The sequence below is a fragment of the Phyllostomus discolor genome, chromosome 6, assembly GCF_004126475.2.
Source record: "Phyllostomus discolor isolate MPI-MPIP mPhyDis1 chromosome 6, mPhyDis1.pri.v3, whole genome shotgun sequence".
NCBI classification, from domain to species: Eukaryota; Metazoa; Chordata; class Mammalia; order Chiroptera; family Phyllostomidae; genus Phyllostomus; species Phyllostomus discolor.
The window spans coordinates 161,870,985-162,110,015 of NC_040908.2; the positions used below are offsets into that span (position 1 = coordinate 161,870,985).

The window sequence follows — 239,031 nt, forward strand, 5'->3', positions numbered from 1 at the left end:
ATTCATTCAGTAAAGAAATATATTGGAGAGCCACTATATTTGGGCTCTCCCCAAAGGGAGAGTCTCCCAAGGGACAGTGTAAACAATATACAAGACCTATAGTAAGTCTAAGTAATATAAAAAATGCCTCTACTTTCATAATCCTTACTTTCTTAGTTGAGATAATGAGTAAACAAGCAAAAAATGTATATATTTATGTGTTATGAAGAAAATAAACTGCATACTCTTATAAAGGATAGCCATTACCCTAGGACAATCTTATATGGGGTCGATGATCACTCATTTTTACAGTCCATGCACACTGGTCCTTAAACAAATAAAATTTTCTTCTCTGCAAGTGCTTGCATTTTCTTTTTCTGGAAAACACTTTCCTCCTGTCTTCAAGACTCAGGTCACTCATATGAGCTCAGCATTCATGTTACTCTCTCAAGAGGTCTTTTTTTGATCCATCACCTATTTAAAATGACCCCCAAGTCCCCAGTTCTCTTACATATCACTAGCCCTAACCTGACAAGTTTAAGTGTACTAATGGAGAAAATGGGAATATAATAAATTAGTTATATCCAATAGGCTTTTCTGTTGCCATACTGCATCTCACCAACTGGTCTCCATGTCCTTAACCTTCTTTCAGAGTCCTACACAAATAAGAAATGAATACCTTTGAAACAGTTGATGATCTCACTATGAATCATGTCAAATTCACTGTTGCTCATATACCCCTTAGATGTCTTCAGTGGATTGTCAGTCAGAAACAGAGCTACAAGAGAGAATGGATGCATGTACCTCAGCCTCTGAACTTTGTGAAGAGGCCTCTGAAACATGTGATGAATAACTGCAGTAATTTCATTTAGGACCATGATTTTGCCTGAGATAAAAGAGAAAATGTTGTCCTGCTGGTAGTTTTCTTTTTGATAATTTCGCTTTATGTTTTGATTTTTCTGGGAGGCTTTTCTAGAATGAGAACTTCAAGTGGTGGAAGTTCAGGATCCTAAGGAGGAGCAGAATTTTGTCTTGCTATATGTAGACTGCCTAAGATAAGTAGCTGGAAGACAAAAGAAGCACCAATTTCAAAGGCCTAGGAAGAACCTCAGTTAAGATATGGGGGAGTGGAAAATACAACAGAAAGTAATAAAAATCAATAATATTTGCCATTTGTCAAGTTTTGGATGCTGTGGTAAGGGCTTATTTCAGTGCAGGTTTTTGTAAGAAAACAGGACCACTATAAGCTTTATAGGAATATAGGAAATAGTGTAAGAATTAGACCTTCATAGATGTGGGAATCCCTAGAGATGAGATGTGGACAGGAGAGTTGGAGACTCATAAAGATAGTCATTAGCTGCTCCTGCCAAAGACACTGAAATGAATGGACAAGTTGAAGTTGTAATTAAATATAGGAAGCCATGGGCTCCTGGCTACCAGAATGGGGTTGCAAAGGGAAGGTCATAGGGAAGTCTGGGAACTGCTGCCTCTGAAAGACAAGATGTAAATATGACAGGTGAGAGGTAGAAAAAAATAAGGCCACAGCTGCCATGTCTGATCACTATGACTTTCTAAAACAACAGTTTCTGTTTCCCTTCTCCCTTCCAAATGTTGCTTGAGATTTTCTCTTGCCAGTGGTAACCAGGAAGCATACAAGGAAAGAAATTTCAGAAGACATAGTTCTGAGTCTTAGGAGTTGACTGTAAATTCAGTAAATTGCTTTATATGTGACTATTAAAGCAACAACACAGTAACACAACATAGAACATAGTAATCCCCACTTTATCAATGAAAAAAGCAAAGTAAATAATAGGTTAAATAATTTCTCTTAGAGTCCCATAAAATACAACATGCAGAGGTTTAAAATTCATATCCTTCAAACATGTTATTGGCCTCATTTTTCTGAGGAAAGAATATTCCTTCTCTCTGCTTCTAACTGAATAGTTAAATTTTTAATGCTGTAGGATTTTTTAAATCATCCATGCATAAAAGTTGCATCAAAGAAAAAATACATTTATGATACAAAATAACTTTCATCTTTCTACAAGTTTTAGGAAATGATGCAAGGTCTCAGAACAAGCTATTTATGGAAGACATGATGTGATCCTCATATTTAAATATGCAAAATGAAGCTTACCTTTTCTATTAATAAAATATTTTAACATTGTATTAAAAGTATTCACATGTGAAATCAACAAAATATAACATTGTATAGTAGTTAATTTATTAATTGGATATGTTTTCTTATAATTCACATATGACTAAATAAATTATGGTGGACAAAAATTAATTAAAACTTGACACTTTTGTTGTTCCACAAAGTCACCTCAAGGTGCCCCTTGATTTCATTTCCAACATATGTGTTACATCAGTGACCAGAGATTTCATGGCTTTTTCCATCTCTGTAATAGAGAACTATTGAATTATTTCCTACATGATATTCTCAATGATCCTACTAAAGCTTTAAGATGATAGTCTTCATGTTCCAGCATTCCACAATTCTTATTCTTTCAGTATGTCTATAAACATAATGCCTGGGTATTAATAAATGTGATTTTTGTTTCCAGTTTATCGTCTCAGGATTCTTTACAATATTGTTGGAGATTAGACGTTCAAAGTCATTGGTAAGTCAGAATGTCTGTAGCAATTCTAGAGATAACAGTTTAATTTGCCAAAAGAAGGAGAGTTAGTAAAAATTTTTTAATTTAAGAAATTTAAGTTTTCTTCTGCATTTTTATCCAAAAAAAGAGATACACTTCAATTACTGAAATCTTGGTTATATTTTATTGGCCATAAAAATCATTCAGAGTATATGAAGTTAATCACTAAGTTAAATTTCTGTATGATAAATTATTAGTACAAAATGTTGGTTCTGACATGTAAATTTGGATATCTTGAAATGACCCAGTATCTGTTATTACCTTCTTTCCTTCTTCCTCCCTCACATGTTTAGGAACTTTTGATTGAATGGTGGACAATGGGTGTGAGATATTGTAGAGCCTGGATTATGTTGATTTCCTTTATAGAGTGTGGAGTTTTATGTTGACAGGTAGTGAAATGGAAGGATCAGTAATTAAATTTTTTAAAGGATTTTATTTATTTATTTTTAGACAGAGAGGAAGGGAGGGAGATAGACAGGGAGAGAAACATCAATGTGTGGTTGCTTATGACATGCTCCCTACTGGGGACCCAGCCTGCAACCCAGGCATGTGTCCTGACTGGGAAGCAAACCAGTGACCCTTTGGTTTGCAGGCTTCTGCTCAATCCACTGAGCCACACCAGCCAGGGCCAGTAAATAGAGTAGTTTTTAATGTTAATACTTGGAGATTGGCTTCTGGAATGGCAGAGAAAGCAACTCCATGGGCTCATCCTTCCACAAAAATACGGGAAATACCAGCAAAAAAAACTAAACTTCATGATTTCAGAACACTGGGAATTAACAAAACTTCACCAAAAGACCCCCTAATCTGGCCCACAGTCCCCCCAACACCCAAAGTGCCAACTCACACCTCCCCCACTCTGAAGCCTGCTCCTTATGTGCCCAAGGGTGGTGAAAGATAGTGCTCCAGCAGATAAGGAATACTGAAAGAAAACAGGTCAGGGTCTATAACAAGGGAGAAAACAGAAACCTGAGCTGTAGTATCACCTTTGTGAAAACAAAAAAGAGGTTTCTAGCAGCCAGCCTTGTGAGTTGCAAGATCCAAAAGAAGACAGAGAAGCTAAAGAATTCTGACACAAGAGGGAGCAAGAAGCATGGAACAGGTGTATCCACCTAAGGTAGGAGAAAGCCCTAGCTATGATCAGGGGAAATGAAAAGACTCTCCCACATGAAAGCAACTAACTAGTAAAGACTAGAGAAGGTGACTGCTTTTTCAAATGTGAAAACAGCAACACAAAACTTCAAAGAATATGGAGAATCAAGGAAATAATACATCATTAAAAGGTCACAATAGCCTTCTAGCAAGCTAACCAAAAGACATGGGGCTCCATGATTTACCTGATAAGGAATTCAAGACAGTTGTTTTGAGGACTCAATGAGCTAGACGAAAACACAGAAAGACAATTCAATAAAATCAGGAAAATAATACTTGAGAAAAATGAGAAATTTAACAAATAAATAGAAATCATAAAAAAGAACCAAAAAGAAAATCTGAAGCTGAAGAATTCACCAAATGAAATGAAAAAAAAAAAAAAAAAAAAAAAAAGCAATAGAGAGCACCAGCAGCAGTATATACCAAACAGAAGACGGAATTAGTGAGTTAGAGGCTAAGACTTTTGAAATAATACCCTAATCAGAGGAGAACAAAGAAAAAAGAATAAAGAACAAACTAAATCTACCTGATCAATGGACAGCAGAAAAGAAAATACTAGGATTACTGGAGTTTGAGCAGGAGGGCACAGACAATTTAAAGAAATAATAGCCAGCAATATTAGCATGTGTATCTTCATACATGTGTACTGAAATTGGACTAAATGTTAGTAAACCTTTATCTGAAATCTTCCATTTAGAAAAGAAGCCTAGAACTTTTAATAAATATTAATAGTCAACAATTTTCAGTGAATATAATAAAAGTACAAAGGCATTTATTAAAATATATATTCTCTATCTTTAAACATTACTGAAAAAATAACCTTGTCGTAGATGGCCGAGTCACAGGCAGCGGGTTATCCCATGCCTCACAATTTTTTACCATCATATCTGGCTTTCACATAGTGCTCGTCTTTAATTTTTTAATGGCTTTATTAAAGTAGAACATCTGATATACAGTAAACAACAAACTTCCCAATTCCAAGTACATAATTTGATAGATCACTAATACAATGAAATAAACATAACTATTACTGACAGTGAAATAACCATCACTCTCAAAAGTTTTCTTGTGCCCTTGATAATCCCTCCTTCCAGTCCCTCCACACTTCCTCTTCTCCAGGCAACCACTAATCCATTTCTTGTCACTATGGATTCGTTTGCATTTTTAGAATTTTATATTAATGTAATCATACCTAGAGCTTTGTATAAATGCAGTCACACAGTACATACTCTTTCTTATCTGTCTTATTTTATTCAGCATGATTATTTTGAGATTCATTTATGTATACCAATAATTCCTACTTATTTCTGAGTCATATCCTATTGCATGGATATGCCACAATTTGTTTATCTAGTCACCTATTGATGGAATTTGCATTGTTTCCAGTCTTGAGCTCTTACAGATAAAACTACTATGAACATTCTCTTACAAGTCTTTGTATAGATATATGCTCTCATTTTTCTTGGGTAAATCATGAATCATATGGCATATGTATGTTTAACGTTTTGGGAACCTACTAAACTGTTTTCCAGAACAGTTGTATGATATTACATTCTCACTCACAGGCTATGAGTGTTTCAGTTCCTCCACACCTTTACTCTCTTACACTGTATTACAATACACCCCACCCCAGGCCAGGAACTGGAGCAAGTGCTCTGCTTGTCTTATTCAGACAAGCCTTAGCCAGTAAAACTCCACCAAAGAACTCCTGCTGCAAGTGTCCTTATTAATGTGTTTCCTCAGCAAGGGTGGCTCTTCTAAATACAACAGTTATTGTGGCATAATCATTTGTTTATGTAATTGAAAATTCCCCGTTTTAAAGATTACATTACATTTAAATACTATAACTTACTAAACAATAATGTTGGATGCTTGGGTTACTAATGAACATTTTATGTTAATGAAATTGTCTTCCTTTAAGGGAGATTTGTTGCAAAAGAATACACAGAGACTACTATATAACAATGAATAGCAATTCAGATGAAAATATGATGTATACAGTGAGATAGATTTCAGAACCCAGTAGTTGAATTTTCATATTTATTATCTAATTCATATAAGATAGAATTTTACCAGTGCAAATGAGAACAAGAAAGTGTAAGAGAAGGACTTTTCCAATAGTAATATCAAATGGCTTATCCCTTCTCTGACCTCACATATAGACAAAGTGTAATTACACAGCGACATTATACACATGCATTGTCTGTAGTATGTAGCCTGACAAGAGTGTGGCCTAGAAACAGAGTAGGCACCTCCAGCAATGTAAATCTCCCTTATCTCCAAAATAAAATCCAAAATATCTGTCTGGATAGCACCTGTCTCTCCAACAAAATTCCCAACAACCCCTCCTGTACACTCTAAAATAAATCATAGCAAACCTGTGGAAATTTGACCCTGTATGACACTACAAATGTTCCTGTGTTGTCTTTTACACTATTTACATTTGATATACATTTGTTCAATAGTCTGAAAGCCCTTTGAGTGCAGAAACCATTTCTTTTCTGCCTCTTTATCTACTGACACCGAGCATAGTTTGCATGGTACAGAATAGACATTCAATAATTATTCGTAGTGGGCTAAACACATGTATGCTACATCAAAGGTTTTATTTTCTCCAGAATTGTTCAGTCTTATTGAGATCTTAACAGATCTGCAGTTATGATTGTCCTTTTAACAACATTATAATTCTGAAAATATCAGAATTTATATAAATTTTCTACTTATGGATCATTTTCCAGAAGTAGATGTATGCGAATAACTTTTGGTGACCAGGTGATTCCTTTATCTATTCCAGGTGTCCTGTACTATAGTAATGAACATCATAAGTGCCTGCATTTCAGCGATTGGACTGCTTTTACTATTACTTGAGTTTTTCATATTCAATTTACATTCAAATAGTACTGTTTGGTCACATGTAAGTACCAGCTTTCTGTGAGATTTTCATACAAATTTAGAATTACATTTTAAATTCTTTGGTGAGTGATCAAAGTATTTAATGTTATGGAGGATATGGTAATGACCTTCATCACTAGTTTACTCTTTGGCATATGCACCTACTGAAATTGTAGTTCAAACAGCAGGTTACATTTCTAAAGCTAGGATTACCCAAAACTTCAGTAACAAAATGGAGTGTATTATAAATATTAATAAATGTATATTGAGTGAGTTAACATTAGATTCAATTCCAGCCACACCTAGTAACTGAGATATTTTTATAATAGCATTGTTGTTTCCAGGTTCCTGCATGCCTGAGGCCAGTTTTCCTAGGGCTTAAAAGATAAAGTTTATTATAGCAAAATTTCCTTAAAAGAAGGAAGTGATATACTTATGTACTTGTTGTACCCAAGGATTTATGTTCAATGTCACAGATACAGTCTGCAGACAGAATAAACCTGAGTTTGTACATGGATGTAATTAAGAATGCATGTGTACTCAGGTCTGTATGGACATGACTCTGTGGATATTTTTGAACTTTCTGCTTTGTGTCTGTTTGTCAGCAGGTCTATGTGAGACTGTTTAAGGGTGTTCGTGTTTGTGCCTCAGTCTCTGTGTATATCTGTGTTTCCACACAAGTGGGGCTGTGGATATGTGTTTGCTTATCTATATGGGTTTGTTGGTATAGAAAGGAGAGGGAGCTAGGAGGGCAAGGAGATGACAGTCAGTGCTGGGCAAGTTGGGTAGGAATTGAATCTATAGGTTTCAAAGCCTTCTCTATAGAACCCTCTTCTTCTAGCCCATCTGCCCATGGCTTGACAGAGGTCAAAATATCTTGGCCTTTAACCAAGACCTAGAAAACAACTTTTCTGGATTGAAGGTGACTGTTTTTAAATTCCTAGCCTAAATCAGCAAGCTCTCCTTACATCAACATCCCAAACTCTTGGTTAACTAGCTAATTCCAAAATATATGTTGATTTGCATTTTGCTGAATTTTTCTCATTTGTGCATAGCTTTGAAAAGGATTTTAGAACAAGTGAGATTATAAATTTCCTCAGGGAATGATTATTTCTCTGATTTAATGAAAGAAACAAGCTTAGAAATATTAAGCTACTTGTTCAGGGTCACAGGGTTATTCCCTTGCAGAACATTCATTCTAATTGAGAATGGTCAAAATTTCAAGTTAGTTCACTACACAAAACTTAAACCCAACAGAAATCAAGGAAATGGCACATCAAAGAACCATTCTTTTGCTGTAGAGGATGCTAATATTTTATGACACATACCCTAAAGAATACCTTTGAGTGAAATCTTAAATAAATATAAACCTACAGATATGATTTAAAATTATATTTGCACAAAAGGAATATCTCCTTTCACTGGATTGGAGTACAATTATAGTCTTTTTCTTTTTCCAAGAAGTGGTAAGTAAGGTGGGGAAGTGAGACCAGCAAGAGAAGGCTGCCAAGCAACTACACAGAGCTGCTTTGAAGATGGAGTGTAGAGTTTTCCTGATCAAGAATTTTCTTTTCTTTTAAATAAGTTCTTTTTAAAAAACAATTTTATTTATTTATTTTTAGAGAGAGGGGAAGGGGTGAAGAAAGAGAAGGAGAGAAATATCAATGTGTGGTTGCCTCTCACATGTCCCCCACTGGGGACCTGGCCCACAACCCAGGCATGTGCCCTGACTGGGAATGGAACCAGCAACCCTTTGGTTCCCACACTCAATCCACTGAGCTACACCAGCCAAGGCCAATTACAGTCTTAACTCTTTAATTTATCCAGTTCATCTCTTGACCCACCAATGTTCATATTAGCAAGAAATTCAAGATATTCCTCTTGAGGCCTCTTTCCTGTAGACCCTATCTAGTTTTTCAGGAACATTGGGAACCAAAGATTCAATAATGACTCCAAACTTCTAGTTGATAGAACCCTGGAGCAGTCTACCACCATGCTGATAATTCCCACTGCCATGGCTTCAGTTACTCTTAAATGGTATCAGTAGTGAAAACTGATCCATATAGCCCAGACTTGGGTTTCTAATATTACAGATTCTATATTCTTGCTCCCAATACAAGTATCCTGCAAGGATATGAATGTATTGGCACAGTCCAAGCAGGAAACCACCTATCCAAGGACACAATCAAAACCCAAACTTTCTCTTCCTTCACCATGAATTCCTCTTTGGGCTTTTCCTCAACAACAAACCTAATTTGGAACATCTCTCTATTAAATAAGTTCTATCACACTGAATCTCAAGAGTGTCCCAATTCCATCTTCTCCAGAGGTTTGTAGCCTCAAAGAAAATTTGCTGACCTTATCCAGAAGAACAAACAAGAAAACACACTCAATGACATTCATTATCCATTTGGCAGAAATTTATCAGTTTCTAATTATCCTCAGTTATTATCAGTTATCATTATGATCAACAAAACTATATATAAATAACAATTGTTGAGGGTGAGGAATATATTGAGTAGTTTTTCTTTTCCGTTTTTCATCTTCCTGAAATTTAGTATACCTTTATTTTAAAAGCATTAACATATTAAGATCTATAAGAAATGTATATATTTTTTTGGAAACAGGAAAGTGGTTACCTCCTTTCCCAATATTTGTTTCTATTCATCGTTTTGGAGTTGCTTGTCACATGTACAGTGACTCGTTGGGCATGCAATGTGACAAATAGAAGACAATAAAGATGTCGTGAGTATCTCATTTCTCCATTGGTGAATCAGAAGATATTGGATCCTATTATGAATTGTTTGAAGAACTAAGATCTTGATAAGAATTAAGTGTAAATAATGTTGTCTGTAAGCTATGATTATAGGTAGCCAAAAACACTTTACACTAACTATTTATTGTACACTATATGGGTTTCTATACAACTGAAGGTAAAAAATTTCCCCTAGACAAAGGTGTTTTTTATTATAGGATATTTTTATGTTTACACCTCATGAGAGAATAAGATGGGAAGCATGTGATTTTCTGGCTCAGGTTTGTTTAATTCAATAGATATTTTCTTGAAAATAAAACTGTGGAGGTTGTTAGTAGGCAGAGAAATATTGGAATGCTAAAGTCTCAGACCTTTAGTTCTCAAAATATGAGAGAACAAGTTGAATATCAAAGTGTAGGACATATAGTGTCTTCAGAAACCAAGATTTTGGAGTAACTGAGAAGTTGGAAAAAGATGGTAAAAATCATTTTCAACAAAGCTTTTTTCCCTTCTTCCACACATACTACTTCATATCTAAAGGAACTTTATCTCCAATTGACCTCAACATCACTGAATCAGAGAACATTGGTGAAAGATACATCTGCCCTTTTCTCCTCCATACCCACACAACAGGCCTAGACTTAAGAGTCAATGCAATCAGCCCTGGCTGGTGTAGCTCAGTGGACTGAGTGTGGGCCTGTGAACCAAAGGGTTGCCAGTTCAATTCCCAGTCAGGGCACATGCCTGGGTTTTGGGCCAGGTCCCCAGGTGGGGACATGTGAGGGGCAACCACGCATTGATATTTCTCTTCCTCTCTTTCTCCTTCCCTTCCTTCTCTATAAATCTTTCCTTCTCTGTAAATAAATAAATAAAATCTTTTTAAAAACCTGTAGTTATTAAGAAAAAGAGTCAGTGCAATCATAAGAACAACTTAGAAGGAGTACAAAGTTAACATGAAGGAGAGAGTGATATGTCCATATATCCCAGACCAGAAATGTAGGGAGATTTAGGAAATAACAAGAAAGAATAAGAATGGCCTGGGAGTCTTAGAGCAGAAGAAGAAAAAAGGAGAGTTGAGAAAAAAGAGAATAGGAGATGCTGACAGATCCTGTTCTCAAATATTCCTGGTTCTAGGACTTCATGTATACTTAGATGAAGTCATGGATATCACAATAATATTTTCCTCCAGCTACCTGTTAGGAATGGGCATTGAAACTCATTCATACTAAAGTAAAAATGACTGAGATGAAGTCAGCTACTGCTCTGACAGAATGAAAATAAGAGCAAAATGACTAAATAATGTAAAGAAATGGAAGAAGCCCAAGGAAACTTTGGGTCCAAGCTATGAGGTAAGGCTGAAATGATATGGGTAAATCCCAGCATTTAAAACCCGAGAATAATGGGAGTAAAAGGGAGAAAACTGTACTTGAACAAAGATTAAAATAATAAATAAATAAAGTTATTGGTGAAAATGAAAAAAAAAAAAACACCCAAGAAGAAAAACAAACTAAGCAAACAACCAGAACAGGAACAGAATCATAGGTATGCAGATCATTTGGAGGGTAACAGCTGTCATGGAAAAAGGGGAGAATGGGGGGGGGACGGGGGAGGGTGGAATGTGCAGGGATTAAAAAGTGTAATTGATAGGAACAAAATAGGGAGATGTCAAGAATAGCAGAGGAAGTGAAGAAGCTAAAGAACTTATATGCACAACCCATGGACATGAACTAAGGAGAGGATTGCTGGAGGGAAGGAGGTGCTGGGCAGACAAGGGCAAAGGGGGGAAAAGTGGGACAACTCTAATAACATAATCAATAAAATATACTATCCCCCCAGAGTATTGGTTTTGTTCCTAGTAAAATTGTCATTGTGTGGATTATTGGAAGTTAGAAATTATAAGCACCATAATATGGGAAAACTTCTTTTAAAGTATGTGTTTCTTAAGTCTCAAAAACTAGCAATGAAGAGAAAAAAAGCTACAGAAAAATTAATTCCCTCTCTATTCTTAATTTTGTCAGGTTAATTCAAAAAGAGATTTAAGCAAAGCAACCTACATATTAAGATGGTAAACTAAACAAAACATAGTTATAGAGTGTTAAGTATTGTAAATTAATGAGGCTGGAGCACGGTTTTTGCAGGGGTGATTGGTAGAAAATAGGGGTCAAGGAACTAGATGGGGGTAAATTACTACAGAAATGAATGTCATATTGTAATACCAGGCTCTCATGCTGTAAGTTTTATCTATCCAAACTTTAACTGTGAGAGATGGAGAAAAGGAGGACACACATATGCTTAGATTATATCAAAAGAATTTTCAGATTTTTCCATTTATAAGTGCTCCTGAGCTTCCCTTTTATGTGTTCAGGTGATGATAGTGCCCCTAAATGGGAAAAAGATAACTAGGAATTGATTTTGTGTGTGAAATGATGGGTTCAGTTTGGGATATACTTAATTTAAGGTGCTTTGAGATAATCTGAGTAGAAACCTCTTGTAAGAAATTTGAAATATGAGCCTAGAGCTGGAGAGGTTTATGATAAAAATTCAGCATTAGGATTGTCGTAAATTTATAAGTGTTGGACCAAGGTGTAGGTATTAACGGTATTGCCCATGGGGAAGCTATAGAGCTATAGCTGGAAAAGTTAAGGACAGAATGACAACCTTAGGAGATTATGGCCTAAGTAAAAAGCCAGGTTCAAAGGTCAAATTTGTGATTAGAAAATGATGGCCAAGCAGTAAAATGGGGAGCTGAAGTTCCACCTAAAGGCATTGGAATTCAGTACTTAAAAATGAAACAATTTTAGCCAAAAGGAAACACACACACACATCTAATTCTTTTTTTAATCCTCACCCAAGGATATGTTTATTGGTTTTAGAAAGAAAAAGGTGGGGGAAAGAAAGGGAGAGAGGGAGAGAGGGAGGGAGATGGAGAAAAGGGAAGAGAGAGAGAGAGAGTGAGAGAGAGAGAGAGAGAGAAATCATTGTGAGGGAAACATTGACTGGTTGCCTCCTGCACACACCAGGGATTGAACCTGAAATCTTTCAGTATATAACGTGATGTTCCAATCAACTGAGCTACCCAGCTGGGGCAACACACATCTAATTCTAAATTCTTCTCTGAATAAAGTGAAAAAAGAAAAATATGAATTAAATATATATGTTTTCTTATATAGAAAGATAGAATTTAACATAGGTATTCATCTCCATAGGTAATAATTACTAATTATGTACTAATTAATTAATTAGTATTACTTACTAATTAGTAAGTAATTATTAGTAAATAATTACTAATTCACTTAGTAATTGCATTAATAAATAATAATGCAATTCAGTTTAAGTAGAAAACTATGCGTTCTTATATGATCAATATGTGATTTGGGATCTATATACTCACATAGCATTGTCGTTGACTTTCAACCCAAGAAAACAAAAAGGAGGGAGGGAAGGAATGAAGGAAGGAAGGAAGGGAGGGAGGGAGGGAGGGAGGGGGGGAGGAAGGAAGGAAGGAAGGAAGGAAGGAAGGAAGGAAGGAAGGAAGGAAGGAAGGAAGGAAGGAAGGAAGGAGAGAGGAAGGGGAAGGGAGGGAGGAAACTATAAACATTAAAAGAGCGCAGTTTAATTTTAAAATCTTAATGATGAAGACATTCCTATTAGCATTCTTTCCAAAATTCTACCCAAAATCCTATAGTTCTTTATTTTGGAATGTATTAATGATCAATTTACTAACACTCAGCTTATCTCAGGTGCCTGGAAGAATGGGATCCTTTTCCTACATATGAAAGAACCATCATGACCTCAATCAAGGAGGAAAGTTTAACGGCAAATGAAGAACTTCACTTTGTTCAAGAACCTTGTTTGAAAACGCATGTTTAATTAAGTCCATCTCATTATTTCTCTTCCCCAATTTCATTAATAAAAATTTAAGTGGGAAAATATAGTTATTTTTTTTCTGCCTGGGCAGGTGAGCATTAATTTTTCTCAAGTTAAATCTGGTCAGCCTACATCAAAGGATTCTTCCATAGAAGAGAAATTCTAAGATTGGGTACATATTTCTGGAGTGGGGTTTAGATTTAATATGTATAGTGTGACATATACTAAGTGCTGACTCAAGGAAATCATGAAATTTAGCACAAATTATAAACAGTCCCATTGCCTGTGAAGGCCGCTCAGGAGATTAGCTCTAAACGCAATTTCTAATATTTCTTTCTTACTACATATTGTTAAAATTTACATAGCTTTCCCATAGTGAAGAAGGTATATTTAATACCCCTATGTTATTGAGACTACATGAATGAATGTCTCCTGGATTTTTGTTTCTCCAGAAAGTTCATTTCCCAAAATATTACATCCTTTTGCCCACAATTTTACTCTATGGGTTTTCACACTGAATTTTAAAAACAGTTTAGGTACATTATCTCATTAAAAGTTCTTTACTATGTTTGTACAAACTCTCCTCTGCTTTTAAAAATTGTTCTTTGAGCTCGATATCCAACTTCCACTTCCCTCCCTCCATGAGTATTCCATTATATCTAATATGCATATTTTAAGTATCTCCAAAATATGCATGACATTGTATTGTAGTGTAAAATGTAAATGTATCACATATACATTTTTACTCTCAGCAATAAATTTTTAAACAAAATATATTAATACTGACTTTTACATTTACTTATGCCTATCTGGTAACCTTTATAAATGCTCTTTATTTCCTCTGTGGAGTTGACTTCATGTCTCATGTTTTTCCTTTCAGCCTGAAGGACACACAGGGAGGACCTGATGTTGGGCCATGAACTAAATCTGGCCTCTGATCACCCAGCTGGCAGGTCTGCTAGCAACAAAATTCCCTGTTTTTATGTGCCTGGCAAAATCTAATTTCTCCCTCATTTCTAAAGGTTAATTTTTTCTGGATATAGAAATCATTTTTATATTCCTTTTTCATTACTTTAAAGATATCATTCCACTACCTTCTGACCTCCATGGTTTATGATTAATCAGCTGTTAATCTTACTGAGGATCCCTTGCACATAACTTGCTTTCCTCTTGCTACTTTAAAGATTTTTTCTTTGTAGATGGCTTTCCATATTTTGACTTGGATATGTATAGGTATGGATCCCTTTGAGTTTATTTTCCTTGGAGTTTGTTGAGCTCCTTTGATTAATATTTGCATCAAGTTTGGGAAATTTTGGCTATTATCTTTTCAAGTACTCTTTATGACCCTTTCTTTCTCCTCTCCACTAGAATCAGTTTCTCATTATGACTCATGTTATGCTGGATGATATTCCATGGATCACTGAGGTTCTGTTCATTTTTTTCATTCCCTTTTGGTTCTCTTCATCAAACTATACAATCAAAATCAACCTAACTTAAAGTTTTCTAGTTCTTTCTTTCAACAGCTCAAATATGCTGTTGAGCCCTTCTAGGTGAATTTTTTAATTAGTTATTATACTTTTCAACTCAATAGAGTTTCTACTTGGTTCTACTTTTATAATTTAAGTCTCTTTATTGATACTTGCTTTTTAGTGAGATGTTGATCTCATGCTTTTTTTATTCATAGTTTTCTTTAGCTTTTTGAATATATCTATAATAATTTATTTAAAGTCGATGTCTATTAGATTTATCATCTGAGTTTCCTGTGGGGCATTTTTCATTAATGCCCTTTTTCCTATGCATATTATCCTGTTTCTTTGCATGACTTATAATTTTTTGATGAAAACTGAACATTCTAAATAATATAATTAGAAAATATAATAGAATTTGGAAAATAGATTCTCTGAGTTTTTATTAGAGTTCTAGTATTTCCTGTTGCTGTTTGTTTAGTGGTTTTCCTGGACTAATCTGAAAAGTCTAAATTCTTTGTCATGTGCAGTCACTGAAGTTTCTGCTTGATTACCTTAGTGTTAAGGTAATAATTGGGGTGAGATGTACTTAAGTGGCTTGAACCTACAAGCTTTTCACCCCTTGTTGAAGGGCTCTTATAGGTATGTCAGGGTATGCCTTTGACATTTGGGAAGTTTAAAACTCTGCCTTACTTCCCCTGCTCACATAGAGCCTTAAGGCAGCCAGAGATTAATTTCTCCTCAGGTCTTTCCTTTCCTTGGCGTGTGCACATGTGTGAGGCCTACTAGATTTCAAGGAATACATCAGAGCTTTACAAAGCTCTAAAGGACATATCATTCCCTAGATTTTCACTTTTTAAAAATATGTATATTTTATTGATTATGCTATTACAGTTGTCCTATTTCCCCCTTCACTCCCCTCCACCCTGCACACCCCCTCCCACCCACATTTTCCCTCCACCACCACCATAGTTCATGTCCATGTGTCATATATATAAGTTCTTTGGCTTCTACTTTTCCCATACTATTCTTACCCTCCCCCTGTCTATTTTCTACCTACCATCTATGCTATTTATTCTCTGTACCTTTCCCCCTCTCTCCCCCTTCCACTACCCTGTTGATAATGCCCCATGTGATCTCCATTTCTGTGGTTCTGTTCCTGTTCTAGTTGTTTGCTTAGTTTGTTTTTGTTTTAGGTGTGTGTTAATAATTGTGAGTTTGCTGTCATTTTACTGTACATATTTTTTAATCTTCTTTTTCTTAGATAAGTCCCTTTAATATTTCATATAATAAGGACTTGGTGAGGATGAACTCTTTTAACTTGACCTTATCTGAGAAGCACTTTATCTGTCCTTCCATTCTAAATGAAAGCTTTGCTGGATAGAGCAATCTTGAATGTAGATCCTTGCCTTTCATGACTTGGAATACTTCTTTCCAGCCCCTTCTTGCCTGTAAGGTCTCTTTTGAGAAATCAGCTGACACTCTGATGGGAACTGCTCTACAGGTAACTGCCTCCTTTTCTCTTGCTGCTTCTAGGATTCTCTGCTTAATTTTTATCTTGGCTAATGTAATTATGATGTGCCTTAGTGTGTTCCTCCTTGCGTCCAACTTCTTTGGGACTCTCTGAGCTTCCTGGACTTCCTGGAAATCTATTTCCTTTGCCAGATTGGGGAAGTTCTCCTTTATTATTTGTTCAAATAAGTTTCAATTTGTTGCTCTTCTTCTTCTCCTTCTGGTACCCCTACAATTTGGATATGGGAATGTTTAAAGATGTCCTGGATGTTTCTAGGCCTCTCCTCATTTTTTTTGAATTCTTGTTTCTTCATTCTTTTCTGATTGGATGTTTCTTTCTTCCTTCTGGTCCACACCATTGATTTGAGTTCCATTTTCCTTCCAATCACTATTGATTCCATGTACATTTTCCATTATTTCACTTAGTGTAGCCTTCATTTTTTCATCTAATTTGTGATCAAATTCAATGAATTCTGTGAGCATCCTGATTACAGTGTTTTGAACTGTGCATCTGATAGGTTGGCTACCTCTTACTCACTCAGTTGTATTTTTTCTGGAGCTTTGATCTGTACTTTTGTTTGGGCCATTTTTTTGTCTTGAAGTGCCTGTTTTGTAATGAGGGGTGGAGCCTTAGGTGTTTACCAGGGCAGGGTAACCCAAGTCGCTTGGTTGTGATGCTATACCTGGGGCAGGGGTCCAAGAGGGGACGCTGGCACTTGCTCAGGTCTCTGCCGGGGTTTTCAGTCACTTCCCCTGCTTCCTATAAGCAAATTGGGCCCTTCTGGTGTTGATTCCCAGGTGGTTGTGTTTGTGTACATTCTAGGACCCTGTGGGTCTCTCCAATGAACTTTTCTGTGAGGCTGGGAGTTCCTGCTCCCTCTTCATTTCACCTGGTTTATCTGTGAGAGAATGTTGGACCGCCCAGTCCACTAGCCACTGCCTTGCAGGCCAGCTGCAGCCTTGCATGCCCCACTCCACAATCCACCACCTTGCTGGGTCTACCAGCCACCACTTTGTGTGCCCCGGTTGCTAGCCTTGCTAGCCATGGCCTTGCTGAGAGTCCTCTTCATCCACACTGCCTGACTCCGCCCCTCCTACCTGTCTGGATGAATATGTCTTCTTTAACTCCTTGGCTGCTGGACTTCTATACAGTTCAACTTTCTGTCAGTTCTGGTTGTTTTTTGCTTTTAAATTGTTGTCCTTCTTTTGGTTGTGGGAGGAGGCATAGTGTTTTCCTACACCTCCATCTTGGCCGGAAGTCCCCTAGATTTTCACTTTAAGGTTTTTGTCCAGCCTCTTTTCTGCTGATGTTGCTACTGTTATTGCTTCCTTAGGTAGCTGGCAGCTACAGTTTTTAAAAACCCACCTGTCAGATTCCACAAACACCCTGTAATAGGACTCTTCTCATTGAATGAGCACTAAGTCAAGTCACATAAAGATAAGCTCTATGCATAAAACTTTCCCAAAGAACTGCCATACTGGTCAAATAGTGACAATTCTCTGAAGGAGGGTTTTGGGGGAGTTCTAAATCTGTTCTGGCACTTCTAGCGGCTGCTAAACTGCTGGTTTTCACAGTTACCATCATTCTGAGGCTGTGGTTTCCAAGGCTACCAAATGATGGAAGGGGGTTGTGAAAATAGGGCAAATTAAAATGCCACAAATCTTGTTGGAAAAAATCAGCCATTTTTCTTGAAGAAACATTTCTCAGATTGTTTCAGGTCTTTGATTAAGTTCCAGAATTCAGAGAAGTTGCCTTTGACATTTTTTCCCAATGTCCTCATTACTTTTCATGGAAGAGCAGATTTTTGGAAGTCCTTATTGTACCATTCCAGAATGCCTTTGTTTTTTGTCCTTTCTTACACAAACTGTTTTTGGGGAATCAAATAATTCATTAAGGGATTTTTTTTTTTCAGAAGAATGCCAGCCAATAAATTAAGAAAAAATAATCGATTTAAGAAAACTACAATTGTGGAATCTCCAGTGGCATAGATCTAAGTAAAGAACATCAGTGTATTCTAAAACTTTTTAGGAAAGAAGTTCCTGAGAAAATGTGTGATGGATAGATAAAGATGAAACCTAAACACACAGCTCAACTTTAATATCACTAGAACAGGCAAACCAGTCATCAAGTGCCTCCCAGTGTGATGCAAAAGACAGTAGACAGTTTCAACCATGGAGCATTTTGCCAGAAAAATTTGAATTGAAATCTAATCAAGCCTCTGTATATGACCACTAGATAACAGGAAATATGGAGACTAAAGAAACAAGTTAAATGGTACCACACAGAAGCAATTAGTAAATTCAGAATGCGGGGAATTAAAGGGACAAATGACCTACCCAGTCTTCTCACTAAATACATGGCATTTTAAAGGGAAAGCTTTTTAAAAAACTTATGACATAAAGCAACCAAATGCAGTAAGAGGATCTTCTTTGGATAGTGATTCAAACACAGCAATTACAAAATGGCATTTCTGAGACAATCAGAAATTTGAATATGGATGTGGTTATTAGATGAGATCAAGAAACTGTTGTTAATTTTATTACATTTAATAATGATACTGTTTAAAAAATAAAAACTCTCCTCTTACCTGTTAGAACACAAACTCAACTAAAATGCTTAATGTCATCTGGCGTACTAAAAACAAAACAAAACAAAACAAAACAAAGAGAAGGATAATTGATGAAATAGGGTTGCAAAGTGTAACTGCTGAGGCTAAGCAATGTCCACATGGGACCTATCATATATTTTTCTGCTGTTGGAAATTTTTCATAATAAAAAGTTAAACATACTTTCAATAATATCTCATCTCACAGGTAAAGCCAAAGTCCTGAAAAGACCCTGTATGATTTGCCTTCCTGTCCTCACTGCCTGCTCCACCACACCCTCCTTCAGCACCTTCAGGCACTGCTCTGCAGCTCCTCCGCTCCGGGAGCCACCAAGGGCTCTCCTTCCCTGTCTCTGGGCCTTTGATTAAATGCCCTCTTTCCAGGGAGGACTTTCTGTCTGTCCTCACATTTCCATCCACACACATGCCTTAACCCCCTTCTGTGCTTAATTTCTCTCCTTGTATTACTCTTCATATACTATAAATTTCCCTTACAGATCTTGTTTATAATTATTCACTTCCCCCTTCTTAATGCAAGCCCCCAGGAGGGTATGGTTTTTAATCTGTTTGCTTCACTGCTGTATCCCCAGTCTTGAGAAAATGCCTGACACTCAGTGAAAATTTATTGAAGTAGTTAACTGGCCAAACACAAAGAAGCTCAGCAAGCGTTAGTCCCATCTACTGCCCATAATTAGCCATGTGGTGCAAATAATTCAGCCACTCAGATCAGATTTTGTTCCTACCATGTGTTCATACAGTTGGTAAACAATGAGTATAAAAAGTAAGCTGTCAGATTCAGCATGAAGGATGCATATCCGCCTAATTGCAGCAATAGAATGTGTAAAACAACTTTAGTCCCCAAAGTTCCGTGGCATAAGCCTATGGAGTACCTGAGCCAGTATGCTTTCCATTCTATAAAAGCATACACTAAGGACCAAAGAGATTGTAGAACACTGTTGGTTGTCAGGGGGCACACAGAGCCAGGAAAGGTGGTATCTCTGTCAGCCCCACTACTCTACACTCCTCCTGGGAGCCTAAAGGCTCAGTGTATCTTCCTGGGGTCCCACTGTGTAGAAGGTGTCCCGCTGCACGGAAGGTGTCCCACTGCGCGGAAGGTGTCTGCAGGGCTCCTCGCGCAGCACCTGCAGCAGCCACGCTCTTGGCCACAACTGTAGCATTGGGACCACGTGAGCGGAAGTGAGGGGCACCTCCACCGAGGAAGCAGCCCCCACCTGGATACCCGGACTGTGAGGCCCCCAACCGAGGGCACCAGCTACAACATCACGCCCCCTGTGGGCCTACATGTGAATGCAGGGAGCTTTGACCTGGTTGTCACCGGTGTTGGGAATAAAACTACACTGGAGGGAAGGTGTTTCCAACAACCCTCTCGTCCCAGTGCCTACAGTTGGAAAGAACACCAACTAATACATTGTGCTACTTTTTGCTTATTCCTTTCAATACCCCTTCTTCCACTGTGTGTTTTTGATGGCTGGCTCATTTTACACACACAGCACCGTCTCAGATAAAGGTAAGTTGGTCAATTTACAGGAGAAGAAGGTAAGAATATAGTGACTTGGGGATTGATCCCAGGGTCACGGAGCAAGTAGTGGCAATATTGAGTGAGCCCTGTCTTCCTCCTTTTGACCATATTTCTGTATTTTTTTGTGGTTTAGGAGATATGCATTAGATTTCGCAATAGAGAATATATAAAGAGAAATTCATATTTTTTGTAAAATTTTTTTATTTTTTTTTAATTTAAGCATAGATGGCATGCAATCCTATATTGGTTATATTAGTTTCAGGTGTGCAATATAGTGACTCGACATTTTTATACCTCAAAATGTGATCACTCCACTAATTCTAGTAATTATCTGTCACTGTATCTGTCACCACAAAATTATTGACAAGAAACGCATATTCTTGATGGTTGATTTCCAAGATTGATGAGTTAAAAGTTTCTCTGATTGTGTATTCCCTTTCTCACCTGAGTTTGTGAGCATTGCTTGATAGAATCTTTAATGGTGATTAAATAAGTAAATGCTGCTGCTGCCCACCTGGAACAGGCCAGTGAAAGTGCCCTATGTGAGAAGTGGCTCTTCTGGTAATCACTTCCTGCCATTCAGATGGCCTGTCCATAGAAATTCAATTTGACCCTCAATATTGAAACCAGAATTTGTTTGTTTTCTCTGCCCAAGTCTTCTTAGTATATGCCATATGTCCCACAAAAAAAAGCCTATTCTCTCTTTCTCTCTCTTTTTTCTTGGATTCACTTGCTCTGGAGAATGACTGTATTTGTCTTTGTACTAACCTCCAGGACTGACCAAGATTAATTCAACAAATGCTTTAAGGGTGGCCTTCCAAGCATATGTTATGAAACTTCCATGAATAATTCTACCCATTTACACATAATGTGGTAACAGACCAAGAGAGAGAAATTTCACACTATTTGCCAGATTGATTGAGCAAGGACTTGTCAGATGCCAACAATTTATAAATATGTTGCTAGAACCAGACACTGTGACACTGTGTGAGGGTTTATAGCAGCAAAGATGTGTATGGGAAGGTGCTTAAAAACATGAGTGTAACATCACACGGGAGCAAAAATGTCAGTGTTCAAGAATAGATGGGATGCTAAGAATGTGGAGATTGAATCATGCCAGCACTAATGATGAGCCACACAAAAGAATGTGCACTGGACCCAAAAGAAGGCAACAAGGAGCCATTGAAAAGTTTCAAAACAAGTGATTTCTGCATTTGATTCCCAGTTTAGAAATGTCACTGTGGTCATGGTATAGCTTCTGAATTTAAGGGATTTATGTTCCTCCTCTGTGGTCACTGGATTATTGTTCGGTATTTTTCTACTTTTTAGAAAGGTATAGTTAGGGTTTTTTTTTTCCCATTTTTGATTTAGACAATGGGGGTCACAAAGGTGCTTCAGTTGTACTGGGCTCAGGAAAAGCGCCTTGCTGGAGCTTTAGGGCAGATGCAGGTAGACAAAGCTTGGTCTCCCCCAGCCTGATGGAGCCATAAAGATGGAGCAGCCACTATGGTATTTGACACAGAGTCTCCCAACACCTTTCTGAGTGAGAGCACACTAGATTGCTGCTGCTGCTGCTGCTGCTGGAACCTATGAAGGAATTCATGATAACCTACACTAAACTCAAGGGAATAATTCAAAAGAATGGCAATAAATAATCAATGAGCTTATTTCTAATAAAATATAGAAAAGAGGCCCCAAAGAAGCATCCAAAACTGTAGTGGGAAAAGGGACTCTGATAATCAAGTGACTAGAGAAAGGTTGAAGGGAAATAGGAGAGATTTGAACTTAAACCTCTATTACTCATCCCATAATATTATGCTCTGTTTTCTCTGTTTCCTATGTCATTGATACATTCATTTGTTAACCGATCTTTGAGAATTGGTGGTTGATGTGAATTGTAAAGAAATTCATTTAAGTAAAGATTTTGAAACTAAGAATTTAGACATCAGAGTTGGCTATTGACAAAAAGTTGATAAATAAATGTAAATCAGGGGAGAATTATGATCCATAAGATTTTGTAGAACCAAAAAAGTGAATTTTCAAAGCCATAGGAAAATAGTTATAATAAAGACAAAGCAAGAATAAAAAATGTTTTGATTGCAAGTAACAGGGAACAACTCATACTAGCATAATCAAAACAAAGGAAAATGTATTTTAAAAATGTGTATATGTCTCCTTGAACCCAAAAGCAGGAAAGCATATCAGTTTCAGAAAAGGATCAGAATTAGGAAGTTGAAAGTCATCCGTTTTCTTGCTCTATTTCTCATCTCTGATTTTTCTGGATGTTTTCTCAGCCATATGATAGAATATGATGATGCTCTTTGTTTCAAGAGTTCATATCTCTTTATCAAGAGGCAAGCCCAGACTAAGACTATGTCTTAGTTCTAAATATACAATTCCTGGGAAAGAGATGCTGATGGTTCCAACTTGAGACCAATTTTCTGTTTCTCTTCCAATAAAGTAAAATCAAGAAGTAGTTCCCACAGATGCTAAGCATGAACTGAGTGAAGTGACACATACCCAAAAAGGTGTCCACAGTCATGAATAGTGAGCAATCATGCATGACTGCCATATTTTTGAACATCTCTTTTTCTATTGGTTGTTAAGTTGTGAAAGTTTCCTTTCTGAAAGTGGAATCCAAAGAATTATATCCCCAGCTTCTCCGGCCGTCAGGGTACAGGCGTTTGATCTAGGTTCTACACACCTCTGTACTAGAATTTGATTTGGAAGAGAGAACAACAAAAAAGACCCTATACTGAGCGTCATTCTATTTGCACAGATGATTGCCCAGGGAGGCAGGGAAGTCTTGACCATCTACATCAGAGCTCTGAGGTGGGAAGAAACAAGGACACTTTCTCCTCAGCCTAGATAGTTGGTTGTCTCCTGGATGGGTGGTTGCCTCTGGGCTTTCTTCTATAACCTTAACCTTCCCAACAATTCTGTGCACTCACTAATATCCTATTTTGCTTAAAATGGCCAGATTAAATTCTGTTGTTTGCATCTGAGAGGGATAAGGACTCATAGGGTATACCTAAAGTTAATAAAAGACAGATAATCTTTAATAGGACAGTTAGAATTTTAAGAGATCATTAATTATATCCAAGAGAATATATCAATGGGTTAATTATAGATTCTTATTTTAGATAATTATTTCATTGTGAAAAATTAGAGAAAGCAAGAATAAATTTCTCATTGACCTTTAAGTGCCTTACCTGAGAAAATTATGTTTATTTTCTATATTTTCTTCTAGGAATGGATTCCATTTACTCTCTTTAATATCTATGCTCTATTTTGGATAAGATGCCATCACCCCGCATTGTGTTAAAAAAAAAAACCAGAATGTTGGGGGTAAGGACCAAGTGCTACTTGAGTTGATAAATGACCTTAATGTTGCAAGTTCCAAATGTTTGGTTTTTTTAAGGAGATATTGGCTCCCTTACCTCAACTACCCAATGGAAGAGAATGGATGGACTGAGTTCCAGCAATCCTACCTCTGTGATTTCCTTTTGTCTATATATGTCTATAAAGAATTTGAAGTAAGTCTGAGACTGTGGTTCCAAAAGAAAATGGTGAGGTCAGGGGTTACAGTAAAGAGATAATCTAAATCACAGGGCTTTGTAGACATTGATCAACTCACAGCATTGTGCTGGAGGGGAAGGTGATGCTCTGGACTGCTATTCCTACTCCTGAGCCCTAGCGAAAGGAAGCATGCTGTACCTTTCCTCACCATAATCCTAGTTAGAGAAGCCATAAGTCAGATTTAAAAACCAAAACTGTAAGATAAATCATGGTTCAGAAAAGTACCTAAGATCACTGAGGTCAGACTCTTAGGATTCCAGAGACCTGGTTATGAGGGGGTCCTCCCACCTCATGATGCTGAAGGTCAAAATTACTATCAAGAGAAAAACATTGTCCCCTTATCTTGTTGAGGGGGATGGTGATGGTAGAAAGGTATCACAGAAAACAAACGGAACTGAAGCTAGTATATATAAGACCAGACAGACAAGAGGAAGCAGAGGCAGAAGGGCCTGCAGAGACTGCAGTTCCTCTCTCAGAAGCAGAGGACACCAGGTGTGTGTCCTTCTGTCCTGGTCTATAAACAAACCCATAAACATTCACTTACCCAAGAGCAAGCACACCTCTAAAAGTTGCTTAAAAAAATACCCTCATGAATAATCCCTGTATGAGCTACATACAGAAATTCCAAGTGCTTTTGTGGCTACTACCTTTCTCTATCACCTTGGCTTCTCCCCAGTTTTTGACCATTTCTAGGGCTGAACAAAATAGTAGCAGAGACTCCTGTGATCCAGAAACATGAAAGCTATACCCCCTCCATGCACTCTCTGTCACCCACTTTGTAACTCTCTTAAAATTAGATATGTCTGAGTCATTGATTATGACATTCCTGTCTTACAGGCTGCCCAAGTAATGATTGGTCTATTCCACAGTGCTCTGGGGTATACATGGATGTATTTATATAGAAGGGAAAGTGAAGCATTTTTAATCTACCTGCCTGTAGTTTTGCTCTCAGGACACCCATTTTGGGCATCCTTTTTTGTGAGTAAATAAAGTCATTCACTTATTCAATTTGTTTAGTGCTTGTTTCTGTGGCTAGACAATGTGCTAGAAATACTATTAGTGAAAACATACAGTCTCTCATGTCAAGGAATTCTTATATCCATGGAAGATATTCCAAATGGATGTAAGAAATATGTTCTCATATCCTTATATTGAATATTATTTTGCTTTGGAAAATCAAAAGGTTATTTTATTTTTTGGAAAATTATAGATAACTCATTTAGTTTACTATTAGATATACCTTCTTGGCAAATACTTGGGAAATCTTGTCAAATGCACAAAATACAATCTATAAATCATTTTCACATGTAATAAAATTGTTATGGAGTCTAAATTCGGTAATTAATGAAGTTGGCATAATGTTACATTTTACAGACCTTTCATTAAACTTATTAATATTTTTTAATGTTACTAAAGTTGTGAGAAGAATCTCTTGGGTGACAATGAAAAGATGCTTATGTGCAACTCTTTCTGTTTACAGTATATCATATCAGGAATTTTTGCAATAGAAGCAGAGAAGAAGCGTTCCCCAAGGTTGGTAAGTCAGAATAATTGAAGCAATTTCAAAGATGAAAATTTAATTTGTCAAAAGCAAGGATATTAGTAAGGAGGAGATTTCATTGCCTCTAAAATAGTAAAAATCTATCCAAAATACTTAAATGTAAAATGTCGCTACATATTATTTTATTTTAAAAATCAATTACTCCAACAAAATTCTTTGCTAATTTCAAAAAACATTAAAATAATACAGGATGTATGAAGGAAACCAGAAAATTAGGAATGGATATTTAAATAGGACACATCATTCATTTCAAATTAAGATGTCAAATGTGATAGAAAACCTGCATGTGTGAGTACTTTGAACCAGCAGGAGAGAAAAACGTGTGAGCAGAATAATCAGTTAAGATTTACTTAATGGTTTCTGTACACCAGATGCTTTATTCAGTTTTGTTCATATTATCTCATAACCAAGCCCATCAGTGTGGGCAATATTATATACCCATTTTGTAGAGAAGAAAATTGAAATACCATGAGTATAAGCAACTAGACCTAGATTTAGATCTAGATTATAAATAATGTAGTTCAACTTTGAACCTAGACAGCTTAGCTCCAGAATCCAACACTTAACCATTGCTTAGGAACAAACGCTTAGTCTGGGAAGCCTGCGGGGGCGGGGGGGATTAAATGAGGGTCCTAACTGAGTACAAGATAATATGCAAATAGTCTATAAACCCAGCAAAACAAAGTAAAGTAACACATGCTATTTATTGAGATTTATCCATTTACCTATACTTTATGTCTTTTCATCTCTTCCAGCAATTCAGTCTGGGATTAGTTACCCTCTTGTTGGGAAACTTCCCTTGGTATTTTTTTAGCACAAACATTCTGAGCAAAAATTCTCTCAGCTTTTGATAATCTGAAAATAACCTTATTTTATCATTTTTTTCTTTAATGCATAGAATTCTAGGTTGACATTTTATTTTCTTTCAGCACTTTCAAAATGTCATTCTGTTGTGTTCAGGCTTCCAACTTTAACATTGTGAAGTTTCTGTTAGTGTTGGTATTGTTTCTTTTAGCACGATGTGTCTTTCTCCCTCATGCTACTGTTAACAATTCTCCCTTCACTTTTAGTTTCCAATAGATTTATTATGATGCACTTAGATGTGATATGTTTTCTATTGATCTTATTTGATATTAGGCAAGTATACATATCTAAGAAGGATTAAATATCTGCATTAGTTTTTTATCACCTTTGGAAAAGTATTAGCTGTTCTTTCTTCAAACATTGCTTTAGACAGATTGCCTCTTCTCTACTTCCAGAACTCCTTAATATTGAATGCATATTAAATATTTTCACTATGCCCCACATGTTTCTCATACTTTTCTCTTTTTAATTTTTTTTCTCTCTTTCCTTTCATTTCATCATTTTCTATTGCTCTGCCCTCCAGGTCACTAATGCTATTTTCTGTATGTGGTTATGGAGTTCTTCATTTCAATTATTATATTTGTCTGGCTCTAGAACTTCCATTTGATTATAATTCTTCTATGGAATTCTCTATCTGTTCATCTATCTGCTTAATTTTTCTTATTTTCTTGAATATAATAATAATTGTTATTTTGAAGTCCTCATCAGTTTTAAGTCCCATAACTGTGTCACTTATTATGAGACTTTCTGTTGACTTTTCCTAGAATTTTTGAAAACATGGTCATGTCTTTTAACTTGTCTAGTTAAGTTTTGATGGGGTGTCAGAAGCGGTGTATAGATAAAATTATAGTCACGTCAGCTGACACTCAGTTCTTCCGGAAAGGGTTCACCCATTCCTTTCCCGGGCTGACAAACTGGTAGTGAAGCTGGGTGGCAATTTGGATAAAATTCACATACCTCTCATTCATCTTTTACTTGCTCTATACGGCCAGGGTTTGCAATTAAGAATCTGACATGTTTATAAGAAACCTCCCCTGGCAGTCCTGATTCATATTTCCTCAGCACAATTACAAGGCCAAAAACTCTGCTCTGCTTTTCAGCAGAGCACTTTCTTCTTAATTAGCCTATTGACTGGTCTAGCTTCAAAATATGATTAGCATCTGAAGAGAACATAGAGCTGGCTAATTTCTTTGACCTTCCTTTTCCTCAGAAGTCTGTCTTCTCAGGTTTGCAATTTTAGCTTTCTAGCCTGTGAAGAATACCAAAAACTATGGCGATTCCTCTGTTCACTAGAAATAACCCTCTGTCAGGCAAAATTTGGAACCTCGGCCTCTTGCTCTGACAAATGCTCCTAAGGAAAGATCACCTGTAGAATATCTGCTCACCTCTTTGTGGTGTATATTCTTCAGTGCTCCACCAGGTTTTACATAGATGAAATACTTGGTTGTATTGTATCCTGTTTTTCTAGTTGTTCTCAAAGGAAACATTAGTCTTCCATAAGCTTTTTTATCATACCAGAAGCATAAATCTTATATCTACAGGATCTCATTTTTTATATTTCTGAAATTATCTTATCTTCTCTTTTTTCTTTAGTTAGCACATGGGGGTTATATTAAATTTATTACCTCAAAGAACCACCTTTAGGTTTTATAATCCTCTCTTTTGTATGTTTTTCTATGTTATTACTTTTTATTCTTGTCTTTATTATTTTTTTTGGATTTTACTTGCTATTTTTTATAGCCTCATCAGATTCATGCTTCATCAGATTAGTTGCATCTCTCAAATTTTAATGTGGTAATTTCAGGATTATTCAGTTAAAATACTTTAGAATTTTCAATGTGATTTCCTCCAAAAAACATAACTTTGTTACTCTTAGTCTAACCAGTATTTCTTGAATTTTAGTTATTTCTTTTTTATGTGTACTCTAATTCACCTTCAAATTGTTAAATCAAAATTTAGCACAAATACAAGAAACATACAAAACATAAATACCTGTGTCAATTAATGATCACAGAGTGAATGCCCAGGGAATCCCCTCCAAAGTCAAACATATCAGAAGCTCCTCTCATGTCATCTTTCAGTAACTTTATCCTTCCTTTTTTCCAAAGGTAAACATTATATGACTTATTAAATCATGACAAATAAATACAGCACTGCTATACAGCAGGAAAAGGAGCACTACAGTTAGAACAAATCTGACGATGTGGAGTGAATACAGCCCCCCAAAACCCCCAATTATTACATATTGTATTACACATGTATAATGAATTATAATTACATGAAAATAATTTTACAATATACACTGTATAATTTTAAAGTAAAAAAAAATTTACCCCAGTGCCAGAAATTAAAATTGTTACAGCATTTTAAAAATTTTCTTTTAGCCCTGGCAGGGCAACTCAGTTGGTTAGAGTGTTATCCTGATACACCAAGGGTTCAATCCTTAGGGCACATACAAGAATCAACCACTGAATGCATAAATTAATCGATGTTTCTCTCTCTCCTGTCCTCTCTCTCTCTAAAAAACAGTAAATTAAAATTTTATTTTACCCTTAGAGGTTAAATTTATTTAGAATGTCATGTCATGAACAGTAAAAAAAGCAAAGAAATTGGCAGATATGCAGTAAATATAAATGAATATTTACTGTATAAACATTAGAAAAAACACTTTGTAAATTTCAAAATATATGAAGAAACCAAAGATACAACAATAGAATATAGGCTGAAATAGAGGTAAAGTGGCCTAAGGTTTTTGCATTGTTTGGAAAGATGTTAAAGTATCAATCACTGTTCTAATTCAGAATTTACAAATTTTGTATTGAAGAAGTAAAAGAAATGCATGCATGTAATATCAAAATAAAAGAAAGAAAGAAAGAAAATATTGAGTCCTGTTGGGATCCTGATAAATTTAGAGTTTGGGGAACTCATAGATTACCTAATTTTGAAAAGGTCAGAAATTATAACAATAGTTGCCAGTAATACAAACTGATAACTTCATCCAGTTTATTTGGACTGGTAGAAATATGACGAGTTGACATCTTGTATCTATTCCAGTTGAAGTACACCATAATGGTGAACATGCACAGCGTTGTCTTCGCACTGATTGGTCTACTTCTATTTATAATTGAAATTATACTTGTTGCAGTGAAACAAGTGAAGATTCAGTGGCCAGTGGTAAGTACAAGGTTATTTTTGTTTGTTTGTTTACAATTGGAGACTTACTCTTTAAATTTGTTTATAAATGAACTGTGAGTATTTTGGTGTCAGACAAAGGTAGAGGTGATAAAAATTATTCATTCACATTTGGCTTGACCACAAATATAAATCCAAACCACTAAATAGATTGCTAAAAACCTTACCACCAAAAAGTCCAGAAATCCAGTAAGGTGTATTATATAAAATAAAATAACTAATATCTAGATTATTGAGATTCAGATGAAGGAATACTTGCAAAGGCCCAAAAATATTAAATAAATATAGATATTTATTTAAAATGGACTAAAGACCTGAACAGACACTTCTCCAAGGACACACAGGAGGCCCAGAGGCATATGAAAGGATGCTCAGCATCACTAGTCATCAGAGAGATGCAAATTAAAACCACAATGAGACACCACTTCACACCAGTGAGAATGGCTGTCATAAACAAATCAACAAACAACTGTTGGTGAGGATGTGAAGAAAGGGGAAGCCTTGTGTACTCTTGGTAGGATTGTAAATCAGTGCAACCATTATGGAATATAGTGTGGACATTCCTCAAGAAATTAAAAATAGAATTACTGTATGACCCAGCATTTCCACTTCTGGGTATTTATCTGAAGAAGCTCAAAACAGTAACTTTGAAAGACATACACACCCCTATGCTCATTGCAGCATTGTTTACAACAGCCAAGATATGGAAGCAACTTCAGTGTTCATCCATAAACAAATGGATAAAGAAGATGTGTATGTGTGTGTGTGTGTGTGTGTGTGTGTGTGTGTATATATATACACACATATATGTATATATATATAATGAAATATTACTCAGCCATGCAAAAGAATGAAATCTTGCCTTTTACAGTAACATGGATGGACCTAGAGGGTATAATGCTAAGTGAAATAAGTCAGATAAAGACAAATATCATGTGATTTCACTTATATGTGGAATCTAAAAAGTAAATAAATTAATGAACAGACAAAATGGAAATAAATTCATAGAAACAGAGAACATTGTATTGGCTGCCAGATGGGAAGGGGATTGGAGGAATGAGTAAAAAGTGGGAAAGGATTAGATGTTCAAATTGCCAGTGATAAAGACAGTAACAGGATGCCAAGTACAGCACAGGGAATATAGTAATAATATTGTAATAACTCCTTGTGGTGTCAGATGGGTACTAGACTTAATGAAGTGATCATTTTGTAAGTGAAATGTCTAATCACTATTTATTATGAAACTAATATGGTTTGGAATATAAACTATCATTTAAAATTGTCTTTAATATTGAAGACATTTTAAATATTAAAAAATGTTTATCACTAATACCTAGTCACATAGTACCAATATCATGTAAACAGGTAAAAATCATACTATTGTATTAAACTGGTGGGATGTTATAGGTAACTATTCTAGTTTTTAAACATTTTGCAATTTTATATTATCCTTTTGATGCTAAAAATTTTAGGAAGTTAAAGATACACAAAATGATAGATTTTCTTTTTGTATCTAGAAAAGTGGAGTTACTCTTTCTGTGTATTTGTGCATATTCTCCACCTTGGAGATGTTCCTGGCGAACACAGTGGCCAAGTGGGGGACACAAGCATTTCAACGTGGGAGCTATCACACATAATGTGAGCATTTCATTTCTCTGGTGAATTAGTAAGTATTACCTTTCATTATGAAACCATGTTAAGGGGATTAAGGTTTCAGTAGGAATTATTTGTCCAATGTTGCCTCTAAACCCTGAGTACTTAGGACTGTATCCAAATGAAGATAAATCTCTCTATATTAAGTTTTAGAATTAAAAAGGTATGTGTCCATATCCTCATCAGGAAATACAGGACATGTATCATTCTCTGGCTCAGGTAGATTTCACTGAAGGATAGTCCTATGGACATCAATCCACTGGGTCTGTGGCCTCTATCAGGCACAGTTTAGACCCCTGAGATTTGGGAGCCTTAGATTAGAATGAAAATAAAACATGATAGGAGGAAAAAGGAAATAGGTGATAACAGGTCCTGTTATCAAATATCAATGGGCCTGGATGAAACCAGTGATACTCAAATAATTTCTGCCTCCACTCCAAGCATCTCCTGGATATGGGGTAACAGCAGCCTTGGCATTCAAACTCATTCACAGCTGATTGACAGTGGGTAACCCTTTGATCTGATAGGAGAGAAGGAATGAAAAGAAAGAACTCAATTTGTGTGAGGAAATGAGAGCCGTGCAGGAGAATCTCAGGTCAGAGCTATGGACTGATTGTTGGAATAGACAGACTGCAAGTTCAGCTATCTAGCCTTTACTTAACCCTATCCAGAACCTTTGGGATTTGAGTGATGACTCTCAAAATAACCTGAAATAAAGGAAAACTTCTCAGAGGGACATTTAGCATATGATTGGAAAAACTATCAGCAGTGAGGATAAAGATTAAAGTTCTTAATTTAAAAGCCTTCGGTGACCAACACATCAGGAATTCAAAGCTCAATATTCTCTCAAAAGAAATTGAATTCACACATTTCCAGAAAAAAAAAATAGTACTGGCATGTAAATGAAGACATAGCCTCAGGATATCAAGGAAAAGAGGGAAATAGCTGAGCCCCTACCCAAGAAATCAGAGGTTAACATCTCATCATTTCATTTCTATACCCACATTTACCAAATACATTGGGATAATTCAAAATGGAAGTAACTCAATTTTTATTTTTTTAATTTTTGTTTATTTGTTATTCTTGTTCAGTTACAGTTGTCCTCATTTTCCCCCCATTACTCTTCCCAGCCCTACCCACCCCCACCTCCCACATTCAATCCCCACTCCCTGTTGTCTTTGTCCACTGGTTCTCTATACATGTTCCTTGACTTGACCCTTACCGTTCTTTCCCCTGTTATAATAATTCAAGTTTTTAAAATCTTCATAATGAGAAGAAAATCTAAACAGGGTAAGGAGATTAACAAGGCTAAAACATAGTGTTGGAAAGAGCAAAGGAGAGGAAACGGAGCTAAGCAGCTGTTTGCCGTGCTGTGGACCAGGCTCTCCCACGGGGGTTGAATCTGTGGCCCACAGGCTGCACATGGCTCAGGGTGGCTGTGAATATGGCCCAACACAAAATCGTAAATTTACTGAAAGCATTATGAGATTTTGTTTGTGAGTACCTATCACAATGTATTTAATGAGTGGCCCAAGACAACTCTTCTTCTTCCAGTGTGGCCCAGAGACGCCAAGAGGTTGGATACCCTTGCCTGTCAGGGATGCTTGCCTACACCAGAATTGCGTGGGATGGAGAAAAAGAAGACACTGAAATAGGTTTAGGAGTTTGTTTTAAAAGCATTCTCTGATTATTTCAGTGTGAAAGCAGTGCACAACTCCATGGCTAGGGCAATCAGTGGGTGACGTGTTCTTTTTTTTTAATGAAATATATTTGACATATAACATTGTGCAAATTTCAGGCGCACAGCATGTTGATTTGATATATTTACCTATTATAAATGACTGCCTTTATAGCAATAGTTAGCACTTCTATCATGTCATATAATTATCATTTCTTTTTGTGGTTGGAATAATTAAGATTCTTATTACCAAGTTTAATTATTGTAACAATATTGTTGTCTATATTCACTATATTGTGCATTAGAACTCTAGGGCTTATTTACTACTCATTGAAAGTTTTTTATACCTCTTAACTAGAAAGGAAAAGGGAACAGCTTTGGATCAGATGATATATTCAATTTGGGATTTATTTTGGAGTCAAACATCTAGTGAGAAGTTGGAAAACACACCCAGAGCTCAGTAGAGAGGCCTGGGATTCAGCTTTGGGAGTTGTAAATTTACATTTGGTAAACTAACCTCTAGCTTCAAAAGGCATGGCCCATGAAGACACTATAGGACCAGGGAGTCCTAAATAGTATACAAACATGAAATTAAGACTTGGGCAAAGAGCCAGGTGTGTGACATTAGGAAGCAGTGAACTGGGGGCCCCAAGTTCTAGGTAAAGACACTTGAAAAGTCAAAAACAGAAATTATGATTCTGGCCAAAAGCAAAACAAACAAACATATACATAGCAGCAACGAATTGCCTAAGTCTGCAAGGTACTTGACCCTAAGTCCCTGGGTTCCTAAATCTTGACCCTCTTCTGAAGGGCTGATCTCATGGGAAAGAGAAAATCCATAAAGAATGGAATTTGGGAAACAAGGAAGAAGAGTCATCAAGAAAAATTTTAGTGTTAAATTATGTTTTGTGGATAAAAATACAATTTCATTTAACTATAATGGAGTAATAAACTATTTTTCATTTATTCTAAATTCTATTCTCACATAGTAATAATTAAGCATAGCATTAAATTCTTAAAAGTTGGGGGACTTCTGGCCGAGATGGAGGCGTCAGTAGACACACTGTGCCTGCTTGCACAACCAAGATAGGGACAACAACAATTTAGAAACAGAATAATAACCAGAACTGACAGAAAATTGAACTGTATGGAAGTCAGACAACCAAGGAATTAAAATGGACATGTTTATCCAGACCGGTAGGAGGGGTAGAGTCGGGCAGCCAGGCAGAGAGGGGTTGCAGCACAAAAAGCTGTGAGACCAGGCACATAAGGTATCCCGGGCACAGAAGACCGCAGTGAGCAGACCCTGGGCACACAAGCGGCGGCTGGCAGACTCCGGCCACTGGGTGGCAACTGGCAGACCCAAAAAGGTGGTAATTTTGAAGCGAGGCACTGCCCGCAACCCAGGGTCCCAGCACTGGGAAATAGAGCCTCTGGGCACTGATTGAAAACACCTGTGGGTGTTGAGGTGCCGGGAGAGAGACTCCCGGCCTCACAGGAGAGTTCGTTGGATAGACCCATGGGGTCCTAGAATGTGCACAAGCCCATCCACACGGGAATCAGCACCAGAAAGGCCCACTTTGCTTGGGGGAAGCGGCAGAAGGGACTGAAGTCCGACAGGGAGCGGAGCAAGCACCATTGTTCCCTCTTGGACCCCACCCCTATATACAGTGTCACAACCCAGTGAGTAGGTTGCCCCGCCCTGGTGAACACCTAAGGCTCCACCCCTCATGTGTAACAGGTGCGACAAGACAAAAAAAAATGGCCCAAACAGAAGAACAGATCAAAGCTCCACAGCAAATACAAATAAGCGACCAAGAGATAGCCAGCCTATCAGATGCACAGTTCAAAGCACTAGTGACCAGGATGCTCACAGAACTGGTTGAATTTGGTCGCAAATTAGATGAAAAATGAAGGCTACAGTAAGTGAAATGAAGGCAAATGAACAGGGAACCAACACTGATGGGAAGAAAACTGGGACTCAGATCAATGGAGTGGGCCAGAAGGAAGAAAGAAAGAACCAAACTGAAAAGAATGAAGCAACAAGAAATCAAAAAAATGAGGAGAGGCTTAGGAACCTCCAGGACATCTTTAAATGTCCCAACATCCAAATTATGGGGGTACTAGAAGGGGAAGAGAAAGAGCAACAAGTGGGAAAGTTATTTGAACAAATAATAAAGAGAACTTCCCCAATCTGGCAAAGGAAATAGACTTCCAGGAAGTCCAGGAAGCTCAGAGAGGTCCAAAGAAGTTGGACCCAAGGAGGAACACACCAAGGCACATCATACTTACATTAGCCAAGGTAAAAATGGAGAGAATCCTAGAAGCAGCAAGAGATAAGGAGACAATAACCTACAAAGGAGTTCCCATCAGAGGGTCAGCTGATTTCTCAAAAGAGACCTTACAGGCAAGAAGGAGCTGGAAAGAAATATTCCAAGTCATGAAAGGCAAGGACCTACATCCAAGATTGCTCTATCCAGCAAAGCTTGGATGTAGGTCCATTTAGAATGGAAGCGCAGATAAAGTGCTTCTCAGATAAGGTCAAGTTAAAGGAGTTCATCATCACCAAGTCCTTATTATATGAAATGTTAAAGGTACTTATCTAAGAAAAAGAAGATAAAAAACATGTGTAGTCAAATGACAGCAAACTCACAATTAGTAACAACCACACCTAAAAGGAAAACAAACTAAGCAAACAACTAGAACAGGAACAGAACCACAGAAATGGAGATCACATGGAGGGTTAGCAACAGGGGAATGGGAGGAGGAGAGAGGGGGAAAAGGTACAGAGAATAAGTAGCATAGATGGTAGGTAGAAAATAGACAGGGGGAGGGCAAGAATAGTATGGGAAATGTAGAAGCTAAAGAGCTTATGACACATGGACATGAACTAAAGGGGGGGAATGTGGGTGGGAGAGGGGGTGTGCAGGGTGGAGGGGAATGAAGGGGGGTAATGGGACAACTGTAATAGCATAATCAATAAAATATATTTTTAAAAAGAATTAAAAAGATTTTTAACAGTTTAAATTTGGTTAGTTTGACTAAAAAACTAAACATTCATGCATATTTAAGTCTTGGTTTTTAGTTTTTATAAAGCATGGTTATTAGTTTTTAACCTAAGTGGGGAAAAAAACATCAAAAGCATATGTGTTGATTCCTGGGGTTGAGTGGGAAGGGAGATTTCAGTGGTGAGAATATTTCCCTTAATGTCCCTTCCAAAAGGACCACCAAAAATCCCGGGTTCTAACACAGACAATCCTCTCTTGTCAGCTTTTTAGAGATGACTCACCTGCCCAGAGATGAGATGACTCTGGAACAGGTTTAGAGATTCTTTAAGTCCATGTAAGAATTAATATCATTCTTGAAGAATAATCTTAGAGAATATGCTGAGAAGAGTAATGCTGATTCTAACATAACTGTCCTTTCTCTGAGTCCCTGCATGCTGTATCTCCAAAGCACCCTACCATGTCAGAATAGATCATTAATTGGGAAGAACTAGGAAAATCGTTTAGTAGGAAAATTCAATGACTTAGAATAAGAGCACTTTTTAGAATGTATGAACGATCAGTTTACTAACACTCCACTTATCTCAGGTTCATGATACCAGAGCGTCCTTTCCTTATGCATTAAAGAACAGAACCATCATGACCTCAGTCCAGAATGAAAAAGTTTAATGATGAATGAAGAACATCATCGTTTTTTCAAGTGGCTTTCTAGAAACACATTATAGAAAAGTTCATCCCAATGTCTGTTTCTCCCCATTCTATAAATAAAAATTAAAATGATTGACTCTGGTTGATATTTTCTATATGGGAGATGTCGAATATAGAGTTTTCTCAGTTTAGATCTGGTTGTCTTGAGTTACAGAATTATTTCACTCAAGAAAAGCCCAGGGGCCACCACCACCACCATCACCTGCAGAGCACCCAGCACCTGCTTCCTGAGAAAGAGGTCCCAAAGCCAAAAGCAGACCTGGGGTAAGATGCATTTAGAAAACAGCACCAGATTCTGTCCAAAGTTAACCCAGGCAACCCAGGCAAGACCAAAAAAAGGGACTCTATGCCTCATTCATTCATTCTTACTGTGTGTCAGACACAGTGGTATACACTGGGAATAGCTGATTGCCAGAGGTTAGGAGTGTGAGGGGTGAATGGTGGGGGTGACAAAGAAGTAAAGAAGACAAAGTTTCTGCCCTCATAAAAATCATCATCTAGGAAGATTCTAAATATTTGACTCATGGTTTCTACTTAATCAGGATAAGATAAAATAATAATTATAGTGGTAGACTATAGAATAGCTTTGGTTTTCAAAGTTCTGTAGCATGAGCCTATGTAGTACCTGAGCAGGTATTATCTCCACTCTGCAGAGTAACTGAGGACCAAAGAAGCTAAGTATTCTTTCCAGTGTTGTACCCATCACAGCATGTGGAAGTTTCTTGGTGGCAGGGAACGTCAGTGTTGACGCTTCCTCAAAGGGCTGTCTCTACAAAGTTATCAGTCAGCACAGCTTCTTCCCCCTGGGTGTACCCAGGCCGAAGGGCAAAGTAAGATGATGACACAGTTCAGGGAAGGGTGGTATCTCTCTTAGCCCGCTACCCCGCCCTTAGCCTTAAGAGCGTGCAGTGGAACTGCGGAGGTTCCACCGCGCCGCACGTGCCCACGCGTCTCTCCACGCGCAACGCTCTTGACAACCGCTGTGTTGTTACCGCGCGAAGTAGCATGAGGCGCACAACCGAGGAAGTAGATACCACCAAGTTCCTCTGGCCAGCAGACCCTGAACTGACCGTGCCACCTGCGGGATCACGCCCCTCTGGCCCTGTTCTCAGGGCATGACTTGAGGGTAGGGAGTCTTGGCAGGTTGCCACGAGCTCTCAGATCCGGTTACCCTGAGATCAAAGGTTGCCTGGCCCTGGCACCTTGTGACTCCATCATCCTGGGCTCTCCCATCCCTGTTTTACTGATAACAGTATTTGAATTGAGAAGATATATGTTCATTCTACACATTCCAGCACCATTCAGAAGGCTGGGTAGCTAACAGTATTGCCTGGAAGAATCCTCTATCATTTTAAGTGAGTAAACGCCCCTGGGTTTGCTGAATTTGTGAGTTGCAGCATTATTTATAACCCAAGGCCTGAAGTTTTAAGCATCCACTTAATTTGGGTTCCTGTTTCAGACCACTGTTCATTTACCCCTTTCATCCTAATGCATCAGATCTCCATATGAGATCGCCTTGAGTCTGAGTTTCAGCTATTTCATATGATCACTGTTTATCACCTTGAGGTGTGTTTCCAGAGTCACTAAAGGGAATTTTGTAAATTCACATAGGTTGGATTAGGTCAGTGCATTCCAGACATACCATCCAAGTTTGATGACAAGTTACCTGGAATTTCAACTTGCTTTTTAGGACAGTAGTAACAATAATATAACCATGGCTACCTGTCTTGCTCACCTACTACACACCAAACACTTTTCTAGTTTTTTCTCTTTAATTTAATGAATAACATGAGCCCATATATTAAGACTTATCACCTAAAATACCATGAAATTGAAAGCCAGCTCAGGTGTCTGCAGGCAGGCTGCAGGAAAACAGTAATTTATTTGCATTGATACAGTTATTCAACAATCACTGAGCTCCCAAAATGTGCTGTGCGCTGTGCTTAAACTCTATAATAAAGAGATGAGTATCACACAAACATACAAGAAAAGAAATATACAGTGAAAGTGAAACTAATCAGAAATGACCGGAGCTGCAGCATGGTTTGAGAAACTGAACTGGAAAGAACACCAGAGGGCACATCATGAAAGGCTGTTGCATGTTTGGACACTATTTGAAGACAGACAAGAACCTCCTAAGTCATATGATCAGATTTGAAAGGACTACTGTGACTGAGGTGTGCAGAGTGGGCTAAAGGCACAAGAAAAGGAATAATGAGGTATTAGAGGAAAGAAGACCAAACTAGAGACCTTTGCAATAATCCAAGCAAAAAAAAAAAAAATGAATCCCACGTCAACTCGGCTACTGATCTCTTACCCTTACCTTCCACCTACCCCTCAACATGGTCTTAGATTTGTTTCTTTTGCTTTTGCATGTTTTAGTTGGTTGTTTGGTTGAGTTGGTCTCGGCTGGGTTGGCTTTGAGGGAAGAAGAGTAAAAGGGAGGAGATTGGAAGGAAGCAGTGAGCATATCCAAGTTTAACGATACATCTGTCTGGTTTCTGGGCACCATTTTAATTTCACTGAAAAATGGACATTTACGTTGGAAATGGGGCAAAAGCCCAGTCCAACAGATGAAGAGCTCACAGAGATTAGAGGCAAGCTGAAATATAGTGAGCATGTGGGAACCCATGAGGCTCATTTTTGGATATGAGGCTCATGTCAGTGAGCCTAATTTAAAAAGACATGGATAGAGGTGACATCAGTGAAAATGACAAAGTAAAAAACACCAAGAAATGGATAAACTGGCAAAAACTGTCAGAATCAGCTGTCTCCCAACTCTGGAAATTAACTGAAACTTGTAAGAAGGGAATGCTTGATCAAGAAAACACAACTGAATCTTGGTGAGAGTATTCTGTGGAATTTTAGCTTATATTATTCCCATTCCCCACTCCCCAGCTTGTCAGTGGCATTGAAGAAAATAGTCTGCATTCCCAGTGCAGGTACTAAGAGCCAGAGGAAGTAGAACAAATCTTATCCTAAAAGAATTTGGGCTGTTCGTTTGACTTGTTTTGTGGTTTCCTAGAGGATCTGCTCAAAGGACCCATCTTTGTCTCACCTAACTCAGAACTACCTCAGTGCCAAAGTTCCAACCAAATCTAGGAGTGCATTAAAAGAATTATACTCCATGACCACGTAAAATCAATCCCTGAAACCCAAGGTTAGCTGAATACATGAAAACCAGCCTATGTAATACATCATATTAAGAGAATAAAGGAGGGGAGAGACGCACAATTGTTTCAACTGATGCAGAAAATGCATTTGGCAAAACCCAATACTCCTCACATGATAAAAATACTCAACAAACTAGGAATAGAGAGGAGCTTCCTCAACCTAATAAATGATATTTATGGCAAGGCACAGCTAGCATCATGCTTAATGGTGAAAGACTGACAGCTTTCCTCCTAAGATCAGAAACAAGACAAGAGGTCTACTCTCTTCACTTCTATTTAACATTGTAGTCAGCATTCTCCTAGGGCAAGTGGGCAATAAAAATAAATAAATTGCATCCACAGAAAAAGTAAGAAGTAAAACTATCTCTATCTCTCATGTCATCTCTATGACATGATCTTGTATAGAGAAAACCCTAAAGAATTCACACACAAAATATTAGTTAATAAATAAGTTCAAAAGCTCTCTAGATATAAGATCAATGCACAATAATCAGTTGTATTTATATATACTGTAATGAAAATTCCAAAAACAACATTAAGAAAACAATTCTATTTATTATAACAACCAAAAGAACAAAATACATAACAATAAATTTAATTAACAAAGGAGGTGCAAGATGTGTACACTTAAAACAACAAAGTATGGTTGAAATAAATTTAAGAAGACCTACATAAATTAAAAGATTTCCTGTGTTCAATAGATTGGAAGACTTAATATGGTTAAGATGGAGTATTCCCAGACTGATCTACAGGTCAATGCAATCTCTATCAAAATCCCAACTGGTTTTCCTTTCAGAAATTGACAAACATTCTAAAATTCATATGGATGACAAGGGACCCTGATTAACCAAGACAAAGTACAAAGTGAAAGATTCAGACATCCCTATTTTAAATCCTACTATAAAGCTATCAAAACAGTGTAGTACTGACATAAAGAATAACACATAAATCAATAGATTAGAATTGAGAGTCTAGAACTAGGTATCTACAATCAGTGACTTTAGATGAGTAACAAGACCATTTAATGGGGCAAAAAATAGTCTTTTCAAGAAATGCTGCTAGATAGTCATAGGCAAAAGAATTAATTTCAAACCATACAATACTGTATGGGTCAAAGACCTAAAAATGTAAGATCTAAAAATATGAAATGCCTAAAAGAAAACATAAGGTATAAGTCTTCATGACCTTGGATTAGGTGTAGATTTCTTAAATATGATACCAAAAGCTCAAGAATAAAAGAAAAAATAGATAAAAACTGAAAAAAAACTTCTCCCTAGCATTACTGAGGTATAATTGATAAATAAAATCAAAATATATTCAACATATACAACATGATGATTTCATATAGTTTACTTTGTGAAATGACTACACCATCAGGTTAATTAATACATCTACTTAGCAAATCAAGTATATTACAGTCTTATTAACTACAGTCACCATGCTGTACTTTAGATCTGAAACCTATTTATTTTATAACTGAAAGTTGGTACCATTTGACCAACATTTCTATATGTCCACTACCCACACAGCCCTTGGCAACCACCATTTTACACTGTTTCTATGAGTTTGACTTTTTTTTTAATGTTCCACATACATATAAGTGATACCATGTAATATTTGTCTTTCTTTCTCTGGCTTATTTCACTTACCATAATGCTCTCCTGTGGTTGACTCCAGCCAGCAGAGTCTGTGCGTGTTTTGGCTGAAGACGAAAACAAATGCACAGACTACAGCAGTCCTGTGGAGAAAAAGGAACAGTCTAGTACTCTCTTAAGATGAGAGTCCTGCAGCCACCCTCTCAAGGGGAGAGCATGCCAACCCTTGCCTGGACAGGCTTTTATTGTTTTTCTCGGGTCTTACATCAAAGAAGGATTTATTATCTATTACATAGAATATTGTTGTTGACATTTTAGGTGCAATCAAATAAATGAAAATAACAAATCCAGAAGGGAAAGGTGGCAAGCTGATTAGCTCCATCCTTGGGAAAATTCACACAGGCTTTGGAAATTACCTTGAAGATAGGCAATAAACACCTACTGTTTTAGACCAGGTGAGGGAGTTTTAGCAAGAGCAAGCCAGAACAGTCTGGGTGCATTTTGTAGGCCTGACTCCCATGGGAAAACATGGTTTGAGGGTCTGGCTCCTGCCCACCACTTCACTCCTGTAGGTTTTCCATACAGGGCTGAGTCACATTTGCCAGACTGAAACAAAATGTTTCCCCACACTCTCCAGTTCCTTCCATGTCACAAATGGCAAGATTTTCTTCACTTTTTATGGCAAGCTTTGTTCACTGCTGCAGGGAAGCTGTGGGTCTGCTCCATGTGTCTGTGTTCTGGGACCCACACTGAAGTACAGTATAGCAAAATTCTGGGAAGTGATAGTACAATACTCATAAGGTTTTGGCTCAGATGTGGCATGTCCTCATACTGTAGTAGTCAAAGCATGTTACAAGGTCAAATCCAATACCCACATGGTAGAGAAGTAATCCTTCCATCAAGTGCAACTTGTGAAGCTGTATAACTCTCTAACAGGCAAAGGAGAAAGAATAACGGGACAGCAATTCAATTGATGACATCTACTTTTCTGAACCAATAAGCCCTTGGAGAAAGCTATTAGCCACAACCTCTGGAAATTTTATGAACTTTTAAGATGCAAAACACTGCCTTTTGTCCCAAGCTATAAAACTCAGTTGTTATTCTGGAACACTAGGAAAACTCTCACTTCATGTACTTCTTCTTACATGAGTTTTAACAAAATAAAGGGGAATTTATTCTAAAAATAAACATGTGTCTCATAGGCCTAAAACATCAACTAGATTAGGAAAGCGAGAACTATCATATATATTTAGTACTCCCCCTCCATCTCTACTGTAGGTGTTCCTCCATGCTTCTTTCCAAAAGGTGGAATGTGGCAATGCTATGACTCCTTGCTCAAGAGACAAGCCCAGATTGGGACTGTATTGTCTTATTGCTAAATGCAATTTCCTGGGAAGGGAAATATGATTGGCTCAGTTAGTCAGATGTCCGTGCTTTCTCCAATCAAGCCTGACTGAGAGGCAGTCTTGTAAAGAACAAATATGGCAACCAGGAACCCAAACCTGGGTGACTCTGGGGGTCTAGGGGAGTAGGTTAATTCCTAGAAATGGAGAAAATAATGGGAGTGGGGCACCCACATCAAAAGTTATCTACTCGGCAGGCCTTGGTCAAGTAGCTCAGTTGGTTAGAATAACATCTGGATATGCCAAGGTTGCAGATTTAATCCTCAGTCAAGGCACATACAAGAATCAACTAATGAATGGATAAGTAAGTGGAACAACAAACTGATGGAGTTTTTTTCTCTCTCTTTCTAAAATCAATAAAAATTAAAAAGAATTAAAGTCATCTTCTCGGTCTTGTTTATTGACCATGATGAAAGCATAAAATCTGAGAAGTAGCTCTTGAGTTTTCACAGGAAGTTATTAGCTATGTAGCAGAAAGTAACATCAGCAGGTTGCTGCAAATAGCTTCTCAAGGAAAACAGTGAAAAATTGGAGGCTGTAATATTATCTTCTCAAAAATAATTAGTATTGCTTTTCTCTGTATTTCTCTACAGAAAAGGAGTCCAAATTATTCTCCATAATTTATGTATAACATCCTAATTAAAATGCCAAGAAGATACATCCTAAAAGAGGAGGGCAGAGCAATGGGGGTAAGGACTAAGTACTACTTGGATTAATAAATAATGAGTGTTGCATATTCCCAATATAAAAAGTAAGAGACCACGTCTACAATGATCTCCCCAAGGGAAGAACAGCTGATAAAAGTGTTCTGAGGGGATGCCAGTCAAGCTAGAATAAGTTAGACACAAATTTTAAATCCACAAACCTTACCTGAATAGTTCAACATCATCACAACCTACCTAGGGTTCCAGCAAACACACTCTGAGATTGCTTATGCATGGAATGCCCATTGTATGTCTTTGTTTGAAAGCAGTTTGAAACAAACTTATAGATAGTAAATGTGTTGGTCAAGCAATGGGCCCATGACCAGAATGGCCTGTAGACATTAGGGCCCTGTGGCCAGTGGCCATTTGATAACATTGTGTTCTCAACATGCTTCCCCTGTATTTAGCTCAAAGAGGTCATATTCTGCATCAGTATTCTCTCTCTCCCTCTCCTCAACCTTAGAATGCTATTCCCTTTTGTATCAGCCACCGATATTTGTGGGGCAATGACTCACTTAAGCCACAAAGATTAAAACTTGTACTAGGAAAATTGCTGATATATCAAATCTATGATTATCTCTGGCTGGTTGGTAGCTACCTGGCCCACAGCCAGAATGCAGGGCACACCTTAATTCAGCAAGTCCTCATATATAGCAGGGACAGGGGGCCAGTGGTTTCTCTACACCATCTCCTATTACCATGGTGTTTTGGAATGGGATTGCTTGCTTCTTATTTTCTTATCTGGCCCGGAGAGTGATGATGTCAATGTGTGTGAGAAGATATAAGCCTGTCCCTGGCCACACAGTGACCTACCCGATAAGATTCACCACCTCAGAGAGAATGAAGGGTTTAGGATCTTCTGTTAGTTTCTCCAACTAATCCCTCCTGGGTCCTTCACTGAACTCAGAGTAAGTCAGTGGATTCATGGCCCAGAAAGAAGTTAAAACTGAAGAGTGTGACAATAGCGAGCAAGTCCATCCAATCCCATCCCAAATTTCCATTCCCCGTGTACCAGATACATGCCATGTGCCATTGAGGCAGAAGTCACCAATAAATGCATGTTTTTGTGTTGCTTCAAGGTCAGGGTAAACTTCAAGGGGGAGGCATACCATCACCTGATAGGCACTTCTTGGCTTTTTGTGATGGTTAATTTTTTGTGTTAACTTACCTGGTTCAAATATTTGGTCAAATTATTTGTGCAAAGTAAGAGTGTTTCTTGATGAGATTAACATTTAGAGATTATTTGTGTATTTATTTTTAGACAGAGGGAAAGGGTAGGAGAAAGAGAGGGAGAGAAACATCACTGTGTGGTTGCCTCTCACGGGCTCTCTGCTGGGGACCTGGCCCACAACCCAGGCATGTGCCCTGACTGGGAATTGAACTGGAGACTCTTTGGTTCTCAGTCCAGTGCTCAAGCTACTGAGCCACACCATCCAGGATGGATGAGATTAACATTTAAATCACTGAACCATGAGTAAGGCAGACTGCCCTCCATAATGTGGGTGGGCCTCATCAGCTGAAGGCCTGACGAGAACAAAAGACTGACCTTCTCTGTCTGCTTCAGTCACTGCTTCAGTCTGTCTGCTTTTGTTACTGCTGTGATTATATGGCTCTTCTCTACCTGGAGAATGCAGCCCAGTTCCATGCATGGCCCCTGAGAACACTTCACAAGAGAGTTAAAGAATACCAGGGCTTATTAGAAAACCATCCTTCATGGGTTTTTGAATAAAGCCTAGGGCTGTGGTCCAGACTCTGGTGACAGGTTGTAAGAATGGGCAGAGCAAAAGAAAACCAAAGTCCAAGTCCCAGACAAGAGAGGGTGGGAAAAGGAAGGCAAGTTGAAAAATGACCTAGTTTAGGTTGGTGAAGGAAACAAGAATTGACTCTTCTAATGGGAGTTAGCCTCATAGACACAACCACAGGAAGGGGAGGGGTGTCCACATCCCCAGTGCCAGCAGCTCTCTTTTTAGTTCTGTGTCCTCCTGAACCAAACACACAAATAGGCCTCTGCTTTTTCATTAACTAGAACCAATTAGAAAGTTAAAGATTAATTATCTCTGAAGGTTGCTATGAAACAAAAACAAATACTCCCTCTTTAAATAAACGTGGAGACCTCACCTCCCTATTTTGACCGCCACACTCGGTCCTCCCTGATGTGTAGTTCTTTCATCACTACTTCAGAAATCCCAGGGTAAGCTGGGCATCCCCATGACTTTTCAGTTGTCTGTGATAGATTTGACTTGAGTGATAATGATGGTTCTTTCTTTTCATAGGCTGCACAAATAATCATTGCCCTGATTCACTGTGCCCTGGGGATTCTCTGTTATCATCTGTTTGTCAGACAGGAGCGTATACAAAATACTGGTTCTATCCCTGTGTCTCTTACAATAATCTATGCATTTTGTACGATCCCATTTGTGAGTAAACAATGGTATTCTTGATTTCAATTTCTTTATTTTTTTCTAATATATCAAATGAATTACTCAAGGTATCAAACAAAGGCTAAAGACCCAATCTCTGACTCTAAGGAGCTCATTTTACTATGGAAACAGCCTTTACAAAATTGGGGTGGGGGTGGTAGGCATGTGTACTTAGGAAAATGAAATATTTTGATTAGTTCCTTGAGAGAGTGGGGTGTGCCTGCAGGAAATATGTTTAAGGTCTATGTTTGAAGAACAACAAAGAGGGTGGCTTTGTGGGTAACTACAAGGCTTTTCTTTGGCAGAGTAAAAATCCAAAGGCCTGGGCTTCATGTCTGAGGCTATAGCAGTGGTTTTCAGAAAGGTTGCATAAGAAAAGAGAAAAGAAGAAACATGGTGGAACCTGGAGGAATTTAGGGAAGTTAAAGATTTTTTTAAGTGAACATTTCAAGTAAGGATATTGTAATAATTCCACAGGCATAGTTGCCAACGACCCTACAAGTGACCTGCCCAGTAGAAGCTGTGTCTTCTCACAGGCTATTATTGGCTCATGGTTACAAAGCAATGTATCAATCAGAGGTCATTTTACTACTAAGCAATATGGCTTAGTAACACAACTGATATTCCAATTCTATCAGGTTTCCAAATGAACAGAGCTAGAAAGTTAACCAAAGGCCAGATTTCTCCTTAGAGAAAGGGTTTTATTAAGTCCTTGTTCACCCTTTTGCACTCCTCAACAAAAAAAAAAAAACAAGGCTTTCAGGTAGAAAAGATTTGAATGTAACTCAGTGCCTGTGTTTTGTGACAAGGCCTCTGAGACATGCACCTACAGTAACTTCACCCAGGGAAGGACCTGGTAATATGGGCTCTGGGTGAGATATTTCGCTGGAGGCTTTCCTGCAGCATGAACCCTCAGGTGAAGGGCATTTATCAACACTGAGGACTTTCTGAAAAGTGCCATCTGTTATAAAGAGAAATGCTTTAAACTGAAAGAATACAATGAACTGCCTGTTACCAGGCAGCTGGAAAAGATCCTAAGTCCAAGGTGTAGAAGAGACCATCACAGCTGAAATGAGCCACAAACAGTTATTATTCCATCGTATAGCGATTGGGCATCAGGTACCTTCCCAAAGCTCCTCAGGTCTGTTTTATAAAATTACCACAACCCTATGATAAAACTATTACTGATCTCATTTTACAAATGAGGAAACCAAGACTTGGTAAATTTAAGTAACTTTTACAGAGTGACCCAGCCATAAAGTGTCAGAGATTTTTAAAAATCAGGCTGAGGTACTTCTGCTTCTATGACAGGATCTCATTTTCCTGGACTGAAAGAGTCTAGGTACCCTTCAAATGAGTCATCTTTCATTAGTGCTGCAGGAAAATTGAAGACATAAAATCTGCCATTTGGGGAAAACAAATTCTTGACATACCAGAATAACAATCCTTTCAACTGGTAATGAACATGATGTTTGAAGAAGTCAACCTGCCACTCTGAAAAACACATGCTTTCTGAAATTATTTTCTACTGACGAAATATTTTTTTCTACAAAAGTATGGGGGAAAGTTCTTGCAAGTGAAAGCCACCCCACCAAGCCACCAGGGATTACTTTCTAATAATTTAGGTCATGAGCTGAATAAATGACAGTCAAAACAAGTGAAGTATCTATAGCTTGTTCCTCATAAAATCGTTGTGCAAACCTAAGTCCTATCACCAAATACAGTACAAAGGTTTTGTTAATGACCAGAGATTTTACCTTTTCATCTCCATAACGGAGAAATGGTGAATTCATTTCTTAGAGAGCCTACTAGTGATTGCCACAGAACTAAAATCGTTAAAACCATTTTCTTCAGAGAATTCACCCACCACTCAGATCTCGAGAATACCACTGGCATTAGGAAAAGTACTTGTTTGGGGGACCATCTGCAGGAATGGGTGTTTACAAATGCCTGTCTCTATCCACAGTTCATCACCACCGGATCCACCAACGTAGAAGCACAGAAGAAGGCTACACGACGCGCGGTATGGTGGAATGTTTGGAGCAATGCCAATGATAAAATGATTTCCTGACACAAACTAAGCATAAGAAATTACTGCTTCTGAGCTCACTTTTGGGGGGAAAACTTTTCCAAATGTCTGGATGGGAAACATTATTTAATTTTTATAAGGATGCACTTCAGTGCATCTTTTGTGAATGGGTGTTAAGGGCACAGTGTGAGGAAGAGGTTGTATAAGGTGTCAGATGTGAGGGTCTTGGTGGAATAAATCATTTCAAGCTATCTAAAGGGGTATATGTAACCACACAAAACTGACCTGGGAGTCAAAGCAGTCAAGGAAGGGAGGAAATGTAGATTAAGTAAGCTTAGAATATCAGTATTCAGTTAGGGAAGGGGATAAGACAAAATAAATGTTTGAAAAGAGAATTGTCTTCAGCAAACCCAGATCTAGAGAGAATATCATGAGAATAGAAAACATGTCATTAAAATACCTCCAAAAAGGAGCAGGCAGTTTCTCCCTTACAACTTCTCCCCTCGTGATTAGGGTCACAACTCTGGAGGTACATTGCCTGAATTCAAATTCTGACTCCCCTACCTCTAACTATATAAACTTGGGCAAATTACTTTACTCCGTTCTTCACTCTCATTATCTCAAAAAATGTGGCTAATAATAGTCTCCACCTTAAAGGGTTGCTTTGAGGATTAAATGAGGAAATAAGCATAAATAACAATCCCTGCCTCACAATGAGCTCTATATAGCAAAACCTACTGAGAAAACAGTATTTCCAGAAATTGGTAAAAATAAGAAACTGAAAAAAATTGTTTTGTAACTGAGCTAAAGCTTTGCCTTATTTCTCAAAAGGATAAGGTCAAAGAGACACAAGAGGCTATTTCACTCAGCAGCAGCTTGGTAGCTATAATTATGGGCACTAAGTTTTTACCTTTTTTTTAACTTCTACCATCACCTAGATAGCCACCACTGACATGATTTTCCATTCTAGTTCTTTTCCTAAACTTGTTTCTCTAATATATTTACAAACAAGGGGTTTATGTGACCCAGAAGCTTGCTTTTCCCCCACAGATATAACTACAGTTAAGCTTATTCCCATGAAGCCCCCTTGTGATTTAGCAAGTTTCTATAACTGACATTCTCACAGTTCTGTTTCTGTATTTGCACACACTGGCCCAATTTTGCCTCACAACACCTGAGAAAACAAGTGTGAATTAATTTGGCCCCTTTACAAAAAGTGTTTGGTCATATCCTTGAGGCATGGTAGGAGAAGATTATGACTAATTTCCGAGTTCTAGCCACGATCTTGCTCTCCTCATAGTTCTCCCCACAACCTCCAACATCAGTCTATCTTCTGCCCTCCATTTCCCCTGGTCTCATACCACCTCAAGAAAAAAAAAGTCCTCTTCTTATCTCATACAGAGCAATCCTGTTTTCTTCTCTAGAAACACTTGACATCCTTCTTCGCAGAAACACAGAGACTCATCTGCACCAAGGATGCTTGTCCAGGAATTTTTCAAACCAATGAGGCTCAATGCCACAAAAGAAACTTATTGAAAATTATTTACAAAGTCATGAAAAAAGGCTTCAGAAAAATTAGTCTAGTGACAGCATAGTCCTCTGTTATACTTAGGTACCATAATGTACTTGCTGTATCTAAATTTCAATTATTCAATTTGAAAATTATTTATTGAATGTGAGGCTCATTCTAGGTATGTAGGGTGCATCAGTGAACAAACAGACAAAGATTTATTGCCCCTGTGGAGCTTATATTCTAATAGGGGGGTTCAGACAGTGAACATGACAAAAAAGGAAACAACAGTGTGTTCCGTGATAGCTTCCAGGAGAAAGAAAACAAAAAGGGAATACCATTGGTGGGCTGTGTGTTTAAGTAAGATGATCCAAATCAGTCTTACTGAGCAAAGCTTAAGGCAGAAAGATAGCCTTGCAGATAGCAGCAGGAACAGCATTCCAAGCAAAGGGCTCAGCCACTAAAAAAAGCCCTGAAGTGAGAACATGTCTGGCGGGTTCTGGTCACAGCAGAGTAGCTCAGGGAACAGCAGCAGGAATTGTGAGGACTTTTAGGCCACCTTTTACTCTAAGAAAAATAGGAGACTATTTTGAGGAGTGACATGATGATGTATGTGTTTTGAAAAGACCATTCTGATGGCAATTCTCTGCTAATTGTAAGATGAGGGGTGGGCAGCAAGGTTAAAAGCGGGGAGGCCCGTTACAGGGCTGTTAGTGTCAGCCAGGTAAAAGGTGTTGGTGGTTTGGACCATGGTAGATGCAGTAGAGGGAATGATAAATGCTAGGATTCTGGATATATTTGAAAGTAATGACAACAGGGCTTCCTCATGGGGGTGCATTGTATGAAAAAGAGAAGAGTCAGAAATTAAAGTTTTGGTCTTCAGCAGTTGGATGGATTGAATTGGGACTTTTAGACAGAAAGGTGATATTTAAAGCAATGAGGTTTGTCAAGACCTTCAGTGGGGAGGGAGGAGCAAAGAATAAAAGAGAAACAAGAACTGAACCCTAGGGCATTCCAACATGCAGTATAGGAACAAGAGGAGAAAATTAATTGTTTTAGTTGACAAGTGCTTTTTTTAATATCATATTCAAAAGAGTACAGTATCATTTACATTTTATGTGTATGTTTTCATTTTGAAGGAGAAAATAATCGTAACGTGTATGTTTTTGCACTAAATTTTTAAAATTAATTTTTGACAATAATATGCATTAGGTGGCCCCTTGTTTGGGTAAAAATATTTGAGTGCACCAAGTTTCATTTTCTGAAAACATACCTATTTATTTTCATGTTATCCTAGAGAAATTTTTAGCCACCTAGTTAAAAATGCACTAGCTTTATTCTGTTTAATTGTACAATTCAATAATTTTTAGCATATTCACAGATATGTGCAACAATCACCACAGTCAAGTTTAGAACATTTTTAATAACTCAAAAAAGCAACCCTGTACCATTTAGCTATCATGCCTCATACTGTTCTCCCATTCTCCCCAGCCCAAGGAAACTACTAATCTATTTTCTGTTTCCATAGATTTGCCCACTCTGTACATTTCATTAAAAAGGAATCATACAATATGTAATTTTTCATGAATAGCTTCTTTTACTTAGCATGTTTTCAGTCATTCCATGCTGTAGCATATATCAATACTTGATCTTTTCTGTGGCTAAATAATATTCCATTGCACAGCTATATTGCATTTTGTTTATCCAGTCATCAGCTGATGGACATTTGGGTTGATTTCACCTTTGGCTAGTATGAATAATGCCACTATAAATATTTCTGTACAATTTTTAGTTGAATATGTTTCCAATTCTTTGGAATAGATAACTAGGAGTAGGATTGCTGGGTCATATGGTAACTCTATTTAACCACTAAAGTAAATGACAGACTATTTTTCCAAAGTGACTACACCATTTTATATTCCCACCAGCAGTTAAATGAGGATTCCTATTTCTCCCTATCCTCGCTGACATTTGTTATCATCTGAGCTTTGACTCTAGCCATCCTAGTAGATTTGAAGGGGCATTTTATTGTGGTATGGATGTGCATAACCCTGAGCCCCTGATGTCAAGCATCTTTTCATATGCTTATTAGCCATTTGTATATCTTCTTTGGAGAAATGTCTTTTCAAGTCCTTTGCCCACTTTTTGATTACTAGTTTGCCTTTTTATTACTCAGTTTTAAGAGTTTTTATATATTCTAGGTACAAGTCTTTATCAGATATATGATTTGTAAATATTTTCCCTTTCTGTGGATAGTGTCCTTTGAAGCATAGGTGCTTTAATTTTGTTGAAGTCCAACTTGCTTATTTTCCTTCTGATGTTCTTGCTTATCCATTGTCAAAACTGAGGACATAAAAATTTATGCCTATTTTTTAAAGACATTCAATGCTTTTAGCTCTTATATTTAGGTCTTTGATTCATTTTAGTTAATTTGTGTTAATGGTGTAATGTAAGGGCCCACTTTCATTCTTTTGCATGTGAATTGAATATCCAGTTATTCCAGCATCATTTGTTGAAAAGACTGTTCTCTCTTTCATTGAATTGTCTTGGCATTCTTGCCTGTTTATTTCTGAACTTTGAATTCTTTTCCATTGATCTATATGTCTATCCTTATACCAGTATCATGAAGTCTTGATTACTGTGGCTTTCTAGTAAGTGTTGAAATCAGTAAGTACAAGTCCTTCAAGTTTCTCTTCTTTATTCAAGATTCTTTTTTTCACTATTCTGAGTGTCTTTAAATGTTCTATGAGTTTTAATATCAGTTTATCAAACAGCTGGAATTTTGACAGAGGTTATATTGAATCTGTAGATCAATCTGGAGAGTATTGACTTTGACAATATTAAAGCTTCACATCCATGTGACCATGAATGTTTATGCACTTGCCTTTCAGCAATTTTTTTTTAGTTTTTGGAGTATAAGTTTTGTATTTGGTTAATTAAATTTATTCATAAACATTTTATTCTTTTTGATGCTATTGTAAATAAATTGTTTTCTTAGTTTTATTTTCAATCATTTTAAGTATATTTAGAAATACATCAATTTTTGTATATTGAATTTGTAACCTGTCATTTTGCTAAACTCATTTATTAGTACTAATAATTTTTAGTGAGATGATCACATATTTTTTGTTTTTAATTTTATCAAATAGTATATTGCATTAACTGATTTTAGGAAATTAAACCGACCTTGTAGCCATGGAATAAATCCCACTTGGTCATGGCATATAACACTTTTTGTATGTTGTTGGAATTTGTTTGTTAGCATTTTGTTGAAAACTTTTACATCTGTGTTTATATAAGATGTTGGTTTATAGGGCTCTTCGTTGCTTTTTCCTTCCCCATCTCTCTAGCAAACTAGCCGGCCTACAGTTAAGCATATCTCTCAAATGAGTCTGTCAATTCCTCCCAATTGCCTTTCACCACAACTTCTACTGCTTTTGAGAATACCCTCAGATATAAACTTCTCCACACTCTGTTGCAAATGAAGTCACTTCCTTTGGGGAGATTGGACCTCCCTGTTCTATAACCTGCTTCTCCCCTGGACATAATCTCTGAGCCAAGGTTCTGGTACTAGGATGAGGGGACAAGAGGACAGGGACAAAGGAGTGTTTCTCTGAGTGACGCCCTCACTTTAAGAGCTGAGGGCTTGGTGAAGTTGAGCAGTAGCCCCAGGTCTTTTCCATTTGCCTTACATTATATGGAACCCCTGTCACGTAAACCAGGGCACGGATGATCCATATCTAGTACTCTCACTGGCAGCACACCCAAGATATTGGCAGCACACCCAAGATAAAATCCCAATCCAATGAGTGGAAGCTGGGAAAAAGAAGAGAACCCTGCTCTTGGCAGTACTCACTGGGACATAGCCTCAGCAACAGGTAGCTGGGAGAAAGATTAGCAATGCTAATTAGACGACCTGCCTCTCCAGGGAAGATAGCACCTTAACTGGGATCAGAGGAGAAAGGGAGCCTTATGTTCTTGGCTGCACCAACCCTCATGGTCTTGCTGAACTGACACGGGGGCATGAGGGTGTGGGTCTTGCTTCAGATAGCACAGACTCCGAAAGATTTTATTGAGTTTTGTTACCTTTTCTTGAATAAATGTTTCTTCATTTTCTGTATGTTATTATTAGTGTTTACAGAGGTTTTAAATAATTGGGATTTTTAAAAGTAATTTTCACAAGTTTGCCTAGTGAGTTGATCTACAGAGTGCTTCACACTTTTACTCTGGAAGCAAAACCTTTCAAAAGTAAAAATGTTGCATATTTAATTCAAGTTTGTGGTTAGGATTTGGTGGGATGTAAGTATCTTTCTATTGGTGATCCTGGTTGAAAGCCTCTCTGATCTCATAAAAGAACATAGGGTGAGTGTGCAGAGGCATCGTGCATGTGCATTTTCTGGGGCATCCCATAACCTGGCTTTGCCCTAAGGAAGACTCTTTCTAGCTGACTCTCCCAACAGCATACGCTATATATTCATAAAGATAAAAGACTGAAATCCTTAGTACAGCATACAAGATTCTTCATTCTCTATCCCCTCCCCACTTCTCTAGCCACATTCTCTCCAATTCCCCTGCAGTGATTCACATTTCAGCCACAGCAAAGGCCCGATATTTTCCTGAAGACCTGCTTTCCCATGCTTCTGAGGTTTTGTATACTCTGTTCTCTCTTGCATAATGTGTTTTATCTACTTTGTCCACCACTATTAACTGAATCTGGATATATCAAGGATCCACTGAAAAGACTCCAGGCTCATAACAAGAAGGCCCAGACTTAGAAAATAAATAGGATTTGAGGAAATTCCAGGAAGCCAGAAACAAAAAGCAAAGAAGTACAACAGCTGTCTTTTAGTAATGGGAATATGGCCTGGTTGTTACCATCACTAAATATGGTAGCTCCTTGCTAGCACCCAAGGCTCCCACTGCCCCCACCGCATAACATCACAGCTGCCTCTGCTAGGAAGAAATTTTACTCTTTGTTTATCTTTAAGTTACTTGCTCAAAGTTCACAATCCTTAGAAGGAGGACTTGTTGCTGGTGGAAATGAGTTCTTGTGGAGGTGTGAGAAAAGCATTTCGGGGACTCACATAAAGGTGGATGAGGTATAGTGGTAAGAGCAAATATAAAGGACAGTCCCCATGTTTCTGGAGTCTGTGTCTCATCCACTGCCAGGTGGTTTACCTCTGTCCAGCTGTGGGAGAAGTCCAGCCTAGTCTTCATTGTTACTTCTTCATGGAGTAATCTGTTATAAAGATTACTCCAAAGATTACTCCAATGAGAAGAATTCCTTAAATGTAAAGGGGGCTGCCTACTGGACAACCAAAAATTAACATGCTCACATAAGTCCTTTCCTTTGGTTAATCATATCAAATCACATCCTTCACACTACAAAAAAGAAATTCTTTAAGATGCACCTATCCCTCACACATACATACAGAATACATGCTGCCCCTTCTCAGAGGGGCACTGCCTCTCTGCTCAGCTTATGCAAAGCCCTCAGTGCTCAGTGTCACTCCAGGGTTTGGATGCTGCCCTCCGGGAAGTTGGAAACTATGGAAAAATTGTCAGTAGTAAAGTGACATTACTGGAGTAGGAATGACCTTGACAAATCCTAGACTTGAAGCTTATCCATATGACATTTATTAAATTTTCTTAAATTAAATTTGTCATTTTGTCTCCCATACTACAATGGATGGCAGGATTCCTGAGTAGGAAGCTGAGCTGAATCCCTACCTAGCACAGTGTTTACCATGTTGTAGGCACTGAATAATTATTTGTTGGATAAATGAATAAATACTTCATATGAAAAATTGTTTTCATCCTATTGGGTTTTAGACAGTGTTGAGGCATCATTCTGATATCAACCACAGTAAGATTCCAGGAAAATCAAATAAAATTCTCAACTTGAATGTTCTAGCCAATATAATAGACTGATTGCTTCACCAAAATCATTTTATGCTGCCATGATGCGTTTTTTATGTCTATTATAGTTTGTTGCCGCCATTTTTATGAACATCCTAAGTGCCTGCATTGCTGCAGTTGGTGTACTTATATTAACCATTGCATGTTTCACTTATGAGGCTAAAACACATGAATACATTTGGTCACAGGTAAGTACAAAGTTTAAAAATAACTGAATCAAAATTTTAATATAAATGAAAAAATTATGGTGAATGATGTATATTGTAGTGAGCAAGTTATGGAAAATTTTGTAACCACCTTTGGCACAGAAATATAAGAAGAAACTGATTTTTAAATATCCTCATAGCAAATATTTGGATGCTGTCTTCTGGGAAGTTGGGAACTATGGAAAAATTGTTAATAGAAAAGTGACATTACTGGAGTAGGAATGGCATTGACAAATCCTAGAGTTGAAGCGTATCCATATGACATTTATTAAATTTAATTATTAAATTAAATTTGTCACTTTGCCTTCCACATTACAATAGATGGTGGGTTTCTTGAGTAAGAAGCTAAGTATTCCCTCCAAATATTTACCATGGAGATATTTGGAAATCACTTTTTTTCCCAAATTTAGAAACACTAGAAACCCACCAGAGATCAAAATTATCATTACATAAAAAGAAGGTGATAGAATAAATACCCAAATCCTCACCTGAAAAAACTACTGAAACAAGTAAACCAGTTTAGTAAAGTGTCTGGATAAAAGAAAAACTTACAAAAATTAAAAATTTTCTTTACACTAGAAATAACCACTTAGATAGTGAAATGAAAAAAATAACAAATAACCCAATAAAAACAAAAGCAAAACTATAAAAAATATAGTAAGAGTCATAAAAAAGAACTGAATACTTTGGGAAACTACATTTCTGAATGCAAATTCACAATATCATAAAATTGCAAGATTTTACAAATTAATACATAAGTGTGATGCCGTTTCATTTAGAATCTCACAAATTTTTTGTGGGGGGGAGGCAACGTGATAAAATTACTGTAAACTGCGTATGGATGGAAAACTAATTATGTGAAAATTGCTGAGAAAGTCTAGAAGGCACATAATGATCAGTGAGGACCAAACAGCTTGCTGCACCAGATAGTAAAACATGTTACTAGGCTATTATAATAAAAATGGTATAGTATTTACATACTATAACAAAAATTGATCAAAGAAAAAATAGAGTCAGAAATAAATTCAAGTGTAGGCAGAAACATTATTTTGGAGAGACATAACCTTACCAGTCCATATAAAAAAGATGAAATGTAAATAGTATTAAATCAATGAGCTATTCCTTTCAAAGAGAATAATAGTGGGTACCTATTTGCCCAAGGTATAACAAGAAATCACAGATTAAATGAATAATCATGAAAATGACTAAAAAAATAGTATAAAGTATAGAATTAGTATATTGCTTATAAAAGCAAGAGAGAAAACTAAGAATTAAAGAGGAAGAAGGTACACATTTTATGTCACAAGTGTTTTCATTTTTGGTATTTTACAACTGAGACAATAGCCTAAAGAGTGAGGCTACTGACACAGTGGGCTGAGAGGTGGGGCAACCACCTCAGTGAACCATGAAACCAGGGCCACCTCCTCACTAGGCCCGGAGAACAGAACATTGAACTACATGGGATTATTCTTGGTCTTGAAATCTAAGAAAATTCACCCTGTTGAATTTTGGATTTGCTTGGGATGCATGACCCCCTTTTTCCCTCTTATTTCTCTCTTTCAGGATGGGAATGTCTATCCCATACTTGTCCCACCATTATATCTTAGAAGTAGATAACTTGTTTTCTGGTATCATAGGTCTACAGGTAGAAAGGAATTTTGTCCCAGGATGGACCATACTATGAGTCTCATCCATAACTGAGTTAGATAATTTAGATAATAAGATTGGGGCTTTTTGATTTGATGATAGTGAGATCAGATACTGGACTTAGAGCTGATGTCAACATGGGTCAGATCTTCTGGAGATGCTGGGATCAGGTGAATATGCAGGGGACAGAGGTAGACTCTTACAGCTTGAATTGTATCCCCTCAAAAAATTTTCAAGTCCTAACCCACAGTACCTCAGAAGGTGTCACTATCTGGGAATGGGGGTCTTTGCAGATGTAATTAGTTAACATGAGGCCTTACTGGAATAGGGTGGGCCATTAATCCTATATAACTGGTGTTCTTATAAGAAGAGGGAAATTTGGACATGGACACTAGAGGAAGATGGTTATGTAAACATAGAGACAGAGACTGGAGTTAATGCTTCTATAAGTCAAGGAACACCTAGGTCTACCAGAATCTGGAAGAAGCAAGGAAGAATTCTCCTCTACAGGTTTTGGACTTTTACTCTCCAGAACCGTGATATAACAAACTTCAGTCGTGTTAAGTTACCCAGTTGTGCTATTTTGTTACAGCACCCCTAGAAAACTAGTACAGGATGCCAGTAAATAGTCATCCAGTCTTCTCTCACGTTTGGAACCAACTGAAATAAGACATGAGAATCAAGCAGAGGTAGATAAAACTATTCACTTTATTGTTGATTATTATATGTTAATAATTAGTTGGAGAATGAGTCTTAAATCTTTGGCTAAATGAACTTGCTAGTACCTCCCTTCATGAATTAATCTTACCCACCTACTTACAAATAGACCATTGGCCTCCCTATGCTAGGACCAGACAGGTATCAGTTGTTAAGGAGAACTTGTGATCATAAACACACACCATTTGGGAAAAAAAAAGAGAACCCAGAAGATCTAGGTTTCTTCTCTCAAAATCACCAGTTAGACAAATCCCTGCATCTCACCTGGGAATTTGTAAGTGAAGAGCATTGGGAAGCACCAGAACCATTCTTCACCTATTTCTAAGAGAGCAGAAACTCCTACTTTGGGCCACTATAGAAGTGTGGAAAGAGGGAGAGAATGGTTCTACTTACTGTGTGTAATAATGTTTATGATGCCTAAGTCAAATAATATATAATGTACAAGTTCCATGTGCACTGAATGGAAAAGCCTAAGACACAGATCATGCCATCAGTCTCACCAAAAGAGAGAACAGAAAGAGCAGAAAAGATGGACACCCAGTGCCAAACCCTGAAGAATTCCAACAGCCTGTGATATCGTAGGTTATCTCTGTACTTTTCAGTCTTGTCATGTGTAAAATAGGCGTAAAAGTAGACAACTTACAGAGTTGTCGCTGGACCTAAAGTGCTTAACATCGTACATGGTACGTGTGTAAGTATGCAATAAATTTAAAACACATTTTGTTGTTACGGAAAACACCCCAAAATAATCACAGTTGTGTGAGACTGACATGATGAGTGATATTCATTCCCTGTTTTCTAACTGTTGTTCTTGCATAATTCTTAAATGGTTAATTAATATGAGAAATATGTTTTTCTTTTTTAATTCAGATGGCTGGCAGTATGCTTTTACAATTTTTACTCTTCAGTGCCATCTCAGAACTGATCCTTGCAGGCTTACTTGTCAGCTGGATTGTGAAAGCATTACACCGTGCAGAGTGTAATGACGACAGTGAGTAATTTTGTTTCTGGCTTGTAGATCAGGATAAAACAGCTTCTGTTAAGAACCCTGTCTGAGGAATTAAATTTAGGTAGAATTGAGGAACAGTAGCATTACTTCTAAGTGAGGGTAGTCTGAAAATATGCAGAAATCTTTCATTTGATAATGTGTCAAACTGAAGTCAAACAACTTATCTTAAGCAAAACTACGTGGGAGAATTATGTCTTTTAGATTTACATCTGCCAGGGGATTACTACGGGAAATGTACAGACTGAAGAGTTTCACAGGTCATACCAGTAATATAGGGACAATGAATACAAATTCAAATTTAGTTATGAAATGTTGGTTTCCAAAGTTTGAGACCCTCAAATGCCTTCATAAAATGAATATTTTAGAGGATGGTAATGAGAGTACTTTCATTAACTGAAGAAGAGAAATCTCTAAAAATCTATTCTTTCATACAATAAATGAAAAGACTGGCAGGAGTTGTCTAAATCAACTTTTTCCGGACTCTGGAAATTAGTCAAAGACTTGAAACAATCCAATGAGCACTCACTCAAGAAAAAAAAATGGCTGAATCTTGGTAAGAACAGTGAGCTTTTTTGTGTTGTCATTTTCCCTTGTCCCACTTCCCTTGTCCGCTCTCCACAGTAGCCTTTAAATTTAAATGAAACAACCTTGCAACAACAGCACCTGTGAAAAATAGCAGCCTAATAACCACAAGAGGGGTGAAAATGAAATTGGAGTTCCCCCCAAAAAGTCCCATTCCCAGAGAATTGTTGTTAATTTGTATGGCAGCCCCCTTCATATAGCCCCTGGCAGGGCTCTTCTTAATTTGAGCTCACTCAGAGCTCAGTCCTGATGAACAGCTTTTTCCCTGGGGTGTCTGTGAGAACAATCAGTTGTGTTTAGCATTAACATTAAGGAAAGAAGGGATTCCTGTTGGGAAAACAAAGGATGGCCCAAAAATTTTAAAAGAAAAAAACTGAGGGGTAAGATATCCATAGGAGGCTTTGAAACTATGAAAATACCTAGAAATTTAAAAAAAGGCAATATGCACATGCAAGGATGTTTGCATATCAAAGAAAAACCTGAGAATGCCTTAATCTGCCACCTTTGGCTGATTTGAGGCCATCTGCAAACTGGAAATACAAACTGTCTCCCAGAGCTTTAAAGACTTACCTCTCTCACCACCACCTCCCTCCCCACCTGCCACACACAGCTTCTCAACAAAGACTGAGAAGTTTATTGGTTCAAGGCAGTTAAGGAAATTTATGCCCAATTATTTAATGACGACTAAGGTGACAGAGCAGAGACACCAGTGCTCACGCGTGACAATTATGAAGACTTTGTACAATTAGTTCAGGAAAGCCACTAAACAGAATGCCAAAAATAACAATAAACACCAACCCATGGGCAGATCTGATTTTCCTTATTGCCATATTATATTATTTTAAATATGTAGTTTTTAACAAAAAAAAAAGAAATATGAAAAGAAAGGGAAAGTATGCCCTAAACATAGGCGGAAAGCAATCAATACAAATTGTATCTGAGGAAGTCTAGATATTGGACTTACTAGAAAAAATAACTTTAAATTAGCTATTAAAAGTATGCAAAAAAGAGGGAAAGAAACCACATCTTCCAACATTGTTTTGTCCACCACAAACTAGATAATATTGAGAGAAACGAAAGATTTAAACAAGTGGAAAAACATTGTATGTTTAAGGGTCAGAATACTTACTAGTAGGATAATAACATGCCTCAAACTGACTTACAATTCAGGACAATCCCTACCAAAATCTCAGCTGATGTTTTTATAAGCTTATCCTAGTTTTTACATAAAAGTGGAAAGGATACAAAATAGCCACTCAAACTCACCCCCCCCCAAAAAAAACCCAACCTACTTCCCATTATGGAAGAGGTCACATATTAACCTGACAAGCTGTCAATGTGCTGTAAATGTTCTGTGTTAACTATGATATACCCACCAGTGTAAAAGATGTGTCTCTCCATTTTACTTTTTGTCCTATCCTAGAGACTTCCCCACCTTGCTTTCTCCCACCTCCCTAATCTATCATCGGTGGATTTCACCTAACCCCTTTATGTCTCCTTTGATTGTCACGTACAAAATACAGTGTTTAAACTGCCATTCTCCGGAGCATTTATCAATCCGTTGAGATTTTGCTCCCCAGAAATTGTCATCTGTTTAGCTCAAATAAACTCACCAAAATTCTCTACAGGTTCAAATGTCTCTTTTGTTGACACCACGAATAAGAAAGGTCAAAATCTGGAACACTGACAACACCAAAAGCTGGTGAGGTTACAGAGCAACAGGAATTCTCATTCATTGCTGGTGGGAATGAAAATGGTTCAACCACGCTGGAAGAGAGTTTTGTGTGTTGCTTATAAAACTAACTACATTCTTACCATACAATCTGGCAATTGTGCTCCTTAGTATTTACCTCCAAATTTTGAAAAATTATATTCACACAAAACCCTGCACATGGGTGTTTACAGCCACTTATTCACAACTGCCCAAATTGGAAACAACCAAGATGTCCTTCAGAAGGTGAATGGATAAATGAACTGTGGTCCACCCAGACAATGGAATATTATTCAGTGCTAAAAATAAATCAGGTATCAGGCCATAAAAAGACATGGAGAAGCTTTAAATGCATATTACTGAGTGAAAGAAGCCAATGTGAAAAGGATACATACTATATGATTCCAACAATATGACATCTGGAAAAAGCAAAACTATGAAAACGTTTAGTTTTTATGGAGTAAAAAGATCAGTGGCCACCCAGAGGATGGGGATAGGAAGAGGCAGAGCACAGAAAACTTCTAGGGGACTGAAAATACTCTGTATGATATTATTATAACGGACATTTAAAATAAATCATCAATCCTCCCCTCTAAAAAAACTCACATATTGATAAGTCAGCCTAAAACTCTGCCTGAATGAAGCCAGAATGGTGTGTCTTTGGAATTCCTATAGAATAGTTTGTGGAGGAGGAGGATGAAAAATGAGGCTGGAGAAGCAAATTGACACCTAATCCTCACAGGGCTCAACCACTTTACTAAAGAATTTAGAATTTAGTCTGTAAGTGCCAGAGGTGCTGTTGAAGGGTTTTTAATAGCAGTAGGTTTGTTTGTTTGTTTGTTTGTTTGTTTGGACCCTCACCCAAAAATAGAGGACATGTTTCACTGATTTTAGACAGAGAAGAAGGGAGAAAGAGAGAAGTGGGGAGAGAGAGACACACATCAATGTGAGAAACATCAATCATTTGCCTCCCTTACATGCCTGACTGGGGATCAAACCCACAACCTTTTGGTGTATGAAAGAATGCTCCAACCAAATGAGCCACCTGGCCAGGGATAATAGTGTTTCTTGATCAGAATTTATGGTTATATAATTGTTTCCATTAGAATATTTTCTGCAGAAAATTACAGATCTCCCAACTCAAACTGCTTAATTAACTAGAAAATATGTCATCTCTTACAACAGCAAGTCTGCAAATAGAGGAGATTTCCTGCTCAATTGATTCATCAGGTCAGTGACATTATCCATGATCCAGATGTTTTCTATCTTCCTCTGCTATCTCCAGCTTTATCCCAAGGCTGCCTTGCCTGGTGATCATAAGATGGCTAGGGCAGCATACTTCCTGGTTCCCATCCGCAGGAGAAATAGCTTCTCTTTATCAGAAGCTAAAAGGAAGCCTCTCTTTACCTCCCACTGGCCCAGTTGCCTTAGGCTAGCCCATCTCTGAACTAAATAATGGCAAAGGGGATGAGGTTACCATGAGAATTTAAATAAATGTGTAGTAGAGAGTTTTGAGAGAATCAATCACAGTGTCCCCAGTCACTTTAGCAGAAGAACAGAGATAGAATAAGAGAAAAACATGGCTAGAGACAGGGGTAATTAGGTTGTTGTTCCAATACGCCACATTACAGCCCAGTGATGAGTACCCAAACTTGAACAACAGCGAATAAGGATAAGGAGATAAATTTGAAAGATATTCAGGAAGCTTACTGATATTTTATATATGTTTTTCCCTCAACGTTGCTAGATAACTATGGTCTTAGTAAATTAAATTAGTTTTATAAACTGTTTATTCTTTACTTCTAATCCCTATACTGTTCAATAACTATTGAGCTTAGTTTTGAATACTGATCTGTATGTCATCTGATTATAAAATTCTTTGAAATGTTCACATACATTCAATTTTATATATGTGTCTGTGCTAATACAACATAATACTCTGCTGTGAACTTAAAAACAAAACACACACACACAAACACATGAGTTCTACTCAGGAAAAGAAAATGACACTGTTCCCATTAGAATGCCTTTTGCGACGACTCCCCAAAAGCCTGTATGTGAGCCAGATAGTTCTCCACTCCATTGATTGTTCAGATATTTTTCCTTCTGACCTAGGCCAAGAGAAATCTTGGGACCCACCAAAGTTCACCTGAAGGTCAAAGTCCTTTGGGGAAAAGTAATATGTTAGTTTAATATGGTTGTTGCAATTCATTCAAACCTCTGGTTTCTGATGGGCCACAGATCTGATGGGCCTTTGACTCTCCCCCAGGATGGTGAGAGCTCTCTGCAGGCTCTCCTGTCCTAGAGAGTTATCTTCTCAGTATGGTTTCAACTGGTCACATGCTAGGTTTATATGCTTGTTTGTTTGTTGCTATAATTGTATTTTGTCTTGTTTTGACTCAATGGCTCAGGATAGGCTCTGGTTTTAGAGTATTATAATGATCAATTTTCTATCACTCAACTCACCCCAGGTTGCTCACTGTCGGAATGCTCCTCCATCCATTTATAATTTGCAAAGAACCAGAGTGACTCCATTCAAGAACAAAAAAAAATTAATTGTGAATTAATGAAGAACTCTAATTTGTTTCAAGAGACCTCATGGGAAATGCAGTCTAATGAAATCCTTTCTGGAACTCCTTTTTCCTACTTCTTCAATAAAGGATGCAATTTGACCACAGGTTGACTCTTTTATTTAAAAGCCATTCTGAGTAGACATGGATAAAGATAGTTAGTCAGGGGGGTGATGGAAAGTAAAGTTAAATGCCCACTTTATTTCAAGTGGGAGGAGACTGGCCTGAGTGAAAGTGTAACAGGGAATAAAAACTTCATACTTCTCTGATTTACCCTGAAATAGAATTAGAATAAATTGTACTAACAAACTGATGAAAGCACTCACATACTGATAGTTTCTTTGTAAGCACATTGGAGGTGCCGGCAGTTTTAGTTCCTGCTTGTATAAGAAATGGCCTTGACCACAACTTCTATTGACGCAGATAGCCCAGCCACAGGAATTTGGCTGGTACGAACAAGTTCCAGGATGCTAAAATTGATGATCCATATCAGGACCAGCAAGAGCACTGCCAGACCATCCACAATCTCTCCCCTCCCCCATCTCTTTATCCTGCTTTCCCTTTCTCTCCTTATAAAAACCCCTGCCTGCACTGAGATGCTGAGATGGGTGTTGAGATATGAGCCTACCATCTTCTCAGGTTGTTGACTCCTGAATAAACCCCATTCCTTCTCAACCAGAACCTGTCTCATAAGTTTGGCTTTTGTTGGGGCAGGCAGCCAAACCTTGGTTTCAGTTACAAAGGGACTCTGTCTGAAAGAAGAAAATACTCTGATTGAGGCTGATTTAGAGCAGGCATAATGCTGATTTAGCAATAACAAAATATTAATCTCTCTGTGCTTTCATTTCCTCTCTTATAAAACAGAAATAATAGTCCCTATCCCACAGAGCAGATACAAGGGTTAAATGACAATACATTATCAAAAGAACTTAGAATAGCTTCTAACTGATGGTAATCCCTTAATAAATTGTTATCACTTATTAGCTCTTGTCATTGTATCTGTAGCATAATGCTATAGGAGGCTGGATGAACTGTTTCCTGTTCCCTAAGAACTGGTCCACCTTTGAAAGTAGAAGATGTGCTCAACACTCTAAGTCCAAAAAACCACTTGAAAGCTTACTGAGAGGTGCTGTTATGGGTAGAATTGCATCCACCCCCCAAAAGGATATATTACGGTCCTAACCCCCAGTACTTCAAAATGTAACCTCATTTGGAAGTGGAATCTTTATAGAGGCAATCAAGTTAAAATTAGGTCAATAGGGTAGGTCCTACTCTAATATGACTGGTATCCTAATAAAAGGAGAAATTTGAACACAGAAATAAACATACATGGGGGGAAGATGGAGTACAGACATGTAAGAAAAACATCACGTGAAAATGGAGGACCAGAGCGATATAACTACAAGCCAAGGAATGTCAAAGATTGCTGGCAACTAACCAGAAGCTAGGAAGGCTCCTTCTCCAGGTTTCAGAGGGAGCACGACCCTGTCAGCATCTTCATTTAGGACTTCCAGCCCCTAGAACAGCGAGACAATAAATTTCTGATTGTTCTAAGCTACCCATTTTGTCACAACAACCCTAAAAAACTGATACAGGTGACTTTTCACTATAATGACACTATATTCTCCCCACTCCCTGGAGGATGTTGAAATTATGAAGGGAGTTTTCCTTTCACCTCAGCACCCGACAATAGCAGTGCAGCATTTGAATGTTTCTACTCTAAGGCTGAGGAGAGAAGAAGGAGCTGTTAAGTCTGTGGATGTCTCTAGGAAGAATCCCATACATTTCCCACTGAAAGTCTTCGAGACCAAGGTAGGACTCACTGACCTGCTCCAGAACAACAGTGGCGAGAGCTAGCAACCTTCAGAGAGGGCACACTGGCAAAGGGGTTCTTGACCACCCCAGATCAAAATCGAGAGAGGAGGCAAAATAGATTTAAAAAGAAGTTAACTGAAAACAAAGTGAAGAAAAAAGGGAAAAGGAGGGAGCTCGATGCATCACGGGAGCACACACTAATCAAGAATATGGCTCCAGAACTGCTGCGAGGGTCCAGCATATATAAGGCTGAGTTCTTCATGCAGGTGCAAAGATTTCTTTGTTTTCCATGTTCCACCCTTGAGCTGGCATCACCTGGCACATGCACAGAACAGAGCTATTTGGGGAGTATCTGAAAAGAAACTTTAAACTTACCTAAGAGAGAATTTACAAATAATTGAAGAGCATCCCTATCCATTTAAGAGAGGCTCACCAGTCTCAAAGGCATGGCTGTGTGACTATGAAGAGTGGTTGTAGACCACCTCTGGAGTTCAGAGTTTGCAAGAGGTAAAAAAGAAGGACAGCACCACTGTCTGCAGGCCCTAACATTGGGACACCAGAGATAGATGAGACAGGAACCCTGAGGTTCCCTGAGAAGCACTGTAGCATGGAGCAATGCATAACAAAGCAGTTCGGCAAAGTGCTTCGGGTCAAGGGTCAGTAAGAAGAGTAGTCCAGATTACAAATGAGACTACCAATGCCCAGGAGAAGTCCAAATCAGGTGACTCTTTGCTGTGGCCAGTAGAAGCCTCCATATATCCATCTAGATTGAAGATTTGATCTACAGAAAGAGGACCATGTCCTGACACTGGATTATACACACTGAGAGTAACACAACACATAGTGAGCAGAATTCACAGTCACCTCTTTACAGGCAGCCATGTTTCAGCTATTGCCTTGGCACCCAAAACACAACTACAGAGGAAAGATGGGAGTGGGCCCATCCCCCTTCAACCCAATATTTGAAATTTAATTTCATGTAATAAAATTGCACTCAGTAACAAAAAAAATATATGATGCAGTCTCCTGATATGTTTGTCTTTTTTTAAAAAATGTCATCTTTATAACTCCTAATTGTTACCATGTTGTCAGTCTGCAGGCTTTTGTTCCTTATGTTATAATTAGGCACAGAACCTGTGACCATCACAATGTTAAATTATCTCTTTTTCTCATTAAAAAATTATTAGGTAAGTAAAAGGTTTGTGCTTTTAAAAACTAAACCCTGTTTAAACTTTTATTCCATACAGTATTTATACATTATTTCATTTTACAATTTCCAAGTGTAATCTTCACTTTTAAACTGCAGCTTTATTATTTAGTTTTTCATTTGGGAATTATCATTTCCAAGTAGAAAATTATTATAGGGTTCTGATAATGAATTTTTTGACCTAGGTATCAGATTTGTACAAATTACAGAGTGTAATTTACTATGTGGCTGTCTTTATAAACAGTGACTACAGAGCCTATATTTTAATTTTATCCCAGCATGGAGACATGTTCTTATATAATTTTCACTATTAAATCTTCCTAGGAATTTTTGAAAATCTTTACTTATATTTACATACAACTGCTAACTATCTTCTTGAAACCTATCAAGATAGAACTTCACTGCTCTGAGAGATTTTACAATCTTTATCCAGTTTTATCTATCTATTTGCATTAGAATTCTTCTTCCTCTTCTCCCAGAGGCCCATGATTTATGGCCAGGGAGGTAATGTAGTCTCTGGTTATAAGGGAGAGCTATAAACCATTTACTAGTCTTGACAACAAGTTCATTTAGCCAAACCATTGAGTCTTATTTCAGATGGTGGCAATGCAAATGGGCTTTTAAAGTGAGACCTGTATGTGTAAACAAACAACCATGTAAACAAGGTCATAGTATACATTCTATGAAAACAGAAAGAACACAAAGGTTAATGAACACAATAAATCATAAACCAGTTCCTGAGTCTGTGAGTATGTCAGATGAGAAGACTTTCAAATGTAAAGCTTTGCTGGAATGAAATTAAGCAGTAAAAATCTGAAAAATCCTCTTCATGTGTAGTTTAAATGTCTCTTGTGAAATGATCAGGTGTTCGGGTAAATTCTGTATGGTTGACACTGCATCAGTAGTTCTCAATACTTCCAAACCAAAGGATGAAAAAATGAAACATTAGTTTGAAAGAAAACTTGAAAACTCCGGGATCCAATTCAGTTTGTAAGTGAAAAAAAAAAAAAAAACTTTAACTGGAGTCCAACCTTCACAATTGTGCATTGTGATTTCCACTGAAACACAATTTTTCTCCCTAAAATTACTCTCATTTTTATCAAAGAGACAGCATTAAGCCCAGGTTTAATTTGGCCTGATTATTTGCATAAACACAACAAGAATAGCAATTTATCATACAGGCTTTTAAAAACCCACTTTACTGGAATGTTACAAGGAAATTTTAGATTGAACATTAATTTGCTCTCCAGGGCAAAGAAGCGAAACCACACAGTTGTCTTATGGCTTTGCCTGCAATACCTACAGATTGAGTGAGCTCTTCAAGTTTTTGAGGTCCATAAAATGTCCTTAAATTCTTCCCTCAAAATCTTTCAGGAAAGCAACCCTCATTTCTTACCTGGAAAGACTACCATGAACCTTCTGAATAAGCAAGGTGCCAGGCTATTTCCCCAAGGGGTTCTTATTGGCTTTCAAAATCAATCTTAATTCCTTCAGGCTTTCTGGTGACATCCAGAGTCCAGGGATGTCTCTTTTGATCATGATATTCCAGACAAAGACTTGGCTAATAAAACCACAGTTGAAATTGGCTTAACGTGTCCTGTTATGAAGAAATCAGATTTTTATTGGGCTTATGCAAACAAATATATTGCCATGGAAATAATACTCACTCATTAAGAGTTTACAAATTCTAGACCAATCAGTGGGGAGAAAAATATAAATGCGTCAATATTGCTTATGAAAATATAATTTACCAGATCACTTTAAGAAAGTTTTCTTATATCTGAAAAACAAACAATTAAAAAATTAGCAGTATTTTTCAGAAAAAGTTATAAACCTACTTCACACCAGTCAGAGTGGCTATCATAAACAAATCAACAAAAAACAAGGCTGTGGAGAAAAAGGAACACTAATACACTGTTGGTGGGAATAAAGACTGGTGCAGCCACTGGGGAAAACAGTATGGAATTTCCTTGAAAAACTATAAAATGGACCTGACTTTTGACCCAGCAATTCCACTGCTTGGAGTATACCCTAACAATTGTGAAACACCAATTCAAAAGAACCTATGCACACCAATGTTCACAGTAGCATTACTTACAATAGTCAAATACTAGCAACAGCTTAAATACCCATCAGTAAATTAGTGGATAAAAAACCTCTGGTATATTCACTCAATGGAATACAACACAGCAGAAAGAAAGAAGGAACTTATAAGTGTAACCTAATCAACAACAACAACAACAAAAAAAACACAAGTGAGCAAAATATAACCAGAGACGTGAAAATAAAGAACAAACTGACAGTAATCAGAGGGGAGGAGGAGGGCGATAACAGGGAAAAGAAGTGGAAGGATCATCAAGGAATATGTATAAAAGACCCATGGACAAAGGCAATGGGGAAGAGGACTGGATGTAGGAGGTGGGGGTAGGTAGGGCAGGGGAGAATAATGGGGGGGGGGGAATGGGGACAACTATAATTGAACGACAATTTAAAATAATTTAAAAAGTTATAAAGTCACAGTTATCTTGAACTTATTATGTCCCATAATTAATTTTTGTTTATCCCGATTATTTGTCAGTATTTCCATGAATCCAGTTATCCCTTAGGGTTCTGCAAATTTTCTTTTATTTTCTCACTTTTTTATTGTTGTTTAAGTATAGTTGTCTCCATTTTCCCCCACCACTCCCTCTACCCCAGCCATGCCCCCTACCCTCGATCCTGCCCCCATTTGGTTTTGTTCATGCATCCTTTATAAGTGTTCCTGAAAACCCTCCTCCTTCCACCCACACATTATCCCCTCTCACCTCCCCTCTGGTTATGGTCAGTTTGTTCTTAATTTCAATGTCTCTGGTTATATTTTGCTTGCTTGTTTGTTTTGTGGATTAGGTTCCACTTAAAGGTGAGATCGTATGTTATTTGTCTTTTACTGCCTGGCTTATTTCACTTAGCATGATGCTCTCCAGTTCCATCCATGCTGTCGCAAAGGGTAGGAGCTCCTTCTTTCTTTCTGCTACATAGTATTCCACTGTGTAGATGTACCATAGTTTTTTAATCCATTCATTTACTAATGGGCACCTAGGTTGCTTCCAGCACTTGGCTATTGTAAATTGTGCTGCTATGGACATTGGGATGCATAGGTTCTTTTGAATTGTTTCAGGATTCTTAGGGTATAATCCCAGCAGTGGAACTGCTGGGTCAAAAGGCAATTCCATTTTTAGTTTTTTGAGGAAATTCCATACTGTTTTCCCTAGTGGCTGCACCAGTCTGCATTCCCACTAACAGTGTACCAGGGCTCCCTTTTCTCCACATTCTCTTGTTACTCCACACTTGTTGTTTGTTGATTTGTTTATGATCGCTTTCTGACCAGTGTGAAGTGGTGTCTCATTGTGGTTTTAATTTGCATCTCTCTGATGGCTAGTGATGCTGAGCATCTTTTCTTTTTTATTATATATCCTTCCTTTTTTTAAAAGATTTTATTTATTTATTTTTAGAGATGGAAGAAAGGGAGAAAGAGAGAGAGAGAGAAACATCAATGTGCGGTTGCTGGGGGCTGTGGCCTGCAACCCAGGCATATGCCCTGCCTGGGAATCGAACCTGCAATGCTTTGGTTTGCAGCCCACACTCAATCCACTGAGCTATGCCAGCCAGGGCCTGAGCATCTTTTCTTATGTCTCTGGGCCCTCTATATGTCCTCCCTGGAGAAGTGTCTGTTTAAGTCTTTTGCCCATTTTTTAATTGGGTTGTTTATGTTCCTGGAGTGGAGTCATGTGATTTCTTTATATATTTTGGAGATTGAACCCTTGTCTGAGGTATCATTGGTAAATATGTTTTCCCATACAGATGGTGCTCTTTTCATTTTAATGCTGTTTTTTTTTTTAGCCATGCACACCTTTTTATTTTGATGAGATCACATTTGTTTATTCTTTCCTCCTTGTCCCTTGTGACCTGCTTTGAAACTTGTAATCTAGAGTATGTCAGAGTCTTTTGTATAAACTTTTCCAAAAATGTAATATATTTTTGCAAATGCATTAGAGTAAAACAATGACTGTCTCCAAATGACAAAAAAAAAAAACCAGACAAACCTTAGAGTCACATGGTTACAGATTTGATTATAATGCAACTGACAGAGGAATTCATTTTCCTGAAATAGTATTTTAAGATAGCAACTAAAATTATAAATGAACGTAAATCAGAATCTTGTAGAATTTTAGAGATTTTTAAATAATCTCTAGAACATCTACTTTAATAATAAAAATATATGTATGCAAATAGAGTACACTTAATGTACTTTGAGCATAACAAATAGGCCTAATTAGTTCAAAATTTTTTCTTAATAAGAAGAAAGAACAAATCCCCAAGGCATTCCAGGGATCCATTGGGATGATCCAAAGCCAATTTTAGGTCAAGTAAAGTCTCTTAAAATTTAAACTTTGGAGAGGCTGTCAATTATACTTGACCAAAAGATTGTATATTACTATGAAACAACATTAAATTATTTATTTACCCAAAATGACAATAAAGGTATTAAACATAAATACAGGATAGCAAATTTCAGTTCTTACAATAAAAAACATGGTTGTTTGAGTAATCAAGTACCTGATTAGCACAATATAATGCATAGTTAAAAAAAATAGAACCTTGGCTTTCTAACAGAAAAAAACTTTTTTCCCTTTCAAGAGACTGAAAAAGAACCAAATTCTTTATTAGCTTACTTTTGACATTTAGATTCATTTATTTAATTAAATGTATTATTCAGCTTACCTATATAATTTCCTCTCAAGATCCTTCTTCAAAAACTTTCAACTTACACAGACCCCCTGCAACCCACAGTCTTTATTTTCAGTGAGTATCTGCATACCTTAGACCTTTCATTACCAAACCATTAAATTTCTTTCCAACTTAACTAGAACTCTTAATTTTTAGAAGTTGATTTTTAGTGACAATTAAAGGTAAGTAAGTCACATTCCTTAGATGGATACTTCTAGAAAAAAAGATTTTTCATTTGCGAACACACACGTTCAAGAGATACATTTCAAATAAACTACAAGATATATTCATTAATAGAGCTAAATCCATTTTCTAGCTTCTCTGTAATAAGAAGCCAAAGAAGACAAACTCAGATCAATTAATATTTCAATATCCTGTTATTTTGAAATACCTCGATATTTAATTATTTTCACCATTTAACCCCGCAAAACCCAAAGTTTCAAGCCACCAAACACTTCAGAAAATTATGTTTAGGTATATACATAATTATTATCAAATCTCTTTATTTTAGTGATGTCTATTCACTAGTTTTTAACTTTATTTTATTTATTTATTGATATTTTAAAGACAGTTATTACCCAAGCCATCTTATTGACAAATTTTGTAACAGAGATAAATAAATGAACTTATTCCTGCAAACCCAGGCAAAACAAATACATATTATATTTTATGTTAATAACTTCAAAAGATATTAAACTTAAACCAGCTTTAATATCAAATATTTATCCAAACCACATGGTCCTAAAAAAAAAACATTTGAGATAGTTCTTATGTTGTCCTTGACAACTTTAAGGCCACTGCAGGAGAGGCAGAATAGCTATCAGTCTCAGGCAGAAAACCAGCTGAGCTTAAAAGTGTCATTTTTTTCTCCACATTGAGGAGAGGCAGCCATCCCTGCTGCTTCCACAACCAAGAGTTTGAGAAGTAGCATTAATTGCCCTACTGTTCCCAGGACATCAGTAGCTCCCAGGCCCCCCAAGAGGATTTAGAGTATTTAAAACACTTATTTCCCCATTTTCCTTTTTTCTGAGTTTTACAGTCTGGGAAGGGAGTGATATCTTCTCCCTCTTCAAACCATTAATTTAAATACTTTCTGAGTAGAATCCTTATGCAGTAACAACATAAAGCTTGCACATAAGAGATCTTATTCTATTTCCCAGATCTTTGGCAAAGCTAATTGGTCACTGACTTAGAGTGGTAAATTGACTATTTAGCTAACATGTGACCTAATGGACTCTTAGTGGGATTGAGACCAAGCCACTACTTTTCCAAATGAAACAAAAACCAAATCTAAAAACAAAAGACAAAGTTCAAACTGGGACTAACCTGAGGATCTTATCTCACACCAACTTTCATTTCAGGCAGACGAGAGAAACAAAGGAGAGTTCTCAGAGACTGACTTTCTCCCACGGAGCAACAGAGAAACAAAACCAATAGACAATTAATTAAAAGAAGAAGAAAATCAGACAACACACAAAATCCATATACCAAAGCCAGAAGAGTGCTCCAACCAAATCCCACACTGGGGAAAACTGGGATTTTTCACAGAGTGCTGCCAACCACCAAGGGTGGCGGGGCAGGAGCTCCTGGTCGTGCACACCAGTGCTTGATCCAGTTTGCAAGTTTGGAGTCCACTGACCCCCCAGAAAAAAACATTTACCAGATATTTGTTCGAGAAAAGCCCAGGTTTTGTCTGTAGACCACCAGATGGCCAAAAGCCACAAACCATATGGGCTTTCTAAGCACAAATCAAATTCCTTACTGAAAAGTGAAGGTGACAGGAGGTGCCCAGAGTGCCAAGAGTCAAAGAAGAAGAGCCCCCAAGTAAAAATCACTTGGCAGCTAGGAAGTGTCCAAATTTGCACCCCAAGGTCCCCCAGTCCAGGCATCCAATGGGACTCCCCATTGGAGTCAAATACCCAGATTTACCAAAGAGTCTCAAAGTCTATTCCACCAGCTTCACCAGAATTAAAACCAGAGGGCAACTGAGACCAGGGCTTGTGCTGCCTGTCACTGAGCAGACAAAAAGCAGAGACAGGGATTGGATTATAATTGCACTTTTATTAATATCAGAGGTGTAACATGTAACGTGTAACACACTACCTCCTCAGACTGCTGGCCTCTGGTATTAATAAAAGTGCAGAACCAAGTTTACATAGAGGATACATTGGAACTTGGGAAGGGGACATTCTGAGGAAGTGCACAGACTTGCTGTTTCTCTTGGGAGGGGGAGACTGTGGAGAAGTCTCTCAGCTTCTTCCTGAGCTGGCTCCCTTTGTTCTAGTGTTTGCATTAGAATTCCTCTCTTCTCTGAACACCTGTGGTTTACGGCCAGAGAGGTTACGTAGTCTTTGGTTAGGTAGGAGAGCTATAAACCATTAATTCTCAAGTGTCCTTGGTTAAGGAAGATAAGGTCTTGCAGTTTACTAGATGACTAAATAGCTCAAACTGTTTGGCCTTGTTTAATTTTCTTGTCTCAGTTTCCCTATTCCACTTGCCCAGGAATTCTCCTAGCTTTTTACTATCCTGTTACAGGAGGAGACATAAGGGGTTGGTTACATGAAATCCATTGGGGATAGATTGGGGAGGTGGAAGAAAGCAAAGTAAGGAAATATCTGGAATTGGATAAAAAGTCAAACAGAGAGCCCCATACTTCTTTTACATTGGTGGGAATACAATAGCAAACAGTGAACATTTACAGTACATCAAGATTGTATTCAGGAGAGCCAGATAACAATAAGGGGCCCCACAGATCTCTGCTCTGCTGGAATATTGTGCCCTGAGGGGTCTGGAAAAAAATTATCTTGACATTCCAAAGGAATGTTATCTTAGCTTCAAAAAGACAACAGACAGGCTCTATTAAGGTGACAATTGAGCTTTGCTAGGGAGAGATACCTGCATAGGATGTGACTATGTGCCACGACTGCTTTTAGTTAATAAGTTTTAATTTCAGACCATCCTTTGTGATTACTTTAGGTCTCTGAGTGTGTATAGCTGCCACACAGGCCTCCCCTGAGCTTGTCAGGTTAATACATGGCCCCATTTCTTCCACAAGACTTTTAGGTTTTTCTATAAAATTAAAAATAGTCATAGATGTCACATGTGCATCCACTGGGTGCTGGTGAGGGAGACCAAAGAAGGAAACAAAACTCCACTTGCCCACCCAGATCCATTTTCTGCTGTATGAGTCAGGCAACTGGTAAAGCTGAGATGAAACATTCAAAAGGATAATTTGAGGGACATTGAATGCCAGACCCTCTTACAAAATGTGGACAGGATATAGAGAGATGCCAGGTGATAGAACAATATCCCAAAGTTCTCAAGAGCAGAAGCAAACCTGTACTCTGTAGCCTGTGTGGATGGCATCACCCACACACCTGTGTGCTGATCCTGCTGGTGGTTCAGCCAATGAAAGGGGAAATCAGGAGGAGAGAGAAGTGAGAGTTCACCATCCCTTTGCTGAAGTCTCCTTTCTAAGACCTCAGCTCCTATCAGGCAGCTCACATTCTTGGCTGCAGCTCATGCTGGCTGCTTGCTATAGTAACAGGGTTCATGCTTCTTGTCTCTTACATCTAAGAGGAAAAGCTTCTCTGGATTACTGGTTCCCAGGTGTGTCAACAGTGCTTTTGGTCACCATGATCTTCCCACATTTCTCTAAATACATCCTTCACTAATCTTTCTTTAATGAAAGATATTAAAACTGCCCTCTATTTTCCTCCAGGATCTCAGAGGATACTGAATGCACACAAGTCTGTGTAAGCCATCCTTATGCCCAGAGAAGTGGGATCTGTGTACAGGTACTGAATCGGAAGGAAACGCTCAGTCCTCTCTAGGTGAGTAGAGTATAATACTCCATATGCTACTTTTCTCTAACAAGAGAACCCAGAGTAGCAACAGTTCCCCACTCCTGGAAGTGCTCAAAACTGGCTGGGATGACATACAAGATCCATGGGCATCATTTGGTGGATAAGGAGATTAAATTAGATATACAGCTTCTGTATCTACTTCAGGCTTTAGTCTCTTATTCTCTTATTGTTGCCAGATTTTTCTAAAACCAAGATAGTAGGTGTCTTGTTTTAGGTTCCCACAAAAACAGGCACTGCCCAATGAATTTGGATACTGTGAGAAAATAGAAAAGTGATATGTGGAGAGAGGAAAGCCAATAAGTGTGTGTTCATGAATGTGTTCCTATTCTCTGCTGAGGCATTTGTTACATCACAGAGCTACGTACATCACCCCTGAGTGCCAAGTTCATTTCTGTGAAATCCCACCAAATATGACTCTTCCTTCTCCACACAGATACCAGTAAATTCTTACCCAATTAAACTCATTTAATTGGTTCCTTGCCTATTACAGGAAGTAAAAACTCAGCTCTATGCAGCTGGTAAACTGCCCTGTCTTTACCAGAAGGATTTTGTTTTAGATCTTTCTAAACATATTACCCAAAGGACTCTGTGCATTGTCTTTCCGGGAAAAAAAGTTGCCCACCACGAAGCACTGGGGAAGAGGAGAAAGAGAGTCTTTGCTGCAGGCAGAACGAAGTGAGTATATTTAATCTAATGATTTCCATAGGTAACTCAGGGATGCTGGTAAGATTTTTCTGCCAAATGAGACTTAAAATTTGTCACCAGTATTGGATCAGACTCAGAACATTTATGCCTGACACCTGCCAATAGTGTGTGGTTTCTTGATCTTGTTGCAGGAAAGATTTCACAACATGGGTCTAATTTATTCTGAGAGTACCTTTATTAAAGCAGGGGACAGTGAAACAAATGAAGGGTTAGGATAGAAGAAGCAATAGGAGAGAGCCTAGGTGGTGCTCTGTTCTTTCATTTGGGATGTCTCCTTGTCTCCTCACTTTGGCAGCCTCCTTGTGTTTGTTTCTATGCATTAGGTAGAGCTAATACAGCTCCCAGGCTTAATAGAATGGCTTACTGAAGCTGGCATCCAGTAGGGTCCCGTGACACAGCCTGTCCTATTATCCAAGTTGGGTGCTCAAGGTGCTCCCTCTGTATGGGCTGTATATACCTTGCTCTTGTAGTTGACCTTTGATTGTTGTTGGCATATCCAAAGTCAGCCACCACCTGTGTTCCATCCTGGGTCACATAGCATTAACTACAAAGAGATCCACCAATGGCTGCTACATATGCTGGTCTTGGAGGGGCGCAGGAGAGGCCAAGCTGTGAACAAAGGCTGGCTGTTCCTAGTGCCAGTTATGGGGTACCTTAGCAAGAGATGCAGGGCTCACTGATCCCATAGGCTGCTTGTTTGTGAGAATTTAGGAAAGTCTGAAGCATAGGCCAATACAAGATGTATGGAAAAGCCACTGGAAACAGTTTGAGTGGGCCTACAATATGAGTGGAGTAGGGCCTCAAGGAATCCCTAGGGTAGGACAAACAGTTTGAGCCTTGTTGATGTTGTGTCAGATATTGTGCCTGCCTGCTCACTCTGTGGCTCACTGGCTCTGTGGCTCTGTAGGAGGAGGTCTCAGAAAAGGAAAAATGGCCTCTGCCAGCACTTCTGTCTGAGAGAAAGCTGTCCCCTAGCTCTCTCTCTGATGCTAGACAAGTTAGCTCCTCCCTGTATGTTTCTGATGCCTTTCAAGCTGCTTCCCCAGCACTGGAGCTCAGAGGGAGTGAGTTTGAGTAGTCTATGCATAGACTACTATGCATAGTATATGCAATTCCCCTTTAAGAGGAATTGCTTGGGAGTCCAGAAGTTTCTCTCTTCCAGGCCTTGATAAGCTGGTTTTATAGTCAGGGGTTATAGAGACTTACCTTCCTGGCACTGGAATCCTGTGATTAGGGGCCTAGTGTGGGGCTGTGACCGATTGCTCCTGAGATATCCCTCCTGTATTTTATCCACCACACGTGGGTGTGGAACCAGCCTGTTCCACATCTCTGCCCTTCCTACCAGACTCAATGTGGTTTTTTTTTCTTTAATTCCAGAGTTGTAGGACTTCCATTCAGCTCAATTTCTGATGTTTTTGACTAATGGTTGTTCTACAGATTAGTTGTAATTTTGATGCAGTTGTGCAAGGAAGCAAGCTATGTGTATCTGTGCTGCCATCTTGCCCAGAAGTCTACAATTAACTTTTTAACTTTTTCTGTAAATTTTATGCCTGAAACATAAGAGATCTGTACCAAATTAATATATAGTAGAATAAGTATGGGAAATTAAACTTAATTTGCATTATATATATATAAAACAAGAAGAAAGAAAAGGAATTTTTAAACCTATAGAATTCACAATTGGCCTGAATTACTCTATGCTAGGAATGGGCTTCCTTGAAGGATGATGAGTCCATTTAACAAATATTTATATAACTTGGACCTTGGAGAATTCATGTACATGCTACCAACCTTAGTTTCCTTCTGCAGAAATTGAGAGAATTGGACTCAATGGTCTCTAAGAGACTCTCCAGCCCTGAAATTTTGACATGCCATTGCATGAAAAACACAGTGCTAAGCATAGTGAGTGATACAAAAATCAGAAAGATGTAGCCCTTGCCCTCTGTAGTGCTGAGACCCTTTGCCCCTTAGTTTTCTCACCTATATAACTGGGCAGGTGTAAGGATTCAAGGCGATGTATTTGTAAAGCACTGAGTGAGAAAGTGCCCTCTAACTGCTAGGCAATATCCTTAAAACTGAATGAATAAACTTATAGAGGGTTGTGATGTTCAAATGAGTCAATGAAAGCAAAAGTTCTTTTTCAACATAAGCATGAATGAACATGTGAAAGATGATTGTATTGCATTTTTTTATAAGCATGAACTCAGAGACTTCAGCAGGCCCAATGGCTTATATTGTGATGGAGGCGGCACCCCAACATACACATTCTGTAAACCTGAGGAGCACATCTCAAGTGCTCCAGTATACATTCAACCAGGCACAAGTCCTAACTTCTGGAAACCACTGTGGGCGTGTGAATGTTCAAACGGCCCAGAGAACCTTTAAAGAGGGCAAAACCTTAGGGGTAAGTGAGAATCCACACTGCAGGCTGGGGGCCATGTGGCTGGAGTCAGTGAAGGGAGGAGGGTTGGAAATACAGAAACTTCAAATCCAGCAAGCTGGGCTGGAGTTGACCCAGGCTTGGCAAACTCAGGTCTATTAAGAAGCTCAGCTGTGGAGCATCACCAGTGCCTCAGTATGGGGCCTCGTACTTTCTGACTTAGGCATTTTAGGAAAGAGAAAGAAAAGCAAAAAGGAAGCAGAAAATTAGAAAGTTGGTTCCATTGCTAGAATCCATGTTAACCCATCGGGCTTTTGGAAGAAAGTGAGGACAGTGAATGAGCCACAAGGGGGAGTCAAAACCCAAGTTGCTTAAATGAAATCTTTGCTCATTGACAACAAAGTAAGAGCTCACTTTGATCTTCTGCCTAAGAGGCAGTCCTGGGTAGGGCAGTGGGAGGCCCATTTCATCGCACAGCTGAATGATGACATGTATGGATTCTGATCCAGGCTGCCCAGATTCAAAATTTAAGTGTTGTTTTTTCCGAGTGGGGGAAAATGATGAGACATTTCCATTTTAATTTTATATTTTCCAAATTATTTTAACCAAGAAAATTAAATATTTATTAAAATAAAAAGAAACAAAAAATAATAATAAATTAAAATTATTTACAAAGTGGGGAAAAGGGGCAGATTCCACCCTCAGAAACAAAGGACTCAGATTGTGGCTCCCCTGACAGGCCCTCCAGATCCTGATTGGGCTGATACACTTCGGCCTCGGCATCATCATGGGGACCATGCTGCCTGGGGACTATGTATGTCTCTCATTCTACGGAGGCGTTCCCTTCTGGGGTGGTATCTCGGTAAGTAATGACAGTCACCCTGCAAGTGAGTTCCAGAGACTGCCAACACACTCAGGGCCACCTTGTCAAGCTGTGTTCTTTGCTTCAGGAGTTTTCCCGGCAAGAGAATATGTGGGAGCAAGAGAGCAAGTGAACCCAGCTCAGGTCTTGTTCACTAAGAACGTTAATCTGCTTGTGCAGCCAGAACAAATACCACAGACTGGGAGGCTCAACAGCAGACATTTATTATCTCACAGTTTCTGAAACTAGAAGTCCTAAACGGAGATGTCAGCAGGGTAGTTTCTTCTGATGCCTCTCTCCTTGGCTTGTAGAGGGTCATCTTCCTCCCTGTGTCTTCACATGATCTGTGTGGGTCTATGCCCTAATGTGTCTTCTTATAAGAACACCTGTCATTGGATTAGGGCCCGGCCATGTGACCTCATTTAATGTTCATCAACTCTTTAAAGGTCCTATCCTCAAATACAGGGGCTCTTTAGCGTAGGATGGGGTTACATCCCAATAAATCGAGCATCAATTAAACACCTCCTAAGTCAAAAATGCATCCAATTCTGCACTGCAGTGTACGGATTGTTAATCCTGTGGTCACTCTCCTGACAGGGAGCTGTGGCTGGCTGCCCATGTCCCCCATCATGAGAGAGTATCCCACTCCGTACTGCTCACCCAGGAAAAGATCAAAATTCAAAACCTAAAGAACAGTTTCTACTGAAGGCATATCACTTTCACACCATTGTCAAGTCAACAAAATCATACGTCCAACCATCATGCATCTGGAACCATCCCTACAGTCACATTCTGGGGTGGGGGTGGTTAGGGCTTCAAAAGGTGAATTTTGAGGGGATGCAATTCAGCTCATAACACCAAGTGACAGCCCTGTAAGGCTCAATGGACCCAGACTGGGCACCTTTCCTGATTAGCCCACCTCAGAGATCAGGAAACCTTCCTCTAGATCATCAGCCCAGAGGCAGCATCTTTTCTAATCCACACAAAGAATGACATATTGGGAACTTGGCTCAAGTGTTGATCAGTGCAGGCCTCCAACCCAAGCTCTAGGAGAGAACCATTTCCACCACTTGTTGAAAGTGGATGCCCAGCCACAGAAGAGTCATTAAGAAGTGGGGACTCAGGATGTGAGGGCGATCTGGCTGTGACATCTGCCACCCCACTGATCACCAGGGTTGATTCAGCTGATCTGGCTGGCTAGGCAGGTGGCCCCTTCCTCTCTCACCAATCTATGTGCATTGCTCCCAGAGCTGTCCACTCAGCAGAAGAAGACAACCTTTTCAACTAGAGGAGAGGACGGGTTTTCAGTCAAGGGTATATGAGTAGCTGCGCTCCCACAATAGAACCTCCAAACAAGCTCTCAAGAAGAGGGGACTCAACCTGGTGTCCACAGATGGCCTCAAAACTGCACTTTTAGCAAAATATTTGGAATATTAGATGATTATTTTTTTCTGGAAAAGCCCATAGTTTTTATCACATTCTCAGGGTGATCTCCAACACCCCATTTTATCATAAGTGGGTGATGGATTTTATCAAATGCTTTTTCTGCATCTACTGATACAATCACTGGTTTTTGTTCATTTTATTTATGCGGTGAGTCACATTTATTGATTTGCGAATGTTGTACCAACTTTGCATCATCAGAATAAATGTCACTTGGCCACGGTGTATAATCCTTTTGAAATTGTTGCATTCAGTTTACTAATATTTTATTGATGGCTTTATTGATGGCTTTATTGAATATTTTATTGATGACCTATGTCCATCATGGACATTGGCTTATAATTTTCTTTTTTTGTAATGTCTTTATCTGGTTTTTGAATTAGGGTAATACTAGCCTAATAAAATCTGTATGGGAGCTAACCCTCCTCTTGAATTTTATAAAATAGTTTGAGAAGAAGTGTTATTCTTCTTGGAATATTTAGTAAAATTCACCTGTGAAGCCTTCCATCCAGGGAGTTTGTTTGTTGGGATTTTTTTAAATTACTGCTTCAGTTTCACTAGGTGTAATCTGTCTATTGACATTCTCTGATTCTTCCTGATTTAGTTTGAAAAGATCGTATGTTGCTAGGAATTAATTATCCATTTTTTCCAGATTGTCCAGTTTGTTGGCATACAGTTGTTCATAATTCTTTCTTACAATTCTTTGTATTTCTTTACTGTCAGTTGTTATTTCCCCTCTTTCATGTCTGATTTTATTTACTTGGGTCCTCTCTCTTTTTTCTTGATGAGTCCAGTTAAAGGTTTGTCAATCTAGTTTATCTTTTCAAAGAAACAGCTCTTGGATTTATTGATATTTTGTATTTTTTTTTTAAAGAATCTATTTCATTAATTTCTGCTCTGACCTTTCTCATTTTCTTCCTTCTACTCACTTAGGGCTTTGTTTGTTGTCCTTTTTCAAGTTCCTTTCATTTGAGCTTTTTCTTGTTTTTTTTGAGACAGACCTGTAATGCTATGAATATCTCTCTTAGGATTGCTTTCCCAGTGTCCCACAGATTTTGGACTGTGGTGCCCTTATTTTCAGTTATATTATGAATTATCTTTTCATTTCTTCCTTGATTTCATTGGTGACCTATCTGTTGTTTAATAACAAGTTATTTAGCTTCCATGTCTTTGTGTGTTTTTCACCGTTCTTCTTGCGACTGATTTCTAGTTTCATAACATTGTGGTCAGAGAAGATGCTTGATATGATTTCAATCTTCTTAAAATTATTGAGACTTGTTTTGTGTCCTAACATGTGGTTTATCCTAGAAAATGTTCCATGTTCACTTGAAAAGTATGTATATTCTGCTGCCTTGGGGTGGAATGCTCTGAAGATTCTAATTAAATCCATGTGATCTAGTATGTCCTTTAACGCTGTTGTCTTCTTGCTGATCTGTGTGGAAGAAACACCCACTGAAGTCAATGGGGTGTTAAAATCCCTGACTAGGACTGTATTTCTGTCAATCTCTCCCATATGTCCACCAAGATTTTCTTTACATATTTAGGTGCTCCTATGTTGAGTGCATAAATATTTATGGGGGTTATACCCTCTTGTTGCATTGTTCCCTTTATCATTATGTAGTGTCCTTCTTTGTCTCTTACTATAGCTTTGGTTTTAAAGTCTCTTTTGTCAGATATAAGTATCGCTACCCTAGCTTTTATAAAGTTTTCACTTGTATGAAATATCTTTTTTGATGCCTTCACTTTTAGTCTGTGTGTATCTTTCAATTTGAGATGGGCTTCTTAGGCGCAGCATATATATGTGTCTTGTTTTCTTATCCATTCAGGTACCCTATGTCTTTTGGTTGGAGCATTTAAGACATTTACAGTGAATGTGATTAATGATAGATATATATTTAGTACCATTTTATTGTTAGCTTGTTTTCCTCTATTTTTTTTCTTTCTTTTTCTTCTTCTTCTTCTTAAAGCAAGCCCTTTAACATTTGTTGCAGTACTAGTTTGATGTTAACAAACTCCTTCGGCTTTTTCTTGTCTGGGAAGCTCTTTATTGCTCCTTCAATTTTAAATGATAGCCTTACTGAGTAAAGTAGCCTTGGTTGTAGGTCCTTATTTTAAACACCTGAAATGTTCGATGCCAGTCTTTTCTGGCCTGAAATGTTTCTGTTGAGAAATCAGATGATAGTCTAATTGGTGCTCCCTTATATGTAACTGCCTGCTTTTCTCTTATGGCTTTTAGGATTCTGTCCTTGTCTTTAAGCCTTATTATTTTAATTATGATGTGTCTTGGTGTAGGCCTCTTTGGGTCCAACTTATTTGGGACTTTCTATGCTTCCCGGACTTGTGTGTCTTTTTCCTTCACCAGATAGGGAAGTTTTCAGTCATTATTTCTTCCAATAGGTTCTTGATCCCTTGCTCACTCTCTTCTCCTTCTGCTATTCCCATGATGTGGATGTTGTTACACTTCATGTTGTCCAAAATGTCTCAAGTTCTCCTCATTTTTTTAAATGCTTTTTTCTTATTGCTGCTCTGTCTGGGTGTTTTTTTCTACCTTGTCTTCTAAATCATTGATTCAGTCCTCAGCTTCATCTAACCTACTGTTTCTTCCTTCTAGCACATTATTTATTTCTGACTAGTCCTTTTTTATGGCTTCTGTCTTTTTTCATGCTGTTTAGAATCCTAGTAATCATTACTCTAAATTCTATCTGATAAATTGCTTGCCTCCATTTCATCTAGCTCTTCTCCTAGAGAATTCCTTTATTCTTTCATTTGTGGCCTGTTTCTTTGTTTTCCCATTTTGGCTGCTTCTTTACATTTTTCCCTGTGTAAGAGTTAGATCTGCAAAGACTCTGGTGTAGGCCTTTGTCAGACTGCTTGTGACTGACCCTGGCCAACCTATTTGGAGCTATCATCAATCCACAGTTTGTGTGCTGGGCCTGTTTGTGTGCAGAAAGAACCAGGCAGCACACCAAGCCTAGCTTTTATCAGTACTGGGCCTTGGGGAGGGTCAGCTGTGAGCTCCCAGAGGCCTGTTCACCTTAGTTGTTGAATAAATTAATGCTATAACCTCAAACTGTAATCTGAAGCCTGGCTTAAGTTCCACAGTGTGGGACAGAGTAATTCCTGTGGGTGGGGCTACTGCTTCCCCTTAGGCTGATGCCATTCAGAGAGCAGTGCTCTGCCTGAGGAAGATGGGTTCTGCAATATGATAAATGACAGCACAGGGATCCTGTTTCTTCAGTTTTGTCCCCAGAGCCATCAACCCCAGCCTATCCTCAACTGTCCCTAGGCCACTCTGCCCTGCCTCTGCTGGAGCCCAGGGTAAGTGGCGGCAAATGAAAATCTGTGTGTTAGCTCTTTAAGAGGCTCTCTGAGTATCCAGCCATCTCACCCTGGCAGACAGAAACCCTGCTGCTCTTCACAGCTGGATATTATCTGAGTTCCTTTCTGGCTCTGAGGTTATAGGCTGTGGAGCCCAGCTAAGGTTTAGACCTCACACTTTTCAGGGGGGACCCTCCACCTTTTGAAATGTCCCTCTGAAACTTCAACTGCCACCCATGGGAACCCAGACAGTCCTCTTGCACCTCCTCTGCACTCCTTACCAGTCTCATCATGGTGAAATGGTTTCTTTGGTCTGTGTGTGGTTATGAGACTTCTTGCCAGCTAGTGTTCAATCGGTTAGGATGATTTCTCGACAATTAGTTGTAATTTCAGATTTATCCTGGAAGGAGGTTAGTGTAACTTCCGCTTACTCCCCCACAATCTTGGATTTTGCTCAACAAAGCTTTTATTAAATGCTAGCCAATGCCCTCTCAGACCCTCAGTGATAGTAGGGAATCCCATCAGCCACTTTGACTACAGAACATGAGTGTTGAAATAAATGCACAGAATGTACCCCATCACCCTCATATATGATGTTCAGAACTGTGGAGATGCAACGTTTCTGAGTAAATAAAAGAGACTCACCAAATTGTAGACAGGCAAGGACTGGTGTTGGGCTTACATGTAAAAGCAGTGAAAATTCAAAGAACTTCGCTCTCCCCACCAGAGTGCCCATGTCTGACTGACTCCTCTTAGGAGGCCAACACGATATGCATATGAGGCAATAAAAGACAGAAAAGAGGAAACTTCTTGACTGTCTACTGTGTACAGAATCAACCATGAGCAACCATAATAAATGCCAGACTCAAAGGACAATATACCCTTTGATAATGACATTTAGGAAGATATAAAATTTTTCCCAATTTTTGGATGAGGAAATATTGAAAAATTAATAACTTACCCAAAATCACATGATTTTCACATTAGAATTTAAAACTATATCTGCTGTAACCTAGAATCTATATTTATCCAACTCTATGTGCTCTTGTTTTGTGCAAAACAGCTCATTCACTCATTCTTTCATTCTTTTCCCCATGTTGAGCTGGAGGAACCAGCAGAGGAACCTAGCATGTGTGAGAGAATATGTGTGTGATAGGAATCGCAGGAGGCTGAAGGGGGGGGGGTCTGACCTCTGACCTCTTTCTAAACTCCCTCTTCTGTGCCAGTTCATCATTTCAGGATCCCTCTCAGTGGCATCAGAACAGCAGCCAAAATCTCCTTGCCTGGTAAGTCACATCCTGAGACAGGCTCTCCCAGCTGTGGACCAATAGCAGGGACACACTACAAAGGAAAGAAGCTAACACACAATCCCTCCTCCATCCATGCACCTACTCATAACCAGACACAGGGCACTGACATGCATGCTCACTCACACTCACATGCAGGACCACACCAACCTGGCCAAGTCACAAGTGGGAAAGAGTCCAGAAGATTCGGGGGAAGGAAGGGAAATACAGACATCTTTGTTGAGGTGTCATGGTGTGGAGACACAGAGAGTAACTCTCCAAAGAGAATCTTGCAAGAGGAGGCAAAAAGCTGCCTGGGGCACAGGGCTCCCCTCCAGCAGAGCAGGGCACTGAGACTGCCTGCAGTGCACAGAGCTGACCTCCAGACACTTCTACAGGGAAGTCAGGGGAGGCTCAGGCAGCAGCTTCCCTAGGAATCTAACCAGCCAAGCTCTGTGAATCAACATGGCCAAGGCTTTGTGATAGCCTAGCAATGAACCAAGAAAGTACCTTTGTTTCTCTCACAGCAGGTTATCTAGGGCAAGGGGCCCCAGAGTGGTCAGGTCCCACACCAGATGAGATCAATTTGAGAGTCTCCAAAGGGAAGCTGAATTCTGGTCATGCCTTTCTACTCCTGGCCCACATTTGTGGAGCATCAGAGACTGTCCCATCCCAAGACACTGGGGCTGAATCTTCTGCCTATCTCCCAGGGGATAAATGGGTCAAGTGTTTCCCAAATGTTACCCTTGGGGTACTTGTCCCACAAGAAACTTTATGGAGATTGCTAGGTAAATTGGGGGCAAAAAATCCCTAGTTAATAGTCCTATCTCTGGGAAATAAATCGTTTTTGTTAAAGACTCTGAAAAGTCTTGCACATCAAACCTGTTTAACTGTGTTCAATTCAGGTTTTTTCAGTCCTCATTTACCCACAAACTTTTTTGCACATTACACCTCTTTACTTGCTGCAGAACTAGGGTTCCCGGAATTCACACTAAGAAACACTTATTGAGACTCTGCTCATCTCAGCTATAATCATTTTCCTCCCCCACCCTGACCCTCTGTGTCTTCTTCAGCTGAAGGGCAGCTTGGGCATGAACATCCTCAGTGTGATCTTTTCTGTGGTGGGAACCTGTGTCTTTGTCACAGAGATCTGTATCAACTCACATCGTTTCTACTACAATTTGGAAATGGTGAGTATCCCTCTTGACCAACACTCCCCTGGGTCCAGCTCCGTTGTGTTTAGAAAACCCCTGGAAAGGCACTGACCACCAAGCTTCTTCACCAGGCATTACTGCAAACAGAGATGCTGTCAGAATCAGAGCAGAGTTTAAAGTCCCTGACCTGGAGCTTTATTGCTGTGTTACTCTAAGCATGTGACTTTTCTTAGTCTTAGTTTCTATGTTTATAAATCAGTACCTACCTTTTGACACTGTTGAGAGAATTAAATGCAGTTCTACATGTAACACACAGGTACTCACCAACCTGCACGTCTACTCACAGGCTCACCTTCCTGCCCATTACTATAGACAAAGGCGTCATCAAAGGTCTTCTGTGCAGGACCAGAAGGTGAATATTTAAGGCTTTGCAGGCCATCTGATCTGTGTTGCAGACTCAAGCCTGTGTGAAAGCAGACATAGAAAATGCATAAATGAATGAGCTATCTCAAGTTGTAGAACATAGTTGTCCAACAGAAATATAATGTAAGCCATGGCTGTGATTTTAAATTTTCAAGTTGCCACATTATAAAATGAAAAAGTAATGGGTGGAATTAATTTTAATAATACATTCACTTAACCCAACGGATTTGAAAATCTTCCAACATGTAATTTGTGTAAGAAAAGTATTATTTCAATATTTTGCATTTTGGGTGCCACATCTTTGAAATCCAGTGTGTGTTTTGCATTTACATCACATCTCAAGCCCTTGGAAGACTCGTGGCTATCGGATTAGAAAGTGTGGCTACAGATGAGTTCCATGAAAACTCAATGACTCCCTCTCCACTATGGCCCTGTCCTTCCCACCCACTCAAGGTTATCACTGCTAGTGCTTCTCCCCTCTTCCTTGCCCCGCCTCTCTTCTACATCAATTTCCCCCCTTTGCTAGAGCTTTGCATCAGCGTTTCCTCTACACATGCTTCTGTTTTCTTCATCTTCAGAAACAAACAGATTAACTTTCAGCTACTACAGTTACCACTCCATGTCTCTGGCCCACTCTGCATGAAAATCCTTAAAAGAAGTCCACTACCTGTATGACACCACACATAGTTATTACAATATTACTGACTAGGTTCCCTATGCTGTGCTTTAATTTACCTCCCTGTGACTAATTTTATAACTGCCAATTTGTATTTTTTCATCCCTTTATCATTTTCACCCATTCTCCAAACCTTCTCCTGTTAGAAAGTTTTATTTATGAAAGAATTGTGTTGTTAAAAACACATTTGAAATGGACCAGCATCATTTGTGAAGACCTCTGCTCCTGAGGCTTCTGTGATTCCTTGACTAAGACATCATCACCCTGTGTTTCTCTCTGCCTGGACACCCTGTCCTACATAACTGTCTCTAAACCTTGTCCTAAGCGTGGATCTCTATACCTCCAGTGTTTGAGGAAAATTTTTTTGGCTTTTTAATATTGCTTACTGTGTCTGGTGTAAATTATAATTTTCTATATCTGTATCTACCTCCCTCACCAGATTGTGCTTCTTAGGGTGCTTTCTTAGCACCTTATACCAAACAGATGTTTAATAAATGCCCTAAATGTAGGGGGAAAAGAAGGAAAGTGCTAAGGAAGGTGTCTCCAAAAGAGATGATTCTCTGAGCAGCTAGCTGTCATGCATGCCATTTTAGAAATCATAGTAAAAAAACATTTGTTTGGTACCTATCCTGCATCAGCCACTTTCACTTTCATATTTATTCTCTCCTATAATTAGAATCTAAGTGGTTATTGAGATTATTCATCCCTTGCCCTTTTAGGATTAAAGTGGATTCTACCCTAACTCTCTCCCAGATACAGAAACAGACCCCATTCTCCTGGGTATTCTTGGAGAAGAGCAGGGAAGGGCTGAGATGTCCCCTGCTGCTCAGGTGAACTCTACTACTGCTGAGCTAGTTCAGCTTGGGGGTCTTTGAACTGACTTTTCCCCTAAATTCAAGACAGCCTGAATTATTTCACTCCACAAAATGCCACTGTCAGAAGCCAGGAAGGTTGTTTCACTGGCTCACTTTCCCTAAAGGTTCAGAGGGATGGTGGAGGTTTACATGTGAGCCCAGGCAACTACCGAAGACTGAAGATGGCACCTCCCTCACATACCACGTGCCTTTCTTTGTCTGCAGGTTCCACCTCCCATCCTGTGGCTCAGTCCTATCTTTCTTCTCTAACCCTCTCACTTCCCTCCCTGTTGCTTGTCCATGCTCCCAAAGTTTTATTCACTTCCTACACAAAACAGTTTCACTCTCTCACTGTCTGACTCCAGACCACATTCTTAGGTCTTGTCCCCTGTGCCTGAAATAAGGTATTAAGGTGTTGCCTGAAACGAAGACCATTCTTTTCCTTACAAGAACACGGGTAGTGTTAAAAAACTTTTTTACAAACACTTGACCCTCACCAAATCTGGTGAGATATTTTCTGCACAAGACTAAGATGCAGTTATAATACTTCCTCAAAGCCATAGCCACAGTCCATTTTGGAACCACATTTTGAGCCTACCTTGGACCCCTGGAGCAGCACTGATAACCTTCCAGCTAGTTCTCATTTCAGATCCGTGGCAGTGCTACTTCTGGTGTGCAGCTCATCTTCAGCCTCCTGGAGCTCTGCATTGCCTCCACATGTGTCCACTTTGGCTGCCAACTGGTCTCTAGTGTGAGTTCAAAGATCCTCAGTGGGTGGAAAAATGCCTCAAAGAAGGTAGAGACTAGAGGGATCTAGGCTTCCCCTTCCTGCCCAGGAGCAGGGGAAGCTAGGAATTCCTAAAGCAAGAGTCCATAACCCCTGGGCCAGTGGATTGGTGCTGATCCTTGGCCCGTTAGCAACTGGGCCTCACAACAGGAAGTGAGTGGCAGGTGAGCAAGTGAAGCTTCGCTTGAATTACCACCAAGTTCTGACCCCTGCCCCCGACCCCCCACCACCTTCCGTCTGTGGAAAAATTGTCTTCCACGAAGTTGGTCCCTGGTGCCAAAAATGTTGGGGACCATTGGTCTAAAGGTCTCCATGTATGCCTGGATCTCACCAGAGCACCCCCTATGTCTGTCTTTTCCAGGGGACTGTGGTCTACCAAACTGTCTACGCGGCAAACCCAGCAACCAATCCAGAACCAGTGAACTTACCACCTGCTTATTCCCATGTGGTGCAGGACTCCCAATTAAGCTAAAGGTTCCAGAAGAATAGTTCACTGGCACCAAAAGAAGACTTGCCATTTCTGGGCTTCTGAAACTCAACTCCTTCCTTCCCTGTCAAACTAAGGAACATGTCTCCCCAACTGTAGGCACTCTGTACTTCATTAACTTCAGCCTTGTAATTTGTGCTGTGTCTCTATTAAGAAGGAAATGGGGACTTCTAGTGGATTTTAGCAAAGGGGTTCTCCCTAGGGCGCTTGTGGGGACGTCGTGTCACATATTCATGTGCCCCCCTGCATGGGCTTAGGAGTTAGTGGAATAAATGTCCTGACAACCCAAGCTTCATTTTTTCAATCATTCACTTAGTGAATAAATATGAACTGAGCATGTGATATGTTCAAGGCTCTGTACATGACAGGAGAAGGATGAACATGAGTGAACACACAAAGTGTTTGATTTCAAGGCACTCCTGTCTCACAAGGGAGAACCACATGCAAGCACCTTTCTCTAACACAAAGCAAAATGTGAGGATATGTAAAGAGAACAAAGAGGGAAATGACTTATTTCTGGAAGCGACAGGGAAAGTAGAGAAGTAACCTGGTTGAGGAATCAACATTTGTTGGGTCATTAAAGGAGATAGTGTTGGTTTCATTTTTTTGTTTGTTTGTTTGTTTGTTTTTTGTTAGTGCAATAAGATACTGCAGTATTAGGAAGACCTTTGGAGACAGTGAGTCATCCACTAACATCATCACTTTTTTATACTGTTACCACTGATGGAGAAGTACTCAAGAACATTGTCCTAATATATCTTCCAAATTATGAAATTAGTATATCTTTATATACAAAAGGGTAGGGACCAATTCTAAGAGAAATGTCTATGTCAGCATCTTCTATATTTTTACTCATTAATTTAAATATTGTTATCTGCAATGGCCAATTGACTTCCAAAATATTATGAACCATCAGATTATAGCAATTATCTCTAAAGTCCAAGTGCCAACAAATTTTTCTTTACTGCAGAAGCCTGGCTATGACTTTGGAGGTGGTGGGGGCAAGGTGGTTACTCTGGAAATTAAGAACAATCTGACAGTAATCAGAAGGGAGGGAGGAGGGGAGGATGAGGGAAAAGCAGGGAAAGGATTTCAGGAACAACTATAAAGGACAAACGGACAAAACCGATGTGGGGGGTGGAATCAGGGAAGGGAGTTGGAGATGGCTGGTGGTGGGGGGAATGGTTGGGGAAAAATGCAGACAACTGTACTTGAACAACAGTAAAATCTAAAAAAATAAATAAAATATAAAAAGAAAAAGACAACCCCTGGCTGGCGTAGCTCAGTGGATTGAGCTCGGGCTGTGAACCAAAGTGTCGCAGGTTCGATTCCCAGCCAGGACACATGCCTGGGTTGCAGACCATGGCCCCCAGCAACCACACATTGATGTTTCTCTCTCTCTCTCTTTCTCCCTACATTCCCTCTCTAAAAAATAAATAAATAAAAATATTTTTAAAAAGACAAATTATAACTGTGACAGCTTAAAAAAAAAGCATGGCTTTAAGTGCCATTCAGCTGGAAAACAAATGCAGCATATTCTGTAGTAAGATAGACATGCATGGGCGGGGGGGTAGGTTGGAAGAGATGGAAATAGAATAGTCATGGAAAAGAGGAAAACAATTATGGTGGAGGCAAATTTAAATGAAAAGACATAGTTAGGAGAAAGAGGTCTGGAATCCCTGCTGAAGTTTAAAATCTTACCTCCTCCTCTTGAGAACTAACCCTCAATAAGGGATAAAGACAGCGACAGTAAAGGTTAAGTTGGTGGATAGTATTATAGTTAAGAGATCCATTCATGGGCCAGCCTTCCTGGTCACCCAGTTTGTATTGAGGCCAGGCCATGTTGCAAGAGAAAATCAAGCACTTGGGCTTGAGGTCAGTAAGTCCTAGAGCCTTTAAGTTCTTAAGTAGACATCCCAATGGAGAGTCATTGGGAAGGTTGACTGAGAATTGCCCATGATGAGAACTACAAAAAAGAAAAGGAAAAAGAAATAATAAAGGGAAGGATATTTCAGGGACCTGAACAAACAGTGTTAGCAGGGGAGTTTAAAGAGAGCATCCCCAACTCAAATGACCTAGAGATGTGCTGCCAGCGTCGAGCATCCCTGAGCCTGACAGCAGACCAACAATGAAGATCTGCCTCAGAACCAGGCATCCCTTAGCCAGAGAGCAGACTGAACCACAAACATCTGTTCAGAGCGAGGCATCCCTAAGTCCGAGAACAGACCAATCCCAACAGGGAGACAGTAGGAGGCATCCCTCACAGCCAAAACCCAGGAAAAGTGATAGTCCTAGTACCATGGTTTAGAACAATATGATGAGGGCTAGCTATCACTCTGAACAACAGGAATGTTTTTGTCCCGAGATTCAGAGAGACTTACCAATTGCTGGCCTCAGAGTCCGGCAATTGGACTCTCTGTAGGGAGTGAGGAGAAGGCTGTCCTCAGAGTCTAAAGAGATGGAAAAGGATTAGAAGCCTCTTTCCAAACCTTGCAGGGACAGACAGGGTTTGGGGGTTAGCCTGGGTTGAGCTTCCACAGCCCACTGCTCCTCTAATGGTAATTATCAGAGGTGAGGGAGAGGAAGAAATAGAGAAATCCCCATTCGGGCCACCAAAATGTTAGAGTGGGTGATGATGTGAGCTATGAAGGAATTCACAAAGGGAAGAAATGCAGAGAGCAAAGTTTTTATTCACTTTCCAAGAGTGGAAGGGGGCATGGTGTGGAGAGATACACAAGCAGTGAGGGGTGGGGCTTTGAACTTTAACTGGATTGTAATTGGATTTTATAAAGTGGGGAGTTGCTGTTATATGCATGCTGGGCTGTTGGGGGTGCTGCACACGGGAGGTTTCAGGTAGTTTTGCAGAAGCTGCAGTTTGCTTCAGTGATATCTTTTTTGCCTGCAGCTGTAGGAGGTGGTTAGTCACATTTTGCTCTAGCTTTTCCAGTCATGTTCCGGTCCTGGGGACATAAGCTCAGAAGAGTAAAATGGCAGTTGTGTTTAACAAGGTCATGCGGCCTGCTCGGCAAATGGTGCCACAGTAGCAAGTGGCACTGGCTTTATCCTTTCACCAACCACAGTGTGATTTCTGGGAAGTTTGTGAACATGTTATTTTTTGTCACAGGGAGTGGGAGAAGTGACAACTCACTAAGGACATTTAGAGATTATAACCAGGGATGCTAGATGTTCTGGAAATTCAGGACAATCCCAAACAAAGATCAACTGTCTCTGATGACTTTGGAATGTCCCATCAGACATTCACAGAGAAGATAAGCCTATTTATCATTATTTGAGCCTAGAACTTCATGAATAATCCTCATGTTTTTATCATATATCAAAGTTTCTAGCAGTGTGGCTGCCACCTACTTGGCTTTACTTGAGACTTCAAGTCCCAGGAGGGATTCACTGTGTAAGATAATAGGAAGGAAAGGCAATGCCACTCGTGCTCAAGTCCCCACGACAGCACAGCCCTACCAGTCTAATTTGCTGCTGCCTCATGCAAACAGAAGAGAAGCTCACAGAAAAAGAAATATGACCCCTTTGACATAAAATCAATTATGCCATTGGAATGAACACATGAAATACAGGGAGCTAATGTAATTTTATTTAATTTTAAAAACCAATAATGGTGGGGTGTTTTTTAACTACCTCTTATCATCACCACCTGCAATGGTTAATCTTACGTGTCAGCATAAGATTATGAGGGAGCCACAGGGTGCCCAGATAACTGGTTAAATATAATTTGTGGGTGTGTCCCTGAGGATGTTTCCAGGAGACACACTGTTTGAACTGGTGAACTGGGTAGAGCTAATGGCCCTTCCCAATGTGAATGAACCTCACCTGACCCACTGAGGGCTTGAGTGAAAGAGAAAGACAGAAAAAGGTTGAAATGCTCTCTGTCTCACTGCTTGAGCTGGAACATTGTTACTTCTGACCTCAGCACTCCTGGTACAAAAGGCTTTGGACTCCAAATGGCATCTATGACATTAGTAATCTGGCTTGAAGGTCTTCAAATCATACCACCACCAGCTTTCCTGTTCTGAGTACAGCTCACAGACAGCATATCAAGGAAGTCCTTCACCTTCATAGTCAGGTGAGCCAACACCTTGTAATAAATCTCTCCTTCTTTGGGGAGAGAGAAAGAAACTATACATATATATCCAGAAATTATCCAGCCATGTAATATGAAAAATAGAAACATTTATTGAAGAAGATACAAGATACAAGAAACATTGCCTCCGCTCCCATCAAAGTAGGCCCACTGGGACCTCACACAGTTCTCCCAGTTGCCATCATAGCTTATTAGATCCAGTGCTTCACCCAACCTATTGTTTATTACTTCCAGTATATTTTCATTTCAGGTACTGTATTCTTCATTTCTGATTGGCTTGTTTTATGGTTTTTATGTCCTTTCTCATGCTGTTGAGCATCATTATAACCACCACATTGAACTCCATTTCATTAACCTCTTTTTCTGGATATTCCTTCTTTTCTTACATTTGGGGCCTGCTTCTTTGTCTCCCCATTTTGGCAGCCTCTTTGTGTTTATTTCTATGTATTAGATAGATATGCTATGACTCCCAGTCATCACAAAATGTTCTTCTGTAGCAGATGTCCTACAGTGTCCAGTGGTGCAGTCTCCTTGATCACCTGACATGAATGGTCCAGGATATCTTTTTTTATATATAAGTTCTGTGGGCCCTCTTGTTATAATTGAGTTTTGATTGTTATTGGAATATTCATGCATGGCATCACCCCTCAGGCTGGTTGACTGTGAGGCTCAGGCTGGATCATGGAGTGTAAGCCGCTACACATGCATGGACCATATGAAGTGGACCTTGCCTCAATGGGGTGAGGTGCCTGCAGAGATCTCCCATTGGATATGCTGCTTGTGAAGCTTATTGGATTCTTCCCTGATGTTGTCTGAAACTGGCCACTGGGGATGCTTGTTCTGGGCCTCTTGGAACAGACTCTGGTGCAGTCCAATGTCAGAGGCTGCATTTGACTGGCCCTGGGCAACCTGTTTGAAGAAACAAGTCATCCACAGTTTGTGGCTGCCACTGCTGGACCTGGGTGCACATGGGAAGGACCAATCTGTGCACCAAAACTGACTATTACCAGCAACAGGCACAGGGCTGCTCAGCACAAGTCCCACGGCACCTTGATATCTGCCTCTGCCTGCCTCCACCTGCTGGCTGTCAGTTAGGCTCACTCACTGAAAGGGCCTCTGGCTGTACTTGTTAACAGGGCACAAGCTTTCACAGGGGTGAAAGGAAGTCCAGAGGGAAAAGGCCATTGCTATTCTCCAGACTGTTGCCACATGCATGGGAGTGCTTCACCCAAGAAAGATGGTCTCTGTGTTATGGCAGAATGACTCTGCACAGGGCTCCTGGCAGCTGTCCCTTCAGCTCTCTCCCCAGAGCCACAAATCTCAGATTCTCCTCATGCAACACTAGTCTGCTCACCCCTCCCTGTGCCGGAGCTTGGGGTGAGTGGCTGAGAACAAAATTTTGTGTGTTGGTCCCTCAAGAGTTTAGCTGTGTCTGTAGCGGACTCCAGTCTCTCCCTGGTGGACAGAAACCCCGCTGCTTTTCACAGCCAGATGTCATGTGGGTGCCTCTTCTCAGCTTGGGGGGCCCAGCTTGGGGTTTAGACTCCACACTTTTCAGGGGGAACACCTGACAGCTGAGAGAGCCCTCTTGGACCTCAGCTACCACCCATGAAAGCAAGGCCAGCCCTTTTTCCATCTCCTCCCTTCTTGCCAGGTTCCATGTGGCTTCATCTGTAAACATTTGGTTAAAAGAGTTCTCTACCACTAATCTTAAGTGGTGATTTAGGATAATTGTTCTATAGTTTAGTTGTAGTTCAAGTTTGATGCTGGGATAGGGTGAGTATAGCTTCTACCTACTCCACCACCACCTTGAATCTCTCATTTATTGTTTTTTTTTTTTAATTTGCACAGATGGCATCTGATTTTCTTCTCTCTCTCTCTTTTTAAGATTTTATTTATTTATTTTTAGAGAGAGGGGAAGGGAGGGAGAAAGAGGGAGAGAAACATCAATGTGTGGTTGCATCTCACATACCCACTGCTGGGGACCCAGCCTGCAACCCAGGAATGTGCCTTGACTGGGAATCAAAGCAGCGACCCTTAGTTTATAGGCCTACACTTAGTCCACTGAGCCACACCAGCCAGGGCTGATTTTCTCCTCTTAAATCCAAATTTATTGTTATATAAACATACAGGCATCTATTATGTCTTCTAATATATGTAGACATGAAATTTTATACAATGAAATCAACATTTTATATATTATATATACTCATATATGAATTTTTGCCCTTTATGTGACAGTGAAGGCATTACTCTGGGCTGGAAGGTAGTAGGACGGTCCTGGTTCTGCCAGTAACTAGCTGCAGTGGTAAGCAAATCACTGCCCTTCTCTGCCTAGCAGTTACTTCATGTGCAAAGTGAGAGGCCCAGACCAAATAATTTCTGGGTTTTCTTCCAAGTTTATTACTCAAAGGTTTAATATAAAATCACACAATGTATAGTGGACTCTACTTTCAAATTTCATGCTATTCTTTTGAGTACTTTAGGTATGATTTTTTTTTAAGTTGTATGTACAGTGCTGGGTCTTCTCTGACCTTATCTAAGAACTGATGGGCCATCCTTGACTTTCAAAGAATTGTTCCTTACATTAGTTATGCAATCATTCCCTGCTCCATAATGTAAACATTGTTTTCCAGCTACATTTGCATCATTGCAGAAGTGTTAGATTATGAAGAATTCAATAAGGGAGGAAGAAAACCAGATGGCCAGTGATAAATAGTCCCCAGGATGTAAGACAACACAGAGTAGGAAGTCAATAATATTGTAATAACTATGTATGGTGTCAGGGGGGTACTTGACTTATCATGGTGATCATTTCATGTGGTATATAAATGTCTAATCATGATGTGGTACACCCTAAACTAATGTAATATTATGTGCCAACTGTAACTGCAAAATAAATTTCTCAAAAGTATTCAAGAGATAGAGACTGAGCTGTTAACAGCCTCAGAGCACCTGGATTCCCTGAAAGCACTACATTTACCAGTAGGAGCTTCACGTGCAGAAATACAAAAAAAAGGGGGGGAGGAAGAATGCATTCTAAATTAAGAACATTTTTGGGTATTAACAAGGAAAAAGAAAGTCCATTCTTGTTTTTAAGAATTTGAAAAACTGAATTAGTCATGTAACCCAATATTTGAAATTTAATTTCATGTAATAAAATTGCACTCCGTAACAGAAAAGAATATGCTGCAGTCATCTGTCTGTGTTGTCCTTTTTTTAAATCTCATCTTCACAACCTCTAATTGTTAGCATGTTGTCCATTTTATGGCTTTTGTTCTTTATGTTGTAACTAGGCAGGGAAACTGGGACCACGCGATGTTAAATTGTCTCTTCTTCTCATTAAAAAATATCTTAGACTTTCGCAAAGGGTAAAATTTTCTTGTTTTTTAAAGCCGAGTAGTACTCCATTGTGTAAATGTCCCATAGTCGTTTTACCCACTCATCTATTGATGGACACTTGGGCTGCTTCCCTACCTCAGCATTTGTAAATAACGCTGCAATGAACCTAGATGTGCTTATGTCCTTTACAATTAGTGTTTTGGGTTCCTTTGGGTATATTCCCAGAAGTGTGATTGCTGGGTCAAAAGGCAGTTACATTTTTAATATTTTTAGGTATCTCCATACTGCTGTTCATGGAACATTATGCTAGCTGAAATAAGCCATAGAAAGACAAATACCATATGATTTCACTTACATGGGGAATCTATTGAACACGCTGAAATAAAAAGAAAATGGGGTCAGACTTATAGATGGAGAGTAGGATGACAGCTAATGGGGATTAGGGAAAGTTAGCAGGTAGAGGGATTGAGCAAAAAAGAAAAAGGACTCATGGACATAAACAACAGTGTGGTGATTGCCTGGGGGAGGGCGTGTAAGGGGACTAAAAGTTAATGGGAAAAATACAATAAAGTTTTTTAAGATGTTTAAAAATTTTATTTTATGTTTTTAGAAGCTGGGTCCTTTATATTCTTTTATTTCTTACAGTATTTAAAATCATTTCATTTTCAATGTCCAAGTGTAATCTTCACTTCTATGCCACAGTTTCATTTTTTAGATTTTCACTTGGGAATGTTCCAACTAGAAAATCATTACAAGATTCCGACAACCAGTTTTTTACCTATTTACCACATTTGTACAAATTACAGAGTGTCATTCACTATGCGTCTGTCTCTGCAAACAGTGACTGCAGAGCCTATGTTTTAATTTTATCCCAGCACGAAGACTCTTTAAATGAATTGTTTCTTGTTGTTTTTCTCCTTAGATGTTCCTAAAATTCTTTCCTTATATTTGCTTACAGAAGCTAAATAGTGTCTTGAAACCCATCCAAATGGAGCTGCCCTGCTCTGAGAGACTTTACAACCTTTATCCTTTCATACTCTTCGGGGATGGACCATCCATCCAATTCAAAGGACATCTTCTAGAGAAAAGTTGCCTTCTCTATCCCACATACATCCATCTTAATCTTAGAACTAGAAATTAGAATTAGAAACGTTTGCACTTATGTGGAAGACAGGAGAAGCTAGGCATTCAGTTTGAGGATCCGAGAATTTGAACAGATTTACCTCTGTGCATCTTGCAGGTATTGCAGATACAAGGCTTTGAATCAAAAGATTCCCTGCCTGACTGACATCCTAGCACCCTCCTGGGTCCCCATGCCCGGCTCACTTTCCACAAGAACTTTCACAAGATGGAAAACAACTTGGTGTAAGTATGAAAAACATATAATTGTAAATTGTTTGGAGATTATATGTGCTCCTTTTTATCCAAAGGGAAAGTCCAAAAATGTATCTGTTATGTTAAAAAAAAATAGTATTGACACAGCTGCCCTGAGATTTCCGCAAGCCAGGCTTTCTGCAGGGAAGGTCAAGTCCTCATGTACTTATGGGGAGCCCTGAGTTAATCTGTATGAGACTTTTAAGTTTTCTCCTTTGAATTAAAAAGTCACACATGTCCTGTTCATCTCCATGTGGGGCAGGGGAAAGGAAGTCTCCACTTGCCCATCCATCCACTTTCTGCTGTTAGAGGAGTCAGATAACTGGGAAAGCTGAGATGGAACATTCAAAGGGATAATTTGAGGGACATTGAATACAGGGCCTTCTTCCAAAATGTGGGCAGGATATAGAGAGATCCCAGGTAATAGAATAATATCCCCAAGTTCTTAAGAGCAGAAGCGAACCTGTATTCTGTAGCCTGTGTGGATGGCATCACTCACACACCTGTGTGCTGATCCTACTGGTGGTTCAGCCAATGAAAGGGGAAGTCAGGAGGAGAGAGAAGTGAGCATTCACACTTCCTCTGCTGAGGTCTCCTTTCTAAGACCTCAGCTCCTATCAGGCAGCTCACATCCTTGGTGGCAGCTTGGGGTGGCTGCTATAGTAACAGGGTTCATGCCTCTTGTCACTTATATCTGAGCGGAACAGCTTCCCCATATTAATGGTTCCCAGGTGTGCCAATAGCCCTTTGGGTCACCACAACTTTCCCACATTTCTGTAAATACATCCTTCACTAATCTTTCTTCACTGAAGGACATTAAGACTGCCCTCTGTTTTCCTCCAGGATCTCAGGGGATACCAAATGCACATGAGTCTGTGTAGCCATCCTCATGCCCAGAGAAGTGGGATCTGTGTAAAGAACTGAATGTTATGGAAACACTCAGTCCTCTCTAGGTAAGTAGGGGGTAATAATCCATATGCTACCTTTCTCTAACAAGAGAACCCAGAGTAGCAACAGTTACCCACTCCTGGAAGTGCTCAGAACTGGCAGGGATGTCATATAAGATCCATGAGCATCATTTGGTGGATGAGGAGGTTAAATTAGATATACAGCTTCTGTATCTATGTCAGTCTTTAGTCTCTTATTCTCTTATTGTTGCCAGATTTTCCTGAAACCAAGGCCGTGGGTGTCTTTATGTGTGTTTCCCCCAAACAGACATTGTCCTCCAGGTTTGAATATTGTGAGAGAATAGAAAAGTGATATGTGGAGAGAGGAAAGCCAATAAAGTGTATGTTCATGAATGGGTTCCTATTATCTGCTGGGGCATTTGTTAGTCCGTCGTACACACAGCTGTGCATATCACCCCTGAATACCAAGTTCATTTCTGTGAAATCCCACCAAATACAACTCATTCTTCTCCACACAGGTACCAGTAAACACTTACCCAATTGAACTTTATTTAATTCATTCCCTGCCAATTACAGAAAGTAAATGTAGGTGGGAAAGCTCAGCTCTAGGCAGCTGGTAACCTACTTAGATGTTTTAGATCTTTCTAAACTTATCCCTTAAAAGGTCTCTGTGTGTTGAACTGTTACCGGGGAGACCTGAGCTAAGGGCTCCCCTCCTCCTGCACTATCATAATTTTACTTGATTCTCAAAATGCCTGATAAACTTATCAGAACAGGCTCAGGACTGCTGAGTTAATGGGTAAGACATGTCTCCCTCCTCCTCCCTGCCTTGGTTTACTATCGATTTTTCCTAACAGAACCCAGTGTGTTTATTCTTCAAGAAAAACAAGTTGCCCACAACAAAGCACTGGGGAAGAGGGGCAGGAGAAACTTAGCTGCAGGCCAAACAAAGTGAGTATACTTATTAATCTAGTGATTTCTGTGGGTAACTCAGGAATGCTGGTATGATTTTTCTGACAAATGAGACTTATAATAATGTGACTACACTGGGCCCGGAGTGGGTCTGCCTCAGACCTAGCCAATAGTGTGGGTTCTTGGCCTTCTGCAGGAAAGATTTCACAGCATGGGTCAAGTTGATTTTGAGAGTATATTTATTAAAGCTGGAAACAGTGACACAAAGGAAGGACTTAGGGTAGAAGAAGGAACAGGAGAAAACTTAGGTGTGTTCTGTCTTGGCTCCCTAGACCCTTTATAGAAAAGAAGTGAGCCAAAGTGGGGCTACTATGAGCTCATTGGGAAGTAAAAGTCACAGTGACAGAAGTGAGCCAAGGCAGGGCTGCTCTAAGCTTACTGGAAGGTCAGAGAAAAAGGGGACCTTGGAGACAGATGCAGGGGGTAAGCCCAGAATGAGATGCTGCCGCCCACTGCTGCCCTGGTAGCAAGTCTCATGGGAACCCTTAGAGTAAGGAAAACGAGAATAAAATGTTCATGCTAGAGAAAGACCATGGGCATGCTCCAGAGAAAGCTTGCACTGGCATCCTTTGTCTTGAGAATTTTTCTCTCTCTTCTGCGGGTGACAATCTTAGGGGAGGGTTTCAGGAGAATATTCGTCAGCTTTTCAGGTACATTTTTTAATATTTATGTTGATGCATCCATATGAACATATAGGGGAGTTTGGGATTATTCTTTGGTCAGCTTTAATGTTTTATCTTGGGTATGTCTGGCTCTAATCATGTTTCTGTTATTTGTTCCCCTGACTTCACCCATTACTGGGTTTGGCTGGCACAAATGGCATTAATTGGATCTATGTTCTCTCTCTCCCTGACCAGAATGCTTTTTTTTAAGATTTTATTTATTTATTTTTAGAGAGGGAAGGGAGGGAGAAAAAGAGAGAGAGAGAGAAAGATCAATGTGTTGTTGCTGGGGGCCATGGCCTGCAACCCAGGTATGTGCCCTGACTGGGAATCAAACCTGTGATGCTTTGGTTCGCAGCCCAAGCTCAATCCACTGAGCTACACCAGCCAGGGAGGATGATTTAAACTATGTATTCTGTGGTCAAGGAGGAGAGGTAAAACCATTTGTTCTCAGGTGTTCTTGGTTATGGAAGCTGAAGTCTTGTAATTCACTAGCTGGCTGTAATTAGTCAAATTGCTTGGTCTTGTTTAATTATCTCATCTCAGTTTTCTCATTCCACACCCCTATTACCAGGGAGACCTGAATCAGGGCACTCTCCCTCCTCAGTCCTTGCCTTGCTCACAGGAGAAGAATTCAGGAGAGAGATGAACACATATACTGGAATGAGATAGTTTATTTATGAAATATAGAGGGGGGAAAGGTAGCAAATTTGTTAGTAAGTTTATTCTCTACATTTGAGCCAAGGCAACTAGTGGGCACTCAGCTGACTGACTATTGAGGTTCAGGAATTATATACTTGAATCAACTTCTAGGTCCCCCCCTCTCCACCCAGACCTTGGGACCATTGCAACAGTTTTCTTTCCCAGCTGTTGGAGATGATATGCACAGACTTTCAAGGGCTTCCCCTCCTGCACTATCAGAGTTTTGCCTGTGCTGTTCTGAACGCTCTGCAATCTTATCAGACCAGGCTCAGGACTGCTGAGTTAATGGGTGAGACCTGTCTCCCTTCTCCTCCCTGCCTTACTTTACTATTTACCCTATTTAACACCCATAGGAAATTTTCTGGCTTCTTACAATTCTGCTTCATTTCTTCCTTAGAGACTTCCACTGCTGAAATCTTGTAGGGATGATAAGTAACTGCTTTCTGCTCACAAAGGCTGTGGTTTCTTCCCCTGCATAGGGTATAGAAGCCTCTCCCTGCCTGATGTAAGGTTGACAGGCAATGGGATCTGAGACCAGGAGAGCGAGGCTGTTGGCTGACTTTTTCTAAATTAGGAGTATGCTGGAATCCCCAAAGAGCCATCATCTGGATATGGAATTGTATTTCAGAGGTACCGATTTTAATAAGGAGGTTAAAAGGCATGGCCCAAAGATGAGGAGAACTATAACTGCTAGGGGATCAAGGATGGGTAAAGACCGAGCAATAGCCTCCAAGAATAAGCTGGCAAAAGGGTCCCCCTTCCCAAAATTATGAAGCCATGAGGCTTGGTCATAATTGTTTTGTTTTTGTTTTTTATTTTCACCTTGATTTGAAGAGTTAATGTAGATGCAGCAGGTTTTGTTGATGACTGCACACACCCCTTTGCCTGCTGGTAGGTAATCAAGGGTTAATCTGTTATCTAGTACAACATTAACAAGAGAATCTAGAGACTGTTGAAAGTTTTGAAGGGCATTGCCAGTACTATATTTGGGGAAGCTATATTGTCTGTGAAATTTTTTAAGGTGGCTTCATGATACACAAATCCTCCCCATGGGGCTATTATGCCAATGGCTGCCCCAATGCCAGTTATAATAAGACCTGTGGCTTTAATTTTTTGAGGGTGAGTAGTATTATGAACAATGACAGAAATCCCTCTGGGTCTAAGAAAACCTAAGATGCACTGGCCCTAAAATTATGTGTTGGCAACACTTAGAAAGGCTAGAGCAGGTAATGGTTAGTGGAAGTTGGTAAAAGGTCAGCCAGCATACAGTTGTTTATTTTGGAGGTGTCCACAGAGAAAGAGGTATCCAGGAGGGGTGCAAGCTCAGCCCACATATGTTGTTGAAAACCAGGCCTGAAAGGTCCAACCCCAGCAGGTGTTTTCTGTGCAGTCATGGAAAGGGTTCCTCCTTTCAGGAGATGGTCCCTTGTTCCTGTGGTGTTTTATGTGCTCTGGGGACTTGGTAAATGAGTTTCCACTTAATACTAGTTTTTTCTCACCAATAACTGCAGGTGTTCTGGACGTCAGTTTGAGAATTAGTTTTTCAGGCATCTGATTTGGCCCTGTAGTCTAGGGAACACTAGTGTGTCAGATTGAAGGCACAGAAAACATTGTCAGAAAAAGTCTTTGGATATATCAAAGTTAGGACAGAATTATCTAGTCCAAGTTTAGTGACACATTCGCTAGACAAACCACAATGACAGCAGAGTTCTGTAAGGGTTTTGCATAAGAGCCTTAATATCGACTGATTATTAGTCTGATTAATGACCGGGGTGTGGTTGGTACAAGGAAAACCATCAGGAACTGGAGGGAGGTTTACTACAAAAGGACTGGCTTTTTCAAAATTTCTGAGGAACCCTAATAACAGAGTTAGATTTACACTGAGGGTTGTAGGTTGAACTTGGGTGGGATGGGCCTTGAGTTTGGTTGTTCATGGCACAGCCAGCAATTGAGAAGTTGATTTTCAGCAGCAATGGTATTGGAAAAGTTTACCAGTATATTACTCCCCACTGTCCTTGTAGGGATCTTTGGTACAGTACAGATATGAAAATAGGAAGGATAAACATTATTGGTTAAAATCTGAATAATTTGATGGAGTATACAGAAAAATTTTTTCCTGGGTGAAGAGGCTAGGTGTACTAAAAGGATAGTAAAAAGAGTGTCAAAAATATGAGGAAGTCCATTGTATTTAGTAGCTATTATGTTATTTACCTGTAACAGGTTTTGTTTCCTGAAGAGGAACTTGAGGTCCTTGATGGGTTCACAAGAGTGGGTCTCAGATAATGGTTCCTGTGGAGACTCACAAGAAACAGGTTTAATTTGAGATAAATGAAGCTAACTGACTATTTTTATGAGCTGACTGGCTATTTTAATAGCACTTGATGTGGACTCTTCTTGTTGTTGGGACTCAGGATGGTTGTCCCTCCAGGTTTTTCAATAGACTGTGTCCCCCGGTTTAACCCGTTTGTGTTTGGAGTCTTTATTGAGGGCAGGCGGAATTTTGTTTCCATGCTCTTTTCTGTAATGCCTTTTATGCCTGTCCTAGATTAACAATGGATGATCTCATCTAGTAGCAGGGCAGAACCGAGAAAAACTCTGCCATAGGTGGGTAGAAAGGAGCTCACTTTAATTTTTCTCTAGGTGCTGCGCTTCTCATGACACCTATGGGTAACATTGACCCCCAGGACTCTGAGGTTTCTTCACATAGTTTGGCCACACTCCATTTTAGAATTTGATTAGCTTTTTCTATGTTACTTGAGGAATGAGTCTCTACAAAAGTGGTAAATAATTCTTAAAGCTTGAACCAGTTTTTGTATAATTTTGGCTATAAAAGAGGGTCCACTGTTGCTTGGTAAGCTTCTTTTCTTCCCCCCCCCCCCCCCCCGAGAGAGAGCAGGAAAGCAGGAGAGGGAATTGAGGGGAGACAGAGAGAAACATTGATGTGAAAGAAATATCAATCAGTTGCCTCCGGTACGCTCCCCAGTCAGGGACCAAACCTTCCACCCAAGCATGTGCCCCAACAGGGAATCATAACTTCAGTTCACTGAATGATAATCCAACCAACTGAGCCATACCTGCCAGGGCTGCAAGCTTCTTCTAATGCAAACCTAGGTAAGATTTCTTTTAGTAAGTACTTGGCCATCTTAGTAGCCTTCTCTATTCTGGTAGGAAAGGATTCAATCCATCCACTGAAAGTGTCTACAAATAGTAATAAATATTTAAATCTAGCTTTCGGGGGGATCTGAGTGAAATCAATCTGCCACTCCTCCAGAGGGTATGTGCCCCAGTGTGGTATTGGCATCCAAAGGGGAGAAGGAGGAAGGTGACTCTGGGGGTTATTTTTGGAGCAAAATACACCTCATCAGGTCACTTCCTTTATAGTTTTATGAAGCTTTTGTGTCATAAACAGTGGGAGACAAGGGTGGCAAGAGCATTTCTCCCAAGTGGGTGCTGCTGTTGGAGCCTTGTGATCCTTTTCTATTTTAAAGTTTGAGATAATAAAAGTTTATTATCTCTTGACAGCCTGCTTAATCTCCAGAGAATCCATTTCCTAAGGCCCAAGAGACCTCCTCAGTGGTGTAGGAGGGGCCTTCCGGGGGCTAAGGGGAGTTGGGGAACACAGCTGCCTCTCGAGTGATTGATGAAGACACCGCCGCTATCTTAGCTGCCAATGTATCGCCTTTGATGACATCTGTGTCCCCCTGTTGGCAGACCAAACAGCTTATCACTGCTCCTTTTGGGGAAGTGTTACAGCTCTTAGAAGTTCTAAATTTTCTTTACGATGTTTTACAGGGACATTTTTTGTTGGTAAAAGTCCTTTTTCTTCCCAAATAACAGCATGGGCCTGTAATATTAGAAACCCGTACTTTGAGTCAGTGCAGAAATTAACTGGAGTTGTTTTCCTAATTGTAGGGCCCTTCTGTGTGTTATAAATCTGGGTCTTTGAGCCAAAGTAATAAGGGGCTATGGGTTTTGCTTCTTGTGTTCCCTGAAAATGGAAAATGGCATGCCTGTCCCTTGTGACTCCATCGTGTATAAAACTGCTGCCATCCGTCAACCATTCAGCATCAGGGTTAGGTTCAGTTTCACCTTTTAAGTCAGGCCTGCTTGAACATCCTTGTTCGATAGTTTCATTTCACTGCTGTGGGACCTGGGTTTCTGGTTTATTGGTAAACGGGTAGCAAGACTGAGAGTTTGGCAAACTTTTAGGCTTAGTTCAGGTGAGCCAAGGACAAGAGCCTAACCTTGTGACCCAACATAGGTTCAGCGCTCTGCCACAAAAGCCAAACCCGTGGGACAAGTGCTGGTGAGAAGAAGAGCAGTTTACTCCAGTGCCTGCCACCTGGAGAGATGGGGAAAGCACCCCAAAGCCCATCCTTATCTCTCAGTGCAGGCAGGGGTTTTCTCAGGAGGGAAAACAAAGCAAAGAAATCAGAGGAAGGGGTTGTGGACATGCAGGACATCTTCCCATAGGCCTCAATGTGGGTCCTTGTGGTCAGCATCCTTGAGTTGGTTATCTGGTTTCTTTTTAGCTGAATTTCTGGGTCCTGAGGTCAGGCTGCTGCTGAGGTTTACACAGGAACTGAAACTGTGGTTCCTGTAAAGTACACATAATAAAAACCTTTAACACATAAGCTCTAGTTCTGAGAGAAAAAAAAATTGTGTTAGAGTAACAACCTGGGTTTCACATTTCATCAGAGTTATATAAAATTTTTAATTCCTGTTACAGTATTTACGTGGCCTTCCCACCACCATGAGCCATTAAAGTTCCTTGATTTCTAACACAGCATGTACTTGATGGGGGTGTTGAACCTCTGATGGCTGCCCTAGAGTAAGCTTATTGGCCTCTCTTACTCAAAGAGCAGTGGCTGCTACAGCTTGTAAACAATCTCAGGGGGAGGGAGGGGGGGACTGGATAAAAGGAGGTCAGGAGATTAGCCAAAGAACATATATGCATAGCCCATAGACACAGACACTAGTGTGATGAAGGCCAGAGGAGGGCGTGGCAGGGACTGGGTGGAGAGATGGGCAAATGAGGGGGGCAAAATGGGGGGCATCTGTAACAGTGTCAAGAATAAAAAAATTAGAAAACAGACAAACAAATGCACAGCCTATATCCCAAAACGTATGATGGAGTCTTTATCTATTTAGCTTTAGATGAATTTTTTTCCTCTACTAAAATGTATAATGTCCTTTCATAGTTCAACTGCACAATCTATTCCCCTCATCTTTCTCCCTCTGGGATGTAATAAACAGACAAATTATGCCCCAACAACACATTGGAGACAAATTTTTTATATAACAAAAATGATTTTTACAACGTGCAATGTTTCTCCAAGGAGGTGGGTCAAAACATAGATATCAAAGCTCTGTGACCATTTACTGAATAGTGTATTTGATTTGAGAATATTAAAATGTACTATGTTATTTTTGAAAAAAAAAATAAGAAATCAAAGGCACCAGCCAGCTGCATTAGGATTTAATTGTTCTGAGAAGTAAGCTCCTGGCTTTACAGTCAGACCTAATTTATGGGTGAGCACCCCAGGTGCCATTTCCTATTTTTCTGCTACTATAGGGTAAACGGTTTTTCTAAATTTGGCATCGCTAGGGCGGGTGCACTACTTAGTTTGACTTTTAACTCTTTGAAGACATGTTGACATTCCAGGGTCCCACCGATAGGCCCTTTGTTGTCTCCCTTTAAAGTCTTATGTAGACCTTTAGCAATTAGCCCCAAACATGGTATCCATCACGGGCAGAAACCAGCTATTCCAAAAAATCATTGAAGCTGTTTTTTTACTTCGTGGGACTCTGAGGGCCAGTATGGCCTGTTTCCCCAGGGGTGACAAGGTCTGGACACTTAGGGTAAGTGGGTACCCTCGATATTGGACCCACTGGGAGGTTGTTTGGTCCTTTGGGAGAGAGACTATATCTCCTACCTGCAAGGAGGTTTAACACTAGGGTGGAGCTTTTATTTGAATTGTTTTTTTCTTTTAGTACCTGAAATTGTTCAAATGTCTATACCATTTCCAAACAAATGGAGATGGTTTGTGAAGCCCTGAGAGAGTATAGTTCTCATATACTGGTGGGTTTCCATAGTTTGGGGGTTAGTCCATTCAAATGCGAACAAGCACTGGGAGTCAAGATGAAGGAGGTGCAGCAAAAATCATCCTTTAAATCTAACACAGTAACACAGTTGGCTTTTCCTGGGATTTGAGGTAAGATAGTGTATGGGGTTTGGAACTCTAGAATGTCCTGGAATTACAGCTTCACTTACTGCCCTTTGCTCTTGTACCAACCTGCATTCTCCATTTGGCTTTTGTGCTGGAACACTGGCAGGTTGCACAAGGACTGGCAGGGCCTGCAAGCCAAAGCTTTAAATGTTTTTCAGTGAGAGGCTCAGTCCCTTTTAGAGGGTCGACTGCTCTTATGGCCTTAGGTTTTAGAGGGCAGTGCCTTTTGTTAGGGTGGAGGGTGTGTCTGTTGCCCTGCCCAGGACTCCAGTTTGCTGTACCTCAGGGTTGACTTAAATGAGGACAGATTCTGGAATATCATCCACTTCTGCTTTAGGGTGAGAAGTTAGATCGACCAACAGGCATAACAATGAGGGTTCATTATCTGCTGTGACTAATGCACCTAGGGCTGCAGCAGTTCCCAGCCTAGACAAGATGGCCCTCCCTATAAGGAAATGGGCACCCCTGGGACACTGGAAAGGTATGGCTAAAAGTGAGATTCCTGAGACAGCAGCCCAGGAGTTGAGTAAAATGGTAGCTTTGAGGATGCCCATCTACCCCAGGCATCAAACAGGATTTGGAAGAAAGAGGCCCTGGTGAGTGGGTCAGAGCAGAGCAAACAGCCCCCATGTCTAATAAAAGATAGCGAGCCCCTCAAGGGTCACTCAAGGCTCCTCTGGTGATGGTGTCAGATGGCCAGCCGGGGTGGTGGTAGACCTCAGGCACTGTCAGTTCTCAGGGGTTTCGACCATCATTGGTGTGGAGGCACCAGGTTCCCTTTGGAGCCCAGGATGCTCGAGGCTCCACTGGCCTTCCCTCCTGCAGAGGGTGCACGGTCCTGGAGGTAGGTGGCCCCAAGTCGGTTGTGGGCAGCCCTTCTTTATGTTGTCCTTCTTGTCTGCAGCAATAACAGTGCCTCTTTTTTGTCCATTGCCGTTTGGGGCTAGGTGATCCTGAGGTGGCATTGAACTGCAGCTAACAAGTGAGCCTTGTGTCCATCAAAGGGCCTTTTGCTCTTCATCTGCCCTCCCTGGTTGTTAAAAGCCCTGAAAGTTATTTCTACCAGTTTCTCGGGCAAGGCCTGAGGTCCCAAGGCTGGTTTGGGTAGCTCTCTCTTGATGTCTGGGGCTGCCTGCTGGACAAAGTGCATCCCCAGAAGTGTTCAGTGCTCACAGACTCAGGGTCAATGTTTGTGGACTTTCTTAAAGCTTCTGTGAACCCTCCAACCCCTACACAAAAGGGCAGGGTTTCCATCCTTTTCTGAGTAAGCTTTTTCATATGGTTATACTTAACAAGTTTCAGTACATTTTTTTATCCCTTCTATCAGACAAGTAACCATACGGGTCCAGCAGTTCTTTCCCTCTTGTCCTTTGTCTGTCCGTCCTAGTTTGATAGACCCAATAGGGTTCTGATCTAGAACTGCTTGTCCTCCTGGTTGGTATACAGGATGTGGAGCATGACGACAGGTTAATTCACCAGCATCTGCCCTTGCCACTGCTTTCCATCGACAGTGCAGCAGTGGGAGAGAACAATCTGTAAACCAGTCCAAGTCAGGTCATGAGTCGGTGTTAAGTGATTAAATGCCTCTGTGAATTTGCTAGTGTCTTTGGAAAACCAACTGAGTTTTTCTTTGCAAAAGGCTAGGTCAGGCAGAGAAAACAGAATATGTACTCAAGTAATTCCTCTACGAGGCTCCCCTTTTGCTGCTTCCCTCAGAGATGCTGCGTTAGGGTTTGAGTGATACTGAGTTCCACCCCTGGTAGTGGTAGGACTATGAGCAGGGGTGGGTGTGGGCAGTTCTGCAGCGGAGGAGAGATTAGACAGCAGCAGCTGCCCTTTGGGGGATGTCAGGGGAGTGAGCTGGGAGCAGGCTGTCCTGCCCTTTGTGTGGGTTCTGTTGGATCCACTAGAATCAGATCAGGGTCTTGTGTGGGCTATGAGGAAGGTGTTGTCTAATTTATTTGACACTGTGGCAACACACATCCTACAAGATTGTCTTAAATTTCTATCTTGATAAAAGTAAAAAAGTGGTGGTACATTTATACAGTGGAATACTATGCAGCCATAAAAAAGAAACATTGACCCTTTGAAACAGCATGGGTGGAACTGGAGAATATTAGGCTATGCGAAATAAGCCAGTCAGTGAAGAACAAATACTACACAACCTTGCCTAGACAAGGTAAGATCTTGTGATTCACTAGCTGGCTATACAGTGGTCAAATTGTTTGGCCTCATTTAATTATCTGGCCTCAGTTTCCCCATTCCACTTACCCAGATATTTTCCTAGCTTATTACTATCCTGCCTTAATAACTGTAAGTGTTGGGTAGAGCCCATGGCAGTGTTTGTTGTACTAGCTTTTGGGAGTCTGCTCTAAAAATAAGAGAAGGAAAAAGAACTCAGACTGGTCGGACACATTGCTTGCAGCTTTATGACACCCTGATCAGGAACCTGAGCCATGTCATGCCAGACTTCTGACCTGCACAAAGATGAGCTCATAAATGAATTTTGTTTTAAGCTGCTAAATTTATGGTAATTTGTAATACAAGGTACTATCTTTTAAGAAAAATCATGAAGGCTTTGCAGCCAGAGAGATTGCGTAAAATCTCTGCTTCAAAAGACCCTAAATTGGAAATAGTGAAATGTCTTTATCTCTTAGTTACCTTATCTCTAAAACAAGAATAGTCTAATACCTCTCCCACAGAGTTATTATAAAAATTAGGCCATATGTATATAAGTATCTGTGAGAGTAGCTTATAAACAAACTATGGTTAAAATGGAGTGATACGAAGTTACCACATATTCAGTGGTAGCTGCTATAATTATAACTAATAAGTGTTGTCATTCTTGTTTAGGACTTTAGAACCTTCTAGAGGAGACAGCCATGGTGATAAAGTGTTTCAATAAATATATGTTTATAGGTTTATGGTATTCAGGAGAAAGTGCAAGTAGTGTCTGCAGACTAGGAAAATAGATTCTAAATTCCAACCTGGTTAAATGTCTCAAAGAGTGCAATATTTTGCATCTTATATGGGAGATTCTAGTCTGCATATTAAGTATTTCAGAACACTTTAACCTCTGAGAGCCCTACCGACTTATCCAATCACCAGAGTTTCCAACTTCTTGAGTAATGCTGAGGATTTACTGTACCATCGTGTCTTCAAATCTGTATTTGTGATGCTACTGATATGGGATTCTGTGAGTCATTACCTTTACCTGTTTTATTTTGAAGTCGCTTCCAGTTATATTACTACAATTCAATTTAACTTTTTCTCTAAATGTTATGCCAGAAACATAAAAGTTCTGTATCCAAATTGAATGTATAGTGGAATAAGGAAAGAAAATTTTCCCAATATGTGTTGCAAAAAAAAAAAGAAAGAAAGAACAAGAAGTGAAAAAGAACATTTTAAAACCAGACCAAAATTCACAATTGACCTGAACACATTCTGCCCTGACAACATGCTTCCATGGAGGATAATGACTCCATTGAACAGATATTTATATGACTGGAACACTAGAGAATTCATGGCCATGTTATCTGCCTGTTTCCTTCAGAAGTTGATAGAATTGTACTCAGTGTTCTCCAAGGGTCTCACTGTCCAGCTCTGCACTTTTGGAATACCCCTATACGCAAAGCACCATGCTACACATGGTGAGAGATACAAGAATCATAAAGATGCAGCCATTGTCCTCTATAGTGCTGATATTCTCTGGCCCTTAGTTTTCTCACCTGCAACAGTGGGCAGGTGTGAGGATTCAAGGGGATGTATTTGTAAAGCACTGAGTGTGAAAGTGCCCTCTAACTGCTACCTAATAGCTCTAAAACTGGATGAATAAATTCACAGGGGGTTGAGATGCTCAAATATGTTTTTTGTTTGTTTTTTTAATTTTACTACAATATCATTCTTTTTATTTATGTCCAAGTATAGTTGCCTCTATTTTCCCCCATCACTCCCCCTCACCCCCTATCCCTGCCTCCCACACTTGATCCTTCCCCCTTTGGCTTTGTCCATGTGTCCTTTATATTTGTTCCTTGATGACCCTTCCCCTATTTTCCCCCATTATCCCTCTCCCTCCACCTCTGGTTACTGTTAGTTTCTTCATTATTTCATTGTTTCTGTATGGTACATTTACACAATGGAATACTACACAGTGGAAAGAAAGAAGGAACTCCTACCCTTTGCAACAGCATGGATGGATCTGGAAAGCATTATGCTAAGTGAAATAAGCCAAGTGGTGAAAGACAAATACCATGTGATCTCACCTACAAGTGGAACCTAATCAACAAAACAAACAAGCAAGCAAAATATACCAAAGTCAAACGAGTTAATGAAAGCAAAATTTCTTTTTCAATGTAAACATTAGTACACCCGTGAAGGATGATTGTATTGCATTTATTTTTTAGAAGCCTGAGTTCCGAGATGTCAGCAGGCCCCAGCGTTTACATTGTGGTTCAGGGACGACCATCTCTGGAGCACTGGTATCCACTCAACCAGTCACAAACCCTACACACCACTGGGAATCGTCCTGTCCTTGTGAGTGCACAAGACCAGAGAAATTTGAAAGAGGGTAAAACCTTAGGGGTAAGTGAGACATCACACTGCAGGCTGGGGGCTAAATAGCTTCAGTGAGAAGAGAGAAGGGTTGGAAACACAAAAATGGAAAATCCAGCAAGTGAGTCTGGAAGCTAACCCAGCCTTGCCAATCTCAGGTCTATTAAGAAGTTCAGCTGTTGAGTACCACCAGGGCCTCAGTATGAGGCCTTATATTTTCTAACTTTGGCATTTTATGAGAGAGAAAAGCAACAAAGAAGCAGAAAATTGGAAGTTTTGTCCTGTTGCCCAGAATCCATGTTGATCATGTGGCCTCTGGAAGAAGATGGGTCCAGTGAGCCACAAAGGGGAGTCTAAAGTCAATGTGCTTGAATGGAATCTTTGCCCAACAGCTAAAAAAATAAGAGCTTACAATGATTTTTGCCCTGAAAGGCTGACCTGGATAGTCCCATTTCATTGCATAGCTGAATGATGATTTTGTTGACCTTACAATGGTGTGAAAATGATATGCCTTCAGTAGAAACTGTTTTTAGATCTTGAATTTTGATCTTTTCCTGGGTGAGTGTATGTGGTAAGATACTCTCTCATGATGCTGGATGGCAGCCATAGCCAGCCACAGCTCCCATCTGGAGAGTGATCACAAGGGTGAACAGCCCATACTCTGTAGTGCAGTATTTAATGCATTTTTGACTTAGGAGGTCTTTAATTGATGGTGGGTTTATTGGTATGTAACCCGATCATAAACTGAGGAGCACCTATATTTGAAGATAAGACCTTTAAAGAGGTGATGAACATTAAATAGGCCTTTTGAAGATGTATTTCCTTGGGTACCTCAAGGACCAGGAGGGAAATCAGAATTTTCAAGTCCTGATTCCTTTCTTACTCATCAAGCCTCTACAAACAGAGGAACATAAGATTGAGGTTCATTATTCTATTCCAGGAAAAATGGCATTCCCCTTAGAATGCTCTAGGGAATGCCCCTAGAGCATTCCCCTTGCTCTAGGCAGCTAGAGCAAGTTTTCATTGCAAATACCCATTTCCACCGCATGGCTCTACCCTGTGGGGGAGGGAGTGTAGGATGAGGGTTAAAATCACAAGATTTGGAGTCACCTACCTGGATTTGATTCCCATATCTGCTACTTGCTGCATGGTCTCAGGTGGGTTACTTGAAATCTCCAAGCCTCAGCCCACCCCTCTATAAAATTGGAAGAGTAATAGTGCTTGATGGGCCATTGTGCAGCTAAATAAGACAAGGTAGGAAACTCTTCATGTAGGGCTCAGCAAAGCTTTCATTAAACACTGGCCGATGCCCTCTCAGACCCTCAGGGACAACAGGGGATCCCATCAACCACTGTGCCTGCAGAACATGCGTGTTGAAGTAAATGCACACAATGTACCCCATAGGCCTCATATTTGATGTTCAGCACTGTAGAGATGTGACATGCTTCTCAGTAACTAAAACTGACTTGTCAAATTGTAGATATGCAAGGACTGATGTTGGGCTTATATCTAAAAGCAGTGAAAATGGGGGGAACCCCTTCCCTCCCCTCCCCAGAGCCCCCATGTCTGACTGAATCCTATTGGGAGACCAGCAAGATATATACATGTAGGGAATTGAAGATAAGGAAAGAACTAACTTTCAGTGTCTACTGTGATCTACCATGGGCAAGACATAACAAATGCCAGGTTCAAAGGACAAATGATCTCATGACAATGACACTTAGGAAGACATAATTTTTCCCAATTGTCAGACAAGGAAATACTGAGAAATTAATTACTCAAGAACATGTGAGTTTCCAGCTAGAATTCATGACTATGTCTGTTGTATCCTAAGAATCTATGTTTATCCCAATTCACTGCCCTATTATGTGGTACCAAACACCTCATTCATTCATTCTTTTATTCATGTTGAGCTGGAGGACCCAGCAGAGGAACCTAGCATGTGTGAGAGAATATGTGTGTGACCAGAATCACAGGACCCTGAAGGGGGTGACCCTTACCTCTGACCTCTCTCTAAACCCCCTCTTCTGTGCCAGTTTATCATTTAGGGATCCCTCTCAGTGGCATCAGAACAGCAGCCAAAATCTCCTTGCCTGGTAAGTTGCATCCTGAGACAGGCTCTCCCAGCTGTAGACCAATAGCAGGGACACACTACAAAGGAAAGAAGCTAACACGCAATCCCTCCTCCATCCATGCACCTACTTATAACCAGACACAGGGCACTGACATGCATGCTCACTTATACTCGCATGCAGCACCACACCAATCTGGCCAAGTCACAAGTGGGAAAGAGTCCAGGAATTTCGAGGAAAGGAAGGGAAATACAGACATCTTTGTTGAGGTGTCACGGTGTGGAGACACAGAGTGACTCTCCAAAGAGAATCTTACAGGAGGAGGCAAAAGGCTTCCTGGGGCACAGGGCTCCCCTCCAGCAGAGCAGGGCACTGAGACTGACTGCAGTGCACAGGGCTGACCTCCAGACACTTCTACAGAGAAGCCAGGGAGGCTCAGGCAGCGGCTTCCCTAAGGATTCTAGACAACCAAGTTCTGTCCAATCAACATGGCCAAGGCTTTGTGATACCCTAGCAATGGACCAAGAAAGTTCCTTTATTTCTCTCACAGTAGGTTATCTAGGGCAAGGGGCCCCAGGATGCGAGATGAGAGTCATTTGAGAATCTCCAAAGGGAAGATATTTTCCACCATTGGCCCCCTCCACCCAGTACTCCCATTCCCTCCCTCCAGCAATCATGTCCCTTAGTTCCTGTCTTGGGTCATGCATGTGAGTTCTTTGGCTTCTCCATTTCCTATAGTGTTTTTAACACTCCCTGCCTACTTTGTACCTACCAATTTGTACTTCTTTTTTAAGTATATTTTATTGCTTATGCTATTATAGTTTTCTCAAATTTTTCTCCCCTTTATCCCCCCTCCTCCCTGTACCCCTACACCCTCCAGCACTCTCCCCGTTAGTTCATATCCATGGGTTGTACATATAAGCTCTTTGGCTTCTCTGTTTCCTATACTATTCTTAACCTCCCCCATCTATCTTATGTCTGACAATGATGCTTCTTATTCCCTGTACCTGCCCCCCATTCTTCCCCTTCCCCTCCTTACTGAAAACCATCCATATGATCTCCTTTTTTCTAGTTCTGTTCTGTTCTAGTTGTTTGCTTAGTTTTTGTTTTTGTTTTTTAGGTTCAGTTGTTGATAGTTATGAGTTTGTTGTCATGTTGCTGTTTGCATTTTTTTATCTATTTCTTAGATAAGTCCATTTAACATTTCATATCATAAGGGTTTGGTAATGGTGAGCTCCTTTAACTTGACCTTATCTGGGAAGCACTTTATCTGCCCTTCCATTCTAAATGATAGCTTTGCTGGTTAGAGTAATCTTGCTTGTAGGGCCTTGATTTTTATCATTTTGAATACTTCTTGTATTCAAAGCCCTTCTAGCCTGCAAAGTATCTTTTGAGAAATCAGGGACTGTCTTATGGGAACTCCTTTGTAAGTAAGTATCGGCTTTTCTCTTGCTGCTTTTAAGATTCCCTCTTTATCTTTAGCCTTTAGCATTTAAATTATGATGTGTCTTGATGTGGTCCTCTTTGGGCTCAACTTGTTTGGGACCCTCTGTGCTTCCTGACCTTGTATGTCTATTTCCTTCACCAAATTAGGGAAGTTTTGTTTCATTATTTTTTCAAATAAGTTTTCAATGTTTTTGCTCTTCCTCTTGCCCTCTAGTACCCCTATGATTCGGATGTTGGTGTGTTTGGAGATGTCACAGAGGCTCCTTATTCTATTCTCATTTTTTTTATTCTTTATTCCTCCTACTGTTCTGATTGAATCCTTTTTTCTTCCTTACATTCCAAAATGTTGATTTCAAACTTGGCTCCATCCCCTTCATTGTTGGTTCCCTGTGGGTTTTTCTTTATTTCACTTAATGCAACTCATTCCTGCCTGGGTCTATTTTATGCTATTGCAGTACCTGACAATTTCTCTGAGCACCCTGATAACCAGTGTTTTGAACTCTGCATCTGATAAGTTGCTTGTCTCCATTTCATTTAGTTTCTTTCCTGGAATTTTGTTCTGTTCTTTCATTTGGGCCATATTTCTTTGTCTCCTCAATTTGTTGGCCTCCTGGTGTTTGTGTCTGTGTATTAGGTAGAGCTGCTTTGACTTCTTGTCTTAGTAGCATGGCCTGTTGTAGAAAAGTCACTTGTAAATTGTGGGGGGCAGAGTACTGGGTAGTCACCACCATGGGGCAACCCATTTCACCACTTTGTGGTTCTTTGTAGGGGAGAGCTCAGAGAGGAGACAATGCCCCTGTCTGGCCTCTGAAGATTGCCCAAGAAGAAGCTGTCTTCCCAGCACTTACCCCCTTGCTAGTCACTTCACTTCCTCTCCTTCTCCCATATGCCATTTGTTCCCTTCTAGCTGTTGCCCTGATCCTGAGTCACAGAGGTGGAGGGTCTGCATGAGTCCTAAGTCCATTGCAGGCCCTTTAGGAGAAGTTTCTTGAGAATCTCTCAGTTTCTCCCACCACCCCAACCCCCACTGATTTTTGCAGGCAGAAGTTATTGGGATTTATCTACCTGGCGCTGGAATCCTGGGATGGGTGATCTGGTCTGGGGCTGGGGCTGCTCACTCCTGAGGTACCCCTTCCAGTTTTTATCCACAACATGTGAATGTGGGATCACCTATTCTGCTGCTCCTCCATGGCTCTATGCATCTCCACCCTTCTTATTTGTCTGGAAGAAGATGTGATTTCTTTAAATCCTGGGTTGTCAGACTTCCATACGGCTCAATTTTCTGACAAATCTAGGTGATATTTGTTTTGCTGTCTGGTTGTAATTTTGCTGTAGGTGTGCGTGGAAGTGAAACAATTTCCCTATGCTTCCATCTTGGACAGAAGTCAATGCCTGAAACTTTTTTACACAAAACACCCCTTTACTTCCTCCAGAGCTAGGGTCCCAGGAAATTATATTAAGAAACACTTATTGAGCCTCTACTCACCTCAGCTACAATAATTTTTTTTCTCCCACCCTCACTCTCTGTGCCTTCTTTAGTTGAGGAGTTACATCATCATAAACATCATCAGTGCAATCACGTCTGTGATTGGAATCTCTCTTCATCACAGAGATCATTATCAACAGCCCATATAACCACCTCTACATGGAAGTGGTGAGTATCCCTCTCAAACAATGCTCCCCTGGGTTCCAGCTCAGCTGTGTTTAGGAAATCATTAAAAACAGACCTAACCACCAACCTTCTTCACCAGACACTACAGCAAACAGCAGTGCTATCAGCATCAGAACAGAGTTTAAAGTCCCTGACCTGGAGCTTTACTGCTGTGTTACTCTAAGCATGTGACTTTTCTTAGTCTTAGTTTCTATCTTTATAAACCAGTACCTACCTTTTGACACTATTAGGAGAATTTAATGCAGTTATACATATAACACACAGGTACCCACCAAACTGCACCTCACTCACATGCTAGCCTTCGTGCCCATTATTATGGGCAAATGGGTCAGAAAAAGTCTTCAGTATAGGGCCAGAGGGCAAATATCTAAGGCATTGCAGACCATCTGGTCTGTGTTGCAGACTCAAGCCTGTGTGAAAGCAGACATAGAAAATGCATAAATGAATGAGTCATCTCAGGTTATAGACCAGTGCTATCCAACAGAAATATAATGTAAGTTATGATTGTGATTTTAAATTTTCAAGTTCCCACACTACAAAATGAAAATAAGGAATAGCTGAAATTAATTTTAATAACATATATTTAATTTGATCGACCCAAAAATATTATTTCTATATGTAATCCATGTCAAAAAATTATTAATTCATTATTTTGCATTTTGGAGGCCACATCTAGGAATCCAGTGACATTTGGCCTTTAAATCACATGTCAAGTCCTTGGAGGATTCATGGCTACTAGATTAGGAAAGTGCAGCTACAGATGAGCCCCATGAAAACTCAATGACTCCCTCTGCACTACAGCCCTGTCCTCCCCACCCACTCAAGTTTATCACTGCTAGTGTTTCTCCCCTCTCCCTTACCCCCGCTTCTACATCCATTCCCCCCTTGGCTAGAGCTTTTCATCAGCATCTACACATCATTCTGTTTCCTTCATTTTCAAAAACAAACAAATTACCTTTCAGTTCTCTGACCCTAAAGCCCCCTTTGCTTGAGGTCCCCAATTATTCCTTCTCTTTGGAGACTTCCCAGTGGCTTCCAGGCCCTGTGGCTGATGTTCCCCCACCCACAATGGTCATTCTCTTCTCTGCCTCCTGTGCTCTTCTTCTCATATCTCCAGTCTCTCAGGCTCAGTCCTTGATCTTCTTCTGTTTCTCTCTCCACTTACTGTCTGGAATTCTCATCCAGTCTGGTGACGTTCTCTATGACAATGACTCCCAAACCTGTCTCCCAAACTTAAGTCTTTTGAATCCAGTTGTCCACTCACCATCTTGAAATTAACATATCCCATTCTGATCTCCAGATTTTGCATTCCAAACTTTCTCTCAGGTTTCCTTTTCCCCATTAATGGTTACTGCATCCTTCCAGTCACTCAGGACAAAACCTTAGTGAAGTCCTCAACTTTCTCTATTTCTCCCACACCTGCCAGGCAATTCCTCATGCAATCCAATCTCTCTCACCTTTAAAATGCACCCAGAATCCAGGCTCTGGCCTCAGTCCTTGCATCTGAACAAGAAGGGCTGGATTTCATCACAGCCTTAAAAATGATGAGCAAGAGACTGAGCACTCCTAAGTCTCAACAAGCATGAATTAATGTTCACAAAATAATATATATCTAAGATGCTTGAGGAATCCCTCCTCCCTCGTGGAACATTTCTCTTTAATTTTTAAATTACACAGTTGACATAAAATATTATATTAGTTTCAAGTGCACAGCATAGTGTTTAGACATTTATGGAACTTATGAGATGATCACCCCAATCAGTCTAGTAGCTGTATAACACCACACATAGTTATTATAAATTATTGACTATATTCCCTATGCTGTACTTAAATTTACCTCCCTGTGACTAATTTTATAACTGCCAATTTGTACTCTTTAATCCCTTCATCATTTTCACTCATCCCCCAACCCTTCTCCCATTACAAAGTTTTATTTATAAAAGAATTTTGTTGTTAAAAACACATTTGAAATGGACCGGCATCATTTGCGAAGACTGCTCTGTCCTAAACTTCTGTGATTCCTTGACTAAGACATCATCACCCTGTGTTTCCCTCTGTCTGGACACCCTTTCCTAACCCATGTCTATAAATCTTCTACCAAGCATGAACCTCTGTCTCTTCAGTGCCCCAAAAGCTAAATTTAGAGGGAAGAGAAAGAAAGTGCTAAGGAAGTTCTCTCAAAAAGTGATGATTCTCCGAGCAGCTATCTGTCACACATGCCATTTTAAAAATCATAGTCAACAAACATTTGTTTTGTACATACCCTGTGTCAGGCACTTTCACTTTGATATTTATCCTCTCTTATCATTGAAAAATAAATGGTTTCTGAAGTATCTCGTCCCTTGTTGTTGTTTTTTTTATTCAAGTGGATTCTACACAGTCCCTCCCAGATACAGTGGGAGACCCCATTCTCCTGGGGATTCTTAGAATGAGCAAGAAAAGGACTTACTGTATTTTCTGGACCATCAGACACACCAAGGTTTTAGAGAAGGAAAATAGAAAAAAAAATTGGAAGCAAAAATGTGGTAAAATATTTAATAACATAACACTTCTCCAATGTAAATATAATTGTAAACAGAACTCAACAGCAGCATTAGCAACAATTATTCCTCCCAAATTTGGCAGGGGGGAAGTGTGTCTTATAGTCTGATAAATATGGTAGATGTCTCCTGGCATTCAGGTGAAATCTACTACTACTGAATTAGTTCAATTTGGGGATACTTTTACTGACTCCTTTCTCAAACTAAAGATGGGCCAAATTATTGCTCTCCACAAAATGCAACTGTCACAGGACAGAAAGGTTGTGTCAGTAGCCAACTTTCTCTAAAGGTTCAGAAGGATGGTGGAGGTTTACATCAGAGCTCAGGCAACTACTGAAGACTGAAGATTACACATCCCTGTTTTGTCAAGTCTTCATTTCTCACAGGATGCCTTTGTCTGCAGACTCCACCACCCATCCTGTTGCTCAGTCCTGTCTTTCTTCTCTAACCCTCTCACTTTCCTTCTTGTGGCTTGTCCATGCTCCCATATTTCTATTCACTTCCTACACAGAACAGCTTCACCCTCTCACTGTCTGACTCCAGACAATGTCCTTAGGTCTCATCCCCTGTACTGAAACAAGGTATCAAGGGTTTCCCCTAGACAATGACTATTACTTCCCTTACAGGAACACCAGTAGTGTTTGACCCTCACCAAAACCTGGTGCGATATTTTCTCCATGAGACTGAGACAAAGGTTAGGGGACTTCCTCATAGCCATTGCAGAGGCACACTTCTAGCCAGGACTCATAACCTCCCATTTGTTTTGGTTCCAGTTCTCTGGAAGGACTACTTCTGGCGTGCTGCTCTCCTTCAGCCTCTTAGAGTTCTGGATTGCCTTCATATGTGCCATCTTTGGCTACCAACGTATCAAAGTGAGTTTGAAGGCTCCTCAGTGGGTGGAAAGATTCCCCACAGAGGGTGGAGACTAGAGGGATCTTGGGGCTTTCCTTTCCTGCCCAGGACCATGGGAGTTGGGAATGTCTAAAGACCTCTGTGCATGCCCTGCTCTCACCAAGGCACCTCTTGTTCCTGTCTTTTCCAGAGCCTTGTGGAAGCCCAGAACAGTTCTGAAGCAAACCAAGTGGACACCGAACAACCAGGGAACTCACATTAGACAGATTCCAATAAGGTGCAGAATTCCCAATAAGCTAAAGGTTCTAAACACATCTTTCACTGGGACCAAAGGAAGATCTCCCATTACTAGGCTTCTGAAACTCAGCTTCTTCCTTCCCTGACAAACTAAGGAATGTGTCTTTCCAACTGTGTGTACCCTGGACTCCATTCACTTCATCCTGGTAAATTGTGCTGTGCCTCTATTAAAAATGAAATGGAAATTTCAAGTGGATTTTAGCAAACAGGTCCTCCCTAGGGCAGCCACATGTGGGGACATCATATGCACTTATTCATGTGCTTCTCTGCGTGGGCTTAGCAGTTAGAGGAATCAATGTCCAGACAACACAAGCATCATTATTTCAATCATTCATTCAGTGAATAAATATGAGCTGAGCATTTGATATGTTCAAGCCTCTTAATGGCAGAAGGATGAACATGAGTGAACACACAAAGTGTTTGATTTCAAGGCACTTCTGTCTCACAAGGGAGAACCACATGCAAGTACCTTTCTCTAACACAAAGCAAAATGTGAGGATGTATAAAGAGAACAGAGAGGGAAGTGATTTATTTCTGGCAGTGACAGGGAAGCAGAGAACAAGCCTCACTGAGTAATCAGCATTTGCTGGTGCATTAAAGAGAGTGGCATTTTTACTGATATTGTTGTTCTTGTTATTTTAAAGCTTTTTGTGGGGGTTTCTGGGAGCTTGGTTGTTTGTATTTGCTTTAGTGCAATAAGAAACAGCAGTGTTGGGAACTCTTCATCCTTTGGAGATGGTGAGTTATCCACTGACATGATCAGTTTTTTGACACAGTTACCAGCAAAGCTGTAGTACTCAAGAACAAACATTGTCTTAAGATATCTTCCAAAGTTATGAGGCTAGTATAGCTTTATTTACAAAAACATAGGGTCTAATTCAAAGAGAAAAGGATATTTCTATTAGTTCTTATAAGTTCCATAGAAGTTATAGAACTTCTAGATTTGCACATATTAATATAAATATTGTTATTCATGATGGGCAACTGGCTTCCAAAATATTACATGGCGACAGGTTATAGCAATAACCTCTGAAGTCCAGATATCCTCTAATTTCCCTTTGCTATAGAAGCTCAGCAATGACTTCTGGGGGGACCTACTAAACACAGAACATGATTTTACTCTTGTAAATAGTTTTAGGCTCTGACTCTTCTAAGAAGTCTCCTCTAAATGGCTTGCTGTTCAGGGTTCTGTTCTCTACTGCACCTGCATCTTCTCTGACAAGGACCCTTTGGTTACTCGTCACTCATAGCAGCATTATTTACAGTAGCCAAGTGCTGGAAACAGCCTTAGTGCCCATCAGTAAATGAGTGGACAAAAAAACTATGGTACATTTACACATGAAATACTACACAGCAGAAAGAAAGAAGGAATACCTACTCTTTCGCAGCATGGATAGAACTAGAAAGTGTTATGCTAAATGAAATAAGCCAGGCAGTGAAAGACAAATACCATATCATATGATCTCACCTATAAGTAGAACCTAATAAAAAAATTAAAAAAGAAACCAAGTGAGCAAAAAGAACCAGAGACATGGAAATAAAGAACATACTGACAGTGACCAGAAGGGAGAGGGGAGGCGGATAATGGGGGAAAGAAGAGAAAAGGTCAAGGAGCATGTATAAAAGACCCATGGATAAGGACAACAGGAAGGGAAGAGAATGTGGGATGGGGGTGGGGGCAGGGGAGAGCAATGGGGGATAAATGGAGACAACTATAATTGAGCAACAATAAAAAAAATTTTCTTGATAAAGTAAAAAATAAAAAGATAAGCTGAGCTTCCAAGGCTTCCTGTGGGTTTCTAGCACTGAGCAGGGCTTAGGAAATCATAGACAAGAAAGATGGAAGATAGAGCAGGTAATATTTTGGTTTCAGGCCAGCCCTCCACCTATCTGTTTTGTAAGCTGATATGTTTGTACACTGGGCTGCCCAACAGGGGCTGGCCTGTTTACACCATTCTTGGAGGGCTAGGTGGTCAGAGTGACTCTGGCCCTGTTGCCATTTTCTTCTATTTTAAAAGATTTTATTTGTTTGTTTGTTTGTTTGTTGTTTATGGGAGAAGGACAGGAGTGGGAAAAGAGAAAGAGAGAAACATCTATATGTAAGAGAAATACTGATCGGTCACCACACACATAACCCCAAATGGGGGTCTTGGCCCACAAACCGGAAATGTGCCCTGACCATAAATCAAACCAGTGAACCTTCAGTTTGCAGGCTGATGCCAAGCCCACTGAATAACACCAGCCAGGGCTCCTTTTTCTTCATTAGTGTTGCATCCCACTGCCCCATCCGACTCCATACCTCCTCAGTCTATAGATCTCCATCCTCCACCTGATCCTCCACTCTGTTTTCAGAGCTTCCTTCCTGACTTGTCTGACCTGTGAGTTAACAAATGTGCCCCAGATCTGTCCCGCCTCCTATACTGTGGATCACCTCAGGGAAAGCAATGTGAAACACACCTGGGTGCTTCTCCAGAGAGGTGACACCTGCCACCTGCACTGCTGTAATCACCAGGGGGCTTGTTGGAACAGACTCTCTTCCCTATCCTTCTGCTCACATTATTTGCTCTGTGTGCTAGGTCCCTCATCCTGGGGTGCCCCTTCACCAACTGGGGTAACAGATCACTGCCACCTGTGGGCAATAACTTGTGTGCTTGCTCTGCACTTTTCCACAAGCCATCCACTGCACACCTCCATTCACTCCATCCCCTCCAGAGCAATGACACATGAAAACTGGAAGAGACCTGGGAGATCTATGGATAGATGGAAACACACAGGTGGAGAGAAAAGGCATTTTCCCGAGGTTGTCAACCCAGCTGGGAGCATAAGCAAGGCCAGAACCAGAACTCCAGAAGGCCTGTCCAGGGCTCCTTGCAGAAGCAGAGACACCTGGTGGGAAAAGCAAGGTGATTTAGATCAGAAGACAGTGTCTCTAGCACTTTAGCAACCACCACTTCCCCCCAGCTTTCTTCCACATCCTGACACCCTATTCCAGTGGCAATACTGCTGTCACCAAAGTCACCAATGTCCTCTTGTTGCCAAGCTCAATGGTTCTGTTTTCATACTTACCGTTTTTGACCTTTGCAGAATTCTGACCCAACATTGTTGAAAACACTGTCTCCTGGTTCTGCCACAGCCTCTCTCCAACCTGACATTTTCCAACTATGAAATTATTGCCATTCTGGCAGATGGAATACCAGCTGTCTCAGTGATTTGGTTTTTGAAATCTGATACCAATGGGTAGAGCACCTGTTCATGCATTCTTTGGCTATTTAGTTTTCCCGTTTTTCTAAAGTCACTTAATTTCTTTTGCCTATTTTTCTGTTGGGTTGCTTATCTTTTCTTTTTGATTCTTTGAGATTAATAGTCTATTCTGTGTGTTTCCCCCCTTATTTTTCAACTTGTGTGTTGCAAATATCTTTCTACAATATATTGTTTTCTTCTTTTACTTTCTTTATGGTATCTTTTGATGAGCACAATATCTTAATTTTAATGTGCTCTAATATGTTTAAAATCTCATGGTTTATGCTTTTTGTATTGTGCTTAAGAAACATTATCCTGGGCCCTGGCTGGTGTAGCTCAGTGGGTTGAGTGCCAGCCTGAGAACCAAAGGGTCACCGGTTCTATACCCAGTAAGGGCACATGCCTGGGCTGGGGACCAGGTCCCCAGTTGGGGGCCTGTGAGAGGCAACCACACATTGATGTTTCTGTCCCTGTCCTCCTCCCTCCTTTCTACTCTATCTAAATTTAAATAAATAAAATCTTTTTTTTTAATTTAAACATTAAATAAATAAATATTTCCCTAAGAATCACTACAGCAAGGAGAGCAATGCATAGCAAAGCAATTCAGCAAAGTGCTGCTCTCTAGGGTCAGTAGAAAGATGAGCCTGGATTACAAAAGAGGCTACCAATGCCCAAGAGAACTGCTTGGAATCAGGTGGCTCTTACAGGGGCTTTACAGCTAGAAGCCTCCACATACCCACATAGATTGAAGATTTAATCTACAAAAACAGGACCATATCCTGACACTGGCTTATACACACTGGAAGTAACACTTCTAGTGAGTAAGAAGGACAGTTACGTCTTCACTGACAGCCATGTTTCAGCTATTGCCTTGGCACCTGAAGCACAAATAGACGAGACAGATAGAAGGGGGCCCACCCCCCATCAACCATTCCGCTAAGCCATTGGAGCCAAAAGACTAAGTTAAGGCAGAAGGTAAACTTTGACTCATGTATGAGGATTGAAGGCTGAAAATGATCACTCTGAGCCTTAACAGCCTACATGAGAACTCTTAATAACAAAACTGAAACATTATAATGGAAAAAACCATCCCACCCACCTTCAGTCACCACAAGAACTAAAACACCACAAGTCTATTGCATGAACCTGAGTGCCCTTCCCCAGACCTCTGGTCCCGCCTTCCCACAGTACTTACCATTCTCAGCTCTCTTGTGTGCCTAGCACAACAGGTACACCTAATATACGGGAATGCCTATGGCAAAATTCTACTGCTCGTGTGAGCTCACCCAAAATTGTGCAGCCCGAATATTGGAATTGCACTGGCAAGCTTAACTAATGCCCTGTGATGGCTAGCACTCATTGTTCAGCATGAGAATTCCTGGGGGGGAACACTTAAGGAGTCCCCAACAGTCCCACCAGCCGGCTCTTCATTGCATGTGCAAGAACTTCCAGAGTTCTCTTTGCTGTGCACCGTTCACATTCTGCTATGTTCTGACTCATTCATTCCTTTTTAACACCATTCACACTTCACTGCCCCCACTGATCCCCACGCTCTGCACAGTTGAAAACGTTGATGAGTCTGTGGGGCTTTACAAACTTTCTCTACCATTTTCCCTTAAGACACGTACCTTGATTACTGTAAACAGAAACGATAGCACAAACATAGGATGATAATCTTAGATGTCCTCCCTGCTGCCTGTGATGGTGTTCAATCTTGCACATGGGTATGATTCCACTCGTCCTGAAAAGCCATGTTGCAAAATGACCTCCCAAAGTCAGGTTTGTGTACACTGATGGGCTGGTAAGAAAAAGTATTGAAACATTGGTGCTTGGAGATCGAAAAAGCTTATTCATTTTGGGCCAAGGTGAGAGGACAGGAGAGGGAAATCTCCCAAATCCACCTGTCCTCAAAAAACAAATGTAGCAAGTTTTTATGCAGGTAGGGAATAGAAGAAGGGAGTTTCAGAGAACTGAGAAAACAGCGTGTTTTCTTCAAGGATAGATAACGCTTTTTTATCAGACCTGGTGGCCCTGGATGCATCTTTTCCTGCTTGACAATGAACCAGTAGTCAGCAGCACCAAATTCTATTGTGAGACTAGGGCTGCAGGGTTGAAGAACAAAAATTCTGAAAAATATCTCATAGTTGTGCATTGGTGACCTCAATGATTAAAGTAAAATGCAGAATGTAGACCATCGTGAACCATCACCATTGATTAACCTGTCATTGTTTCGTGTTTAACTAGCTGTGTGTTTCTCCTTTATCTCAACAAAGTGTGCTTTTAAACATTTCTCCTGGAACTCACTTTATAGTCATGCCTTCAGACGTGGCCAAACATAACGTCACAGTCTGGGACTGTAGTTACTCAACACCATAGCAATTGAAACATTTAGTTAAAGCCTATACTTCTATCCTAATTCGATCTAAATTATTTCATTGTAGCTGCCAATATACTTGATCGTTAAAACCACAACGAGCCCTGGCTGGTGTAGCTCAGTGGATTGAGCACCGGCCTACAAACCAAAGGGTCACCAGTTTGATTCCCAGTCTAGGGCATGTGCCTGGGTTGCAGGCCAGGTGCTCAGTAGTGGGCATATGAGAGTTAACCACACATTGTTGTTTCTCTCCTGCTCCTTCTCTTTCTCTTCTCCTCACTCTAAAATAAATAAAAGCTTTAAAGACAATAGTAAAAAACCCCACAACAGACATGCACACCCTAGCAATTCTTAGAAAAAGAAAGTGCCAACCACAGGGTGATTTCTGGGAAATTTATGAACATGTTATTGTTTGTCAGAGGGAGTGGGGGAGGGGACAAGTCACTAAAAGCATTTAGAGAATAGAGCCAAGGATGCTAGATGTTCTGGAAATTCAGGACAATCCTAAATAAAGCCCAATTGATTATCGTCTGACATCACTTTGGAATGTCCCATCAGACATTCACAGAGAAGATAAACCTATTTATCATTATCTGGGCCTAGAACTTCATGAATAATCCTCATGTTTTGATCATATATAAAAGTATCTAGCAGCGTGGCTGCCACCTACTTGGCTTTACTTGAGACTTCAAGTCCCAGGAGGGATTCACTGTGTAAGATAATAGGAAGGAAAGGCATTGCCACTCATGCTCAAGTCCCCACGACAGCACAGCCCTAGCCAGTCTAATTTGCTGCTGCCTCATGCAAACAGCTCACAGAGAGAAATAGTGACCCTTTTGACATAAAATCATTATGAAATTGGAATAAACATGTGAGGTCCAATGAGCTCTTATAATTTTATTTAATTTTAAAAACCAAATTAATGGTTTTTTTAATACTTCATATTATTGCCATCTTGTATGTCAACTTGAGAGGGCCCCCAGGTGCCCAGAGAGCTGGTTAAACATAATTGCTGGGTTCCTGAGGATGTTTCCTGAGAGATTACCATTTGAATGGGTGAACTGGGTAGAGCAGAGGGCCTTCCCAATGTGGGTGAAACTCACCCAGTCCACTGAGGGCTTGAGCAAAAGAGAAAGGCAGAGGAAGGTTGAAATGCTCTCTGCCTCACTGCTTGAGCTGGAACATTTTACTTCTGCCTTTGGCACTCCTGATCCTCAAGCCTTTGGACTCGGGATGGCTTCAACACCATCAGTTCTCTGGCTTTAAGGTCTTCAAATCATACCACCAGCTTTCCTGTGTCCTGAGTCTCCAGCTTGCAGACAGCTGACCATGGAACTCCTTAACCTCTACAGTCAGGTGAGCCAACACCTTATAGTAACTCTCTCTCTCTCTCCCCCCTCTCTCTCCTTCTCCCCTCCCTCCCCCACGTTCTCTCTCTGTCTTTCATGAATGGTGCATGTTAAGGTTATAAATTGGGTTTTCACTGTTGTTTTCAGTCTTATCTGATTCTATTTCCGGGAAAGCCTCTTTTATAACCATTTTCTCCTAATCCATTCTGATACCCCATTGCTTTTTGAAGGCAATGGTAGCCAAGATTAAGTTTAGATCATCACAGGAACATTTATGTCCCAACCTATGGTAGGATCTCTCAGGGCACATACATTCTCTGGGATATTTTCTACTTCCTCATCCCACAACACAACACAGGGGACTGACATTGTATTTGCCTTGGTTAATCATGAAAACACTCATTTCTCTACTCCAACTTTCTGTAATTGGCTTGGTCTGCCTACATTAATATTAGAGATTAATATTTTATTTTCGTTCTCCTATCTTAGACTAATTAGCCTATTCCTTTATAACTTTATTCTGTTCTTTATTACTTACAGTAGTAAGTTTTTACTCGTCCCTCTACTCCTTTTGTTTCCTTTTTGTTGAATTTATTGGGGTGACACTGGGTGACCAAATTATACAGGTTTCAGGTTCACAATTCTATAACCCATCATCTGTGCACTGTAGTTTACATTCCCCACCCAAGTCAAGTCTCTGTCCATCACCATTTATCCCCCCTTTACCCTCCTCCACTTCTCCCCACCTCCTCTTCCCCAAGGGATACCACACTGTTGTCCACGTCCATGAGGTTTTCTTTTTTTGTTCAATCGCTTTACTCTGGCCCTACCCCACAGTGGTCAGTCTGTTTTCCATCTATGAGTCTGTCTTCTACTTGGTTAGTTCCTTTTGTTCACGAGATTTCACATATTAGTAAATCATGTTGACGTGTCTTCCTCTGACTGCTTATTTCACTTAGCATAATGTTCTCCAGGTCCATACACGCTGTGCAAATAGTCACATTTTCTCCTTTATTTTTACAGACAAGTAGTATTCCATTGTGTAACTGTATCACCTGCTTTTGTACCCACTCATCTACTGATGGACATTTGGGCTGCTTCCCAATATTGGCTATTGTAATAGTGCTGCACTGAACATGGGATACATATATTCTTTTGAATTAGTGGCCTGGGTTTCTTTGGAGAAATTCCCACAAGTCAAATCACTGGGTCTTCCATTTTTAAAAAGCAATTCCGTTTTTTAACTTTTAGAGGTAACTCCATACTGCTTTCCACAGTAGCTGACCATCTGCATTTCTACCAACAGTGCATGAGGATTCTTTTCTCCACATCTTCAACCAGAACTTAATTTATTGATGACAGCCATTCTGACAGATGTGAGGCGATACTGTGAATTTTAGTTGCATCTCTCTGATTAGTGATGTTGAATATATTTTAATGTGTCTTGCCCAGCCATATGTCCTCTTTGGACATGTGTCTACTCAAGTCCTTAGACCATTTTTTAATTGAACTGTTCGTTAATTTGTTTGTTATGGGCTTTGGTGTTGAGTTATATACATTTTAGATATTAACCCCTTATCAGAATGTGATGGTGAATATGTTCTCCTAGTCAGTGGGTTGTCTTTTTCGTTTTATTGATAGTTTCCCTTGCTGTGCAAAAACTTTTTAGTTTGATGTAGTTCCAATTTGTTTATTTTTCTTTGTTCTCTTGCCAAAGGAGCTATATCAGAATACATATTGCTACAAGAAATGTTTGAGATTTTACTGCCATTGTTTCTTTTAGGAATTTATGGTTTGAGTCTAGCATTTAAGTTTTTAATCCATTTTGAGTTAATTCTTGTGTATAGTGTAAAGAGGTGGTCTAGTTTTTTATTTTGCATGTATCTGTCCTATTTTCCCAAACAACCATTTCTTGAATATACCATCTTTAGCCCATTGTATGTTTTTGCCTACTTTGTCAAATATTAATTGGTTATATTGGCATGGGTTTATTTCCAGACTCTCTATCTATGTCTGTTTTTATGCCAGTACCATGATGTTTAATTACTATGACCTTGTAGTACAGTCTGACATAAGGTGCATAATCCTCCAACTTTGTTCTTTTTTCTTAAGATCACTGCATCTCTTATGGTCTTTTGTGGTTTATATAAATTTTTGGCATATTGTTCTTGTCTATGAAATATGCCATAGATATTTTAATAAAAATTGTGTTGAATCTATAGATTGCTTTGGATAGTAGAAACATTTTAATGATGTTAATTCTTCCAACCCAAAACCATGCTATATGCTGCCACTTTTTTGTATCTTATTTAATTTCTTTCTTCGGTCTTATAATGTTCCACGCACAAGTCTTTTAACATCATTGTTGTTTTTTTTTTTTAAGATTTTATTTATTTATTTTTAGGGAGGGAAGGGGGAGAGAGAGAGCGAGAGCGAGAGCAAGAGAGAGAGAGAGAGAAGAGAAACATCAATGTGCGGTTGCTGGGGGTTATGGCCTGCAACCCAGGAATGTACCCTAGCTGGTAATCGAACCTGGGACACTTTGGTTCCCAGCCCATGCTCAATCCACTGAGCTACGCCAGCCAGGGCTGTTGGTTTATTCTTAAGTGTTCTTTTTGAAGTAATCATGAATCAAACAGTTTTCTAAGTTTTTCTTTCTCATAGTTCATTATTGGGGTATAAAGTTGCAACTGATTTCTGGATACTTATTTTGTATCCTGCTTTTTTGCTGAACTCATTTATCAGTTCCAGTATTTTTTTGGTGGAATCTTTAGGATCCTCTATATGCAGTGTTATGTTATCTGCAAATAATGACAGTTTTACTTTTTCCTTTCTAATATGGATGCATTTTATGTCTTTTTCTTGTCTGACTGCTGTGCTAGGGCTTCCAGTGCTATGTTGAATAAGATGGTAAAAGCGGACATCGTGTCTTGTCCCCAATCCTAAGGGAAACAGGTTTGGTGTGAGCCCATTGAGTATATTGTTGGATGTGGGTTTGTAGTATATTGCCTTCATTACATTGAGGTATGTCCCCTCTAGTCCCACTTTGCTGACAATTTTTATCATATATGAATGCTGAGTTTTATCAAATGCTTTTCTGCATCTATTGATATAATCGTGTAGTTTTTATCTTTCATTTTACTCATGTGGTGTATCACGTTCATTGATTTGCAAATATTATACTCACCTTATGTCACCATAATAAATGTCACTTGGTCATGGTGTATGATCTTTTTAACATTTTGGTGGTTCTGGTTTGCTAATATTTGTTGAGGATTTTAGTTGTGTGTTCATTGCGAAGATTGGCCTATAATTTTCTTTCTTTGCAGTGTCTTTATCTGGTTTTAGAATTACAATAACACTGGCCTTGTATATGAACTTGGGTGTATTCCCTTTTCTTGAATATTTTTTGGAATAGTTTCAGAAGATTAGGTTTTAGTATTTCTTTGAATGTTTCATACAATTACCTGTAAAGCCATCCCATCCAAGACTTTTGTTTGTTGGGAGTTTTTCTTTTAATATCCCAGAAATTTATTTAATGTTTGCTTAATACATTTATATAGAAAGATTGGGACTATTTGCTTTGGGTGCCCCCGATAAATTACATGGAGGCACTGAACTACAAAGGCGTGTCAATCTGGAGACATCAGAAATGGAAAACCCAATTTTATCACTTCTTAGCTTAAAAATGCTCAACGTCTTGGAGCTACTGTGTGAAAACAGCTGATATTTTAGGAGGGCATTTCACGTTTTGGTCTGTTAGAACACTTAAATACTTGGAAATAAAAAATATTCAACTTTGAAGTTTTCAATACTGAAAAAACTTTTAAGTCTAGGGTTTATAGCCAGGAAGGGCTGTTTTGTGTTCCTTAAACTGGACTGTTTCCTACAACGTTAATCTTCAGCTTTGGCTTCCATTTCTTCTGCGTCATCATCTCCATCCACTTCTGCATTTTCTCTCTCAAGCCTTTCCAGCTGCCTCGCAAATTCAGTTTCATCTGTATCTGTGACCACTTTGGGCTCCATTTGAACATCGAAGACACCCCTCTTTTCTTCAATCTTTTCTTTAATAACAGCCATGGCTTGATTGAGGACGGAGAGGCCTTCTGTCCTCTCCAGGGTTGTTGTAGTCATCACATACCGAGGAGGAGCTATGACATTAATCTTGATGGGCATGGTCTCTGTAGAACAGTTCAAACCTGCTCGCAGGGCTTCTTTCACGGCGTCAATGCCTTCATAACCGTAGCATGCCACTTCAATATCTGCTCGAATTTTGACAGCCTGTGGGGTCAAACGCCTATTAATATTGTTAATGAGCACTTCCCGTTCATCTTCGTTCAAATCTAAACTATCCAAAATAGATGGGTCTGAGACTGCATGCTTAAATGCATCATAGGCACCGTATCCAGGTCTCTTGTACTTGTCATCGAAGACCCAAGCAGTCCTCTGGAACAGGCTTTCCAGCTGCTCATCCTTGGTGTACTCTAACACCTCAGCAACATGACGGAGAATGCTGTAAACAGTTTTGGATTTGGTGAATTTATCTTCACATTTGATTGCTTCCTCTGGAGAAACTCTTCTTTTTGACAAATCAGTGTATCCTTTTTCTTTGTCCACTCTAATGACAACCACACATTCATTCCTGCCAATTCAGATGAGTTTATTTATAGAACGAATACGCCTTCTGGACATCTCACTAAGAAGAATCATGCCTTCAATATTGTTGTATTCCAGCAGGCTGACGTAAGCCCCCATTTCAGCAATGGATCTTACATTCACCATTACTACATCTTCCACCTCGGGAAATTTGTGTTGATAAAATCTACAACTTAGACCCGGCATTCTGAGGTAACTGTGTGAGTCCTGTAGTGGGGTCCCGGACCGCGCTCTTTAATCGAAGAGAGAGTAGTGACCCACTCGCAGCAGCCATCGATTCTCCGGGAGTTTTTTTATTACTGCTTCAATTTCACTAGTTTTAATCTGTGTATTCAGGTATTCTGATTCTTTCTGATTCAGTTTTTGAAGATTGTATGTTTCTAGAAATTTATCTGTTATACATAGGTTTTGAATTTGTTAGCGTATAGTTGTTCATATTTTTTGCAATCTTTTGGGGGGGTGTTGGTGTCAGTTGTTACTTCTCTTTCATTTCTGATTTTATTTATTTGGGTTCTCTTTGTTTTTGTTGTGATGAGTCTAATGAAAGATTTGTCAATCTTCCTTATCTTTTCAAAGAACCAGTTCTTGCTTTCCTTTATCTTTTGTATTGTTCTTTTTTACTCCATTTCATTTACTTCTGATCTTTATTATTTCCTTCCTTCTACTCACTTAGAGCTTTGATTGGTGTTCTTTTCCAAGTTCTTTGAAGTGTGAAGTTAGATTGCTTATTGAGATTATCCTTGAGTCTTGAGATAGGCCTGTAATACTATGAATTTCCATCTTAGGACTGCTTTCACTGTGTCTCATAGGTTCTGGGTTGTTGTGTTCTCATTTTAATTTATTTCAAGGTATCTTGTGATTTCTTCCTTGATTACCATTGTTAATCCATTTATTGTTTAGCAACATGATATTTAGCCTTCATGTCTCTGTGTGCTCTTGATATGGTTTTCATTTTCTTAAATTTATAGAGATTTGTTTTGTGTTTTAACTTGTGATCTATCCTAGATAATGTTCCATGCGCACTTGGAAAGAACGTTTATTCTTTTACTTTGGGATGAAATGTTCTGAAGATATCAAGGAAATCTTTCTGATCTAGTTTGTCATTTAAGGTCATCATTTGCTTGTTGATTTTCAGTCTGGATGACCTAACCATTGCTGTCAATGGAAGGTTAAAATCGCCTATCATGACTGAATTACTGTCAGTCTCTCACTTTACATCCATCAAGATTGGCTTTACATATTTTGCAGGTCCCATGTTGGGTGTATAAATGTTTACAAGGGTTATAGCCTCTTGTTTGATTGCCCCCTTTATCATTATGTAGTGTCCTTCTTTGTCTCTTACTACAGCCTTATTTTAAAGTCTATTCTGTGTGATCTAAGTATTGTATCTACCTTTTTAAATCCTTACCATTTGCATAAAATATCTTTATCCATCCCTTTATCTTTAGTCTATATGTATCTGTCATTCTGAGATGAGTCTTCTGGAGTGAGTATATATATGGGGTTTTTTTTTTCTTATCCATTCAGCAACCCTATGTCTTTTGATTGTAGCATTTAAGGCATATACATTTAAAGTGCCTATGGTAGGTGTGTATTTATTGCCATTTTATTCTTTTAACTATGTTCCTCTGTCCCTTCTTCATCTAATTCTGTTTCTTCTTCAAGCAGGCTCTTTGACATGTCTTGTAATACTGCTTTGGTCGTAACACTCTTTTAGCTTTTTCTTGTCTGAGAAGCTGTTTTTTCTCTTTCAATTTTAAGTTATAGCCTTGCTGGGTAAAGTAATCTTAATGGAAGGTCCTTCCTTTTCATCCCTTTGAATATTTGTTGCCAGTCGCTTCTGGCCTGCATAGTTTCTGTTAAGAAATCAACTGACAGTTTTATGAAGCTCCCTCGTAGGTAACTGTCTTTCTCTTGTGGCTTTTAAGATTCCAACTTTTTCTTTAACATTTGCCATTTTAATTATGATGTTTCTTTGTGTGGACCTCTTTGGATCCATCTTGTTTGGGACTTTCTGCACTCCCTCTAGTTATGTGTCTTTTTTCTTCACCAGGTCAAGGAAGTTTTCAGTCATTATTTCTCCAATAGGTTCTCAATCCCTTGCTCTGTTCTCCTTCTATTACCCCTTTGATGTATATGTTGTTGTTGTTTTCATGCTGTTCCAAAGGTGCCTTAAACTATCCTCATATTTTTTAATTCTTTTTTTTTTCTGCTGCTCTGATTGGGTGTTTCTCCTACCTTGTCTCCAAATTGCTTATTTGGTCAACTGCTTCATCTAACCTGCTGTTCATTCCTTTCAGTGTCTTCTTTATTTCAGATATTGTATTCTTCATTTCTGACTGGTTCTTTTTTTATGGTTTATGTATCTTTTTCATGGCATAGAACACTCTTATAACCATTGTATTGAACTCTATAACTGATCAATTGCCTGCCTCCATTTCATTTAGCTCTTTTGCTGGATTCCTCCTTTTCCTTCATTGGGGTGTGTGTGTTTTTTGTCTCCCTAGTTTGGCTGTCTCTTTTTGTTTGTTTCTGTGTATTGCATGAATCTTCTATGACTCCCAGGCTTTGTGAAGTTGCCTTATGTAGTAGGTGCCTTGTGGTATGCAGTGGTGCAGTCCTCTTGTTCACCTGACCTGGGTGCTCCAGGAATGTTTCTTTTTAACATTATGTGTGTCCTCTTGTTGTAGTTGAGTTTTGATTGCTATTGGCATGTTCATGCATGGTATCAAAACTCAGGCTGGCTCACTGTGAGGCTCAACCCTGACCACAGCATATAAGATGATGTACATGTGCAGACCACACATAGTGGAATTTTTCTCAGTGGGGTTTGGTGCCTACCAAGCTCTCCCATTGGATTTGCTGCTTATGAAGCTTATTGGATCCTGCTCTGATGTTGTCTGAAGCTGGCCACTAGGGATGTTTGTTCTGGGCCTCTAGGAAGAGACTCTGCTGCAGGCCAATGTCAGAAGCTGCCTTTGACTGGCCCTGGGCAACCTGTTTGGAGCTACAAGTCATCCACACTTTCTGGCTTCCACTGATGGACCTGGGTGCACATGCGTGGATCAATCTGTGCACCAAAGCTGGGTTTTATCAGCACCAGGCACAGGCCTGGTCAGGAAAAGTCACAAGGCACCTCAAGATCCACCTCTGCATGCTTCCACCTCCTGGTTGACAGGCCCTCTCACTGAAAGAACCTTGGCTATACTTGTCAGCAGGGACAGATCTGCAGTGTGGATGAAAGGAAGTCCAGAGGGTAAAGTAAGTCTTACTGCTCTCCAGACTGTTGCCACACACATGGGAGTGCTCCACCCAAGAAAGATGGTCTCTGCGGTATGGGAGAATGAATCAGCACAGGGTTTCTGGCAAATGTCCCTTCAGCTTTTTCTGCAGAGCCACAAACCACAGATTCACCTTATGCAACATTGGTCTGCTCAGCCTTCCCTCCACTGTAGCCCAGGTTGAGTGTCTGAGAACAAAATTGTGTACATTGGTGCATTAAGAGAGTGCCTGTGTCTCTAGTGGGCTCCAGTTTCTCCCTGGTGGACAGAAGCCCTGCTGCTTTTCACAGTCAGATATCATATGGGCACCTCTTCTTGGCTCCAATGCTCTGGACTTTAAAGACCAGTTTGGGAATTAGGCGGCATCTTTTTCAGGGAAATGCCCCACAATTGAGATATCCCTTCAGTTCCCCAGCCACCATCCATGAAAGCATAGCCAGCCCTTTTTCCATCTCCACCCTTCCTGCCAGGCTTGATGTGGCTTCTAATCTAAATCTTTGGTTAAAGGGGTCTGTTCAGCTAATCTTCAGTTAGTTATTCAGGGTGAGTTGTTCTATAATTTAGTTGTAACTCCACTTTGACCCTGGGAAAAGGTGAGTGTAGCTTCTACCTACACCACCCCGACCTTGGATCTCTCATTTCTATTCTTATTCTTCTTTTTTTTTTTTGCACAGATGTCATCTGATTTTCTTCTTTTAAATCCAAACTAATATTATAAAAATGTACAAGCATCTATTATGGCTTCTAATATATGTAGACATGAAATTTTATACAATGAAATTGACATTTTACATATTATATGTACTCATATATTTATTTTTGCCCTTTATATAACAGTGAAGGCATTAATCTGGGCTGAAAGACAATAGGACAGTCCTTGTTTTGCCAGTACTTAGGTGGAGTGGTAAGAAAATCACTGCCCTTCTCTGCTTGGCAGTTACTTCATGTGCAAAGTGAGAGGTTCAGACCAAATAATTTCTAGGTTTTCTCCTAAATATATCACTGAAAAGTTTAATATAAAATCACACAATGGATAGCAGACTCTACTTTCAAATTGCATGCCATTCTTTTGAACTCTTTAGGGATGATTTTTTTAAGTTGCATGTACAGTTCTTGATCTTCTGAACATGCCTTATCTAAGGCCTTATCTAAGAACTGATGGGCAGTCTTTGACTTCAAAGAAGAATTGTCCCTCACATGAGTTATGCAATCATTCCTCTCTCCATAATGTAAACGTCGTTTCCCAGCTATGGGTGCATCACTGCAGAAATGTTAGATTATGAAGAATTCAATAAGGGAGGAAGAAAACCAGATGGCCAGTGATAAATAGTCCCCAGGATGTAAGACAACACAGAGGAGGAAATCAATAATATTGTAACAGCTATGTATGGTGCCAGGTGGGTACTTGACTTATCATGGTGGTTATTTCATGTGGTACATAAATGCCTAATCATGATGTTGTATACCCTAAACTAATATAATATCATGTACCAACTATAACTGCAAAATAAATTTTTCTCAAGTATTCAAGAAATAGAGACTGAGCTGTCTCTAGTTAGAAGCCTCAGGAACATCTGGATTCCCTGAATCAGTAGGAGCTTCTTGTGCATAAACACAAAGAAAAAAGGGAAGCATTCTAAATTAAGAACATTTGGAGAACTAACAAGGTGAGAGAAAAATCACTTCTTGTGTTTAAGAATTTAAGAAACTGAATTAGTAATATAACCCAATATTTCAAACTTAGTTTTATGTAATAAAACTCCATTCAGTAACAAAAAAATATATGTTAGTGATTTCTATACTTTCACTTTAAAAAAAACTCTTTTCAAGTCCTCATTGTGACCATGTTGTCAATTTGCAGGCTCTTGTTTTTTTATATATAACTAGGCAGAGAACCTGGGGCCATTGCAATGTCAAAATATCCTTTTTCTCATTAAAAATTGTTAGACAATAAAAAGGTTTCTTTTTTAAATCTGAGCCCCATTTGGACTTTTAGCCCTTACAGAGTTTACACATTATTTCATTTTACGTTTTCCAAGTGAAATGTTTACTTTTAAATAGCATGTTTATTTTTCAGATTTTCATAGGGATATTTATAGGGAAATATTCCAAGTACAAAATCATTACAAGATTCTCACAACCAGTTTTTTACCTATCTACCACATTTGTGCAAATTACAGAGTGTCATTCACTATGTGGATGTCTCTGCAAACAGTGACTGCAGAGCCTATGTTTTAATTTTACGCCAGCATGAACTCTTTAATACAACTTTTTATTATATTTTTTCTTAGGAGCTTTGAAATTCTTTCCTTATATTTGCTTACAGGAGCTAAATAGTGTCTTGAAACCCACCCAAATGGAGCTGCCCTGCTCTGAGAGACTTTACAACCTTTATCCTTTCATACTCTTCAGGGATGGACCATCCATTCAATTCAAAGGACATCTTCTGAAGAAAAGTTGCCTTCTCCATCCCACATACATTCATCTTAATCTTAGAACTAGAAATTAGAATTAGAAATGTTTGCACTTATCTGGAAGACAGGAAAAGCAGACATCCAAATCTGAAGAGTCAAGAACTTGAACAGATTTACCTCTGTGCTCCTTTCAGGTCCTGAAGATATATCAGGCTTTCAATCAAAAAGATCACAGTCCCTAATAACATCCTAGCATCCTCATGGGTCCCCACACCCAGCTCTCTTTTCACAAAGACTTTTTTGGAAGGAAAATACTCTATTCATGAAAAAATAGTTAATTATAAAGTGAGCTGGACAATTTATGCACTCCTTTTTATCCAAAGAGAAAGTGGAAAAATGGATCTATTCAATAAAAAAAAATAGTATGGACAGTTTCCCTGAGATTTCCATGAGCCAGGCCTTCTGCAGGATAAGAGAAGTTTGTCATGTATTTACTGGGAACCCTGAGTTAATTTGCACCAGTCTTTGAAGTTTTTCTTTTTAAATTAAAAATAGACACAGATATCCTGCTTGCCTCCATGTACGGGCAGGGGGATGGAGACCAAAGAGAGGAACAAGAACCCACTTGCCACCCCAGATCCACTTTCTGCTGTAGAGGAATCAGATAACTGGGAAAGCTGAGATGGAACATTCACAGGGATAATTTGAGGGACGTTAAATACGGGGGCCGTCTTCCAAAATGTGGGCAGGATTTGGGGAGATCCCAGGTGATAGAATAATATCCCAAGTTCTGAAGAGCAGAAGCAAACCTGTATTCTGTAGCTTGTGTGGATGACATCACCCACACATCCCTGTGTGCTGATCCTACTGGTCGTTCAGCCAATGACAGGGGGGAGTCAGGAGGAAGAGAGAAGTGAGGAGTTCACGCTTTCTTTGCTGGTCACAGTTTGGGCAGAGCTGAGGTCTCCTAAGACTTCATCGGGTAGCTTGCAATCTTTGGCTGCAGCTCATGCTGGCTGCTATAGTAACAGGGTTCATGCCTCTTGTCCCTTAATCTGAGGGGAACAGCTTCCCTATATTAATGGTTCCCAGGTGTGTCAACAGCCCTTTGGGTCACCACAACTTTCCTACATTTCTCTAAATATACCCTTCACTAATCTTTCTTTAATGATAGACTTTAAGGCTGCCTTCTGCCTTCCTCCAGCATCTCAGGGGATACAGATACACACGAGTATATGTAAGCCATTGTCATGCCCAGGGCAGTGGATCTGTGTAAAGGGCCTGAATCTTATGGAAACACTCATTCCTTTCTGGGTGAGTAGAGTATAATATACTCCATATGCTACCTTCTCTAACAGGAGAACCCAGAGTAGCAACAGTTCCCCACTCCTGGAAGTGCTCAGAACTGGCAGGGATGTCAAACAAGATCCATATATGATCTGGTGGATGAGTTGGTTAAATTAGATATGCAGCCTCTCTATCTTTTGCAATCATTAATCTCCTGTTCTCATTGTTTGGCAGTTGTTTGTTTTTTTTTTTATTTAACCAAGGCAGTGCATTTCTTTATTTTGGGTTCCCCCAAAACAGACACTGACCTATGGATTTGAATCTGTGAGTGAATAGGAACTGATACATGAGAAAAGAAAGGTAGTAAAATATGTGCTCATGAATGGGTTTCTATTTCTCTTCAGGGTGTTTGTTATCTTTTTTTTTTTTTTTGCCTATAGTAATACTTAATTTTTTTTGTTTTCTTTTCTTTTAATCATTGTTCAAGTACAGTCTTCTCCCCTGTACTCCCATTCCAGCCCACCCACCCAACCCTCCCCCCTTCTGCCCATTACCCCCCACCCCTAGTTTTTGTCCATGTGTCCTTCAAATTTGTTCCTGTAAACCCTACCCATTCCCCCCTGAAATTCCCTCGTATCTCCCCTCTGGCCACTGTCAGACTATCCCCTATTTCAGTGTCTTTGGTTATATTTTGCTGGTTTGTTTTGTTTTGTTGTTTAGATTCCTGTTAAAGGTGATATCATGTGGTATTTGTCTTTCACTGCCTGGCTTGTTTCACTTAGCATAATGCTTTCCATCTCCATCCATGCTGTTGCAAAGGGTAGGAGCTCCTTCTTTCTTTCTGCTGCATAGAATTCCATTGTGTAAATGTACCATAGTTTTTTGATGCATTCATTTACTGATGGGCATCTAGGTTGCTTCCAGCACCTAGCTATTGTTAATTGTGCTGCTATGAACATCGGGGTGCAAAGGTTCTTTTGTATTGGTGTTTTAGTGTTCTTAGGATAGAGTCCCAGCAATGGAATTGCCGAGTCAAAAGGCAGATCCATTTTTAGTTTTCTGAGGAAGTTCCAAACTGCTTTCCATAGTGGTTGTACCAGTCTGCAGTCCCACCAACAGTGCACTAGGGACCCCCTTTCTCCACATCCTCTCCAACACTTGTTGTTTGTTGCTTTGTTTATGATGGCCATTCTGACTGGTGTGAAGTGGTATCTCATTGTGGTTTTAATCTGCATCTCTCTGATGGCTAGCGATATTGACCATCGCTTCATGTGTATTTGGATTTTCTGTATGTCCTCCTTGGGGAAGTGTCTGTTCAAGTCCTTTGCCCATTTTTTAATTGGGTTACTTGTCTTCTTAGAGTGGAGTCGTGTAAGTTCTTTATATATTTTGGAGATTAAACCCTTGTCTGAAGTATCATTGGCAAATATGTTTTCCCATACAGTTGGTTCTCTTTTTATTTTGATACTGTTTTCTTTAGCTGTGCAAAAGCTTTTAATTTTGATGAGGTCCCATTTGTTTATTCTTTCCTTTATATCCCTTGCTCTAGGAGACATGTCAGTAAAAAAGTTTCTTTGTGAAATATCTGAGATTTTGCTATCTACATTCTCTTCTAGGACTTTAATGGTGTCACGGTTTATATTTAAGTCTTTTATCTAACTTAAATTTATTTTTGTATAAGGTGTAAGTTGGTGCTTGAGTTTCATTTTTTTTGCACGTAGCTGTCCAGTTCTCCCAACACCATTTGTTGAAGAGGCTATTTTTATTCCACTTTATGTTGCTGCTTCCTTTGTCAAATATTAATTGACTGTATAGACTTGGGTTTATTTCTGGGCTCTCTGTTCTGTTCCATTGGTCTATGTGCCTGTTTTTGTGCCAGTACCAGGCTGTTTTGATTACAGTGGCCTTGTAGTATAGTTTAGTGTCAGGTATTGTAATCCCTCCTATTTACTCTTTTTTCTCAAAATTGCAGGAGCTACTTGGGGTCGTTTATGGTTCCATATAAGTTTTTGAAGTGTTTGTTCTATGTCTATGAAATAAGCCATTGGTACTTTAATAGGCATTGCATTGAATGTGTAAATTGCTTTGGGTTGTATGGACATTTTGATGATATTCATTCTTCCAATCCATGAACAGGGTGTATGTTTCCATTTGTTTGTGTCTTCCTTGATTTCTTTCCTCAGTGTTATGTAGTTTTCTGAATACAGGTCTTTTACCTCTTTGGTTAGGTTTATTCCTAGGTATTTTATTTGCTTTTGCTATTTCAAATGGGATTTTTTCCTTGATTTCTGCTTCTGCTGTTTCATTGTTGGTGTACAGAAATGCCTTTGATTTCTGGATATTGACTTTATCCCACTGTTTTGCCAAATTCATTTATTAGGTCAAGCAATTTTTTGGTGGAGTCTATAGGATTTTCTATGTACACTATCATGTCATCTGCAAACTGTGACAGTTTTGTTTCCTCCTTTCTGATTTGGATGCCTTTTATTTCTTTTTCTTGTCTGAACATTGTGGCTAAAACTTCCAGTACTATATTGAATAGAAGTGGTGAAAGTGGACAGGCTTGTCTTGTTCCTGATCTTAGTGGAAAAGATTTTAATTTTTGCCCATTGAGTATGGTGTTGGCTGTAGGTCTCTCCTATATGGCCTTTATTATGTTGAGGAATGCTCCCTCTATTCCCACTTTGCTGAGTGTTTTTATCCTAAATGGGTGCTGTACCTTATCAAATGCTTTTTCTGCATCTATTGATGTGAACATTGCTTTTGTTTATGTGATGTATTACATTTACTGATTTGTGAATATTGTACCATCCTTGCATCCCTGGGATGAATCCCATTTGGTCATGGTGTATGATCTTTTTAATGTACTGTTGGATTCGGTTTGCCAGTATTTTGTTGAGGATTTTAGCGTCAATGTTCATCAGTGATATTGGCCAGAAGTTTTCTTTCTTTCGTTGTGTCTTCATCTGGTTTTGGAATTAGGATGATGTTGGCCTCATAAAAAGAGTTTGGGAGTCTCCCATCTTTTTGGATTTTTGAAATAGTCTGTAAATGATAGGGGTTAGCTCTTCCTTAAATGCTTTGTAGATTTCTCTTGTGAAACCATCTTGTCCAGGGCTTTTGTGTGTTGGGAGTTTTTTGATTACTGCTTCAATTTCTTTTGTTGTTATTGGTTTGTTCAGGCTTTCTGCTTCTTTTTCACTGAGTTTTGGAAGATTATATTTTTCTAGAAATTTGTCCATTTTACCTAGGTTTTCAAATTTCTTGGCATACAATTCTTCGTAGTAATTTCTTACAGTCCTTTGTATTTCTGTGGTATCTGTTGTAGTCTCTCCTCTTTCATTTCTGATTGTGTTTATTTGGGTTTTCCCTCTTTTTTTCTTGATGAGTCTGCTTAAAGGCTTGTCGATTTTGTTTATCCTTTAAAAGAACCAGCACTTGGATTCATTGATCCTTAGAATTGTGCTTTTAGTCTCTATGTCATTTAATTCTGCTCTGATCTTGGTTATTTCCTTCATTCTGCTTGCTCTGGGCTGTCTTTGTTGTTGTTCCTCAAGTTCTTGTAGACATAGGGTTAGGTTGTTCATTTGAAATGTTTCTAACTTTTTTAGGTGAGCCTGTATCACTATGAACTTCCCGCTCAGGACTGCCTTCACTGTGTCCCATAAGTTTTGGGTTGTTGTGAGTTCATTTCCATTTGTTTGCAGAAATCTTTTTATTTCTTCCCTAATATCATTCTTGACCCATTTGTTGTTTAATACCATGCTATTTAATCTCCATGATTTTGAGTGTTTTGGGTTTTTTTTCCTTGGGGTTGGTTTCTAGCTTCAGTCCCTTGTGATCTGAGAAAATGTTTGGTATGATTTCAATCTTTTTGAAATTATTGAGGCTTGTTTTTGTTATCTGTCTTGCACACAGTTATGCACATCACCCCTGAGTGCCAAGTTCCTTTCTGTGAAATCCCACCAAATACGACTCTTTCTTCTCCACACAGACACCAGTAAACACTTATGCAAATGAACTGCATTAATTCATTTCTTGACAATTACAGGAAGGAAATGTTGTTAAGAAAGCTCAGCCTGAACAGCTTGTAAGCCCCAGTGACTGCGAGAAGGATTTTGTTTTATTTCTTTTGAAACTCATCTCCCAGCAGTACCTGGTACATTGAACCCAGTGTGCTTATTCTTCAGGAAAAACAAGTTGCCCACAACAAAGCACTGGGGAAGAAGGGCAAGAGAGACTGAGCTGCAGGCTGAACAACGTGAGTATACTTGATCTAATGGTTCCTTTGGGTAACTCAGGGATGCTGGTATGATTTTTCTGACAAACAAGACTTACAATAATGTCACGGGATGAGGAGTGGACCCAGACTGGGTGTACCTCAGGCCAGCCATAGTGGGTGTTTTCTTGACCTTGTATAGGAAAGATTTTATACCACAGGTCAAGTGATTTTGAGAGTACATTTACTAACACTGAGGACAGTGAAACAAATGAAGGATTTAGGGTGGAAGAAGCAGCAAGAGAGAACCTAGGCGGAGCTCTGCTTTGACTCCCTAGAAATGTTATAGAAAAGAAGTGAGCCAAGGCTGTGTGAACTCACTGAGAGGTAAAAGACACAGTGACAGAAGTGAGTCAAGGTGGGGTTGCTTTTAGCTCACTGGAAAGTCAGAGAAAAAGGGGGCCTTGGAGACAGGTTCCGGGGATAAGCCAAGGATGAGTTGCTGCTACCCACTGCTGCCCTGGTTGCAAGTCTTGTGAGGACCCGTAGAGTTTAGGAGGAAGAAAGTAAAAAGTCCATGCTAGAGAAAGACCATGGGCATCCTCTAGAGTGAACTTGCACTGGTATTTTTTGTCTTGAAGGTTTTTATCTTTCTTCTGCAGGTGACAATCTTAGGGGAGGTTTCAGCAGAATACTTTTAACATGCTGGTGCATGAAAAATGATCATATAGGGGAGTTTGGGATTATTCTTTGATCTATTTTATTGGTTTACTTGTCTTGGATCTCTCTGGCTCTAATCAGATGGTTTTTTAAAAATATATTTTATTGATTATGCTATTATAGTTGTGCCATTTTTTCTCCCCTTTATTCCCCTCTGCCCTGTACCCACCTGCCACCAGTATTCCCCCATCTTAGTTCATGTCCATGGGTTGTACATATCAGTTCTTTGGTTTCTACATTTCCCACACTATTCTTAACCTCCTCCTGTCTATTTTGTATCTACTATTCATGCTTCTTACTCCCTGTACCTTTTCCCCAATTCTCCCGCTTCTCCCTCCTCGCCCACAACCCTCCATTTGATCTCCATTTCTGTGAATCTGTTCCTGTTCTAGTTGTTTGCTTAGTTCATTTTCATTTTTGTTTTCTTTAGGTTTGGTTGTTGATAGTTGTGAGTTTGTTGTCATTATATTATTCATAGTTTTTGTCTTCCTTTTCTTAGATAAGTCCCTTTAACATTTCATACAATAAGGGTTTGGTGATAATGAACTCCTTTAACTTGACCTTATTTGGGAAGCCCATTATCTGCCCAGCCATTCTAAGTGAGAGCTTTGCTGGATAGAGTAATCTTGGATGTAGGTCCTTGCCTTTCATGACTTCAAATACTTCTTTCCAGCCCCTTTTTGCCTGCAGGGTTTCTTTGGAGAAATTAGCTTATAGTCTTCCGGGCACTCCTTTGTAGTAACTGTGTCCTTTTCCCTTGCTGCTTGTAAGAGTCTGCCCTTATCTTTAATCTTGGGTAATGTAATTCTGATGTGCCTCAGTGTGTTCCTCTTTGGGTTCAACTTCTTTGGGACTCTGAGCTTCCTGGACTTTCTGGAAGTCTATTTCTTCTTGCCAGATTAGGGAAGTTCTCCATTATGTTTTCAAATAAGTTTTCAATTTCTTGCTCTTCCTCTTCTCCTCCTGGCATCCCAATGATTCAGATGTTGGAACTTTTAACGTTGTCCCAGAGGTTCCTAAACCTCTCTTCATTTTGTTGAATTCTTTTTTCTTCATTCTGTTCTGGTTGAATGCTTCTTTCTTCCTTCTGGTTCAAACCATTGAAGTGAATTCCCATTTTCTTCTTGTCACTCTTGGTTCCCTGTATATCTTCCTTCTTTCACTTTTCATAGCCTTTACTTTTTTCTCTATTTTGCAAGTATACGCAACCATTTCTGTGAGCATCATGATTACCAGTGTTTTGAACTCTGCATCTGATATGTTGGCTTTCTCTTTATCACTTACGTGTATTTTCTTCTGGAGCTTTGATCTGTTCTTTCATTGGGCCATATTTTTTGTCTTGGTGCACCTGTTATGTAGTAAAGGGGTGAAGCCTTAGGTATTTGCCAGGGTGGGGCAATTCACATCACTACTTTGTGGCTCTGTATGTGGGGGAGGGGTTAGAGAGAGAACAATGTCACTTGCTCCCCTCTCAGCCTTCAGTCATTTTAGCTTTCAGTCACTTCCTTTGCTACCCACAAGCAAAGTGGGCTCTTCTGGTGCTGATTCCCAGGTGGGTGGTTTTGTGTGCATTCTAGGACCCTGTGGGTCTCTTCAAGGCATTCTCTTGTAGGGCTGGGAGTTTCTCCCACTGCCGTATCATCCACAGGTCCTTTCAGTCAGAGGTTTTGAGGCTTTATTTCCTCATGCTAGACCCTGGGTTGCGTGGTCTGTGTCGCTCCTCAGTTGTTCCTCCTGGTTTATTTGCATGCAAATGTGGGAGAGCATGTTCTGCCAGCTGCTGCATCACTGGCCCTGGTCCTCTAGCCACCGCCTTGCCATGAGTACTCTCCACCTCGCTGCCCATCTCCCCTCCTCATACCTGTCTGGATGAATATTTCTTCAACTCTAAGGTCGTTGGACTTCCATACAGTTCGATTTTATGGCAGTTTTGGTTATTTTTTGTTTTTAAATTTGTTGTTGTCCTTCTTTTGGTTGTGAGAGGAGGCAAAGTATATCTACCTATGCCTCCATCTTGACCTGTAATCGGTTTTTTGTTACTTGTTGCCCTGACTTCATGCATCTCAGGGTTTGGCTGGCACAGATGCCATTATTAGGGTTCCTATCCTCTATCTCTCACCAGGGTAATTTAAACTATTTACTCATGGGTCAGAGAGGAAAGGTATGCACCATTTGTTCTCCAGTGTTCTTGGTTAAGAAAATGAGGTATTGTGAGTCACTAGCTGTATACTGGTCAAGTTGTTTGGCCTTGTTTAATCTCAGTTTTCCCATCCGCACCATTAGAAATGTTTCTATCTTCTAACAATTCTGCCTTACTTCTTTCTCAGACAATTCAGTTTCTTAAGCCTTTGTGGGGTGATGAGGGAGAAGGGCATGTCCTCAGTAACAGCTTCCTACTGACAAGGGCTGTCATCCCTGCCTATGTAGGGTGAAGACACCTCTCCCTGCCTGCTGTAAGGGAGACACGGGAATGGGATCTGAGGCCAGAACAGAGAGGCCATTGGCTGATTCTTCCAAAGTAAGGATATGTAGGAATCCCCACAGAGTCATTGCCTTCACATGGAATTGAGGCATTTTAGAGGTAACAATTTAGACAAGAAGGTAAAAAAGGCATGGCCCTAAGTTGAGGATGAGATCTATACTTAGGGAATCAATGGTGGATAAAAACCAGGCAATAGTCTCCCAGATTAAGCTGGCAGAAGGGTTCCCCTTTCCAAAGCTATGAGTCCATGTGGCTTGGCCATAGATTTTTTAATATAGTTTCTTCTACTTGACATGAAGAGTTAATACAGCAGGTTTTGTTTATGACTGCACCACCCCTCCTATGCTAGTGAGTAACCAAGGGTTAATCTGTCATCTAGTACAACATTAGCAACAGAATCTAAAGACTGTTTTAGGTTTTGGAAAGCATGGACAGTACCTTTATTTTTTGGCTGGCTATACTGTCTGTTCAATTTTTTATGTTTTTTTTCATTGTTGTTCAAGTATAGTTATCTACATTCCCCCCACACTTAGCCCCCAGCCCCAACCATCCCTGCCTCCCACCCTCAAACATACCTCCTTTGCCTTTGTGCCAGTGTCCTTTATACATGTTCCTTGATGGCCTTTTCTCTGTTGTCCTCCATTATTCCTCTGCCCCTTGCCTCTGATTACTGTCAGTTTGTTCTTTCATTCAATACCTCTGGTTATATTTTGTTTGCTTATTTGTTTTGTTGATTACATTCCACTTATAAGTGAGATCATGTGGTATTTGTCTTTCACTACCTGGCTTATTGCACTTAGCATAATGCTCTACAGGTCCATCCATGCTATCACAAAGGATAGTTCCTTCTTTCTTTCTGCTGTGTAGTATTCCATTGTGTAAATGTACCATAATATTTTGATCCATTCATTTACTGATGGGCACTTAGTTTGCTTCCAGCACTTGGCTACACCAGTCTGCGATCCCACCAAGAGTATACTAGGGTGCCCTTTTCTCCAGAACCAGCATTTGTTACTTGTTGATTTGTTTATGATAGCCATTCTGACCAGTGTGAAGTGGTATCTCATTGTGGTTTTAATTTGCATCTCTCTGATGGCTAATGATGCTGAGCATCTTTCATATGTCTCTGGGTCTTTTGTATGTCCTCCTCAGAGAAATGTCTGTTTAGGTTCTTTGACTATTTCTTATTTGGGTTGTTTGTCTTTCTGCAGTGGAGTTATGTGAGTTCTTTATATATTTCAGAGATCAAACTCTTCTCCAACGTATCATTTGAAAATATATTTTCTCATGTGATTGGTTCCCTTTTCCTTTTGCTGATGTTTTCCTTAGCCATGCAGAAGCTTCTTATTTTGATGAAGTCCCATTTATTTATTCTTTCCTCTATGTCTGTTGCTCTAGGGAACATATCAGTGAAAATATTGCTGCATGGAATATCTGAGACTTTCCTGCCTATGTTTTCCTCTAGGACTTATATGGTATCATGACTTATATTTAAGTCTTTTATCCATCTTGAGTTTATTTTTGTACACAGTGTAAGTTGGTGGTTGAGTTTCATTTTTTTGCATGTCCAGATCTCCCAACACCATTTGTTCAGCAGGCTATTTTTACTCCTTTATAGGCTTCTTCTCCCTTTGTCAAATATTAATTGACCATAGAGACTTGGGTTTATTTCTGGGCTCTCTATTCTGTTCCATTGATCTATATGTTCTTATGCTAGCACCAGACTGTTTTGATTATGGTGGCCTTGTGATATAGTTTGATGTCAGGCATTGTGATCCCTCCTACTTTGTTTTTCTTTCTCGAATTTGCTGCAGCTATTCAGGGTCATTTATAGTTCCAAATGAATTTTTGAAGTGTTTCTTCTATATCTGTAAAATATGTCATTGTTATTTTCATAGGGATTGTGTTGAATCTATAGATTGCTTTGGGTTAGGTATGGACATTTTGGTGATGTTAATTCTTCCAATCCAAGAAAACAGTATATGCTTCCATTTGTTTGTTTCTTCCTTAATTTCTTTCTTCAGTGTTGTGTAGTTCTCTGACTACAGGACTTTTACCTTCTTGGTTAGGTTTACCCCTAGGTACTTTATTTTTCTTGTTGCTATATCAAAGGGGATTTTTCCTGATTTCTGTTCCTGATATTTCATTGTTGGTGTAAAAAAATGCCTTTGATTTCTGACTGTTGGCTTTGTATCCCTCAGCAGGTTTTTCTATGCAGTTGTGGAAAGGGTCCCTCCTTTCAGGATACAGTCCCTTGGTCCTATGGTGTTTTATGTGCTCTGGGGTCTTGGTAAATGAGTTTCCACTTAATATTGGTTTTTCTCACAAATAACAGCAGCTATTCTGGAGGTCATTTTGACAATTAGTTTTCCAGGCATCTAATTTGACCCCATAGTCTAGTGGACACTAGTGTGTCAGATGAAAAGTACAAAAAAACATTGTCACAAAGTCTTTGGATATATCAAAGTCAAGAGAATTATCTAGTTCAAGTTTAGTGACACATTCGTTAGACATATCACAATGACAGCAGAGTTCTGTAAGGGTTTTATATAAGAGCCTTAATATCAACCGATTATTAGTCTGATTAATGACCGGGGTATGGTTGGTACAAGGAAAACCATCAGGAACTAGAGAGAAGTTTACTACAAAAGGACTGGCTTTCTCAAAATTTCTGAGGAACCCTAATAACAGAGTTAGACTTACACTGAGGGTTGTAGGTTGAACCTGGGTGGGAGGGGTCTTGAGTTTGGTTGTTCATGGCACAGCCAGCAATTGAGAAGTTCATTTTCAGCAGCAATGGTATTGGAAAAGTTTACCAGTATATGAGTCCCCACTGTCTTTGTAGGGGTCTTCAGTACAGTACAGATATGAAAATAGGAATGATAAATGTTTTTAGTTAAAATTTGAATAATTTGAGTGTAGTTTATGGAAATTTTTTTTCCTGGGTGAAGAAGCTGGGCATACTAACAGGATAATAGAAAGAGTGTCAAAAATATGAGAAAGACCATTACATTAAGACCCAGCTAATATGTTATTTACCTGTAACAGGTCTTGTTTCCTGAAGAGGAGCTTCGGGTCCTTGATGGGTTCACAAGAGTGGGTCTCAGATTATGGTTCCTGTGGAGACTCACAAAAAACAGGTTTAATTTGAGGTAAATGAACCCAACTGACTGTTTTTAGGAGCTCACTAAAGTCAGAGTGCTAGTAGGCCTTGATGTGGACCCTTCCACCTGGGTTGTTGTTGGGACTCAGGACGGTTGTCCCTCCAGGTTTTTCAATAGACCATGTCCCCCAGTTTAACCTGTTTGTGTTGGGAGTCTTTATCAAGGACAGGTGGAATTTTATTTCCATACTCTTGTAATGCCTTTTGTGCCTGTCCTGCATTAATGATGTATGATAACAACTGGATGTTATCTATCAGCACATCATATCTGAGAAAACATACACCATTAGGTGAATTCAAGGGGTCTCACTTGTAATTTTTTCCTTGGGTGCCCCCTCTTATTTTCGTGACACCTAAGGGTAACACGGACATCCAGGAAAGCAGTTTAATCAAGTGCCTGCCACCTGGGGAGATGGGGAAATCACCCCAAAGCCCATCCTTACTTCTCAGTGCAGGCAGAGGTTTTCTCAGGAGGGAAAACAAAGCAAAGAAATCAGGGAAAGGGGTTGTGGACACGCAGGACGTCTCCCTGTAGGCCTCAATGTAGGTCCTTATGGTCAGCATCCTTGAATTGGCAATCTGGTTTCTTTTTAGCTGAATTCCTGGGGTCCTGAAGTCAGGCTGCTGCTGAGGTTTACACAGGAATTGAAACTGCTGATTCCTGTAAAGTGTGCTTAATAAAAACCTTTAACACATAAGCTCTAGTTTTGAGAGAAAAAATTTGGGTTACAGTAACAAACTGGGTTTGATATTTCATCAGAGTTGTATAAAATTTTTAATTCCTGTTACAATATTTACGTAGCCTTCCCATTGCCACAAGCCATTGAAGTTCCTTGATTTCTAACACAGCATGTACTTGATGGGGGTGTTGAACCTCTGATGGCTGCCCTAGTTAAGCTTATTGGCCTCTCTTACTCAAAGAGGAGTGGCTGCTACAGCTTGTAAACAATCTCAGGGGGAAGGGGTGGGGGACTGGATAAAAGAAGGTCAAGAGATTAGCCAAAGAACATATATGCATAGCCCATAGACAGAGACACTAGTTTGGTGAAGGCCAGGGGTGGGCGTGGCAGGGGCTGGGTGGAGAGGTGGGCAAACGAGCGGGGTAGAATGGGGGGCATCTGTAATAGTGTCAAAAATAAAAAAAATTTTTTAAAGAATAAAAAAATTAGAAAACAAATGCACAGCCTATATTCCCAGACTTATGATGGAATCCTTAATTTATCTACTGAGCTTTTGATGAATTTTTTAAAATTTTATTTATCTATTTTTAGAGAGAGGGGAAAAGAAAGAGAGAGAGGGAGAGAAACATCGATGTGTAGTTGCCTCTTGTGTGCCACCCACTGGGGACCTGGCCTGCAACCCAGGCATGTGCCCTGACTGGGAATCAACCAGTGACACTTTGGTTCACAGGCCAGCACTCAATCCACTGAGCCACACTAGCCAGGGCATTGATGAATTTTTTTTTTCTACTACTAAAATGTAAAAGAAAACTATGAAGTAGAAGAAAACTTTTGTAGTTGAACGATGTCCTCTGATAGTTAAACTGCAGAATCTATTCCACTCATCTTTCTCCTTTTGGGATGTACTAGACAACTTACAGCCCAATAGCACATTGGAAACAAATTTTCTATAAAACAAAAATGTTTCTTACAACATGTAATGTTTCTCCAAGGAGGTGGGTCAAAACATAGACATCAAAGCTCTGTGACCATTTACTGAATACTGTGTTTGATTTGAGAATATTAAAATATGTTATTTTATAAATTATGTACTATATTATTTTTGAAAAAATAAGAAAACAAAGCCACCAGCCTGTGATAGGATTTAATTGTTCTGAGAAGTAAGCTCCTGGCCTTACAGTCAGACCTAATTTATGGGTGAGCACCCCAGGTGCCATTTCCTATTTTTCTGCTACTATAGGGTAAACGGTTTTTCTAAATTTGGCATCGCTAGGGCAGGTGCACTGCTTAGTTTAACTTTTAACTCTTTGAAGGCACGTTGACATTTAGGGGTCCTGTCTATAAGCCCTTTCCTGTCTCCCTTTAAAGGGTTGCAATGTTCAACTGAATTAATGATGACAAAGTTCTTTTTCAATGTAAATACCACAGCACATATGAAGGATGATTCAAGTGCATTTATTTTCTAGCAGCACGAATTCGATGACTTCAGCAGGACCCATGGCCAATACTGTGTTTATGACAGCACCCCACAATGCACACTCTGTAATTCCAGAGAGCACGACCCAGGTGACCATGTATCCACAAAACCAACCTCAAGTCAACCTAATTCCTGGGAACCAACCTGGCCTGCAGACACCTGCCAGTCCACCACCAGCCCAGAGAAGCTTCAAAGAAGGCAAAACCTTAGGGGTAAGTGAGAATTCACAGCACAAGCTGGGGACCACATTGCTGAAGGAAGGGGAGAGAGAAGGGTTGGAAATACAGAAATGGAAAATCCAGCAAGTGGAGCTGGAGCTACCCTGCCTTGCCAAAGTCAGGTCTACAAGGAAGCTCAGCTGTCCAGCATCACCAGGGCCTCAGTATGAGGCCTTATATTACCTAACTTAGGCATTTTACAAAAGAAAAAGAAAAGCAAGAAAGAAGCAGAAAATTAAAAGGTTTTTCCTGTTGCCCAGAATCCATGTTGATCATGTGGCCTCTGGAAGATAATGGAGCAGTAAGTGACCAAAAGGGGGCATCTAAAGCCAATGTCCTTGAATGGAATCTTTGCCCAATAGCAGCAAAATAAGAGCTCACAGTGATTTTTGCCCTGAGGAGCTATCCTGAGTAGGACAGGGGAAGGCCTGTTTCATTGCACAGCTAAATACAAGGATTCTGATCAAGGCCGCTCAGGTTCATATTCTAGCTACACATCCATGTACCACTCATAGGAATGTCAATAAATACAACCTGTATGGAGGACTAACTGTATCTGCCAAATTTTAAAATACCCAATAATTCCATTTCTGAGACTTTGTCCTGTGGACCATAGTCCCATGCACATGAGAAATATGGCATGCATTAGGTTATTTATTATAACCATGGTTTGTGAAAGAAAAGAATGGAAACAACCAAAATATCCATCACTACAATATTGTTTAAGTCAATGTATTATACATCCAAGAATGAAATTTTGGAGCTATTTATAAAAATACTCCTTCATAATAATATGGACCTACCTCCAAGCTATATCATTACTGGGAAAAAATTAGAGGCAGACACTGCATATACTTTACCAAAAATTGTGCAAATTTACAGAAATAATATAATTGTATTCACCACCATGTTTGTAGTATATACACATATACATATATACATATGAATGTATGTATACCATTTGGGCATTAATATATAGTACTTTCCTACAGATGCCATAACAAAGTACTACAAATGGGATAGCTTAGAACAACAGAAATTTACTGTGTCACAGTCTGGGGGCCAGAAGCTTCTAATCACGGTGACAATAGGGTCATGCTCCCTCTAAAGCTCGAGAGGAAGATCTACCCTGACCAGCCTCCAAGATTCCAGTGATCTTGGCCTGAGGCAGCAGAACTCCAACCCTGCATTCTCCTGTGTGCATGTGTGTCTCTTCACATGGCACTTTTTTTAAAGGATAGCAGTGCTATAGGATTAGGGACCACCTTATTCCAGGACACCCTGTGTTACATAATTACACCTAAGCAATCCTATGTCCAAATGAGGTCCTGTTCTGAGGCCCTGGAGACCGGAACTTCAAAATATCAATTTGATGGAAGAGAGTCACACAAAATTATATTCAAACAATATTGCAAAGAAATGGGATGAGTAGAGACACTTACCTACAGTAGTGTTCATCACAGTGCTGTGTATAATATGAAAGCATAGAAACAATCTTACCTGCCCAATATCTCTGTTCCACCTACTCCAGAGCCATTATGTATTATCAGTGCAAATATTTGAAAGTTAATGGAAAGTTATGCACCCAAATGTAAGTGGTTGTTATTTCTGACTGGGGAGAAATTATGGGTAGTTTTCATTTCATTTTTACATTTTCCATATTATTTTCTAAACCAAGAAAAATATATTAAAACCATAAAGGAGGCAAGGGAGGGGGTTGGGGAAAAGGATTCACCACAGAAACAAAGGTCTCAACTTGTGGCTCCCCTGACAGGCGCTCCAGATCCTCATTGGGCTGATACACTTTGGCCTTGGCAGCATCTCGGGGACCGCTGGGAATGCGCGCTATGAACCTGTCTCATTTATTATAGGCTGTGCCTTCTGGGGTGGTATCTCGGTAAGTATTGAGAGTCACCCTGCAAGTGAGTTCCTGAAACTACCAACACACTCAGGGCCACCTTGTCAAGCTGTGTACTTTGCTGCAGGAGTTTTCCAGTCAAGTAATCATGTGGGCTGTGAACCCAGTTCACGCCTTCTTCACTAAGAACATTAGTCTGCCTGTGCAGCCAGAACAAATACCACAGACTGGGAGGCTCAAAAGCAGACATTTATTATCTCAAAGTTTCAGAGACTAGAAGTCCTAGATCAATGTGTCAGCAGGGTGGTTTCCTCTGATGCCTCTCTCCTTGGCTTGTAGAGGGTCATCTTCCTCCCTGTGTCTTCACAAGGTCTGTGTGGGTCTATGCTTTAGTGTGTTTTCTTATAAGAACACCAATCATTTTAGATTAGGGTCCAGCCATGTGACCTCATTTACTGTTCATCACTTCTTTAAAGGTCTTATCCTCAAATACAGGTGCTCCTCAGCTTATGATGGGGTTATGTATCAATAAACTCATCGTACATTGAAAAAATCCTAAGTCAAAAATGCATTGAATACTGCATTGTGTGGTGTATGAGTTGTTCATCATTGTGAGAGAACATCTGATATAGAGCTCTACCTGGCTGCCACTGTCCTTCATCACACAAGAATATCCCACTCCATACCACTCACCCAGGGAAAGATCAGTATTCAAAACCTAAAGAACAGTTTCTACTGAAGGCATATCACTTTCACACCATTGTCAAGTCAACAAAATCATACGTCCAACCATCATGCATCTGGAACCATCCCTACAGTCACATTCTGGGTATGGGGGGTTAGGGCTTCAAAAGGTGAATTTTGAGGGGATGCAATTCAGCTCATAACACCAAGTGACAGCCCTGTAAGGCTCCATGGACCCATACTGGGCACCTTTCCTGATTAGCCCACCTCAGAGGTCAGGAAACCTTCCTCTAGATCATCAGCCCATGGCAGCATCTTTCCTAATTGACACAAACAGGGACATATTGGGAACTCGGCTCAAGTGTTGATCAGTTCAGGGCCCCAGCCTGAGCTCCAGGAGAGAAACATTTCCACTACTTGTTGAGAGTGGATGCCCAGCCACAGAGAGTCATTAAGAAGAGGGGACTCAAGCTGGTGTTCCCAGATGCCCTCAGAGTCCCACTTTTAGGAAAATATTTGGCATATTAGATGATTACCATTTTCTGGAAAAGTCCATAGTTTTGTCACATTCTCAGGGAGATCAATAACCCTTAAAAAGTGAAGACCTCAGGTTCTTTCCCTTCTCCAGTGTCTCACCTTTATGATTCTCTTGCAATCTCCTCAGTGTCCTCCCTCCTGCACACACACAGCCACTCACAGTCCCTCCTTCTCCTCCCTCCCACCACCCATCTCCTTTACCTCCCTGCTATAACACAGTCTGTTTCCCAAATCACACACTTATCTGTGACTCAGTGCAACTTTTCTCTCAAATAGCACAACTCCAAACTAACCTGGCCATCAACCAAGTCACCCTGTCCCATAAAAGAGCCTGGAGTAATTTACCACCCTCCTGGACATATGGCATCTGTAAAACAGCAGGACTTACATTCCTGGGAGCACTTTTGCCTAACACTGGTTCTCTCTTGTTCCCATTTGTGTCCCACCTCTGAGGCTGAGGTCCACTCTCAGTTCTACTCAGACCCAGACTGGGAACTCAGCACAGATTCCTCCACATAGCTACAAGCACCTGCGTCTGCATAACACACTGCAGTGGGGCTTCGGGCCATGGAGAAGATAGTACCACAGCCACAGAGCAGTTGCCATTGAGCATTATAGTCTCTCATATCTCATATTCTTAAGAGCCCTGTGGCTGCCCCAGTATCTCAGATGCCTTGGTGGCCATCTCTACTTCCACCAGGCTGCAGCTCGGGGCCCATCAGCCCTCATGACACCCTCTTTCCCTTTTTCTGCAAGGAGTTTTCTCTTTGTTGCCTTCTTAACTACAGGACTGTCCTCCTATTTCCTCAAGATCATTAATGTCTTCCTACAAACCAAGATCTACCTCCTTGGGTTCTTCAAAGGAACCAGAAGGAACATCAGAAGTCCAGCCTTCTGTTTCCTTCATTCCCCATCAAGTCTCCATAAACTCAGGAATGTAAGATTGAGATTTATTATTCACTTACAGGAGAATTGGCATTCCTGTTAGAAGGTCATTCAGCCAGAGCAAGTTTTCATTGTGAACACCCACTTCCACTACATGGCTCATGCATCCACTCTGAGGGGAAAGGAGTGTAGGATGAGGGTTAAGATCATGGGATCTGGAGTCAACTACCTGGATTAGATTCCCATATCTGCTACTTGCTGGATGGTCTCAGGTGGGTTACTTGAAATCTCCAAGCCTCAGGACACCCTTCTATAAAATGGGAAGAGTAATAGTGCTTGATGGGCTAATGTGCAGCTAAATAAGGCAAGGTTGGAAGCACTTCATGTAGGGCTCACCAAACCTTTCATTGAACACTAGCCAATGCCCTCTCAGACTGTTGGTGATAGAAGGGCACCCCATCAGCCATGGCACCTGCAGAGCATGAGTGCTGAGGTACATGCACACAGTGTACCCCATTGGTCTTGTATTTGATGTTCAGCACCATAGACATGCAACATACTCCTCAGTAACCAAAAGAGAGTCATCAAATTATAGACAGGCAAGGATGATGCTGGGGAATCTCTTCCCTGTCTCAACAACAGCCCCCATGCCTGACTGAATTTTTGGGAGATCAAGAAGTTGTGCATGTGGGGAAATAAAAGATAAGGAAAGAAGAAAATTTCTGAGTGTCTACTGTGTACACGACCTGCCAAGGGAAAGAAATAACAAATGTCAAATTCAGGAGACAAATTACCTCATGGCAATGACACTCAGGAAGAAGACATACAGTTTTTCTCATTTTGTATGAGAAAATTATCAGTTGGAGAAATTAGTAACTTGCCCAAGATCACATGAGTTTCACCCTAGAATTTAAAACTGGATGGGTTGTATCCTAGAATCTATATTCCAATTCAATGCCCTGTCATCTGGTGTAAAACAGTTCACTCATTCATTCATTCATTCATTCATTAATGTTGAGCTAGAGGACCCAGCAGAGGAACCTAGCATGTGTGAGACAATTTTGTGTGTGACCATAATCCCTGGAGCCTGAAGGGGGAACCAGACCACTGACCTCTCTCTAATTTCCCTCTTCTGTACCAGTTCATCATTTCAGGATCCCTCTCGGTGGCATCAGAACAGCAGCCAAAATCTATTTGCCTGGTAAGTCACATCCTGAGACAGGCTCTCCCAGCTGTGGACCAATAGCAGGGACACACTACAAAGGAAAGAAGCTAACACACAATCCCTCCTCCATCCATGCACCTACTCATAACCAGACACAGGGCACTGACATGCATGCTCACTCATACTCACATGCAGGACCACACCAACCTGGCCAAGTCACAAGTGGGAAAGAGTCCAGAAGATTCAGGGGAAGGAAGGGAAATACAGACACCTTTGTTAAGGCATCAGGGTGGTTAAGAGAGAAAATCAGAGGATCTTACAGGAAAAGACAAAAAGCTTCCTGGGGCACAGGGTTCCCCTCCAGCTGAGCAGGGCACTGAGACTGCTTGCAGTGCACAGAGCTAACCTCCAGACACTTCTACAGGGAAGCCAGGGGAACCTCAGGCAGCAGCTTCCCTAAGAATGCAACTAACCAGGGTCTGTGAATCAAATGAACAAGGCTCTGTGGTCCCTTAACAAAGGACCAAGAAAGTACCTTTGTTTGTCTCACAGCAGGTTGTCTAGGACAAGGGCCCCAGGATGGCCCGATCCCACACCAGATGAGATCATTTTGAAAGTCTCCAAAGGGAAGCTGAATTCTGGGCATGCCTTTCTACTCTTGGCCCACATTTGTGGAGCATCAGAGACTGTCACATCCCAAGACACTGGGACTGAGTTTCCTGCATAACTCCCAGGGGATAAATGGGTCAAATGTTTCCCAAAGATTATCTGTGTTTCCCAGAGATTATCCTTGAGGACACTTATCGCACAAAACATATTATGAAGATGTTTAGGTAAACTTGGCAGCAAAAATCATTATTTAATAGTCCCCTCGCTGGAACATAAATAATTTTTCCTAAAGGATCTGAGAGGTCTTGCACATCAATCCTGTTTAACTTTGTTCAATTCAGGTTTTTCCATTGTTCATTTGCCCACAAACTTTTTTGCACAGTACACCTCTTTACTTGCTGCAGAACTAGGGTTCCCAGAATTGACATTAAGAAACACTTATTGAGATTCTTCTCATCTCAGCTATAATCATTTTCCTCTCCCACCCTGACCCTCTGTGTCTTCTTCAGGTGAAGGGCAGCTTGGGCATGAATATCCTCAGTGGAATCTTTTCCATGGCGGGAATCTGTACCTACATCGTAGATATATCTGTCAACGCCAGATTTAGTAACCACGACAGGTCACTTGTGAGTATCCCTCTTGACCACTGGGTCCAGCTCAGCTGTCTTTAGAAAATCCCTGGAAAGCCACTGACCACCAAGTTTCTTCACCAGACACTACAGCAAACAGAGGTGCTGCCAGAATCAGAACAGAGTTTCAAGTCCCTGACCTGGAGCTTTATTGCTGTTACTCTAAGTGTGTGGCATTACTAAATCTTAGTTTCTGTGTTTAGAAATCAGTACCTACCTTATGACACTGTGGGAGAATTAAATGCAGTTCTACATGTAACACACAGGTACCCACCAAGCTGCACCTCTACTCACAGGGTCCTTCTCACTCATTACTATGGACAAAGGTCTTGTCAACCAAGGTCTTTTGTACAGGACCAGAGGGTGAATATTTAAGGCACTGCTGGCCATCTGGTCTCTGTAGCAACTGCTCAAGCCTGTGTGAAAGCAGACATAGAAATACATAAATGAATGAGTTATCTCAGGTTCTAGGCCAGTGCTATCCAACAGATACATAATGTAAGCCATGTATGTGATTTTAAATTTTCAAGTTGCCACACTATAAAATGAAAAAACGGAACAGGTGAAGTTAATCTTAACAACATTTATTTAACCCAATAGATCCAAAAATCTCATTTCTATATGTAATCCATGTAAAAACGATTAATTCAATATATTGCATGTTGGGGACCACGTCTCTGAAATCCAGTGTGTGTCTTGCATTTACATCATATCTCAAGTCCTCAGGGGACTCATGGCCACCAGATTAGAAAGTGCAGCTACAGAAGAGTCCCATGAAAACTCAGTGACTCCCTCTGCACTACAGTCCTGTCCTCCCTACCCACTCAAGGTTATCACTGCTAGTGCTTGTCCCTCTCCCTTGTCCCCACTTCTCTTCTACATCCATTTCCCTCCTTTGCTAGAGCTTTTCATCAGCATCTATACACCCTTCTCTTCCCTTCATCTTCAAAAACAAATTACCTTTCAGTTACTGCAGCTACCACCCTAGATCTATAACCACGTCTGCAGAAAAAAAGAATTGTCTGTCTCACTGTCTCCACTTCTCTCCTCTCAAAACCTCTCTTGAACCGACTCTAACCACACTATCAGCCTCACTTCTCCAAAAACCTCCTCTGCTCAAGGTCCCCAATTTTATTTGGAGACCTCTCCGTGGCTTCCAGGCCTTGCTGCTAGTGTTCCCCCACTCATAATGGTCACTCTCTTCTCTGTCTCCCTTGCTGTTACTTTTCATTATTCTCTGGCTTTATCCTCATTCTTCTGTTTCTCTCTCTACTCACTATTTTGACAATCTCATCCTATCCAGTGACTTGAAACACTTTCTCTATGACAATGACTCCCCACACCTATCTCCCAGACTTCAGTCTCTTGAATCCAGTTGTACACTCACCATCTTGAAATTAACATACCCCATTCTGATCTCCAGATTTTTTATCCCAAACACTCTCTCGGGTTCCTGTTTCCCCACTGATGACAACTGTATCCTTCCAGTCACTCAGTACGAAAACTCAGTGAAATCATCACCCCTCTCTATTTCTCCTGCACCTACCAGCCAATGCCTCAGGCAATCCTGTAGTTTTTACCATTACCATGCATCCAGAATCCATGTGAAGCTGTCACCACCTGGCTTCTAATCTCAGTTTTGCTGATGATTGTTCTTGAAAACAGAACTACCCCATCCCGGCCACCCACCTCACCTCTGGCTGCAGTCCAACATCTAAACAAGGACAGCTGAACTTCATCACAGCTTTGCACATGATTAGCCAGGAGATGGGGAGCTCCAAGGAAGGGCTCAACAAGCATGAACAAAGACTCATCAAATAATAACTATCACCTAAGCTGCTTCAGGAACCCTTCTGCCTTGTGGAACATTTCTTTTTATTTTTTTATTTTTCAATTACAGTTGACATACAAAATGTTATTAATTTCAGATGTAAAACATAGTAATTAGACATTTATATACCTTATGAGGTAATCACCCCAATTATTCCAATACCTGTATGACACCACACATAGTTATTACAATATTATTGACTATATCCCCTATGCTGTACTTTACTTTACTTGCCTCTGACTTTAAAACTCTCAGTTTGTACTTTTAAACCCTTCATTGTTTTCACCCATCACCCAACCCTATTCCTATAAGAAAGTTTTATTTATAAAAGAATTTTGTTATTAAAAACACATTTGAAAAGGTCCAGCATCATTTGTAAAGGCTCTTCCTCTCTAAGCTTCTGTGATTCCTTGACTAACACATCATCACCCTGAGTTCCCTCTGTCTGGACACCCTGTCCTACATCCCTGTCTTTAAATCTTGTCCTCAGCATGGATCTCTGTTTCCTCAGTGCCCTGGGTAACCTTTTGGCTCTTTTGTAGCTCTTATCGTGTCTGCAGTAAATTATAATTATCTACAACTGCACCTGACTCCCTTATTAGATTGTGTCTCTTAAAATGCCTTCTTAGACACTCTAACAAACAGATGCTTAATAAATATTGCTAGATTTAGGGGGAAGAACAAGACATTGCTAAGAAAGTTGTCTCCAAAAGGCAGGATTCTCTGAGCAGCTAGCTGTTATACACACCATTTTAAAAATCAGAATCAACAAATATTTGTTTGTTACCTACCATGTGTCAAACACGTTCACTTTTGTATTTATTCTCTCCTATAATTGGAATCTAAATGATTATTGAGATTATTCATCCCTTGCCCTTTTAGGATTAAAGTGGATTCTACCCTAACTCTCTCCCAGATACAGAAACACACCCCATTCTCCTGGGTACTCTTGGAGAAGAGCAGGGAAGGGCTGAGATGTCCCCTGCTGCTCAGGTGAACTCTACTACTGCTGAACTAGTTCAGCTTGGGGGTCTTTGCACTAACTTTTTCCCTAAATTCAAGACAGCCTGAATTATTTCACCCCACAAAATGCCACTGTCAGAAGCCAGGAAGGTTGTTTCACTGGCTCACTTTCCCTAAAGGTTCAGGGGGGTGGTGGAGGTTTACATCTGAGCCCAGGCAACTACTGAAGACTGAAGATGGCACATCCCTCACACACCATGTGCCTTTCTTTGTCTGCAGGCTCCACCTCCCATCCTGTGGCTCAGTCCTGTCTTTCTCCTCTAACCCTTTCACTTTCCTTTCTGCTCCTTGTCCATGCTCCCAAATTTCTATTCACTTCTTACACAAAACATTTTATCTTTCTCACTAACTCCAGGCCACACCTTAAGTCTCGTCCCCTGTGCCTGAAATAAGGTATCAAGGTGTTGCCCTAAAAAATGACTACTCTTTCCTGACAAACACCTGCAGTGTTTGCCCCTCACCCAAACCTGGTGAGATATTTTATCCATGACATGAGACAAAGTTATAGGACTTCCTCTAAGCTATAGCCACCATCCATTGCAGAGACATGCTCTGAGGCAGACCTCATACTCCCAGAGCAGCACTAATAAACTTCCGGTTCGTTCTGGTTCCAGAGCACTGGATTCGCTACTTCTGGCATTCTGCTCATCTTCAGCCTCCTGGAGCTCTTCATTGCCTCCACATGTGCCCACTTTGGCTGCCAACTGGTCTCCTACGTGAGTTCAAAGAGCCTCAGTGGGTGGAAAGATGCCCCAAAGAGGGTGAAACCCAGAAGGATCTTCAGGCTTCCCCTTCCTCCCTGGGAACAAGGGAGTTTGGTAATGTCTAAAGGCATCCTTGAATACCCAGTTCTCACCAGAGCACCTCCTATGCCTGTCTTTTCCAGGGCACCGTGGTCTACCAGACTATCTACGTGTCAAACCAAGTGTCCAATCCAGAACCAGTGAACTTGCCACCATCTTATTCCCTTGAGGTGCAGCACTCCAAATAGGCCAAACGCTGTAGAAGCATCTTTCACTGGGATCAAAAGAAAACCTCCCCTTTTTGTGCCTTTGAAACTTAGCTTTTTCCTTCCCTGACAAACTAAGGAGCATGTCTGTCCAACTGTGTGCACCCTGAACTCCCTTTACTTCAGCCTGGTAAATTGTCTGTGCCTCTATTAAAAAGGAAATGGAAATTTCAAGTGGATTTTAGCAAAGCGGTTCTCCCTAAGGCAGCCACATGTGGGGAAGTAGTGTGCACGTATTCATGTGCTTACCTGTGTGAGCTTAGGAGTTAGAGTAATAAATGTCTAAACAGCCCAGGCTTCATTCTTTCAATCATTCACTCATTGAATAAATATGCACCAAGACTTGATATGTTTAAGTCTCTTTCATGGCAGGGGAATGGTGAACATGGGTGAACACATCAAATCCTAGATTTCAAGGAATTTCTGCCTCAGAAAGGAGAACAGCATGCAAACAACTCTCTCTAACACAAGGCAGAAGGTAGGGCTGTGTACAGAGGAAAAGAGGGAAATGATTTATCCTGGCAGTGATGGGGAAAGCAGTGAAGAAGTCTGCTTGAGAAATCAGATTTATTCGGACACTAAAGGACAGAGTAGGGGATTTATTTTGTTTGTTGTTGCTGTTAAGTTTTATGCAATAAGAAACTGCAGTGTTGGGAGGATATTTGGAACAGTGGGTCATCCACTATCATGATCATTTTATATACATGGTTACCATGATGTAATAGTTCTCAAGAATATTGTCTTAATATATCTTCCAAAATTATGATGCTAGTATATCATTATACATGGAAGGGTAGGCATAAATTAAAAGAGAAATGACTATGTCTATAATTTCCAGATTTGCACACATTATTAACTTAAATATTGTTATCCATGATGACCAGTTGGCTTCCAAATGGTTAGGTGACAACAGATTATGGCAGTAACCTCTAAAGTCCAGGTGCCATCAAACTTTCTTTTATGGCAGAAGCCTGGCAATAACTTTTTTGTTGTTGGTACTACACACAGAACATGATTTAATCCTATGTCTATTTTTAAGTGCTCACTTTACCTAAGAAGTTTCCTCTAAATGGCATGTGACTTAATTCCATGTACTTCTGCACCAGCACTTTCTCTGACCAGGAGCCCTTGGCTTCCCGTCAGCTGCTCAGAAGTGGCTGAGGTTCCAAGGCCCCCCATGGGTTTTCTAGAACTGAAAGAGGCTTAGGAAATCATGGGCAACAAAAATGGAGGATGGAGCATGTAATATTCTGGTTTCAGACCAGCCCTCCACCTATCTGTTTTGTGAGCTGAGACATTTGTTCATTTGGGTCCCCAAAAGGGGCTGGACCATTTGGGCCATTCTCAGAGGGCAAGGTGGTCAGAGTGAGCCTGGCCCTCTCTTCATTTTCTTCTTCAGTGTTACCTCCCACTGCCCCATCTGACTCCATACCTTCTTGGTCTCCAGATCTCTGATCCCCTACCTTGATCCTCCACTCTGTTCTCAGAGCTTCCTTCCTGACTTGTCTGACCTGTGAGTTAACAAACATGCCCCAGATCTGTCCCGCCTCCTCATAGAAAGCAACTTGAAACACACCTGGTGCTTCTCCAGAGAGGTGACACCTGCCACCTGCACTGCTGAAATCACCAGGGGGCTTGTTGGAACAGACTCCCTTTCCTATCCTTCTGCTCACATTATTTCCTCTGTGTGCTAGGTTCCTCATCCGGGGGGGTTGGGGGGGGAGGGGGGTGCGGTTGACCAACTGAGGTAACAGATCACTGCCACCTGTGGGCAATAACTTGTGTGCTTGCTCTGCACTTTTCCACAAGCCATCCACTGCACACCTCCATTCACTCCATCCCCTCCTGAACAATGACACATGAAAACTGGAAGAGACCTGGGAGCTCTATGGATAGATGGAAACACACAGGTGGAGAGGGAAGGCATTTCCCCAAGGTTGGCAACAAAGCTTGGAGCACAGGCAAGACCAGAGCCAGAACTCCAGAAGGCCAGTCCATGGCTCCTTGCAGAAGCAAAGACACCTGGTGGGAAAAGTAAGGTGATTTAGTTCAAAAGATAGTGTCTTACCCTGGCCTGTGTAGCTCAGTGGATTGAATGCGGGCTACGAACCAAAGAATCGCAGGTTCGATTCCCAGTCAGGGCACATGCCTGGGTTGCGGGCCACGGCCCCCAAAACCGCACATTGATGTTTCTTTCTCTCTCTCTTTCTCCCTCCCTTACCTCTCTAAAAATAAATAAATAAAATCTTTTTTAAAAAAGATAGTATCTCTACCACCTTAGCTGCCACCACTCTTGCCCCAGCTTTCTTCTGAATCCTGACACCCTATTCCAGTGGCAATACTGCTGTCACCAAAGTCATCAATGTCCCCATTTTGGCAAGCTCAATGGTTCTGTTTTCATACTTACCTTTTTTGACCTTTGCAGAATTCTGACCCAACACTGTCGAAAACACTGTCTCCTGGTTCTGCCACAGCCTCTCTCCAACCTGATATTTTACAACTATGAAATTATTGCCATTCTGGCAGATGGAATACCAGCTGTCTCAGTGATCTGGTTTTTGATCTCTGATACCAATGGGTTGAGCACCCAAGTATTCTACTCAGGTATTCTTTGGCTATTTAATTTTCCCTTTTTTCTAAAGTCAGTTAATCTCTTTTGCCTATTCTTCTACTGGGTTGCTTCCCTTTTTCTATTTGATTCTTCAGGTCATAGTCTATTCTGCATGTTTTCCCTTTTTTTAGTTGTGTGTTCCAAGTGTCTTTCTCCAATCTTTTGGCTTCTCCTTTTACTTTCTTTAGGGTATCTTTGATGAAGAAAAGATCTTAATTTTAATGTGATCTAACATGTTTGAAATTTTATGATTTATGCATTTTATATCGTGCTTAAGAAATATTTTCCTGAATTTCCCCAAGAATTTGTGCAGCATGGAAAGCTATACATAGCAAAGCAGTCAGCAAAGTGCTGGCAGTCGAGGGTCAGTAGGAAGAGAAGCCTGGATTACAAAAGAGGCTACTGATGCCCAAGAGAACTGCATGGAATCAGGTGGCTTTTTCAGGAGCTGGTAGTAGCCTCCACATACCCACACAGATTGAAGATTCAATCTAGAGAAAGAGGACCAAATCCTGACACTGGCTTATATACAGAGGGTGTAACACTCCTAGTAAGCAAAAAGACAGTCACCTCTTCATTGACAGGCACATTTCAACTACTGCCTTCAAAACCAAAGCACAACTAGAGGAGAGAGAGAAGGGAGGGGACCCCATCCCCCATCAAACATTCCACTAAGCTATTGGAGCCAAAAGACTAAGTTAAGGCAGAAGGTAAACTTTGACTCATATGATATTGAAGGCTTAAAATGACCAGTTCTGAGTCTTAAGAGCCTACATGAGAACTTTTCTTTTTATTTTATTTTAATCATTGTTTAAGTACAGTTTTCTCCCTTTTACTCCCATTCCAGCCCACCCACCCAACTGTCCCTACTTCCCTCCCATTACCACCCTCCCCTTAGCTTTTGTCCATGTGTCCTTTAAATTTGTTCCTGTAAACCCTTTTCATTCTCCCCTGAAATTCCCTCTTCTCTCCCCTCTGATCACTGTCAGTCTGTCCCCTATTTCAGTGTCTTTGGTTATATTTTGCTTGTTTCTTTCTTTTGTTGTTTAGGTTCCTGTTAAAGGTGAGATCATATGGTATTTGTCTTTCACTGCCTGGCTTGTTTCGCTTACCATAATGCTTTCCAGCTCCATCCATGCTGTTGCAAAGGGTAGGAGCTCCTTCTTTCTTTCTGCTGCATAGAATTCCATTGTGTAAATGTACCATAGTTTTTTGATCCATTCATTTACTGATGGGCATCTAGGTTGCTTCCAGCACCTAGCTGTTGTACACTGTGCTGCTATGAACATTGGGGTGCAAAGGTTCTTTTCTATTGGTGTTTTAGTGTTCTTAGGATATAGTCCCAGCAGTGGAATTGCTGGGTCAAAAGGCAGATCCATTTTTAGTTTTCTGAGGAAGTTCCATACTGCTTTCCGTAGTGGTTGGACCAGTCTGCAGTCCCACCAAAAGTGCACTAGGGTCCCCTTTTCTCCACAACCTCTCCAACACATGTTGTTCGTTGCTTTGTTTATGATGGCCATTCTGACTGGTGTGAAGTGGTATCTCATTGTGGTTTTAATTTGCATCTCTCTGATAGCTAGCAATATTGAGCATCATTTCATGTGTCTTTGGATCTTCTGTATGTCCTCCTTGGAGAAGTGTCTGTTCAAGTCCTTTGCCCATTTTTTAACTGGGTTGCTTGTCTTCTTAGAGTGCAGTCGTGTAAGTTCTTTATATATTTTGGAGGTTAAACCCTTGTCTGAGGTATCATTGGCAAATTTGTTTTCCATACAGTTGGTTCTCTTTTTATTTTGATACTGTTTTCTTTAGCTGTGCAAAAGCTTTTTATTTTGATGAGGTCCCATTTGTTTATTCTTTCCTTTATGTCCCTTGCTCTAGGAGACATGTCAGTAAAAAAGTTTCTGCGTGAAATATCTGAGATTTTCCTACCCACATTCTCTTCTAGGGCTTTAATGGTGTCACGGTTTATATTTAAGTCTTTTATCCACCTTGAATTTGTTTTTGTATAAGGTGTAAGTTGGTGCTTGAGTTTCATTTTTTTGCACGTAGCTGTCCAGTTCTCCCAACACCATTTGTTGAAGAGGCTATTTTTATTCCACTTTATGTTGCTGCTTCCTTTGTCAAATATTAATTGACTGTATAGACTTGGGTTTATTTCTGGGCTCTCTGTTCTGTTCCATTGGTCCATGTGCCTGTTTTTGTGCCAGTACCAGGCTCTTTTGATTACAGTGGCCTTGTAGTATAGTTTAGTGTCAAGTATTGTGATCCCTCCTACTTTACTCTTCTTTCTCAAAGTTGCAGCAGCTACTCGGGGTCGTTTATGGTTCCATATAAATTTTTGAAGTGTTTGTTTTATGTCTATGAAATAAGCCATTGGTACTTTAATAGGTATTGCGTTGAATGTGTAAATTGCTTTTGGTAGTATGAACATTTTGATGATATTAATTCTTCCAATCCATGAACACGATATATATTTCCATTTGTTTGTGTCTTCCTTGATTTCTTTCCTGAGTGTTATGTAGTTTTCTGAATACAGGTCTTTCACCTCTTTGGTTAGGTTTATTCCTAAGTTTGTGTTTTTTGTTTTTGTTTTTGTTTTTTGCTATTTCAAATGGGATTTTTTCCTTGATTTCTGCTTCTGCTGTTTCATTGTTGTTGTACAGAAATGCCTTTGGTTTCTGGGTATTGACTTTGTATCCCGCTGTTTTGCCAAATTCATTTATTAGGTCAAGCAGTTTTTTGGTGGACTCTATAGGATTTTCTACTACATGAGAACTTTTAATAAGAAAACTGAAACATTATAATGGAAGAACCACCCACCCAACTCCACTCACCACAAGGATTAAATACCACAGTTCTACTGCATGAACCTGAGTGCCTTTCCCAAGAGCTCTAGTCCTGCCTTCCCACAGTGCTTACCATTCTCAGCTCTCTTGTGTGCCTAGCACAACAGGTACACCTAATATACAGGAATGCATTGGCAAAATTTCTAATGCTCTGTGTGAGCTCACACAAAAAGGTGCGCCTGAAATATTGGAATGCATTGGCAAGCTTAACTAATACCCTGTGATAGCTAACAGTACATTTTCTAGCACATGAATTCCTTGGAGGGAGCCACAAAAGGAGTCCTCAACAGTCCCACCAGGCCTACTCTTTACTTCATGTGTGAGGACTTCCAGAGTTCTCTTTGCTGTGCACCAATTCACATTCTGCTCATGTTCTGACTCACTCATTCTTTTTTTAATGCCATTTACTGATCCCCCACTGATCCCACATGCTCTGCACAATTGAAAATGTTGATGAGTCTGTGGAGCTTTTACAAACTTTCTCTACTATTTTCCCATAAGACATGCACCTTGAAAACTATGAACAGAAAATGATAGTACAAATGTGATAATCTTCTTAGATGTCCTCCTGCTGCCTGTGATGGTGTTCTATCTTGCACATGGGTATGTTTCCACTCATCCTGAAAAGCCATGTTGCAAAATGACCTCTGGAAAGTCAGGTTTGTGTACATGATGGGCTGGTAAGAAAAAGTATTGAAACATTGGTGATTGGAGATAGAGAAAGCTTTATTCAGTTTGGCTGAGATGAAAGGACAGGAGAGGGAAATCTCTCAAATCCACCTCTCTCAAAAAACAAAAACAGGCTGCACCAGTCTGTATTCCCACCGACAGTATGTATGCTATTTACAATAGCCAAGTGCTGGAAGAAACCAAAGTGCCCATCAGTAAATGAATGGATCAAAAATCTGTAGTACATTTTCACAATGGAATCCTACACAGCAGAAAGAAGGAGCTCCTACTCCTCATGACAGCATGAATGGACCTGTAGGGCATTATGCTAAGTGAAATAAACCAGCCAGTGAAAGACAAATACCATATGATCTCACCTATGGGGTGAGACCTAATGGGACCTAATCAACAAAACAAACAAGCAAGCAAAATATAACCAGAGACATTGAAATAAAGAACAAACTGACAGTAACCAGAGGAGAGGGGGGAGATGGATAATGGAAGACAATAGGGGAAGGATTGTCAAGGAACATATATACGGGATGCAAGCATAGAGATGAAGGGGGTAAAATCAAGGATGGGGGGTGGGGAAGGGTGGGGCAGGGGGAGTGGTAGGGAAACAATGGAGGCAATTGTACTTGAACAACAATTTATAAAAGGAAGAAAACATCATATTGAGGTAATTGCCCTGAGATTTCTATGAGCCAGGCCTTCTCCAGGGAAGGACAAGTTGTCATGTATTTATTGGGAGCCCTTTGTTAATTTGTATGAAGCTTTTTAAGTTTTTCCTTTAGATTAAAAATAGTTATAGTTGTCCTCTTTGCCACCATGTGGGGCAAGGAGAGAGGACCAAAGAGAGAAACAAGAACCCACTTGCCCATCCATCCGTTTTCTGCTGTTAAAAGAGTCAGATAACTGCGAAAGCTGAGAGGGAGCATTCAAATATGATAATTTGAGAGACATTGAATACAGAGCCTTCTTTGAAAATGTGGGCAGGATATAGAGAATTCCAGGTGCTAAAATATTGCCCCAAAGTTCTTAAGAGTAGAAGCAAACCAGACTCTGTAGCCCGTGTGGATGGCATCACCCTCACAGCTGTGTGCTGATCCTGCTGGTGGCTCAGCCAATGAAAGGGGAAGTCAGAGGGAGAGAGAAGTGAGACTTCACCCTCCCTTTGCTGGTCACAGTTGGCCAGAACCTGGGGTCTCCTACCTAAGACCTCAGCTCCGATCAGGCAGCTCGAATTTTTGGATGCAGCTCAGGCTGGCTGCTGTAGTAACAGGATTCATGCCTCTTGTCCTTTACATCTGAGGGGAACAACTTCCCTATATTACTGGCTCCCAGGTGTGCCAACAGCCCTTTGGGTCACCATGGTCTTCCCACATTTCTCTTAATAGGTCCTTCACTAATCTTTCTTCAGTGATAGACATTAAGACTGCCCTGTGTTTTCCTCCAGGATCTCAGGGGATACAGAATGCACATGAGTATGTGTAAGCCATCCTCATGCCCAGAGCAGTGGGATCTGTGTAAAGAACTGAATATTATGGAAACACTCAGTCCTCTCTGGGTGAGTAAAGTATAATACTCCATATGCTACCTTTCTCTAGCAGGAGAACCCAGAGTAGTAACAGTTCCCCACTCCTGGAAGTGCTCAGAACTGGCAGGGATGTCATACAAGATCCATGAGCATCATTTGGTGGATGAGGAGGTTAAATTAGATATACAGCCTCCATATCTACTTCAGTCTTTAGTCTCATATTGTTGCCAGATTAATTAAAAGCAAGGCACTAGGTGTCTTTTTGTGTGTTCCCCCAAACAGGCACTGCCTTAAGGATTTGGACACTGTGAGAGAATAGAAAAGTGATATGTGGAGAGAGGAAATTAAGTAAAGTGTGTGTTCGTGAATAGGTTCCTATTCACTGCTGAGGCATTTGTTAGTCCATCATACACACAGCTATGCACATCACCCCTGAATGCCAAGTTCAGTTCTATGAAATCCCACCAAATATGACTCTTCCTTCTCCAGACAGATACTGGTAAACTCTTGCCCAATTGAACTGCATTTAATTGGTTTCTTACCAATTACAAAAAGGAAATGTGGGTGAGAAACCTCATATTATGCAGCTGCTTAGCTCCCCTGTCATTGAAGGAGTTTTTTCAGATCTTTCTAGACATATCCCCTGTGAGTACACAGTAGCGTGAGACCAGTGTGCTTATTCTTCAGGAAAAACAAATTGCCCACAACGAAACACTGGAGAAGAGGCGCAGGAGAGACTGAGCTGCAGGCTGAACAACGTGAGTATACTTGATCTAATGATTTCTTTCGGTTACTCACGGATGCTGGTATGATTTTTCTGACAAATGAGACTTACAATAATGTCACGGGATGAGGAGTGGACCCAGACTGGTTGTGCCTCAGACCAGCCATAGTGTGTGTTTTCTTGACTTTGAATAGGAAAGATTTCATATCACAGGTCAGGTTGATTTGGAGAGTACATTTACTAACACTGAGGACAGTAAAACAAATGAAGGATTTAGGGTGGAAGAAGCAGCAAGAGAGAACCTAGGCGGAGCTCTGCTTTGACTCCCTAGAAATGTTATAGAAAAGAAGTGAGCCACACTGGGCTGTGTGAACTCACTGAGAGGTAAAAGTCACAGTGACAGAAGTGAGTCAAGGTGGGGCTGCTTTTGTCTCACTGAAAAGTCAGAGAAAAAGAGGACTTTGGAAACACGTTCAGGGAGTAAGGCCAGAACAAGCTGCTGCTGCTGCTGCCTGCCGCTGCCCTGGTTGCAAGTCTTCTGGATCCTTAGATTTAAGAGGAAGAAAGTAGGAAGGTCATGGGCATGCTCTAGAGTGAGCGTGCAATGGTATTTTTTGTTTTCAGGGATTTTATCTCTCTTTTGCAGATGACAGTCTTAGGGGAGGTTTTCAGCAGAATATTCATCAGCCTCCTAGGTGTAATTTTAGTATGATGATGTATCAAAATGAGCATATAGGAGAGTTTGGGATTATTCTTTGGTCTGCTTTAGTGTTTACTTATCTTGAGTCTCTCTGGCTCTAATCAGGTGTTTGTTACTTTATTGCCCTGACCTCATGCATCTCAGGGTTTGGCTGGCACAGATGCCATTATTAGGGTTCCTATCCTCTATCTCTCACCAGGGTGATTTAAACTATTTACTCATGGATCAGAGAGGAAAGGTATATACCATTTGTTCTCCAGTGTTGTTGGTTAGGAAAATGAGGTTTTGTGAGTCACTAGCTGTATACTGGTCAAGTTGTTTGGCCTTGTTTAATCTCAGTTTTCCCATCCGCACCATTAGAAATGTTTCTAGCTTCTAACAGTTCTGCCTTACTTCTTTCTCAGACACTTCCATTTCTGAAGTCTTTGTGGGTGATGAGGGAGAAGGGCATGTCTTCAGCAACAGCTTCCTCCTGACAAGGGCTGTCATCCCTGCCTATGTAGGGTCAAGACACTTCTCCCTGCCTGCTGTAAGGGAGACAAGGGAATGAGATCTGAGGCCAGAACAGAGAGGCCATTGGCTGATTCTTCCAAAGTAAGGATATGCCAGAAACCCCACAGAGTCATTGCCTTCACACGGAATTGAGGTATTTTAGAGGTAACAATTTTGACAAGAAGGTAAAAAAGGCATGGCCCTAAGGTGAGGAGGATATCTATACTTAGGGAATTGAGGGTGGATAAAAACCAGGCAATAGTCTCCCAGATTAAGCTGGCAGAAGGGTTCCCCTTTCCAAAGTTATGAGTCCATGTGGCTTGGTCATAGATTTTTTAATATAGTTTCTTCTACTTGACATGAAGAGTTAATGCAGCAGGCTTCATTTATGACTGCACACACCCTTCCTCTGTTACTAAGTAATCAAGGCTTACTCTGTTACCTGGTACAACATTAGCAAGGGAATCTAAAGACTGTTGTAGATTTTGAGGGCATGGCTAGTACTTCTTTTAGGCCATTGTATACTATCTGTTCAATTAATTTAAGGTGGCATCTGATTGGCAAACCCTCCCCATGGAATATTATGCTGATGGCTGCCCTTATGCCAGTTATCATAGTCTTATCCTTTTTATCCTTCTTGTCAAAGTGTTACCTCTAAACTACAACAATTCCGTGTGAAGACTATGATTCTGTGGGGATTCCTGCATATTCCTACTTTAGAAGAATCAGCCAATGGCCTCTCTGTTCTGGCCTCAGATCCCATTCCCTTGTCTTCCTTATAGCAGGCAGGGAGAGGTGCCTTCACTCTACATAGGCAGGGTCAACAGCCCTTATCAGCAGGAAGCCGTTACTGAAGACATGCCCTTCCCGCTCTGGCTTACATTTTTTGAGGGTGAGTAGTGTCATGAACAGTGACAGAAATTGCTCATGGGCTAAGAAAACCTAAGGTGTACTGGCTATGAAATTATGTGTTGTTAACACATGGATAGCCTAGAGCAGGTAATGGTTAGTGGAAGTTGGTAAAATGTCAGCCAGCATACAGTTGTCTATTTTGGAGGTGTCCACAGAGAAAGAGGTATCCAGGAGGGGTGCAAGCTCAGCCCACATATGTTGTTGAAAACCAGGCCTGGAAGGTCCAACCCCAGCAGGAGTTTTCTATGCAGTCATGGTAAGGGTTCCTTCTTTTAGGAGATGGTTCCTTGTTCCTGTGGTGTTTTATGTGTTCTGGGGACTTGGTAAATGTGTTTCCACTTAATATTAGTTTTCTCTCACCAATAACTGCAGGTGTTCTGGAGGTCAGCTTGAGAATTAGTTTTCCAGGCATCTAATTTGGCCCTGTAGTCTAGGGAACACTAGTGTGTCAGATTGAAGGTACAGAAAACATTGTCAGAAAAAGTCTTTGGATATATCAAAGTTAGGACAGAATTATCTAGTTCAAATTTAGTGACACATTCGTTCAACATACCACAATGACAGTAGGGTTCTGTAAGGGTCTTCATAAGAGCCTTAATATTGACCAGTTTTATTCTAACTAATGCGCACAGTGAGGTTGCTGCAAAGAAAGCCATCAGGAACTGGAAGGTGGCTTACTAAAAAAGAACTGGCTTTTTCAAACTTTTTGAGAGTTCCTAAAACCAGACTTAGTGTGTTGAAGGCTGTAGGTTGACCCTGAGGCAGGAGTGCTCTTTGGATTGATTGTTAATGGCAGAGCCAGCAATTGAGAAGTTGATTTTCAACAGCGACAGTATTGAAAGAGCTTACCAGTATATTAGCCTCCTACTCTCCTTGTAAGGTCTTTACTACAGTAAAGATATGAAAATAGGAAGGATAAACATTTTTGGTTAAAATTTAAATAATTTGAGTGGAGTATACAGAAACATTTTTTTCCTGCAGGAATAGGCTTAGTGTACTAACAGGCTAGTAGAAAGAGTGTCAAAAATATGAGAAAAACCATTATATTAAAGCCTGGCCATGATGTTATTTATCTGTAACAGGTTCTTGTTTCTTGAACAGGAACTTGAGGTCCTTGATGGGGTTCACAAGAGTAGGAGTAGGATTATTATTCCTGTGGAGACTCACAAGAAACAGGTTTGCTTGGAGATAAATGAACCAAACTGGCTATTTCTATAAGCTTTACTGAAGTCAGGGTGCTTAGTAGGACTTGATGTGGGTCCTCCAATGTGGCCTGTAGTTGGGACTCAGGACTATTGTCCCTCCAGATTTTTCAATAGACCATGTCCCCTACTTTAGCCTGTTTGTGTCAGGATACTTTACCAAGGGCACGTGGAATTTTGTTTCCATACATACTCTTGTAATGCCTCTTCTGCCTGTCCTACATTAATGATGTAAAATAAGAACTGGGCGATCTCTTCACCTAGTAGCAGGTCCTTTAGCTTTTTCTTGTCTGGAAAGTTCTTTATTTCTCCTTCAATTTTAAATGATAGCCTTGCTGGCAAAGTAGCCTTGGCTATAGGTCCATATTAAACACCCGAAATGTTTGATGCCAGTCTCTTCTGGCCTGAAGTGTTTCTATTGAGAAATTAGATGACAGTCTAATCAGAGCTCCCACGTAGGTAACTAACTGCTTTTCTCTTGGGACTTTTAAGATTCTCTCCTTGTCTTTAAGCTTTGCCATTTTAATTATGACATGTCTTGGTGTGGGCCATTTTGGGTCTATCTTGTTTGGGACCCTCTGCACATCCTGAACTTGTGTGTCATTTTCCTTCACTAGGAAGGTTTCAGTCATTATTTCTTCAAATAGATTTTCAGTCACTTGCTCCCTCTCTTCTCCTTTTGATATTTCCTTCATGCAGTTAGTGTCATTCTTCATGTTGTCCCAACAGTGTCTTAAATTCTCCTCCTCTTTTAAAATTTTTCTTTTTCTTTACTCTTCTGCTTCAGTATATTTTTCTACCTTGTCTTCCAAATCACTGATTGGTACCTCTGCTTCATCTGACCAACTGTTCATTCCTTCCAGTGTATGATTTGTTGTGGATAGTGCATTCTTCATTTCTGACTGGTCCTTTTTTAGGGTTTCTATGTCTTTTTTATGCTGTTTAGGGTTCTCATAATCATTACTCTAAACTCTCTGTCTGATCAATTACTTGCCTCCAATTCATCTAGTTCTTCTTCTGGAGAATTCTCTTTTACTTTCTCGTCTTTGGGGCCTGTTTCTTTGTCTTCCCATTTTGACTGCCTCCTTGTGTTTGTTTCTATGTATTAGGTAGATCTGCAAATACTGGTGCAGATCTATGTGAGACACTGTGACTGGCCCTGGGCAACCTGTTTGGAATTGTCAGTGATCCACCCCTTGTGGCTCCTTCTGCTGGGGCTTGGCATTTGCAGAAAGAACCAGCTGTGCACCTAGGGTGGTTTGCCCCAGCCCCTGGCCTGTGGTAATACCAGTATATGCTTAAGTATCAGAGCTCCCAAGTATTGCCTTCAACTACAACCTTTCTGTTAGGCTTAACAGTCTCCATCTGTACTACTCAACGGCCCTACTTTAGTTCCACAGGATGGGACAAGAAGGATTCCTGAGGGTGGGGCTACTGCTTCTCCCCAGGCTGATGCCACATGGAGGGGAGTGCTGCCAGAGAAAGATGGCTTCTACAGTATGGGGGAATGACTCAGCACAGGGACCCTGATGGCTGACCCTCCAAGTCTCTCCCCAGAGCTACCAATCCCAGACTCTCCTCACATGGCTCTAGGCTGCTCTGCCCTCCCTCTGCCATACCTGGGGGGACAAGGCCTCGAAGGAAATTTTGAGCATTGACCCTTTTAAAGGTTCACTGTGAGTCTGCCATCTCTCCCAGCAAGATAGAAAGCCAGCTTCTTTTCAAAGCTGGATGTAACTTGGGTTCCACTCCCAGTTCTCATTCTCTAGGCTTGGGAGCACCTTGGGGTTTTACCCCACACTTCTCAGGGGGAATGCCCCTCCCCCATTGCAGCTGAAATACTGCTATGGAACTTCAATTGCTGTCTGTGGGAACCCATCCAGCCCTCTAGCACCTCCACAATTCTTACCATTCTCATTGTGGTGGTGTGGTTTCTTCCATAAGTGCTTGGTTATAAATCTCCTCTCCAGCTAGTGTTATGTTGGTCATTTAAGACGATTTTTCCTATAAATTAGTTGTAATTTCCACCTTTGTCCTGGGAAGAAGGTAGCGCCGCTTCCATCTACTCAGCCACCATCATGGATCTCTACCTAATATCTCTGAAACAGAATGAATAAACTCATAATGAGTGGCAATGCTCAACTGAGTTAATGAAGGCAAAGTTCTTTTTCAATGTACACATCACAGCACATGTGAAGCATGATTCAAGTGCATTTATTTTCTAGCAGCATGAATTTGATGACTTCAGCAGGACCCATGGCCAATACTGTGTTTATGGCAGCACCCCACAATGCACACTCTATAATTCCAGAGAGCACGACTGAGGTGACCATGTATCCACACAACCAACCTCAAGTCAACCTAATTCCTGGGAACCAACCTGGCCTGCAGACACCTGCCAGTGCACCACCAGCCCAGAGAATCTTCAAAGAAGGCAAAACCTTAGGGGTAAGTGAGAATTTACACCACAGGGTGGGGACCACAATGCTGGAGGAAGGGGAGAGAGAAGGGTTGGAAATACAGAAATGGAAAATCCAGCAAGCGGAGCTGGAGCTACCCTGCCTTGCCATAGCCAGGTCTATTAGGAAGCTCAGATGTCCAGCCTCACCAGGACCTCAGTATGAGGCTTTATGTTACCCAACTTAGGCATTTTACAAAAGAAAAAGAAAAGTAACAAAGAAGCAGAAAACTAAAAGGTTTTTCCTGTTGCCCAGAATCCATGTTGATTATGTGGCCTCTGGAAGAAGGCGGGTGCAGCAAGCCACAAGGGGGACTCTAACGCCAATGTGCTTCAATGGAATCTTTGCCCAATGGCAATAATATAAAAGCTCACTTTGACTCTACCCCTAAGACAGGGGTAGGCCTGTTTCACTGCATATTTAAATAATGACATACATGGTTTCTGATCCAGCCTGCCCTGTTTCGATTTCTAGCTTCACCCTCATATACTGCTCTTGGGAATGTCAATCAATACAACCCATTAGGAGAGCCATCTATACCTGCCAAATTTTAAAATACCCAATAATTCCATTTCTGAGACTTTTCCTGTAGACATGCCTGTGAACATAAGAAATATGGTATGCATGAGGTTATTTGTTGCAGACATGGTTTTTGATAGGAAAAGAATGGAAACAACCTAAATATCCTTCACAATAATACTGGATAAACCAATGTATTCTACATCCAAAAAATCAAATGTTGTGGAGGTACATTTTTTTAAAAAAGCTCCTTGCATTAAAATATGGACATACACCCAAACTATATCATTCATGAGAATAAATTAGAGGCAGATATTGCATACAATCTACCACCATTTGTGCAAATTTATGGAAATAATATATTTGTATTCACTGCCATTTTTATAGTATACCATTTCACCAAGAATATATAGTAGGTTCCTACAGCTGCCATAACAAAGTACTACAAATGGAATGGCTTCAAACAACATAAATTTACTGTATCACAGTCTGGGGGCCAGAAGCTTCTAATCACGGTGTCCATGGGGCCATGCTTTCTCCAACTCAAGAGGAGGATCTACCCTGGCCAGTCTCCAAGATTCCAGTGATCTTGGCCTAAGGCAGAGTAACTCCAACCTTGGCATTCTCCTGTGTGCATGTGTGTCTCTTCACATGGCCTTCCTTTAAAAGGGTAGCAGCAGTCCTACCCTTGTGGATCAGGAGCAACCCTGTTCCAGCACACCTCATATTACCTAATTATGTCTGCAGCAATGCCATGTCTAAGTGAGGTCTCATTCTGAGGCACCAGAGACCAGAACTTCAAAATGTTATTTTGATGAAGGACAGGCAGACAAAATTCCAACAATACAATATCCCAGATATTGTTTTGATATACATACTGTTTCAATATATTCAAAACAATATCACAAAGAAATGAGATGAGCAGAGACTCTTACCCACAAAGGTGTTCATCACAGTGCTGTGTATAATATGAAAGCATAGAAACAATCTCACCTGCCCAATATCTCTGTTCCACCTACTCCAGAGCCATTTTGTATTATCAGTGTAGATATTTGAAAAGTAATGGGAGGTTATGCTCCAAAATGTAAGTAGTTTTTCTCTTTCTGGGGAGAAATTATGGGTAGTTTTCATTTCATTTTTACATGTTTCATATTACTTTTGACCAACAAAAAAAAATGAAATAAATTACAAAGGAGGCAAGAGAGGGTGGATGGCAGGAAAGGATTCACCACAGAAATAAATGTCTCACCTTGTGGCTCCCCGACAGGCCCTCCAGATCCTGATTGGACTGATACACTTCGGCCTTGGCAGCATCATGGGGACCATCCTGCTTGGGAGCTATAGAGCCCCTTCACTCTACGGAGGCTATCCCTTCTGGGGTGGTATCTCAGTAAGTAATGAGAGTCACCATGCAAGTGAGTTCCAGAGACTGCCAACACACTCAAGGCCACCTTGTCAAGCTGTGTACTTTGCCACAGGAGTTTTCCAGTCAAGAGAACATGTGGGCTGTGAACCCAGCTCAGGCCTTGTTCACTTAGACCATTAGTCTGCTTGTGCAGCCAGTTCAAATACCACAGACTGGGCGGCTCAACAGGAGACATTTATTATCTCAAAGTTTCTGAGACTAGAAGTCCTAGATCAATGTGTCAGCAGGGTGGTTTCTTCTGATGCCTCTCTCCTTGGTTTGTAGAGGGTCATCTTCCTCCCTGTGTCTTCCCATGGTCTGTGTGGGTCTATGCCATAGTGTGTCTTCTTATAAGAACACCAGTCATATTAGATTAGGGCCCAGCCATGTGACTTCATTTAATGTACATCACCTCTTTAAAGGTCTTATTCTCAAATACAGGTGCTCCTCAGCTTACGATGGGGTTATGTATCAGTAAACTCACCATACATTGAACACATCCCAAGTCAAAAATGCATTGAATACTGCATTGTGCAGTGTATCAGTTGTTCACCATTGTAATAGAAGATCTGATGTGTAACTCTTCCTGAATGCCACTATCCTTCATCACACAAGAATATCCCACTCCATACCACTCACCCAGGGAAAGATCAGTATTCAAAACCTAAAGAACAGTATCTACTGAAGGCATATCACTTTCACACCATTGTCAAGTCACAAAATCATACGTCCAACCATCATGCATCTGGAACCATCCTTACAGTCACATTCTGGGTATGGGGGTTAGGGCTTCAAAAGATGAATTTTGAGGGGATGCAATTCGGCACATAACACCAGGTGACAGCCCTGTAAGTCTCCATGGACCCAGACTGGGCACCTTTCCTGATTAGACCACCTCAGAGGTCAGGAAACCTTCCTCTGGATCATCAGCCCAGAGGCAGCATCTTTCCTAATTGACACAAACAGGGAAGTATTGGGAACTCGGCTCAAGTGTTGGTCAGTGCAGGCCCCCAGCCTGAGCTCCAGGAGAGAACCATTTCCACCACTTGTTGAGAGTGGATGCCCAGCCATAGAAGAGTCATTAAGAAGAGGGGACTCAAGCTGGTGTTCCCAGATGCCCTCAGAGTCCCACTTTTAGAAAATATTTGGCATATTACATGATTACCATTTTCTGGAAAAGCCCGTAGTTTTTGTCACATTTTCAGGGTGATCGGTAATCCTCAATAAGTGAAGAACCTCAGGTTCTTTCCCTTCTCCAGTGTCTCACCTTTATGATTCTCTTGCAATCTCCTCAGTGTCCTCCCTCCTGCACACACACAGTCACTCACAGTCCCTCCTTCTCCTCCCTCCCACCACCCATCTCCCTTACCTCCCTGCTATAACACAGTCTGTCTCCCAATCACACACTTCTCTGTGACTCAGTGCAACTTTTCTCACAAATAGCACAACTCCAGGCTAACCTGGGCATCAGCCAAGTCACCCTGTCCCATAAAAGAGCCTGGAGTAATTTACCACCCTCCTGGACATATGGCATTAGTAAAACAGCAGGACTTACATTCCTGGGAGCAATTTTGCCTAACACTGGCTCTCTCTTGTTCCCATTTGTGTCTCACCTCTGAGGCTGAGGTCCACTCTCAGTTCTACTCAGACCCAGACTGGGAACTCAGCCCAGATTCCTCCACTTAGCTACAAGCACCAGGGTCTGCATAACACACTGCAGTAGGGCTTGGGGCCATGGAGAGGATACTACCACAGCCACAGAGCAGTTGCCATTGAGCATTACAGTCTCTCATATCTCATATTCTTAAGGGCCCTGTGGCTGCCCCAGTATCTCAGATGCCTTGGTGGCCATCTCTACTTCCACCATGGTGCTGCTCAGGGCACATCAGCCCCCATGACACTCTCTTTCCTTTTTTCTGCAAGGAGTTTTCTCTTTGTTGCCTTCTTGACCACAGGACTATTTTTCTATTTTCTTAGGATCATTAATGTCTTCCTACAAACCAAGATCTATCTCCTTGGGTTCTTCAAAGAGACCAGCAGGAATATCAGAAGTCCAGCCTTCTGTTTCCTTCATTCCCCATCAAGTCTCCATAAACTCAGGGATGTAAGATTGAGATTTATTATTCACTTACAGGAGAATTGGCATTCCTGTTAGAAGGTCAGGCAGCCAGAGCAAGTTTTCATTGTGAACACCCACTTCCACTACACGGCTCATGCATCCACTCTGAGGGGGAAGGAGTGTAGGATGACAGTTAAGATCATGGGGTCTGGAGTCAACTACCTGGATTAGATTCTCATATCTGCTACTTGCTGGATGGTCTCAGGTGGGTTACTTGAAATCTCCAAGCCTCAGGACACCCTTCTATAAAATGGGAAGAGGAATAGTGCTTGATGGGCCATTGTGCAGCTAAATAAGGCAAGGTTGGAAGCACTTCATGTAGGGCTCAGCAAACCTTTCATTAAACACTAGCCAATGCCCTCTCAGACTGTTGGTGATAGAAGGGCACCCCATCAGCCAGTGCACCTGCAGAGCATGAGTGCTGAAGTACATGCACACAATGTACCCCATTGGTCTTGTATTTGATGTTCAGCACCATAGACATGCAACATACTCCTCAGTAACCAAAAGGGACTCATCAAATTATAGACAGGCAAGGACAGTTGTTGGGGAAACACTTCCCTCTCCCAACATGAACCCCCAGGCCTGACAGAATTTGAGGGGAGACCAAGAGTTGTTCATGTGGGGAAATAAAAGATAAGGAAAGAAGAAACTTTCTGAGTGTCTACTATGTACACTCAGATATACAGGGCAAGGGGAAGATATAACAAATGTCAGACTCAAGAGACAAATTATCTCATGACAATGACACTTAGGAGGAAGAAATACAGTTTTTCTCATTTTGTACATGAGAAAATTACCACTTAGAGAAATTAGTAGCTTGCCTAAGATCATGTGAATTCACATTAGAATTTAAAACAAGCTCTGCTATATCCTAGAATCTATATGTATCCCACTTCACTGCCCTGTCATCTGGTGCAAAAGAGCTCATTCATTCATTCACTCATTTGTTTCTTCCCCATGTTGAGCTGGAGGACCCAGCAGAGGAACCTAGCATGTGTGAGAGAATATGTATGTGATAAGAATCACAGGAGCCTGAAGGGGGTGGCTCTGACCTCTGACCTCTCTCTAAACTCCCTCTTTTGTGCCAGTTCATCATTTCAGGATCCCTCTCAGTGGCATCAGAGGAGCAGCCAAATTCTCTTTGCGTGGTAAGTCACAACCTGATACAGGCTCTCCCAGCTGTGGGCCAACAACAGGGACACACTACAAAGGAAAGAAGCTAACACACAATCTCTCCTCCATCCATGCACCTACTCATAACGAGACACAGGGCACTGACATGCATGCTCACTCATACTCACATGCAGGACCACACCAACCTGGCCAAGTCACAAGTGGGAAAGATCCCAGAAGATTCGGGGGAAAGAAGGGAAATACAGACATTTTTGTTGAGGTGTCAGGGTGTGGAGACACAGAGAGTAACTCTCCAAATAGAACCTTACAGGAGGAGGCAAAAAGCTGCCTGGGGCACAGGGGTCCCCTCCAGCAGAGCAGGGCACTGAGACTGCCTGCAGTGCACAGAGCTGACCTCCAGACACTTCTACAGGGAAGCCAGGGGAGGCTCAGGCAGCAGCTTCCCTAGGAATCTAACCAACCAAGCTCTGTAAATCAACATGGACAAGGCCTTGTGGTCCCCTAGCAATGGACCAAGAAAGTACCTTTGTTTCTCTCACAGCAGGTTATCTAGGGCAAGGGGTCCCAGGGTGGTCACATCCCACACCACATAAGTTCTGTTTGAAAATCTCCAAAAGGAAGCTCAGTTTTGGCCTGGCCTTTCTACCCTTGGCCCACATTTGTGGAGCATCAGAGACTGTCACATCCCAAGACACTGGGGCTGAGTTTCCTGTATAACTCCCAGGGGGTAAATGGGTCAAGTGTTACCCAAATGTTATCCTTGGAGTAGGAAACTTTATGGAGGTTGTTAGGTAAATTGGGGGCAAAAAATCCCTAGTTAATAGTCCTATCTCTGGGAAATAAATCGTTTTTGTTAAAGACTCTGAAAAGTCTTGCACATCAAACCTGTTTAACTGTGTTCAATTCAGGTTTTTTCAGTCCTCATTTACCCACAAACATTTTTGCACAGAACACCTCTTTACTTGCTGCAGAACTAGGGTTCCCGGAATTCACACTAAGAAACACTTATTGAGACTCTGCTCATCTCAGCTATAATCGTTTTCCTCTCCCACCCTGACCCTCTGTGTCTTCTTCAGCTGAAGGGCGGCTTGGGCATGAACATCCTCAGTGCCATCTTTTCTGTGGTGGGAATCTGTCTCCTTATCACAGATATCTGTATCAACCCACATCATTTCTACTACACTTTGGAAGTGGTGAGTATCCCTCTTGACCAATGCGCCCCTGGGTCCAGCTCCGTTGTGTTTAGAAAACCCCTGGAAATGCACTGACCACCAAGCTTCTTCACCAGGCACTATAGCAAAAAGAGGTGCTGCCAGAATCAGAACAGAGTTTCAAGTCCCTGACCTGGAGTTTTATTGCTGTGTTACTCTAAGCATGTGACTTTTCTTAGTCTTAGTTTCTATGTTTATAAATCAGTACCTACCTTCTGACACTGGGGGAGAATTAAATGCAGTTCTACATGTAACACACAGGTACTCATCAACCTGCACCTCTACTCACAGGGTCCTTCTCACTCATTACTATGGACAAAGGTGTCAACCAAAGGTCTTTTGTACAGGACCAGAGGGTGAATATTTAAGGCACTGCTGGCCATCTGGTCTCTGTAGCAACTACACAAGCCTGTGTGAAAGAAGACATAGAAATACATAAATGAATGAGTTATCTCAGGTTCTAGGCCAGTGCTATCCAACAGATACATAATGTAAGTCATGATTGTGATTTTCAAGTTGCCACACTACAAAATGAAAAAAAAGAACAGGTGAAGTTAATTTTACTAACGTTTGTTTAACCCAATAGATCCAAAAATATCATTTCTATATGTAATCCATGTAAAAATGATTGATTCAATATATTGCATCTTGGGGACCATGTCTCTGAAATCCAGTGTGTGTTTTGCATTTACATCACGTCTCAAGTCCTCAGGGGACTCATGGCCACCAGATGAGAAAGTGCAGCTACAGAAGAGTCCCATGAAAACTCAGTGACTCCCTCTGCACTACAGTCCTGTCCTCCCTACCCACTCAAGGTTATCACTGCTAGTGCTTGTCCCTCTCCCTTGTCCTCACTTCTCTTCTACATCCATTTCCCTCCTTTGCTAGAGCTTTTCATCAGCATCTACACACACTTCTCTTCCCTTCATCTTCAAAAACAAACAAATTACCTTTCAGTTACTGCAGCTACCACCCTGTGTATGTCTGTAGCCATGTCTGCAGAGAAATCCTTAAAAGAATTGTCTGCCTCCCTGTCTCCAATTTTCTCCTCTCATAGCCTCTCTTGAACCGACTCTAACCATACTTTCAGCCTCACTACGCCTACCCCATTCCGGCCACCCACGCCGCCTCTGGCCTCAGTCCACCCATCTGAACCAGGAGGGATGGACTTCATCACAGCTTTGCAAACAATGTGTCAAGTGCTGGGGAGTTCCAACGGCTCAAAAAGCATGAATGAAGACTCACCAAATAATAACTATCACCTAAACTACTTGAGGAACCCTTCTCCCTTGTGGAACATTTCTTTTTACTTTTTTACTTTTTCATTACAGTTGACATACAAAATTATATTAGTTTCAGATGCACAGTGTAGTGATTAGACATCTGTATACCTTATGAGGTGATCAACCAATCAGTCCTGTACCTGTTTGACACCACACTTAGTTATTACAATATTATTGACTATATTCCCTATGCCATACTTTAATTTACTTGCCTCTGACTGTCTTCAAAACCACCAATTTGTACTTTTTAATCCCTTCATTGTTTTCACCCATCACCCAACCTTATTCCTATAAGAAAGTTTTATTTATAAAAGAATTTTGTTGTTAAAAACACATTTGAAAAGGACCGGCATCATTTGTAAAGGCTCTTTCTCTTTAAGCTGCTGTGATTCCTTGACTAACACATCATCACCCTGAGTTCCCTCTGCCTGGACACCCTGTCCTACATCCCTGTCTTTAAGTCTTGTCCTCAGCATGGATCTCTGTTTCCTCAGTGCCCTGGGTAACCTTTTGGCTCTTTTGTAGCTCTTATCATGTCTGATGTGAATTATAATCTGTATCTGTATTGTCTTTTGCCTCATCAGATTGTGCCTCTCAAGATGCTTTCTTAGCTCCTCTTACCAAATCATGTTTAATAAATGCTTGCTAAATTTAGAGGGAAGAGAAGGACAGTGCTAAGGAAGTTCCCACTAAATGGGTGGATTCTCTGAGCAGCTAGCTGTTATACACACCTTTTTTAAAAATCATAATCAACAAACATTTGTTTGTTACCTACCATGTGTTAAGCACATTCACTTTTGTATTTATTCTCTCCTATACTTGGAATCTAAATGATTATTGGGATTATTCAACCCTTGCCCTTTTAGGCTTCAAGTGGATTCTACCCTAACTCTCTCCCCAGATACAGAAACACACCCCATTCTCCTGGGCATTCTTGGAAAAGAGCAGGGAAGGGCTGAGATGTCTCCTGCTGCTCAGGTGAACTCTACTACTGCTGAACTAGTTCAGCTTGGGGGTCTTTGAACTGACTCCCTTCCTAAATTCAAGACAGCCTGAATTATTTCACTCCACAAAATGCCACTGTCAGAAGCCAGGAAGGTTGTTTCACTGGCTCACTTTCCCTGAAGGTTCAGAGGGATGGTGGAGGCTTACATGTGAGCCCAGGCAACTACTGAAGACTGAAGATGGCACCTCCCTCACATACCGCATCCTTCATCTGCAGGTTCCACCTCCCGTCCTATGGCTCAGTCCTGTCTTTTCCTCTAACCCTCTCACTTTCCTCCCCACTGCTTGTCCATGCTCCCAAATTTCTATTCACTTCCTACACAGAACAGTTTCACTCTCTCACTGTCTGACTCCAGGCCACATTCTTAGGTCTCGTCCCCTGTGCCTGAAATAAGGTATCAAGGTGTTGCCCTAAACATGACCATTCTTTCCCGAGGAACACTAGTAGTGTTTGCCTCTCACCCAAACCTGGTGAGACATTTTCTCCGTGACATGGAGACAAGGTTATAGGGCTTCCTCAAATCCATAGCCGCTATCCATTGTAGAGACATGCTTTGAGGCAGGCCTCAAACTCCCAGGGCAGCACTAATAACCTCCTGTTTAGATACAATTCCAGCCCTCTGGATTCGCTACTTCTGGCATTCTGCTCATCTTCAGCCTCCTGGAGCTCTGCATTGCCTCCACGTGTGCCCACTTTGGCTGCCAACTGGTCTCCTATGTGAGTTCGAAGATCCTCAGTGGGTGGAAAGATGCCCCCAAAGAGGGGGGAAACCAGAGGGATCTTCAGGCTTCCCCTTCCTTCCCAGGAGCAGGGGAGTTTGGTAATGTCTAAAGGCACCCTTGAATCCCCAGCTCTCACCAGAGCACCTCCTGTGCCTGTCTTTTCCAGGACACCGTGGTCTACCAAACCTTCTATGTGTCAAACCAAGTGTCCAACCCAGAACCAGTGAACTTGCCACCATCCTATTCCAGTGAGGCACGGCGCTCCAGATAGGCCAAAGGCTGTAGAAGCATCTTTCACTGGGATCAAAAGAAAATCTCCCCTTTTTGTGCTTTTGAAACTTAGCTTTTTCCTTCCCTGACAAACTAAGGAACATGTCTGTCCAATTGTGTGCACCCTGAACCCCCTTTACTTCAGCCTGGTAAATTGTCTGTGCCTCTATTAAAAAGGAAATGGAAATTTCAAGTGGATTTTAGCAAAGCGGTTCTCCCTAAGGCAGCCACATGTGGGGAAGTAGTGTGCACGTATTCATGTGCTTACCTGTGTGAGCTTAGAAGTTAGAGGAATAAATGTCTAAACAGCTCAAGCTTCATTCTTTCAATCATTCACTCACTGAATAAATATGCACCAAGACTTGATACGTTTAAGTCTCTTTCATGGCAGGGGAATGGTGAACATGGGTGAACACACCAAATCCTTGATTTCAAGGAACTTCTGCCCCCAAGGAAGAACAGCATGCAAGCAATTTTCTCTAACATGAGGCAGAATGTTGGGATGTACAGAGAAAACCAAGAGGGAAGTGATTTATTCTGGCAGTGATGGGAATAGAAGAGAACAAGCCTGGTTGAGGAATCAATATTCGCAGGAGCATTAAAGGAGGGAGTGGGCGGTTTATTTTCTTGTTGTTTTTTCTTGGTGGTGGTTTTGGGTGCAATAGGAAACTGCAGTGTTGCAAAGACCTTTGGAGACAGTGAGTCATCCACTGACATGATCAGTTCTTTATACATGGTTACCATGATGCAATAGTTCTCAAGAATATTGTCTTAATACATCTCCCAAAATTATGATGCTAGTATATCATTATATACAAAAGGATAGGGACTAATCAAACATAAATGGTTATGTCTATAATTTCCAGATTTGCACACATTAACTTAAATATTGTTATCCATGATGACCAGTTGGCATGCAAATGTTTACCTGACAACAGATTATGGCAGTAACCTCTAAAGTCCAGGTGCCGTCAAATTTTCTTTTATAGCAGAAGCCTGGCAATAACTTCTTTGTTGTTGGTACTACATAGAGAACATGATTTTACTCTTGCATATATTTTTAGATTCCAACTTTATCTAAGAGGTTTTCTCTAAATGGCTTGCTGCTGAGTTCCATCTGCTTCTGCACCTGCGTCTTCTCTGACTGGGAGTCTTTGATTTCCCATCAGCTGCTCAGAAGTAGCTGAGGTTCCAAGGCCCCCTGTGGGTTTTCTAGAACTGAAAGGGGCTTAGGAAATCATGGGCAACAAAAATGGAGGATGGAGCATGTAATATTCTGGTTTCAGACCAGCCCTCCACCTATCTGTTTTGTGAGCTGAGACGTTTGTTCATTGGGGTCCCCAAAAGAGGCTGGACCATTTGGGCCATTCTCAGAGGGCAAGGTGGTCAGAGTGAGCCTGGCCCTCTCTCCATGTTCTTCTTCAGTGTTGCATCCCACTGCCCCATCCGACTCCATACCTTCTCGGTCTCCAGATCTCTGATCCCCACCTTGACCCTCCACTCTGTTCTCAGAGCTTCCTTCCTGACTTGTCTGACCTGTGAGTTAACAAACATGCCCCAGATCTGTCCCACCTCCTACAGTGTGGATGGCCTCAGAGAAAGCAACTTGAAACATACCTGGTGCTTCTCCAGAGAGGTGACACCTGCCACCTGCACTGCTGAAATCACCAGGAGGCTTATTGGAACAGACTCCCTTTCCTATCCTTGTGCTCACATTATTTGCTCTGTGTGTTAGGTTCCTCATCCCAGGGGGCCCCTTCACCAACTGGGTGACAGATCACTGCCACCTGTGGGCAATAACTTGTGTGCTTGCTCTGCACTTTTCCACAAGCGATCCACTGCACACCTCCATTCACTCCATCCCCTCCAGAACAATGACACATGAAAACTGGAAGAGACCTGGGAGCTCTATGGGTAGATGGAAACACACAGGTGGAGAGGGAAGGTATTTTCCCAAAAGGCAGAAAACTGTACTTGAATAACAAGAAATTAAAAAAAAATAACAAGAATAAAAAAAAAAAAAAAAACAGAAGGAAAAAGAAAAGAAATTTTCCCAAGGTTATCAGCCCAGCTCAGAGCACAGGCAATACCAGAACCAAACTTCCAGAAGGCCAGTCCAGGGCTCCTTGCAGACACAGAGACACCTGTGGGAAAAACAGATGATTTAGATCAGAAGACAGTTTCTCCACCACCTGAGCAACCACCACTCTCAACCCAGCTTTCTCCCACACCCCCACACCCTATTCCAGTGCAATACTGCTGTCACCCAAGTCTCTAACACATATCATATTGTCAAGATTAGTGGTTCTGCTTCCATCCTTATCTTTCTTGACCTCTGCAGGACTGGACCCAATAATGCATACTCTATTGCCGCGGTCCAGCCGCAGCTAGGTCCAGGTTTTCCTGAAAGGTGGGTAAGGCGTCGGCGATGGGAGACAGACGACAACACGCCTCAGAGGACAGTGATGCTGTGTTCCATTTATTGCAAGTACAAGCAGGTTTTTATACTTTTATTTTTAGCAGTGATTGACATTTGCAATTAGGTAAAGCAGAAAAAAATTAATACAAAGGTAACCAGGAAAAATACAAAAATTCCCATAGATTCAGTTATATTAAACAAAGATTATTATAACCATGAGAGCCATAAATCAGACAATTAGAAATAGTTGTACGTACAGAGTTTGAATGTCTTATTGTTTATTAAAATTCTCAGAATTTGTCATGGGGCAAAAGGACACGGTAAATTGAACAGAGGTTATAGGAAATTTATTATAGGGCCTTTGTGATGTCTAACTTACCTATTTACCTTTCTGTCTAAAATATTTCTCTATGTACCATGGACTCTAACTCCCTGGTAACTGTTTCTACATGCTTAATTTATAATAGTTAACCAGCTTTTTTTATTTCTTTGCCTGTTTAATTCTACTTGATATATATTTCTATTCAAGGTAAAGGTGGGGCTGTTACTTTAACAACTTTTAGACATTCAGGGGCTATTTCATTAGAGGGGATTTTATTCTCTGGTCAAGAAATTATTTTATACAACTTTATTGGAATTATGCAAATCAATAAACCTGAGATACAGATATCTAACAATCCCACCACCTTTTAATCTCCAAAACAAACATATAAGGAGAGATAAACAGGAAATTCAGCTACAATAAACTCTTTTTATTTTTTAATTAATAAACACCAGGGAGGTCTGCTTCGAGCTAGCCTTTCCATGAAATTTAGACTATTATAAAACACTTGAACTTCATCCTAATTTACCATTCTAATGTCACCCTTATTATATGCTCCTGTATAAGGCAATGGGAGATCTGGAACCCTCTGGAGACCATTAGCTCCTTTTGGGGGATACCATAATTTGCCAATAATCTAATATGCTACCCAGGGGTATCCCTGGGCTGTGGGTAAGGGTCTATATAGTTTTTTCTTGTTTTCTAGAAAGATTCTTTGTATCTATGGGTAAGGAACAGGCATGGGAAAGTCCGCCAATAATTCAACCTATTATAACTGATTTATGAATTCTTTTATGGGAACAATCGGGGATAATTTTTTACTCAAGTTTATAAACACTTTATTTAAAACAATCTGGGCATGATTCAATAGTCTAGGGAGAACTAGTTGTCCCTTCAGAATTTCCCTCAAAATCAATTATTGACTCTTTTCGGGCCTCTTTCTTCTCATGTTCTGTTCTTATGGGAATTAGGGTACAAAGTAAGGCCATGATTAATATTAGCAAGGAAATTATTAAAAGCAATCCCCAGAAAAATTACCGCCCCCCTTTGTATGCCACGCTCTCTTCCAGGAAGATGGATTTTTTGAATGCCCTCTTTCCATGTTCAGACCTTGTCAAAAAACATGGTTGGAAGAGGGCGTGGCACTCTATTTAAAACACTGCCCCCTGGTTCTGCCCTCTGACATCTCCAGATGCCCCCCATTCTCCTACACCAGCTCCCCTGCTCTTCTTGTGCCCCATGCATTGCTCCCCAGTGTGGCACTGCCCTTGGTCCTCTTCACATTCTATGTACTCTAGCCCATCTCTGGGGGCTTGAGATTCTAATCTCAAGCAAGACTGTGAGATTCAAATGTGCTAGTCAGTGCACGAAAGCACTGTAAATTGTTTACACCACTTTCCAGCCAGTCCTTGGGTTCCAGGACTTCATCATCTAATTTGGGATTTTTTATGAAAGACATCATTCATTTTCCTGCTTGATATGCCAGCCCCCATCTTCTCCACCTGGGAAGTTCAAAGGCTACTTCCACAGGAAAACTGTCTTGGGTTCCTAGAGGGAAAACATCCAAATAAAAAGCAGTCTGCAGGCAGGAGTGAGGGAAGACATGTATAATGTGACCTAGTAGTGATGACATTGAGATTTGAACTTTGAGGGGTTTTTTTAATTGGGCTGGAAAAAATTCTGATTTTTGTATTGTAGCTGAAAAAATAGAACTGTGACTTTATGTTTCACAGTAGCTAATTGACACTTGTGTCATTTACAGCTCTTCCCAACCTCCCCAAGAACTTTGGGACATTACATTGGGAAAGTATGTTCAGTCTTTGGAGGGTGCATTATAAAGTGGGGAGGTGCATCATGTCAAGGAAAGACACCCACTTCCCAGGACCCACTCACTCCCAGATGCCAACCCATGACTCACAGCACCCAGACTTTTCCAGAAAAAGTCTGTACCATTGTATGAACTCAGTCTTCCTGCTGCAGACACAAGGACTTTAACAGCTCCTAGCTCTCCTGCCACGCTCAGAATATAAGGCTTGGCACAAAGCAGCCGTTCACTGAATATTTTCTAGAATGAAAAATATCGTCTTACTCCTAGGGAAGAGGCCTTTACATAGCCATTCACTCAGTCATTCAGCGATATGAAGTGACTGTTGTATCTCAGGTCCTGCAGACACAGTGGCGAACTAAGCACATGTAGCTCTTATTCTCCAAATTACATGCCTGAGTGTGAGACAAGCAAATCACATCATCAGTTAAGTGATGCAAAGTGATGGGGAAAACAAATAGGATGCTCATACAGATGGTATGGGGCAATGGGACAAGGGACAGAGTTTCTGAATGCAAGACCTCTCTAAAGAGGAGATGTGAAGGAGGAGTAACTAGCCACATAGAAAATGTGGTAAAAACCATCCCAGGCAGAGAAAAACCTATGCAAAGAACTCCAGTACAGATGGAACATAGTAACAGAGACAGAATGCCTCAAGAAGGGATCAGAAAAGCAGGCAGTAGCCATGTAAAGAATTCGGATTTTATTCTAGAGCTAAAAGCCATTGGATGGCTTTAAGTAGAAGAGAGAGGTGATCTGGGTTAAGGGTTTGGAAAATCATGCTGCCTAGTTTATAGCAAAAAAAAAAAAATAGTAGGAGGGCAAAAGGGCAAACACAGGGATATTTAGGGATAGTCCAGGACAGGAACTGGCAAACTAAGTCCTGTGGGCCAAATCCAGCCCACCACTTGTATTTTTAAATAAAGTTTTATTGGAACACCACCATGCCCACTTGTTTGCATATTGCCCCTGGCTGTTTTTGTATACAACAGAGGTCAGTGGTGTGATAGAGACCACACAGCCCTCAGAGCCTAGAATATTTACTATCTTACCTTCTACCAAAAAAGTGTGCTTACCTTGGAGAAAGAAGGAGGAGGAGGAGAAGGAGAAGAAGAAATTATTCTCCTTTGTGCCAGGACTGTGATGTTCCAAGCTACTCTCTCACAGTAGGAAAGAATTGGCAGGGAACCTCCCACCCTCTCTTGCCCTTGATAATAAGAGGCTCCCTTGGTGACGGGAACTATAAGCACATGATTGTGGGTAGGGGAAGTGCACAGGAATATAAGTGCTCAATAAATACCTGTTCAATGCCTTAACTAGGTAGTGACAGTGGAGACAAAGAAGCAGATTTGGGACATGGTTTGGAGGTGAGCTCTCTAGGGCTCATAGACTGCATGAGGGAGCAGAGGAAGGACTGAAATTAAAGCCAATGTCAAGATTTCTGGGTCAAGTAACTGAGTGAACAGACACTTACTTACTAACATAGGTAGTAGGATGCAGTAGGAGAAGGTTTCAGGAGGAAAAACAAGACTTCAGCAATATTGCCCTCATGAACATACAGGAGCATAGAATTTCAGAGGTGGCTGAGAACTTAAAGATAACTTCCATTTGGTGCTTGAATATTTTCTACAATTGCTCCCAGATTTATCATACCCCATCATCTGGGAGCCTGTTACACATGTAAATTTGTAACAGGGTGCAGCCAAGAGGGGAGCCTCAAATAGGGATCTGTAATGAGATCCAGAATAGCCTGGAGATAATTGGCTCCACACCACAGGGCCACACCTGCCCAGAATCTGGCAGCTGTAGCCAATTGTGAGAGGAGCCGGAAATGGGGCTTCAGAGGAAGATTGGCGCTGGGATTTAAACCGAGACGCAGCAGCCATTGGCGGGTGGGGGGTGGGAGTCATGCGCAGCCCTGCAAGAGAGAACCCCACAGCTTTGGCAGAGTGAAGACTCCCTTGGCCCTGAGAGGAGAAGGAGAAGCACGCGGCCTTGACGGAGTGTAGACTCCTGCAGCCCTGAGGAGAGAACCACGTGGCCTGGCAGAGTGGGGCCCCCACAGCTTTAGAAGGGGGAACCACCACCTGGTTTTAGCAGAGATCCCGGTGACTCAGCCAAGGGTGCCGGGAACCCAGGGAGGTCTCCCAGTCGAGAGGGAGTACTAACTGAGAAGAACCAGAGGACTACCTAAGCCATGGACTTCTATTTCCTTCCCTGAGATACGGTACTCTGGACTGGGCAAAGGGGGAAGGAAGGAAGGACTGTGTGTTTGTGGGTGTTTTAAGGGACTTTGGGATTTTGGTGAAGACATTAGGTCACTACTTTAAGTTTGTATATAGCATTAAATAAACGTTTCCTTTCCTTTTCACAAATCTCTGGCATTGAGAGACGTCTTTCCTCTGGCGGCGGACATAACAGACCCAGGGCCTTCTTTCAATAATAGTATATCATCCCAGGCCCCCCTTGTTGTGTGTTCTGTAACAAATTCTTTGACCCCCACCCCAGACTTAATTAAAAAACCCTGAGGGTATGGTCCAGCAACCGAGGTTTTAACACATCTGCCTGGTGATTCTGACACTCACTCAAATTTGAGAACCGCTGCTCAACAGTATCAGCTCAAATGGTTGTTCCTTCTAATTTTGAGTACCTTGCATGGTGGTGTATATTATGATGGTTTCTCCAAAGGCATCCCACATCATCCTTAGGAAACTCTACTGAGAAGCTTATCAAAAGAATGAACCAAGTCTAAGTGGAAATCCAGATAAGACACCCACATCCCAAGATATGACTTGGAATATAAAAAGATGATCCTTGCCCTTCAGAATTGAGCAACTGGAATTCTGGATAGGACTCAGTCCCAGCACACCCATGCCTTGTCAAAGCCTCTCAAAGACCCAAGTCACTCACCTTACCTTTGGCCACCCCTTCTCCCACCTTCTGACCCAGGAAGACTATTGTCAACTACACTTTTTTAGGTCTCTTAAAGTCAAATCACCAACTAGGAATCAATAGAAAGAGGCTGTACAGATGCAGAGGGTGATGAAGGCAGGAGAAGGCAGACATTGCCCGATTAAGAGGCCAATAAAACTCCATACAAGACTCTCTCCCCAGCCCTCAGGTTGGTCTAAAGTCTGTCAGAAGTCAGCCTTCCATGGAAGAATACCCCTCACCCTCCACTATTGAACACTACATAGGAATGTGGTTGCTCAATAAATATTTGTTGAATGGACTCAATCTTATGAAAGAAAGAAGTAATTAACATTTATTGAGTCCTCTATATTTACCAAGTTATTATGCTTAATGCCCTATTACCTGCATTATCTCATTTCACATTCAAGCAATATAGAGGGACATTATCTATGTTTTAAGAACAAGAAATCTGAAAAATCTGGGGCTCAGAAGGTTCATTTCCCCAAGCCCATACCACTAGTAATTGTTGGAGCTGGATTTGAATCCCTGCCCCTGCCACCACATTTTATGCCCTCGAACACCTCATCCTGTCATGTCTGAAGTGCTGGCCCCAGGACAGAAAGAAACCATGTGATGGTAGCAACGATGACAAAGTCACAGTCCTATCATCATAATTTCCTAAGCTGCTCATTCATGGCAGAAATGGATTGGCTGTGATCCACCCACTCACTCTTTCCCCAGTAATCAGAGTTTCTCCTGGTCATGACAGCTATACGCACATGACCGTGATTAGGGAAAGAGCTGTATTCACACAAATTGAGTTTGACAGGTAATAAAAAGGGTAGAGTAAATAAATGTCAACAGCGGTATACCCACCCGTTTCTTATGGGATTGAGTTAAGCAGACATAAACCAAGACATAAACCAGATGGTGAATAAACACCCAGACAACAAAGAACATTTCCTACTACGGCTATCAGCCCCACACAGAGAAAGGCATACACCAAAAGGGCAAAGGAATGGGGGAGGAGAGACAAAAATATGCCTATGAGCATCACCGTCTCTGACCTCCTTTTTCTCTGAACATAAGAAAACTAGTCTTCCTCTTCCTCAGTGACCGCTGCTTTCACCCCACCTCAATCACTCACTCCCATAATCACACCTTAACCTGATCATTTTCACAACTGCTCCCCTCCATAACCTCAGTTTCTATGTCCCTCTCTTCACCACCCACCTCCTCCTATCTTTCCAGCTCACCGCCCAAGTCCCATAGTTCCCAGCTCCAACAGGACTTACAGCCCATCGTCTCTCATCACTCATCTTAGCCTCCATGGCTCACCACTAAAATCATTCTCAAATCCCTTGCTGCCCTCCCTGGCTTACCCCACAGGCTGCCTACTGGGTACCAGAAATAATTGTCTGACAGTTGATTCTCATATCCCTATTCTATATTTTCTCCCACCCTCAAGTCAACCATTTCATAGCTTATTCCCTTTCCACAAACCCCAATACCTCTTCCCTGGTTCTCATTCTCACCTAGTGAGCTTGCTTCCTGTTCCCCTAGGAAACTGAATGCATCTGGAAGACTAGAGCTTTCTGTCCCCCATGCATGGCCTGTCTTCCCACCAGTTACTACAGAGGAAGTTTTCGAGCTCCTTCCCCCTGACCCCAGATTCCACCCCTCTCATCTACTCACTCTTTCCCACCTCACAGTTTTTCTCAGTCCACTAAATTATTCCCAACAGCACCCAAGCATAATGTCATTTCTCCCTTCTGAAAAACGATATTCTCTTCTAGCCCCAGAACCTCCTAGAGATACTGCCCTGGTTCTCTACTCCCTTTGTAGATACCTCCTCAAATCACTTTTTGCTTGCTGCCTACAGTTCCTCTCTTCCCATCTGTCTTGAACTCACTCTAGTCAGGTTTTGTCCATCTATCCACTAAAACCAGTGTTGTCAAAGTCCCAGTGGCTCCACACTGCTAAATCCATCAGCAGCATTAATTCACTCCTTCATGCTCCTCCCCTTTAGACCTTTCTCCACTTGGTGGGAAGGGACCCACATTCACAAAATCACCTCCTTGGAATTCTCTTCTCCCTGAACTCTAAACACTGGCATTTCCCAGGTCTCCATCCTCGGGCCTCTTCTCTTTAGCTGTATTCACTACTGGCCTTAAATCCCATCTTTATGCTGTTGACTCTGCCCTAGCATAAATGCCATGGATTTTTTCTCCCCACGAGATATTTTGTTTGGGAGATTCATCTGTGTTGCAAACAGCTGTGGTTCATTCATTTTGCCACAGCTTCTCTCAAACCTGATATTTTCCAGCTTTGAAATGACTGCTATTCTGACCAATGTAATACCAGCTATCACTGTGATTGGAGTTTTCATCTCTAATACAAACAAGTCCAGCATCTTTTTGTGTATTCATTGGTCATTTAGTTTTCTCCTCTTTCAAAGGACAGTTCATTGCTTTTGCCTATTTTTCTGTTGGGTTGCTTGTCTATTCCTGTTTGATTTTTCAGGATTTTTTTTTATCTATTCTTCATGTTTCCCCTTTGTTAGTTGTGTGTTGCAAGTATCTTCTCTGAATTTTTTTGGCTTCTCTTTTTACTTTCTTTTTGGTATCTTCTGATGAACAAAAGATACTAATTTTAATGTGCTCTAATATGTTTGAACTTTTGTGATTTATGCTTTTTGTATCTTGCTTAAGAAATATTTTCCTATCCAAGGTCATAAAGAGATTCTTCTAAAACTTTTACATTTGTATTTTATATTTACATCCTTAATCCTAAAGGAGACTAATTCTGGTTCATGTTACAAAGTGAAAGCTAATTTTTTTCTCTGTGGATACTTAATTGTTCCAGCATTATTTACTTATCAGTCTCTTCTTTCTCCACTCACTTGTAGAGCCAGCCATTTATGTCAGATATCCGTATACATGTGAGACTGTTTCTGGGATCCCTAATCTGTTCCATGTGTCTCCTTGTCTGCCCTTTACCTATATGTGTGTATATTACACTATACTAATTACTATGGCTCTATAGTAAATCTTAATACAAGTATCCCCCAATTTTTGAAAGTTCACTTTACACCACCTTGCTTTTACAAAAGACCTACATTACTACCTTTTTTTGCAAACCAAAAGAAATCTGAAGAGAATTTTTGCCTTTATGAAAAAAAGGCAAAAAAACAAAAAGCTAGCGTTTTGCAGTGAGCTGTTAGAGGCCTTGTACTCCAGGACAGCGAGAGTGGTTCGGCCAAGCTGCTTCCCTGGGAACTGCACTCAGGGTCCCAGCACCAAGCCACACAGCTTTGAGCTCTGTCTGCAAGCATCTGTGCTTCATCTCAACTTATTTTGTGCATCCACTAGCAACATATGTCCTAAGGTCATTGCTTCTTCACTTTATGCCATTTTTATCTTATGAAATGTTTCATAAGAACACTCTGTTTTCAGACAGCAGGTAAACCTGGATAGAGGATTTCCATGGATTCCTTTTATTTTTTAGTGGGGCAGATGTCTTAACTAATCTTAGCTCTTGGTCATTTATCTAAACTTCATATTCCATGAAAAAATCTCTGTTGAGATTTTGATTTGATTTACTCTAAATCTACAGACCAATTTAGGAAGAATGTATATCTCTGATATTGAGTCTTCTGATCCATGAATCTGGTATAGCACTTCATTTATTAAGGTTCACTTTAATATCTTTCAATAAATTTAATCAACTCCATAAAACTTGTATATCTTTTATTGGGTTTTTTCCTTAAATATTTTTTATTATCATTGCTTAAGTAAATTTTATTCTTCATTTAAATAAATGCTCATTCCTGGTATATTAACATGCACTAAAAGATTGATCTTATATCTAGTTAACTATATCTAGTTAAATTGCTAATCTTTCTTAATAGTTCTAGTGATTTGCATGTAAGATCTTTTGGAATTTCTGTGTAGAACATCAAATCATCTACTAATAATGACCCTGTTCTTTCTTTCTTTTCAATCCCTCTGTTTTTTGTTTCTTTTTCATGTCTTACCATACTGGCTAGTACCTCCTAAATTCTTAGATTTCAGGTAAGTTTAGGTTTTAGTTCATGAACCAAGTGGTCTGGGACAAGGTTATAATTTTCAGGATTTCAGAACCTCCATTTCAAAGTGATTTTCCAAATTTACAAAGACCAATCACAATAAATGTTTTCAGAGCACTTCAGTATTTACAGGTATTTCTCAGCCAGCATCTCAATGATCCTTATGAAAAGCAATATAAGGTAGGGATTCCTACAATGGCCATTTTACAGATGAGGAAATCGAAGGATCTTAAACAGTGGTTCAGAGAGGTCATCTGGCTGGAAAGCTGGGGACTGTCCCCCAGTGGATGACTGTCCAGACCCACTCCAGTGTTATAATTCTTCCTGAGTGGACGTGGCTCTGGTGTCATGTATCTCTAGCACTGTCGTGAGATCATCAGATATGTCAAAGAATTTCCTTAATCCACTGGGATTTTTTAATTTATTTGATAAACCCAAATTGATTGTTCCATGCTGAGTTGAGGAGGGGGGAGTGGAAAAGATGTCAAACACCCTGCCCTAGAAAGATATACATATAAAAAAAAATAAATTCACCATGAGAAAAATGTATTACATCAGTAAAATCTGCTTCTTCCTAACTACTAACTTAGAGTTTTCCACATTGCCCTTAACACGTAGCTCTGGGCCGCTGGATCTTAGACTAGTTTATCATTCTGATGACTTTGTTCCAGGTTTGTTTTCTACAGTGGGGGCAGCAACACCTGCTCCTGGGTCAACGCCTTGGACATAAATAAGTCCCATCTGTGAAGAATGTGGTCATAACAGGAAGCTGAGAGTCAAGCTCTCAAGAAGTAGTGTTATAACCATGGAAGCCTTTAGGGAGGGGAAGTATTTGTCCAGTCCCTTGTCTTCTCTGAGGTGGCTTCCCAACAAGCCCCCAGTCTGCCCTTGGCACTCCAGCCCTACTGCCTTCCGGCCTCCCCAGTGGCAGAGGAAGTGACTTCCTTTGGGGGGTAGCTTCAAGAGTGCTAGCAAGGCCCCCTCACTCCCAGCCTCCCCATTTGTAATTCCACCCTGATTCTCCCATTAGAACTACATGGCCCACTTGTAGGTGGAGATGGCAGGGATTGTTATCTCATGCCCATTTGCCAGATGAGAAGATTGGGGCTCAGGGAGGTTAGGGAGCATGACACACCTTCATAGCCAGGTAGCTTTGGGAGAGAGAATGACAGAAGCAGGCAAGCTCTCCTGACACCTCAGGTCAGAACTGGTCCCTGAGGGGCCACTTCTGCTGTAGTTCATAGGCAAAGGAAGCCCCAAGGCAGCCTAGATTGAGAATGTGGGAAAACAGACTCCAGCCATAGCTGTAAGAGGTGTGGACACATGGAGGGGGAGAGAACTAGCACCATTTTGCAATCAACCTGCCACGCTGTTCATCCCCGGTTTAGCTGAGAGTGGGTCCAGGCCACTGCTGACCATCTCCCACGCCATCCTCCACCCACAAGTCCTGTGAGATCTTCCTGACTGCACAGAGGCCTCGGCCCTGCTATTTTGGTGAGAACCTGAATCCAGATGTGGTGCACAAGTTCTCTGTGCATAGGCCAACTCACTACCACCCTCTGTGCAACACACACACTCAGACATGCTCACACACTCAAACACGCCCACACGTGCCCACATACACTCAAATGTTCACATCCCTGTATAAGTCACACCCATACACCCACATTCACATTCACATCCACAGTCACACATTCTCACACTTACACATGCTCACATATTTACAGGTGCCCACACTCACACACGCACTCATGCATGCTTAGACATGTTCACATGCACACACCCACATGCATGTTTTCACAAGACCATACTCCCTCACACATGTTCACCTTCACACATGTATCCTCACCAACACACCCTCACACGCATTCACACACTGACTCACATGCATGCTCACACCCGCACACCCTCACTCTGCCCCTGGCCCTGGAAAGCTGTGCACTGCCTGGCTCCTCTTATCTAACGCTGGACAAGTTCAAGGGAACAAAAGTCAGGCACCCTCTTGGTTACCCTCAGAATTTCAGCCGCAAGAAGGTGAGAGATAATGTGGATCCTGCTCCCAGTGCTAACACTGACAGTAGGACCCAAACAGACCACTTGCTTCCTTGGGCCTCAGTTTCCCCTTCTGCAGACTGAAGGAAGGAACTAGACCATCTCTCACGAGGCCTTTGTGGATGGAGGTCTGCAATTCCACCAGCAGCGTCCTGGGCCCCTCCACAGGGCCTGGTGGGTGAAGGACTGAGCCCCGGGAGGGACTGAGCTTCCCAGAGGCAGCAGCTCCCAGCAGAGCGGACTCCCAAGCCCCACAAGAACAGCGAACAGTGAGGCTTTCACAGGGAAATATGTGTGAAGACGGGAGAGGCAGCTGGGGCAGAGCAGAGGCAGCGCCGATCGAGCACAGCGGCTGGTGCAGCAGAGGTGGCGGCCCGGTGAGTACCCGCTGCCCTGCCAGGAGCTGTGGCCCAGGCGGGCCAGTCCCTGGGCTGGAACAGGGGAAACTGGGCAAGGGCGTATCAGGTCCCCCACAAAGAGAAAGAAAGACATAGGGTCAGAGGAGGTTGTAACCCATGGGTCTTACCCCACTTGTCACTAAGAGGGGGCAGGACAGCTGCCAGGGTGGTCTGAACTACTAGCCTTCCACTGACAGGGACTCGCCAGCTTAGGACCCATGGGCCCCACCACATAGATGGCATGGGGGGGAGGGGAGCTCAGGAGGGGCGTCTGTCTTCTGTCCTCAAAGCTAGTCACTGAGATGACTCGGGTATCCCCTAGAGACCCTAGGAGCCTAACCATCCTGCCAGGGAGGTGGAGTCTTCCTCTCCACTCACTCCCACCCCCCACCCCAGGTGGGGCAGAGAGGTGGTTCCAACCCAGATGCAGGTGCTCCATGGGAAAGAGAAGGACCTGGCTGGGGTCCTGAGCCAGAAAGGGGCTTAGAGGCAAATACTGTCTCAGCCCTCATTTATAGACGGGGAAATGGGGGCCCAGAGAAGGGAAGGGGCTGTCCCCTCTGGGCCCTCAGTGGGGTCTGGGCAGCAGAGTGGAGTGGGTGGAGCCTGCTGAGCCCAGGTGGTGGATGCGGTCCAGTCTAGTGGGTGTGGCATGGGGAGGCCTGCCCTCCTCCACCCTGTGTCTGCATCTGTTGGCATCCTTTCCAGGCCAGCGGGGCAAGCTGGGCCGTCCTAGAAGGGCTGGGATTGGAGAAGCCGACGCCACAGGGTCAGACTTAGACAGACGGAGCAAATCCCTGCCTGGTCAACAATGTGACATGGCCAGGACACAGGGCTGTAGCCTGGGGAAGCAGACGGGCATCCTCGGAGGCCTAAGGTACCTCTCTTCCCACCAACATCACAGCCAGCCATTTGACAGGCAGGGAAACTGAGACCCAGAGAGGTTAAGCGACTTGCCTGAGGTCGTGCAGCTGATTAAGCTTGCCGCAGAATGGCGGGGCAGATTCCTCCCAAGCCGGCCCAGGGCCACGGCCTCAGCCACCAAACACAGCTGCCTCCTCCCAGATGGACAGATGTGCAGCCCCCCTCCCCCCTCCCCCATCCCCCGAGGTGCTCCTGTGCATTTCATCCAACACAGAGCTTCTGTCCTCCAGCTGGTAATGCCCCCTCACGCTGCTCCAACTGGGCATAAACCAAGCTGCTCCTCGGGAATTAAGATGATGCCCAAAGACACTCACGGGACCAGTGCTGGCTGCTCAGGCCCATGACACGGCTCAGCCCGACTAAAGGCAGTATGTTCATGGGTCAGTGCAGGACCAGGAGACGTTGAATAAGTCCAGGGAAGCCAGTGGGGTCGGTGTCCTGGGGCTCACAGAGACTGTCTGGTGCAGCCCCCCGTGTCTGACTATGTGGCCACGAGATTGGAGGGGCTGCCAGGAGCTGGGGAAGAGCAGGGGTTGGAGTCAGAGGACCTAGGTGTGCTCATCTTCAGAGCGACAGGTGCGCTGGCTGGGGTGGTTGGAGCATAATGCTGTGTACCAGAAGGTTGGGTTTCAATTCCCGGTCAGGGCAAAGGGACAGGGAATGAGCCCTCTCTCCTGCCTGCCCAGGAGAAGCTTCCAGGAAGAGCACAGTTCACCTCACCTCAAGTTCCAGAGGGGCCAGGAGCAGCTGGAGGAGATTTTTAGAGACCCACCAGGCCCACCCCCCCAACCCCATCTTCCAGATGGGGAGACTGAGGCACGTGGAGACTAAGTGACTGGCATGTGGGGAGCAGGTGACTGGCCCGAGATCAGCCACCTTCCTTAATATCTCTGGGCTCGGTTTCCTCATCAACAAAATGGGAAGAATAACAGTGCCTCCCTCCTAAGGTCGTTAACCGCAGTAACTGCAGTAGAAGCTAAAAAGCATTGAATGCCTCCTGCGCGCCAGGCATTGTGCCGGGCGCTAGATGAGCATTCTCTCTCTTACAACTCACAGCGGTCATGTCAGGGCGGAATCGGGGCAGTCAGGTGCCTTTTCTGGCTGCTCTCAGGGGAGGCCGACAGCCCGGATTTAGCCATCGGAGTGTCCCATCGGGTGTCATGTCCCAACGTGTGTTCGGGCTCCTGGGCCCCCAGCCCAGCACGAGGCAGGTCGGGAGGGGCCTTGGTGGGCTTCCCCCTCACTTTCCCACCAGCTTCTCCTCCTCCCCCCCCCACCCCCGCACTCCCAGCTGGCTAACTGTGTTTCCGCCCTCCACAGGGCTAGAGAATGGGAAGGAGGAGGCGAAGGTGACAGGGAAACAAGTCACCAGCCTTGAGACTGACAGCATTGAAGTGGACTTCTCGGCAGAGGTGTTTCGCTGGGGGCCTCTCTCCTGTGCACCTCCCCCAACAAGTCTTCCCCCAAACACAGGGGCCCCGTGTCCATTTCTCCAAATCTCCCTTAGAGCCAGCCCCTCCATCTGGTCTGAGGGTGAACAGGATGCAGCCCCTCCCCAACACACATCACCCTAAGCCATCTTTTTTAAAATATCTCAGTCTCCACTCCCAACCCTGCGGGTGAGGGTGTTAAAGTCATCTAGCAGGTTCTCAGCCGCCTGGCATCACAGCTTACTCCAGGATGTTGTCTCAGCTGAAACTTCTAGTTTAACATCTCTGACAAATACACCCAACCAACCTCAAGGCTCACAGCCTATCCCACCTACCTGCTGGGGTCCAGCCTCGGCGGGGTCTCAGGGTCCCCGAAGGATGCACGGCACAGGCAAACAGACTGGAGCAAGACACCCGGTGGGGTGCCGGAGGACAGAGGGCTTTCTGGGCCCGACTGACTCACTGAGAAAAGTCAATCTTTATTTTTATAGGAGAGGTTATACAACATTCAATGCATAGTGTGATTATTAAAACAGAAATGGTTACCATAGAAATAATTTCGAAAAATACAGAAGGTTTTACAGATCAATCATGTTAAACAAAGAAATAACCGAAAAGTACAGGAGGTCCCACAGATCAAGCATGTTAAACAAAGGTTATTTTGACCAAGAGGGTCATTAATCAGATAGCCAATGAAGCTATACAGGCACAAACTTTCAGGTGCCAATTAGTAACCAGGTGTCTATTAAGATCCTAGGGATTGGTCTACATTAAAAGGGTGCAAGGGGTGATTTATAGGTTATATAGAAATTAGCTATTGTCCGTTAAGGTTAGATTTATATCATATGGTAACTGGATTTTTGCCTAGGCTTTTTGATTTATACATCTTGGGGGGGCCATGTTTTGTGTTCGTTTCCATGTATTGAGATTATTATTTCCAACTAGAACTCCTTGCTTCTTTACACTCCTGTCCAGGGTATGGGAGGGGTAGTGGCTCTAATAAATCATAAGCTTTCAGGTGGTGACTCCCTAAGAAACATTCCTAGCAACAGCTTCCTTCAGCATTCTGGCAGTTGGTCTGCCCACAGTTTAATTTTGTCCTTAACTTCCCAGGTCGGGGAAGCAGGCAGCACTAGGGTTGCTGGGGGTCTCTGTTCTGTGGTCAGCAAGTCATTTCGTGCAGAATCAGAGGCATCGTGCAAGGTTTTTTGTTATAAAGCACAGGTGTCCAAAAATCTCACCACCTGACGCTAATAGGGACAGGCATATGGGAAGAGATAGACAGGAGACCCGGCCACAGTCACCTCTCCTGTGCAGATGCGTCTCACCCGACCCGACTGGGTCAAGGGTCGGCTGTTGGTCCGCTCCCAACACCCACCCACCACACCGCTACTCCTGATCACCGGTTCCTGGTCTACTAAATGGGCTGAACGAGACCTGCCGCCCCGGGTAAGGACCTGTGGCCTCCTGCAGATGGCCACTCTGCAGACTGCAGAGTGGGGTCGATGAGGCTACTACCACTGCCCATCCAGCTGTGGACGACACGCCTATTGTGCCTGTCGGGGTGTTTCCCAGTGTCTGCCACAGGGAAGCGTCCCCCTCGGTGGACCGGGAGTTTCCCTCTTTCCTCCTGCCTGTCTCTGGTACACGAGCATCAGTGTTTAACTTTGTCCCTGGCTGATTGGCCAGTGAGGAAAACAGTTTTCTTCCTGGTGGCACACAGCCTGGGGCATGGGCCAGGTGGCTTGTTCAATAGACAGAGGGGTGGTCCCTGGCCTGAGGGGCAGAGATGACAGTGGTGGCTGCTGGGGGTGGGGGTGGGGCGCGGTGCGTGTGTAGAGAGAGGAGGCCGCAAGCCTCGGAAACTGTGTGCCACGCTCTTGCTCGGGATTGCCACTTGTTGCCACTTAACCCACCCTATCAGCAGACGGCCTATTTTTGTAGGTGTTTTCTCCACTCCTATGGAGGGCGAGGTCTCAGTTTTAACAGGTTTCTTACCAAGTGCCAGGAGAGATGAGTTAATGACGCACATGCTCAGCCTGGAGCCGCTCCCCCTGGGACCGCGAGGCCCCATCAGAGAGCCCGGGAGGAGTCCCCCCATGGCGCCGACCCCCAGGGACCCCAGAAAATGTTCTTAAACACGTCACAAGTCACCACGGGTCTCAGGCAGTTCTTACCTGTCCCTGGTGAAATGACAACTATTCAGGCAAAACAGTGAGGTTTTCACCAAGTTAAATGGGTTCCACTGAAAGGTTTTGTGCTTTTTGAAACCAGAAAGGCCGGTGTTTGCGCTGCCTGTCACCCGCCAGACCCAATAAGCAGAGACAGGGATCAGGTCTTTACGGGCGCTTTCTTCAAACTCAGACGGCGATCTGAGCGGACGGCGGGCTCACACCCTAACGGTCTGACATGTCCTTTCAAGCCAGCCCTTTTATAACAGAGAACAGAGTGCTGCGAGGGGTTTTGAAATTCAGGGGAAATTAGATCTAAAAAAACTGCGTCATTCTCGCCCTGGGCCGGGGGCCTGTGTCTCCCGGGAGCGCAGTGGCTGGCGCCCCAGGCGGTGGGTGCCCCGGGAGGTGGGGCCAGGGTGGGCCGTACCGGCCGTTCCTGAAACAATAGCTTCAACATGTGCCTTACCCACTGGGCCTATGAACTATTTACCTTAAACTAAAATTGTCCAAGTCTTTTTTTAGTACATTTTATTGATGATGCTATTACAGTTGTCCCGTTCCCCCCCTTCACTCCGCTCCACCCTGCACACCCTCTCCCACCCACATTTCCCCTCTTTAATTCATGTCCATGTGACATAAGTTCTTTAGCTTCTCCATTTCCCATGCTATTCTTGCCCTCCCCCTGTCTATTTTCTACCTACCATCTATGCTACTTATTCTCTGGACCTTTTCCTCTCTTTCCTCCTCCCACTGCCCTAAAATTGTCTAACTCTTGAGTCCACTATCACTTTCATTCTAGAAGTGTATTCTTTCTCCCTCTCTAGTGTTAAATATCCCCTCCAGATGACAGTGAGAGCAGGTGTGGTTTCTGTAAAGGACCTTGAGGAAGTGGACAGGTGGCCAACTCACTCAGTCCCCACTGGTTTTAATTTGCTGGTCGGCGGCCTCTGAGCGCTTCAGATCCATTACTCCCAGGAGCCAGATACAAGTCTCAGTCCCTCACTCTGACAGAGGTGGGATGCAAACCCAGGAGTGGATGAATTGCATAAAAGTCGGCAGTTCTTCTACCGGGAGATGGGAGTCCAGGGCCTATCCCAGGTCTTCCACCGAGGTGCTGTGTGACCACAGGAGACACCCTCACCCTCTCTGAAGCTCTGTTGTTAGGGTGGTCGGCGACACGGGCTGTGGAAGAATTCACAAAGCGAAGAAAGTGCAGAGAGGAAAGGCTTGATTTTGCCTTCCTGGGGGAGGGACAGGGCTGGGCGTGGAGAAAGGCACGGGCACCACGCTGAGGGGTCGGCTGTGAGTCTTCATCATCGGGTGATGGGCGGTTGGAGAGGCCGGGTGTTTCGGCTGGGCTGCAGCTTGTCTCATGTTGTCTCTGGGTGCGGGGTCCTGCGTCATCGTGTGGTCTGGCAGGTCCGTTTCGCCAGTCCCAGGAGCCTCTGCGCCTTCAGGCGCTTCCAGTAACTTTCTGGGCCGGAGGATAAAGGCTCATGAACTGGTTTGGGTCAGTCACGCTTCACGGGGCCCAGCCCACTCTGGGAAAGGGAGCCCAAGAAAGGGGCTTTTCTCCTGTTGCCTGTTTCCTCATCTCTCAGCACAACCCATAACCCATGCCTGTCTCTCCCTTGGAAAGGCGTGAGGGCCTAAATGTTCACACCTCAAGAAGCAAAGGCCTGGGGCCCGTGGGTCCTCCTCAGTCCACACCCTCCATCCCCCTGCCCGCTCCCTCTCCACTCCCTCCCACGCCCTGGGGCTCCCAGACCAGGTGATCTCCAGCAGCATCTCGTGAAACCAGAGGGCAGCCCCGTCCGGGGCTCCTGCTGCCTGTCACCACCCGGCCAGAAAGCAGAGACAGGGGTTGGATGATAACTGCACTTTTATTAACATCGGAGGCCAGCAGCCTGAGAAGGTGGCGGGCAGAAACCCTAACATCCGCCTCACCTTGAACTCTCAGAAGCAAGTTTACATGGGGGAGACGTGGGAATTCCGGAGGGGAAATTCCTAGGGGGAGCGCCGTCTTGCTGTTTCTCTGGGAGCGGGAGCTGGCAGGGTACCCCCCCTCCCCCCCACGGCTTCTTCGGGAGCGGAGCTGGCTCCCTTTGCTCCGTGTTATCTCTCCACTGGCATCAGCCCTCCCCTCCTCCCCCACCTGGCCGTGGAGGCTGTGAGTTCTCTGCTTAGGGAGAAGTGGAAACCGTGTGCCCTCGAGTGTCCTTGATCAGGGCAGATAAGGTCTTGCGGTTCACCAGCTGGCTGTGAGTTGCTCAAACTGTTTGGCCTTGTTTCATTTTCTTGTCTCAGTTTCCCCATTCCATTTCGCCCAGAAATTTTCTTAGCTTCTTACCATCCTGTCTCCCTGGGCAACTGTCTGCTTGTCCCCAGAATATCTGGTGGGGAGGGGAGGGCAACGGCCAATGGGCGAGGAAGGAAACTGAGGTGAGAGAGAGAGAGAGAGAGAGAGAGAGACAGAGACAGAGACAGAGACAGAGAGACAGAGAGAGGGAGAAGCAAAGGAACGTGGGGTGAGGCAGGTGAGCGAGGAGGAGCAGCCGTCTCTGACGCCCCCTGCTGGAGGTCCGTGTGTTCACTGAAGTCGCTCCTCCGCCCCACAGTCAGGGTGGCATTGGCCGACCCTCCCTCCGCCGACCCCTTCCCCGCCCCCAAGCAGGGACCCTCAGGGCAGTGGCCCTGGCTCGTCAGACCCTGTGAGAACAGGACATTCGGTCTGAATTCATCTTTTACTCCCAGCCCCTGAGCTTGGAGCTCAGAGGAACTGCTCAATAATCGTGTGTTCAACCGGATTGCAGATTTCTCCTGCTCTTCCTCCTAAGCAGTGGGCCCCCTGAGGGCAGGGATTCTGCATCTGACCCTGGTTTATATTCGCTCTCTTTAAAAAGGGGCTTTTTATAAGGTTTGTATGTGTCGTTTCTATCTAATTCACAGCAAACCCTGTGAGATCCCTACCAGTGCTATTATCCCCACTTGACAGGGAAGGAAACCGAGGCAAGGGGAGGTGGCCATCTTTTATCATGTCGCATGGTCACTGCAGGGCCCAGGGTTCAAATCCTGGCCTCTATTGACAGAGACAAGTGCTGAACCACTCGATGCCATTGGGAACAATGACTGTCTTTGGTTTTACTATGTAGTCAGGCCGATTCCTCACTCTGCTGTTCCCTGCAAAACTCATCTCCTGACGGCTGGGTGGTCCCCCCTCCCCCGAAGTGTTTGCTCAGGCCAGACACACGTACATGAAGTTTCCATAACCCATGATCCCTGCTACATTCATGGCGACTGCTCCGGTGGCCAAAGAGAAACCTTCCCGAAGCAGGTGACTGTTTGCACAAGCACATTAGCCAGGGCTGAGGGGCCGGTCCGATATGGCAGTTCCAGTCACAGGTGAAGAGACCCCTGCTGGCTGAGCTCTGCCTCGCAGGAACTGTGTGTCCTCTCCAGGGAAAGGAGGTTTAAGCCTCTGCTCCCACTAAAGTCCTCTCCATGCAACCAAGCAGAGGTTAAAAAGGTGGCTCCCAGGGATGGAGAGACTGGAATTGAAGCCTTGGCCGAGCCTCACCTGGAACCCCTCGACCTAAGACACCCATTCACTTCTCCAAGAGACGCTCCCACACAGACAGTCAGGGGTTTTGGTGCCCACCGCAGGGGGCCGCAGTGGACAGGGGGAGGTCACATGTTGTTTATAAAGCACAAAGTTCGACACAGACGTGCAGCCGTCACGTTCCCGTGAGGATCTCCCGAGCCTTTGTCTCCCAGGAGCTCGGAACAAGATGTCCGCGGCACCCGCCAGCAACGGGGTGTTTGTCGTCATACCACCCAGCAACGCCAGCGGCCTCCGCCCACCACCAGCCGTTCTGCCCACCTCCATGTGCCAGCCTCCCGGGATCATGCACCGCTGGGGACACAGACTCCAAGGACCACCCAGCCGCCGGACTTGCGGCCTGCGGAGACCTTCCTGACGGGAGAGCCCAAAGCTTTAGGGGTAAGATCGGCCTCTCCGAATGACCCAAGGCGTAGGTGCTGAGCAGGGAGGTGTAGGTGCCTAGCACCGGGGTGCACACCTTGGAGAGGGGGCAAGCAGCGGTAAATACTTAGTGAGTGCTGGAGGGTTCAGCTGTGCACTAGACCGACAAGGACCCCTCCCTGTGGAGGTCACAGAGAGTAAAGCACTAAACTGATGATGGAGATAATTCCAAATAAGATAATGAGGTCGAAAAATCTGGAGCAGGGAGGGCAACACTAGCAAGGGTGAACAGAAAGGCCTCTCCGGAAAGATGACATTTAAGCTAAAACCTAGCTGCTGAGCAGAAGCCAAGCAAGGGACGAAGGTCTGGAGGCGGAGAGAACAGCAAGTGCAAAGGCCCTGAGGTGGGGAAGCATGTGGCTTGTTCAAGGACAGAAGATAAGGCTGACACGCCTGGGATGTAAGGAGCAGAGGAAGGAAGGGGAGGAGAGGAAGTGGTGGCTGAGGGCCAGCTCCTGCCGAGCTGACGGTCCATGAAAGACAGGCTCTATGGCCTTTCCCAGGCTCAGATGGCCTTGTGATACTGGTCCCTGGGGGGGGGGGGGGGGGGGGAATAAAATATTAGATAGGAAGTGGGTGGGTGGCTGGCTGGCTGGATGGACAAATAGACAGACACACATATTCATCTCCATACACACATACAGTGTCTTCAGTGTGCCCCTTGGCCTCCATTCCTCTGAGTGGCCGATGAAAGCATAGTTTAGTGATGGTGATGAGATGATGATGACGACGATGGTGATGATGATGAAAGCTCTGATTGATGGAGCACCCCCCAGAGGTGCACGCACTCCGCCAAGGGAGTTGCACGCACTGCCCGTTCCGATTCTCACCACCACTTTGTGAGACAAGACGCACGGTTCCCACGGGACAGAGGACGAAACTGAGGCTTGCCAAGACAAGGTCACTGGCCCAAGGCCACGCAGTGGTTACATGGCATCCTGTGCCCTGGGGTGGCCCGGCTGTCAAGTTCTACTTTCAACCTCACTGCCCCATGGGACCCAGGGACTCTGGCCTGAATGCGCTGGGCCCCAAGACTGTGATTCGCGCTGTTCGCAGGCAGACCGGCCCATATGTGATTTGGGTGGAGTGAGGGCCGCGTCGTGAGGGAGTCCACTTGGAAGTCAGGAGCTGGAAAGGGCTCCTGGATCAGGCAGCGGTTGGCTCCGAGGACCTCCAGCGTCCCTGGCACTCAATCCTAGAATTTAGTCGTTGCCAAAAAACATTTGGAAAGAAATGTGGCAGAAATAACCAGAAGCCCACATGTCCCCACTTTTGGGAGAACCATTCCACTTCTGGGGAGGGATCAGTGGGGTGCTGGTAAGCCACCTCTTTAAATTTAAAAAGAAAAAATTTAGGACATTTCAGCTGGGTAGGGAGGGTCAGCTCCAAGCCACGGGCAGATGGAGTGATGATGGACACTGAAATGGGCAAGATGCCCCAGAAGATACACGGTACAGGATGAGGAAGGAGAGGAAGGAAAAGGTGAGGCGTTGTGTGGGCAGGGAATGAAGTAGGTCAAAGACAACCAGGGAGCAACGCCCAGCGATTTGGAGAGCCAAGGGGTCCCAGCACAAAGCAGGATGCAGACCTGTAGAGACATGCAAACAGGCAGGTGGGTCCCGAAGGCTGTGGGGAACTGCCTTTCCTTCTTAAAACTGTCTTTTACGGTTGTTATCACGATATCTCAAAACAACAGAATGTGAGTTTATTCTCCAGTCCCTTAGGGAGCACGGGGCTCTGGCATGCTGCCCTCCGCGGCCGGCAGGGGGCGGTGTAGAGCCCGGCTGCCCGCCTGCCTGAGCTGCCAACCGCTCCCCGCAGACGGTCCAGATCCTCATCGGCCTCATCCACCTGGGCTTCGGCAGCGTGCTGCTCATGGTCCGCCGTGGCCGCGTGGGGATGCTCTTCATCGAAGGCGGCGTCCCCTTCTGGGGAGGAGCTTGCGTAAGTGCAGAGTCATTTGGGGGCCATGCCCAGATTCACCTCTGCCCCCTGTGCGCGCCCCCATCACGTTCTCCTGAGCACAGCCGCTTCCAGGTGGGGGCTTGAGCCTCAGTCTAACTCCTAACCGCAAACCCTCGTCCTAAACCTGAGCCAGCCCCCACTCCTGTGTATGCCAAGCCTCCAGCAAAGGGGGTGGCTGCAGAGGATAAGGATTCTAACCATCTGTGCTACCTGGATCCTCAGCCTCACCCTGTGTCCAAACACGGACCTGCAGAAACTCGCCAGCTCCCCTCCTGAGTCCCAGCCCACCTTGCGCTCCCTTGCCTGGGAGTCTGACCGGTTCTGAAGCCCCTGAGCCTATTCCTCTACCCATTCCCGGCCAACCTGGCAGCGACCCCTGCTGGGCAATCTCCAACGTGAAGCGAGCACGTTTGCGTTTGCCGTGCTCGCCAGCAGAGCCCAGGCTTTGGAGTGAAGACAGTAGGGTCTGAGTCACAGGTCTCAGCCTCCTCGTCTAAAAACCGGATCTATAGTTCTGGCCCCGCCTACCCCATAGTTGGGGAAAATCAAGAGCTAATGCACACAGGAGCCAATTACCAAGCCTTGATTCTGCACCAAACGGCGACTCGTTTGCAAAGCTTCCCCCTTTACAGAGAGTCAGAGACTCGCACGAGAAGGACATCCCTCCAGTAAGTGGTGGTCCCCGAACCCGGGGCACAGTAGCCCTTCAAGTAGTCCATGTTACCCAGCGTTGAGGGAAACGTCGGCTAATGGGACTTCTTGATTGTTTATTTGCTCAGTGCCCGTCTTCCCCAGTGAGACTAGAAGCCCCCTGAGAGCAGGGGTCTTGTCCATCTTGTCAACTTTGTTCTGTCCTTGGCCCATGCCTGCTGCTCAGCACATGTTTGGAGGCACAATGCCTTCCCTATGAGGCTCTGGTGACAGGATGTCAATGAAAATGTCTTGCAAGTTTCAGCTGGTTCCCCGGACAGGGGCCCCTAGTAACCAGAGAGTACTGGTACTCTCTGTACCTTAGTACCTAGTACTAAGGCGCCTGGCCAGGAGGCAGAGGAGGTGGCAGCCAAGAGGTGCCCATGGCCCCAACAGAGCCAAGCATATGACGTGTCCTGCTCAGTGTCCTGGCCAAAGTCCCACAGGAGTCCCCTCTCCCCCACACAGTTCATCATCTCTGGGTCCCTTTCGGTGGCAGCTGAGAAGAGCCACACCAGCTGCCTGGTAAGTCTGGTCAGGGGACCCGGGACAAGGGTGGGGCCATGGCGGGACTCCTGTCCACTAGGACCCCATATACACTCACCCATTCAGCTCCTTCCACAAGCACTTCCTGGGGGCCCGCTGAGTGCCAGGCACAGGACAGCACCCAGACAGCCCAGGCAGAGCCTGCCCTTCAAAATACAGTATGGGGCAGAAAGCGATGGATGGTCCTCAGACAGAGTGCTCGTGGTCCTCAGAGAAAAGGCAGATGCGAGAGGCCCTCCTGGAGGAGGAGGCAGCCGAGCTGGGCCCTGGTGGGCAGAAGGGACTGAGAAACACTGAAGGGAAAGCATGAGGCTGCAAGGAGGGGCACGGGCAGGACTGCTGCAGAAACCACATATGGTTCTGTTTGGGGTCGTGGACGGGAGCGGAAGGAACTTAGATGCAGAGGTGCGAGGTCCAGGTCATCATGGAAGGCTCTGTGTGGGCAACAGGGAGGCAATCCCGGCTTTGGACAGGGGACTGCTGAACAGAGCCATTCCCGGGGGGTCCTGGGGAGGAATCGGAGGAAAGGAGAGGGGTCGACAAGAACTGGAATCAGTGGCCACTGCCCCCAGGCCGTGGGGGGCTGGGTGTGGGGGGCTCGGGCTCTTTGTCCTCTCTTTTTCTCCTCGCCCCTTCCCTCTCCTCCCTTCCCTCCTGTCTCTCTCATGCAGGTGAGGAGCAGCCTGGGGACAAACATTCTCAGTGCCATGGCGGCCTTTGCCGGGACGGCCATTCTGCTCATGGATTTTGGTGTCACGAACTGGGTGTGTTCTCAGATGCTTTCAGCAGTGGGGAGACATGGAGAGTGGTAGAGCCCTATCCAGGGGGTGGGGAAGGCAGGGGTTTGCAGCACCAGGAGGCCAGGGCCCTGGGCATTGGCTGGGCCTGCCAGTCCCACTAGACCCCATGAGCATTGACCCCATGACCCTGCCCCAAGCATGGGCTTGGGGGGAACGGAGAGACAGCCCGGTAGAGTGAGGAGAGGACTCGGGACGGGCAGAAGGAGGACTGGCTCCAGCTCCAGCTCTGCCACCAACTGGCCGTGTGGCCGTGGACCAGTTACTCTCACTCTGGACCTCCTTCCCTCCTCAATGCTAGAACTCTCGGCTTGCCTTAACTGTGGGTTTTCGGCCCCCAGGATGTGGGCAGGGGTTACCTGGCTGTGCTTACCATCTTCACCATCCTGGAGTTCTTCATCGCCATCATTGCCACCCACTTTGGGTGCCAAGCCACCCGCGCCCAAGCCAACGCGGTGAGTACTTCCACCCCAATCTAGGCCTCTGAGGAAGGCTGTGCGCGGGAAAGGGTCTCTGCTTCCAGACCCTCCCTGCTTCCCTCTGGGGAGCAACCCGAAAAGACTGGGCTTCGATGAGCTTCACTCATGAAGGAAGGGACCCAAAGAAGTCTTTGCTAAAAGATGGGAGTATTCTCTTTATGGCCACAGGAGGGCGCCCGCACCAATGAACACGCTGCTCTATGAGCAGCCACAGGGGGGGCGCCAGCACCAATGGGCCCGCTGCTCTGTGAGCCCTGACGCAGAGCAGTGAAATGCCCTGGATGCAGGGGAGAGGTTGGAGGGCTGCACGCATTTGAGTAGAACTCTCTAGAAGTTCACGGGCCATGAGAGAGACAGGGGCCAACAGAAAGGACAGCATGCCTCAGTGGAAACTGAGCTTAGGTTCCCAAACCCTGCGAAGCCAGAAAAGGGGTGGAGGCGGGTGTTGGTGGCCGGGGAACCAGTTGGAGTGAAGGCCGCTTAGGGCAGGAAAATGCAGACCGTGGTGAGGGTGCAGCTGGAGAGGTGGCTACATGCAAAATGGGAGGTGAGGCTACCGAAAGCCTTTGAGCAGACAGATATGTTCAAAGGGGAGGGTGAGCAGAGCAGGGCTCAGGGAAATCAATCCAGAGGATTCGTCCAATGCAGGGGCCGGAGAGAAAGGTGGAGGATGAAGGCCGTCCAGCGGCAAGGAGGGTGGTGCTATGTATGGCCGACGGGACCCAGTGCAGGGCAGACCAGAGAGATCTTTAGCTTCTAGAGAGATGGGACTTTTGTCTGTTTTTTTCGCTGCTGTATTCCCAGCACCTGGGTCATCGCTGGCTATAATAAATATTCTTTGAAGTATGACTAGAACAGAGGACAGTTTCTGAGTTGACCCGTTCAGACTCGCAGAATTCGTTGCTGGGGTGCTATTCTCAGAATCGCCACAAGGAGGCGCTGTTGCAACACCTCCCTGCAGGGCTGGACCTCTCCTAAGACTGTCATTGGGTTTTCTTTCTCTTTGCAGCCTGTGATTTTCCTGCCAAACGCTTTCAGCACAGACTTCAACATCCCCAGCCCCGCCGCCTCTCCGCCCCCCGCCTATGACAATGTGGCGTATGTGCCCAAGGAGTCGTCCGAGTAGATGGTCGCTCTGGCCTGTTGGTGTCCAGCCTTTCCCTTCCAGGCCCCGCCTCTCCCCACCCCCACCTCGTTAATCTGGGGCAGACCCCCTCCCCGCTCCTCACATACTGTGGCCCTCGAGTGACGTCTGTCCCCCGGGGACCTCTGTCCCACACATGTCCCACGGTGATTTCTTTCCGAAAAGTGCTGGTTGACGTCAAGGGTGTATCCCTGGGCCCCACCCCCTTTCTGTGCTGCTCTGTATTTCCCTCTGCTTTCCCGGGAAACCGGCCTCATTGGGAGACAGGTTCAGGGGCTGCCCCGGCCCTCAGACCTGGGCACGGTTGTTAAGCTCAGAGAGCCCAGAATCCTCCAGCGGGGAGTGATGCGCCCAGCTCCCCCGCCCACAGAGCTGGCAGGGGCCTGACCTTGTGACTCAGGGCCCCAGGAGCGGCTCTGTCCGTGTAATCTGCTGCCCCACGTCATCAGGCCTGTTTCCTAATGAAATGAAATTACTGAACCAGATGGCACCTGCGGCCCCCCAGCTCCACTGGGCTCCCTGAAGGCCTGGTCTGAGCCAGGCACTGTCGCCCCACTGCTCCGGAAATGCTTGTCCCCCTTCCCTGTAAAAGGGAGTCGGTACTGGCTCTGGCCACCCACCCCCGAGGGCTGGGACATTGCTGGGGAAGGCTGGGGCCAGCCCACCGGACCCCGTCATCATCTGCAGGTGCACAGTGATGGTGGCCCCTCCCCGGAAGGCTCGGGCCCTCCCTGTCCCCCCAACCTCCCTCCAGCCCAAAGGGCACCATAAGCTGGGCTGCCTGGGGCTAAGGAGACCCCCCTCCCCCAGCTGGTACAGAGGCCCTGGAGCGGCTCATCCCATCCACACCACAAGGAAATAAACAGCACGGCTTACACTTTGCGCCAGTCTCTTGCAATGACTTTTTCTTTTTCACCCTCAGTGGTTTCGAAAGGCTGCCCCATGTCTGTCAGAAGACCTGGGTCACTGTCCCACTGTCACAGCAAAAGGGCATCTCTGGGGTGGGAGCTCTGTGTGGTGTGATCCCCACACTTGTTCTGTCCACCCCTGAGCCCGGAGAAGCAGGCATTCATATGCCCACTCTGCAGCTGAGGACACGGGCGGAAGCTGAAAGAGGTTAATCAAGTACCCAAGGCCACCAGTCTGTTAAGGGGCAGAGCTGGGATTTGAATCCAGCTCCATCTGATGTCATGGCTCATGACCACAGGACTCCCCACAGTCCAAACCCAGGGCTCCCCACCAGCCCCTCCCCTCCCGCTCCCGTCTCTTCCTCCTGAAGACTGGGGCAGGGCTGCGTTCCTGAGCAAGCCCACTTTGTCACCTAACAAACTCCAGCTCCTCCCTCAAAACCGGACTTTAACGGTGCTCCTTCTGTGAGGTCTTCCCAAAGAAGGGGTGGCCAGCCAGGCGGCTAAGTGCTACCCAGCCACAGGGCTGGGACAAGAGTGGGGCCATCGAGGACCCACTTAAGAAGGCGCTCACTCCCAGGGCCACACCAGGGCAGAGCTGGAGTGGGGGTGACAGCAAGCTGTGGCTTTCAAAATCGAGAGAGGAGAGGCGTGAGGACTTGGAGCTGGGAACTGAAGTCCCCTTAGCGAAGCATACAGTTGTGGGGGGGGATGTGTTTGCAGGTTGAAGACCAGTTTTCCTCAGAGACATCAGATGTTTTTAAACTGAGAAGAGGAGTTTGGAGAGAGGGAGGGAGGAAGGGAGGGGAGGAGGAAGAGGGGGCTTCCTCAGGCCCAGCTGGTCACATCTGTCCCCTGTTGAGATGTGGGAACCAAAACCACAAATCAAATCAGAGGAATCAAAGAGCCGAGGCTTCTTCGCCTCCCAGGCTGTATAACCTGAGGCGGCCGCTGCAGGGCCCTCAGAGACACCGCGGGTCCAGATAGCTCGGAGCCCAGCCAGAGCTGAGGGCCAGCCTGGGGACAGAGCCCAGCCCTGCACTCCCCGAGGGGTCTAATTAAAGCCCCAGAAAGCTTTCTGTGTCCCCAAGAGGGCTGCTGCTGTGCCGTGGGGATGGTGGGATATGGCACCATTCATAAAACCTAATTCAAGATGAGTCACAGACCTAAATTTGAAAGCTAAAATAATCTTCTTAAGCAATGGGAACATGTCTTACATACTTTGGGAAAAGCAAAAATTCCTCAAACTGGACCCAGAAAAAAAGCACTAATCATAAAAGAAAAAAGTGGTAAATGAAGGTTTATTAAAATTAAGGCCTTCTGTTCATAAAAATTTTTTTAAAAAAACACCGTAAGTGTGAAAATGCTTCACAGACCAGGAGAGGATTTTGAAACACATAATATATAACAGGGAGCCACCTGAAAACATATAAATTACTCCTGAACACAACTAAAGAAAAGCGAGAAACCGCCACTGAAAATGGGCAAAGAAATTAACAGGCACTTCACCAAAAAGGCCATCAAAATGGCTAATAAGTGTGTTTAACGTCATTAGTCATTAGCAAAATACAAATTAAAACCACGATGAGATACCACACCACGCCAAAACGGCTCAAATTAAAAAGGCTGCCCATATAGGTGTTGATGAGTTTCAGAAACTCATCTTCTTAAACCTTGCTGGAGGGAGTATAGTCTAATGCAACTGTTACAGGGTGCAGCCAAGAGGGGGGACCCCAAGTGGGCATTTGAAATGGGGTCCAGAACTCAAGGTGTCCAGGAGATTTTAAGGTGTCTTCACCCCTTCCCCCACAGGTGTGAGTTGGGGGAAGGGGCAGACAGAGCAAGAACATGCAGGGAAGCTTTGCAACTAATCCATGGTGTGGTCATTTAATATACCTATAGCCTTTGGCTGGTTGCTTGGATATGCTAAATAGCTATGTATGGCCATGCTCAAGGCCAGGGGGATGGAAAGGGACCTCCCTCCCCAAGATGTGACTGGGGGGGCAGGTCCCCTGAGTTACAGCACCTGCTTGGGAGCTCAGAGAAGATTGGCTCCAGGACATGGGGTCACACCTGCCCAGACCCAAGATGGCGACCAGAAAAGCTGGAAAGGACAGCAGAGTTCTGGCATGTGAGGCCAACTGTAAGAGGAGTCGGAAATGGGGCTGCAGAGGAAGATTGGCGCGGGGATTTAAAACCCAGACACGGCAGCCATTGTAGGAGAAGCACTCGGTTTTGGCTGAGTGGGGACTCCTGTGGCCCTGGGAGAGAGGACCACGTGCCTTTGCCAGAGTGGGGACCCCCGCAGCTGTAGAAGGGGGAACCACCACCCTGTTTTAGCAGAGATCCCGGCGACACAGCTGAGGGTGCCAGGAACCCAGGGAGGTCTCCCAGTCAAGACGGAGTACTGACTGGGAAGAACCAGAGGACTGCCTGAGCCATGGACTTCTATTTCTTTTCCTGAAATATGGTACTCTGGACCAGGCAAAGGGGGAAGGAAGGAAGGACTGTGTCTGTTTGTGGGCGTTTTTAAGGGACTTTAAGATTTTTGATGAAGACATTAGGTCATTACTTTAAGTTTGTATAGCATTAAATAAACGTTTCCTTTCCTTTTCACGAATCTCAGGCATTGAGAGACATCTTTCCTATAGACGGCGGACATAACGGACCTGGGGGCTTGTTTCAGTAATAATATATCGTCCCAGGCCCCCCTTGTTGTGCTCTGTAACACAGCCACCTTGGAAAAAACATTTGGCAGGACCAGCCGCAGCATGCAATGTCACCAACCATTCTCTCCCTGGGTGTACGCCCAACAGAAATGAGTGACCCTGTCCAGGAAAAGACAGGCACAGAGTTTTAAATGGCAACTTCATTCCTAATAGGCAAAAACTTGAAGCACCTCCAAGCTCATCAACAATAGAACAGGTAACTTAATTGTGGTGTATTCCTAAAATATGAATAAGTAAAAAAATAAACTACTAGCCCTGGCTGGCGTAGTAGCTCAGTGGATTGAGCGCGGGCTGAGAACCAAAGTGTCGCAGGTTCGATTCCCAGCCAGGGTACATACATTCCTGGGTTGCAGGCCATAACCCCCAGCAACCGCACATTGATGCCTCTCTCTCTCTCTCCCCCCCGTCCCTAAAAATAAATAAATAAAATCAAAAAAAATAAAAATAAAAAAATAAACTACTGACCAGCCAACACGCAGATATGTCTCTGAGCGCAAGAAGAGCACCCTGTGCTATTCTGCTCAGATGAATTTTCATGAACAGGCAACATAAACGGGTGGTGGTAGAAGCCAACAGAGTGGTTTTGCCCCAGGCAGGGATTTCCAACCCTTCAGTGTCTCTGGGCCATGCTGAAAGAAGAAGGGTTGTCTTGGGTCACACATTAAATACATTGTGACACGTAATCACAAAAAAAAAAATCTTAATGTTTTAAGTAAATTTACGATTTTGTGTTGGGCCGCCTTCCCAGCCACCCCGGGCTGCACGCCCAGGTTGGACACCGGCCAGCACGGCAGTTCTGGGCCAGCAGGGCATGAGGCAGCTTCGGGGGCACAGGAAACACGCTATATCTTGATCTGGGGGACGGTCACATGGGTGCAGGCACAGATAAAAATCCATCGGGCTGTACATATTTGTTGTGTAATTAGTTGTGTTTTTTTAAAGTAGGAAAAAAAGAACAGAAAAACGTTCCTACATTAGTTATCTGTTTCTATGTGACGAGTTATCACAAACTCAGTGGCTCGAAGAACACACACTTCTTGTCTCACAGTCCTGTGCTTGGTCCTCTGCTCCGCGCCTCACAAGGCCACGGTCAAGGTGGCAGTGGAGCTGCCTGCTCATCCGGGGGCTCGACTGGGGAAGAAGCCACCTCAAGCGCATGCAGGCTGATGGCAGAACGAATTTCCTTGCAGCTGTGGGGCTTTCTGGCTGCCAGCTGTCAGCTTCCCTCAGCCCCAGAGGCCGCTGCCGGCATCTCGCCCTGCAGGCCCCGGCACAGCCAGCCAGGGAGAAAGTCCCTGGAGCAAGTCTGCCTGGAAGATGAAGTCTCACGTTCAACTCTAATTACAGGAGTGGCCTCTCATTGCCTTTGCGATGTCTGTCTAGCAAGTAGAAGCACCTCACAGGTCCCGAGGGGAAGGGCTCGTGGGGGGGCCACCTTAGAATCTGCCTGTCACGGTTACGCGTTCATCCATTTAAATTCTGAAAATGTGAAAATGCAACTTGCTGCCTTCTCTCCCAGCTGATCCAGCCCTGTCTGGACCCCCTCACACCCTTCAGCCCTGGGTTTATTTTTTTTCTCCCCCTTGACACAGTCCGCTTTCTCACTCCCGTTCACTCCACTGACATGCTTCCTGCGAGGCTGTTGTCACTCACCTCGTGGCCACCGAAATCGGTGGGCTTTTGAAAACCCATATTGTGATCCTAATAACGCCCTTCATTACCGACGCGCTGCCTACCTGGGCTCTCCTCTATGCGCTCCACACACCCCCCGGGGGACCTCACCTGCTGCTGTGGTTTTGTTTGATGTTTTATTCAGCAGGTGCTTTGAGCGCGGGCTGCGCGTCCAAGCTCTGGGGACACCGGACGTTAGCCAACGTCCCCTCTTCTCGTGGAGCTCACGTGAGCTGTCTGTCCCCCTCCCGGCCGTCCCCAGTCTCCCACCCCCCTCTCTTCTTCAGCCAGCTTCAGCATGTACATTCAGGTGCCACTGGAGAGGAATGCACGTCTTCTGCCCCAGCTCCAGCCAGCCGTCTGTCGATCAGCGTCACCGCAGACCCGGCTGCCGTCCACGCCAGAATCCAAGCGTCATTCCTGGTCGCCCGCCTGCCCCAGCCCCATGGATAATCGCCTCCTACTGAATCTTCCTCCTTGCTGTCCTTTCTCAGCTCACCCCGCCCTCCCCATCCTCCTTCCCAGCACCTGCGGACCAACGGCAGGTGTCTTGCCCCTGCACATGGAACAGCCCCCAGGCCCCCTAACCTGTGTCCCAGCTCCAATCTGGCCCAACCCTTCTCTGGGTTAGATAACGTCCAGAGGGAATTTTCTGAAGTACAAATGGTACTGGTGTACCTAAAGTCACCTGGGGCTCTCCTTTGCCCTCAGGCTAAAGTGCAAATGCTCTGGCAAGTTTCCAAGGCCCTGGAGACGTCTCAGGCTCACACCTCTCCAGCCCGTCTCTCCCACCCTCCCTACACTTGAATGGGCAGCCATGCCAACCCCTGAGACTCCTCTGCCTGTAGTGCTGTCCCCTGCTTGCCCCACCCCACGTGCTTCCCTTTCTGTCCCTTTTAATTCCCAACCCTCCTTCAGAGCTTGGTGCCGATGCCACTTCCTCCAGGAAGCCTCCCCTGGCTCATCCCTCACAGCAAGGCTGCCCAGCCCCAGGTCTGAGAGAAGGTGAGTGACATCTCAGTGGGCGTGGCAGAGTGTGCCCGCACGGCTCTCGGCCTTCGTGCAACACGTCCAACATAAAACCTGCGTGACACCTGAGTGTGAGCATCTCCTGAGGGTGTATGGTGACTATAGTACTTATTACACACGGCACCCGATACATGCCAGGCCCTGCTTTTAAGCATTCTCTGTATTCTAAGTCATTTGATGGTTTAGCAACTCGATAGGGATTATTATCCCCATTTTGCATAGGGGAAACCCGAGGCCCAGAGCGGCCAAATGACTTGCCCTAGGTCTCACAGCTATGAAGTGGTAGAATCGAGATTTGAACTCGGGCAGCCCAGCATCAGCTCTGAGAGTCTCTGCTGGGTCCAGCAAGCTGAAGCCGCACGTGCCGGCCGGGGTAGTCCTCTGGGATGCACCCCTCCGTGGAGTGACAGTGCAGGGAGATGGAAAGGAGGCGGCCAGGGTGGGAGCTGAGGGCGGTCAGAGCACACCCACACCCCTCTCACCAGAACCACCACGTCAGGTGCCACCCTCAGGGGCAGCGTGGTGACAGGGGACAGGGGACAGGGCAGAGCCAGATGGCTCCCCCACGTCAGCCGGGCACAATTCAGGGCAATCAACGGTCTCGGGAGCTAGGAAGACAATGAGAGGCACCTGACCACTGACTAGATCTTCGATGTCTAGCGTGTCGCAGGAACCAGGCAAGAAGACGTTTTCCTGACTGCCCGCGCTGAGCCTGTCCTCAACAGAGCTGCAGACTGAGCTGGACAGGGCTCCAGGGCCGAGGGGTGATGGCATCCCCGGTCCAGGTGCCTCCGTGAGTGCCAGAACTGAGCTCGTTTTAATTCTCAGTTGTGACCTGTGGTCGTACCTCCTGTCGAAGTCCTTATCGTTGAGAGACAAATAGTAGACGGTAGGACATCTGAGTTTTGCTCACCAACAGGGGAGAAGGGTGGGAGTCGGGGCACACAATCAGCCGAGAGCTGAGGACCGCTGAGCTGGGGGGTGGTACGTGGGGTTCGCCGGCCGTTCTCCCCACTTCTGTGAACATTTGAGGTTTTCCAAAGTTAAAAAGGCTCAGCCTGTGACTCTAGGAAGACTTTACAGTCATCCTCACTCCCTCTGTCCTGCTCTGTACACGGGTGAAATGGCCAACTTGGGCCCCCCAGAGGAAGTGTCCAACTCTAAAGGAGGGTGCCACCCCACCTGCTGGGTTTGGGGGGGACAGACACACTGAGGGCTCCCCTGCAGCTGGGCACGAGGGAGAAGATCCAAAGTCTGATGTTACCAAGAAGTCCTCACCTCCTGGCACTCTCGCCCTGACGCTGAGGTGAGTCCGGAGGGCAGAGCGTGGCTGGGGACTCCGAGCGGAGGTCCCAGGGCCGGGTGAGTGGTCCCCCCATCCTCTCCAGCAGGAATGAGGTCTCCATCAGCCTTCTAGAAGCAGAGCCTGAGACAAGGATTCCGGGCCGCTGGTCAGGGAAGGAGCGCCCTCAGGAGGAGCCGACCAAGGGAAGCAGGACGGGGCAGATGAGATGAGCCAAGGACAGATGTGGGCTGAGCTGCCCAGCCACTTCAGCCTGATCCGACGTTGGGGGGAGGTAGGGAGGGGGGGCGGTTGCTCAGAAGCACAGACTCGGTCCCACCCGGAGGCAAGGAGGCGAGGCTTTCCTATGCCCTGCTGCAGCCTCGGGGGAAGGACACGACCCGAACTCCCGGAAAGGGAGCAGCTGTGGGCCCTGAGTGCATCAGTTGCAGTGGCTGTGACAGGGGCTTAAGACTTGGGAAAATTTAGCTTAAGGTAAATAGTCATAAATCTACAAAGTAATGTGTATGTTAAGTTTTTGTTTCAGTAACTACAGATAAGGCCTCTCTTGGCGCCTAAGAGTAAGCAGATGACCTCTTGGAGACATCTGTACCAGGAAGAAGCAAGCGACTGCCCTTCCCCCTTGGAGGCAACTGTTGAATTTCAAAGGCTTTCGCTGACACCTTGTTTGCCTTCCCCCAACCCCCTTATAAAAGATCTGGCTGGGAAAGAGAGAGGGAGATGGTTTGTTAGGGTATGAACCCGCCATCTTCTCGGATCGCCGGCCATCTGAATAAAGCGCCTATAAAAGATTCAATCACTGTCATTGCTTATTGGATTTGGTAGTGACAGGCAGCCCGAACGCCGGTGTCTTTTCCGGTTACAGCTGGAGATGGGTGTCCACCCCATGAAGAGGCTCTGGTAAACAGGGGGACACCCACGCATCTACCCCACAGAGGAATTCACTCCCTAGAGCCCTGTTCTGCCGGCAGTGGCTGACCGTTCGAGGTGAGGCAGGGAGGGGCCGCTTCCTTCCGATTCCGGGAACTCCTGCACACAGAGCGGCAGGTTGGAGCGAGCAGAGCCCCAGAGAGGGAACGGGGCTTTCCCCGGGGCCACTCAGAGCCAGGTCTGGAACCCAGGCCTCCTGACACCCCAGTGTGGCGGCCTCTGTTTCCCGCAGGCCCCGCCCCCTTCGTGCGGGCGAACCTGTCTGCGCACCAGCACGGAGTCCTGAAGCTCTGGGGGGTGGGGGCTGGCTTTGGCACATTTACAGCCTTTTTCGAGCCAGCATCTACCGAACCCAACCCTCTAGGTGGGTCCCCGGTGCCCCTCCAGCCCCCCTGTCACGTGGTGTGACTCGACACCTCTCAACTGCTGCCTCTCTCTGCTTGACATGCATGCACACACGCACATGCACTCGCGTGTACACACACCCCCTCGGAAGCTCTCGCCGTCCTCCAGGCCTGTGCAGCAGAGTCTGATTAGGGTCTCGGGTTCCTCTGCCTGCAGAACTCCAGAGACAGACGCAGACCACTCATTCAATACACTCGGTGCGCTCCGGCCCTCCTTGCACCCTTCCCCAGGGCCCTCAGCCCCGGCCCCACCCCGTGGCCACCCGTCCATCCGGATGACGCAGGCAGGACTCTTCAGGTCTTAAATGAGAACCAGACAGGGGCCAGCTGGAGCCTGGATGGCAGGATTCCAGGCATGTGGCAGGCCGCTGGCAGCGCTAGCTAACACGCTCACGGAAGGATTACCTGAGCCAGGCCCTGCAGGGTGCAGACGGCATCCCGCGTACTCCCCACAGCCCCTCCCCCACCCAGCTTCGCCACTAGCGCTTCCCAGGTGACAGGTGAGGAGACTCACAGCTGAGATGTAATCAGCCTGCCCAAGGTCAAAGTTCCAAAGAGCAAAGCGGGCATCGGCTTGGGCTTGTCCACCTCCAGTGCTCATGTCCTAGTTCACTCGTGGGGTGGAACTGGAGGGTCCTAGCTCTTTCCGTGTCTGGGACCCAGGGAGCGCCCAGACCGTGGCTGGTGTCCTTGGGGATGCCAGGCTGGCTGGTCCGGTGGGCCGTGAGCCGGCTGCAGGAACCAGGGAGGGGTCAAAGCTAAAATAGTTTCCCCCACCCACTGTTCCCCAGGGTCTACATCACAGGCAAAAGCCTTCTGAGGACTCAGAGTTCATGACCGTCTTCACAACAAGCGCCCTGCCTTCTCCAACTCCTTCCCTCCTGGCCGTCCAAAGTCCCTTGTCGCAGCTGTCTGTCGTGTGAGAGAATAATGTGGAACAGGCAGTGACCCCGGAGATCACAGTCCGGTCCCTGACCTCACTGTGACAGGCACACGAGAAAACCAAAAAGAGGTCAAAGAAACCACCCCCCACCCCAAAAAACCCACAACCACACATCTCTAAGTTTAAGGCCAAAAGCAGTCTCCACAGCTTACAAAGCAGGTAGAATTATTGGACAATGAGACAGTGAGACCAAGTTTCCATGGCCAGTGAAGTTTGGGAAAGGCCCTCACCATGGAGACAGAGCACCCCACGGCAGGAGTTCTCGAGCCTTTAACATACTGAGCGGCAGGAAGATCGCATCCGGGGCTCCTGGACTGGTTGGGCCGTGGAAACCTTTTGCTGCTGATCTGTCGGGACCCGAGTTCCATGGAACACGCTTTGAGAAAGGTGACTCTGGCTTCTTGAATCTAATTCCCTGGTGGATTTTTTAACCACTCCCACTGCCATACCCCTGCAAAGCAAAGGCCAGGTGGAGGCACACCTCCCGGGACCAGGAACACACTGTTCCCCACCCCCACGACAACCTCTCCCATCCGAGACCCCTCTGCCAAGAAGCCATCCTTCCTTTGTGCTTCCCGGGGACGGGTGCTTGTCTTCCCAAGCACATGGAACTCGAGCTGCAGCCGTGGCTAACTGATACAGGTCCAGGTCGCTGCCACCAGCCACATGTCTCAGTCCAGCGGGCTATGTCAGAGGGGCCTGGGTGGCTGGGAATTGAGAGAGGGACAAATTCCCAAGCACAGCTGGGTCAGGTCACAGAAAAGAGTCACACGTCTCTGGGCTCAGCTTCTGGAGCCCAGGAAGGAGAAAGGCCCAGCCTCCCCACAGCCCTCCCCCCTAACCAGGAGCTGTTACCACGGGCCACTGGAGATACTAGTGAGGGGTCACCGCTGTCTGGGAGGAGGGCGCTGGCATCAGACCCCACCCAGGCCCAGGCCCGGGCCCTTCTTTGCTACGTGACTTTGGCCAGGACACCCGACCTCCCTGAACCACGGTTCTCTCTCTGCGGGATGGAGACAACTTCCTGGGAATTGCCGGGGGTCCACAGGCCCCATGCCTAGTGCAGTGCTGCTACTCACCAGCCCCGCGGCCCCATCTGGCCCTCTGGCTCCCCGACCCTGTCCTTTCCTTTCCACACCGCTCAGGAGCCCCCAGTCCAGGCTGCTGCCCCTCCCAGCCCCCCAGGCTCCTTCTCCGCCTCACCATCACCTCCACGGCAGAAGAACTGTGAAGTACGGACCGGTGCTCCCACAGGACCCCTCAGTTCACACAGTCGGAGTCAAAACCTCGGAGGACGTGCCCCCCCACTCTTTCCTTTTACTAGAAAAAGAGTCCACTTCCCTTAAAGGGTTTTCTCATTCGTCCCATCCCCTTGGAGAATCGTCTCCTACCAAGATCACTCCAGCCAACTCCCCTCTCTTCCCCTCCCAGCCCCCACCCACTCCATTCTCCACACAAAGGCTTCAGCTTTTCTTACCAGACCACCAGGCAGCCCCCAAGTTCTGATGGGCTGCACGGCATCCCCATACGACGTACAGTTCTCAAAAAGCAGGGCTCTGAGTCTCCTGCAGAGTTTTCCCCATTGAAACATCCAGACTGTGCATTTTCACTCACTGAGGCAACTGTACAGGGAGGATTTAAGCCCACAAGCTCTGGACCCAGTCTGCCAGGCTTTAAGCCCAGCCACTGGCTAGCTGTGTGACCTTAGGCAAGTGGCTTAGCCTCTCTGAGCATCAGATGCAAAATGGGCACAGGGCAAAGGATAAAATCAGACAATGAAGGTACAACGCTGATGGTACTGCTAGGAACAGAGAAAGTACTTCTGAATGTTGACTTACTGTCTTGGTTAAAAATTGACTTCCTAGCTCGGTGCTGGCCCATACGTAGCAGGTCCTCAGCAGGAGTTTCCTTCCTTTCTGTTCCCCATCGTCCCAAACCCCCATTGCCACAGGTGGCGGGACAATGATCTGATCCCCACCCACGCTCATCTGCCTCCTCTGGGACCAGGAGGTTCACCCTACCGGCCCAGGCCTGCGGCACCAGGGCTGTTGCCAAACTGCACTTGCCAGAGTGGGTGAGCTCTGGCTTTGGATAATTGGGAAGTCTGTCTGCTCCTTGTTTTTCGGCCCCGGAAGGAGCTGTGTCCTGCAAACGGCACAGAGGCAGCGAGCGGCAGGTCAGTTTCTCCCCATCCCCGGGGGCCAGTTTATTCGGGGTCAAGTCAAGTTCAACGGCTGCGGGGCGAGCAGCCACTGTTCTGGAAGGCCCTGGTCCAAAGGGCGGAGGTGGCAGTCACTGAGCCTCACCCAGGCAGAAGCCCCAGAAACAAGATAGGTTCTGACTCGGCCCGTCTCCTTGGCCGGCCTCCAGGCTCCTTGGGCCAAGTCATGGCAGCAGAAGCCACCGGAGCAGCCGCTGTTGCCCCCCGATCTGGAGCTGGGGGGCTCGAGCCATGGCAGGCCTTCAGCCCAGCCCAGCACGGCCAGACAAGTCCCCCCCTGCCTCCGGACTGGCACCCGGAGAGGCCCCGGAAGAGGACCATCCTTCTCCAGGGGCTGGGCGTGAGTGTCCATTTCCTGGGGGCCTGGGGTTGGGAAGGAGCAGACAGGGATACTCGGGGAGGGTGCTGGGGAGCCCTGAGGATGGAGGAATAGGAGAAAGCCTCCAGCTTCCCAGCTTAATGGTCATCTTGACGTTGAAAATGCCGTGGGAGGCGGTGAGAGGCTGCCCATGCCCATGCCCCCACTGGCTCAGCGCAGGCTCGTAGGAAGTCTGCAGCGCCTTTCCTCGTAGGGAAGGAAGTCTCCTTCCCTTCCCTCCTCATCCCCAAAAACCCCCGTGGTGGGGCGGGGGGTGGGGGGTGGGGGCGGTGCTGCGGCACGGTGGCAGGTGGTAGGACCGCTCCTTGATCCCCATCTGCCTCCCTGCGGAGTGATCCCGCCTGGCCGCGGAGTGATCCCGCCTGGCCGCGGAGTGATCCCGCCCGGCAGACCCACCAGGGGCCCTGAGACGGTGGGAAGCAGACTCGTTCCAGCAGGTTGGCCCAGGGCTCCAGTGACCTGTTCCAGGGCTGGGCCCCTCACAGGAGCCCTCTGTGCACTGCCCAGGCCTTCCATATTTTCATCGCTATGCTGCATGTGGTCCTCGGGACTTCTCTGATCTCTGCAGCCGAGAGCCTCCACCTGGTGGTGCTGAAGTCCTGGTACCCGTTCTGGGGAGCCGCCTCCGTGAGTAGGAGCCGAACATGGGCTGGGCGTGGGGCCGCGGCATGTGGGACCAGGTGTGGGACGGGACCCAGAGAGCTCGTAAAAGCGAAGCATCGGCCAGAGCCTTCTCCAGTGCCCCTCTCTGCATCTGTGCTCCAGTCACGCTGGGAATAGCTCCTTCGAAGGAGACGCTCCTGGCTGCCTGCACTCTCCCCTCATTTAACACGAGAGACTCCAGCAGGGAAGGGGGTGAGCCCGCACAGGGGGCGCCTGGACCTCCAGCGGGCCTCAAGGCGGCCAGGCTGCCTTTGGGTGCAGCAAACACCCCTGGTGCCTAAGTGTCTGTCCTGGCCAGTCTGCAGGACAGGGTATGAGCTGCGGCTCCTGCCCTCCCAAGACCAGAGGAGAACAGCGCACACACGGTCCCCCGAGGCTCCCCAGGGTGCCCTCCCGACTCTGGACCCTGGTGGAGTCCTGCTCACACAGTGCCCAGTTCCCCTCAGACACGAGTCCCAGCCCCCACTGTCACTCCGACCCACTGTGCGGGCTCCGAGCTGCCAGTGCTCGGAGATGGGACCACGTCCACTCACAGTGCCCACCCACCCCTTTGCCCCTCGTGGGCACGGAGTGGGGGCTCAACAAACGTTTGAAAGTAGAATTGCAGGAATGCACCAGAGACCTTAACCAGAGCTAATCTCCTCCCTGCTGCAGGATTCAGGAAAGACAACCCCGTGGAGGGGATAGTTCAGCTGATCCCAGAGGGAGGGTTTGGGCTGATAAAATGGGGGGAGCAGGACAGACTGGGAGGGCATTTGGAGCTTAGGGCACAGGCCTAGTCCCGAGGACAGAGGTCTCTGAGCGGAGGGCAGAGCTGCTGGCTGGAGTGGGCCTGGGATGGGCCCTGTGGCGGGCAGGCTGAGCTCCCTTTGTTGGAGAAATGGTGTTTCAACCCCACTGGCCGCCACAGGTGGGTTTTCTTAGAAAGGACTGGAAAAGGAAGGCATCTGTGGGTTTCAAAGCCCAGCTTCTCTCTTATGACTGTTTCCAATCTGGCCTGCAGTTCCTCTTCACAGGGGTCTCCATGATAGCAATGGAAATGGTTCCGAAAACCTCCCTGGTAAGTTGGAGCATTGAGATCACTCCCTTCCGTCCCGCAGCCCGGAGTCCCCTTGTGCAGGGCGTCTGTGTGCAGCAGAGGCTGCGCCCAGGATGTGCCGGGAGCAGGCAGGAGTCTTCAGAACAGCAGGGCGCGCCCCGGCAGAGGGGCCCCGTGTCCTGGAGGTCTGCCCCTGACGCACGTCCCCGACTCCGTGCGTTCCTCTCCACCACGGCCCTTCCTGCACCCCAGTTGTGCCCACCACCCTGTCTGGCCCGGAGGCGTCGTGCACCCTGTTCTCCACGCAGCAGCTGAGTGACTGTTCTTGGGTGCCAGTCCGCCCGCATCGCCCCACGGCTGTCAGCCCTCCCCGGTTCCCCGGTGACCTCGGCTGGCCTCCCGCACCAGCACGCCTGCAAGCCCCAGACCAAAGCTGGGTTTCTGTCTGCTTCCCACCACTGAGCAGCAGCTGGACACAATGGTGGTCCTGCCCTCCTGGGGCTGGGCTGCCCCCTGCCCGGCACCTCAGCCCGCCCCCACGCACACTTTCTCCCAGCCGGACTCACTGCTGATCACACTTCACACGCCGCCCCTTCCCTGACCAGCCACGGCTGGCTTCCATGTCCGCCTCGCCCCTGGCTCTTTCCTGCACTCTAGGTGTCTGAGCATCTTTCTGGCCCAGGGGCGGAGGTGGGGAGGGTAACAGGGGGCAGGTGCTGGGTAGACACTGACACCGGACTGGCTGATGGACATGGGTGATGGAAGGACTGGCCCTACCACCCCTACTTGTGGCCAGTCGCTGCCCCAGAAGCCCTGGCTGGTCCACACTGTGCCCTCAGCCAGCTCTGGGCTATGGCTGCCCCTATCCTCCCAGAGGGCGTAGAGAACAGAAGGGTGTTGTGCAGTTTAACTGGCAGAGGCAGGAGATGCCTAGCAAAGACCCGCCCATTCCTCCTGGGCGGGGAGCTCCAGAGCCAAAAGCCTTCCCCTTCCCGCAGCCGAGCACAGGGCACCTCTTCCAGCAGAGAAGTGCCTCCCAGCCCAAGAGGCTGGAGGTTCCCTGTGTTTACATGCTTCCTCACTGCAGGGGTTTGCACTTGGTAAAAGGCTCCTGGAACAATGCTTAAACCCGAGATGATGAGGACCGGAGACATTACAGGGGCCATGGAGGGCGGGGAGGGAGGCAGACCTGGGGTGTGTGAGAACAGGGCACCGTCAGGGCGCCTGCAGCCCTTACCTGTGGGGCAGAGGCTGGAGGAGCGGCCATCTGAGTGTGGAGTGGGCGTATCTGACACCAGGATGGTGGGGGCCGGCTTTGAGAGGAGGCGCAGGGGAAGTAACACTCTCTATTACAAAGCCCAGGGTCCCCCAGTCCTGTCCCTGTAGGAGGGGAGAGCCATGGGGGCCTCTCAGGGGTCAGCTAGCTAAGAGGGCCATGTTCGGACAAGAGCCTTCAGCCCGGAGATGGGCAGAGCCTTCCCTGGGGCCCCAGGGCAAGCTCGGGCAGGCCTGGACCAGATCTGCCAGGGCCTCTCACCTCTGGACAACCGTTATCACTTCTGTTTTTCTCTTGTAGAAGGTGCTGTGCCTGGTAACACACTCCATGAGCATCTTCTGCGTGCTGGCCGGCCTCTTTGTCATTGCCAAGGACCTCTTTCTGGAGAGTTCCTTTGAGTCCCTGGTCTGGAGACTACAGTTCCCCAACAGGACGGTGGTGAGTGCCCAGGCCCCCAGGGTCCTCTGACTCCCGGGAAGGCGCCTGGCCCAGGGCAAGTTTCTGGCTCCCAGGAAACTTCCGCCGGGGCCCTGGCACAGGTGGCGTCTCTCACAGCCCTGAGTCCAGTCCCACTGCTACAGATGGGGACGCTCCGGGGGGCCAGAGTGGGCAGGTCTGAGGCTGGGCAGCGAGCTGGCGGCAGACAGCCTGGGACTGCTGACTTCCTATTCCGGGCTCCTGAATGCCAGACCCCTGAAGACCCCAGTATCAGTGTCTGTGAGCCTCACCGCAGCTTTGCCGCGCTGCCCAGTCCACTTTGTCGCCGCATTTCACGGGTGTGAACGCCAAGGCACAGAGAGGCCAGATGGATGGGCTGCGGCCACACAGCGAGTCAGGGGTGTCTGCCGCGAGGAGCTGGGTCTGCGGCTCCACGCCCAGGGCTCTCGTCACCACAGCCGCTGCCTCTGAGGCGGGAGGTGGACCAGCCACCCCACGCACGTGGCCGAGGCCCTCCGGGGCCGGCTCCAGAGGTTCTGGCCATGCTGGCTCCCTCTTCCTCGTCACCTTCCACGAGCACACACATGTGTGAGCACACCCACGCTGGAACACACACACCTCCCCCGCCCAATGTTCTGGCCCCGTGAGCTGTCCCGGCTGCACGGTGGCCCTCAGCCTACCTCCTCCCTCCCCAGCTGCAAGAGACACTCCTGGTCTCTGAGCCCAGCCCCAGGATCCCCATCCAAGTGGGGCTGGACGCGCTGATGCCCAAGGCCACCTGCGATTCCAAGTTCCACCAGGGACCCATGAGGTTCTCCAGCCCTCAAACGCTAGACAGATTTCACTGAGGACCCGTGGGTGCCAGGCACTGGCCACAGAGCAGTGACCGAGCCAGACCCACTCCCTGCCCCCCACACAGCCCACCTGGGAGCTGAAGCCCCGGTGCCCTCTGCTGGCGGGGCCGGACCCCTGCCTGTGCGGCATGACGGGCGCAAGCTCCCAGCGAGGCCTCACCCTGTCCCTGCCTCCCCCAGGTCTACATCCAGAGGCTGGAGCTGGGCCTGTTCTGCCTCGTCTGCTTGGAGCTCTTCCTGGCGGGGCTCACGGCCGTCATAGCCTACAGGGACTACCGCCTGTCTGCAAAGGTGAGGCCCCCAAGGGATGGGGACAGGAGGAAACGGAAGACCCAGGCAGGGGACGTTCAGGTGGTGGTGGAGGGCGTGGTGGTACATGAGGACTGTGCCTCTCACTCATTGCCGAGCATTCAATAGTGAGGCCACGGAGGCAGCCCACAGTGCAGAGGGGGAGGGAAGGCACAGCGCAGAGAATGCCAGCTGAGGTGGCAAATGTGGGGCCACCAAAGGGGAAAAGCCATGAGCTCCGTGTGCCACGGGCCACTGTGCTCCCAGCTCCAAGGGCTGGGAGACCTTGTCTCCCAGTGGGAGGTCTGTGGAGGGCAGGATTGGGGCTGCGATGAGAAAAGCCACCTCCAGCACGGGCACAGCACGTGCGATGGCTTGGCCACAGGACCGGGAAGGTCTGGGGGAGCTGGAGCGTGTGGCGGGGCGGGGCTGGGGTGGGGCAGGCCAGAGGGGCCCCCCCGGGCCGAGCCCTGCGGGCACACCAGGCTCTCGCTCTGGGAAGCACTTCAGGTAAGCGTGGCTATCTAGCTGACTCTTCTGAGCAACCCTTTGAGGTAGGGGCTTGCTTCCCCATTCGACAGGTAAGTGAACTGAGGCTTAGAGAGGTCACACAGCAGCTGGTAAGGAAACCCAGGCCTCAGACCGAGGTATACGTGACCGGCGGCCGAGCCCTGTCCACAGGTGTGAACCACAGAGCAGAAGAAGGCCAGGAAACAGAACTCTATCCTCACCCCAGAGGTGGTTTCCCACGCTCCTTTCACTAAAGAGAAACTCACGAGCTTAACTTTAGAACACCACACAAATGCGTGTTGTAATGCCCCCACGATCCTGCAAATGTCACACTCCAGTTAATTGTCCACCTACTGAGTTCTCGCGGGACGCAGGTGGGAGGCGGGGCCCTGAGTTTCACGTGGCCGAGCAGAGAAGTTGTCCGGCTCGCTGCCCGGGCATCTGGCAGCGAGTCTTCACGTTAGGACGTCCGAGAGCTCGCTGGCCGGGCGCCTGAAGCCACCAAGGCCAACCCCACTTTTGGGGGTGGGGAGACCGAGGCCCCTCCCCTGGCTGCAGGAACAGATGGACCGTGGTTGCTCCTCCTGCTCGGGGCACCCGCTGTGCCAGGCGCTGTGCCGACACCTCGACCCGTCTCCCGTTGCTGCCGTGGCAGATTACCACCCACCCCGCTGCTGCGTCTGGCGGGTCTGGCGGTCGGCAACTTGCAATGGGCTGAAGGCCAGGTGCCTGCAGGGCTGCCTCCTCCTGGAGGGCCAGCGGGAGAACCTGCTCCCTGGCCTGGTCCAGCTTCCAGAGGCGGCCCCTCCCTCCAGCCTCCTCCAGCATCCTCCCTCTTCTGTCGCCCCTTCCTCTGGGGAGGGCGCTCGTGACCGTGACCCTGGGCCCGCCCAGGAAATTCAGGATCATGTACCCCCTTGGGGTGTCCCGATGAGCAGTTTTAACGCCCCTTCATCGTGTAACCTAAGGGGGTCACCGGCCCGGGGATGAGGACAGGGACATCCTCGCAACCCTCCTTCCGCCTGCCGCAGGGGGAGGCCCAGACCTCCCTGAGCCCCCGCAGCCGCTCTTGGGGGGCGGGCTCTGCTTTCTTATTCTCAGGGGGAGGGATGAGGCTCAGAAAGGTTCAGTGACTTCCCCAGGTCACAGAGCCAGGGGCCTCCCCACCAAAGGCCGCTGTGGCCTCCTCCATCAGAGAGGACGGGGCCAGGGACGGGCTCCGCAGCACTGGGTGGTGCCCCCCTCGTCACAGATCAGGGATGAGGACGACACAGCCGTGGCTGGGGACCCTGTTAGCAATAGACGTGCTCCTAGAATGCCCTGCAGCAAAGAGGAGCAGCCGCAGGGTGTCACCTGGCCCAGCCAGCAGAGTGACTTGTCCATAGTCGCCTGCATCGTGGTGGCTAGCCGGCTGGGAACCAGGGAACGAGGCCCAGTCAGCTGCCTGCCCGGCGGGCCCCTGCCCACTCCCCCTTCTCAAGAACAAGGAGGCGGGGAGACCCCTGCACCCCCCCCCAATCACAGAAGTCCCTCGGTCTCTCCAGCCCCAGTTTCCCCACCGCCACAGGGGCCCTAAGACTTGAACAAGTGCACCCAAGTGCACCCAAGTGCACGGGTGGGAAGGTGCTTTGTCCCAGGCCACCTCTCCACACCCGCGAGCACGGTGGACAGCGGCTTCTCTTTTGCAGAAGGACGACGTGCCCCTTGCTCCTGACATGTCGCTGGGCTTCGGAGGGCCCCCGCCATCCTACGAGGACGTGATTCGAAGTGACACATGGGCGGAGCAGAGGCAGAGGTGAAGAGGCGCCGGCCCGCCCCCCAGCATCACAACCCACCCCATTGCCCCTTCCCCGGGGGGCCGTTACCTACCTGATGGGGCAAACGATGCCGTTTCAAGAACTGTCTGACCTGTGCTGGTGGCCTAGGCGGGGCAGTGCCTGTCTCCTCAGGCGCAGAAGGGGCCTCCAGGCCCCCAGCCCCTTCAAGGCCCCTGCACCGGGTTGGCCAGAGCCACCTCAGCTGGTCCACAGCACGACCGGGCCCTCCCCACCCGCCCCGCCAGCTCCTCCGCATGGCCCGCTCCCACCCTCCACCTTCCCTGTCTGCTCTCCCCAGCCTGCAGTGGGTGCTCGGGGAGCTCGTCCATGCGGTGCCCTGGCGGCCTGGCCCTCCCCAGGCCCAGGCTCCTCAAGAGTCTCTGGGGGGACGGAACCCCTGGGTGCAGGGTGGAGGCAGCGAGGGTGTTGAGTCAGACAGAAACCACGACCAGTTCTTCCCTCCAAAGTGCCCGTGAGGTTCTCTGCCGCCCTGGGCCTCGGGGTCTCCAACTGCACAGCGAGGGGCAGTGGACACAGCGACCAGCGCCCCCCACTGCACGGCTCTGACGCCAGGCGTCAGTTGAGGTTGCCCGGGAAACTTTTGACCTCAAAACCCCACACCTACTCGTGCTGAGGACGTGAGGTGAGGGAGAGAGACCCGCCTCCCTCGGTCCCCCAACTTCAGACAGTCTTCGCGATTTGTGTTTATTCGTTCACTGTGTCACTGTGTCGTATTCCCTTTCTGTTTCCTTACATTGATTTTTTCCTCACAACATGATGTTTTAGAGGGATACTTTGTATCGGCGCCAAAGAAAGTCAGTATCTTTCCATAAAGAGAAGCTAACGACAAAAATAATGCAAACAGGATGGAAATAAAGGAACAGTGACTTGCCACCCACCTGTGATCTCACCTGTGGTTCTCTGCCTCCTGGCTCGCTGCTGGCTTTTCTGGGGGGCCACAGACACCCCAGGCACACCCCTGCCTCGGAGCCACCCCCCTGCCCTTCCCCCGCCCTGTTCAGCCCCCCCGCCCCAGGTATTTGCAGGCCCCCCTCTTTGAATCTGTACGAAGCCACCGACTCTGGGCCAAGGCTGACGTCACGTAATCCCCCGTCACTCCGTGAGGCAGGTCCTGCGACTAAAACAGGTAAAGGTGGCCATTTGTTATAAATGTATCTCACACGTTCAATTTCATGGCCTGTAACTACTAGGAAGTGAGTCCCTGAGGGCAATGAGGCCATCGCGATGAGCTCAAAATTTGAAGCCGAGGAGCTCGGGCCACGGCGGCATCCATGTCACTTCTGAACTTGACTTGGTTGCACGGTGCCAGGAAAGGCAGGAGGCACACTCAGAAGTCCTTGGCAATGATGACCGTGTGTACCAACTGGCCAAACGACCCCAGGGTGCTGGGATCAGTGAAATGGAGCAAGCAGCAGACAGTGCAAGTCAAGGTCAGCATGGAAATGGGCTGACCTTCCAGGGACCGCAGCAGCATTCGCAGTGGGCTCATGCCCATCAACCCGGGGCTCTGGAAGCCAGCATAGGGCCCTGGGATACCGGCCTGACCATCGCCTGCCTGCGTGGACCGGGGGCTAGCAGGCGGTTGGCACACACCTACTCCTAATAGGAAACTCACAGGCTGCCACAGGGGCTGCAGCTATTTCTGCAGAGGGCAGGTGGGCACCTGGCGGGGCGGGGGAGGCTGTTTAGGACAGGTCACAGGGCCTGAGAGAGCCATGCGCACCCGGCCTGCAGGGTTTGCACCTGTCAGGTCAGAAGCTGACGCGTATGCAGGCAGGAACCGTTAGGCCCTTCGCCTATAGCATCCCGTTCAATCCCACAAGACCCCCTGGGACCAGTGTTCTGCCTTGCCCCCCTCTTTGGAGATGAGGAAACAGAGGCTCAGAAGTGCCAGCTGCCTTGGTCAGACGTGGGAGCGGAGACGCCGGTGCAGGGGGTCGGGGCTCACAGTCAAGAGGAGAGCTCATTCCTGCAACAGCAGTGCAGTGGGGCACTGCAAACAGGCCGGGGCAGCAGGGCCCCCTGGGTGGGGTGTGCCCACGGCAGAGATCCCACACGCCTGCCCTGATGGCTGCAGCCAGGACAGAGGCCTCCCTGTCCAAGCTTATCAAGCACCCAGATGATTCTTCTGATCCAGCACACCTGGAGAACACCTGGCCAGGAAAGGGGCAAAGGGCGCAGGCTCCGGGCTGGAGGCGCAGCTCGTGAAGCTCGGCAGCTTCAGGACATTAGGGGGCAGTGACACCGGGCAGTTCGGGGAGAGAAGGAGCGATGTTGGGTGGAGTGAGGAAGCGACCTGGCTGCTGGGCAGAGGACCCCATGGTCCGGTGGAGGGTCAAAAGCCGCAGGGTCAAAGGACGCTGGGATGTCCCTGTTCTCTGCTCCTGTGCTCACTTGTGATTTGAGATGGGAGGGTGGTTATAAACCTCTGCCGTTTTTGCTTAGGGAGACAGTGTAAGGCCGTGCACTGACACTGGATGTGGGGGTCAGAAGGGGCGGTTCACACGTAGGTCCTCCTTATCTCGCCTCACATCGACCTGAGCAAACACGGGCCGAGCTCCCGGCCCTGCCCATCTCGGGGAGCACGGTAGTCCAGCAGGGCCACGAACCTGCCGACACGAGGTGAGTGGCAACGAAGCTACGCAGACAGGTGTGTGCTGTGCAGCTGGTGGTGTTATTAACTGGCCTGCAGGGCAGCAAGAGAAGGGGGGTGTCCCAAAGCAGGAGAAACCCAGGTTTGCAGCCGGCTGCCCTGGATTCGGGTCCCAGCTCCCCTCCTGTCAACCGCTGTGTGATCCAGGCACGTTGCATAACCTCTCTGGTCTTCAGGTTCCCCACGAGCAAAAGGAACGTCGGGCTTCTCAAAGTATGGATGCGTGTGGGTCAGCGCGAGCCCGGGACAGCTGTCACCCCGTCAGACCCCCTGCCCCGCGTGTTTCTCATTCCCCTTTCCTGCATTCCCCAGCCTCACCCTCCCCGCCGCAGGCTGCGACTCCTTTAGTGTGCATGGCTTTGTTCTAGACAGTGTGTGCAAGCATTTAATTTACACAAAGGGCACTGTGCCGTCTAGTTCTGTTTCTCACCTTTGTGTCCCACCCAGCCCCGTGTTGAAGGTCCATCCGTGTGGCCCTGGGGTCATCCTGTCCTTCGCTTTAACTGCTACCGATGACACACACACACACCCACCATGGTTCACCGCCTACCTCTCCTGCTGAGGGAGCTTTCCTTGTCGGATGGGGAAACTGAGACCCAGCCATTGGGGTTCGACCTGGAGACACCTCACCCCATCCTTGGATCACGTACCCTAATCGATTATTACCTCTGCCCAGACCCTCCTTCCGAACAGGTCCCACTCACAGGCGCCAAGGGTTAGGACTTCAACATGACGTTTGGGAGGCTGGGGGGACACCGTGCGACCCCAACAGATGGCAAGGAGCATCGCTGTCCGCGCCAGCTCTGGTGGGTGGTGAGGACTGATTAGTGAGGACTGATTAATGACGCCTGCCACGGGCACAGAGCCCAGCACCTGCCCTGGAAAAGTCGCTCTCAACAGAAAGCCCCAGGGACATATGATGATTGGCCACCAGGGGGCGGTGTGGCATCAAACGCAGAAGCTGGGCACGTGCTGAGGCGGCGGGTCCCAGGGGGGTCCGTTCAAGGCTGCACCCAGAAAGGTATTATTTGCAGGATGCAGCAGAACTGGGCAAGGAGGGGTCAGCCAGGAAGTCACAGGATGGAGACTCCAAGCTGGGGGCTTCCTGGGCATCTCCACAGACACCTGTCCCTCCAGGTGTGGTCGCCCTGTTCACCAGCATTTATCATGGCTTCTGGCAGTTCCTGAAATTATTCTGCACGTTATTAGTCTCCTCTCCCCGACAGAACCACGTGGCTCAGCAGAAATCATCCTGCCTGCCGGGCAGGCCGGGAGCACTTGGGCACCCAGGGCAGGCTAGAAGCCCGCCACCCTTGGAGTTAATCATCTTTCCGTGTTTGTTTAATGTTAACCTAACGAAGACGAGAAGAAGTCACTTTCCCACTAGTACAAATTGTAGCCCTCTTTCCTTAAGTTCAGTATGGAGGTGCGCCTCAGGCGTGGTTTCCTCTCTGTAGCTGTCATTCTCTCTGTAGTTTTCTGTTGCCGCCAAACCACTTTTCAGGAGAC

The 239,031-nt window shown here is 43.3% G+C and overlaps 5 protein-coding genes and 1 pseudogene across 7 annotated transcripts; 5 read left to right on the plus strand and 1 right to left on the minus strand.

Moving 5' to 3' along the window:
* The first annotated feature begins 78,421 nt into the window (after nt 1-78,421).
* Nucleotides 78,422-90,408, plus strand: LOC114499116 (membrane-spanning 4-domains subfamily A member 8-like). Its single transcript, XM_036029517.1, has 6 exons — nt 78,422-78,628; nt 79,344-79,466; nt 85,454-85,513; nt 86,587-86,703; nt 89,258-89,371; nt 89,769-90,408. The coding sequence occupies exons 1-6, from the start codon at nt 78,422-78,424 to the stop codon at nt 89,877-89,879; spliced, it is 732 nt and encodes a 243-aa protein (XP_035885410.1). The 3' UTR covers nt 89,880-90,408.
* A 22,194-nt stretch (nt 90,409-112,602) lies between these two features.
* LOC114499212 lies at nt 112,603-122,244 on the plus strand (annotated as a pseudogene).
* A 9,857-nt stretch (nt 122,245-132,101) lies between these two features.
* On the minus strand, nt 132,102-133,524 carry LOC114500522 (eukaryotic translation initiation factor 2 subunit 1-like). Its single transcript, XM_028517229.2, is given in 1 exon segment — nt 132,102-133,524. A coding segment is annotated over 1 exon segment (948 nt). The 5' UTR covers nt 133,431-133,524; the 3' UTR covers nt 132,102-132,482.
* Nucleotides 133,525-144,298: 10,774 nt separating this feature from the next.
* On the plus strand, nt 144,299-187,605 carry LOC114500569 (membrane-spanning 4-domains subfamily A member 8-like). Of its 3 annotated transcripts, XM_028517293.2 has the most exons (7): nt 171,776-171,836; nt 177,334-177,556; nt 179,354-179,476; nt 182,702-182,761; nt 183,824-183,937; nt 186,851-186,964; nt 187,136-187,605. In XM_028517293.2, the coding sequence occupies exons 2-7, from the start codon at nt 177,338-177,340 to the stop codon at nt 187,238-187,240; spliced, it is 735 nt and encodes a 244-aa protein (XP_028373094.1). In that variant the 5' UTR covers nt 171,776-171,836; nt 177,334-177,337; the 3' UTR covers nt 187,241-187,605. The 3 variants fall into 3 exon arrangements, with proteins under 3 accessions (XP_035885412.1, XP_035885411.1, XP_028373094.1); XM_036029519.1 differs by lacking the exons at nt 171,776-171,836; nt 186,851-186,964; nt 187,136-187,605 and adding an exon at nt 144,299-144,487 and having other exon boundaries at nt 177,337-177,556; nt 183,824-184,382; XM_036029518.1 differs by lacking the exons at nt 186,851-186,964; nt 187,136-187,605 and having other exon boundaries at nt 171,717-171,836; nt 177,337-177,556; nt 183,824-184,382.
* A 21,760-nt stretch (nt 187,606-209,365) lies between these two features.
* Nucleotides 209,366-216,328, plus strand: MS4A15 (membrane spanning 4-domains A15). Its single transcript, XM_028517750.2, is given in 7 exon segments — nt 209,366-209,689; nt 209,692-209,783; nt 211,647-211,769; nt 212,949-213,005; nt 213,698-213,790; nt 214,165-214,278; nt 215,312-216,328. Coding segments are annotated over 7 exon segments (714 nt in total). The 5' UTR covers nt 209,366-209,571; the 3' UTR covers nt 215,429-216,328.
* A 6,786-nt stretch (nt 216,329-223,114) lies between these two features.
* MS4A10 (membrane spanning 4-domains A10) lies at nt 223,115-235,753 on the plus strand. Its single transcript, XM_036029520.1, has 7 exons — nt 223,115-223,145; nt 227,734-227,924; nt 228,471-228,590; nt 229,630-229,686; nt 231,242-231,376; nt 232,414-232,524; nt 234,720-235,753. The coding sequence occupies exons 2-7, from the start codon at nt 227,751-227,753 to the stop codon at nt 234,828-234,830; spliced, it is 708 nt and encodes a 235-aa protein (XP_035885413.1). The 5' UTR covers nt 223,115-223,145; nt 227,734-227,750; the 3' UTR covers nt 234,831-235,753.
* The last annotated feature ends 3,278 nt before the right edge of the window (nt 235,754-239,031 follow it).

Excerpts from the sequence above, each read along its gene's own strand:
- LOC114499116 (XM_036029517.1), top strand. The coding sequence starts at position 78,422 with ATGAACTCAGAGACTTCAGCAGGCCCAATGGCTTATATTGTGATGGAG. Across the intron at positions 86,704-89,257 it reads TCTACTACAATTTGGAAATG|TTCTCATTTCAGATCCGTGG; the intron begins GTGAGTATCCCT and ends CCTTCCAGCTAG. Across the intron at positions 89,372-89,768 it reads GCTGCCAACTGGTCTCTAGT|GGGACTGTGGTCTACCAAAC; the intron begins GTGAGTTCAAAG and ends TGTCTTTTCCAG.
- LOC114500569 (XM_028517293.2), top strand. The coding sequence starts at position 177,338 with ATGAATTTGATGACTTCAGCAGGACCCATGGCCAATACTGTGTTTATG. Across the intron at positions 183,938-186,850 it reads ATTTCTACTACACTTTGGAA|ATACAATTCCAGCCCTCTGG; the intron begins GTGGTGAGTATC and ends CCTCCTGTTTAG. Across the intron at positions 186,965-187,135 it reads GCTGCCAACTGGTCTCCTAT|GACACCGTGGTCTACCAAAC; the intron begins GTGAGTTCGAAG and ends TGTCTTTTCCAG.
- MS4A10 (XM_036029520.1), top strand. The coding sequence starts at position 227,751 with ATGGCAGCAGAAGCCACCGGAGCAGCCGCTGTTGCCCCCCGATCTGGA. Across the intron at positions 231,377-232,413 it reads TACAGTTCCCCAACAGGACG|GTCTACATCCAGAGGCTGGA; the intron begins GTGGTGAGTGCC and ends TGCCTCCCCCAG. Across the intron at positions 232,525-234,719 it reads ACTACCGCCTGTCTGCAAAG|AAGGACGACGTGCCCCTTGC; the intron begins GTGAGGCCCCCA and ends TCTCTTTTGCAG.